Source organism: Rhinoderma darwinii, chromosome 6 (genome assembly GCF_050947455.1).
Source record: "Rhinoderma darwinii isolate aRhiDar2 chromosome 6, aRhiDar2.hap1, whole genome shotgun sequence".
NCBI classification, from domain to species: Eukaryota; Metazoa; Chordata; class Amphibia; order Anura; family Rhinodermatidae; genus Rhinoderma; species Rhinoderma darwinii.
Genome location: NC_134692.1, coordinates 29,510,906 through 29,799,263, shown reverse-complemented (window position 1 = coordinate 29,799,263; position 288,358 = coordinate 29,510,906). Strand labels below are relative to the sequence as shown.

Below are 288,358 nucleotides of genomic sequence, written 5' to 3'. Positions count from 1 at the left end.
TTGAAATAAATGACACATGGTGATTTCTTATATGGCAAATCTTTCTCCAAGATATTGTCAGATATTGGATCTGTTCCAGAGTGATGGGAAGAGGAAGCAGTGCTATTATTAGATGTGTTTGCTAAGAGATACATAATCCCACCTGCAGCCAATGATTTCTGATGTTTCTGTGTAAATCAGATCGGGTATTAATGCAAAACATATAGTAACGGGGCTCATATAGCTGATTATTGGCTGTAATGCTCAGTGCAAATAGGGTAGCATGTTACTATAGGTAAATATTGTAATATAGCATGGTCCTATTCCAATATAAAAAAAAAACAACAAAAAAAAACCCAAAGATATTTCTCATTCATTGTGTTTGGTGCATCACAGGTTCCAGCAGAGCAAACATTTCTCAGGATATGGTGGATCACAGTATGGAACTTTAGGTAACTAAGATTTTGCAGGGTGGAATCTTGCAGAATTAACGTTTTCTCTAGGAGTTGCACTTTAAAAGGGTTGTCTAATTTAGAAAATGCATTTTCAAATACCCTATTAATAGATTTTTTTTATTCATTGATAAGGGTCCCCATTTAGGACCCTTAACTGTCAGAAAGAGTGGCTACAAGGAGCATCACTTGGTCTGGAGGACCCAGCATGTTTGTGTATTACATAGAAAGTCCACTGATTCCAATGAGACACGTGTACGTGCAATGCTTCATTTAACCAGTGCTGCAGGAAAATGTAACACTTACTGCTGGGATCCCACAGGATAAAATGGATTGCTGAGATTTTTGACCTTTAATATTCTGGGATCAACTTATTGTCGTGGGACTGTACTAACAAAAAAGTATTGTCCAAAGTGGAAAATCTCTTTGATATTTTATTTTTGTTACTGCATTGCAGTCCATTGATCAATCCTCCTATATGGACAATGAGCGTTTTTGGAACCTTCAAGCTGATTTTAAAATGATTGGTGGTTAAAATAATCAAGACATCAAATGGCATGTATACTTTTGCTTTTTAATTGCTCTAATGTATCTAAAATACATTCAGTGGCAAATTAAGTAAACCATGGGCCCTGGGCTTTTACCCAAATTTGGGCCCCCCTTCTCCATCGGCAGCCTTGCTGCGCCATTACTATTGTAAACACTACCATTTTGTGCAAGCATTAACAAATGGGTGTTATGATTCCCCTTGTCAAAGGGCTGTGTCCCTACATACTGACAGACTCCAACCATCGCTGACAGTATCACACTGTGCAGGGAAACATTCTCCTGACAAGGGGAATGGTAACACCCATTTGTCTATCAGTCCTCGACTGCACAAACAGTTTTTGTGAAATACAAGGATTTCCTATAATACACATGTCAGGAGAGGTGACAGATTCTCCATAAATACAGTGACTCACAGGTGACGTCTTCCCAGATTCTAGTAGTTTTTTTCCCCTCTTTTCTTCTCCATCAGGTCCAGACCTCATGACGACTTCTCCCGGCCATGACCCATTTCTGTAGAATTTGACATTCAGATGTCTTCAAGTCCTCACTTTTCAAACATTTCCACTCTTATAAACAAAGATAAAATTATCATGGTGCCACACACTCTGCACCTAAATATAATAATAACAACCATACACTGCGCCCCTGAATAAAATGGTACCAAACACTGTGCCTCTGAATATAATTGGGTAAAGTAAAGCACCACATACACAGTGCCCCCTGTAAATAGGATCACACACAACCCCCCTATGTAGATAGCGCCACACACAGTCCCTGTAGGTAGCATCACACACCCCCTGTAGTTAGCGCCACACACACCCCCTCCAGTAGAAAGTGGCACACACCCCTGTAGATATCATCACACAAAGCCCCCTATAGATAGCGCCACACCCCCTTCTGTAGATAGCGACACACACACCTCCTGTAAAAAGTGCCACACACAGCCCCCCCTGTAGATAGTGCCACACAGACTCCCTAGAGATAGTGCCACACAGACCCCCCTGTAAATAGTGCCACACAGACCCCCTGGAGATATTGCCATACAGCACGGGAGTACGGAAACCTATCAAACAGTGGTGAGGACCTTAGGAGCACCAGAAAAATACTTAAAAACTTGGAATACAAAAATGTCAAAAGATATTAGAACAGTGTACTTGAAAAGAACTGTAAATAAGGAAACGGATCAGCATCAGTTACAAGTACTACATAGAGTCCAGTGTCTGGCAAAAAGCAAGAATACATTAACGTGTTAATTGATACTTGTTGACCGGGATTTTTAGAATCCCCTAAACGTAACATCGCCCTCTAGTTGTATAAATAAATTGTATGTGTGTATATATATATATATATATATATATATATATATATATATATATATATATACATATATGTTTATGTATAGGCTTATGCATCTTGCTTTTTTCTTTGTAATGGTAACCGTGCAGCTACTTGTCACTTACAGACAGGTGACAATACATAGACATTACTCTGTAAACAGCAGCATTGTTCAAATATGACGACTGAACGTCCCACCACTTATCCTCTTGTCCTCATTAAATGCCTCAGTGAACAACAATCCCATTTCCATAGGTAACAGACATAGGTTCCAGCCAGTGTCACCTTTCACAATCAATATTCCACTTGAGTATATATGAGTCGTCAAACTCCACTGCCAAAGATCTAAGCACCTGCTACACTCACCCCCCGCACATCTATCTATCTATCTATCTATCTATCTATCTATCTATCTATCTATCTATCTATCTATCTATCTATCTATCTATCTATCTATCTCTCTCTTTCTTTCTTTCTTTCTTTCTCGCTCTTTCTTTCTTTCCTACTTTCTTTCTTTCCTTCATTCCTTCTTTCTTTCTTTCTTTCTTTTTTTCTTTCTTTCTCTATTTTAAATGATTTAATAGAGTACACTCTATAGAGGCCATTATTTTCCATCAACACAACATGTGATATACTGTACTTTTAATCATGTTCCAAGTGATACACGTCATATACTTAGCACTTCCTTTTTTTACTTTCTCACTAAGAGGCTGTTAACATTTAATAATCCGGCCATTAGAGGTATTTACAGTATTAGCCACTCTCATTGGTATTAAGTCTCACAACTGGCAGCAGGTCTAGAGTGATTAAGTGACAGCACGGTCTGTAAGCGTCCACACTGTTGGTAACTTCCAGTTCTCCAACTCTTTATCTTAACTACAACTCACTTTCTGCTTGTAACACCACAGTTGTATCCAGCACACTTTATATATATATATATATATATATATATATATATATATATATATATATAGTTCCATTCTATTCACAAGCAAAATTAAGCAAATACAAATCAGCATAACAATGTGAATATGTATCGCAACCCAAAACATACTCTTAGTATCAGTCATGGTATCAACTGTAGGCCACAACAACAATGTGCAATATATAATGCAGCTTCAGACAGATCTTCAGATACAAACTGATTATTGCACTGCAGGCAAAGGAATTATCTCACCCCTCTGACCTTTATCTATACAGGTTTTGATATTTGTTTTCACATAAAGCTTTTTACTTATCCAAAAATAAAAACTGCATTGACAACATGAAAACCAAACTCTTATAATACATCAGGAGAATATAATTATTGACCATATAGATAATAGTCATACACAAATGTAAACAGTCCTCTATATGAAATATACACCTGCAAATAATATATGGTGTAAATATATATATATATATATATATATATATATATATATATAGATAGATAGATAGATAGATAGATAGATAGATAGATAGATAGATAGATAGATAGATAGATAGATAGATCGATAGCAGTGAATATATAGCTATACAAATAAAAGCAAAGCATCCCTCAAATTTTGACTTCGGATGTAGAGATGTACAGCTGATATAGCAATAATTAAAGAGTCATCTTGCCTCAATGGGTTAATGCCAGGCTAAATATGGATACAATGAAACTGCTTGCAGCTATTTTATAAAACACCAACATGTTCAACGATATATTGTCATTCTATAATGGGCATTATATGTTTCTATTATTATTTTTTATTATAGTGTTATCATTTTAATTGTTTATCATCTAATATTTTTTAATAAAAAAGTGTGCTGTATTTGTTATTACTTCAAAACCTACAATTCCATACTTCTCCTATGTAACAAAATATATGATTTAAAAAAAAAGACAAGATACCCCGTTTAATCTTAAATGTTTCATTCTTTAAAGGAAGTCTAAACTTCAATTTGATACTTTTGTAATCTGTAACAAACTGTAGTTCCACATAACACAATGTTTTCATTAAATATCCATGAACCACAGTATATGAGACAAGTCAGGGCAAAATAAGAACACCAGAGAATGACACACAATGGAGACTTCTCATGATAGAGCTGCTCTTTTGATGTTCAACAATCTTATAGACAGAGAGAGAGAGAGAGAGAGAGAGAGAGAGAGGTAACACAATATCAGACTGTCATTACATCAGTGGAGTGCAACCGAGAATTCAATTGAGAAATCAAATATCTATCTATCTATCTATCTATCTATCTATCTATCTATCTATCTATCTATCTATCTATCTATCTATCTATCTCATATCTATCTATCTATCTATCTATCTATCTATCTATCTATCTATCTATCTATCTATCTATCTATCTATCTATCTATCTATCTATCTATCTATCTATCATCTATCTATCAACAATAACAACATTTTGTAAAGTACCAACAACCACTTTAAAATACTAACAATCTTCACAGTCACAACTCATCTCTAGTTGGCAATCAGGACTGGAACTTGCTCTCCTAATATTATTACATTGGTTAATATGAACACAGCATGGGCATGATGTGCATCCTGACAGGTGCATTGGTAAACATATCCAGGCTAACTGTATATATATATATATCATTGACAGGAAAGGGCCTGTAAACTGAAGCCTATGTCCCATAAGGAAACAGTGAGTGATCCACACATGGCATGCAAGGAAGCAAATCAGAGTTGATGGGATGCACTGAAGAAAAAACCAGAGACATAGCAGCTACCATTTTCTGATTAATGTCACCAGCGCAGAAAATCTGTAATGGTAGCAGCTCTGTGTCTGTGACATTATTAGCAGAGAAGGACCAGAGGGATAAAGAGAGAGCAAGTGAGCGGCTGCATTGAGCACAATGTAGGAGCTCGCACCAGGTTGCAGCATCCTTTCTCCATACATTGCTGGGTACACCGCTGCTTGGAAATAAGAAACAAAGCCGGCAGCACATACCATCAGTGCAGGATGGATCCTTTGTATGTCCTGAGCAATCACTGCAGAGGTTGTCACCAGCAGCCTGGGAAACACAGGGTTTGATATCCACATGCAAGTGATGCTGCTGCCTGCAGCTGCAAGAGGCAGAGAACGGCAATGAGAGGGGGCCTCCCAAGCCTGGCAGTGGCTGCCTTCAATGCACACAAGCCCAGCCTTCCATTGCAATCCACACACGCCCAGAGTCAGGTTTATTCAGTGCAAAAAGAAACTGGAGCCTGGCAAGTCAATGCCCCTGATGTCACAAGCCCCTCCTGGTCCTAAACAGGGGGGGCACTGCTGCACTCACAGTATAGTGAGAGGTTAAATCAAGTGCACAGATGGAGAGCGCAGGAGTGGGCAGCAGCTATTTCATAAAGAATTGTTCTTTTCTTTTCTTGTATCACATATTTAGTAGGACCCATCTCACTCCCACATGGTTTATGCCTCTAGGCTGTGTTAAAATGTAATTAAGTTCCAGATCCAGTGCTAATGTATGAGTACACCTTGCAGCAAAGCATGAGATCAGACCAGTGATGATTCTTAAGGGGTTCTGCAGCAGCTGTAGGGTGTCTACATCCCATCTTATAACAGGTTTTTTTATAGAGTGTATATCTTCCTGGGATTTACACTCTGTTAATTGCATTTTTAATGGAGCAAACGATGGTGGTTATATTTTGAGGATACAGATATATGTAACTTCACGCTATAATACTCCCATCGTATAGTATAGTTGAAGAAAAATGGAAAAGGAAGGATCTTATAAGGTGCTGCTACGTGGCTGATAGAATATACGGGAAAATAGCAAGTGGAATAGTTTGAAATATATCTATTTAATATAAACAATGGTGGCTACGCGTTTCAACGCTGTACCAGCGTCTTCCTCAGGCTATATACATCACACACAATATAGATTCTTATATATCATAAGGTATTTAGATTCAAAGGGAGAAATTAATTTTAGTGATAATTCATATGATTCTTAATTCTGTTGGGAAATTATAAATTACTCAAGCGCTGTTCGTGAATATCTGAATGCTAAGTAACACAGATAGCCAACAGTAGCTTGCAAGGTAAATCATGGGGTACAGATATCCTACACACTTGTCTCCATACAAATAAAATATGAATAACTATGATTAAACATTAACAGATCACAAAAAATGTATGTATTAAATATTTAATTGCAGTCTTCATGGCTCCTCAGTAGATGTGATATTGGCAGAGGCATTGTATTAACTGCAACAATACAACAATAATCATAATTTTACTAGGCTTATCTCTCAATATGAGAAGGATCATGTATGATCATATAATACATATAGGGGCTAAAGAATGAAATGCTTTACTATAGATAATGAAGAGTGTTCTTGAATAATTGGGTTTTTGGATACTCAAAAAAGGGCAGACCAAATTATGAATTCCAATATTTGATGCAAAGATGGACAAACTGTTATTTTCTTTTCCATAAGTTCCATCTATTAAACAGTTCCATCATTATGTGGTTGGATCGAGACTGATGGTGTTGATGTCTGGTGATTAAAAAAACAAAAAAAAAAACACATTAACATACCATGCAGTGGTAAAATAGTGATTGACATATCTACTAGGTTTATGTCCAAAGAGTTAAACCTTTTGCAACTGCGGCTAGTCCAATTTTTTGTTACCAGAAATCTGCCCTGAATCATACCTCTAGCTAAGTACTGCCTCAATAACCCCCATCATTACCATGGACACGCTCATACACAATGGGCCCTTATTAACAGAAGTATGGGAGCAGCTAAATATTTTGGAGAGAAATTTATACTTTGCTTCATTTTGAATTTTTACCAGATTTTCTCGCATTGGTTAACAAGGTCTTCTTGAAACTTCAGGGCATTGACTGCAACAGCATCTATTCCAGGTCTCAGCGGCAGATAATGTTTTTCACCATCTTAAATGGTCTTGTTTTTCAGGATTGGGGGACCTTGGAGCAGTGGGGGCTTGGAGTACATGCTTCATTGCACCAATGATAATCTGGTCCTGGCTGTAGCGTCCATGGCCGCGGGCCGTCGGGTTTACTCACCACCCGACGCCCACAGCCATGGATCCATGAGCGCTGGTCCCCATTTCCTTCCTAAGAGACGCCAGCGCTCACTTCCGCTCCGTTCTGCTGTGTCCCGTAAGGTGCGCGCGCATGCTCGTGCCCAGCCTTAAAGGGCCAGCGCGCGCACAAAGGAAATCGTCATCATCATCAACTGCCATGATTTCCTGGTCCATAAGAAGGCCCCAGGCCTTCTGATCCTTGTCTGAGCGCTGTTAGTCTATCCCAGTCTGTCTTGCAAATGGTCCCTTAGTGTTTCGCCGTTCCAGTTGTTACCCGTGCCCTGTTACCCGTTCCTGTATTCCGTATTGTTCTTGTTCCTGTGCCTACCAGTGTTGGAGTCGTGTCTACTGCACCTGCTGTTGTCTGCCACGTCCAGTGTCGTTTGCCACGTCCAGTGTCTTCTGCCATGTCCAGTGTCTTCTGCTACATCGGATACTGCCCGCCACGTCTGGCGCTACCTGCCGCACCGGCCTCCATCCGTGCTGAAGCCACAGCCACCGTCTGGACTAGTTCAGGTACCTAAGCATTGCTATCTGCTATTGTCTTTCGTATAGACTGTGACCTGGTCAGCTGCCTCTCCGCTACGGCGGAGCGGCCTAGTGGGTCCACATACCCTGTGACCGTGACACTGGCCATGGTTAATGGGCCTTTACAACGCCCAAAACCCCAAAACGGACTAATGAAGAGTGGTAGCACAAAACCCAGTGTACTGCACAGCCAGATTTATTATTGTTAATTCAAATATGTGGCTATCATTTTGTTTATCTGATATATTTTTTGCATAAGAACCTACTGTTCCAGAAATATATATACATATATTTGCATATTACATCTATATCAGTGTTCGAATTTACCACATTGTAGATTGGCATCATGACAGTGAGAATCTGCTTTAAATTGAGAGAGTATAAAATGATATGAGGTTGACATACACAGACATGTTTGCTGAAAGTGCAACCTTAGCAGCTAAACCAAGGCAATGTATTCTTCATACTGTGGTTCTTTCTGAATTTTCCCCTGCCCAGCACCACTTCTGTCCAGGCACCATGCAGCAGCCGCAACTCAGCTCTGTTCACCTGAATGGGAAAGAGTTGTAGTTTTGTGCAAAGAATCTGGATGGGAACAGTGCAGAGAAAATGCCGAAGGAGCCTTGACCTTATAGGTGGCCCTGGGGCAAAGTTGTCTGCTAAAGGGAAAATGTACATATAAATGCACTATTGTGTACTCATATTTATATTATTTGCATTTATTTGTCAGTTAGACCCCATGCACACAAAGGTAAAAACGCCCGTAATTACGGGCCGTAATTACGGCATGTTTTTACGGGCCCATGGACTTCTATTGGCCATGGGTACCACCCCGTATGCTTACGGGAAGATGCCCGTGCCGTTGAAAAATATAGAACATGTCCTATTTCAGGCAGTAATTACGGCACGGGCAGGCCCATAGAAGTCTATGGGGCTCCCGTAATTACGGTTGACTACGTGTGTGCACCCGTAATCACGGGAGCGTTGCTAGGCGACGTCAGTAAATTGTCACTGTCCAGGGTGCTGAAAGAGTTAAACGATCAGCACTAACTGTTTCAGCACCCTGGACAGTGACTTCCGATCACATTATAGATCAACCTGTAAAAAAAAAAAAGACGTTCATACTTACCGAGAACTCCCTGCTTCTTCCTCCAGTCCGGCCTCCCGGGATGACGTTTCAGTCCATGTGACCGCTGCAGCTAACCACAGGCGAATCACAGGCTGCAGCGGTCACATGGACTGCTGCGTCATCCAGGGAGGTCGGACTGGATGTCAAGAGAGGGACGCGTCACCAAGGCAACGGCCGGGTAAGTATGAATTTCTTTAACTTTTTCTGCGGAAAGGGCTGTCCCTTCTCTCTATCCTGCACTGATAGAGAGAAGGGCTGCCGATTACTGCAGTGTAATTTTGCAGCGAAAACATGCCCGTAAATACGGGTGGAATACGGGTGACACCGGACCCGTATTTACGGGCACGGGTCCGTAAATACTGGTACAATACTGGTCGAATACATGTGACCAAGGACCCGAATTTATGCCAGTATTTACGGGAGGACAAAAATACATTCGTGTGCATGGGGCCTAAGACATACACAGTGCTGTGGGAGTGAAAGGAGGCCCCCGGGAGGGGGACAACGGGAAGCCTGCAGGGGGGCGGTAGATGTTGTGCAATGTTCTGCTTTATTTTGAAGCGATACATAAGGTGTGGTCTACTTGACGGATGGAGTCTAAGATGCCGGACAATCCATGCCTATGGGATCCTGGATAATACATCTGATACTAAATTCTTGTCACTCTTTTCCGACACTCCTTGAAATTTTACACAATTGTTGTGCATCTGCAATGGTTGTGCATCACTTTCCTTGACTTCTATGGGGTACAATGTTACTGTCATAATGTTGGAACGCATAAAAGAAATATCTTCATTTCAACTCGATCTGACACAAAGCATTCCTAAGCTCATAATAGATCCGGTCTAATGTATGGCAGATGTCAATGTCATTGTCATGCTTTAGCCTAGACCCATAGCATGAAAGTATTTCAAGCAATATAACAAATGTTTGTATTGTACAATTAAAGGGATATATAAGAACAGAGATGTGTATGTACTTAGATTTCTCTATTCAGAAAATGTGGAAAGATGTTGATATATTTGAGAGTACAATAAATGGAAAAAAGAATTGTGCAGATTCGTTGTGCACTGAATTTCATTATTAATATGTAAATAAGAACTTTATTGTGATAGGAACAATACATCACAGAAGACTGGAGATCCTTTGAGAATTCAAGTTATACATTTCTTGGGTCTAATTATCTATATTATTTTTAACTTTTAAAATTAGTAACATTTCCGTCTATTGACTAAATAATCACACCCATTAAGGGAGCCCGAGACTGCGACTAAAGTGTGTACGTATATATATGTATTATATACACACTTACAAGCACACACAGACACACACTATACTAATAGACAATGAACTCTTATCAATATGGGAGAGAAAATATAGATTGGGCATGGTATACAAATTTAATATGAAGCTTTACCCAAAGTTTACTAGGAAATAAGCCTTAAATGGTGATCTGCAGCATCCAACATTGGTATTATTAGATTAGCTGGTGATTGATTTATAGTCTGAATAGTTCTTTTTATCTTATCCAACAGATGCTTAATTACATCTATCTGGCACAGTCTTATGCTGGAACGTTTACAGGTCTGTCCTATCCGTGAGGTGTTCTCTTGTCGAAAGAGCCCAGATTATTATAATGCTGCCATGAAGTGTGCACCTGTTTGGCAGCCATGTTCAAATATGGTCTATTGCTGATCTCCAAATATATACAATAGTCGTGGAGTCTGAATATGACCAACACTCATCAAGATCATCCCTAATTGTGTCTGGGAAAAACTGTCTCAACTGGCAAAATACTTTGCTACTTCAGCCTGATATAATTTGCTTATATTCAATCACCCTGATAGAAGAACCTGAAAAGCATTGAAAGTATGAAATCTATGTGTACGGCCAATGAATACCTTTGATCACCCCCATTTAACAATTGTACAGGATAGATAATAATTGAGCCTTCTCTGCACTAATAACCTAGAATGAACCTACTAGTGTAATTTAATACATTCTACCGTATTTTTCGGACTATAAGACGCACCTGACCATAAGACACACCCAGGTTTTAGACAACAGAAAATAGTAAAAAAATTATTTGTTAAAAAATTATTTATTCTGAGAGGCAAAACTTTTTTTCTGTTCTTTTTTATCGATTGAGCGGTGTGAGGGCTTATTTTGTTGCGGGACGAAATTATTTTATTTTTTACATTGTGCTTGGGGAAAAATGGGAAAAGGTTTTTTTTATTTTTACACATTTTATTAGTTCTCCTAGGGGACTTGAACCAGCGGCCACTTGGTTACATGTGGAGTTACTGAAACAGCGTAATGGACTAGGAACGGAGTAAAGGGAGATAATACAGATAGTCAAAAGTCTCCTATTTCAAATACGGACATTAATTCCCGCACTGCAATCTATGGACTATTTTTTCACGTCCTATATATACAATGGATTTGGAGCACAGATGCTCAGTTCTTTATTAAACAATAGATTTTACTTTGGACTGAGGACTGTTTCAGTTGTAATTAACCAACCAATACAATGTAAGAATTATCCCTATACACTAATTGTTTATCTCCTTCATATGTACAAACCCCTTTTCAGCCTCTAATTGTTTGAAAACGTTAAATAGCCTTTGATTGAACGCAGCTAAATTGACACCTTGACACGTTTCTCAATGATGGCCCCTATATGTATTTTATTTTTTTGCATCAAATTATGCTGTGATTCATCAACATCGTCTAATTCTTCAAATTTTCGGAAATGAGGTCGAGCTTTATTACGAGACAGCCTTATACACATTTCAGACAGCCTTTTGCTGGCAAGCATCTATGCTCAAATTACGTCCAAGAACCCCCCCCCCCCCCCATATGTTCTGTTTCTCACACTGCATTGGTTTTACTATGAATATGTTCTAAGTGTCATGATTAAATTAATAACTTATTACAGTAAAGATCTCCCTTCTTATATAGATCATTTGCATCTATAAACATGGGAAGGTGGGAAGAAAGGAAGGAAGAAATGGAGAGGGAGACGGAGAGGGAGAGAAGCAGTGAAGGAGACAAGTAAGGAAGGGAGGGAATAGTGGGAAGGGAGGTAGGAAGGAAAGTGGGAAGGAAGGGAGAGATGGAGAGGGAGACGGAGAGGGAGAGAGGCAGTGAAGGAGACAAGTAAGGGAGGGAGGGAATAGTGGGAAGGGAGGTAGGAAGGAAGGTGGGAAGGAAGGGAGAGATGGAGAGGGAGACGGAGGGGGACAGAGGCAGGAAATAGTGGAAAGGGAGGTAGGAATGAAGGTAGTAAGGAAGAGATGGAAGGAATCAAGGAAGGAAGAAAGGAAGGAAGAGAAAGAGGGAGACAGAAAGAGAAAGAGAGGAAAGGAGGCAGGGAGAGAAGGTAGAGGAGAGTGGGGATGGAGGAAGAATGGGAGGGAATAGTGGGAAGGGAGGAAGAACGTAAGGAAGGAAGGGATGGAAGAATTTAAGGAAGGAAGAGGGAGAAAGAGAGAGAAGAGAGGGATGGAGGCAGGGAAAGAAGTAGGGAAGAGTTGGAAGGAAGAGATGAAAGGAAGGAAGAGATGTAAAGAAGGAAGGAAGAAAGGTAGAAATGGAGGGAGGGGAAGAGAGGGAAGAAAGGAAGGAAGGGATGAAAGAAAGCGAGGGAGGAAAGAAAGAAAGAAAGAAAGAAAGAAAGAGAGAAAGAAAGAAAGAAAGAAAGAAAGAAAGAAAGAAAGAAAGAAAGAAAGAAAGAAAGAAAGAAAGAAAGAAAGAAAGAAAGAAAGAAAGCGAAGGTATGCTGGTAGAAAGGGAGAGGTTTTTTTATTTCAAAGAACAATGTGTTACTAAAGGCATGATATTTTTTTTTATATATAACCCTGCTGTTAGGTTTCTATACTCTACTTTATATTTAATTTATACTTTATTTATGCTTAAATATATATATATACATTTTAATGCAATTATTGCATAAATACAACAACCTGTAACCTGTGGCCACCCTGCATTATCGCCAGCTAAAACAAGGAAACAGAAGGCTAAAAAAAGGAAGAACAAGAAGAGGGGATACTCAGGTATAATAACTGCTATGCAGTATTCTGGGAGTCTGGTTCGAAAAGTAAAGGTGCAGCCCTAAAGGCCTGGCCTGAACAAAGTGAACCAAAGAATCGGACTGTGGAGCCTCAGACAGCTCACTATTGAGGGTAAAGCACTAGTCCTGCGTAACGAAGCCTTGCCAGTGCTGCAGTAAACCGCACAGGCATGGCCCCCTCCTGCCACCATCTCGAGGGCCATTAGCGGGACTGTGTTTAGCTTCATCTGGGGCACAATAATGGACAGAGTGAAGCGGACTGTTATGTACAAGGAGCCCCGCAAAGGTGGGAAGGGTATACCCGACATCCCCACCCTTTGTATGTGACTGTGTTAACAGGACTCTAAAGACAGTAAATGGCTCTGCGGGCAATGCCATGTCCCGTTTCATCTTCATTCCCCTCTGACGAGGTCTTTGCTAGGCCAAGTGGGACAGCTCCTTCCCTTACAAGTGACACGCCCCTTGGTTCTTTGGATATGTTGTTCAGTTTGTGAGGGAGCATCAACTGGAGGGTCTTCTGCCCAACTTTGTTTTTGCAAAGGACTTGGCATAGTCTGTTCCAGGGCTTCATGCCGACACGTTGGAGACTGGACTAACGTGTCATCCGGCAGTTTGACCAACGGGCACAAGGACATTTCATGGATGGCCATCTAGGGAGGACTGCCTCTTAGGTCATTCATGCATGCTCGCAACCTGTGCAAGACCAGGTACAGCACCATGTGCCCCTTGACGGAGGAAACATCTTTGCACATCTTCTGGTAGTGCCCCTTTGCACAGGGCCTGTTGAAAGCCTTGGAACATGAACTCAAGGGCTCAGATCCCAGGAACAGCCTGTCGTACCACTCGGTACTTTATGGACTATTTCCTGGGATTCACACTATTGGAGAAATCCAGGAGGCCTGGTGCCATATGAACTGTTTTAGAGAGAGTGTGTCCGTCCAGGACTGCCGTTGGCTGTTCCACAGCCTGCTGAGAGACTATTCCACCTGGGACAGCCCGGACGTCCATGAGGAAGAGGATTAATACCCCCTTCCTTTGGAAGAGGATTAATACCCCCCTTCCTTTCCACTCTCCCTTCTTGTGTGTTGTCTACCAATAAAGCTTTGGGCCTGTGATTTCCCCTCCCTATCCCCTCTTTCCCATTCCACCACCCCTTTCACTTGTCTGTAATGCTTTGTTGATTGATATTAGTGAATGGAAGCATGTTAGTGTAGCATGTATTGTGGGGTATAGTCTAGTTTATCCTGTACTGTGTGTCATACTGTAATGCTATATGTGGTGATTGTAATTATTTATTATTTACTGCTTCGTGGCCTGTGCGGCGTCACAGTAATAAGTATGTTTGATGACGACTGATTGAGAATAAAGAATTATCAATAAAAAAACAAAAACTGCTATGCAGTAAATAATCCTCCACCTAGCAAGCCCATTTATTATTATTATTATTATTATTTCTTATTCGATGGACCGCATTCTATTCCAGCCAGCTTTTATAGAGGTAATATCTATTAATTTTCGATACCACCATATTGATCCTTGGGTATTTTTTAATTATTTCAGTTGGCCGCAGCTTCTGAACAAGCCATAGTGGGGACTCTACTAATAGCCAACACTGGTAGAAGGGGAATCAATGGATATTGGTGCTAGAATTAACTCTCTTTGGTTCTTATTCAGAACTTTTTTTTCTTGCCCTGGTGTGCACCACCAATAGTAACATAGTAAAAATAGGAAAAGGGGAAGGGGATAAAGGAAAAGAAGGGCAAAAGTTACTAAGATCGCTAGATCTCTATAATCTATAGTCTATACTCTATAGTCAGTTGTGTACTCTGCTCCCAGCTGACCACTGAACAAGCCGGCAGGAATACAAAGCACTGCTTAAGTAACTGACACACTCCCCACCAGTAAATTGATCAACATTTACTACCATGTGAATCAGCGATCCAAGCTGGCGCCTGAGCGCTCTGGTATGCCTCCGCTCACACTTGGGGGGAGAATAATATAGCAGTGCTGCTATTGTGTCGAAAATTTGGCTGGGAGCAGAGTACGCAACTGACTTTAAGTGTGTTTACAATATATCTCACTTAACCAATTAGTTTATTGATAACACTTTTTCAAATGTGCGCTGCGGCTGGGTGAAACATAGTAGCAGCTCACACATTCAAAGTAGTAGCCGCACAGTTTTATCAATGCTGTCAATACGAGCTGTAACAGTGTTGCCATGTATAGGACTACTCACAAGCAGTAATACCGCAGCAATTTGAACCCAGCCATTCTTCCTATTCCAATTTATTTGTTTCTATACCTACTTTTGCTAGTCAGCAGGAGCTTTAGTAGCAGTCAAGGTGGTGAATAATGATAGCACCACTACCACACAAACAACAAATATTAAATACAATTAAGAATAGAAATAATAAATGGGATCTGAAATTAATATTTTTGGTGTTTGCTATCGAGGGACCGTTCACCATATTTTTCCCTGGTAGGCATCATTTGCATTCTGATCCCGGTTTAGATTATAGAGATCTAGCAATCTTAGTAAAAACTCCATCTATAGGAAACCCCTGAAGTCACTGACCAAATATGGACGTCGGTAGCAGGGCTGGTGTCCCTTGCAAAGCGCTAGCTGATGCTCTGCTCGGGGACTCCAGCTATAGGCAATGTGACTGCCCCTTGCGATCATGTTCTTGATAACAAGCCGACATCAACAGCACAGGAAGCAAGCCCTCAGTCACGTGGGGCAGTGTCGGCGCATCATCATTATTAGAAAAGCTCCAGGACTGCCGGAAAACAATTCACGAGATTTGAACTGCACTATTTAGTACAGAATTTTAAATTAAAGTACATTAGTAAGTTACTTATTTTCACATAAATATATTATTGCAATGCAATTTTTGGTCATCCGAGAACCACTTTAAATCCACTTCACTTTGTGAGTGTGGCAGAGAAAAACGCCAGTTTTTAAACTTTTCTGGCAAGTCTACCTTTAAACGAATTATGTCTGAAAAAACGCCTCCAATATGTCGGCAAACATCTTGGTCTTACGATGTTCTGTGCCGACGACCTGTCATTTTACGGGTCGCTGTCAAAAGACGGCGCGTAGAATAACAGCCTTGTCAAAAGAAGTGCAGGACACTTCTTGGGACGTAATTGGAGCCGTTTTTCATTGACTTCAACGAAGAACAGCTCGAAATTACGTCCGTAAAAGACGCGGCGAAAAACGCCAGTACATGCAATTACGTCTGAAATTCAGGAGCTGTTTTCTCCTGAAAACAGCTCCGTAATTTCAGACATAAATGCAGTTATCGTGTGCACATACCCTTAGGCAGAGGCGTAGCTAGGTTCTCCAGCACCCGGGGCAAAGATTCAGTTTGGCGCCCCCCCCCCAACCTCTTTCCCAACATCTCCTTCCCCCTCGCCGTGTTTGTTTTCTCTACCAATCGACGTGTCATTTCTTTTTATGTAACGCGAGCATAAAATTATTTGTACATTTTACAAACAATATGGTTCTATACACAACACCAGAACCAAGCTCAGTACATATATACAGCACCAGCACAAATACAGCTCAATTTAGTGCAACCCCTGCCGTATAGGTGTGTACGGCGTAAAACTACAGCTCCCAGCATAGCCCGAACAATGGTGAGGATATGCTGGGAGATGCCGTTTCACAAAAAATAAATCCTATCATAATCATCTCGCTGCAGATCATACAGTGACTACAGTGCTGATTAGAGGCAGAGTGAACATTTACATTAAGTGACTCACCGGTGATGTCTCAGATTCTAGTTCTTTTTCTCCATTTGGTCCAGACCTCTATGACGACTTCTCCCGGTCCATTTCTGCAGTTTGCCGCTCAGATGTCTTCAGCTTCTCACTTTTCCAACATTTCTGCACCTATAAATAAATATAAAGTTATCATTATACCACACACTACGCCCCTAAATATAATAGCGCCATACACTGCACCTCTAATTATAATAGCACCTTACACCGTGACACACACACACACACACACACACACACACACACACACACACACACACACACACACACACTGTGCCCCCTGTAGATAGTGCCTGCCATAGAGCCCCTATAGATAGTGCCCCCATATAGACCACCCCTGTATATAGTGTCCCACAAATAACTCCCCCTATAGTGCTCTACAGATAGCCCACCCCTGTATATAGCACCCTGTAGATATAGCCCACCCCTGTATATAGAGCTCTACAGATAGCCCAGCCATGTATGTAGCCCCCCTGTAGATATAGCCCACCCCTGTATATAGTGCTCCACATATAGTCCACCCCTGTATATAGTGTTTCACAGATAGCCCACCCCTGTATATAGCCCCCCTTGTACATATAGTCCACCCCTGTATATAGTGCTCCACTAGATAGTCCACCCCTGTATATAGTGCTCCACAGATAGCCCACCCCTGTATATACTATATACAAGGGTGGGCTATCTGTGGAGCACTATATACAGGGGTGGACTATATGTACAAGGGGGCTATATACAGGGGTGGGCTTTCTGTGGAGCACTATAGGGGGAGCTATTTGTGGGATACTATATACAGGGGTGGGCTATATCTACAGGGGGACTATATACAGGGGTAGGCTATATCTACAGGGGGACTATATCTACAGGGGGACTATATCTACAGGGGGACTATATCTACAGGGGTGGGCTATCTACAGGGCTGGGCTATCTACAGGGCTGGGCTATATCTACAGGACTGGGATATATCTACAGGGGGACTATATCTACAGGGGTGGGCTATCTACAGGGCTGGGCTATATCTACAGGGCTGGTCTATATCTACAGGGCTGGGATATATCTACAGGGCTGGGCTATATCTACAGGGCTGGGCTATATCTACAGGGCTGGGCTATACACAGGGCTGGGCTATATCTACAGGGGTGGGCTATACACAGGGGGGCTATATCTACAGAGGGGGGCTATATACAGGGGGGCTATATCTACAGGGCTGGGCTATATCTACAGGGCTGGGCTATATCTACAGGGCTGGGCTATATCTACAGGGGTGGGCTATACACAGGGGGGCTATATCTACAGAGGGGGGCTATATACAGGGGGGCTATATCTACAGGGGTGGGCTATATCTACAGGGGGCTATATACAGGGCGACTAGATCTACAGGGGGGGCTATATACTGGGGTGGGCTATCTATGGAGCACCATATACAGGGGTGGGCTATATCTACAGGGGGCTATATACTATACCCAGCCCTGTAGATATAGTCCCCCTGTATATAGCCAAGCCCTGTAGTTATAGTCCCCCTGTATATAGACCAGCCCTGTAGATATAGTCCCCCTGTAGATAGACACCCCCCGCAGATAAAGTCCCCCCCCCCCCCCCCCGCAGATACAGCCACACTTCTATTGCAATTAAAAAAATAAAATAAATTCAAACTCACCTAATTCCCGCTCCCACGCCGTCCGGCAGCCATGGAGACCTGCTCTCTTCTGCGCAGGTCTCCAGGGGGTTGAACGCAGTGTCTATGAAAGGCGCTGATTGGCTGGGCAGGATGACTTTCCCTGCCAGTCAGTCAGCGCCTTTCATCGACGGAAGCGTCACTGGTACAAAAGGTACCAGTCGCTTCATTCATGGAAAGGCGCTGAATGGCCGGGCACGGAACGTGCCCGGTCATTCATTGCTTCTAATTGTACCTGTGTCCTTGCGACATTGCGACACAGGTACAATTATAGTGCAGGAGGAGGTGGCGCTGGCGCCCCCCTCCGAACAGTGCCCGGGGCACATGCCCCGCTTGCCCCCCCCCCCCTAGCTACGTCCCTGCCTTAGGTTTCTGGGGCAGATACAAAAATATATTTAGGTTTACCAAATATATCTGCTCTATCTATGATGAAGTTTAAATCAGAAGCTTCAGGCTATACAACGGTCATCATGTCCCAGATAAACCTCAATAGTTCATCATCAGACACTGATTCTGGAATTCCTCTTAGGGTATGAACATACGGCTTATTTTCGGACATTTTTCGGGCCATAAACGGCTGAAAAATCGGAAGCAGAAAGCCTCCAAACATCTGCCCATTGATTTCAATGGGAAAAATGGCGTTCTGTTCCGACGGGCCATTTTTTAATGTAAAAAAACGGCGACGAAAAAGAAGTGCATGTCACTTCTTAAGCCGTTTTTGGAGCCATTTTTCATTGACTATAGAAAAACAGCTCCAAAAACAGACGTAAAAAAGGCAGCGAAAAACGCGAGTGGCTTCAAAAACGTCTGAAAATCAGGAGCTGTTTTGCCTTGAAAACACCTCCGTATTTTCAGACGTTTTTTGCTAAGCGTGTGAACATACCCTTAGACTAAACTTATTTCAGCAAGCTCTGCCCACACTCCCTAGATCATTGATCCTTGCCACACCTGTAAGCCAACTTCTCTGCTCCAGTACTCCCGAAATCCTGACATAGGCCCCCTCGATCAGCACGTTCTGGCTCGCGTTAAGACGCGCACACACCACAGCATCACATCACTATACTCTAATATTGCTATTATGTCAGATATTACAATAAACTTGTCACTCTGTCATTAATAACCTGCCTTCTACTGATAAGGTCACTATTGCACTGTAACCTGTTTGGCCGCTAGATGGCAGCATATCTGAAAAACTGCTTTATTTCCTAATTTATTTTGACATGAATGCACATGACGTATTTTTTTATTACCCTATAACAAGGGAAAAATTGTAAGAAGCACCAGAGTGAAAGTCTTTCCGGTGCACGTCACCTTATGGGATTGGTCCGACTCAACCATACACAGTAAATAGAAAATGTAGATATAATGACAGCACCCAGTCCATACAGGTAGTAGCATGAAAAAGGCAAACAAAACATTACATGTTGGACTGAGTTGGATTAAACGCCTTTATTTCACTACTACATTTTTGGACTGAGTGCTGTCAACATATCTACACTTTACCCTGTATCTATCTATCTATCTATCTATCTATCTATCTATCTATCTATCTATCTATCTATCTATCTATCTATCTATCTATCTATCTATCTATCTGTCTATCTGTCTATCTGTCTATCTATCTATCTATCTATCTATCTATCTCATATCTATCTATCTATCTATCTATCTATCTATCTATCTATCTATCTATCTATCTATCTATCTATCTATCTATCTATCATCTATCTATCTATCTATCTATCTATCTATCTATCTATCTATCTATCTATCTATCTATCTATCTATCTATCTATCTATCTGTCTATCTATCTATCTATCTATCTATCTATCTATCTATCTATCTATCTATCTATCTATCTATCTATCTATCTATCTATCTATCTATCTATCTCATATCTATCTATCTATCTATCTATCTATCTATCTATCTATCTATCTATCTATCTATCTATCTATCTATCTATCATCTATCTATCTATCTATCTATCTATCTATCTATCTATCTATCTATCTATCTATCTATCTATCTATCTATCTATCTATCTATCTATCTATCTATCTATCTATCTATCTCATATCTATCTATCTATCTATCTATCTATCTATCTATCTATCTATCTATCTATCTATCTATCTATCTATCTATCTATCTATCTATCTATCTATCTATCTGTCTGTCTGTCTGTCTGTCTGTCTGTCTGTCTATCATCTTTTTGCAAGTATCAGTGAAAGGCAAACTTCACGCTAATCCAATCTTAAATCATATGTTTACAAATGTCTACAGAGGGGGGCTATATACAGGGGGGCTATATCTACAGGGGTGGGCTATATCTACAGGGGGCTATATACAGGGCGACTAGATCTACAGGGGGGGCTATATACTGGGGTGGGCTATCTATGGAGCACCATATACAGGGGTGGGCTATATCTACAGGGGGCTATATACTATACCCAGCCCTGTAGATATAGTCCCCCTGTATATAGCCAAGCCCTGTAGTTATAGTCCCCCTGTATATAGACCAGCCCTGTAGATATAGTCCCCCTGTAGATAGACACCCCCCGCAGATAAAGTCCCCCCCCCCCCCCCCGCAGATACAGCCACACTTCTATTGCAATTAAAAAAATAAAATAAATTCAAACTCACCTAATTCCCGCTCCCACGCCGTCCGGCAGCCATGGAGACCTGCTCTCTTCTGCGCAGGTCTCCAGGGGGTTGAACGCAGTGTCTATGAAAGGCGCTGATTGGCTGGGCAGGATGACTTTCCCTGCCAGTCAGTCAGCGCCTTTCATCGACGGAAGCGTCACTGGTACAAAAGGTACCAGTCGCTTCATTCATGGAAAGGCGCTGAATGGCCGGGCACGGAACGTGCCCGGTCATTCATTGCTTCTAATTGTACCTGTGTCCTTGCGACATTGCGACACAGGTACAATTATAGTGCAGGAGGAGGTGGCGCTGGCGCCCCCCTCCGAACAGTGCCCGGGGCACATGCCCCGCTTGCCCCCCCCCCCCCTAGCTACGTCCCTGCCTTAGGTTTCTGGGGCAGATACAAAAATATATTTAGGTTTACCAAATATATCTGCTCTATCTATGATGAAGTTTAAATCAGAAGCTTCAGGCTATACAACGGTCATCATGTCCCAGATAAACCTCAATAGTTCATCATCAGACACTGATTCTGGAATTCCTCTTAGGGTATGAACATACGGCTTATTTTCGGACATTTTTCGGGCCATAAACGGCTGAAAAATCGGAAGCAGAAAGCCTCCAAACATCTGCCCATTGATTTCAATGGGAAAAATGGCGTTCTGTTCCGACGGGCCATTTTTTAATGTAAAAAAACGGCGACGAAAAAGAAGTGCATGTCACTTCTTAAGCCGTTTTTGGAGCCATTTTTCATTGACTATAGAAAAACAGCTCCAAAAACAGACGTAAAAAAGGCAGCGAAAAACGCGAGTGGCTTCAAAAACGTCTGAAAATCAGGAGCTGTTTTGCCTTGAAAACACCTCCGTATTTTCAGACGTTTTTTGCTAAGCGTGTGAACATACCCTTAGACTAAACTTATTTCAGCAAGCTCTGCCCACACTCCCTAGATCATTGATCCTTGCCACACCTGTAAGCCAACTTCTCTGCTCCAGTACTCCCGAAATCCTGACATAGGCCCCCTCGATCAGCACGTTCTGGCTCGCGTTAAGACGCGCACACACCACAGCATCACATCACTATACTCTAATATTGCTATTATGTCAGATATTACAATAAACTTGTCACTCTGTCATTAATAACCTGCCTTCTACTGATAAGGTCACTATTGCACTGTAACCTGTTTGGCCGCTAGATGGCAGCATATCTGAAAAACTGCTTTATTTCCTAATTTATTTTGACATGAATGCACATGACGTATTTTTTTATTACCCTATAACAAGGGAAAAATTGTAAGAAGCACCAGAGTGAAAGTCTTTCCGGTGCACGTCACCTTATGGGATTGGTCCGACTCAACCATACACAGTAAATAGAAAATGTAGATATAATGACAGCACCCAGTCCATACAGGTAGTAGCATGAAAAAGGCAAACAAAACATTACATGTTGGACTGAGTTGGATTAAACGCCTTTATTTCACTACTACATTTTTGGACTGAGTGCTGTCAACATATCTACACTTTACCCTGTATCTATCTATCTATCTATCTATCTATCTATCTATCTATCTATCTATCTATCTATCTATCTATCTATCTATCTATCTATCTATCTATCTATCTATCTGTCTATCTGTCTATCTGTCTATCTATCTATCTATCTATCTATCTATCTATCTATCTCATATCTATCTATCTATCTATCTATCTATCTATCTATCTATCTATCTATCTATCTATCTATCTATCTATCTATCATCTATCTATCTATCTATCTATCTATCTATCTATCTATCTATCTATCTATCTATCTATCTATCTATCTGTCTATCTATCTATCTATCTATCTATCTATCTATCTATCTATCTATCTATCTATCTATCTATCTATCTATCTCATATCTATCTATCTATCTATCTATCTATCTATCTATCTATCTATCTATCTATCTATCTATCTATCTATCTATCTATCTATCTATCTATCTATCTATCTATCTATCATCTATCTATCTATCTATCTATCTATCTATCTATCTATCTATCTATCTATCTATCTATCTATCTATCTATCTATCTATCTATCTCATATCTATCTATCTATCTATCTATCTATCTATCTATCTATCTATCTATCTATCTATCTATCTATCTATCTATCTATCTATCTATCTGTCTGTCTGTCTGTCTGTCTGTCTGTCTGTCTATCATCTTTTTGCAAGTATCAGTGAAAGGCAAACTTCACGCTAATCCAATCTTAAATCATATGTTTACAAATGTGAGTGAATTTATTTTAGTTCATACTAATGCACAAAGAAAGAAATCATATAAAAACAGTGTGTCCCCCCCCCCCCCTCTTTGCTTCCCACATGCTCTCAATGTACAGTCTGTTAGCAGCCAAATACATTGAGTTACTGCCAAGACAACTCTGTACAGAGCATTAATAATGTAATAATGTTTTGATATATATGTATTTATATATATTTTGCTGCATATTCCTGTCCCTCTTTCTCATCTGTAAAAGCTAGAAGGATGTGCTGAGCAGCAGACAAGAGTGCAATGGCGGCATGACCACACTGTCATTGTGCAACTGCTGCCCACACGAGTCATAAATAAATAAGTTATATGATCTTATTGACTAAGAGCTTTTTTTGCCCTTCTGCTTCCATAAAGGAATCAATATCAGGTTGATTTCCGGAGTTTACAGCCTCTGAATCCAGGTGTTTTTGGAGATGGTTTTTTAAAGTGTTTTTGAAGCGTATTTTGAGGCATATTTTCGAAGGGTTTTTTGAGGTAACAATGGGAAACAGGAAAATCAGGAAAAAATCAGCCTATAAAACGTTTCAAGAAGTGACATGTCACTTCTCTTTTATGAAGCGTATTTTTACAAGGCATTTTTATTAATTCTGCAGCCTTAAAATACACCTCATATGAACTGCAGAGTATATTTCCTATAGAAATGAGAGGCACCCTGCCAATCAGCGTCTTTCAATGATGCAAATGGCGCAATGACGTCATCGCGCCAGTTGCGGCGTTGAAACGCGCAAGTGGGATAAAAAAATCAACTTTATTCTGCTAGTTAATACGATTATAGCGATACTAACTTTATATAGTTTTTTAAAAATGTTTTATTACTTGTAAAACAAAGGAAAAACTATTTGTTCAAAAAAAAATTTGGTGTCGCATATTCTGTGTAAGGGCTTTTTTTTTCCAGGACGAGCTGTAGTTTTTATTGGTATCATTTTGGGACATACGACTATTAGATGAGTTTTTATAAAAAAAAAATTTAGCGCTATGTTGACTAAGAAGCTGCAATTCTGTTTTATTTTTTACTTTTTTTTTTTTACGGCGTTCACTGTACGAGTTAAATATTGGTATAATGTAGTAGTTTGGACTTATACGGAAGAGGCGATACCAATTTTGTTTGTTTTTATTCTTTTTTACATTACTTTAGAGGAAAAATGGGAAAATGGGTCTTTTTGAACTTTTTTATATATTTTTTCAAAACTGAAAACTTTATTAAACTTTTACTCCCCCTAGGGGACTTGAACCAGCGATCGGCAGATACTAATGTATTACAGTATATTGTCATTTTTACATGCTTCTGTTAAGCCCTGGTAGAGGCAGGGCTCAACAGAGGCAGATTGAGGGCGGACCTGGGGGCCTGCCATGGCATCGCATCGCGGGGGGTTGGGTTGTCGGAGGGGGCCCCTCTCTTTCTAACGGCTTAGATAGCACAGCCGCGATTGACTGCAGCATCTAAGTGGTTAAACGGGGAGGAACAGCGCAAGTGCATGGTGTCAGATGTAATACTCGGCTGGCACCCACAGTGTATGGAGCAGGCTCAGCCGTAAGCCTGCTCCATACTTCTCCCTTCGCATCGAGCGGTTTATCGGACCGAAAGGCCTGCGGGATCTAGATCAAATACTCGACATAGTTTTATTCAGCGTATTCGACCCGTGGGCACCCGGCGTAAGGAGGAGTCACTGAGAGAAGCAACCAGTAGAATAAAACTCAAGGAAGTCTGGACTGACACGCAATGTCACATTTATCGTTTTTTTTTTTTCCATCTAATGAGTTGGTGAGATGAAAATTTGATATGAATAGGAGCTGTCGGACAATCTGTTTTTTGTCTTTTATGTGTTTTAACTGTGTTTTACAGGGACACAGCAGTCCTGTAGTAGCTTGAAATCACTGTGCTTTGTTTTTGGGTTTTTACTGTGAATTCTAATCATGACTCTGATAACTTAATGCAGCAAAATAAATTACCACTTAAAGTGGATCTGTCACTAGTTTATTAATACCCTATCTCCTAACTAATCTAATAGGCACTATGATGCTGATAACTACAGTGTAATTTAAAAAAAAAATAAGTTTATTATTTGCAAAGTAATGAGCATTTTTCTAAATATGCGAATTTGGCTATACTTGTCAAATGGGAGGTGACTCTTTCTTTTCTCTTTGGGTGGTGTAATGTTTTCTGTATGACGCTGTCTAATCAGCATCATACAGTTCTCCTCTTCCCTGCCCAGCAATACAGCGTGATCATATAGTATACAGCTTCCATTCCCGACTGTGTTTTCAACTGGTGATAACTCCGGTTGTTTCACAGCTAGAACTACGATCACAGTGGACCACATCTTGAGATATGGTTGTTTGAAGTGTTCCCTTTTCCCTGCAGCCTCAGTCTCTCACACTGTGTGAAGCAGCTTGATGCTGATAGGACAGCGTCAGAGGCTATGAGAAGACTCCACCTCAGAAGAATCACTGCTGTTACCTCCCACTTGTCTAATAATGGCTCATTTGCATATTTAGAAAAAAGCTGATAACTTTTAAATAATAAAAGTTTTAGGACACAATTTTCACTAGTATTATCTGTTTGACAGCGCCTATCAGATTAGCTAGGAGATTGGGCATTACCTAAACTAGTGAACAAGTCCAATTAAAGAGGTTTCACTGTCTGGGACATTTATGACATATCCACAGGATATGCCGTAAATGTCAGATGCGGTTCCCACCTCTGGAACCCGCACCTATTTCTAGAATGGGGCCCCCTAAACCCCCGCTCTACCTCTCTGTGCTCCGGCTGACTTGTGTTATTCCCGTCCATGAAGAAGAAAACAGCATAGCTCGCTGAGCTATGCTGTTTCTGTAAGTCCCATTGAACTGAATGGTAGTTATGGAAACAGCGTAGCTTGCATGCTACGCTGTTTCCTTAACTGCCATTCACTACTATGGGACTTACAGAAACAGCATAGCTCAGCGAGCTATGCTGTTTTCTTCTTCATAGTCGGGAATCATATCGCAGAGGTCGGACCCACATCTATCTGACATTTATCCACAGGATATGCCGTAAATGCCCCTGATGGGAAAACCCCTTTAAATTGTCTTGCCAGTTGTGTATTTAAAAGTCAAGATAAAGATGGCTTCATCTGCATGTTTTGCTATACTAAATGTCAATTTCCTAATAACGGTTGATGGCCTGGATGCTGTGTCGAGGGATCTCTTGTATGGCATTCCTGAATTAGATTGTGAGTATTATACCGAACAATGGTGGTTATTTTTTTGCTGCACCAAACCCCTATAGATTCACTCTCCGAGTCTTTCTAATTTTTTCAGTTTAATGCAAATGATTTAGATAGGGATTTTTTAAAAGTAAAAGGGAAATATCGTGGAAACAACGAGACCCATGGGAGTCATAGCTGTTTTGGAAGAACACTAATTTAGTCAATTAGTCCTTAAAATTTAATTACATGGTATTTTCAAAGTGTAGTATACCTCTAGATGCAAAGCTTGTTATTCCAAATAGTAGTGTTCACAGCCGAATATTCCCACATAGTACCTACACAGTGGTGGTACCTGTTGTACCCAGGACGTGCAGGCTAAATAGTAGTGACAGCACAGTAATCACCGAATTGCCCATACCATGGTGCCCAAGAATTATCACACTGCAGCATAGCAGTGCCCACAGAGTAGATACTGGTAAAACAGTTCCATATACTTGTGCAGTCAGAAAATTGCGCATACAAATGTTTTGGCAAAATAAAATTTCCTCCATGGTTCTGCACTTCTGTCTATTTACATACTGTAGCCTTTTCAAGAAATGCATGAGTCTAAAGAAGTTTTGTGAAACGAAGACTATTCCATGCATCAGATTGCCAAGAATATTTTATGATTTCATATAAAGGTGTCCACTACTGTCTTAAGAGACAAGATCGAAGTCTGCAGTTTGAGAAACAAACGTCTTAAGAGTACATGCTTGGATTTAATGGCTTCATTGGCTTCCTATAGTTGATGGCAAATACCAGTGCCATCTGCCACAGAAAAGAGGACTTTGTGATGCTGAAACACATTAAACGTAGAAAAGATTAAAATGTGCAAAGAACATAGATATCAGATGGTGGAGGACTGAGTATGGATGGAAAACATTACTCTGGGCGAGATGATTCTAAGATGTTTGAATAAAAGAGGAGAACATGCAGTGTGTGAGATGCCGGAGGGGCACTTGATGCTTTTTATAAAGCTCTGCAGAGGGAATGGAATAGTATTGAGCTGCTATGGTACTGGTAAGGTGGAAGCAAAGAATAATAATGAACTAAAAAGTTTACAACCTCAGCACTGCACCGGAATGGGGCAAATTTCATCATCTTAAACTGTGGGTCTTAAGAATGTGATCCAAATGTCAGCCGTAGTGGTCCTCATGGGAAATGTTGTAGATGGGTTCTGTTATAGTGTGAGAACCTGGGCCCACCAGAGGACCTTCTGATCCTAACCTAAGCCGAACCCGGGTAAGAATAAGTTTTGTTATCTTTGGTTTCTTTGTGCACACACACAGCTTTGATATACCTGCAGGAATTTCAATCTAAAGGCGACCGCATTACTGTAGTTAAAGGGGTTGTCTGGGCACCGGGCGTTTTCTCATACTGATGATCTATCCATAGGATAGGTCATCAGTATATGTTCGATGGGAGTCTGACATCTGCAAGTTATGTTCTGGAAGTTATGCAGTGGTTGGTGCCGTAATGCAGATGGCTCTGACCACTATATAGCGGCCATGCTGCCACACTGCAGCTCGGCACCTATTCACTGTATAGCTTCTGGTGCCGGAGGCAGCCGGAACATTGGTGCGGGGCCCATGCGTCAGACTTCCTACCGATCATATACTGATGCCCTATCCTATGGATAGGAGTCGGACATCAATATAAAAACTGCCCCATGACCAGACAACCCCTTTAATTTAATAGGAGCAAGGCTAAACCAGGCAATAAAAGCTGCATAATAAGATTTCTACTCATTGTAAACTGGCAGAAAGAACTTGTATTATAATCAAGATTATTTGAAGCCACCTTATTTATATGTGTGTTAACAAGGACACCATCAGGGCAGTATAGGAGGAACTGCTGGAAGGAGCCCAGGCAAGTAAGAGGCTAACCCTCACCTATTGGTTGCCAGCTACCCGCTGCCCACCAGTTACTGCATGAAAGTTACATTTGAAACAAAAGGGCCTTATGAAATCCCTTGAGGACCAGAACAATTTTTTTTTTTTTTTTGTATATATACATTAGTGTTCAATTTATATGAATTTTTATTCAGCGAAAAAATGCTGTAAAGAAGAAATTCTGCTGCAGTTTTTGTATTTATTTTGTTTTACAGAATACAAAAATGATGCTATCAATTTATTGTATAGGTTGTTATGGTCGTGACAATACCAAATACTTTTTTCTATTCATTTTTATTTATTTTTTTATCCCATAGATAAAAATTTTATTTGTTTAACTATAATGTAGTGGAATATATCTATATGTCAGTACATTAGCCTATGCACTATTAGTATACAAGCAGTTGTTAGGGCAAACATTAAGCAATATCGTCAGACAACCATGGGGTCCCTCCATCGACCCTGGGCTGTATGCCCATACCAGGTAATGCATCGATCGCGTCACAGGGACTTCATGTCATGCTATCAAAGGGGGGTCCCTTCAGTATCAATGTTGATCGTGGTGTTCAAAAGCTTAACCCCTTTGCGCACCCAGACGTGCTATTACGTTTGGGTGTGGGAGTGATGTTTGGAGCCCACTCACGCGCTGGGCGTGCTCCATATGCTGCTCGAGTTGGCTGTACTTTACAGTGGACACCCGGGACTAACAGCCTGAAACAGTGATCGCGCTGTTCCTGGCTGTTTAACCCCTCAAATGCTGCGGTCAATCAAGACCGCAGCATGTGAGGCGTTGAAAAGAGCTCATCGCCCCCCCCCCCCCGCATGACGACGGTTGTTATGGCAGCCCAGGGGCCTAATAATGGCCCCCAGGGCTTCCTTCACTGTGCCTCTGTTAAGCCCTGCCCTGCCTGTTAAGCCCTGCCTGGCAGGGCTTAACAGAAGCCGGTAAAAATGAGGATATATTGCAATACATTAGTATTGCAGTATATTGTACCAGCGATCTAATCATCGCTTGTTCAAGTCCCCTAGGGGGGGCTAATAAAGTTTGTAAAAAAAAAGTGAAAAAAAGTTTTTAGTAGTGAAAACATTTTTTTTAAATGAAAACTTAAAAAAAAAAACTTTTCCCACTTTCCCCCTAAATAAATGTAAAAAAATAAAAAAGTTAACAAAACTGGCATCTCTGCGTCCGTAAAATGGTGAACTATTACAATATAGCGTTATTTAATGCGCACGGTGAACGCCGCAAAAAAAAAATTACAACGCCAAAATCGCAGTTTTTTGGTCAACTTAGCTCTCAAATTCTTTTTTATCAAAAATTATCAAAAAGTTCTACTTACCCAAAAAATTGTACCAATAGAAACTACAGCTCGTCCTGCAAAAAATAAGCCCTCACACCGCTCAATCGGTGAAAAAATAAAAAACGTATGGCTCTCAGAATGTGGTGACACAAAACATTTTTGTTTTTTAACGAAAAGTTTATTATCAATAAAAGTAGTAAAATATGAAAAACTCTATATAAATTTGGGATCTATATAAATCACAGAATAAAGATAAGTTGACGTTTTTACCACACGGTGAAAGCCATAAAAACTAAACACAAAAATCTATTGAGGAATCCAAGTTTTTTCCAACTTCAGCCTGCAAATATTATTTTTTTCAGTTTCCCAGTACATTATATGGAACGATAAATAGGACTAAAAGATACAACAACTCCTCCCGCAAAAAATAAGCCCTCACACCACTCTATTGATGGAAAAATAAAAGAGTTACGTCTCTTGGAATGCGGGGAGTGAAAAACGTAAATGAAAAATCAAAAAATGGCTTCGTCCCGAACGGGTTAAATGAGATCAGATTTTTCCCCGCTCATGACGAGCATGTTTGTCATCAGTAATGGAGCCAGTCAATGATGTGCCAACCTGGTTCCCAACATAGTGTCTTAATTTCACATAAGTGTAAGTCAATAATTAGTATTCTGTTCTCCCTCCCCTGGACCAATAAATATGATATGGACCTGAGAGGCTGAAAAAGATAATAATATTTTAATTTATTTTAAAATAAGTAGGTCATTCCGCTTGAGAGGAAGTATAAAAGACTTTCTCAGGTGCCCACCAAATGTACTCAACAGGGTATAAAGGGATTGAAGTTGATGGAAATAATAGGGAGTTCAGGGGCTCAGACTATTTGCCCGTATGGACCCAGATATTTCTGATGGCGGACCGGTATGGCCACACCATTCGGTAATTCACTAATTTCTAAATATTTTAATATTTTCTCTTGCCTCATTTTTCTCCTTATAAAACATTTTCATTCTCGTTATCTCAAAATCCAATCTGATTGTTAGAGGCAGAAACACATACATTACTGACTGGTAATACAAAGAAATACCTTAGAAAACCGCCATGGTAGCTATTATTACACATAATGTCCAGGGCCCAAGGTGCTGAGGAGCTATTTCACTCAGCAGGTTCAATAATTGGTAATGTGAGGTAATTACGGCTTTCCATTGATCACTTATATGGAAGTCCAATGAAACCTTAACGTTAAGTAACAAAGTAGAAACATATGGAGAAGGTATTGCAAGCCTAAGCAATATTCTCTATTCATTAATGTGCTTCTAAAGTCGATAATGCAAAGGGAGAAACCTGTTTGTTATTCTGTCATGTAAAAGCTGAATTCATGTGCTTTACATATACCTGTAGCAGATATTTTACTGATGTAGGAGATGCCAGATTTTTCAACGTCTAGACTCATGCCAATTGGCAAGGGTGTTGCGTACCATGGAGGCTGACCATGAGACTCGCCAATGGAGAGAGGGACCCCAGACCAGGTTGGCTGCACCCCTTATTTTAATGAATGGTGAGAACCAGTGCAGGGATCATCTCTACTCATCTAACAATGTTAGCAAACAAGGATGTGAATTAACCTTAGGATAGGAGAGAAAGGAAAGGAGATAGGGGCATATAAGCACCAAGACTTTCTGTACCAGGCGGTTAGCGATGTGACTTTTTTGGTAAAAATGAAAATAATTTTTTTATATAAAAAGCCAATAAAAAAAACAAAAAACATACATATGTGAACATACCCTCACCCTGCAATGAGATGCCAAGTTCTGATCTCAGATTGTAAACTCCATCGAGGCAAGAACCAATATTGATGAACTAATTTTCTGTACAACGATGCGCGGTGTAAATAAAATATGGACAAATATTTAAATTAACGATTTTAATAATGATGAATATTTTATCCTGAGTTCATAATAATGTTTATAATGAAAGGCATAAATACAATTTTATGTCATGTAATGAAAGTTAATGATACTTTGTAAATTACCTCTTGAGACTTCTTCTGCATTCAAGGAAGAAAGTCAAACCCAGTTTTACATGAGTCTACAGAATTTTACAAATCGTTACATCAGAGGTTCTAAAGTTATTCCCATTGCTTCAAGGCCTACTTGACATTTGTCTTATGTGACCTATTTGCTGTCATGTTTGTCTTTTTGTTTAAAAATGGGAATGCATAATGTATTGGAGTGGAATGGAAAGAAAAGTAGGTGGCAGGGAATTTTTGTCAATCTCTACTTGTTAGAATGTTCCCCTGACAATAAGTTGATCACAGGCTGTCCCACTGTTGGGACCCTAACAATCACATGAAATCTGTGAGGGATCCTGATAGCAATGAATTTCCCTTTAGCACCACCACAGGAGAAATTAAGTATTACACCTTTTGAAAACAATTGTGACCAGGTCAGGTTGTGTACGGGCTATGGAGTATGAGTATGTGACATAGGCCTCCTTGAAGAAATGAGTATTCAAGGCACGCTTAAAAGTTGGAATGTTAGAACCAAGTCTTATGGACCAGGAAAGTGATTTGCACAGAATGGTTGCAGCATGGGAGAGAGCTTTGTAGACTAGTAAGGAGCCTTGAATTAAATTCTACAAAAAACAAATAACCAGTAAGTGACAGAGAGCAGAGGCAAATAACCACTAGACAGAGAGGTCAAGCTGGTTAATGCATACATGATGTGCAGAGCCAGTTTATTTTGTGGAATTACAGTAAAGGCCCTTTTACACTGGGCAATTATCGGGCAGACAAGAGTTCATAGAACACTCATTGCCGATAATTGCCCTGTGTAAACAGGGGAACGATCAGCAGACGAACGAGCAAACGCTTGTTCATCTGCTGATCATGTCGTTTTAAAAAAGTTAATATTTTTTCATTGTCGGCAGCACATCTCCCTGTGTAATACCGATAGAAACTACAACTCATCCTGCAAAAAATAAGCCCTCACACCGCTCAATTGGTGTCATATGGGGACGAGTGATTGGAGTAACTACTATTGGCCGGTGTAATAGGGCCTTTAGTAGTAAGTTACAGTAGAACAGGTGAGAAATATTTAGGGCCTGAATGTGAAACTGTTTTGTGCTTTTATTGTACTTATTATAACAACAAAACAATTGAATTTATGAAAGCTCTGAGGAGATGGTGGAAGCAGAGGAGGGCACTTGGGAGAGTGCTAGGTGATGTTTACTGGTGGTGAATACATATACTGAAGCAACCATGCTTGAAATAATGCCTCCCGATCTGACCCCCTTAGACTTTTATCTTTGGGGTCATCTGAAGGCAATTGTCTATGCTGTGAAGATACGAGATGTGCAGCAACTGAAACTACGGATACTGGAAGCCTGTGCTAGCATTTCTTCTGCGGTGTTGCTATCAGTGTGTGAAGAGTGGGAGAAGAGGGTTGCATTGACAATCCAACACAATGGGCAGCACTTTGAACACATTTTATAAGTGGTCAGAAACTTGTAAATAACTCATGAAAGAATAAAGTAACGTTAAAACCAAGCACATCATTGTTTTTCTTGTGAAATTCTCGATAAGTTTGATGTGTCACATGACCCTCTTCCCATTGAAAAAACGAAAGTTGGATACAAAATGGCCGACTTCAAAATGGCCGCCATGGTCAACATCCAGCTTGAAAAGTTTCCCCCCTCTCATATACTAATGTGCCACAAACAGGAAGTTAATATCACCAACCATTCCCATTTTATTTAGGTGTATCCATATAAATGGCCCACCCTGTACTTTGCACAATGTTGGGAGCTGATATAGTCCTCACAGAACATGTCCCTGTAATCTCTACACAAAAGAGGATGTAGGACACGAAGATGGCAGGCCAGAACAGAGATTGATGGGGGCTGATCTTAGAGGCTTGCAGAATATGTTCCTGTAATACAACTGTATTCTATAGAAATGTTTTTTCAGTATCTTTTTATAGTTTGTCTTTATGGTTACAGCAATTGGTGTTCTTTGCCACGACTGTCATAAATGAACCATCATATGTGCAGTCCATTTCATTAGGTTATAGTTATTTTTCAGATTGAAAGACTATATGTACCTTTGCAAATTTTTTATTTAAATTGGCCCAAGGTATCTAAAATGAAATATGAAGCAACTTAGCAAATAGTTTTGATTTAAAATGTCTTATAGTTTTGTTTCTACAGGTTCTATGGAGATCTATGCTTACCCATGGTAACAGACTACAACCTCTGTGTAGTCTGGTCCTGCATTCATACTCCTTTGTATCTGTTCACATAGACACATAATGTCAAATAGTAAACATACTTTTATTAAAGTATGTTTACTATTTGACATTATGTGTTTGTGGATTGTTTATTATTGTTTTTTAAGTTGAGACAATTATTGGTGAACATATGTTGAAAATATGTCTTGCTTATGTACCGGAGCCCAAAAGGTATCATAGGTTCCAACTGTATTGTATCTGTTCCATAATTTTTGCTAGCCCACCTAACGTATGGAATGGACCAATGGAAGGGAATTTGACTGCACAATCCAATAGTTTGTTTTTGTCTGTTACCATGGAAACACATTGGTTTGTGGAGGAGTTGTGCAAACTCAACTATAGGACATTTTTAATCAAAACTTATTGCAAATTTGCTTTGTGTTTCATTTTAGATACATTGAAGCAATAAAATAAATAAATGTGGAAATACCCTTTAATCCTGGCCATCTCAATATGATACCACCCATAGTATTGCCAACCATATGAACTATATAACAATATCAGCCACGATTCCCAAAAAGGAGTATAATAGTAGCAGCTGTAGTACCAACAAAATACCACTCATAGTGTGTGTATATAATACCAGATATAATACATAACTATTACAAGTCAGTGTTCCCCAACCTGTGGCTCTCCAGCTGTTGCAAAACTACAACTCCCAGCATGACCTGACAGCCACCAGCTGTAGTTTTGCAACAGCTGGAGAGCCACAAGTTGGAAAACACTGGTATAAGTGTTTATACCATACATAGTGCTCCATACATTTACAACCATAGCGCAGCGTACACTTTAATATTTAATGCCCAACAAATTCGAGCCATAATGCCTCATAACTTGTTTGCAATAGTGTTAATATTATATAAGGTCTTGCCTGATCCACACACCGATGATAGCCCATGCTCCCTCTAGGTCTTATCTGAATGATGCAGAAGCACATAAAGAAAAGTACCAACCAACGATCTTCACCCACCACTGCTGCTGGACAGCTCAGTGCCTCTAGGATTTGGCTGATAACACCTTGATCATGGGTATAGGATAAGTGTAGACAGTCTTATTTGCAAAAATGCTGATATGAACACGAGATATAATAAAAATGTAACACATAAAAAGTCTTTATTAGAAATTAATCTAAAATGTAAATGAAATGTAATTTTAATGAGTCAATCTGTAGCTGGAGCAGTGAAGACATCTGCATATCCCTAGAGGTTTGTAATCTGCAAGTCCCAGATTTCAGTCCTCTGTGAGATTGTGTATAGTGCAAGTTTTTAGGATGATCGCTTCACTTCCCCTAAGAGAAAACATACTTGTACATCTGTTCAAAATGAGATCATGTTTCCCCCAGACCATCCAAACCGACTGTGTTCAGAAATTTCTAGGCAGTAATAAAATTAACAAGAACGACCGGCTTGGAGCTTTTACCATTTTTCTAACCACGAGAAATCGAAGAGACACTTCACTTTTATTTTTTCATTTCTTTCATATATTTTATTTGCTCGTTTTTGTCTTTATAGTGAAGCTGGATATGGGAGTCACTTTAATATATTAAAGAACTATATAAATAGCCATAGTTATTATCCGAGTTGCTCCCATTACTGTTTATGGTCTCCTCTAGTCTGTCAATGGAGTTCAGTCAGGGCTTCAACTGGCAGCTGATTTTAAAATGTTTTATTGCCTGTGATTATTATTAGGCTAGGTTCACATCAAGTCCGGGCTCTATGTTCGTTGTATACGTCAGCAAATGCTCCCAATGTATACATTATACCTGTCCATAGAACTCTATTGGCCGGACATACAGTATGCCAGATGAGTGCTATTTTTTACATAGATTTGGTATGCCTTTATTTCAACTAGGTCGAAAAGCGTAGTTGACTAAACTTTTATTACAATTGGATGGTGCACAAAATGTACAACAAAATTAATGCTCTAACTCTTTAATATATACTGCATTAGGGCTCACGCACATGGCTGTATTATAGGTCTGTGTGGTATGGATATGTAATACAGTGTCCATAGAATTATATGGGTCCTTACTGTGCCCCCATGTTCCGCTGACTTTACATGGGTTTTTTTCTCTACTGAATTTCTTGAGAATCGTTGTGAAAAAAAATCATAATGTGCTTTATAGTGTGACGTATTACATAGGTATTATCCTCTTGAAGCAATATGGCACCATATGGAGGCACATGGAGAGCCCACATGTCCATACTGGGGATCCATTGGGACTCTGTGTGCCGCATTATGGGGCCCCTGCAAATGTATGGGGCCTCTGTATTTGGAAATGCTATGTTCATGGACTGTTGAACTTTGGAGACCATGTGCTGATCCTGGGGACTGTGACTGCAGATGGGAGGGATTGTACGTTTAAAAATTTATTATAATTTTTGTTATTTCCTTTTTTTTTTTTTAAATCTGTTTCATATATCAAGTTCTTGTGTAAAGTTTGTATTAACATCAGAATGAAAGAACAAAATTTTCTTATCCTGTATTGGTATTACGTGTTTCCGTCTCTTCCCTACTGTACTGTGTAAATATAATAGAGGCACATCTTAGGTTTCAGGTGTCAGTGCTGTAATAATTAAAAGCAATGATCCTTTCACATACCACCCAATCGTCCCGGATTCAGCGGGACAGTTTCGGATTCCGGGCCATGTCCAGCTGTACCGGGTGGCCGGTGGTATGTCCTGATTTCAACTGTAACTGCGTCTCCAGAACCGTCAGCTCCCTTCTTCAACATTCACTGTGTAACGCCAATCGTGAGCGGCTCAGCACAGACAAGGACGACGCAGTGACGTCATCACGCCTGTCTGACCTGAGCCACTCATAGCACAGAGTGGAGGAGCAGAGAGATCTCCTCCACTCGTCATGGGAGTAGGGCTAGGTGAGTATTTATTTTATATTTTTTTTATTAGGCACTATGGGGGCATTATACTGTATGGTGGCAGCTTTCGAGGCTCCTGGCAAGTCCAGCGTCTTCTCAGAAACCACCCAGTGGCATACAGTTTCAGAGTTATTATTTTTATTAAACATTTTTTTAAATTTATATTTAGAAAATTATTTGTATGTATATGTTTTTTAAATGATAAAGATAAAGTCAGCAGGTAATGGGTACTCTATACTACTATTTATGTGCCCCTCATTGGTGAAAAGGAACCTTCTTTCCATTTTCTATGGCTGATATAACCTTTATAGCCTTACAAGGTTTGAATGATCAATCTTGGCAATTTAACAAGAAGAAGAAGGAGACAAGCTGTAAGTAAAGTTCATTGACAGTAAATGAACACATGTTGGCTACTTGTATCTTTTTTGCAGGTAGACAGTGTATCAATGCTTCATCAATCTACTGTCCTCATGTAAATAGACCCTGCAGATCCTCCCGGTTGCTGCAGCAGTCTGTGTAAAATTTCAGTGAAGCATTATTTCAGCCTTCTGCTATCGTTGTATTCACTTTAAGTACTTCAATGTCTAAAAAAAACAAAAAAGGATCCCCCCCCCCCCCGCCCCGAAAGCAGAGCAACTCCAGTGCATGGGCTGTCTGGTATTGCTAAATGAGGCTGAGCTGCAATTCCAGTAACAGCCCAAAAACAAGGATGGCACTGTTTCTGGAAATAAAATCGACCATCATTTTTAATCTTGTATAGCCACTCTAAAGGGGGTTTTACACTGGGCAATTATCGGGCAAGTGATCATTCATAGAACGCTCATTGCCAAAAATTGCCCTGTGTAAACAGGACAGCGATCAGCCAATGGACAAGCAAATGCTCGTTAAAATATTATCGTTGTCAGCAGCACATCTCCTTGTGTAAACATGATAATAATGTATGGGGACGAGCGATCAGAGTAACGAGCGCTCGTCCCCATCCATAGCACCTTGTGACAGGAGCAAGCGAGCGCCGATCAACGATGTCTTGTTGATCGGCGCTCGTTGCACCGGCCAAAATTTGACGGTGTATCAGGGCCTTAATGCACCTATTCATTTAGTTGTCTGTTTTAAGGAACTTTAACAGTAAAAACAGAAGCCAAGTGGACACAGAGGGGACAATGCGAATATTTACACACAATGCAGCCGAGAGAACAGGATGATCTGCCAACCCTAAACAATGGGGCACAAAATGTTAATGTAATGTAAGTAAGATCCTCAAGGTGGTAAACATGATCTGAAACATGAGATATGCTACTGTAAATTGATAAAATGTATAAGAATAAAATGTATTTTCCACAAGAATTTTAAAGAAGTTGTCCGGTTTCAGAAAATGTATTTTATTTTTTTGTATAATTTTGTATTATTTTCTCACGGTTTTCAAGCTTTCTGCTTGTTGTCATTCAGTCGGAACATTTATTGTTTATGTCCAGTGGATCAAATTCTGTCCATGGCCATGTGATGGACACACAGGTGCTAGGATCATTGCAGTTGCAGTATGTGTATCAGAACCCAATACCTGTTTGCCCATCACATGACTATTGTAAGTGAACAATCACTTTAAAGAGCTTGTCCCAAGATTAAATGTTATCCCCTAACCACGGGATAGGGGATAACAGGCTGATCAGTGGGGGTCCAACTGCTGGGACCACCACCGTTCACAAAATGAATGGAGCGGCAGGTCGAGCATGCACACTGCCATTCCAGTCACTTTCCATGGGACTGCTGGGGATAGCCAAATACAATGCTCGACTATCGCCGGCAGTGCCATAGACAATGAATGGAGCAGCAGGACCCCGTTCTCATGATTAGTGGGGGTCGGACACTCACCGATCAGCATGTTATCAACTATCCTGTGGTTAAATGGACTAAAAAACTTAAAGGGGTTGTCCCAAGATAGGACAACCCCTTTGTCTTGGGACAACCCCTTTAAGTTTTACAGTCCATTTAATATAATAAGCTTTAGAGTCATAAAATGTCTCAACAATTTGTAGATATAACAGAAAATCCTAAAACTGAATGTAAATAAACAGTCCAAAATATTCCTTATATTTCATACATTGTACATCCTGAGCATTCGTCACCAGGAATCTGCAGCAGGATTACTGCCATATGCATTAGCCATATTGGAATATGTATAATAAATAATCTGTTTGTAACATTATATGGTACAAGAATAAATCCTGCACATCTGTCACAACTGGCTCTGCCGAATATTGTTCTAGAAAGGCAAAACTGCAACGTAGGTATAATTTTCTTTAAAGAAACAGAAATAAACCAAACCTTTTTCTGTAATTTCATGTTACTGTAATGGAATCCTCGAAGAACACAGTAAATAAAATACCTCACATCCAGCATTGCTGTGTCTGCAAAAATCAATCAGCATTTCAGTAACCGTCACAGCAATACTTTTTTCTCAATATGGTCAATATTAATATATCATCCATAATAAGTTATGGAGTTTGGGGGATGAGGACGGATAGTCAGCAAATGGTAAATAATCGTGTTTCTACGTCGGTCACTAACGGGCCTTATTCCGATGCCATAGACTTTTTACGTTGCGGCATCGGAATAAGTAAACAGAGCAGTGAGCTGTCAAATCTCCCTGCTCTCAGCTGCCAGAGGCAGCTGAGGGCTGGGAGCGTCCCTGCTCTGCCGGGTGAGATCGATATTAGTATCGATCTCACCCGTTTAACCCCTCAGATGCGGTGCACAATAGCGTGCACCGCATCTGAGTGGTTTTGGAGAGAGGGAGGGAGCTCCCTCTCTCTCCCACCGACACCCGGCGATACGATCACCGAGTGTCTGTGTCTCTAATGGCAGCCGGGGGTCTAATAAAGGCCCCCAGGTCTGCCTGGAGTGAATGCCTGCTAGATCATGCCGCAGGCATGACCTAGCAGATGCCTGTCCGTTTTAAACGGACAGGCAGTAATACACTGCAATACAAAAGTATTGCAGTGTATTATAAATGCAATCGCAGAATCACATATTATAGTCCCCTAGTGGGACTAGTGAAAAAGTGAAAAAAAAGTTGTATAAAGTTAATTAAAAAAAAAATTGAAAAAAAATGAAAAACCCAGCTTTTCCCCTTACAAACTGCTTTACTATTAAAAAAACAAAATAAAGTAAAAAAGTTACACATATTTGGTATCGCTGCGTCCGTAACGACCCCGACTATAAATCTATTACATTATTTAACCCGCACGGTGAACGCCGTAAAAAATGTAATAAAACACTATGGAAAAATTGCTGTTTTCTGTGAATACTGACTTAAAAAAAAATGTGATAAAAAGTGATCAAAAAGTCGCATCTACTCCAAAATGGTACCAATAAAAACTACAAGTCTTCCCGCAAAAAAAAAGCCCTCATACAACCGCATCGGCGAAAAAATAAAAACGTTACGGCTCTTCAAATAAGGAGACACAAAATCAAATAATTTTGAAAAAAAAGTGTTTTTACTGTGTAAAAGTAGTAAAACATACAAAAACTATACAAATTTGGTATTGTTGCAATCGTAACAACCCGCTGAATAAAGTTATTGTGTTATTTATATCACACAGTAAATGGCGTAGATTTAAGATGCGAAAAAGAGTGGCGAAATTTCAGGTTTTTTTCTATTTCCCCCCAAATAAAAGTTAATAAAAGTTAATCAATAAATAATATGTCCCCCAAAATGGTGCTATTAAAAAATACAACTTGTCCCGCAAAAAACAAGACCTTATACATCTATGTTGACGCAAAAATAAAAAGGTTATAGCTCTTGGAATGCGACGATGGAAAAACTTAAAAAATGGCTTGGTCATTAAGGGGTTAAGTGCTGGATACTGCCTTTTTTTTTTTAAAGGAACACTAGACTAAACTGATCCACTGTGTTATGCCCTGTGCAGAGTCTGAGTATGGCGGTGCATGGCTTTTCTTATTTATGTTATTTAAAAATCATACATCTCCCCTTCAAGCCCTGCACTATGCATCACACAGTGTATCAGGGCTAGAGAAACAGTGCTCCAATCCAGGCCTGTATTTACAGTTGGTGCTCTCTAAAATGTGGGGCTCCCTATTCATTGGGCACACTTATTACTGGAAATGTCTATCTTGTTATAATATAGTATTACTGTCACACCACCAATCCACTCCATTCACTTGGGCATGTAATAGTGCCATACAATGCCCCAGTAATAGTGCTTTACAGCACAACTGTGTTGTTTACACAGGGAGATGTGCAGCCAACCACCATAATAGTTTTGGCGTTTGCTCGTTCACCGGCTGATCGTTGCCCTGTTTACACAGGGCAATTATTGGTAACGAGCTTTCTGTGAACGCTCGTTTGCTTTATATTATCTGGTGTAAAAGGGCCCTAAGTAAGGGTAGGTTCAGACAATATTTGCCATGGATTTTGCTGCGAATCCTGTAAATCTGCAGCAAAGAATGCGTTACTGCCATGTCCATGAGCACAAAGGGTTTCTACCTACCTTTGCCTACTTATCCTCAGTCTCTTGACTAGGACCACATGAAACGCCACTTTAAAAAGGCTATCATGAAGTGGCAAGTGGCTTATACAGTTCAAACAAATTTTGTAAAAAGCAGATGTTCATTTTTTTTAAATTCTACTTAGCAACAAAAGATGACTGTAAAAATTGGATTTGTGGACTGATGATTTGTGAAAATTTTGCTTTAAAAGAAGAATATGTAAATACACGTTCAAAGATCTACTTGTTTTCCGTGTAAATGTCTTTTAGTTTAATTAAGGCAAGTGAAAAGATCCATGTAACCATGTAAGCCATCAATGTCTCCGTATGTAAAATGAGGCACCTGGAAGATAAATACCAGACATATTGGTTAACCATCTAAATGACAAATACAACAGTGGCTTCATAGTGTAACACAATTAAATGATAATAACATCCTGCTGCTCACACTGCTGCATTATAATTTATTCTGTTTTGTAGTTCGGGGATTAAGTTCAATGAACCGTAACAACATTATATAGAATTCGGTCATAATTCTTTCCTGCTTTTAAGAGTGAAATATTTCCTGGGGGGATCGGACTTAATCAAAGCTGATAGCTTAGATATCAATCCTTTAGATAAGTTGTAGTTTTCTCTCTGTTAATAAGATTAATATAGCCCAAGGTGACTTAACCTGCATATTATCCTGTGCCAACCATCTGTCCAGGACCAAATGGCACAAACCCAATTATTCAATAATTGAACTGAATAAAAAGATCTCCAACATTTTCTTGTGTTTGACACATAAGGAGCGCATACATGATGTACTGCAGTGGTCCATGTAGTTCGATGTATTAGATGACACTGACATTGACTGTGGCTGAGATATTTGCCCAATCTTGGGCATCCATGTTTATGGCTTGTGGCAGGATTTACCAATATATAGTGTGTGTCCTGAACAGCTAGGAAGATGTTCTTAGCTCTTGGCTAAAATCTAATTCTGAATAGACATTTGCACTCTAGGCAGTCACTTTAGCTGTCATTTGTATCGCAAAGTTAAAATCATATCCGTAATTAGATCCAGTGGTCAACATGTATCGAATGTCGGCATATTTTGTGTCATTTTTATTTTGTTTCACGGCAGGATTTTGGAGTTTATTTTGAGATAAATTTATCAAATGTTGTGTGGCATTTGTTAAATTAGTGGCATTTTACATAGGAGTTGGTGTGGTGTTTTCTAGTTTCGTTTTGTTGCTTAGATTTTAAGCCAGTTGAGGTGTTCAGTTATTATAGTCAATGGCCAACCATGTGGCCGCCAAGAAAAAGAAGTGCGTAGCTTACAGTAGACAAAGTGACATAATGGTGTCCAAAAAGAGCTGCCACTTCATTCTAGCGATCAGCAGGGACACGTCATTCGTACATTGGTGGCATTTTTTCACTGATATGCCACCAATGTCTGTGATGAGTCAACCACATTTACATAAAAAAAATACTGTTAAAGCATTTTTCGCACTTGGGTTCCTTGGGACCATTAGCTTCAGTTATGGATGTCTTCTGATGGATCTGTTGTGCCATTCATTGCGTCAGAGCTTGAACTCACTGGAGAATCCTCTAGTGTGCCAGACCAAACCTAATTAAATTCATGTAGTATTTCGTTTATTACTAAAGTTTCCATTGTACAATAGTAAAAGAAAGAATAGTAAAATACTCATCGGATTAAAGTACATCAATACCGAGTTAACAACTCCAACTGTAGGTGGCAGGAAATCTTATTTCACATCAATTTTTCTGAGCAGTCTAAAACCTCCAGTGTATTTATACTGAAGTTTGCAAAAAATAATCAAGTGAATTGTAAAGGAAAGGTGTGTATTAGAGTCAGTTTACTGTACACCAAAGTTTTATGGTCAATAGAGCTGGCAAATTCAGCTTCTTATTTGAAAATAAATTAAGCTGGCGTCTATATACCGGCTAGGATAGTAGCAATTTAGCATGTCTGAAATCTGACTTCAACACTCAATGATTCAAAATAAATACAATGTATTCAGTCAATGCCTAATGTTTAATGAATCAATTTTAATGCAGAAATTATATACTGGACGCAGCACAAGCGAAAGAACATTAATTTGCTGATGCAGCCCAGCACTCAAAGTGTGCAAGTAGAAATTTACAATAGCATGTGATTCCAGCTGAGATAAAAACATAATTCTTACATGAATGGTTTTCCCAAAAATATTTACTGATTTAGGAAAAGATGTGACAACACAGTGTGCAGGCGATGGTTAAAATGAAAGGAAAATGTAAATATTTAACATGGAAAGACCTAATGAGTTATTGCTTTAAAATGGGTAAACATCCAGGTATTTATTCGGACTACCATATTTAAAGGGCATATCTACATTTGCAGCCAGTTTTGTTATTGCTGCATTTAGTTTATGAAAAAACAATCAAGCAACTGCAAATAGTCTTGATAAAAAATATCCTACCGTTTTGTGGCTACAGCTCTTATGCAAATGTGTCTCAAGGTTACTCTCTCATGTGTCTGCTAATTCGTGTTAAAATATAAGGGACAATTTTAAGTGAATCTGACTACATAGGGTTTGTTTTGTAGTCTGTAACTATGGAAACACATAGTTCTTTATAGAAGTTCTGTATATATGTTCTCATAGTTCTATATATACTGTTTACAGAAAATGGTAATAAGAGAACCTCTCACTATGACAGAAGAAGATGGTACAATTGAACCCACTAACCCCCCTCATATCTATCTATCTATCTATCTATCTATCTATCTATCTATCTATCTATCTATCTATCTATCTATCTATCTATCTATCTATCTATCTATCTAGCTATCTATCTATCTATCTATCTATCTATCTATCTATCTATCTATCTATCATAAATAAGAAATAAGTAGTGGCGTAGTAGACATGCCCTCATTTCTTAATGTATACTGTATTAAAATGTAATCCTGAGCATCCATTTTATTTATTTCATGTCCACAGGAAGCATGCACTGTCCCCCACCCTATCATCATGAGGTATACTACATCTAGTGACATACCTCCCAACTTTTGAATTCGGAAAAGAGGGACATTTTAAGCCACACCCTAACCACACCCAATATCCCGCATAAACACATCAAGTCACGGCCAGATCCTTCTGCAAATAACAAGCGCACATTCTCATCACTGCGGATCTCTGGACTGTCTGGATATCACAGATATTATGGATCCGGTTTTATCGTCTTTATGTTACTTTTCCTATCTTGGGTATAACATTTGCTCATCACGGCAGCAGCAGCTGCAGGACAAACCAAAAGGCTGAGAACAATGAAAGTCAAGAGGGAGACCCTGTGGTTGATGACAGGTAGCAGAGTTACATGATGGGGATTTTTTTTTCCAGTTGTGTAACTCTGCTACCGGTCAATGAAAAAATCATCCACCAGAGCCCCCTGTAGATAGCTGCACACACAGCCCCCCTGTAGATAGCACCACACACAGCCCCCCTTGTAGATAGCTCCACACACAGCCCCCTGTAGATAGCACCACACACAGCCCCCCTTGTAGATAGCTCCACACACAGCCCCCCTGTAGATAGTGCCAAACACAGCCCCAATGTACATAGCGCCAGACACAGCCCCCTCTGTAGATTGCTCCACACACAGACCCCCCTGTACATAGCGCCAGACACAGGTCCCCTGTTGATAGCTCCAGACACAGCCACCCTGTAGATAGCTCCACACATAGCCCCCCTGTAGATAGCTCCAGATACAGCCCCCTTTAGATAGCTGCACGCACAGCACCCCCTGCAGATAGTTCCACACATAGCCCCCCTGTAGATAGCTCCACACATAGCCCCCCTGTAGATAGCTTCAGATACAGCCCCCCTGTAGATTGCTCCACACAGCCCCCCTGTATATGGCGCCTGACACAGCCCCCCTGTACATAGCTCCCTGTAGGTAGCGCAACACAACCCCCTTATAAGAGGTAGCCGGCCCTACTGCTGCCACTCTCCGCTCTGCTTTTTCTCACCGTCAGAAGAAGGCAGGAGTCTTCCGGCGGTGTTCTCACTGGTGTTGATGCTGGCCCGGGAGTGGACCAGTCCAGTTACCTGACCGGTGAGGTCAGATGACAGGTCAGGTGACTGGACTGGTCCACTCCCGTGCCGGCATCGATCCCAGTGAGAACACCGCCGGAAGACTCCTGCCATCTTTTAATCGCTGCTGCAGTCGTCTGACATGCAGGGCGCCTGTCAGCAGCAATCAGCTGTTTTGATACAGCTGCAGCGCCCAGCGGGACATTTTGCAGACCGCCCGGGACGGCGGGTCAGTGGTGAGAAACTGTCCCGCCGGATCCGGGACGATTGGGAGGTATGCTAGTGCTGTTATTTGAGCTTCATTAAGTAAAACATATAAAGCCCCTTATGTTTTTTTATTACATTCATCACAATTCCTTATAGTTGCGGTAAATTAATGTGTCCTCAAAGAAAATTCAGTTTAATACAAATCAGAAATGACAATCTTTTTCATTCAACAAAAGTGCACTCCAATGAATTCTCCATGAATTGTAGAAAACATCTAGTTATGCCCTGAAATTAATAATGGAATAAGACCGTAACATTTTAATGAACCAGAGACAAACCAAATGCAATACTCTTGTTTTACACTTGTTTTTGCTTGTTTGGGATATACTTCTGTGAGTTCTAAAAGAGTAAATGCCAAGAATAGCACCACCAGGGGTGTCTAGCATTTTCATCTTAAAATCTTGGAAACCCTTTAATACTGTCATCTTAACCCTTAGGCTGCGTTCACACGACCTATTTTCAGACGTAAATGAGGCGTATTATGCCTTGTTTTAGGTCTGAAAATAAGGCTACAATACGTCGGCAAACATCTGCCCATTCATTTGAATGGGTTTGCCGACGTACTGTGCAGACAACTTGTCTTTTACGCCACCTCGTTTGACAGCTGTCAAACGACGACGCGTAAAAATACAGCCTCGTCAAAAGAAGTGCAGGACACTTATATACATTATATGCAGGACACTTATATACATTATATGCAGGACACTTATATACATTATATGCAGGACACTTCTTTCAGACGTAATTTGAGCCGTTCTTCATTGAACTCAATGAAGAGCAGCTCAAAATTTACGGCTGTCAGAGAAGCCTCGCAAAATGCGAGGAGGAGCATTTACGTCTGAAACGAGGCAGCTGTTTTCTCCTGAAAAGTCTGTCTTTTCAGACGTAAAAGCCTGCTATCGTGTGCACATACCCTTAGTTACATTAAAATATTTTAGATTTTCTGGTAAAGGATTTTATTATTTAAAAGCAAATGTACCTAATGTGTTCTCTTGGCAGAATACTGTGAGCACTATGTCTCATAGGGTCTGCAATACAATTACTATAGTTCCTGTAAAAGAGCCACGTGTTACCCATGTCCTGATGCAGGCCGCACATAAGCTGCATACTCAATACACATTATCTATCTATCTATCTATCTATCTATCTATCTATCTATCTATCTATCTATCTATCTATCTATCTATCATCTATCTATTCGTCCAATAAGAGATAGCACTCGAATTTGTGATAGAAAAAACGGCTTTTTATTAGCCCCTGTGCCTTCCAGTGATTTCTTCTTTGGTGTATAACAGTTTAAGGACTGTATCTATAGACTTTCGCATATAATAGAAAACCAAATATGTGCAATTCAAAGTTAATTAAATGTTAAAAGTGAGTAAAGTTCACATGCAGAAATAACTTGTAACTTCCGTATCACTTGCGGCAGTGTTGCAAACTATCTGTGCAGTGTAGTCATCATCATCATCCTCTTCTCCTGTGTTTGTTTGCTGATGCATGTCTTCTTAGTACTACCAGGTGTTGCTCTCTGCTGCCATCTGCTGCTCTAGGTGGGTGCATGGCTTTTCCAGTCTTAGGCTATGTTCACACGGAGTATTTTGGGGGAGGAATATCTGCCTCAAAGCTCCAAACGGAATTTTGAGGCAGATATTCCTCCCCCAAAATACTCCGTGTAAATAGCAATGATCGCGCCGTTTTTCGCCCGCGGCCATTGAGCGCCGCGGGCAGAAAACACGCTTTCTCCTGCCTCCCATTGAAGTCAATGGGAGGTCGGAGGCGGAAGCGCCCGAAGATAGGGCATGTCGCTTCTTTTTCCCGCGAGGCAGTTTTACTGCTCGCGGGAAAAAGACGCCGACGCCTCCCATTGAAATCAATGGGAGGCGTTCTCGGGCCGTTTCTGCCGAGTTTTGCGACGCGGTTTCCGCGTCAAAAAACTCGGCAAAAGACCCCGTGTGAACATAGCCTTATAGAGATAGTACAGGAGGTCCATGATGATTGGGCAAATAAATTGCTGCATTTTTTTCTCCCCAAACGCTTTATTTTACTCATTGGAGAATTACAATACAATGTCTGTTTAAACCACCATTCTCATCAGAACATATTATCCATCTCAATTCAAAGATATACCTTCATTGCTTTCTATTACATGGCAATCCCATATTAGGGTCCCCTTTATGTCACATCAGTCCCTGTTCCACCGCTCCGTTTTTCATTATTAAGGGGAATTTTGTCATCAGAAAACAATAATAACAAACAACTTATTAGACACACATAAAAAAAAAAAAGAAAGAAAAAAGAAAAAACATTAACTCTTTCCCCTTATAATCCTCCCCCCTCCTGGGAGATCCGTCAGTTTTCCCCTTTATTTGAGGGAAAAATGGAATTATATCCATTTTGCCCCAGTGGTCTCAAAGCCCACTTTTTTCCTCTAAATTGAAGAAGTCAAATCATCTATGTGCATCATTTCATTTATTCTCTCAAACCATTGTCTCGCCTTCTGAGGTCTCTGATTTTCCATAAGATAGGAACACATGCTGTAGCTGCATTAACTAGATAGTAGTGAGTTCTTATAATAGTTAGGGTATGTTCACACGGCCTATTTACGGATGTAAGTCGGGCGTTTTTGCCCCGAATTACGTCTGAAAATAGCGCCTCAATAGCGCTGACAAACATCTGCCCATTGAAAGCAATGGGCAGACGTTTGTCTGTTCACACGAGGCGTATATTACGCGCCGCTGTCAAATGACGGCGCGTAATAAAGACGCCCGCGTAGAAGAAGTGACCTGTCACTTCTTTGGCCGTAATTGGAGCCGCTATTCATTGACTCCAATGAATAGCAGCGCTAATTACGGCCGTAATTGACGCGGCGTTCAAGCGCCTGCACATGCCGGTACGGCTGAAATTACGGGGATGTTTTCAGGCTGAAACATCCCCGTAATTTCAGCCGTTACGGACCCCCGCCGTGTGAACATACCCTAATCGTTACATTGCTGTGATGCAGAAGGAAGAACCCTGGCCCCATCTCCTCAGTACTTTTTGTCAGGTGTCTATGCCACTGTTAGGGTATGTTCACACACAAACTCAAAAACATCTGAAAATACGGAGCGGATTTGAAGGGAAAACAGCTCTTGATTTTCAGACGTCTTTTGAGTAACTCGCGTTTTTCGCAGCATTTTCGCTGCCTTTTTTATGGCCGTTTTTTAAGCTGTTTTCAATAGAGTCTATGAAAAACGGCTCCTGCACTTCTTTTGACAAGCCGTCATTTTACGCGACATATTTTGACAGCGACGCGTAAAATTAAGGCTCGTGGGAATAGAACATCGTAATTCACATTGAAAGCAATGGACAGATGTTTGTAGGCGTATTAGGGGCGTTTTTTCAGGCGTAATTCGAGGCGTAAAACGCCCAAACAGATTGATGTCCAAGTTCAATAATGCTATCGGGTGGTAACTGAAACATTGAAATGGGTCTTTACCTTCCTTTCCAATGACTGTAATGTGGGCTTGAAACCTGGGGAATCTGATGACACTTTATGATATTATTCAGTGCTTCAGCAAAGTAGGGAATCAAGCTGCCCTCGAGGGTTATATCATTCATCAATGAAAAACCATCTGGACCCAGTGCCCTAGTTCTTACTCGTCTCTCAAATGGCTTGTCTCCTCCTCTGAGATTGGCACTTATAATTCCCTCGATACTTCATTAGGTGAAGACACTAGTCCGGATTCTTCGATAGTTACTTCAACTATTCTCTGCTTATGGGTATTTTCAGCAACTTCCCCCACAACACTATATAGTGAGGCATAATAAGTTTTTAATTCTTCCGCTATCTTCTCTGATGTATCCTATTCCCCTTAGATTCTGTCATACATGGTATAAAGATCTCGATTTTTGCTGTCTCAGCGTCTTAGCCACCGATTTCCTTGGTTTATTCCCAAATTCATAAAATGACCTCTTGTAAGACATTTGGGCTTTTCTACCAGGCAGCTTTGTAGGTGTTCCCTTGTCCGCACCAATGCTGCGCTTGTTTCCCGTGCTCGGGTCCTTTTATGAGCTCGTTCCAATTCCTGTAACCTCAACAATCGGGATGTCACTTTTGCTCTTTATTCCTTCTTTAATCTAGATCCATGTTTGATCAATATGCCTCTTACAACACACTTATGTGATTACCATAATCCCAAGGGATTCACATTTGCCGTTTATCTAAAAAAATGCAAGTATCTCCCTCTGTAGCTCTACCTAAACTACCGGATCATGTAACAGGGATTCATAAAGTGTCCGGCTTATTGATTTTTCTATTTCACTATTCTACATTTCCTTTCACTATTCTACATGGGCTATATCTGGTATTGCAACTCAGCTCCATTCAAGGGAGGATCAGTAGAGAAGTAAAAAATTGATGTACATGGCAACATTTTTACATAGAATGGCATTCAGATGAGGCATTTGCTTTACATGTTACTTTTTTTTTTAAAAAAACAAAGGAATTTTTTGCAAAATGAAATTTTATTTATTGTGCATAACTAACAGTCAATACATCTTACTGTCCCATGCAAAATTCAACATAACTATAATAAGAGCATCACACACATGGGTTTAGTCAGTGGAAATGTGGCATACAATAGTCATGGTGTCAAATATTTATATAAATGTAGATGTTTATGCTTCATCTATAGCAACATGTTGGAGCATGATCGTGCATTAAATACACAGTGCTCATCAATCGTTCTTTGGGTAGATGGGAAATTTCTCTAACTGCCTTATGAGCAAATAATGTACTTTTTAACATTACAGGTGTGTTTATTACAAAATTATTTTGGGTCCAACTCAAAAACTTTTCCTACGAATTACATTTATTAGTGATGATCATTTGTGGCAAAATACATCTGTAGGTTAAAATGTACTATAATTTAGATATGCTAAGTCCGCAGTGGTGGTACTGGAGTCCTAAGCGGCAGTGGACAGGTTCAACATACACATTTGGAACCAAGAGTGGCTACATGTAATATAAGTAATGCAGTAACAATCAATAACTACGCAGCACCATGCAACTTAGATTTGGCACAGCCAACTAGAATTATTCCGATACATTATTCATTTATAGTAAAATTTCTACTGGAGATTTGTATATTACTACTGGAGATACTGGAGATTTGTATATTATTACTGGAGATACTGGAGATGTGTAGGTCCATATTACAATCAACGGAACTAATTTGATTATATATCTTTATAAAGTATTATTTCTCCACGCCATCCTTACTTCACATATAAGTTTTTTTTTTACCATTTTCAGGTTTTAAAATCAGAAGCAATTTTATGATGTATAATTTATATGGATCAGGACTCAATTTTTCTGTTACAAAGCTCCAAGTTATCTTGGACCCTTTGCACATTTATTAAGTTCAATGGGAGCTTTATACATTAAATCCGTAATTATACAGTAAATCTGTAAGTGAAGGTACTCTGTAAAAACATTGCCTGGTTTATCCCATTTAGATCTGTGGGAATCTTATAACTTGATCTCCGTTGATCTTAACCAATTTTATAAAATGACAGTAACCATTTAAGAATTGAGGACATTTCTTATGTGCCGTAGAACAATGCATATTACTTGTAAACTGAATATCAGAACTTGTTAAGTTCTACTACAAAGTTCTGGTTGCTTTAAAAGCACATTATTGGCTTTTACCTTTTCTCAAATGTATGACTCTAAAATATCACAATTACAGGTTCCAAATAACTCCATCCACAAATGGAGAAATCACTTCATGGGTGACATTTTGAAACGATTTTGTATAACAATTTAGGCAGTTAGGTAAAATGCTAAAAGCAGCAAAAAATGTGTAGTACTAAAAAAAAAAAAAAATAGCCCTTACACCCCCAATTCTGACAGCAGATTTGATAAAAATTTTATTGTGGAATATTTCGACGGCTAAATATATATTTCCACTGACGAGACCCATTATCTGGACAGAAATACTGCACACCTGACATTTAGCATAAATGTCTAAATTGCCAGCAAATATAAATGTACTGTAATTTAGCTATCTCTTCACTCATCATATTCTAAGCTACTTGTTTGTAGGTTCCTGACCCACTGTTATTTACGTGTAATTGACTTTTATTACTTATCTTTTATTTTTTTTCATATTATTTGATAGATAGGACACTCAAAACGTTTATACATAACATTTTACAAGAAATTTCTGCTTGAGTGTGATTATATGTTATAAGGGTCTAAGATTTTTTGTACAGTGAAAAGATTATAATGGCCAAATACCTTCCCTTTCCCTCTGAGTTATAATCTTTCTTCCACAAATGGATCTTGTATATAAAAAGAAAAAAATAAAATAAATAAACATTCAACTCTCAAAATCATGCTCATGAACCAATGAAAATATTATGTCCCATATTTCATGATAAAAAGTCATTCTATTGCCTTTCAATCTTTTAGGCACACCAGGTGCTTACTGTAACGTATCAGAAACAAAAAGACAAAAACAAAACATAAAACATCACTGTTTTGTATCATCAAAATAGATTTTGTAATTTGGTGTATTTATTTCAAATTTACCAAATTTTTTTTTTTTTTAACCTCTCCATGGAAAATAACTGTTTACACATACTAAAAAATAGTCTACTTTTTTCCAGAAACAGTGCAGCTTTTGTCCGTGGGCTGTGTCTGAATGAGGAAAAATTTCAAAACCAGCCTGTGGATAAGAGTGGTTCTGTTTCTCAAAAAAACAAAGTAGACCTTTTTTTCAGTTCCAAGACAACTTCTTTAACTGCATTCTGCACAAAAAAATATATTCAGTCAATCTCCAGCTTAGAACTAAGTTTTGCTCAGTAGACTTGGCTTCCTAACCCTTTCAAATCTTTGTCAAAGAGTGTGGGGTGACTAATACAGTCCCTGCTGGTAAGCTAGTGGTCCCAGCACTAATGAATAGATCTGTCCTAAGCTGTATGCCATAACCACAGCTTATTACTATGCACAGGACTACAGGAGGTATAGTAATAGTACACAATATTTCAAAAAGTTTCAAAAATAGGGCCCGCCACCTACCATATGCCATTTATAATACTGCTGTGTTCTTATGCACCAGGGTGGGATTGCATCCCCTATAGCTATGCCCTTTAGAGGAGATCAACCTATACAGAACTATAGATGAAGCTTTTCGAGAGACATAACTTCCTCGATAAAATCTAAACGTTTCATAAACATTTCTTTAAGATCAACTTTCATTAGGTTTGAATATTCTATACATTTTTCACGTAATATTTTAAGGATGCCTGTTTTTTAATAAGTGACTGGCTACATTTATACATAGAAGATTATTTCTTTTTCAGACTCTACTGAGCTGGATTTGTATTCTTCCACTCGATGTCTTGGAACAGTGGTTTTAAGGCTGTAACACTGTATTCCATGTCTTCAAGACATGCATCACTGTCTTTCACTCTTGTTCCTTTCAAACCTGTGCTGAAAGTACTTTGTAGAATTGGCTCTCTACCTATAACACATGGCTCATTTATGCCTCTGCCCTGCAAACCACATGCATTAGGCTTCTCAAGAGCGAGAGACTGTGTTGACAAGCCATGCAGAACAATTGCTTCTGTCATTTCTTTCTTCTGAAATGTATTACAGCGATGTGATATTTCAGCTTCACTTTTCTCTGAATCCACAGTCTTAGTTGTAACAGGATCCCGGCAGAAAGTTTCTTCAGAAATACAAAGATTATTATCCAGTGAACTCAAGTCACCTGTCTCATATTTTTGGATTTTCATAGTTAAATTATCTGTAAAATAACTGTTGTCGACATGAAACTCTGGGTTATATAACAGTAGTTCAGATCTGTCGATGTTTTCTTGGTATAGTTTTATAATGGGCATAGTCAGTAGATTTTCTGCATAAGTTATATTGCAATTATTGTTGTTGTTGTTGTTGTTGTTGTTGTTGTTACTGTTTGGGTTTGTATGGTTTTCTTCCTCACCTCCATCAATTTTTGTGACCTTCAACAGACCCTCCACACTTTTCATTTCTTCTTTATCCAAACTTGCTGCACTCATTCTAGAAAATCCTTTCTTATCACCTGAGAAGCTTCGAACTTCAACCAAACCATCTTGTAGAATATCTTTTCCTTCACTACAAATATTAGCTGGTTTTTCACTTTCAGGTTTTCGTTGTTCTCCTCCTTCAGGAGGAGGTCTTACCACATCTACATGCTTCCTGCAATCCTCTGGAGGCCACTTTGGTTTGCTTACTGCAACTTTCTCAACTATGGAACTTTGTCTGGAGCTTTCTTCTGAAGGAGGCCATGTTACACTGAGCTTACGTCTTTCATTGGACATCTTCATATTGACATCATCTGAACTACTGTTTTCTTCATTTGAGATGAAGCACTGAGGATTACTTGCAGTGCTTAACTCCTTAACCATTGATTTACTTTTGTCTTGCTTTTCTGCTCGGGGATCGCCTGTAGAATTTGCCTTTAGATTCCAGAGTTCTTTGTGGGGTTTGTATCCAAAGCCTTCATCATAATTTCCTTTTGATTTGAAGAGTTGCTTAAAATGGGGTTTGCAGTATATATGTCCATGGAGAGAGGCGTAGTTTCCTAAACTGTGGGAAAAGGACAAAAAATATACATTTATTTATAGATTAGCTAAGACATGTCATGCATATCCTATTCATACTTAAAAGAATTGTCTCATGAAGACAACCCCTTTTTAATTGAAATGGGCTGATTGCCGCATGTCTGGCATTAGCAACCATCGGCCATAACAGTTAATGATGCTTCAGCCAGCCTTTTTAGCCAGTAGTATTAAATCCTGGTCACTCGAATGAATGTAGTACCGTATTTTTCGGACTATAAGACGCACTTGACTATAAGACGCACCCAGGTTTTATACAACAGAAAATAGGAAAAAAAAAAAATATTATTTAATATTAACTACTTTTACAAAAAACTATTTGTTAAAAAAATAATTGTTCTGTTTCATCAAATTCTGAGAGCCATAACTTTTATATGTTTTCATCGATTGAGTGGTGTGAGGGCTTATTTTTTTGCGGGACGAGCTGTAGTTTTTATTGGCACCATTTTTTGGTGCATACGATCTTTTTATCACTTTTATTTAATTTTTTTTAGCACTAAGGTGAACAAAAAATTTTGAATGCCGTTCACCATGCGAGTTAAATAATCATATATTGTAATAGTTCGGACTTTTACGGACACAGCGAGACCAATTTTTTTTTTTTTTTTTACATTGTGCTTGGGGGAAAGTGGAAAAAGGGGGGTTTATGAACTTTTAATATTTTTTTTATTTTTTTACACTCCTGAAAATGTATCTAACTTTTTTTTACACCTTTTACTAGATCCCCTAGGGGACCTGAACCAGAGATCGTTAGAGCATTATATTGTCATATTTTACAGGTCTCTACTAAGCCCTGCTGGAGGCATGGCTTAGCAGAGGCAAACAGAAGGCAGACTTTTATGGACGAAGCGATACCAATTTTTTTTTTATTTTTTACATTCTGCTTGGGGAAAAGTTTTTTTTTTTAACTTTTAATATTTTTTTATTTTTTTTACACTCCTGAAATCGTATCTAAGTTTTTTTTAACACATTTTATTATTTCCAGCGATCATTAGATCATTATATTGTTATTTTTACAGGCTACTGCTAAGCCCTGCCGGAGGCATGGTTTATAAGAGGCAGACAGAAGGCAGATTTTGGGGCCTTCATTAGGCCCCCGGGCTGCCATGACAACAATCGGTGCCACCGATAGCATTGCGGGGGGGGGGGGGCGTTCGGTTTAAATGCCGCAGTTTGCTATTGACCGTGTCATGGGGTTTTCCCATGAGAGACATTTATGACGTATCCACAGTATATGTCATAAATGTCAGATAGATGCGAGTCCCATCTCTGGGACCCGCACCTATCCCTAGAACGGGGCACCCTAAACCCTGTTCTAGCTTTTTGTGCTCACGCTGCCTCCCAGCCACTTACTGATTTCATGGTCAGGAGTTACAGAAAATCTCTCTCTTTCTGAGCTACACTGTTTTCGTATCTCTGATAGTAGTGAATGGTGGCTACGGAAGCAGCGTAGCGTGCGAGCATACGCTGTTTCCACAACTACTATTCAGTTCTATGGGAGTTACGGAAACAGCGTAGCTCAGCGACTTACGCTGTTTCCGTAACTCACGACCATGTATTCAGTAAGTAACCGGGAGGCAGCGTGAACACAAAAAGCTAGAACAGGGTTTAGGGGTCCCCATTCTAGAGATAGGTGCGGGTCCCAGAGATGGGACCTGCATCTGTCTGACATTTATGACATATCCTGTGGATATGAAGAAAAATAGAAGGTTTTGAAGCAGCACAAGTCCCGAGTCTGGTGCGGTGCACGCTGTCAAGCCAGGCAAACCCACTTCGGCATAATGAAAATTCCAAGACAAATAGTAGGACAACAGCACACGTCTCCAGATCTTCAAAGTGGTTTTATTGTCAAAACATCCACGACAAACAGGCTGTTTGTCATGGATGTTTTGACAATAAAACCACTTTAAAGATCTGGAGACGTGTGCTGTTGTCCTACTATTTGTCTTGGAATATTCTGTGGATATGTCATAAATGTCCAATCATGGGAAAACCCCTTTAACTAGTTAAACGGCCAGAAATAACGCTATTGCTGTTCCTGCCCATTAGAGCAGCGTGTCAGCTGTAAACACACAGCTGACACCTACAGTGTATCGAGCGGACTCTGAACGTGAGCCCGGTACAAACATCGATCCCCCACTCCATGATGTACCGGCACGTCATGGGTTGGGAAGGGGTTAAGGAAGCGGTCAGTGGGGTCTGGCGCAACCGGGTGCCTTGACTGGCGACTATAAGACGCAGGGACTTTTTATCAATATTTATTCTTGATAAAAAGTGCATCTTATAGTCTGAAAAATACGGTATATCAGGCTGGGTCCACTAAAGTAGGAGACACTTTTTATGAGCGTCTCTCAACCCTCACTAATAGAGCTCGAAGCTAATAGTCAGAACAGTACTGATACTAAAATAGTAGGAGTCTAATTTTGGTTGAGCTGGGAAGTAAATACATCCAGACTTTACTCTCCGGCGTAATAGTGTCATACCAAGGGTGCACACATTTACAGGTTGGTGAAAATAGTGAAAGTTGCATCAAATTAATCAAAATGATGCACGCGGTATGATAAACTCGTTGGATATGTTTTCTCTTTCTTACTCTACCTCATGGATCGCACACTTTACATTAATATTTTATGCAAGAAAAGTGCACCCCATTAATAAATTTGGCGCAGTTTACAACTTCTTTAAGATACACCTTTTTTTCTGGACAATTTTCAAAACTGTCGAGGTACATGCAAAAAGAGTCTAAAACACAATTTGAGCTGAATTTGAGCTGAATTTCTGCCTCATAAATCTTCCTCCGCACAGAATTATTTTTAAGTAATTCTTTACTCACCTTAACTTACTTCCGCAGTGGTTGCAACTAAAGCAGTTCTTATGAAAAGTCTGCTTGTCTGCCACCAGGCATTCCATTGGGTAAACTTTCTTTTGACAAGCGATGCACATTTCCTTTTCCTGAGGAAGCATTTTCTAAAAAAAAAATAATAAAATAAGAAACTTTCCCCTTTACAATTAAAAAAATCTCCATATTTCTGTATAGGATATTTGGATATTCTTTTCCATGCTGTAATTTTAGTGCATAAATACACTTTATGGCCAAAAGTATGTGGACATCCTTCCTAAGTATTGAGTTGAGGTGTTTCAGCTACATCCATTGCAAACAGGTGCATAAAATCAAGCACACAGTCATGCAATATACATAGACAGGACAATATATGGATTCTTTATTTTACCATATTGGAGTTTAGGTTTAATTAGCAAGAGGCTTTAGTATTCTTGAGAATTATCTTAGCAGTATCTCCACCCATCAGAAAAGTACGATGTGATGTACCGGAGATGAAAGCACATGTTGCTCATGGAAATGACATGTTACTGTAGTTCCCAATGGTTACCTGCTATAGTAAATATACAGTATGGCAATATGTAGCAGACTTTCCATATTTGTTGATATAGAAGGGATGGTCAGGGTGAGAATGGATTGTGTGGCAATGGACTTCATGACCATTGCAGATGGCTCTCTGGTACATGGAGTCCTCTGCACTACAGCCCTGTATTAGGTATATATTCATCATGCTGTATATAATGGAACATGATGCAAAGATCTGCATGCCTCCATATGAAATCAGAGGCATATAGAAGTACAATATGGCCCTCATATACTTCTATGGGTGCCGTATTACTACTCCATACAACTTAGAGCTTTGTATGGTCTCGTGATATGGTCATGTGCTTGAGGCTTAACCAGCCAAAATGTAGTCATTTAGTTTTTGTCATCTATAATTGTAGCAGAGTTGGGTTTGTCATTGAATTTGTCGTTGCTTTGCACTGTTTTAACTCATCTACAGTCCAATGGAAAACCAGAAAAACCTAATGATTGTAAATTACAAGTTCAGCACTGCTACACCTGTATAAGTGTTCCAGCACAAGTAAACGTAAACTACATAACCTCTAGAGAAGTGATTTTTATAGATACGCTTCATTAAATTGATATTATAATTCCACTCACGCATAACATAAAGGCTATATATGAACCCTCTACAATATACCACTGTAAACCAGCAGATATCTACATCGTCAAGGTTGTGCCTTTATATCATTAGACACTTTCATCTTAAAGGATATCATTTTGCTTTTATCTAATTTAGCCAATATCTGTTTCTATATTATAAGACAATTAGAGAAAACTGCCCTAGAGCTAACTTACTTTATGTTAATGTATATAATGAAGAAAGACGTCTTGGAGAATATTGACTCAGACTTGAAGTTCATTAAAGAGGGTCAGGCAATGAAATTTGAGAATATCTAGATGCCAGTTGCAATAACATCACTCAATAATGTAACATCACTTCTCAGCTGTTCTAAGACAATGTAACGATGTTGCAGTGTGTGCGGTATTTTACGGAATAATTATATTGCATTGATTTAAATTTAGTGAGACAGTAAAGCTCCATAGAATCTTCTATATCATAACGTTGCTTATCAGGGAGACATATACTAAACTGCTAAAGTAGGGGAGTCTATTATAGCGTCTTATGAAATAATGCAGCTGGAACAACTGACTGACCTAGTAAATGCTGAAAGCACTGTTCTAGTATAGTATATAATGAACAAAACAGTGGCTTTCCATAGGATTTAAGGTAAATCTACTGAGTTATTAGATTTAGCCTGAAACTTTTGGATTTAAAGAGGATCTGTGACTAGGTTATATAAGTTGAACAGGTTAACTGACCTTAATAGCGCTGTCTCCCTGATTCCAGGGTTGTTGTTTTTTTTCCTGGACCTCCCCGTTACAGAGAAAGGGCCCACTGTTGTGTTGGCTCCATATATGCAAATTTTCTGTAGTTAGCCAGCAGGGTGGAGCTAACTTCCCTGTCTCTGATGCTAACCAATCAGGGCAAGACAGCTTGAGGGTAGTTGACTAACTACAGCAAATTAACGTGTATGGAGCCAACACAACAGTGGGCCCTTTCCCTGGAAAGGGGAGGTCCAGGAAAAAAACCAGCGCTGGAATCAGTGAGACAACGCTATTCAGGTCAGTTAAGCAGTTCAGCCTCTATGACCTAGTGACAGGTCATCTTTAAAGTGAATCAGCTATACCCCTACACACAACCAGTACACTGTAGAATGGTGGTCTCCAACCAGTAACTCTCCATCTGTGGCAAGTTACAACCTGCAGCTGTCAGGGCATGATAAGTGTTGTAGTTCTGACCTTATACAATATTGATACTAACTTATGTAGCATAGGGGGCTTTTTAGACCTCTCAAGACTAAGGACGCATTTGCCGCTATCGCTGACTAATCCTTTAGGGTTTTATAGGACTGTCACCCTAAAACAGAGTTATAACTTTTTTTGTCAAATCTGATAACACTAAAAGGTGTAGTGAATGTCAGTATGCTCCTTCATGAAACGTGATGTGTAAGACATCCATTGAGCAATGCTAGTTAACAAATCTGAATAAAGACGATGAATTTTACTAGGAAGAACACTGGACATATCCCCAATATTATTTAACAAGTGTCACCCTGAAGCAACGGGAAAAAACAATTGGGGAGGGGGCAATAATCTGCTGGGGAAACTGGCAGCAAGTTTTTTGTTTGCCTGCAGTGCCACCAAAGGGGAAATGAAGTATTACATGGTAACCATTACAATCAATGTGTTGTCTGTCTAATTAATTGGGGTCATGCAAACATATGCAAAATATAATGTAAATTTTACCTTGAGGTTCATTTCCGTTTTACAGTCATCATAGCAGTCATTGTTAGTCACAAACACACACAGCATAAGGTTAAGAAGAAGCCTTAAGAAAGATAACAGGAAAGACAAAAGGTGAAGAAAAATTGCAAGAAAACAGTCGTGTTAGTATTTAATAATATATTGTTATTTAATTGGAACGGCAAATATCACTCCACTGTTGCAAGCCCTTTAGTCTGTTAGGGACTCCTCAAACTCAAGACAATTTACCGGTTATGAATTCCTCCTGGTGGTAGCTGCTTATCACCTCGGATGTGTCTGAGACAGTATAGCCAAGACTCTTAAATACTCTTTCACTTTCTTCCCAGGTTTTTTGAAAATTCTTCAATATTTCTTCTGGAGATTCAGGAGCGGAAATGTCGAGCATGTGACCTGATATGACATCTTCATAGGTTGGAGGCGCATGCTTGAATTCAAATCCAGTCTTCATGCCTTCAGCATTCTGTGAAGTTCTTGCTCTGGTCACCTTGCTCTCCATCTTGTCAACACCGGAAGCTTGTAATATGGTTTCAGGATGAATCATGGGTTTAAATAAATGTTCTCTGCTCTCGTCATGCCTGTTCACAAATATTTGCTTGGAGGCATTCTCCCTGTGATCTCTAATCTGTTTTATTGGTACAGTTCTAGCTTTTCCTTGTAAAGGTGACTCATTAAATGCCCTTTGGCTTTCCTTGGGTGCTGCCTTCTTTTGTTCAGGTTGAAATTTACTACTCGGTGTCCTAAAATGAGAACTTGCACTTTCCTTTGAGCTTGCCGTGTGACCCTCAATTCCACCTCCTAGAGTAGACCTCCTGCGGAGGTCCTCTCCATCTCTCATGTACACATTTTTAGTTTCAAACACATGATCTGTAGGGATCTTGGTTTTCTGTGAGACTGATACTACATCCAAACTATCCATATCTGGGCCCAGCCATTTTGGAATGTGTGTTGGATTTTTTTCAGAGCGCGTTTGTTGTTTTTCAGATACTCTAGCTTCCTCGTAAAATTCTGTCCTGTCCTCTATTGTGCTGACTGTCACTTCTGCAGGAACAGGTGTGGTACTCACAGACTCTTTGATATGACTTTCTATTTTAAGCTGCCTTCGCAGAGTAGCAGGAGAATGTATAATTTCACATTTTTTCTCAACTACTACTGGAATAGGGGTGATTGCTCGGGGTTGTGTCATTCCTTGAGATAATTTTACAGTGGTGTCTTTAAGTTTTGTAAGTTGTTCAGAACGACTTTTTTGAGAAGACGGGGAAGGAGATGATGTTTTGGGTGTTGTGGAACGCCTTGGTGGCAGTGGTATTGTTACAGGCTCTTTTGGGAGCGGAGATGAAGAAGGAATTCTATCTTTTTGTGGGGAGTCAGTACGTCTTACAGTAGATTCTATAGTTATATATGTAGGTGATGGAGATCGCATCTTTAGCAAAGGAGAACAAGCCCTAATATCTGTCTGCTTCATGTCACTAGGAAGTCTTCCAAAGTCATTGCTGATTTTTCTTTGTCTACTTGCTGTTTCAACTTTTTTGGCAACTGAGGTAATCTGCTTCTCAGTACTGGCTTCATTTCTCCGTTTCACAAATGAAGAGGATGAAGAAGATTTCATAGCTGCTCGTATATTGCCTTCAAAAGTCGACTTTATGTCCATTGCATGGTTTTTAATGTAAGATACTTGCTCTGTGATATCATCCATATTGCTGGATTCAGCCAGATCTACTATATTTTTCTTTTTCTCCTGACTGATTAACCAGCTGGGAACAATGCTGAGGAACGTTGTAAATGTGTTAATATTTAAGATCTGGGGGTTTGATTCCAATTTTTTTGCATTGGACACTGTCTGCTGCAGTTCTTCACATTTCCTAAGATATTCGATAACATCTGAGGATTTGATTTCCTGTTTGTTTTGTGAGTCTGATTGGATATTCAGGTTTTTTTCCAAGGTTTCTTTTGTTGCAGCAGTTTTAACAGTAACAGTATTTTTGGCTACACTTTCTGATACTATTTGTGGTTCTTTTGGGTGTGGAGGTGGTGGTGTTGGTGGAAGAGGGGCTTTTTGTTGATGGATCTGGGGTTTATAAACATTTTTTGGTTTTTCAGTCTGACCAGGAGTTGAAGAAATATTCTGCTTGACTTCAACTTCACTTTTAATTTGGTCTTTTTTGATTTGGAGTTTTCTTTGTAGTTTTGGTGACTCTATTGTTTTGGTCACCGTGCCACTCAAGCCCATAAATTGATTTTGCAGTGCTTTAGCTTCTTTCTCATTAGTCACTGCTTCAATATTTCTTGTATTCTCTATTTGTTTTTGTTCTGAGCTATGAGACATGGGTTGAATTTTTAACTCTTGACTTAGCCGATTTTCAGTTTGTTTGGTTGTATGAGATTCTTCATGTACTTTTTGCTGCATCACAACAGCTCTTTGATCAATGTGCTTCATACCACCTACATTATTTGCAGCTTGAACAGTCATTTCAGATGCTGCTGTTTCTAGGCTTTCCCTGTCAAAGTTAATACTAGCTTTAGGAGATGATACTCCTGTCATTTCATATTGATCCATCTGTTTTGATTTTTCTAACTTGTTAAAAACCTGTTTACTCGCATGCTCATGTGCACTGGAATCTTTAAAACCCTGAGAGCTTTGTTGCTGAATGAGTTGGGTTTCTTTTAAGAGTATTTGACCTTTCGGGACAGGGCTCGATATTGTTGATGATGATGAAGATGTTGACCCTAATTGTGTCACATTTTGTTTATTTTTAATATATGATTCTTCAGTTACCTCATTGGAAACAATATTTTTGTTTGTCTTCACTTGATATTGTGTATTAGTTTCCTCCTTTGTTGGCGCTACCATTATTTTTGATGAATCAGCTGAGAATGACTGGATGGAATCACTCTCTGTAGAGATTTGCTTTCTTTGTGTTCCTGGTGATGTTGCTATATAAATCTGAGGTGCAGTCTTATTTTTATTTTTCTCCATTTCCTCTCTTTGTTGACGGTATTTTTCTTCGGCAATCATTAGAGGTGTCTTAAACTTTCTGGCATATGATTTTGGTTTCGGTGTTGACGTTTCAGCATGTATGGCTGGAGATATTCTACATGGAGTGAACAACTTTCTCTTGGGTTTTAATGCTTCTTCATGAATTTTTTCCAATTCACGATCACAGGTCAGTTGTTCGAAGTCTTGTTCATTTAATTGAGTGGTGTTACTATCTTCGGCTTGCACTGAAGCCATTGTCCCGGAGATAAATGTCTTACTTTCATTAATATGGCTAACTTCCATACTTTTTGTGTTGAGTTTTGAAATCTGGGACACATTAGTCTGTGCTGGAGATGATGCAATAACTTTTTTCTTGGGCTTTAAAGACTCCTCATGAATTCTTTCAAGTTCCTGGTCACAAACTATTTGATCATAATCTTCAGCAGTTGAATGACTGAAGTTCTCGATTTCCTTTCTGAATGCCTGTTCTTGAGAAAAGGCTGTGGAATCAGTTGCTAAAGTCTGAGTTTTTAACACTGGAGATATAGCTGGTGAGTATAACATTCTTTGCTTGGCATTTAGGCTGATTTTATTACTGACTGCTATGTCTTTATGAAATTCTGATTGTTCAGAATAACCTGTATGAGATTTACTGGTGTTAACTATTTGTTCACATTCAGAAGCCTTTGATTGGTTGATAAGATTTTTGCTTTCATTAACCTTTGTACTTGACATTGTTCCCGATTTAGTATGAAAAACAGGCAGTTTAGACTTTGGTAACACATCAGGTACTTGATTTACAATAGTCTTAGATTTTTCATTCTCAGTATATTTTTGTGATAATTGTTTATTTGATTGCTTTGCTGAAAATTTGTTAAAATTAGTCTTCGATTCTTTGCTGGTTGTAACTGATTGCTCGTGAGATAAAAAGCCTGTTTTTCTAATAGTTGATTCCTTGTTTTGCTCTTTGTACTTTATAATTGGTGGTGGTGTTTCTGGTGGAGGTAGAAAAATATCAGTATCCATTTTATCTAATACTGGTGGAGGAGGTGAAGGAAAATAATCAGGTTCAGTGTATGTCTTAAGTAAAAACTGAGATGGCAAAGGTGGTGGTGGTGGTGGTGGAGGGGTAGGTGCAGGTGGAGGTTCTGTCACAGAAGGCTGTAGTAGTGGTGGTGGTGGAGGTGGGAGTCTATTTAAAGAATTTTCCTTCTCAGCGGCAGTTTTGATGTTCTTTGTAAGGTGATGACCACCTCTAGTAGATATAGTTTTACTGTTTTCACCAATCTCCTGGACTGATTTCTTTGTCATAAATTGTTTATGCTGTATATTTTGAGTTTCTTTTTGTAGTGAAATCTTTTCCACTGAGTGTATTTCCTTTTTTGCAATGTCTACATTATTATTGATAGTGTCCAAAACCTGTGCATGCTCAACATTTAATGTTTTTCCTGAAACCATTCTTCCTGACTGGTGGTATTGCTGATCTTTCACTTGTTTCTGACCATGGTCTAATTTTTGGAAGCGTCCAGTGCCAGTAACATCTATAACGCTAGTTCTAGAGTTGTTGGCATTAGAAACCACTTTTGTTTTATGCAATATCTTATTTTGATTGAGTAGGTCTACATGCAACTTCTCTTTTTGTCTATTGCCAAATTCTTGAACTGAACAACTTTTGTCTTCAGTAAATTCTACAATTTGGGCATCAGAAACAATATTACTTTTCTTCCAGGTTTGGCTGACTAAAGCCTTTTGGGAATTATACAATTCTCTCTGCTCAGCTGTGTTCATGTTGGTGACTTTCTGCTGTAAAGCATTAAAATTCTGTGTACTTTCGTAATCAGCTTTTATGCTTGAGTCTGAATGTTTGTGTTGCACATTTTTAACATTTTGGAGACTTCTTTGATCAATTGTTGATGTTTGCTGGTTATCCATGCCTGCAGTGATCACTTTCCCACTTGCCATGCCTTCTGTATGAGTAAGTTCATGATTTTCTTCACTAGACTGTATAAAAGTTTTAATTGTGTCTTTCACATTTCCTTCAATACTTGCTCTGCGTTGGATGATCTGAGAGGTAGGCTGTAGTAATGTCTTCATGGTACTTTTTACATCACCTTGAATGCTGACCTGATGTTGTACATAATTTCTTTCTGTAGAAGAGTCCAATAGACTTTGCTTGGTTGCACTTATATCTCCTCTGATTATATAATCTTTTTCGTTTTGCTTTGCAGACTGTTGTGCTTCTTTTAAAGATTGTAACGCTGCCTCAACACTGCCATGAACAACTTCCTCCTTAACAAACTCGTTCTTCTGGTTTACAGCTTTTTCTAGAGAATCAATGGTTCCTTGAATATCTCCAGGGATGACATCTGGCTTTTCTGTATCCTTGACTTGATACTGTGATTCAGTAAGAGACTTCAGTGTTGCTGAGAGATCCGCTTTAATAATCTCTTCTTTCTCTACTACTACAGCCTGATTTATAGCTTGGCTGAGAGAACTTATGGTTGCCTGCAAATTACCTTTAACAATCTCTTCTTTATTTGCATCAAATGATTTATTCTCCTGCTCAGTCATAAAAACTTTAACTGTATTATAAACATCTCCAGGGATAATATCCGTTTCATCAACAGTTCGTTCAACTTGGCATCGTTGACGTTTAAGTAATAATTTTGTACCTTCAACATCACCTCCAAGAATTTCTTCATTGACTTGTTCAGCTCCTATATCCTCAAATTCCCCATGTAGTCTTTTTATGTAATCTAATGCTCCAGATTCAATGCAAGTAGTGAAAAACTGGACATTTCCTCTTTCAGAATCTTCAATTTTTACCCTATCCTTCTCCCCTGATGTGACAGAGGATTTTAAATTGTAAATTGTACGTTTTATATCTCCACCTACTACTTCGTCCCGCTGAAAATCATGGTTTTCATTCTTGTTAAACAGAGAGTAGACTGTCATTTTTATATCACCTTTTTCACTCTCTTGAATAAGTATTCCTTGTTTCACAAAATCTTCATTTGTGAGAAGGTTTTTAATGGCTTCTTGTATATCTCCTCCAATAATGTCCCCCCGCATTGCTTGTATGTCAGATGATTGATTCATTAACTGTGATTTTGTCAAGCTGATGTTGCCCTTTTCTTCCTCATTTAAAAGGACTGTTCTTTCAGTAGATGATTGCTGAGACAGCAAGTTCATCATTATATTTTGAAGATCTCCCCTTATAATCTCTTGTTTTTCTATCTTTGGAATTTCCTGATTCAGGAGTTGAAATTTGGCCATACGAATATCACCAATTTCATCTGCTTCCAAAATTATCCCATGGGAATTAACAAGTTTTTGGCTATATAATTCTTTTAATGTTTCTTGGATACTCTTCCCAATGACTTCTTGTTTATCTAGTCTGTATTCATTAAATTCATGCAATGGTGTGGTTTCAAAAAGCCACGTTGTTGTTCTTACATCAGCTTGTGGAATTTCTTCTTTCAGTTCTTTTTTATCAGTTTCATCAATTTCTCGAATTGAATCCAAATTTTGATTTTCAAAAAGCCAAACAGCTTCTTGCACATCTCCTTTTTGGATATCTTCCATTGTCACTCTCTTTATGGCGTCATAATTTTCCCCATGGAGTTCATCAAGGGTGTGGGTTTCAAATAACCAAGAAGATGTCTTAACGTTACCTTGTTTTATCTCACTGATGCTCACTGTTCGCACAACCTGGCTCTTTTCCTCTTTTTCAAAGAGCTCTTTGTTGCCTCTCACGTCACCACCTATAATATTTTCAATGGTATGAAAATCAGATTTTTCCCCAATTTTATCTATTGGGTGAGTTTCAAATTTCCATCTTACAGAACTAACATCCCCTTTTTGAATGTCCTCTTGAGTCACAGATTTTATAACAAACACTTCATCTGAATTTTTGAAAGAGTCTAAAGGCTTTGTTTCAAACAGCCATCTTGTTCCACGAACATTACCATTAAGTACCTCTTCTTTCTTTACTGTTGTCACTTCATGGTAAAGTCCTTCTTTATCTTGAATAGCATAAAGGGGCTGAGTTTCAAACATCATGGTATAGTTTTTCACATCACCTTTTAATATTTCATCCACTGTCACTGTTGTATTAGAAGCTTCTGAACTTTCCTCCTTAATTTGGTCTAATGAAAAAGTTTCAAAGATAAAACATCCTTTTCTTACATTTCCACCTTGCACATCTGTGATTGCATATGTCTCTTTATTTTTGTCATGGTTTTCATTGATCTCATCAATAGAATGATTCTCAAAGAGCCATCGGCAATTTAAGACATTTCCCACCTGGAGGTCCTCAGATTTCATGTTTTTTATCCTTTGGAATACTTCTTGTGAACTAGAACTAATTTGATCGAGTGCCTGATTTTCAAAAATATATTTCATGGAAGAGACATCCCCAGACTGAATATCAATTTCTACTACTCTCTTAAAGTCTTTCTTCTCTTCTCCTTGTATGTGTTCTAAATGTTGTGTCTCAAAAAGGAAGCAAACCGATTGCACATCTCTACCTGTGACTTCCTCCTTCTTCAAATGTGTAGACTTCTCAGATTCATCTTGTATTGTGTCAAGTGCCTGAGTTTCAAAAAGCCAGGTGCAGGTTTTCACATCTCCCTTCTGGATCTCCTCACTGCTTGTCATTGTTACTTGTTTTTCATACAGGTTTTCCATTGGTTGCGTTTCAAATAGCCATTTACATGTCCTTACATCCCCTTTGACAATATCATTTCTCTTGTCTTGTACCAACTCTTCACCTTCAGTATGGCTAAAGTATTTAATAGAATCCAGTGGCTGTGTCTCAAAAAGCCACTTTCCCTTCTTAACATCTCCAGATTGTATTTCTTGCGAAGAGATTCCTCGGATAACTTGGTAGTTTTCAACACTTTCTCCAAACTGATCTACTGGAATTGTTTCAAACATCCATTGATATGTTCTTACATCTCCTTTCACTATTTCTTCTTGACGAATTGTTTTAACTTCATGATAATGTCCAAACTGATCTTGAATAGCATACAGAGGTGTTGTTTCAAAAAGTTTCTTGTTAAGTTGGACTGCTCCCTTATCAACATCTTCTATATGAATTTTGTAAGAGAAATCATCTGTTTGCCAATCTTCTCTCTCAAACGCATTTCTGCAGGTACTAACATCCCCTTTGTGAATTTCATCAAGATGGACAGTCCGAATATATTCTTTCTTTTCCTCCCTAATTTGCTCAAGAGGACGTGTTTCAAAAACCCATCTTTGATGGCGAACATCACCTTTTTCCTCTTCTGTAGTAACTACTTTTTTAAGTTTGCCTACTTCTGCATTTTCTTTGAGTTCATCCATTGGTACATTCTCGAATAGATATTTTGTATTACTTACATTACCCCCTATTATCTCCTCACCCTGTAGAGGCCTTTCATTAGCATTGTCTTTTAAAATGTCCATTGGTAAGGTTTCAAAGATCCAACATTTTTGATATACATCTGCACCAAGGATAGCTTCCTTTTCAGTAACAGAATCATCTTCCTCTTTAATTAAGTCCAAAGGACGTGTTTCAAATAGCCACTTGGCCTTTCCAACCCCACCTTTAACACTTTCTTCCATAGATATGCCTTTGACAACTTTGACCTGAGCTTCATCTTGATTAATCATGTCCAAAGGTTGCGTTTCAAACATCCATCTTGCTGTTTTAACATCTCCCTTTTCAATGTCTTCCATGCAGACAGTTGTTATTTCAAGTACTTTCCCAGAACTGTCTTGTAAGACATATTTAGGCTCAGTTTCAAATTGTTTTACAGTTCTTTTCACATCCCCTTTAAACCCTTGAAGTTCTGATTTTAGTCTCAGCATATTCATTTCATCAGAAGTAAGTGACCTGTCATTGTACTGAGTTTCAAAGAAGTATCTACCAGCTTTTACATCTCCTCCATGAATGTCTTCAGAAGTGAAAACGGTGTCAGAATCATTTTGCTTGTGAATTTTATTCAGAGCATCTAATGGCTGTGTCTCAAATAACCATGTTGCTGTTCGAACATCTCCTCTGGCAAGTTCGGGTACTTTTTCAGCTTTCTCCAAAGAGCTTGAGGAATCAAGACCAAGGGCATGAATTGGCTGCGTCTCAAACATCCATGTTGCATATTTTACATCCCCTCCAGCAATAATTTCTTGCTCTCCAATGCTTTTAATATGATTTTGATCTGGTGATTCGTCTTTAATTGTATCTAAAGGTTGATTTTCAAAAACCCACCTCATAGACTGCACCTCTCCTTTCAAAATTTCATCCCATTCCAAATATTCTCTTTCGGGACTAAGACATTTTTGTGGGCTACCAACAGGATTTTCAAAAACAGATCTTGCATGTTGCACCTCACCTTTTTGCTCATATTGACTAGTTACAATATCAGAAACCTCATTGAAATATTCTTTTTCTAAATTCTTTCTCACTTCTGGATGGATATGTTTATATAAACGATTTAGCTCATATAAATTTCTTTGCTTTGAATATTCATCTTTGGTAGCACCTGATGCATTTCTTTCTGTAGAATTTGGAGGTTCCGGGGACTGGGAAAAATCAGCTATTTCATCTGTCTCTAAAATATCCGGAGGAGGAGGAGGAGGAAGTGGAAACTCTTCTAAACTTCCAAAATGGACAGACTTAGTGTGAGCAGACTTTGTTGTATGTTCAGCTTTCAATGATGAACTTTTACCATCATAGACACTGTTTGCCGAGCCAGAGATGTTGGTATTTACCACTGGCCATTCAAATTCCGGATGGTCATTATATATCTTTAGAGAATGAAATACAATGATTTAATTTCCCAGATCTACTATTGCTCTAAAGAGTTTTTACAGTAAAATATTGATCACATATATTTTAACCAGTAACATTTTACTAATATAATGTACTGTATAAATAGAAATAAATGAAATACAACAAATGTAGGAGAGCTGAGTTTGTCACATTCACCAGAGTATCCTTAGTATAAAATATATATTTTTTAAGAGGTACACAAGCCCATCATTAGGCAGTTGCTTTATCAGCACTGATCAAATATACCATCTACAGCCTGTATTGAAAATGGTGGTCTGCAGCAAATACCATACAGTGACCCCATAACAGCACCATACATAACCTAATAACATCTACATACAATATCTAAATAATACTGCTATACACTTAATATTAAGATCCAGGCCACCTGAGCTGCACCTTTTAGAAAGGACAGCTGATAACTATCGGGATTGTACACCTGTAAGGGAAGCCCTGGCTATATTCAACTTTTCTGCTGCAGATTTTGCTGGAAAATCCACAGCAAAATCCAGAAACAAAATGTAGTAACAAATCTAATCTGTTTTTTTTTGTTGTTTGTTTTTTTTCATTGTTTATTTGCTTCCTAAATGCAAAATTCAACAACTTTCTGAATTGTCTACGTTAAAAATGTTCTACCATTTTATTGCTGTAGAGTTTGTGCAACTCCTGCCCTGCTGCTTTTGACATAGATCTGACAGCACACTGCCTCTGGCAGCTGGCAGCTCTCCCCGCTCTCCCCCTCCATTTTCTCAGTGTTAGAGATACCAACAGGGAGGGGGATTAGTATGTTAACTGCAGAGTTAACTGTACAAGACTGGGGTTTCAAAGTTTGTTTTCTTTTTGCTGTGATTATTGTGAAATGCAGCAAAATACAGATGTTTTGCTCTATTTGCCCAAAACCACAGCGTGAAAACCCAAACTTTAGGGTGTGAGGAAAGCAACCTAAGACTGCAGTGGGAGATATCACACAAGCAACATAGTGTAGAGAGAGAGGAGAGAATTCATGGCAGAATCTGCAGATGGGACAGATCACAAACACAGGCAGCATCAGTGTATATGTCCAAACAGTAGAGAAGAAATTATACATGGGCTGTAGGAAGAGAAAGCAGTACAGAAATAAAGCTGTGCTGATACATGAGAGCTAGTGCAGGCAGCAGCATCCTGGACAAACTGACCTCACATCCAGCATGTATTACTGGGAGGGACACATCTACATGAGAAAAGTCTAAAACTAGGTTGCAAACAGCATAAATGGTCTAAAAATGAATGAAGGACTAAGGATTGCAGCCTAAAACTTAGTGTATCTTTTTTAATTCAAGGTAACAACTAACATATGTAACAATATTTTTTTCCATGTCAATGTTGTCCATAGCCTTTAAAATCTGCGGTGATTTCTCCCGCCACATGGTAATGTGGAATTGCAAAACCCCATTCGATACCATTGTACAGTACCTTTACAGTATGTGGATTTTTGGTACAGAATCTGTAACGGAATTCTGCAGGAAATAAGTCATGAACGTGGTCTGATAGGATATTTCATATATTGCATTTCTCAAGGATATGAACTTGTGGACCCCTAAAGTCAAAAGTAGACTTTAACCTTAGAGTTATCATGATGCACAAACAATGCACCTAAACAGTCAAGGAACAAATTCAGCTCTGCCACATCTGTACATAGATAAAAATACATATAGTTTGAAGAGTAATTTATTGAAAGGCAGATGAAGCAGGGAAAATGAAAAAGAAAAAAAAAAATCTCATTCATACATACAAATAACAATTTCTAATGTCATTTTGAATATTGTTTTGGTCACATTCTTATTTTATCAACAGTGAGAGACATTTACAGAAATATTAGACTTAGAAAATACCTTTGTATGTTTTCCTTGTGAGACTGCGGTTCCAGCAACACTGGTGCTTTTATCCTTGAGAGATTTTTCATATTGTTCCTTAAGGACTTGTGCAGAAATTTTAGGGATTTCCATATAACCTGATTAAAACACAAAGCCATAAATATAAATAATATAGTTGCATTACTTTTCACTAGCTCCATTGTTACAAGCAGAGGACCATTCCATTATCTGTTGCGGATCATCACACGAAAAGATGATTTGGTGAATATATTAATGATTTTTGAGACAGTGATGTAAAATAGCTTTTCTCCAGAATAAGTAAATACTTATCATTGCATAGTCCAATGGAGCATTGCCCCAATGACTGCTGTCTACTGGATCTCCGCAAGGAGAATAAGTATCTTCCAAGAGTCTGCACATATAGTATCTCACACAGCCAACCTGAACCCTACGCTGTACTTATGATAAGCAAGTAGTCCGAAACAGGGCTGTCTACAGATGGGTGTCTCTGGTTTAGCTGATAACCCAAGTCCAAGGGTTGGACATTGGCTTACAGGATAACTACCTATAGATGGTACTAGAGAAAGTTTTCTTCCTTCTGAGGGAAAGCTATTTTGATTTCTTTTTCCCAGAAAGCATTGCACTAAAGTCTCCCTACAAACTGGATGCCTGCAAGGTAAAACCGTACCGTCTGAGATGATGAAAGCAGGAATTTTTTTGTTTCTTTTTGTTTTTTAGACATTCTTTTTATCGGATTTTCAAATAGATAAGATCAGTACAGACAAATGTAAAATGGTGTCTCATTTGTTACAACCATGAGCTATATCGACTTTTATAAACACGGTGCATACAGCTGGCGAGAGACACTTGTCATTCCAATCTAACTAAAATATCAACTGTAAATGTTGAACTTATAGATAAAGGCCCACTAGATTAAAAAAACATTGTAACAAGTAGTCAGAGAGCTTAGACCCCTTAATGGGGGAGCATGTAAGCTATCCTTGGATCCCTTATGCTCAAGAAGGACTGTAGGGTCCCCCTGTGAATTTGCAGTAAGCTTCTTATTTATTCCCATCTAACCCCAGGGAAGCAGGTGGTGGACTTTTTGCAGGAGCTGGCAAGCACCTGTTTTGCAACTAGTAATAGGAATTGGATTAGTTTTTGCTTAACATGGGGAATCCCTTCAATGTACTTTTTGAGGAGGGCCTCCCAGGGGCATTTAGTCAGGTTATAGCCTGTAGTCGTGCGGATCAGGTGAGTCAACCAAAAGTCGGGTTTCTTAAATATTTTTTGTGGCACCTATAGAGGATTCCATGCAATGCTTCGATCTGATGTGTGTTTTTGAAAGCAATATACAGTATAAATATATATATATATATATATATATATATATATATATATATATATATATATATATATATATAATACAGTATGTACAGTATATAAATTGCAAGCCAATTAGTGAATGCAAAAAAACAGAATCAAACCAAACACACATCCCATAGGCTTATTGGGCTGCCTACTGTAAAAGTTTTTTGTATACAGCTGTATTTGTTATGTGACTTGTTTGATTATGTAAGGACAGCATTGTTTTGGGCACTATTTAGCTTAATATGTTGGCACTGTTATTTGCATACTGTATGACTTGAGCACTACTGTATATAACTTAGATTATGTGGGAACTGAATGGCTTATACTATATGAGCATTTTGTTGGGCAGTGTATGAAGGGATTATGTGAGCAGTATGTGGCAGTATTATTTGAGCACTGTATGCAATATTATTTGGGACAGTACAGTTTTTTGTACACTGTCTATACTTTTTGGCTCAGTTGTCCAGACTTAACCACCCAAGATAAGGAATCTTATTCACATAAACATTATGTTAGAGCTTATTTCATAGGAAGACAATTAATGTCAGTGCATTTTTTGGAGCGAGGGAGGAAGCTAGAATACTGTGTGGAAACTGACACAAGCATGGGACATACAGATTTCATGTAGGTGTTGACCTGGTCAGATTAAACTCAGGACCCCAAGGAAATAGTGTTAACCACTGAGCAACTATGCTGTATATAAAACCCACTTTACAAACCACCCAAAACACAAATTCTGCACATTATATACATTAGGGGTGCACTGTGCTTCTGCCATTATGCCATGCTGCTCTGTTGCGGCTCCCTACTATTTTAAATAAAAAAAGAAACGGCTTTCAGAAGACAACCACATCATTTCGACGCTGAGAACAGAAGGCCGTCATTAGACGATAAACTTCATTCTCTCTTCCTTGCGCTGATCATAGATATTAGTGCACGTCTTGGAAGATATAGGTGAGCGTCCTCTGTTGGTTGCTCTTCCCCGTCAGGGAGAAGAGGAATAGCTATCACTGTGTTTTCCCAATAGTTGGGAGTCCAAATAGTAGAACCCCCAACTGTCAGATATTTATGACAAATACTGTCGATGCCTCTTTAAGTTTTATCGTGGAGCGATGGAGTCTGACAATGTGATCCTTGGATCAAAAGAGAGTACATGCATCCCTTTATTTTCATTCCTTTCCTATGCCATATCAATGTTTCTAAAATGTAATACTTTGACATTTATTTATTAAATGTCCTGGTAGCAATTAGTTGAATTTGTACTATGTGTCCCAGATGTCTAATGACATTTATTGTTCTGCACTATTGCTTTCATAATAATATTCCCTGGTGGTTAGTGCTTGGCAGAAATTCTGGATGAAGTTTGCAGTGAGATAAGCATTTCTCTCTAGACTTATGTCTATAACAGGAGATAGATGAGGTCTTAGTGCTCTTCACAAGGCTTTTTTCATTCTGAACAACTTTATGTACAAGACTCAAGAATATGAATCAGATGGAGATGAAACAAATCTAAACAAAGATCATTTCAATATTGATGACCCTCTACTGTCAAAAGAATTAGCACCTACCTATTAGTGCTGTATTCGATACATATTATTATTGTTATAAAATATTACTGGTAAATATAATATCCCATAGTGTGTATAGTATCTGCCCATATATACAACATATAATATAAGCTACCATTACAGAGCAATTTAACCCAGAAGAGATCTTCTATCAGTATCCATGCGTTACTATTTACCTTGTCAATAGGTTGTATCCCTAAATAGTCTGATCATGTCAGCACTGATTGGACAGTGCCATTAACAAGGGAATGGTAACACTCATTTTTAAATTTACTCATACTTTTCCAGGAGGAATAACAGAGGAATAACACAAGGCAGAGTTCTAAGAAAATATTCTCCAGAATTGTTATTTTATAGGAAATACATGTATTCACTTGAAAAATAAATATTGGGACAACTGACAGGTCCTCTTTAAAGAAATCTTAAAATGCTAAAAAAAAATTAAGTGATGTTTAATCATTCTAAAACACTGCAAAGGGGTCTGTCTGGCAGTTCCCCCACCAATGTTCAGAATGAAGGGACAGGTCCCCCACTGATCCTGACAAAGAAAGGGCAGGTCCCCCACCAATCCTGAGAATGAAGGGGGAGTTCCCCACCGATCCTGAGAATGAAGGGGCAGGTCCCCCACCAATACAAAGAATGAAGGGGTCCCTGCATTGGTTTAGCGTTGCAGCCCCTTTCAAAGGTTTTCCTGCAAAACCGCCCTTCTGGCCACCGGCTATGCAAGGCAGTCTAGCGCAAACCTGCTGTTCAGAAAGTGATTGCATATCCTAGTGATATGCCTATTATTTTTTGTGATGGAAATAACCATTCAAAATAAATAGTATATTGTAGTATTTGTCTGTGATCTCTTGTTTTATTGCCCTGGGAAATAACTGAACTCTGTGGGACTCTCTGAATTGGATTTAAATATTTTTAATGAATAATGTGTAATGTTTCCAGGGCAACTAAACAAATAAATTCCTCAGGTAATAAAAGACAAAGATTAAGAGAAAAAAAGTGTGCATTATAATGACTCATTCTAAAATGTGCATGGCCCCTTTAATTCTGGTCATATTGTAACCATGCAGTGGACAATACCTCTAACCTTTGTATCCCCTGAAACGATGGACATTATTTCTATGGTGTTTATATTTTATACATTACTTTCTGTTACTATGACTTCCTGAAATTGTTCTTCATCAGTAAACTTACATGTTACATTCACAAGACTTTAATTTGCTACTTCAATGCATTCCATTTTGTAGCTGCGCTAAACACATTTAAAGCAGTATTCTTACCTACTCCATCAGCTTCTTGATTATAATTAGACGCTGTGCTTGTCTCTTGGGTGCTTTGCTCATGAACCGATACCTGGGTAAAGTAAATTATGGCATTTAAAATTTAGCTTTATCACCCGCCTGAAAACATAAATATATACATGAATGGACACACCGCCGTGTAGCACAAGAAACGTGTGTTGGGGATCAAATTATTTTTGTGAAATAACAGTAATAATTTTATTTGTGTGTGCAGGTTTCTAAGGAATATAAATACTCAGCATGCTAATGAAAATTTGTGTAATACCTGTTCTGTATTACAAGCTGAAAATTGAGTTTCATGTTGCTCAGCTGCTTGGCTGCTGCTCATGAACGTGATTTCATTGCTTCTTCTGGTTTCCTGAAAAATGATAGTATTGAAAATAGTAAGTTATTTTTTTAAGGTGCAATTTTTCTTTTGTATATTTGCCCAAGTTGTATGCAGCCGTAATTTGGTACCCATAAACTCCATTGGGTCCCTGCTGTACCTCGGTGTATAGGAAAAATGTAGGGATCTGGCACTCGTCCAAATTTAAAGGGAACCTGTCACCAGCATTTCACCTATTAAACTCCACTCACCCCTCGCTGCCGCTGCTGTCAAAAGTTCATTGCCATTATCCCCTCTCCTAAACTCCTCCTCCTTTTATCATAATAATCCGGTTCTCGTTCATTCCTCTTCTTATGCCCGTCCTCCTCCAAAAACTGGCCCGACCAGAATGCCGAAATCTTGTCTGAGATAGCGCGCATGCGCACGTCATGTATGGTCTGACACCCCTCCCTGCTTCGTCCTGGCCTCAAATCTAGTTACTGCGCATGCGCCGCTGTGGTGTCCCATTGTGCACATGCAGCAGAACAGGACATTGATGCGCAAGCGCAGGATTTCGTGTGTGCTGGGTGGAGGTGAGGACCTGTCAATCAAGAGTAAGGAGGTGGCTTTAACTCGGAAAGGCTTGAGGAATAAAGATACAACGCTTTTATGCTCATTAGCATATTGTGCAGGAAACTGAATACTAAAGGTACAGAGCCTACTTAGAAGATAATTATAGGTTACATAAAAGTGATTTCCCCCCTTTCCACCAGGTATTGCTGGTTTAATAGGTAAAATGCTGATGACAGGTTCCCTTTAAAAATGCTGAAATGTATTTAGATCCACATAAAAATTGTAATGAAGACACCCCAGGGAATCTTGCTTATGCGTTTCGAACCGGGTTCTCTTGCCAGTCATAGATTCCCATGACACATCTCCCTATATACCACTCCAACATCTAATCCATAATTATGAATATATAAATATATATATAGGAAGGTAAATATTAAATTTTGATACAGAGTATATATGCGTACAAGAGATGTATACAAACAGGAAACTCATATGTCTCATATTTGCACATTAATATTTCGATTAACTAAACTTTTATTTCCTATTTTTTTATGTGGATCTAAATAAATGCTGGTATTTTTAAAGTTGGGAGAGTACTGGATTCCCTACATTATTTCTATATACTGTGACTGCGGATTGAAGCAACTTATTTGCAGAGTACCGTCACATACATATGTGGACACATGGATCCTTTGGCGCAGTAAGCTGATTCAAATAGCTTTTTTTTTCCATCTTATTGTAGCACCAAATACCTCAGTTTTTCTGACCGAAAAATAATGTTGGCATGCTTCATTGGATAACATATTATGATGGTGTTTTCCCCTAGAATCATTGATTATTAATATCTCCATAATACGGTGCCGTACTGACTTTGCCACCGCACAGCCTCCAAACACACGTCTCTGCTGTTCATGAGACCTTAGTCTACAGTAATGCAACAGTATATGATTAATAGAAGATGAAAATAAAGAATTTCTTGTTTCATAATGTCACTAAAAGGGTAGTCCCATTTGTTGTAAAATTACATTTACTGAAACAAGCACCATGTGTTCTTTCTCTGTAACATACTCTCTGTACCGATTTGGTCTCCTAAAGGAAATAATAGGGACTATGGCTACATGGACTGTAGAAGGGGTGAAGTAGTGGAGAATCTGCCACGCTTACTAAGCAGTTTAAATAACTTATTCATGCACAGATGGTCCCCCCGCTTCAACTCTTCTTAACAATTGGTTTCTAAGGAGAAATGGAAACCGCTCCACACCTGTCTATGGGTTGTCTTTGGTATTGCAGCTCAGGTCCATTGATATGATTGGGGCTTAGCTGCAATACTACACACAACCTGTGGAAAGGTGTGGCACCATTTTGGAAAAAAGCTACAATGTTCTTATAATCCTGGAAAACCCCTTCAAGAACATTCTGAAATCATGACCTGCTGGAGGTTATGAGGACTACAGTTGAGAAACACTGGGGAAGAATCAACACTAATCAAAATGTGCCAGGAATCTGCCAAAATTGTGCCAAAAAGTGGAGTACATGGCAAATTGATTGTGTGTTTTAGAAACTTTTTTGCACCTTTTATCAACAGTTTAGAAGTGTCTATAAAAATGGTCACGGCTAAGAGGAGTCGTAGCATGTGCCAAATTTTATCAACACCATTTTTTGTGTGCAAAATATTGGTGTCATTTAGTGTAAAGCACGCCAGCCAAAAGGTGGTGTAAGCAGGAGGAAATTATCTAACAAGTCCAGTGAGTTGCACTAACTTTATCTTTCTGCAGATGCCAGCTTGATAAATCTGGTGCAATGTGCACTTTTGCCCTCTCCTAATATTATGCATTTTATGGCAATTTCGATCGCCCCTCTACTTTCCTATTTATATGCCATTTATGTATAGTGTAAGAATACCCCTTTAATTTTTTATATTTTTTGCTAACATTGGACATCTGGCTGCTATGTTTCAGTATACCACTCCAGAAAAAAACATCACAAATGCTCAGTGTGAACTTGGTCTTTATGAATCCTATAATTTCATAGATGTGAAAACAAATGTTATGTGTTCTGTACTGTATAATTCATGAAAAAGCTTTCAAACCAACATCCACAAAGTTACAAACTTTTGTACATTAACTTGTTCCGAGTAACTAATTCCCACTGGTAATTTCCACCTTGTGTAATTGTATTGTGTGTTCCTTGTAGGTGAACTCTTGTATATTACTACTCAGTTTTGTTAGAAGTATTAAGTTGTTATGAAATGGGAGAGTAATTGGAATTGCTGAGTCTGAGTTGATGGTGAATACATCGTTCTCTCTGCCTCTGGGATGCATTAGTTTAAAAGTAGTCATTTGTGAAAAGCATTTCAAGCTTTGTTTTAAATGACTAAATATCCATGCTGAAAGCCCAGCTTAATCAGGCGAAAACGTTCTCTGGTTGAGCTACTATATGAAAGGAAAACATTACTTAATTTCAATATATTATGATACTGTTTTAAATGAGATAGGAGCCAATTTTACAAAAAGAAGCTTTCTAGTCCAGCTAAGAGCACTAATAAAAATAAGACATTTATTGTGGCCATTACTGCCATTCATTAAGAAGCATTCGGCATTGTAGCCCACACATTCAAAGAATATCTGGAAGATAATAATTAAATAATCATGTTCTACACGTTCATCTTAACTACAATGTATTCAAGTATACATATTGGCTGTGATTCAAAGTCCATGAAGATATTTGATCGTGAGTAATTATGTCATTTTAGTGTAAAGGTCTTACAAAGGTCCGTGTTTTTTTTTAATTTTTTTTATTTCTTTCATAGAAACAGTGCCACATCTGTTCTTTGGGCTACACTTGGTATTGCAGCTCAGTTGCATTCAAGTGAATGGGGCTAACCTGCAACACCTGACATAGTCCATGGCTCCTGTTATCCGACTTGACTATTACATTCTTTCTCCTTTTGCTACAGGATATATGTCTTGGCCTTCCCTTGTTTCTTTCAATGTTCACCAGTAATCTATATGAATCCACCATAGATCTCTCTACTAGGACTCTCAAGTTGATCCTACTGCCAGAGAGACTGTAAGGGCACGTTCAGACGGGGCGGATTTGCTGCGGAAAACCTGGCCGCTGTAATGGAGTATATGACAGCGGAGATCATGTTCTTGGCTGGTTTTGAAGTCTGGTATCAGAACAGTAACCGCATTAGACCCCGTCACAATCAGCTGGCAATGCACGTAGATGTGGAGATGGTATGTCCCGATAGAACAACAGCCTGCAGACCTCTAAAGAAAATTCTTGTCCCACATGTGCCAAAGAACTAGTACTGATCTCTTGTACTCGTTTAGTATATCTGGGTTTTGCATCTGGGCCTAGCATGTAGCTTACTTCGCTACATAGCCTAAATGTGGGGGTGCAGGTAAGTAAATCCTGATTCAGGTAAGAAAATCTCTTTAATACATCTTCTCTTGGGTAGTTATTTAAATATGTTACTATACCAATCTATAAAGTCACATGACTATAATTGAGTTGCTGCACAGGACAGAGGTCAGTATTATAGAGTAAAGCCACTATTACACAGAAGGAGCGGGCAGACATCGAGAACATGTATGATAACTGGTACAGAAGAAGCACGGCTTTGGTAAGTGGAAACTTTTGCTGTTATTGTTATGGAGAAGAAGCCTGGTTGTCACTGTCATATACAGCCAGCGTCATACATACAACGCCCCATGTTGGCCCTGTTCTCCAAGGCATGATGTAAAAAATACCTCATCCAGCCTGAACAATTGTTCAAACCAGTTCAGACGTTGCAGAAAATAACTGTGCGGAAATTAGGCTGCAGATTTTTCCCTCCGCAGTATGCTCTTTCCATTGCGGAGAAGTGGAATTTCACTGCGGATTTCAGCCTTTGCAATGCAAAAACTGAAATCTGTGGCAAGTCCGCTGTGATATCTGCAACGTCTGAATTACCTGTCAAATATGCAAATGTTGGTGCAGATTCATTGCGTAATTGCCCCAAATCTGCACCAACATTTGCAGCCGAAAAATTCTGCCACGTCTGAACGTGTCCTTATTGTTTACATCTGAAGGATAAACCTGTCCCGACCATGTGATGGACATACAGGTGCATTGTTCCTTACAGTTAGGGTATGTGCACACGTAAACTGCATTTACGTCTGAAATTACGGAGCTGTTTTCAGGAGAAAATTTACAGATGTAGTTGCGTAAATCGAGGCATAATACACCTCGTTTACGCCTGAAAATAGGTTGTGTGAACCCAGCCTAACAGCACAGTTATTAGCTGTGCCTTGTAACAAGCCGAACACCTGTGCGTCCATTACGCAACCAGGAGAGGTTTGTATCCACCAGATGCAAACAATGAAAGTTCCCATTCAATGACAAACAGAAATCTAGAAAACCATGAGGAATTGGCACAGAAAGTGTATAACTGCCTATTATACAATTAATAACTGTTATTTGCTGAAACCACAATGCCCCATTTAGAAGAACTTAGAAATCCAATTTTCATACACCCTATTAGGAAATTCTGAGGTAACAGAGTGGGTTCCTCTGTTCAGAATTCTCATCTTTTGGTCAGAGTGGAGAAGGGCTACAAAATATATATCTTGCTCTAGAGAACCTATCCTGTCCTGCATCACACAGAAAACTCACTGATCTGAATGGCCACTGTGTAATGCTTAACCTCACCAGTGGTGGTGCTGCAGGGAAATTGTACACTTACTGCCGGGTTTTCACACATAGACCAACTGATCGCTGAGAGAGTCATTTTGTGATCAGCTTGTTGGGACTGTTCCAAAGTATGTGTGCGTGCGTACGTGTGCGTGCCACTCACCGTAGATATGCAAACAAGTTTTAATTAAAATATTAATTAAGTCAAATTTCTCAAAGTGATAACTGTGCCCTTCCATAAAATATCTGCACACATTTTTGAGATTTTTTTTATATATTTTGTTTAAAGCATATGTTGCCCATTTTGGGAACAAGAGAATGAAGTTTTTCAATTAAAACATCATTTATTTTATATGAATGAAGCTAGGAACCAGCACGTTGTCATTACTGCAGGTACATGTACTACACTGAAAATGTACTCAAGCCAAACAGATGACCTTTATGCCATTTAAACGCCTCCTTCACACAGTGTTTTTTGTAGCATTTTTAATTAATATCATTTGGTTCAGACATTTTCCTGGCATTCTTGAAGTTCTATCTGAAAGCCTATAGAAAAAACTGTCAGATCCAGAGCATGCAACGTTTCGATTAAAATGTCAACGACCCCAAAATCAGACCAAAATGCTGTGTTTGTAGACATTTTCATATTTTCCTTGCTGCCTTCCAAGAGCCGTAACTCTTTTATTTTTTTCATCAATAGGGTGGTGTGAGAGCTTATTGTTTTGCGGAAGGAGTTGTAGTTTCTATTGGGAGCATTTAAAGTACCATATAATGTACTGGGAAACTGAAAAAAAATAATTTGCAGGCTGAAATTGGAAAAAACTGAGATTCTTCAATTGTTTTTTGGGGTTTGTTTTTATGACTTTCACCGTGCGGTAAAAACGACAACTTAAATTTATTCTGTGGCTCAATACGATTACGGTGATACCAAATTTATATAGTTTTTTTTATATTTTACTACTTTTAAAGAAAACAAACTTTTTGGTAAAAACAAAATTAGATTTGTGTCGCCACATTCTGAGAGCCATAAAGTTTTTATTTTTTCATCGATTGAGCGGTGTGATGGCTCATTTTTTGCGGGACAGGCTTTAGTTTTTATTAGTATTATTTTTTGGTACATATAATTTTTTGATCACTTTTTATTAGAGCGATACCAATTTTGTTAACTTTTTTATTTTTTACATGACTTTAGATGCAACATGGGAAATAGGGTTTTTTGAAAAAACTTTTACGTTTTTTTCACTACTAAAAACTTTATTTCACTTTTTTTTACACATTTCATTAGTCCTAATACTAACGTACGCACCAGTAAATTTCCCAGCACATACGCTGAACATATCCATAGGGCCTCATTCACCCGGCTTATGCCAAAAAAGATGTCCTTTTAGCATACACCGTTTTGTTTTTTTTGCTGAATGGAACAACATAGCAGACGACACTGTTTTATAAAGAGGGATAGAGTAAAAAATGTATACGTGCGGTGTACTGTACGATTTTTTTATGGGAGCATATAAGAGATGTATTCCATTGGATGCCTATACATTGGCATACATCACAACTTTCTGTTTAAGGTATAGTATTAGTCGGGAAATCCTCGCAATGTATACCTCCGATTGAAGTCTCAAACAGTATGTGAACAGAGCCTTTGTGTACTCTGGGAAAGTGGATGTTGTATGTGGGGGGTTGTATAGTTATGTGGAAGGGGAATTATAGGCTCTTTTTTGGGATGAAGGTGGTGTTTGCGTGGGTTTTGTATAAGCTTTGTGTGTGATGGAGGGTTTGGGCATATTTACTCTAAATTATACCTACACACCCGTGGAACATTTTACTCCAACACTTCATCCACTCACAATTTTTCACATAAATGCATTTTTGGGGTATGTTTACATAATCCACATCGCTTTAAGACAAATTTTGCCGGGCACTCTCACAAAAAGCGGAAAGGTTATGAGGCATGCTAAAGTACTTTCTATTTAAAGCGACCCTCTGGTCCCAAAACAACATTTTAAATATGACGGGGTATATGGAGATATATTACCTGATGCCCTCCAGTTGTGCTCCTCTGCTGTGGATTCGTCGCTTTGGGGTCCCCTCTGTGTAACCCCAACATGGCTGCAGCAATTCTTAGACTAGGAGTCTGAGAAGCTACTCTTCTCAGATTGGCCAGAGCTGCTCACGTGAGCTGTTCTGGCCAATCCTGAGAACAAAGGGAGTGGCTGTGACCATTTTGGGACAACACAGAGGGGACCAAAAAGTGGCAGATCCATGGCAGAGGGGCAAAACTGGAGGGCACCGGGTAATATAACTCTATAAACCTCATCACAAAATATTCCTGGAACCGGAGGGTCGCTTTAAGTGAACGGTATTTTATTATATCCCCCCGCACATAGCAGAAAAACTTGGATTTTGGAGAATGCTGTAGATTACAAATACTACAGCATAAAACCACTGCGTTTTGTACTCTACATTATTTTGTCACTGTATTATTTCAGCAGTGCAATTAAGCAGTGTGCAAGGAAAATGTTTTTCTTTCTAGGGGGCCATTTCTGATTTTTGTTATAGGGCACTGTGATTATTATTATTATAGGGTGCTCCTAGATACAGTATGTGGTTACCAGGGTTGGACTGGTGAATCAGAGTACCAGATTGTCTGGTGGGTCCAGGCTCCGACAGAATAAAGGATCCCAAAGATCTAGTAAAAGACAACCCCATATAGAGGTGACTTTGGAGCCACTCATTTGCCACTAGGGTCTATTTTTTATTAGATGATTCACAAATAATCTATTAGACCTTATTGATAATACTGCCCTGTGTGTGATGATAATAACGATGAAATTGTGGACGTTCACATCTTTTTTTTTAGATGTGGTAATGCACTTTAAGAATAATTTCCTCTTATGGGTCCAAGGAAGTTCAGTCCTACACTGGCGGTTACAGTAAGTGACTTTCCATACAGTACATATACCCGCTATACTGGGAGGAAAAAATACATGCAACAAATGTATTCTTACAATATATCGGATCATTAACTGCAGAGAATAATTGACCCAGCTTTGACTTTGAATATAATCTTTTTATAATCTGAATCTTTATTCACCATTACAGACATGTGTGAGTACTTTATTATACAGTCCGTCAGATCTTCAGTATTATCATAAACGCATCTCCTTAACGCACAATTATCATTTTTCATTATGTGGCTTCTATACATAGTCTGATGAGCTTTATTATAAGACTATTCACATATTCCAAAATCATTATCTCCTGCAGCGATTTACAGAGATGTATGATAATGGAGCAATAAAGTCAAGAATATTCTTCTTATGTGAAACAACATTCGCTTGGTGGATATGTGACTATGCTGCAAGAGCAGAAGAATTCTGATGAAATGCTGTCTAATAAAACAAGTGACAACTTCTCAAAGACTGCATAAACATACATTTATATATAAACTTCTTAGATTTCTATTAAAGGGTATGTGTTATCAGAAAATGACCTATTGCCTAAATCAAGTTTTTATGTTCATATTTTTTACTAATTTTTGATGATTTTTTTATAATTTTTTTCTATGTCATTATTTAGATTTAAAAAAAAAATCCTCAAATCTTGCAGTTTTCACACTGGTCACTGTGCCTCACAATAGACTGACCCTTCCTATTCTGTAGAGATCACTTCTCAGCAGTCATCTAATTATCATCACAGGAAGGATTACACTGACAGGTAACACATTTATACTAGTCCTACTCAATGAATTAGAATATCATCAAAAAGTTAATTTATTTCAGTAATTCAATTCAAAAAGTGAAACTCATATATTATATAGATTCATTACACACAGAGGGATCTATTTCCAGCATTTTTTTTCTTTTAATGTTGATGATTATGGCTAAAAGTTAATGAAAACCCAAAATTGAGTCTCTCAGTAAATGAGAATATTGGGTAAAAGTTGAAGATTGTAGACTCATGGTGTGACACTCTAATCAGCGAATCAACACAAAACACCTGCAATGGTTTCCTAAGCCTTTACAAGGACTGGTCCGCTGCTCAGTGTCCAGAGTCCTGTTTTCAGATGAAAGTAAATTTTGCATTTCATTTGGAAATCTTGGTCCCAGAGTCTAGAGGAAGCGTGGAGAGACATCAATCCAAGTTGCTTGCGGTCCAGTGTGAAGTTTCCACAGTCAGTGATTATTTGGGGGCCATGTCATCTGCTGGTGCTGGTCCACTGTGTTATATCAAGTCCAGAGCACTTCATGCTTCCCTCTGCTGACAAGCTTTATGGAGATGCTAATTTCATCTTCCACCTGCCCACACTGCCAAAAGTACCAATACCTGGTTTAATAACCACAGTATCACTGCGCTTGATTGGCCAGCAAACTCGACTGACCTAAACCCCATAGAGAATCTATGGGGTATTGTCAAGAGGAAGATGAGAGACACCAGACCCAACAATGCAGACGAGTTGAAGGCCGATATCAAAGCAACCTGGGCTTCCATAACACCTCAGCAGTGCCACAGGCTGATCACCTCCACGCCACGCCGCATTGATGCAGTAATTTATGCAAAAGGTGCCCCGACCAAGTATTGAGGGAAGATATTGTTCATTCTTTTCAGTAGGCCAACATTTCGGTATTAAAAATCATTTTTGAAATTGGGCTTATTTAATATTCAAATTTTCTGAAAAACTAAATTTTGGGTTTTCATTAACTGTTACAATAATCATCAACATTAAAAGAAAAAAATGCTGGAAATAGATCACCCTGTGTGTAATGAATCTATATAATATGAGTTTCACTTTTTGAATTGAATTACTGAAATAAATTAACTTTTTGATGATATTCTAATTCATTGAGAAGGACTGGTATAGATAACACAGGATCTACCATTGACAATAAACTAATAGACACAGTTACCTTTCTATCCCTTCCTGCACAATGACCTCTGCACAGGCATGCCTAAAACATTCTCCCATAGAAATCAATGGGTCAGCTCCAGGTTGTTGTTTCCCATGGTTCTGGTGGCTGCTGTAAAGCATATCTCTGAATGCTGTTAACAGCAGCTCAGACAAGATGGCTGCCCCCATAATCATGTACAGAAAATAGAATTGAAAAAATCTACAGTCAAAAAATAAAAACAGATTAGAAAAAATTATATGTTTCACTATATGGCTTTAATTAGGAAAGAAATAGGTGATACATTCCCTTTAATGGTTTATCTGCCCTCACATTGGCTGCCTCTTATTATGCTGAGATAAGAGGAATGCACATTGTGGTAAATTTAGCCCAATGTTCTGTTATACAGCAGTATAGGCGAGACTATGAGTAGTGTGTGTTGTCCATGCCATAGATTTGATATGTTGAGGGTTCTCTAAAATGATGCAACCAGGAAGACCTGAATAAGTGGGCAGGTATATATATATACCTATATAGGTGTATATATATATATATATATATATATATATATTGGGCGAGGATGTGGTGTCCGAGGCACAGTTGAGTTGTTTTTTTTACTCAGCTGCTTTTCTCTCTTTTACCAAATACAACCAGACTCTATGATACGCGCCAAACCTAATCTCTCTCCATCTTTCCAATTCCTTATTATTATTTAATTTCAACAATAGAAGCAACAACAACAGGTAACTGTTACTGGATGTGGTGGACAATCGAGTTGAAGCATAGGATTTTCAAGTGGGAGTGGTGGACAATCAAGTTCGAGCGTAAGATTTTCAAATGGGAGTGGTCGAGTGGTGGATAAGAGTAGAAAGCCCGAAGAGTCTAATAAACACCCAAAGAGGCAAATATACGCCTAAAGAGGCTAATAAAAGCCTGAAGAGGCAAAAAAAATGCCCAAAGAGGCATAACCACCTTAAGTGGCGTAACTGCTCTAAAGAGCGAAACAACCTTAAAAGGCATAATTGTTTTAAGGAGTATAATTGCCTTAAAGTGTGTAATTGCACTAAGAAAATGCCGCCAAAAAGAACAAATTTGTCAGAAGACGACATAATCGCTAAAAGACAAAGGAAATCAGAAGCTCAGAGAATAAGAACAAATGAGTGCAGGGTTACACCAGGAACAACAAGAAACCAATTCCCAAAACAAGGCGTTAAGAAGGCAAAACCAATACTTATCATCATACCTATTGCTAGCAAAACCGTGTAATGAGTTTTCTCTGACACGCATGATCCACCTGTAATCTATCACATTTAAGTTATGATGGGAGTAGGATTTAGCGCTACATACAGTTGCTCTGTATAGAGAATACAGAGCAGCAGTATCTAAAAAGTAAAACAAATTTTTATAAAAACGAATTAAAAAGTTTATAAAAAAAAAAAATGGCCATCAAAGGTTGACATAGCCTTTAACCCCTTCCCGCTCCTTGACGTACTATTACGTCATGGCAGCTGTATCGTTCGCGCTACATGACGTAATAGTACTTCTCGGGAGTAACGGCCGTTTCGGCAGTCCTCATGACACATACAGGAGCTGTGACAGCTGCTGTCTTGTTCAGCAGCTGTCACAGCTCCTACAGCGGGGACCGATCGCTGTGTCCCCGCTGATTAACCCCTTAAAAGCCGCGTTCTATAGAGATCGCAGCTTTTTAGGGGTTAAGCTGCCATCGCCGGCCTGCTACGCGATAGCGCCGGCGATGGTGACTATGGCAACCGGACACCAAACAATGGCGTCCGGCTATGCCATAGACGGAACCTAGTGGGCCCTGACAACGTCAGGACCCACTATGCTTGCTGTCAGTGAGTAGCTGACAGTTCTAATACACTGCACTACGCATGTAGTGCAGTGTATTAGAATAGCGATCAGGGCCTCCTGCCCTCATGTCCCCTAATGGGACAAAGTAATAAAGTAAAAAAAAAGTTAAAAAAAGATGTGTAAAAATAAGAAAATAAAAGATTTAAAAGTAATAAAAGTAAAAATCCCCCTTTTTCCCTTATCAGTCCTTTATTATTAATAAAAATATATAAACAAACAAATAAACTATACATAATTGGTATCGCCGCGTCCGTAACGGCCTGAACTACAAAACTATTTCATTATTTATCCCGCACGGTGAACGCCGTAAAATAAAATAATAATAAACCGAACCACAATCACAATTCTTTGGTCACTTCACCTCCCAAAAAATGGAATAAAAAGAGATCAAAAAGTCGCATGTACCTAAAAATGGTACTGATCGAAACTACAGTTCGTTACGCAAAAAATAAGTCCTCGCACGGCTTTATTGATTGAAAAATAAAAACGTTATGGCTCTTAGAATAAGGTAACACAAAAAGTGAATGATTGTTTACAAAACGTATTTTATTGTGCAAACGCCCTAAGACATTAAAAAAATATATAAATATCTGGTATCGCCGTAATCGTATCGCCCCACAGAATAAAGTGAATATGTCATTTATAGCGCACAGTGAACGCTGTAAAAAAAAACGAAAAAAAAAACCAATAGTAGAATTGCTGTTTTTTAGTCACCACGCCACCTAAAAATAGAATAAAAACTGATCAAAAAGCCGCATGCACCCCAAGAAAACTACAATCGATTCCTCAAGGGGTCTAGTTTCCAAATTGGGGTCACTTTTGGGGGGTTCCCAATGTTTTGGCACCACAAGACCTCTTCAAACCGGACATGGTGCCTAATAAAAAAGAGGCCTCAAAATCCACTAGGCACTCCTTTGCTTCTGAGGCCGGTGCTTCAGTCCATTACCGCCCGAGGGCCACATGTGGGATATTTCTCTAAACTGCAGAATCTGGGCAATACGTATTGAGTTGCGTTTCACTGATAAATCCTTTTGTGTTATAAAAAAAAATGGTATAAAGAGGATTTGCTGACAAAAAAAAATATTTAAATTTCACCTCTACTTTGCTCTAAATTTTTGTGAAACACCTAAAGAGTTCATAAACTTTCTAAATGCTGTTGTGAATACTTTGAGGGGTCTAGTTTCTAAAATGGGGTGTTTGATAGGGGTTTCTAATATATGGGCCCCTCAAAGCAACTTCAGAACTGAACTGGAACCTAAAAAAATAAATAAATGAGGCAATACTTCGCTTCTTACATTATACTGATAATGAGCCGTGCCCACCCCGAGGTGACCCCAGTTTTGACCGTTTGTATAAACGGAGACCCCTATTAGACCGTTCCAGTGCCCGGTTTTCCCAAGCATACACCCCCGAGAAGTGTATTTCTATTGAGGAGTCCCTGGTACATTTTAAAGGGAGGGTTCAATTCCGCGAGTACCTGCCGGGTAAGAGGGCAAGGTATGGCGTGAAGATGTATAAGCTGTGAGAGTGCATCAGGGTATACCTACAGGTTTAGGATATATGAAGGAAAGGCCACCCCCAAACCAGACTGCATCCTGGACTACAATAGGTAAATGGGAGGGATGGACTTGTAAGATCAAGCCCTGAAGCCCTACAGCGCCATGCGGTGTGGTATAAGAAGCTGGCCGGGCACATCATACAGATGGCTTTGTACAATGCGTACGTGCTACGTCGATGTGCAGGCCAGACGGGAACTTTCCTGGAATTTCAAGAGGTGATTATCAAGAACCTAATCTTTAGGGACCAAGAAGGGGGGGGCACCCAGTACTTCTGGAAGCGAGCCCACACACATCGTACCAGGGCAACACTTTCCAGGAGAAGTTCCCCAAACTGGCAAGAAGGGAAAAAGTCAAAAGAGGTGCAAAGTCTTCTATAAGAGGGCGATAATGGATGACACAATATATCAATGTGACACGTGTCCCGAATAACCAGAGCTCTGTATGAAAGTGTTTTAAAATTTATCATACATCCCTTGGTTTATAATTTACCCCAATTTTACTTACCCTGATGCACTCCGCGCAGCTTATCCCCCCTCGTCTTTCCCCTCTGAGCCCTGCTGTGTGTCCAGGCAGCTGATAACAGCCACATGTAGGGTATTGCCATATCCGGGAGAACCCACATTACAGTTTATGGGGTGTAGGTCTCCAGTCAAAATGCTCACTACACCTCTAGATATGCCTTAAGGGTGTAGTTTTTAAAATGGGGTCACTTCTTGCAGGTTTCAACTGTACTGGTACCTCAGGGGCTTCTGCATACATGACTTCGCACTAGAAAATCCCCAGTAGGCCAAATGGTGGTCCTTTCCTTCTGAGCCCTCCCATGGGCCCAAACGGCAGTTTATTACAACAAATGGGGTATTGCGGCACTCAGAACAAATTGCGCAACAGAATGGGGTATTTTGTTTCTTGTGAAAATAAGAAATTTTCAGCCAAAACTACATATTATTTGAAAAAAATAATTTTGTTTTCATTCCCAGCCCAATTCAAATAAGTTCTGTGAAAAAACTATGGGGTCAAAATGGTCACAACACCCATAAATGAATTCCTTGAGGGGTGTAGTTTCCAAAATGGGGTCATTTGTGGTTGGTTTCTATTGCTTTGATACCTCTGGGGCTCTGCAAATGCGACATGGCACCCGAAAACCAATCCAGCAAAATCTGTACTCCAAAGAACACACAGCGCTCCTTTCCTTCTGAGCCCTCCCATGGGCCCAAACGGCAGTTTATCACCACAAATGGGGTATTGCCGCACTCAGGACAAATTGGGCAACAAAATTGAGTATTTTATTTCTTGTGAAAATAAGAATTTTTGAGCTAAAATTACATATTATTGGAAAATATATATATTTTTTTAATTCCCAGCCCAATTCAAATAAGTTCTGTGAAGAAACTATGGAGTCTAAATAGTCACATTACCCAATAATGAATTCCTTGAGGGGTGTAGTTTCCAAAATGGGGTCACTTCTGGTGGGTTTCCATTGCTTTGATACCTCTGGGGCTCTGCAAATGCGACATGGCACCCGAAAACCAAACCAGCAAAATCTGTACTCCAAAGAACACACAGCGCTCCTTCCCTTCTGAGGCCTCCCATGGGCCCAAACGGCAGTTTATTGCCACAAATGGGGTATTGATGCACTCAGGAGAAATTGGGCAACAAAATTGAGTATTTTGTTCCCTGTGAAAATAAGAAATTTTGGTAAAAAATTACATCTTATTGATAAAAATGTCATTTTTTTTAATGTCACAGCCCAATTGAAATAGGTGCTGTGAAAAAACTGTGTTGTCAAAATGCTAACAACAACCATAAATGAATTCCTTGAGGGGTGTAGTTTCCAAAATGGGGTCACTTTTGGTGGGTTTCTATTGCTTTGATACCTCTGGGGCTCTGCAAATGCGACATGGCAACCGAAAGCCAATCCAGCAAAATCTGGACTCCAACAAACACATAGCGCTCCTTTCCCTCTGAGCCCTCCCATGGGCCCAAACGGCAGTTTATCACCACAAATGGGGTATTGCCACACTAAGGACAAATTGGGCAACAAAATGGGGTATTTTGTTCCCTGTGAAAATAAGAAATTTTGATCACAAATGACATTTTATTGGAAAAAATGACTTTTTTTTCATTTCAGAGCCCAATTCAAATACGTGCTGTGAAAAAACTGTGCGGTCAAAATGGTAACAACAACCCTAAATGAATTCCTTGAGAGGTGTAGTTTCCAAAATGGGGTCACTATTGGGGGATTCCTACTGTTTTGGCACCTCAACACCTCTTCAAACCTGGCATGCTGCCTAAAATATATTCTAATAAAAAAGAGGACTCAAAATGCACTAGGTGCTTCTTTGCTTCTAGGGCTTGTGTTTTAGTCCACGAGTGCAGTAGGGCCACATGTGGGACATTTCTAAAAACTGCAGAATCTGGACAATACATATTTAGTAGTGTTTCTCTGGTAAAACCTTCCGTGTTACAGAAAAAAAAATGAATAAAATTGAAATTCAGCAAGAAAAATGAAATTTGCAAATTTCACCTCCACTTTGCTTTAATTCCTGTGAAATGCCTGAAGGGTTAAAAAACTTTCTAAATGCTGTTTTGAATTCTTTGATGGGTCTAGTTTTTAAAATGGTGTGTTTTATCAGGGGTTCTAATACATAGGTCCCACAAAGCCACTTCAGAACTCAAGAGGTACCTTAAAAAAAAGGCTTTTGAAATTTTCTTAAAAATATGAGAAATTGCTGTTTATGTTCTAAGCCTTGTAACGTCCAAGAAAAATAAAAGAATGTTCAAAAAACGATGCCAATCTAAAGTAGACATATGGGAAATGTGAACTAGTAACTATTTTGGGTGGTATAACCGTCTGTTTTACAAGCAGATGCATTTAAATTCTGAAAAATTCAATTTTTTAAAAATTTTCTCTAAATTTTGCAATTTTTCACCAATAAACACTGTATATATCGACCAAATTTTACCACGAACATGAAGCCCAATGTGTCACGAGAAAACAATCTCAGAATCGCTTGGGTAGGTTTAAGCATTCCGACGTTATTACCACATAAAGTGAAATATGTCAGATTTGAAAAATGGGCTCTGAGCCTTAAGGCCAAAACTAGGCTGCGTCCTTAAGGGGTTAAACATTGCACAAACAGGCAGAACGGACTCTGTCTCTGTCAAAAATGGAATTAATCTACAGTGGTTGGCTTTGGTGACTTCCCCTCTTGACACACTTCCCCTCCTGGCAGAGTTGCTTTCCTCTGCTGTCACAATTCCACGTTTTCCGCCCCGCACAATTTGGGTCTGTTGCAGATATCTTGGTCTCTCTCTTTTGCAGATCTCCAGGTCATCTGTCCTAGTGGCACCAGACACAGCGCATTATCTTCAGGCTAACTGTGATGTCCTGCAGTATTATCAGACTTTCCTGTCTCTCACTGTTTCAGGCAGCCTAGTTTAACCAGTAGCTTCGTCCCACTTCTCAAGCTCAGCAATGGCGGGGGAGTTTTTCTCTAACCACTGGCTAAAGCCCATACTTGGGTGCCAACAACCTATCCCCTATATACACTTCTGAAGTCCCACCCATAAGAACACAAGAGTGTGGTGTCTTCATGCCTATGTGTTCTATCCACATCTCAGATTTCCCACAAGTAGAGGACTCTAAAAGGACCATTCCTCCTGTATCATGGTGCCCATGGCCGTTACTCTCCGCCATCATGTTGTTCTACGTTCACATAGTGCCCAATGAGAGAGACTCATCACAGATATGTCATACTGAGACATATACATTAAAATGAAGCATAATATACAAAACATAATGCACTATGTACAGTACAGTGCACAGCAACCAATAAGCCAATGTACATATTATTTAAAAAAAGACTTTCAAGTGGATCAAAATGCAAAAAAAACAACAACAAAATATTCAATTTTTATATTCGGTGACATTACCACTCCACTGGTCGATGGGGTGGTCCTATGGATGACACGTCATGACAAGTAGTTACGTAATTTGGGAAGACAACATCATGACAACAGGAAGCAGTGCAGGACCCTGTGACCAGCAGGGAAGGAATAGCGCCAAATTTATAGGGAAAGTATATTACAATTTTTGCTTTTAACATTTTGAGCCACTTGAAAGTCAGTTTTAGAAATCAAAAAAACCTTTTTAAGTGGTGCAACTGTTTACTGATAATAAATTTACAGTGGAAAAGTTAATTTTCATCCCTATGGATTGGACTTTAAAATACCTTTATGAAGAGAGGTTTTAGAGATGTCTCACCTTCACAGATTTGTGCTGATATTGAGATACAGTACTGCGAGCCGACACATTGTCTGACTTTTCAAAATGCTTCTTCATGTTAGCCAGTCCGCCAGGCATTACACAAGCTTCAGACTCCTCCAGCATCTAGAAAATTACAATGATGTAAAAATTCCATATATTTACTTCATCTAACAACAAGGGACAATATCTGATGGATCTGCACATAGAATCTCAAATCTAATAACCAACATCCAGTATAATAAATTTTCTTGTGAAATAAGTGGGAGTTATATCGAAAATGCCTGTAAGATGCATGGAGTCATTCTCTGAGGTTTAAACAAGTCTGCCTTTACCGCAACGTTTTATAAAAAAGAAAATTAAGTCAGAAATCAACATAAAACATTTTTACAGATTTCTGAGCCAGGCTAATGGTGTGACCATGTGATTACATTCGGAGAAGGCAACCTGTCGGGCGGGAGGAAATAGACAGTGAAAGTGGCAGCTTACACATATTACTCATGACAGCTTCTATGCATCACCTATCACCGTGCCATGCTGACAAGCCATCTAGATTTTTTCATAGCTTTTTGATCCAATTTGGTTTGCCTCTCAGAGTGTATTCATAAAACGGAGTAGGAGGTGATGAATAAAAAGCTTACAGCCTCACAATTTCATCACAATGGAAAAAAAGAAAAACAGATTGATGGATCTCAAAATGTGTTTATTTTTTTCTGAAATAATAAGATGTTTGCGGCCACTGATTTCTTTGAAGAAAAAAAAAGTGGAGATTAATAGAATTTAAAGAGCTAAGTAGGTAGGTAGATAGATAGATAGAAGGATATATATAATATACATTAGAAAGATAGATAGATAGATGATAGATAGATAGATAGATAGATAGATAGATAGATAGATAGATAGATAGATAGATAGATAGATAGATAGATAGATAGATAGATAGATAGATAGATAGATAGAGATAGATAGATCAACAGTTATCACTGAGGGAAGCCACACCTGGGCAGACAAGTCCCTATCAATAACTGTCCATGTAATACATGTCCTGCAAAACAGACCTATATAGGGGTGGGGTTTATGCAAAATATGCCAAAAAGTAGGCGTTCCATTGTGAATTGGGGATGGGGTTTAATAATGTACCATGAGTGGGGATTGAGTTGTTGGAAGGAATATTTTGTGAGTGACTCTACCATTTGGCTCATAGAAGGGGGTCCTAACTGTCCATATACTCTAATAGGTCATATGTTTTTATGTTAACATGCGGTTTAGTACACCTCCTATTTTGTGTTTTCAAAAACCTGACAATGCAGGGGACCATTAGAAGGACCCAGCACATCCATACATCACACATACAGACAATTGATTTCGATGGACACCATGTAATACTTCATTTTGCCTGTGGTGGTGCTGCACAGAAAGTGAACACTTGGATTTCTTTGTGATATTTTTCTACTGATTGGCATAGCTAAGGAACCATAAAGTGCGCAAAGCAAAAACAATTTGTAGTGTGGATTCGGTTGGCATTGTAAATGACCTCCATTAAATAAATAGTAGAATACCTGTCCTAGTATGGCCTGTCAGCTCCCACCTGACTTTATAGAAAAACACAAAAAGCAAGTTTCTTTTGTTTTTAGCTGTTCATTAAGGAGAGAAAATGACTTTTTTTTTCATAAGGTTTTATTATCTCCTGTCTATAAAGCTGCCAATCGAACAGCATCCAGCTCCTGCCACTAATCATAATTGGTTTAACTGAGTGAGTCATTTCTACTCTACCTTATTTCTATGTTGATTAGGCTACTCCTAATGGATTTGGAGTGTACAACTGCACAGCCAGAGAATTAAAATGAGATTTCATACCCCAAAAAATATATTAGCATTCAGTAACAAAAGCGGCGCTGCAGCGTTATCTAAAAATCTATAAAGTGTTATTAGAAAATTGCTATTTTACACTTGAAAGATGAAACTTTTAATATTGTAGATGTATATGATATGTATTCTCAGTTGCAAATTTTAGCATTGCTTTGACCCATGATTAATTTTATTTGCTTGTAATTTTTCACTAGATTTCAAGTGGAATTATTTTTTAACACATCATATATTTGTGGAGATCGCAAAACAACACATTCAGAAGTTACATTGTGACTTTTTTGAAGTGCACCCGTCATGTATACATTTTGAGAACAACTTTTTTGTGGTATGAAGGAGCAATAATAAACCAAGTTTTTACCAGGAACTGCTGATAATTTTTTGGTATAGTGGACTTTACAGATCTTGTCTGGGGTATACAGTAGCTATATGAGTTGCAAAAGTAGAAGTTGCACCTGGCCTCCGGAAAGTCCCTCTGTCAAATAATAAAATACTTGTATTATATATTTAACATGGTCGGGGACCTGCTTCAGATTTTACCCCAGAAACTTCAATTACGCATCAGGACAGTATCAAAATCATGTATCCATGTATAAAAATCATGCCAGAGAAAAAGTGTCCTGGTGGCCCATTTCATGTCATTTATCTCCCAACAGATGGTGCTCCATGAGTCCAGAAGCTTATCACTACCATAGTTTCTAATATGCCGTTTTTACAGTAAGTATAAAGGTGGCCATGCACACTAGATGGATGTCGACAAAACTTGCTGTTTTCGGCCGACCAACTAATGTGTAGGGCGGTGTCTGGACTCGCCTCCGATGGAAAATGTTTGGTGAAAAAGGGTCAGCGTGTTGGATTCCAGATAAGTCGCTTCCAGTGGAGTCTGGCAGCGACTTTGCTCCTTCGCCCAATGGAGAATGCATGCACGTTAGCCGAGCGTGCATGTGTACGAGGGAGTCGGCAGGAATAGCTGACGACAGCTATCTGAAATGTATGGCCAGCCTGAGGATGTTTATATCGTGTGGGTCACGCAGAGTTTCTCAGTTTCTTTATTTAGTCTATTGTACACTTTTATTATTTATCTTTAGTTTTCTTTTTCAAATCATATGTAGGTGGAACAAAAATGTACACAATTATCTTTCCATGTTGGAATGTGATGCGTTTAATTAATGGATTTACAGTTTTGTGTCATAGGAGTGGTGTGTAAAATATTGTCCAGAATGTGTTTGTGAAAATCTTAGATTCAGTGTGCTCAGGGCTGGATCAAGGTTAGTGGAGGCTCCTAGATTAAAAATTGGTGGTTATATAATCTGTGGTTATATACTTTAGTTAATAGTCGGTAGTCCCAGGGTCAACCTGAGGGATGTGAGATTTGTGTGGTCGTACAAGAGGAATTATCTATTATTGCTAAAGGGAGTGCCACTGGCTCTGATGGCATGGGCACCTGGAACTTGCATTCCCAATTCCACACTTGGTGCCCAGACTCATGGAAAAGCCTCATTCCTTAGTTTATTGATTGGGTAGTGTTATTTAGACAAACATTATTTGTACACTGTATGATTGTCTTATTTGGACCCTATACGGTTCAGCATAAGGCGAGTGAGTCAATAAAAGGCTCTGCAGAGCACACTCTCCAACCTAAGGATGCTCCTGGGTAGATCCCTCTGATGTTAACAGGATCATGACAGTCTTATATGTATGGATGTATGGACCTTATCAGTGCAAACTAGAGAGTGAGGGTCCTTTCACACCAGCCAGTATAGGCCATAAAAACGAGCGCCGATCAACGAGGCAGCTAGTTGATTGGCGCTCATTTGCTTCTTTCGCAAGGAGCTATTATCGGTAATATATGAGGACGAGCGCTCGTTACTACAATCACTTCTCCCCATGCATTTCCATCATGTTGGCAGTACATTAGATGTATTAGAGAGTAACTATATGATAAAATATGTATTAAATGTATGTTATTTTATAATTGCATTTATTATTAGCACTACTTATTGTTAAGGGTGAGGATGATGGCTGCCACAACATTTCCATTTTATATAACAAGAACTGCAATCGTCTAAATTTGCATTTACATTGCTTTAAAGAGTAACATACAGAGGTGTACTGTATATAGTGGTTACCTTGGCTTTCAATTAGCAGCATGTGATGGCATACGGGGGCAGATGCCAAGCAGAAACCTAATGAATATACACAATTCTATAATGTTTACAGAATTTATAAAACATTTTAACGCTTGAAGAAGTACAGTAAAAAATAGTGTAGTACCGTGTTAGCCAGAAACAATATGCAATGTTAAATACTTTTGTGTCAAAAGTATTTAACATTGCATAAAGCTTGAAGAAAAACACCAAGGTGACGATCCAACAAGTGAAGTGAAACAGGGTTGAGTAAAATTTTGTCAAATTTTGCAAATAGGCTGGAGGAAAAGCAATTCTATGGCACCATACATAGTGTACATAATCTGTAATGACTCCATACATCTCATAAGCTGGTGTCAGGGGTGGACATATCATATGAGCAACCTTTGCTTCTTTACATGGGCTCTGTAATAAAAGGGTGCCCATTGTTACCTCCAAGAATTTTCTTGAGTGTCATGAAGGAGGTGGTCTATGGCTAGCTCCTCACTGTAACAGTTGGAAAACAAGGGGCCCATATGCTATTCTTCCTCTGTCATTGTTGTCCGCTTCTGGCTTGTGCAAATTTTTCATAAATGTTAACATAAATGTTGGGTTTAATAATTATACTGCTGCACACATTGGAGTAAAACATATGACTGTTATCCCTATGACGGAGTCTACATTTTCCTAGATAAAATGTATTATTAATATAATTATGTAACATAATGAAACTGTTTTATTATGTACAGTATAAAAAAAATGACACAAAAACTGATTTCATTTTAAAGCTTACATTTCTGCTGGAGGTTTGGCCCTTGGTAGTAACAGCAGCCTGATACATGGCCATTCTGTCTTTTAATGGTGCAGATTCAGGCAAGTCCGGTGGTATATTACCACTCTTGGCAGTGTCCTCCGATGGTCTTTTTTTGGTTCTTGTGATACCTGACAAAAAGGGAAAAAAAAGTTACATTTTACTCCAGACATGGATTATGACAGTACTAGAGCTTTGGGGAAAATGCTACATACAATTAGAAAGCCATTAAATATGGAACACAGACCACAGATTTTGGTGATAAGCACGTTCTGCAGCCAATTTCAGTTCCTTTACTTACACTCCAATCTCTAAATGTATTCATACCTGTAGCAATGACTGACTATATGAGGTCATTGAGTGGAACATGGGCTGATATTTACTGTTCTACATCTGCTTGTTTCTAGGAATGAAGAATTTACTATAGACTGCATTGCTTGCATGCAAAAGATTTATTCCATCTTGTTGTAACATCTCTGAAATGCATAGGAAATGAAGTGCCTGAACGTACACTTATATTACTTGTAAAAGAAATGTATTATATGGGGACTATTTCTTTCCTTGTGGATGTCACTATACATAGACATGTGCAGTCTTCTACTGTCTCCACTATTCTCATGTTATTAGTCATCTTCACTCATCTCACTACAGTGCATAAAGGAAAACGAGATTATTGCATCTCCTCCCACCCCAAACTGCCATAATTTAAGAGCCCACCCTAAGATTTGACCACCATGGAGAGTAAAACGGACCTTGTTAATGGCCAGAAACGTAGTGAATTAGAATGCTGGCAGAGATGGGAATATACAAATATAGCAGAGTGGAGTCGGTCAATGCAGCAACTCAGAGAGTTATTACAATGCACAAAAGAGATAGATGAAAAATGTAACTCTGCTCCTAGATCTGCAAATAACATCAATCAAGTCTTGGAAATAGGAGAGTAAAAGGCGGAATAACCGAGGGCGCAGCTGTAATAGAACAAATTTTTAATTTGTACAATTAAAACTTTTACAATTGTACAAATTAAAAATTAGTTCTATTACGGCTGGGCCCTCGGTTATTCCCCCTTTTACTCTCCTATTTCCTGGATTTATACAGCGAAGTTGTATCAACTTTCGCACCGGAAGTTGGGCTGCAACCGTTTACCTGAGTGACTCCTTGGACACGCTTCTTTGGATGTTATGCTCCAAGCATAACACCACAAGGTCAGCATATTTGACCACCGTTTCTCATTTTATTGATTGTACTGGTTCATGCACTATGTGCGCTTTGTATTCTATTCTTCCTACAGTGTGAATCTATCAAGTCTTGGCTTTACTATAGTAAAGAAAAGAGTGTGAGATAAATCTAAAAAATGTCACCAAAAGTGATTTTCTATTTTATGTTTAACAGATAATTCAGGAGGCCTCATTGGTTGCAGCCAGGCGTCCGTAATGTATAAACTCCAGCACTTATACACTACCGTTCAAAAGTTTAGGGTCACTTAGAAATGTCCTTATTTTTGAAAGAAAAGCACAGTTTTTTTCAATGAAGATAACATTAAATTAATCAGAAATACACTATATACATTGTTAATGTGCTAAATGACTATTCTAGCTGCAAACGTCTGTTTTTTAATGCAATATCTACATAGGTGTATAGAGGCCCATTTCCAGCAACCATCACTCCAGTGTTCTAATGGTACATTGTGTTTGCTAACTGTGTTAGAAGGCTAATGGATGATTAGAAAACACTTGAAAACCCTTGTGCAATTATGTTAGCACTGCTGTAAACAGTTTTGCTGTTTAGAGGAGCTATAAAACTGACCTTCCTTTGTGCTAGTTGAGAATCTGGAGCATTACATTTGTGGGTTCGATTAAACTCTCCAAATGGCTAGAAAAAGAGAGCTTTCATGTGAAACTCGACAGTCTATTCTTGTTCTTAGAAATGAAGGCTATTCCATGCGAGAAATTGCCAAGAAACTGAAGATTTCCTACAACGGTGTTTACTACTCCCTTCAGAGGACAGCACAAACAGGCTCTAACCAGAGTAGAAAGAGAAGTGGGAGGCCCGGCTGCACAACTGAGCAACAAGACAAGTACATTAGAGTCTCTAGTTTGAGAAATAGACGCCTCACATGTCCTCAACTGGCAGCTTCATTAAATAGTACCCGCAAAACGCCAGTGTCAACGTCTACAGTGAAGAGGCGACTTCAGGATGCTGGCCTTCAGGGCAGAGTGGCAAAGAAAAAGCCATATCTGAGACTGGCTAATAAAAGGAAAAGATTAATATGGGCAAAAGCACACAGACATTGGACAGAGGAAGATTGGAAGAAAGTGTTATGGACAGACGAATCGAAGTTTGAGGTGTTTGGATCACACAGAAGAACATTTGTGAGACGCAGAACAACTTAAAAGATGCTGCAAGAGTGCCTGACGCCATCTGTCAAGCATAGTGGAGGTAATGTGATGGTCTGGGGTTGCTTTGGTGCTGGTAAAGTGGGAGATTTGTACAAGGTAAAAGGGATTTTGAATAAGGAAGGCTATCACTCCATTTTGCAACACCATGCCATACCCTGTGGACAGCGCTTGATTGGAGCCAATTTCATCCTACAACAGGACAATGACCCAAAGCGCACCTCCAAATTATGCAAGAACTGTTTAGGGAAGAAGCAGGCAGCTGGTATTCTATCTGTAATGGAGTGGCCAGCGCAGTCACCAGATCTTAACCCCATAGAGCTGTTGTGGGAGCAGCTTGACCGTATGGTACGCAAGAAGTGCCCAACAAGCCAATCCAACTTGTGGGAGGGGCTTCTGGAAGCATGGGGTGAAATTTCTCCCGATTACCTAAGCAAATTAACAGCTAGAATGCCAAAGGTCTGCAATGCTGTAATTGCTGCAAATGGAGCATTCTTTGACGAAAGCAGTTTGAAGGAGAAAATTATTATTTCAAATAAAAATCATTATTTCTAACCTTGTCAATGTCTTGACTATATTTTCTAGTCATTTTGCAACTCATTTGATAAATATAAGTGTGAGTTTTCATGGAAAACACAAAATTGTCTGGGTGACCCCAAACTTTTGAACGGTAGTGTATATCGGCATGAGTGAAATCAATAGCTTAACTATAGGAGAGATGGCGGTAAATCTCTCCACATGATACCAAGACCTGTCTGCTCAGCACATTGTTGGTCCCAGTTCCTGTCGTCCCCCCCCCCCCCCCATTGACCTTATAACTTGTTTTATTGGTATATTGGCTGAAATGTAAGACTTCTTTAAAGAGGTAGTCCACTTGGACAATCAGTTGATCACAGGGTGTCCTACCACTAAAATCACTATCAATCAACTGTTATCTTTTTTCTGTTACCCAACAGCAAGTGTTAGATTCCCCTGCAGCACCGCCACAGGAGAAATGAAGCATTACAATTTGGCCATTTAAATCAATGTGCTGGGTCCTCCAGAGTTAGAGACACTCTTTTTAGCAGTTCTCTGCTCTGCCTAATGGTTGGGAGACCTAAATGAGGTACACCCCCCTATTAACTGAAGTATCTGAAATGGGTTTTCTAAACCAGACCAACAAACAACATTATTTTATGTGTTTAGACTACTGGTTGGATATGACCAGTTTTCCCTAAAGTCTATTAGGATTTTTTTTCAAACATATCGATAGTAATGTGGTAGGAAGCTGCAATATAACCACAATAAATAAACTACAGAGAAACATGCCATTTTTAATAGGGTTTTGCCATAATTGATTTTTTTTTTAAAGAAAATTGCTAGAACTGCCTCTACAGGAAGCTGTGCAATGCTCCATGACTTAAAAACTGCAAGGTTTTCTGCCCCAGGTGTGAATATACTGTTATGCTTCCACAGTCATATAGTTCACAGTAAGAAATCTCATTAACTTTGTTTTAACACATTTTACCAGTTTTAGACCCTCCATAATCAATGCAAAGTGGATAAAAGTAGTTTTGTACAGTTTGTGCCAAATCTTCACTTTGCAGTTACACAAAACCATCAAACAAGTGGCAATATGTTAAACAGCCCTATATTTATTCTGGCTATGGACACATTTAAGGGCATTTAAAAAAAATAAAAAATAAACAGGTCAGTCAGTGTGTTTAGTGTAACTTTGTAACTAGTCTTTATTAAAAAAATAGTTTTACTTTTGGAGATACAGCTGCTCTGCATTCTCTATACAGAGCAGCTGTATTGCTCGTTTTACACTGAATCCGTCAGTCCCGTGGACCTGACAAGTTCAGTGTCGGCGGGTCCTGCATGTCTCTGACTAGCAGGATCCACCTGTAATCAATCACATTAGATGTGATCGTTTGCAGGTGGATCCTGCGTATCACAGACATGCAGGACCCGCCGACACTGAACTTGTCAGGTCCACGGGACTGACGGATTCAGTGTAAAACGAGCAACACAGCTGCTCTGTATAGAGAATGCAGAGCAGCTGTATCTCCAAAAGTAAAACTATTTTTTAATAAAGACTTGTTACAAAGTTACACTAAACACACTGACTGACCTGTTTATTAAAATAAAAAACGCCATCAAAGGTATACATAGCCTTTAAGAAAATCCTGGGGAAAAAAAATCTAAGTGTAATCTATGAGGGTTGATGAAAATCTTAAATATAATAATTGCTGTGGGTTGCACAATGTAAGCTGTGAATTCATTCCTTTATCTGACAGTATCCCCAAAACCAGATGAGAATGATTTGTCCCTATTCTTAGGTGTTATCAATGTAAAGAAAGTTTTTCATGAAAATAATATGTCAGATTGTTGTGTCCCAAATAAGCACACAACTTAGCAAGAATATAATAAATCTTGTCTGTGCAGCAATGAAATGCAGATAATTTGCTTCAAAATAAGAAGCAGTTGGAGCGTCACCGGAGGGAACAATCATAATGAGCAGAGATAATTAGCTAAATTTGATGTTTGTCTTACTATTTCAGCATTTAATTTATTGTGTATGGAATAAAATCTGATAGATTTCATAAGACTAAGGCCTCATGCACACACGACCGTAGTGGTGTGCACGTGTCATGATTTGCGGCTCCGACGGCCACGGAATGTCACCCGCAGCCGCCCGCAAGACAATTTGGTGAGATCTGTTGATAACCTAATGTAAATATTGGGTAATAGATTTCGAGCAGTGTCATGTAATTAATTTGGATTTTGTAAGGGATTTATTTTGGAGCAGCGCATGGTTTGGTTGGGAATAGTAGTGGGATATTTATCTTGGCTTAGTGTATTATCAGACATGAAATAACAGGAGCGATTGTCATTGAAAATATAAAACAAGCTCTTCTTAATAATTGTGTGGTTTGTGTTGCTGCTGAATGTCGCAATAAGGTCAAGTAGCATAATCAGAGCCGAGTGTTCTTAGATTTTAACAAGTAAGTGTCTCTAAATAATAATAAAACACGTGTTAAATTAGGACGCAGACAGCAATTCTCATTGTGAATCTTGTAATAAAGTCATTTCAGAATGTCCAGTTCCAGCAAATAAAGCAATTACAATAAGCTATTAATGCATATTCTCCAGTATGACCTGTTTCCATCATCACACTATGCGCTCAATTGCTGCCCTTGCCACTTTTCTTTTTTTTTGTGAACTAAATTCTGTTAATTTAGGCTGGGGCTACACTGCGAATTTGGCCCCGACACAGGTAGCACAGCCAAAGATTGCTGTGTCCTGCTGGCGTGCGGCCAGATCTGTAGCGCTCCTGTAGCTCTTTCTGATATGTCTGTTTTAGTAAATATTTGTATTACCCATGATATAATATATCTGCAGGATCGTTTCTTAAAACTCTGTATTGTGCTAGTCTTTTGTTATTCCTCCAGGAAGTGTATGAATAAATTGACAACAAATTTCCATTGTCAATGGGGCATGTCCCTTCACAATATGACACTGTAATTAAGCACTGATTGGATACTGCCAGAGTGTATAGGGACACTCCTTATTAGCAAAGGAATGGTAACACCTATCTGTCAATTTAGTCATACATTTCCATGAGGAATAACAGAGGAATATAACAATGCAGAGTTCTAAGAAAAGATTTACCAGAATTTTTATTAATATTTACCTTAACAGACATGTCAGGACTCAGGGAGCTCTTCTTTAAAGTAGAATAAAACCAAAGACAAAATAATGCATAATAATTTGGTGTATAGACATGAATACACAAACTCAACCCCACAAAATAAATATAATGTATATATTTTTGTGAGGCATCCCGAGCTAATGGATATTGTATCACTTGGCCCCTAGGTTGCTCTCTATTGTTCAGGTAACAACCAGCGTTAAGGAGTTTTCCCGTTTTAGGTAAATGTTTTAAAGGGTTTCCAGCCATTAACATCCATCACCTGACCACAGCGTAATTGCTAAATGTTAGATCAACGATATTAAGAAAATAATTATTGATATTTAAAAAAACAACAAGTTCCAGACTGTGTTTTATGGGCCTGGTGATTAGTAAGAGAGACATGATTATTCTTCTTGGTTGGTGGGTCAGTGCATTAGTTAGCACCTCTTCTCACCCTACACTATTTAGCCCTATTTCTCTGAGCCCTATTGGTACTATGTCGGAGCACTCGCCCTGAAAAGGGCGACCTCAGTACCACTGCATACCTAATCTAGACCTCCTATATGTCCCTCATATCAGCTGTCTAAGCGTCTCTCCTACGTGTTTCACCGCACTTGCAGCAGCTCTTCAAGGTGATTAAATATTTTATCTTCACACAGGGACAACATAACCAACATGGCCACTGGCCACTATGGTACTGGGGTCACCATTTTCAGGGCGGGTGCTCCAGCGGTGGGACCCCCAGCAATCAAGGACTTATCACTTATCTTCTGGACCCCTTTAAATATGATGAATGCAACATATGCATGGGGTTAGTATGTACTCCAAAAACTTACTTCCTATGAAGCAGGCCCTAGTGATAGGGGAATAGGATTATTAGCTCCACTGGAAACAAGGACTGATATGAATGGTAATAATCTCTGTACAGAACATCAAAATATGTTGGCGCTATATAAGCAAGGGACAATAAATAAACAAATAAATGGCAACATAGTAATTTCTCACCAGAAAATATTTATATACCCACATGTATAAACCGTAAATAAATGATAAGTAATGTTACCATAAATCTAAGTTATTTTGAACACATTATGCCACGTATTAGCTATCCAACAAAAATATAGCATTTTCTTTACTCTGAGGATGTTCTAAAATGACAAGCAATAGCTCAGAAGTAATTGGAAACTTATTTTAAATGATTAGAGGGTTAGGGAGCTTTGCCTCTATACACAGCTTTAATAAAACTGCTTGTTTGTTACCTGCGCCACCCGGAGTAAATACCAGCATTTAATATCATTACATCTTACAGCAGCAAACAAAGTTGTTTCAGTGTTCATTGTCTGAACCATCTACATAAGCACCTGTGATAAGACACAGGATTCAGTGTCACGGATAGGAATCGCCTGGTTAACATAAGGTCCAGTAACAGAGGCTATGAAAGGTCTACATAAGTAACCAGAAGAAGACAGAAACAGCAGAGGGTCCTCATTGGAGATGTGCGAATTCGGTCCAAATTTTAGCAAAGTTTCGAATTTGGCAAATTCTAACATTTTTGGGGTTGGTAACACCTGAATCACAGTAAAATGGCGGCCGCTGTAGAGCCCTTGCTGCCATTTTACAGAAAAAGCATCTCAAAACCTCGGAAGAGCTTCTCAATAATGCCCTCCAGGCAGCCTTCCTAAAACGCACTGCCTCTATGTAATGACCGGGGGGTAGGGAAACGGACAAGTGAGCCCTAATCTACCCGCCACTCTGTCCCTGCCTACTTGCAACAACCCGCCCTAGGCGACGGGGTACAACTGGGCGGCGGTCCCTGCACTCTGTAAGTGCACGACAAACACGACAAACATACAAGGGAATACAAGCAAGGGAAAGGGGCAGTTGCCCACGGCAACACCGTGAGCAACCAGAGTGGTGAACGAGCCGAGTCAAGCCAGGAGTGTGCGAGGTACCAAACGAAGAGCAGAAGAGTAGTCAGTAAGCCAGGGTCTGTATGGAGCAGGAACAAAATAGAAGGAGCTGTAGCTGGGCCAGGAAACCACACGAAAAAGAATAACAAGCAAGGAGGAACAGGAAATGCAGGTATAAATAGACAGAGGGCGGGAGCTAGCTGAGTCTGGCCAGGCTGCGATAGGCTCTCCCACTCCTAAGCCTGCCAGCCTGAGTGGTGGAAGCTGGAGTCAGTCTCAGGGATGTAGATTCAGGTGCTGACTGATTAATTAAGGGAGTTAACCCCGAAGCTGTGCCTGGCAGATCCTTTACAGTACCCCCCCTTTTATGAGGGGCCACCGGACCCTTTCTAAGTGGACCTGGCTTACTGGGGAAACGCAGGTGGAACCTCCTGACCAATACCCCAGCGTGAACATCCCGGGCGGGTACCCAAGTCCTCTCCTCGGGCCCGTAACCTCTCCAATGGACCAGGTACTGGAGGGAGCCTTGGACCATCTTGCTGTCCACAATCCTGGCCACCTCGAATTCCACCCCCTCAGGGGTGAGGACGGGAACAGGAGGTCTCCTCGAGGGAGCCAAGGACGGGGAGCAGCGTTTAAGGAGGGAGGCATGAAACACGTCGTGTATACGAAAAGACGGGGGTAACTCCAGCCGGAAGGAGACAGGATTGAGGACCTCAATGACCTTATACGGCCCAATAAACCGGGGAGCAAATTTCTTGGACGGAACCTTGAGACGCAAGTTCCTAGACGACAACCACACCAGATCCCCGACCATAAACAGGGGGTTAGCAGAACGTTTTCTATCAGCCTAAGTTTTTTGTACGCTCTGGGACGCCTCTAGGTTCTTCTGAACCTGGGCCCAGACTGTGCACAGTTCCCGATGAACGACCTCTACCTCGGGATTGTTGGAACTACCAGGTGAAACGGAGGAGAACCGTGGATTAAACCCAAAATTACAGAAAAAGGGAGAGACCCCTGACGAGTTACTGACCCGGTTATTAAGGGAAAATTCGGCGAGGGGAATGAATGAGACCCAATCATATTGACAGTCAGAGACAAAACACCTTAAGTATTGTTCTAGAGATTGATTAGTCCTCTCCGTTTGACCATTGGTTTCAGGATGGAAGGCAGAGGAGAAGGACAGATCAATCCCCAACTTCATACAGAAGGCTCTCCAAAACAATGAAACAAATTGTACCCCTCTGTCCGAAACAATATTGACAGGGACCCCATGGAGACGCAGGATGTGTTTGACAAACAAGGTAGCCAACGTCTTGGCGTTGGGTAGTTTCTTGAGGGGCACAAAGTGGCACATCTTACTGAAGCGGTCTACCACCACCCACACCACCGACTTGCCTTGGGATGGAGGCAAATCGGTGATAAAATCCATGGAGATATGTGTCCAAGGTCTCTGGGGAATGGGCAACGAACGCAGTAAGCCCGCTGGTCGGGACCTGGGAGTCTTGGACCTAGCACAAACCTCACAAGCGGCGACGTAGGCCTTAACGTCTTTAGGCAACCCAGGCCACCAATAATTTCTGGTAATGAGGTGTTTGGTACCCAGGATGCCTGGATGACCAGATAGTGCGGAGTCATGATTTTCCCTAAGTACCCTTAGCCGGAATTGCAGGGGAACAAACAGCTTGTTCTCAGGAAGGTTCCCGGGAGCTGAACCTTGATCAGCAGCAATTTCAGAGACTAAATCAGAATCGATCGAGGAAATGATTATACCTGGAGGCAAAATACAAGCAGGATCTTCCTCCGAAGGAGGGCTGGCCATGAAGCTACGCGACAGTGCATCAGCCTTAATATTTTTAGACCCAGCCCTATAGGTAACCAAAAAATTGAATCTGGTAAAAAATAACGCCCATCGAGCTTGTCTCGGGTTTAGCCTCCGGGCAGATTCTAGGAAAACCAGATTCTTGTTTTCGGTAAGGACTGTTACCTGGTGTCTAGCCCCCTCCAGGAAGTGGCGCCACTCTTCAAATGCCCATTTAATGGTTAAGAGTTCGCGGTTGCCAATATCATAGTTACTCTCAGTTGGCGAAAACTTCCTGGAGAAGTAGGCACAGGGGCGGAGATGGGTGAGGGACCTGGTACCCTGGGACAAGACAGCCCCCACTCCCACCTCAGATGCGTCAACTTCCACGATAAATGGCTCCATTTGGTTGGGCTGAACCAGCACCGGGGCCGAGATAAAGCACTTCTTAAGGACCTCAAAAGCCTGGACAGCCTCAGGAGGCCAGTGGAGGAGATCAGCACCTTTGCGAGTGAGGTCCGTAAGAGGCTTAGCGATGACCGAGAAGTTAGCAATAAATCTCCTGTAATAATTAGCGAACCCCAAAAAACACTGTAACGCCTTCAGGGAGGCAGGTTGGACCCATTCCGCCACAGCCTGAACCTTGGCGGGGTCCATGCGGAATTCATGAGGAGTGAGGATTTGACCCAAAAATGGTATCTCCTGTACCCCAAACACACATTTTTCGGTTTTGGCAAACAGTTTGTTTTCCCGAAGGACCTGGAGCACCTTCCTGACATGCTCAATGTGGGAGGACCAGTCCTTGGAAAACACCAGTATGTCATCAAGGTACACTTACAAGAAATATCCCCAGGTAATTTCTCAAAATCTCATTTATGAAATTCTGGAAGACCGCAGGGGCATTACACAACCCAAAGGGCATGACGAGGTATTCGAAATGGCCTTCGGGCGTGTTAAACGCAGTCTTCCACTCATCCCCCTCTTTGATGCGAATAAGGTTATACGCCCCCCGTAGATCCAATTTAGAGAACCATTGGGCCCCCTGAACCTGATTAAAGAGATCAGGAATCATAGGAAGGGGATACTGGTTCCTTACCGTGACCTTATTCAGGCTACGGTAGTCAATGCATGGCCTAAGACCACCATCCTTCTTCCCCACGAAGAAGAAGCCAGCACCTACCGGAGAAGAAGAGGGACGAATGTAACCCTTGGCCAGGGATTCCTGGATATACTCTCTCATGGCTTCACGTTCGGGACAAGAAAGATTAAATATCCTACCCTTAGGAAGCTTTGCTCCTGGTACCAATTCGATAGCGCAATCGTATTCTCTATGAGGAGGTAACACTTCGGAGGCCTCCCTAGAGAAAACATCAGCGAAGTCCTGAACAAACTCGGGTAGCGTATTCGCCTCCTCAAGGGGAGAAATAGAATTAACAGAAAAACATGACGTACAACATTCATTACCCCATTTGGTTAGCTCCCCAGTATTCCAGTCAAACGTGGGATTATGCAACTGCAACCAGGGAAGGCCTAGAACCAAATCGTACAATAATCCCTGCATCAACAGTACAGAGCATTGCTCCAAATGCATGGAGCCAACAAGGAGTTCAAAAACAGGGGTATGCTGTGTAAAATAACCATTAGCAAGAGGAGTGGAGTCGATACCCACTACCGGGACAAGTTTAGGCAAATCAATCAGAGGCATAGCAAGAGACATAGCAAATTCCACAGACATAATATTAGTAGAGGACCCTGAATCCACGAAGGCACTGCCGGTAGCAGACCTACCACCAAAAGAGACCTGAAAGGGAAGCAAGATCTTAGTACGTTTCCTATTTACTGGAAATACCTGTGCGCCCAAGTGACCTCCCCGATGATCACTTAGGCGCGGAAGTTCTCTGGCTGCATTCTTACGCTTAGGACAGTTGTTCACTTGATGCTTGTCATCCCCACAGTAGAAGCAGAGACCATTCTTCCTGCGGAATTCTCTACATTGTTGGGGGGACACGGAGGCCCCGAGTTGCATAGGTATCTCTGAGTCTTTCCTGGAGGAACGAAGCAACGGAACTTCGGGAGGCATCATGGGGGAGTCGGAGGAGAAAACACATAAACGTTCATGTTGTCGTTCCCTGAGACGTCGGTCAAGTCGTACCGCTAAAGCCATAGCCTGGTCTAGGGAGTCAGAAGAGGGATAGCTAACTAGCAGGTCTTTCAGGGCATTCGACAGACCCAACCTAAACTGGCACCTTAAGGCAGGGTCATTCCACCGAGAAGCTACGCACCACTTCCTAAAGTCAGAGCAATACTCCTCAACAGGTCTCTTACCCTGACGTAAGGTCACCAGCTGACTCTCAGCAAAGGCAGTCCTGTCAGTCTCGTCATAAATAAGTCCGAGAGCAGAAAAGAAACAATCAACGGAGGAAAGTTCAGGGGCGTCAGGAGCCAAGGAGAAGGCCCACTCTTGGGGCCCTTCCTGGAGCCGGGACATAATTATACCCACCCGCTGGCTCTCAGAACCTGAGGAATGAGGCTTTAAACGAAAGTAAAGCCTACAACTCTCCCGAAAGGAGAGAAAAGCCCTCCGGTCCCCTGAGAACCGGTCGGGCAACTTGAGGTGGGGTTCAAGAGGTGCGGTGAGGGGAACTACCAAGGTAGCATCAGGCTGGTTGACCCTCTGAGCCAGGGCCTGGACCTGTAGGGAGAGACCCTGCATTTGCTGAGCCAGGGTCTCACGGGGGTCCATAGTGGTGTCAGGGACCAGGGTAGACTAGGTATGGGCTTGTTATTATGTAATGACCGGGGGGTAGGGAAACGGACAAGTGAGCCCTAATCTACCCGCCACTCTGTCCCTGCCTACTTGCAATGACCCGCCCTAGGCGACGGGGTACAACTGGGCGGCGGTCCCTGCACTCAGTAAGTGCACGACAAACACGACAAACATACAAGGGAATACAAGCAAGGGAAAGGCGCAGTTGCCCACGGCAACACCGTGAGCAACCAGAGTGGTGAACGAGCCGAGTCAAGCCAGGAGTGTGCGAGGTACCAAACGAAGAGCAGAAGAGTAGTCAGTAAGCCAGGGTCTGTATGGAGCAGGAACAAAATAGAAGGAGCTGTAGCTGGGCCAGGAAACCACACGAAAAAGAATAACAAGCAAGGAGGAACAGGAAATGCAGGTATAAATAGACAGAGGGCGGGAGCTAGCTGAGTCTGGCCAGGCTGCGATAGGCTCTCCCACTCCTAAGCCTGCCAGCCTGAGTGGTGGAAGCTGGAGTCAGTCTCAGGGATGTAGATTCAGGTGCTGACTGATTAATTAAGGGAGTTAACTCCGAAGCTGTGCCTGGCAGATCCTTTACACTCTACCCATATATGTAGCTTTAATGTGGATGAATACAGTCCAAGAAACCTCAGAGAGTCAGACACGAGTTTTCAGGGCAATTAGGTCACTTGCTATTCCCTGCAAAGCTATTAGGACCAAATCTGATGGCTGAATCGGACCTGAAACAAATTTTGGCCCCATGCAAGATCAGTATATTGGCCCCTTGCTCTCCAATCATAGCAAATGCCCCTCATCATTCAGTACCCCCAATGTCTTTCTGACAATCCATCAGTAATCATACTACAGGCAGTAGGATTCTGCTTTTAAGGTGACAGAGGGCCCCCTTACCTGCTGAGCCCCTATGCAGCTGCACAGTTTTCATATATGGTACTGTGTGTCTATCCTTATTAGTAACACAAGGAGTTCTCACAGACAATTCTAATAGAAAGCCACTTTACCATAGTCAATATGTTCTACAGTGTGTTGGCTGACCAATGAGACGGTGTTTTACTGTATTTCTGATTCATAACGTTAGATATAAAAAAAAAAAAAAGGCCTAACATTAAGGGGAAGGTCCACCTTAGCAACATTTTTTTTAATGCTTCTAAAATAAAATATGAAGCAACTTTACCCAATTAAAAGTCTACTACCATTTTTTGTTTACAGCTCCTATGAAAACCTACAATATATACTGTACATATATGGCTGATTTCAAACTTTTTGTAATGTCTACTTTATATTTGGAGTGGGATTGAATAAAGAAAACTGTATTTTGACAACATTGTGCTGGACAGTATTATTTATGCTTATTAAAGTAGTATTAACAAACCCTGTGTGGTCGGATCCTGCAGTCACACTCTGTTCCCTACCTTTTACTATCATACATTTGGTTGGTAAGAAGGGGCAATATGGCTGCAGGATCAGACAATGGCTCTAGAGCATACAACCGAGAACAACATTAGTGACCACAGTGGATAAATTATTATTGAGAAAAATTCATCGTCTTCATCCAACCCAGAAACAATCAAAAAATCTACCTACATTTTGACTGACCAACTTAATTTGTTTGAATTACTACATGGGTTAACTTACTACCATGGACTTCTTTATATAATATATTTACAGCACTATATACAATTTGTCCTATATATTACATTCCGGCTTTATAAGTAATGCCAGAGTGATAGACAGAGGAGAGGGGTTACAAAGCAAAAGTCAAAATGATGCCTCCACTTTGGTGCTGGTTACCTCCATTTAGATCAGTAGTGCTGTGGTCCCTGTGGGTTATGAAAAGCCCCCTCAGCAAGTCACAAAAGCAAGATGTATTTGTACTGACCCCTGATCCTCCCCAAGCACCTCCAATACTAATATGTGTCTAAGCCACCCATTTTATGTAATTGCCCAATATTTCGAGAAATAAAGATCATTAATAGTCTAGGAATTAGTATAACTGGATACATTATAATTTATACTCCAGTGATGTTATTAATGTTTGGGGGAATGTCCAGGTTTAAAAAAATAGGCCTGCTTTTTTTAATGAAACAGCACCATTCTTGTCTTTGGTCTATGTCTGGTTTTACAGCTCATCTCCATTCAATACAAGATACAGCCCATGGACAAGAATGGCGCTGTTTCTGGAAAATAAAAGCAGTCCCTTTTTTTTTCCAATCCTAAACAACCCCTTCAGTTTGATCATTGGTTTGATGAAAATGGTTACTGTAAATGCATATTATTTTCATATCGATATTTATTGTCAAACATGTATGTCATCACTTGTAAAATATTTCTTTAGTCATAATGACACTTTCCACAAACCATCAGGACATTGAGCCATTGATTGTGACTCACAGTAGTCGTAATCTAAGAAAAATTATCATTTCAGATCCACATTCTGGCAGAGTTGTACTTTAACAACAGCTGGAAAGTCACGGGTTGCTTATTCTTTCATTAGACCATTGCAGCAGCCAGCAATCTATGACAGAAACTCTGCAAAGTATTTTACCCTCCAGTTGAGTCACAGGTGGATCTGTCATAATGACTTATTCCCTGTTTGCTTCATGTTCTCATGACTATAGCGACAACATGTACAGAGAATGGAATCGCTGGTAGCAAGAAGTAGGAAGGGCTGAAAATCCCTCTTCTTAGTCAAATTCCAGACTCTCACTCTGATTAAAAGACATTTTCAGAGATATTCATGCTTTTTTTTTTACTATAATTTTCTCTTTTTGTATTACACTCTATTCTAAATCCCACCATGCTATACTTATAATTGAATTGCCATGTTCAATTGTATCTGTGTCTTTCTCCTCCAGCTGTGTCCCATGGTGCCCCCGGTATCTATTGAGTCTACCAACACCTCTGGTTCTCTTCTGCTGTTCATCTTAAGATATTACAATTTCAATTGAATGCAAATAGCTTCATAATTGTATTAAATTATATTAAAATTAAATCATAATTTAATGTCAAATAAGATGGGACAGGAGTTATGTGCTTGTGACTTGGATCTCCCTCAACTTTAGCTTGCAATGGGCACACAACCCTGGGTAGCTCCAGAGGTTGAGCTCATAGTAGCAGAGTGCCCTACCAGTAGTAATGCTCTGGACTGGTCAGGAAAGCAGACAATCTTTTCCAAAAGGATTTGCATCCAGAATATCAGTTAGGCCCCATGCACACGACCGTAAAAATCATACGTAATAGCAGACCGTAATTACGGACCCATTCACTTCTATTGACCATGGACACCTTCCCGTATATTTACGGGAAGGTGTCCAGGGCCGTTGAAGTGTACCGCAAATTATGGAACATGTACGTTCTTTTGCTTTTAACGGGCCGTTTGCATCGGACCTAAATGAGACTAGCTGAAAGAAAGTTAGAAAACTGAGGAGGAACCTCATTGAAAATTTCACTAGTGCTCAGTTTTTGGAAATGGGCTCTTTGTGTACGGTAGGTTTGTTTGGCTCTCAACACCATAAGTAGATCTATAAGATCTAGGAACCTGTAACATTGGAGGTTTAATAACCCATAAGTATTATACATACTCTGGGTGTAGAATATAAGAATGCTGCGTACCATCATTACCAGAAGGGGGGTGGGGTAATCTACAGTAGCATATGGCTATGTAACTATAAAAAGCTAAAAAGGCATATGCTGGAGACAAGAGCATTAATAAGCATTACTATTTATTTCATACATATTTTTAGTTAAGAGTTGTCTGGTTCAGAAAACTAGTTTTAAAATACCCCATTAGGTAATTCTGAGATAATGTAGGAAGGTCCCCCATTCTGGACCCGCATCTCTTAGCCAAAGCAGAGAGTGGCTACAAAAAGTGTCTCCTTTATCTGTACATTACCTGATTTCTATGGGCACTGTGTAATGCTTTGTTTTACCTGCAGTGGTGCTGTAGTGGAATTGAACATTTGTTGTCCGGTTCCCCCACAAATAACTGCTGCTCCCTGCAGCAGAACCCCCCAGTGATCAGCTTTTCCGAAGCTTCTACCACAAAGGGATTTTAGAAAGCGGACAAAACCTTCACAGTGTCAAAAAGTACACGTCATCTCTGAAAACCATACAGATGTATACATATCAATACTCTTGAGTATATTTGCACTCAGGAAAACAGTTCTTGACAGTTTTTTAAAAACTATAAAACAATAAAAACAGAAATGATGTCCTACTAGAGATAACTACTATGTGTGGGAGATGACCGGAGAAAGGCAGGAAAGCATCTACCGATGCTACAGGTAAGTGTGTTTGTTGATGGGATGGAAAAGAGGTCGCCGTGGCAGATAGGAGATGAGGGTTATGGTGGAAGTGCCTGGTTAGGGCCTGCTGAGAAGTAGAAAACCCCTCTTAAGCATCCTATGCTATATATGAATGGAGTCCAGGGGCTGGAATCATAATTGGATGAAAAAAATAATTCTAATATACAGAACACTCCTGCATATGGAAGAACACAGGACGGGGAGTACGTTGGAAGTTGTAACACTTCTACCTTCAAGCCTTTGGGTCACAATTGGGCTATAGTGTAAGACTCCTTTATTTTGTAACATTATATGACTAACCTTCATATAGTCCCTATGGTTACAACATCTAATTTATTTCTTTAGAGCGCTCCTTTCAAAGCTTCATTTTGGTGCCTTTGTGTACTGGGATTGTGTCATCTCTCAATGAGCTAAACTTTGTCAGTAAATGTTTTTTAAAAAATATATATTGCGTCGTCTTGACAGCTAATTGAGTTTCTATGGCAGTAAGGCTGTTAGGGGAACTTATAATAGTCAATTTTGAGACTGCATCGGGCTTTGTTAATGATCAGTGAAATAAACAGGGCCGTTTATCAACCAAACGCTGTGTTGTTTAACCTCTTCGAGGACATTATTGAATTAAGAACATTCCTATAATCTACAACGAGAATGAACAATGTAAATATACATTTTTACAACATAAAAGTAATTATTATAAGTGTCTTAGAGGCCTTTCACCTTTGGGATCCTTCCTAAATATTATAGATAAGATACAGTACAATTATTTTTACCCACAAATGTATTTTGGTATAATGATATAGGAAGTTCTAAGAAGTTTCCAGGTCTAGATTGATCTAAGGGATATAGACCCTTGTAAGAGCACTGGTAAATGTGGGACACACTAAGCGGTACGCAGCCGCTCCAGTCATGATGAAGAGTTATTTCAGGGGCGCGCTCATAACAGACATATATGACATATCAATTGGTTCCTTATTCCCAGTGTAGATATGTGCTTCACTGTCAATTATGGTAAATGGGAGATAAGGAAATAGCTGAGTGCTAGAAATGGGACACTGAGCACCCATTTTTTTGGATTGTGAGGGTCCCAGTGTTTGAACTCCCAACAATCAGACATTTATAGCGTATTCATTTGGCACACCATAAATATCTGTAGCGGGAAAACACTTTTTGAGGTCTAGCCAGTACTATGGGAGAGTTGCTGGAATTCCCACATGTCATATGCATTATATTATTTTACCTTAAAATATGTGGAATCATACTGAGAGCTCTCTGCTTCCTTTTATCTGCTTCCTCTTGCATTCGGGCCAGGCAAGGGGTAAGCAGAGCAGGAAGTCTGCGTGGTGCAGCTTCAGCCAATAGTGATGTCAGAAAAGCGCGAGTAATTTTGGCAATTTCGGCTGCACCACAGCTCAGAAAAATGCAGCAGTAGTTGTTATTGCCTGCTGTGCTAAGGACCTATAGTATAGAGAATACCTTGGAAAACATGTATTTGAGGGATCAAAGTAAAATTAATGAATTTAATTAATGACCCTGGTATGTTTAATGACCCTAATTGGTCAATTTTACTATCAAAATTGAACTGGCGTTTCACTTTAATGAATTCAAATTAATGCATGGAGAGTGTAATTCTATGTGCACGTACATAAAAAAAGGAGTTGAAAATGAAAAAAATGAGAAATATACAAAAGATTAAACTTATTGTTTAGCATATTTTTACCTTTCAACAACGTTGAACTGTTTATATATAGAATAAATTTACATACAAAGTTGTAAAGCTGTAACTAATGATCAGTATAAGTAGTGCAATTTCTTTACAAAGTTTCTCAATTTCATGTGAACTATTTCTATATATCAGCTACAAAATTTTCTTTTACCGCAATGCTGACACCTGCAAACATGATCTTATCGGATCTAGCATTGCCCATGCATGAATAAAAGGGTTAAACCCCACATTATAAAAGTATTCAGATGATTTTTATTTTTTTTACAGAGAAAGTATCTAAGTATTGTAAACTACTGTATCCTTACTAGATATAACCTTATCAGAAAAAATGAAATTATTTATAAACCGTCATGGACTGTATTTGGAGCGCAACACAATACTGCATACTAAGTAGACAAATGTGTAGTATTCTTAAAAGACTACACTGTTATTTTATTAAAAATATATTTCTCAGTGTCCCATGTAAAATCTGAAATGTTGCTGTTAAAAGACTATCTTTACTGCAGTAACTCTTTGGTTAATATTTTTTGCAGAATTTATGTTTATATAACTTCCCCTGCAGGTTGCGGAACTTCAGGTTTCCTAGCAATCACATGTACAGTATTTCTGTGTAGGTGACCACCATTTCCCTACATGTAGCTACATGTACAAAAGTTGTCACAGGACCAGTGTAAGTAATCCTAATATTATATGACACTGCTAATGGAGAGGAAGCCTCGATCAAAACGTTGATCCAGCCCCGTTGGAGTACTGCAACTAAGGTCAGGTATTCGTTCATTTTATTATTTAATGTTTATATATCCTCTGTGTCTATAAAACTTCTAAACTTCACCATTCCTTGGCTAAGGTCCTCAAAATCAGCTCTTGGGAACTGATTTTGAAAGAAAAAGTTCCTAAATGTGCTACTTTCTACTGTATGTCTTATATTTATATAAAGTTGTATACACCACAAAATACTAGAACCATTATAAAACAAATGCTTATGATTAAAGGGGTTTTCCCATCAGGAACATTTATGACATACCCACAGAATGTGTCATAAATTTCAGATAGATGCGGGTCCCCGTTCTACCTTTTTCTGCTCCCGCTGCCTCCTGGCCACATCCTAACTATATGGTCAGGAGTTACGAAAACAGCATAGCTCACTGAACTACGCTGTTTCCGTAACTCCCATAGTAGTGAATCGCAACTACAGAAGCAGCGTAGCATGCGAGCTACGCTGTTTCCGTAACTACCATTCAGTTCTATGGGACTTATGGAAACAACGTAGCTCAGCAAACTACGCTATTTCCTTCTTCATGGTCGGAGATCACACGATTCAGCCGGAGCACAGAAAGGTAGAACGGGGTTTAGGGGGCCCCGTTCTAGGGATCATTGTGGGTCCCAGAGGTTGGACCCGCATCTGACATTTATGGCATATGCTGAGGATATGTCATAAATGGGAAAACTCCTTTCATGTGTAGTTGAAGAACAAACAAACACTAAAATCTAAGAAAAAAATATTTGTCAGCCGACTTATATTTTCAAGCATAGAATTAGATTGCTGTCTACTTGGCAGGGCTGGCAGTATGAAGTGACCTGCTATATTTAACTGTCAGGTTATACTATACAGATAAGTGCTGTATGGTTAAACAACGATTGGATTTTAAAGAAAGGTTTTTGGCCAGACGCCTAGAAATAAAGTCTGCCATGATCAAGACAAGTGATAGGAAACTAAATATACACATTGTGTCATATTACTTGGTTTTTTTTTATAGACGGGTTGTCAGTCTCATAGTGACAGGGTATATATTTATCTGGAAGCATTATCTATCAGACCATTGGATAATGCACAGCCAATCAGGGGACTATCCCATTTTCAATTTTACAAAAACATTTATTTTCTTGTGATTTTTAGCAACGTATTTTCATAATCAGACAGCATGTTTTTTGGATTATGGTCTAAGGCATAATGTATCACTTCTGCATATGAAAATATTTTTTACAAAAAAGATAGCAGAGCTTTGTACTTTCAATGTCAACAAGGGGAAAAGGAAAACAGAAAATTCTCCAAACTGGAATTGGTGGCTATTGACTTTACAGAACCTGGATTGCTGACATCACCCTCACGACATGTGATGTCACCCAGTAAAGTTTCAAAACGCTGTCTGGGTAGAGGCAACTTATCTGCCAAGCTTTGGGCAGGGGTGGACTATGTTGTCTACCCCATTTCCCTAATGCTCAGTTTACCTAAAATGCTTAGCACAACACATATAGACACGCTCTATAACTGTGTCCTATAAAGTGACCCTAGAATCATCCGAAGAGACTCCCAGCACTGAAGGACCACAAGGATGCCAGAACATCCACCGGCTTTAATGGAAACCATGTCATGTACTGACATTGAAGGGTATTACCATTTTGGTTCCTCCATCACAAAACAGCCAATTGGTAGAAGAGGAAAGGAAAGGCAGGCTAACATCCCTAACATGACCAGATTCAGACATGAGAAACCACAATCAGAAATGGGACTCCCCATGTGAGTCATGTGAGAAGAGTCATTTTATTGTCATCCATAGATTATTTAACTTATCACTTGATGTTATCTAGTTACTTTACTATCCATAGATGGTTCTTACAATGATATATATATATTGTGGTAGGTTAGTTATTTCTACTGCAATGTATTGGATGCATAGTTCAAATTATACTCCGTTTTTCTATTACCGCATTCATTTTAATAACCACAAATAGCACTAGAGTTTGGGAAATAACAAATTCCATAGCCACAGATTTACAAAGTAGAATTTCTGTACATGTGGCTCTCTATCATTAATACCTAAATACCTCTTGTATTGTATAAAGTCCAGAAAATTTCACAAAGGTGTCATATACAGAGATTATGCATTTGGATTATTTTAGGGACAGAATTTATATGGCCTTTAGAGCACTGTATTTGCATATAGACCATGTGTATGTTAGACAAACAAGATGAGGTGGTCATGAGTGACAGGTGTCTCCATCCTTGGCCATTTCTTTAGATTGAGATAATGTGGCCATGATAAGGAACCCACAATACAGAGCATTGGGTATCTCATCATGAGGCAGCATCCATGGCTGCCTCCTTGGCTACAGGTGTGTAGTCCGGGACCTAGAAGACTTTCCTTAGTCAATAGGAAACCAATTGAAAAATTGATTTAAAGGGTTTTCTCATAAAGAGAGCATATTGACTTTGTATAGGGTGTTCATCTCTCTATTAGCCAGAGCAGGGAGTGATTTACCAAAACAATCTTTCCATCTAGCAGACCCCATCCATTAATATCTTACATGACCACCAATTCATTTTAATACTTGACATTTCTCCTGTAGGGGAAACATATGGCTGGCAGAATCCTTTGGAGCTAGATCCACGATGATCAACTGTTTACCCTTCATGAGACAATCCCTTTTTCTAATCTCAGAAATGAATGCATGAGTAAATTAATTTGTTAAAAACTTCAAGCTTTACTAACATAATACTGTTATACCCTTTTTCTTATTTTTCTTATTTGTAGAGCCAAACTTTTGTGCACTTAGGAGGCTTTGGATATTGTGTTATAAGATGTAAAATGACGCTCAAGTCTTTACGCAATTTCCAGCTGGGTTTATTGCATTACTGCTCTCTGATTTCCAGCTGTAAATTCGATCTCTAGACAACAGGAATCCTTGGCATCTATTGTAGACTTACTTAAATGGGGTTCTATATATGACTTGCAGAAAGCAGTATCCCCCTATTATGTTTCAGTATTCTGGCATACATACCAACAAACCAATATATTTTTATTTTCTGATCTTTTTGCAAATCTGTCCAGAGAGGGGGAATTAATATTTAAAATTCTAATTGACTCAATCCATTACCAAGTGCTCTGACAGCTAGGAAAATCCATAGTTATCATAATATGCATATTGATTTAGATTTTCATACTATAATTTTATGTGATCTTTTTATTTCATTATCTGCATTCCATTTTACAAAATGATGGCTCATGCAGTTTTTTGTTCAGGGTGATCAATTAATACTGCATATTCAATCAACTTTAATGCTAAACGTGAAAGGCAGACGATACTGTAAAACTTGTTTCAGGGTACAATAATTGTATCATGTTCATTTTATTAAGATTTTCATTCGGCCACTTAACAGTTATATGCTGATAGATAATCACTATAAATATTTATATTGAAAAGCAACACTTATAGGGTAACTAAACTTTCAAAAAACTTCTGACATGTTTTGATTTTGAGCACTGAGACCCCCACCAATCTCTAAAATGAAGTGGCAGAAGCGCTCAGGTTAGCGCTGTGCCGCTTCGTTTCTGATAGCCTTTTCTCGGAAAGCCGAGCAGTTGGTGTACGGGCACATAGACTTTGTATTGAGTCCGTACACAATTACCTCGGCTTTCCGAGAAAAGCCAATCAGAAACCAAGTGGCTCAGTGCTCACCCGAGTGATTCTGCCACTTCGTTTTAGCAATCAGTGGGTGTCTCAGTGCTCAGACCCCCACCAATCAAAACTTCTGACATGTCACTATGACATGTCAGAATTTTTCTGAAAGTTGAGTTACCCTTTAATTTCTGAAATAAAAAAGCTTTTATTTTCACACAGTAATGTCACAGTATCAACTTTCTATTTGCATACAGTAATGCCACAGTACCAGAATAATGTTCATAGTGATGTCATATAAAAGGAATAATAAACATATTGATGATCAGCTAAGGACCCTAGTGATGGCATAGAACAAAGATAATAAACAAACATCATAAAATAAAAATGATGCACAAAATAAAGTCACAGTAGAGGGATAATTAATGCAGTGATGTCACCTCTCAGGGGTATAAACAGCAATAGAGCTAAAAGATAATATACACAGTGATGTCACAGTGCAGAGATAATAAACAGTGATGTCACAGTATAAGCAAAAACACTGCTATTCCCTTAAGTGGCAGAGAGGGCAATGGGCCTCCTTATACTCTAGGACTCAGGTGCAACTGTAACCTTTGTAGTACCTGTCGCTTCACCCCTGGACAAGGATTATTATTTGTGCATGTGTTCTGTATGATGTCAACACATAGTGAATGATTGTGCATAGTGCATTAATTTTACGCAGAATGCACAAGTAAACTCGTTGTGTAGTTTATTTATTTATTTTTTTAGTTAATTGTATTTAGCATTTCACTTTCTTTTAAGGAAGGAGAAAGGTGTTGAGTTCTGAATTCAGAAATACAGGGCTTAACTTGGGCACTTTTATGCTACTTTAGTGACATGGACATAATTGTTTCAGTTCCTTGTCACATAAGTAGGATCAAGTTGTCCCTGTGACAGTTTTAGTTAAAGTGTAACTGAACCTTCAACAAACATCTGACATGTCATAGTGACATGTCAGAAGTTTTGATCGCTGGGGGTCCGAGCACTGAGACCCCACCGATCACTAGAACAAAGTGATAGAAGCGCTCGATTGAGCGCTGAGCCGCTTGCTTTCTGATTGGCTTTTTTCGGAAAGCCGATGTAGCGGTGTACCGGGCTCGTAGACTTTCTATTGAGTCTGTACACTGCTACACTGGCTTTCCAGCGCTCTAGAGATCGGTAGAGTCCAAGTGCTCAGACCCCCACCAATTAAAACTTCTGACATGTCACTATGACATGTCAGAAGTTTGGTGAAAGTTTAGTTATTGTTTAAGTAATGACAGTGAAATCTGCCATCAAATACAGGACTTGAATATACAGATTGTAGACTCAAAAGGAGGTTAAAGTATAACTTGAAATCTGACATTATAGCTGATATATCAAAAATAAATATGCAGAGTAGAGGCCAATACTGGTTAATGTACTGTATAGCTTGCTATATATTAATTATAAAATTATGAAATTATTTAGCTAAGTCTCTAACATGCAATTTAGTAACAACTGCACAGGTTGCATAAATGACATGTTCGCAAATGCCACTAACTATAGTCTCATTGAGTTTTGCTGCCTACCATTTAATAGTCTAATGGTTTCTGATAGTTTTGTAGCTAGTCTTTCCTTCCCTCGGGGTGAAGATTCAGTTTGCTGCCTAGCATTGTATTTCAGTACCCTGGGCCAATGAAGAATAGCTTGATGGCATCCTAACTGGTACCCGGAATTCAGGGCACATGCCCTATCAGTTCTATCCTTGCTACGCTCTGTTCCACAAACATTAGACGGGTGAGAGTTGTTGGATCTGCTGAGAACAGTTCATTGTCTATAGTCAACATGGGTAGTCTAGAACAGATTTAGGTTGATTTGATGAAAGGGGTTGTCTGGGATTTTTTTATTTTATCTAGCACTCTTTTTCATGAAGAATAAGAGGGCTCTGCAATCAATTGTTTAAAAAAAAACAAAAAAAAAACAACAACTTCCTCCCTCCCTCTGGCGCCTGCTGACCTGAATGGCGCTGTATGTAAACCTTGCAGTGGCGCTATGTCATAAATTGACAGTATGTGACACGGGGAGACACCAAGCGGGGAGACACCGAGCATTAACGGGTGTCCGGTACATTGCACAGAGAGTAAGAGCGGGAGGGACCTAAAAGTCTAAAAGTTACTTACAGCGGCGCTCAGCTCAGTTTGCGCTGGAATGAGTTTTATTTGAAAACAATTAATTGCAAAGCCATCTTATTCTTCATAAATAAGAGGGCTAGTTTAAAAAAAAAAAAATCCCAGATAACCCTTTCTTATTTTATAGTCAAGTGTCTTCTTAACACCACTATTTTCAGGTTATTTGGTTTAAATATAAATGTGTAAGATTTATTTACTGATTAACAATAAAAGGGACGACAAAACTCACTGAATTTTTTGCTCGTTTAAATGTGTTTCTAACAACATCACCTAAGAAACCGTGAAATTCCCACTCTGAACATCACACGTTTTCACCTAAATATCAGCGTAGCATAGTGATAAAATGACTTGTTGACCTCTCATTCTAATCTCACACATCCCTTTTTCTTTTTTTTAACTTTTCTCCATTTATAAACCAATAGAAGCGTCTTACAATCTGCCCTCAATTAGAAACGATGAATCTTTGTAGACACTCACATAATGACTTTCCTAACATTGTTTATGGACAATGTGAACTTTAAAAGAATTCCTCAGTTGATTGCTATGGATTAAGACAAATTAACTGTTCTTTTTTCCATGCTATTTATTAACGTTATAAAAAATATTTCTTTAGGATAGATTCTATTTATGCTTACACTTTATAACAAAAAAATTGACCCTTTGTATTTCTTGGGAGGGTAAACTTATATTTTAATTTAAAAAAAATGTCTCATTTATTTGATTCTAGTTTCATTAGTTAAATTTAAGTATATGGAATAGATTCCTTATTTTTTTTTAATGTTGAAGCTACTTTTCCATTTTTTTTTTAAACTTTCCTGGCGACGGCTATATTGGAAATAGACATATCCTTCATGTATGGTGAATACACATTGAAGAATTATGTGTGAATGTTATAGATTATTGAAGTCTCCAGAAAGTGATGGAGTACGGCCCCTCACGTAGAAAAGTTGAACTGCAAACGAGATGCATATAAAACCTAAAGGTGGCCATACAAATTAGATAAATGTTGGCCAAACCTGACATTTTGCCAGGATCAAGTGACTATCTAATGTATATGGGGAACTGCCGATGTTTCGATGCTGAACTAGCATATTCCTGAGGCCAATGATACAGGATTATAGAGCAACAAACTTATATAGCAGTACAAAACTGTTACAAAAAAATTACAAACACACCCTCTTGACCCCACATAATGTCAAATGGAGGAGGATGACGGATAGGGTTTAGTAACAATGTAACAGATGACAGAAAAAGTTTAATACAACAAAAAGGTTAATAATAGTAAAAAACGAGCAGTGTAACCATCTAACTGTCCTACTTTATCTAGGCCTATAGCCGTACAATAGAGCTTTAACATATCCATTCTCTAATGATAATGAGATGATTCTTCTTATCTAGTGCTTGTATATACAGCAAAGCTGACAAGTGAGGTATAGAAGACTGGAAGTGTCAGCCTATTGTGTCTGCTCTAGTATGAAAATTTGAATATTTTAAAAAAAAAAAACTTTATCTGTAAAGTCACATTAAGAAATAAAAAAATGGCACTAACAATGAAAAAATAAATAAATAACCCACCGGTTTTTAAAATATGTAATTTTCTGATGATACAATCCCCTTATAGAGGAATGCTCCCCTTCCAGAAACCCTAAGGCCTCATTTACACGAGCGTATTATACGCGCGTGCGACGCGCGTGCTTTTCACGCGTGTCGTACGCACCTATAATAGTCTATGGGGCTGTTTAGACGATGCGTGAATTTTGCGCAGCGTGAGTGCGTTGCGTAAAACTCACGACATGTTCTATATTCTTGCGTTTTTCACGCAACACGCACCCATTGACTTCAATGGGTGCGTGAAAACAACGCATGCCACACTGACGGTCCTGCGTTGCATGCGCGAAAATCACGCAAGAGCTGTCAAAAGGATGAATGTAAACAGAAAAGCACCACGTGCTTTTCTGGTTACAAACATCCAAACGGAGTGTCAAATTAGAGATGAGCGCACCGAACTTCACCGGGTTCGGCCGAACTCGTTTTAACCGAACCCGGCAAAAAATGTTCGGGTACGCGACTTCAGGAGACAGTCACTGCCCACGGTGCTGAAAGACTTAAACTGTTTCAGCACCATGGACAGTGACTTTCGATCACAATATACATATACGTGTAAAAAAAAAAAGAAGTTCTGACTTACCGATAACTCCCGGCTTCTTCCTCCAGTCCGACCTCCCGGGATGACAATTCAGGCCAAGTGACAGCTGCAGCCAATCACAGGCCAAGCACAGGCTGCAGCCAATCACAGGCCAAGCACAGGCTGCAGCCAATCACAGGCCAAGCACAGGCTGCAGCCAATCACAGGCTGCAGCGGTCTCATGGCCTGCCGCGTCATCCTGGGAGGTGGGGCCGGATGACAAGAGAGGGACGCGTCACCAAGGCAACGGCCGGGAGACCGGACTGGAGGAAGCAGGCAGTTCATGGTAAGTGTGAACGTCTTTTTTTATTCACAGGTTGGTGTAGATTGTGATCGGCATTCACTGTCGAGGGTGCTGAAAGAGTTACTGCCGATCAGTTAGCTCTTTCAGCACCTTGGACAGTGACGGGCGTCGACTACCTCATCTCTATGATGGCGGCTGCGCGAAAATCACGCAGCCGCGCATCATACACGGATGACACACGGAGCTGTCAATTGCCTTTTGCGCACGCAAAACGCAGCGTTTTTTTGCGTGCGCAAAACGCACACGCTCGTGTAAATGAGGCCTAAGGGCAATAGATTTTAATCGTTGACACAGATGTAGTGGCAATTCACAGTATTACAGCCTTCTCCCATTCACTTCAAAGTGGGAAGGCTGCAATACTGTGAATCGCCAGGGTCCTGGTAGTCGGAACCCCACCGATCAGCTATTGATGACCTATCCTGAGAATAGGCCATCAGTTTTTAGGGACTGGAAAACCGCTTTAACCTTATTTCGGGTAGAGGCATACAATAAGAATGAAATATTGCCATCACAGAAAAACAGTAGGGAGTAGCAGGATTTTGTGGTTTTTAAAAAAAAATTATTTCTTGTTTTTTAAACCTTTGACTAGTGCTTTGGAAGTGACAAGGTTGGAGAGAACAACTTTGGTGTCCTTATTCAATGTAAAACCAGAAGAGTTCCAATAATATCCATATGAGTTCTGCCACATGAGTGACACTGTACTTCCAAACACACTGTGCAATCTCCAAGATGTACAAAGCCATAAGGCTGATTTCACATGGGGCGGATACGCTGCGTAATAGCACGCAGCGTACCCGCCCTGTGCGCCGCAGGGAATTCCGGGCGAACAAGCACACCAAACTGTGGTGCAGTTTTTCGCCCAGAATGTCTGTTGTGGAAAACTGCAGCACTTAGCTGGCCTGCTAGACGTTTCATCCTAGGAGACCGCTGCAGCCAATCACAGGCTGCAGCGGCCGTCACATGGGATGAAGCGTCATCCCAGGAGGCTGGCCCTCTGACATCATCCAGGCTGGCCTCCTGGGATGATGTTTCATCCCATGTGACCGCGGCTACAGCCTGTGATTGGCTTCAGCGGTCACATGGGATGAAACGTCATCTCAGGAAGCCGCGCTGGAGGGAGGAACAGAGGCTTCTGGGTAAATATGAGTTGTTTCTTTTCTAAGATGCGTTTTTTGCGGTGGGATCGCTGCGAACCCGCAGAAAAAAACGCAACAACATCTATTTGTTGCGGGTTTTACCTCCCTGCTGTGAGTACCAAACAAACGTTAACGAAGTGCAGGGATTGTGAATAGACATCCCGTCCTGGCTGGAAGGAATGTCTATTCACGGTCTAAACACTTCAGTAACATTAATGTGTATAAGACAGCACATAGCGAACAACGCAGTGTCACTATATGCTGACTAAATGAATGGAGAGAAGTGCACGACACTGATTGGTCACTGATTGGTCAGCGTCATACACTCCTCTGTACAACGCCCACTTGGTCTAAAGTAAAAACATGCCCAGTTGGGCATTAAGAAACTAATTAGCATAAAGCTAAAATCGCTACTAACGTGGTAAAAGTAGATAGTTTTTCTAAATAAAAATCACTGCTGTCACCTACATTATAGCGCCCATCTCATTATGTAGGAGATGGGGCACTTATAATGTGGTGACAGTGTCTCTTTAAATAGAAGAATATAAGGTTGGACAGCTCATAAACCTGATTATTTTGCAGATCCTGATTTCCTTCTAGACTTAGCAGAATTGACTGTTTTCAAAAAAGGAAAATATTAAGATTTAGTATTTGAAATGATTTCATGTACCTTAGTTGGTCTGAACATTTGTGCTACAAGGAAATTAAACTGTATATATAGCTATTGTAATTGAGAAGAACAGAGCAGGCACTGGACCTTAGAAACCAAGTGTCAACTCTACTTCAACAGACTTAAGAACTATCATTTGCATAATGTGTAGCTAAAACTATTCATGCATTTATATTGCTGAAAACTGTAATTTCTTGGAAACTGTACTATTTGACGCTCTGAATATCAATATTTTTGCTACTACTATCAGTGGAGACATTTTCAAGGCACCTGAATATTTCCAGATGAAATACAAGAGTGTTCTGGGGCCTTATTATACTGAAACATTGGCATAAAGATTGTCTTTAGAACTTGGAAATGAAGAGCTGCGAGTGAATGGCATATTAGATGTACTAGGTAGCCTGTCACTTTTGCCTTCTCATCTCCATAGAGAATAGCTGTAAAAATACTGAAACCCAAACACTGACCACAAGCAATATGGATTTTAATAGGGAAGAATAATGGTATCCCGATGTATTCAACCATGTTAAAATCCCAGAAGCTAGAAGGGGTTCCAGTATTTTTAACATTGCCCTCTATGGGGGACGAAAAGCATAAATGATACACAAAGTTACAAAATGTTATACCATTTACTAATATTAATGAGGATCTGTGAGCTTCTCCAACATGTATTTTTTTGTAAATACTTGCATTTCCCATAGGCTAAAAGATCTGGAGCATCCTGTCTCAGAATTTTACGTGTCACCGTTCTTCTGTTATTCCTCTTGGAAATGTATGATGAAATTAACAAGTGGGCGTTACCATTCCCCTTGTTAATAGGGTGTGTCCATAAGCAGTCTGAGACTGTGGGCACTGATTGGACAGTGTCAAAATGTGTAGACCATGCAATAAATAGCAGCGAATGAAGGATAAGCGACATCACTTTTAAAACCAGCGTATAGCGTCTCTGCACCCTGGTTATAGTCATAAGTAAAACAATCACAGTGGACACTTCTTTATACGGCAAGAAAAATGTCTTTATATAAATATATTAATTGCATCACGATACAGGTATCATAATATTCACATGTGTGGAAAGTTTATTAGTGATATCAGAACAGTCCATACTCCAGGTAATTATAATTTCATGTGGAAGTGCTATTAGAGGTAAAATAAATGTTGCAACATGCCACGTTTCGGGAGCTCATTCCCTTTCTCAAGCCTGCGTTGTGCATTCCATCACCCAGTTAAATACTTAGCCATACAAATCAAGTGTCGCCTATCAGACAAATAATTACATTTAAAATCAACCAGTTTATCAAGATATAAAATTCACTCAGAGAACATGAAAACAAAAATGAATAAACAATAATTCAATAGTTAAAATATTGTAAACATCCTATCACAGTGTAATTACACAATTAACAAAAAAAAAACATCACAATAAAATAATATTTCTTCTCCAAACTGCTTTGTCAATTCAAGGACATTGCCAGTAACAAACACATTTGTGTTGCCAATATCAATGCTATTGTGACAGGAACCTATAAGAACATACTGAGATTATAGTTTTTATGTAAATCTTTTGGGCTTAAAGGGTTACTAAACTTTCAAAAAACTTCTGACATTGCTCGGCTTTCCGAGAAAAGACTTCCGAGAAGCTTCTGCTGCTTCGTTTTAGCGATCGCTGGGGGTCTCAGTGCTCAGGCCCCCCACCAATCAAAACTATTTGAAAATTTAGTTACCATTTAAAGGGGTACTCCACAGGATATTCCAGAAATGTCTGATATGTGATGTTCCCAGCTCTGGGACCCGCACTTAACTCGTCCTGTGACCTCATCTCCAGCTTGTGAGATGGCTGCTGGCCACCACTTCCAGGCATGGAACAAGTGCAGAGGTGGTGGAGGTTTCGGAAACAGCCAAGCTTGCTGAGCTACGCTGTTTCCGTAACTCCCATTCAATTCTACGGCAGTTAAAGAAACAGCTGTTTCCGAAAACCTGACAACTTTGCACTGATGGATCTCCATTGTTTCCCCACCTGGATGTGGAGGCCAATGGTGCAGGTGCAGGTCCCAGAACTGTGACGTGGATCAATCAGACATGAATCACATTTCTTCTGGATTTGCCATAAATGTCTGAGATGGGAATACCCCTTTAAGGAATTCAATGTGAAAATTCAAAAAGCCTCTTTCTGAAGCAGTCGGATACTAACTTATTACACATTTGTACAGTCTATCTCCTACGGCACTAGACATTATGAGAAAATACACTTTTATTTGGACTATTTTTTTTAAAGTTAATTATGCAATTACATTGCAATAGGATGTTTTTATTATTGTCACTATTGAATTCATGTTTATTATTATGTGTTTCTATGCTCTCTAAGTGTATCATATCCTGATAAGACTGCTTTTAAATGAAATTTATTTATTTTTTGCCTTATAGGTGACACTTGATTTGTATGGCTAGGTATTTAACTGTGTGATGGCATGCACAGCTCCCGATTGAGAAAGGGGGCAGGTCCCAGAAACATCGCACTGGGGTTTTGTAACGTTTACTTTACCTCCAATAGCTTCTTCATGTGGAATTATATTAACCTGGAGTATGGACTATTTTTATATCGATCATGGACTTTACACATGGCTGAATATTATTAGACTGTGCAGAATGAGAATGGTAACAGTCAATTGTCAATATATGCATACATTTCCAAGAGGAATAATAGAGGAATTGATATTTTATGGGAAATTAAAATATTTACTTTATTATTTTTATTGCTAGTGTGACGTGAACACAGACATATTTTGTTTCAGGATCCAAGTAATTATATTGTTATTATTGCTTTTGACCCCCTTACTAGCTGAAGTGGCCACCTGTCCAGTACTCAAAGAGGACCTGTCACTAGGTCATATAAGTTGAACTGGTTAATTGACCTGAATCCCTGGTTCCAGCGCAGGTTTTTTTTCCTGGACCCCTTCCCTTCCAGAGATATAGCCCACTGTTGTGTTGGCACATTCTATGCTAATTTGCTGTAGTTAGCCAACAGGGCGTGAACTACCCTTATGCGGGATTCACACGACCGGGTCCCGCCCGAGCCCGAGTGTCGGCCGGTAAAATCGGCCATTTTGCCCGGCCGGTTTGCATAAAGTTTTGCATCCGTTCCGGGCCGGGCAGATCTGGACAGTGACATCAGCGGCAACTCCTGAAGGGGAATCCCCATGTGTTCGGGGATTCCGCTTCAGGAGTTTCCCCTGATGTCACTGCCCAGATATGGACAGAGACATCAAGCTCTCTGTCCAGGAGCGGAATCCCCGAACACACGGGGATTCCGCTCCTTCAGGGAGCTAAAATGGAGCTAGCACATAGCAGAGCGGGGAGATACCTCCCTGCTCTGCTATAGTGGTGTCGCTACAGCAGCCGCAGCAGCAGTAGCTGCTAGCGGCGAAATGGAAGGTGTCGCCGGGCCAGGGCGCTTTTAACAAGCAGGGGAAGGGAGTCAGCGCAGCGCTCCCTTCCGCCTGCTGTACACCCCGGCCCTGCCACACAGTGTACAGCGTAGCCATTCATCCGAATGGCATCAACTCCTCCTCACATGCACTCTGCGCTGTGAGGAGGAGGAGATAGAGCTCAAGCCACGGAAAAACCGGCCATCACTCGGGACACATTCCGGTGATGGCCGTGTATTACCCGGCCCCATTGACTTCTATGGGAGCCGGGCGGCCGGGTACCCGGCCGAAAATAGAGCATGTCCTATTTTTTGACGGCTGGTTTTCCCGGCCGTCAAAAAATCGGTCGTGTGAATAGCCCCATTAGGGGTCTATTATTCCTAATGCAGCCGGGTGCCGGCCGATTTATGAACGGCCGGCACCCGGACGGGAAACCCTGTCGTGTGAATGAGGCTTTAAGCTGCCTCGCGCTGATTGGTCAGAATCAGAGGCAGGGAAGCTAGCTCCACCCCATTGGCTAACTACAGCAAAGAAGAATATAGGGAGCCAACACAATAGTGGGTCATATCTCTGGAACAGGGGGGTCTAGGAAAAAACAGCGTTGGAATCAGGGAGACAGCGCTATTCAGTTCAGTTAAATGGCTCAACTTATTTGACCTGTCAGGTCCTCCTTAACCTCAGTACTTATTCTCATTTGATGTTTACTTCCCTGTTCTTCCCTGTATATAAAGAATTGTTCATATAAATGTAGAAAATACTGAAAACACTATGCCTAATGTCTCCATAGATTGGCAAAGTTTACTTCTCATAATCTTAGAACTAAAAATTTTGCGTGAAAACACATGCTTCATTGAGTTCATTTTATTCGAGTTTGTATGTGACTAGACTAAAAAGCTAAAGAAAAAAAATCTATTTAAAGTGGTTGCCTTCTCACAGAGATTGGGATATGCTACCAATGTCTATATGGCGGGGCTCCAACTGCTGTGACCCCAGCCTATTGCTAATACAAAGCGGCAGCAGCACTAAGAAAGTGTGACTTCTTCTATAGTCGGCTCCACTTGTTTTTTAACTGGGTGGCGGCATGGTCGGCCATTGACTATACAGTGGTCATACCCTGGCTGATTGCACATTGTTGGCGATATCACGATATGAAGAGACTAGCCTTTTAAGAATAATCCCCAGTTAGAAATGCCTGGCCAAATATTTCCCCAGCAAAATCAGCCCTTTGTTTATAGTCTTGAGCGCCAAATTCAAATGAAAGGGGTTGTCTATGATGAGACAACCCCTTGAAGAAACATCCTCATACACAATGTCTATATCAGAATCTTACAATGATATCACCTGACTAATCACAAGACCATCCAATGAATAATCCTCTGGAAATAGATCTAGTAACTAGAATTCATAGAGCCCCATAGCAAAATTAGATGGGCCCCCACCAGCTAGTGACAAGAAACTGAAACAGCAGCATAAGTCACAATAAATAATAGCGCCATATATCAGACAACCAGATAGTAGAGCTAGATAGCAGAAAGCAAGCAACTTGTTTTTCCCCACAAAATGGAACAATGTTCTTGCACCTGAGGGGCCCCCTCAATCTCTGGGCCCCATAGCAGCTGCCATGACTTCTACGTCTATAGTTATGCTCATGATCTCATTTTAATTTTGGATTTACAGTATGACATGAATGCTTTTTGCATCACTAATCTGAAATGATCCCCTAGAAATATACCCGGATATTTCCGATGCTTCCATGTGAATCTTATCTCCAGTATAAAACGAGAGAAGAATTTACGGGTAATATAAAGGGTGCTAAAAATATTGCCTGATAAATGAATGTGACAAAGAGCTTATACTAAATGAAATATGAAGAGACAGCTGTGTCTGGGAATTTAGGAATGAAAGACTAATTGTTTCTGTATTGTCTTACGGCCATTTATCTGTTGGTTTGAAATACAATGAAGATGGCAACAAGCGGCATAAAACATTTATCAGTAAATAGGGTTATAAACAATGATAATTGAGTGTTATGAGGATGAGAAACATTAGCGGATTCATGTTATGGATGTGGGTATATGCTAATTTATTATCCTCATTATCAGAGCATTGATAATTGACATCCAGATGTATGAGAGCTGAGATTGAAATCTTTTGCAACAGCTCGATCCCCTGTCAATCCCGAGCTGAAGCTTCTCTGGTCCCCCGCCAGACTTTGTTTACCCGGCTCTAGCAATGATGTGTTGTCTCGACTTGTGACCACTGCAGCCAATCACTGGCTGTAGCAGTAACGTGCCAACCCCAGTGACATCACCACTGCGTCTAGTGATTGGCTGCAGCGGTCACATTTTAAGATGACACATCATTGCTGGACTCTGGTAAACAATGACTGACTGGGGACCAGAGCAGATTTTGGATGGGAATGGCAGAGGATTAGTCAGGTGAGTATTACTGCTTTTGTTATTTTATACCATTGTCAGCCGTCTGCAAAAAATGCTATGGTGCATAGTGTGGCTGCATGTTAACCCCTTCCCTCCTCAGCCATTTTTCGGATTTTCACTTTTGTTTTTTCCTCCCCACCTTCCAAAAGCTATAATTTTTTTTGCTTTTCCCGTCTATATAGCCATACAAGGGCTTGTTTTTTGCAGGACAAGTTGTAGTTTTTCATGGCACCATTTATTCTACCACATAATGTACTGGGAAGCTGTAAAAAAATTATTTGTGCGGTGAAGTGAACTTTGATTCCGCCCGTTGCAGTGAGGTGTCGGCTGCGTGTGACAGCTGTCACCCCCTGTGTATGGAGCGAGCTCAGCCAGTGAGCTTGCTCCATACTTCCCCTTAACCCTTATCACATAAAATGTGACAATATCACCGTGTGATACTGGATTAAGAAGTATAGTACATTAAAACAATACATACATTTATAATACATAACATACCATACAAAGCATCATGAAAAACTGCATAAAACTGCAATGCAGGAACCTGACAGGGCATATGAGCAAACCCAATCCTAATCCAGTCCCAGTCCTAGAATTTCTACTATAGGGAAATATAGTATGGAGTTCCTATCCTATTACCACTATAAATATGATACCATAGAGCATTTACACTGATGTATGTATGTATATATATATATATATATATATATATATATATATATATCACCAATATGGGTTCATTAGTTGTCCTTTTATGCAAAATTATTACAATTTCTATTGAGCCAGTCCAGAGTTATAATGTTTTGTGATAAAGCTGAGTGACAACCAATGCAGCCCCCATGACAACTCCCACAAGGGTTGTCACCCAACTTTCTCAGCCCTCTGAATGATAAATCTGCCTAGATAATCAATGGTACATCTTCTTCTCCCATGCTGTGTATATCTCTGTACCTGTGTCAGACACACTATTCAGCAGACAGTTGACAACTCCTATCATTGCTGGAATGGTCGCCATATTGTTTGTCACCCAGCTTTCCGAGAAACATATGAAACTGAGAGAGACATTTCTTCCTATTTTGGGGGGTTTTCACGTTACCAGTTGTTATGAAGTTACCAGCTAAAGATGTCTATTTGGAGATTGGTACATACGCCATATGCATGTGGCATAAATAGACAGATATTAGTAATGGATACGTAGCAAAGAAAGAATTTCTAAACAGATACAAAGAATGACTTCAGGAAGGAGCTTGGCAGATTGGATTTCACTAGCAGCTAACTTGGGAAGTCCAAACATACGATGTGACCTTTGACAGTCAGCAGCACTCATTTCAGACCATGATTTCACACCAAATTCCAGGGACTGGTTTACAGTCTCCTTCAATATCCAGAAATACCTGCGCACGGACGACAAGCAAGGCTACTGCAGGACTCCATCTACAAAGTTCTGCTGAATGAACATTGCAGCTATATTAGGTTGTGATGTAATGGACTTCTTGTTTACTGCAAATAAATTGATCTTAGTCTTGTATTTAAAGAGTTATTCCCATCTTATAAATTGATAGCATATCCCTATCAGTTAGAGTCTGACCTCTGGGACCTCCACCAATCCTGAGAATGAAAGGGCCGCAGCACTGGTTTAGCGCTGTGTCCCCTTGCAAGTTCTTCCTACACAGCGGTGCACCAGGCTGGGGGTTGCAGCCAGTCCCATTCACTTGCATTTTCTTGTACAGCGGGTGGTCAAGGCACCACCGTGTATGAAAAAAACAGTAAAGGGGCCGCAGACTTAATTCTCAGGATCAGTGTCTCAGGTCAAACCCCCACCGATAATTTGGGAATAGCACATATGCCAACATTTTATAACATGGGACTATTCCTTTATTTAGCACTGGTATCTTTGAATCTTTAATTGAGAAAGATAATAGGGCAGGATAGAGAAAGGCAGTGGAAGATGGAAAAGAATAGTAGTGGAAACGTTGGAGACCAAGAACAGTAGCGAGTCATGGAGCAGTGTAGACTAAAGCCCCACCTTTGAAAATATTGGCTTTATAATGAATACATTTATTACAACTTTTGCTATTTTCACAGTTTTTTTTAGTTAGTTTAGTTTTTCCTCTGTGCTGAAAAGAAGAAATTATTTTTTTTACCTGGAAACTGTCAACAAGCTGGTGCTGACAGGTCTGTTGAGTGATAAAATGGGTTCCCCATTTATTTAGATCATTTTGATATATAAACACTCCTGTACACGGCTGAGTCCAATTCACAGAGCCTGTCCGGTGGCGTACATAGACTGTATGGCTCCTTGGTACGGAGCCGCTTGGTGTCTGTGCACTCGTATAGAATCAGACAGACTACTGTACGTACAGTAATATTCTCCCCTAGAAGCAACGTACATGCCGTATAGAGGCGAATGGAGCATGAAAAAATCTCTGTATACCTCTGTATGATATCAGAGGCATTATAAACCTCTAAGGCAGACCTAGCTACATACAAAAGAGAGCGGTAATACATCCGTGTGCATGCATAGTTTTGTGTAATGGGTAAAGTTTAAGATACGGGTGGTGTGTGGGTTATTTTGCATTATTTTTATTTTATTTTAATGTTTATTCATTTCTTTTCTATTCATTTATGTATTCTACATAATATGTCTCTAAACAGGTTAAAGACCTGGAACTAAACAATGAAGGTTTCCATTCAATGATAGCAACCAGATATATTGAAAACCATGAGAATTTGATACACAAAGTATATTACAAAAAAAAAGTATAATTATCATATACAACAAACAAACTTAATTTGCTAAAACCAGAATACTCTTTTATGCTTATGCTGTGATAGATCAATCTGAATCAAGAATTCAAGAATAAGGTCAGAAATGAATGTAAAGAACTGAGCCAAATACATGTCAATGAGATGTCCTGGCTTTTGTTATGATCGAATTGGAAACCATGCCCTTAGTCAATACCTCCACTAAATTTAGATGGCTGGAATCTATTCAACTCAAACAATGTTCCAATTTGCCAATTCTCTTGGTTTCACAGTCCTAAATAGAATTATATTTAAATATGACACTAAAAAACAAATGTGGAGATGATCCAACAGAGAGGCAAGAGAACATAATAAATAAACATAATCTGAAACACGAATCCTCTTCAATTTATAAACCTATTATCCATTTTAATGATCCTGACTCCCTACCAGCTGTGACATGCCGATTCAGAGAATCTAAGCATTATATCAATGGGCACACGTTAGCCAAGTTTTACCCCAGAATTAAAGATACTACTAGTCCTATTAACATTGTCTTGGCAACGGAAGCAAAAATGAGCTTAAAATTATAATAATGAATGATATTACCTACTTTAGATAATAGCATAGTAATACATATATTTCTAAAATAAGCTAAAGCAGAACTAAAATTCATATTGTCCGATATTTTCTGCAGAATAGAATTAATATATTCATTTGAATGGAGTCTGAAAGATACAAAACCACTCGATGTTACATTTAATCATGAAGACCGTGGTTATTATGGCTTGGTACGTCAGCATTGCACTTTATAAATAATCATAATTTAGTACTATGGAAATGACAATGTTTAAAAGCTAATTTAATATCAAGTTTATAGTTGCATTAAAAAAAAACAACTTGACCCATACTTTTCTAGAGAACAGATTTATTACAGCCATAGAGTTGAATGGTAAAATTCTGACTGTCTGGAGCCATCACTAGGGGGAGCTAAGTAGCTTACTGAAGACATATTTAAAAAGCTTCCATCAAAATCAATAATACAACTATCTTCAATAAGCTCCCTCTAGTGGTGGGTGCAGACAGAAAGAATTTATTAATTTTACTCTATGGCTTTTTTAGGGAAAGCAGGGGATATGGAGCTCTGCATCAGAAAAAATGGGTCTCTGAAACATATCAAGATACAAAATGAAATAAATCTGCATAGGATATTGCACCTAATAAGATTTAAAAAACAAACAAATGAAAATAATTATGAATAACAATAAATACATGCACTCAAGACACCACAAAATGAGTTAAAATTAGCAAATGTTATATATTTCAAATGATCTTATAACAACAGGTAACAATGGATTTATTGGTTTATGGCCAAGTGTAATCCAAAAAGTTACAAATACCTAATGATAAATCGCAACAGTAAAAAGCAAATAAATATCATAAAATAAGATCCTTCTAATATCATAAATTAGCAGTGCTCATTAATTCCCTCATACACCTAGTTCCAGCAGCGGTCCATAATAAAAAAACAAAAAACAAGACAAAATATGTCTTTCATTAAAGGGTACCCCCCCTGCAAATGCGGGGAGTGTTTGTTTAGTCAGCGTAATGGTAAGCCTGCAGTTCCCACGATGCTTGGCACTCTGTAAGCAGCGTGAAGTAGGCTCCTCGCTGTTTCTTAGCCAGCTTTCAAGAAGAGTGAACTGGGGGTGGGTCGCAGCAAATACTACATGCCCCCAAACTAGTGACATGTCGTATACTGTGCTAGGACTATCAGCTCCTAGCCCATGTTATTAGTATATGGGGTGTCACTAGAGCCGGAAGAGAAGATGACATCACAGGCCAGGTGGAGCACGACCGGTTCGCAGAACAAGGGCAGTTTTGAAGATGTAAGTATATAAAAAAATTATGTTTATTAAGAGAAATGATAAGTGTGAGCAAAGAAAAATAACTCGGAAAACAACTTGCACAGTGGAGACGACTTGATAGCAAAATCAAAATAACAGATTCTCCTATTGTTGCTGTCCACCCTTTGGCCTGCTCTGGGGCTCCACCTCAAGTATTAACAGCCCTATACGTGCTCTGAAATGTTACACAAGCCCCACAATGTGAGGCAGAGGCAGGTCCAGCACCAAAGTGCTCTTCTTCCAAGTACCAATTAAGGATATGTGCAGAAATCCAAATACCCCTTAACTATGGTGAGGCCTGCCATTATTTAGGCTAGGGTCTATATTCTTCTGGGTGACTCAACCTTTTTGTCACATTCAATTTAATCGTAAAGTTGACATTACTGAGAATGCTATATATAATTTTCTGAATGATTTGCTATCCTAAGCTATAAGTTTGCAGGCCAAGATCCCAAGTATAGCTAAATAATTATTTTCAATTGAGTTCACAAGAAGTAAGAATTAAAGTAATTATATTAGTAAGTTAAAGATTTTATTTGTTATTAGAAAAAAACATTACTGCTTTTTTTCCCCAGAAACAGCGCCTCTCTTGTCCATTGGCTGTTTCTGGTATTGCTGCTTATCCAAAGTGAATGGGAATGAGTTACAATACCAGACACAGCCCATGGACAAGAGTGGCGCTGTTTCTGGAGACAAAAAGCAGATTTTTTTTCTAATGATGGACAACACCTTTTAAGTGATCCCACCTCATAGAGGTCGCCTTGTCGTGGCAGGTTGGCTCACACAATCTGATCAAATTGTGCGCTGAGAACCTCCCTATTGTAAGTAGATTTAGCAGTAATGCATATTTATTTATATTTAGTGGCTTAGGTGGCATTAGTGTTCGCAGTGTGCTGCCGTCATTTTCTTGTGTGCTGTACCTTTTAAGTGATGATACTTTGTATTTTATTCGTTGTAATCTTGGGTACTCCAGCTATTGCCACTTCTTTGACTATATACATGGATTTTGAGTGGTAGTCCATGTGCACATGGACCATAAGAAAGGCGCTCATAGGACCATATGTCGATATTTTATTTCAATTAGTTTACTTTATAGAGAAAATATAGGAGCACCTTGCTGATCTTGGTTTTGGGGGCCGAATGACAAGAACCTGTGGTCAGGCTTCCTTGTAGACATGCATTCATTCTATATTATGTTATGACACAATAAAGAAAACAGCCCATATAAGTTTATTAGCGTTTTCAACATGAGCATACAAGATTGGAAAAACATTTCAGGAATTTCATGGATACAAATATGACACTAACCCTAATTGCCCCCCCCCTCCTCTTCTCCAAACTCACTCGTCCCACAAAAAAATCTGTCTGTCTGGACGCAGCCTAAATATAAACTGTCTAAGCTGACTTTTAATGACACATGAGCACTTTAATAAGTTGCTAACTCTGTTTTCAGCTGTAAAGGAATATTTCAAGGGTTTGTCCAATGTGCTTACACTTGAGCCTATTAAGGAAGGACACGTCTCTTGCTGGAGATGTAACAGACGAGTCGTCTATAAATTTTTACACTTTTTGGGCATGGCCAGACGTGGCGTGTTTCTGCCGCCACTGTCCGCATCAATGCCGCACATAATCTGCGTTGCAGATTCTGTTGCAGCTCTGCCTAAAATGTGCAGTAAATTGATGCGGACTAGCCGTTGCGTATTCAGGTGAAGAGTGCTTCCCTTCTCTCTATCAGTGCAGGATAAGGAGAAGGGACAGCCCTTTCCGTAGTAAAAGTAAAAGAAATTCATACTTACCCGGCCATTGTCTTGGTGACGCGTCCCTCTTTCGACATCCAGCCTGACCTCCCTGGATGACGTGGCAGTCCATGTGACCGCTGCAGCCTGTGATTGGCCTCTGATTGGCTGCAGCCGTCACTTAGACTGAAAAATCATCCCGGGAGGCCGGACTGGAGGAAGAAGCAGGGAATTCTCGGTAAGTATGAACTTCTATTTTTTTTACACGTTGATCTATATTGTGATTGGTAGTCACTGTCCAGGGTGCTGAAACAGTAACTGCCGATCGTGTATCTCTTTCAGCACCCTGGACAGTGACTATCTCCTGACGTCGCCTTGCAACGCTCCCGTAATTACGGGTGCGCACACGTATTCACCCGTAATTACGGGAGCCCCATAGACTTCTGAGGGCCTGCCCGTGCCGTAATTACGGCCCGTGATTACGGGCGTTTTTACGTTCGTGTGCATGGGGCTTCAGTCTGTCTATAGACCTAGAAATACATAGGTCCAGCCAGAATGAAGTAATATCATGTTCGAAAAAACCAATACGCAACGCAACACACATAACATCTGCGGATTTCATTGCGAAATTTTGAATCTCCATTGAAGTCAATGGAGAAATTCCACAATGAGTCCGTAACAAGTCTGCTACACGTCTGCAACAGCCAGTGTATGCTGCGGACACCAAATTCCGCACCGCAGCCTATGCTCCGCAGTGGAGTTTTCCGCGACGTCAGCACGAACCTAACTGAAAAGGTGTGGAAACCAATGGAGAAAATGTCTGCTGCAGATTACCGCAGCAGACTGTCCGCAGCGGAATTCCAGAGCAATTCCGCCACATCTGGCCGTGGCATATTTGTCTCCAATGTTCAAAACAGTAAAAATGTACATTAAAAAACTAGATTTAAAAAATGTTCAATTCTGCACTGGGCTGATTCTTCTCCTTGCACAGACAACACAATACAAGTACTACAATGCAATAAGAATACGCAAATATTACAGAGCAAAGACATTCTGCTCTATGAAGGTGATAGAAATAGGGAGAATATCTTAGCTCTAGGCTTGATCCAGTGCAGAGCAGCAGGACAAGACTATGAAGAATGATTGATTAGGAATTCAAAAAAACTACAAAAAGTGGGATACTTTAACATGAACCAGCCACCACTTTTTGGCCATGCTCACTGGTCTCTAACTGTCCCTAGGATACCTGTTAGCAGGGACCACAAACCTAAAAGAACAGGGATTAATATATTCGTGTGCCAAGTTATGAGCGATTGAAGTGCTTGTTTTAAAAGCTTCATTGCCTATGTCCGCATGTCAATATTTCCAGCCTTTTGCTTTGGCAAACCTAAATTGATCTATATCGCCACATAAATGTCCACATATGAATTGACCTGAATAGTCGCAGAAGGGTGTTGATATTGCTGTGGATAGAGATTTATGATTCACACAATGCCCCTATGACAACACTGATGTTGTGACACAGAGAAGAACGTGTAGGCACAGAAGCTCTAACCGGGGCCCCATAACTTCTATAGTTAAAAACAAAGTACAAGTATAATCCATTATTATAAAAATTATTATCATTAATCTATATGTTTCTGCAAAATTTGTGGGAGCCCTCCTTTAACCCCTTAACAACTAGTGACAGATGTATCTATCGGGTGCTTGATATGACACGGAGAAAACTCATTCCCGGCAGTTTATAAAATAGGTGCTGATGGGTTATGGCTGCCAAGGGCCTAACCAAGGTTTGATATAGGTCCACCAGAGGTACAGAATGTGCCAGAGGTATAGTCTAACAGATTTCCTGTTAGTGATACACTGAATGCTTAGTATACTGAACAGTTTGTATAATTTTTTAAATGGTATACCATAAAATGCTAGGTCGATGGGAAAATAAAATAGTCTGTTGGAATTCAGTGATAAAAAAAAAACCCACTTGGAACTGAAGGCCTAAAATAGGCCAGTCCTTAAGAGGTTAAAGTATATGTCTACCATTTAACACAATGTAATTTTTTAGGTTCAAGATTCGGTGCTTGTTAATAGATCGAACAAACGAACCAACCAACCAACCAACCAATCAATCAATCAATCAATCAATCAATCAGTCATAGCTCTGTTTATCTGAAACAGAGCTCCAAATCCCCTGCATAAATAAACTGTTAAAGTATATCATTCTGGTTGCCTGCAGCCACCACTAGAGGGAACTTACTGTAAACTGTTTATACAATATACGCAATAACAACACAATATGCAGTAATCATTTCAGCTCCTTCTAGTGGCGGCTGCAGGTAGACAGAATGATATCTGTTCATTTTAAGGCAATTTTGAATGAAAAACTTTGCAAATAAGTATTATATAAAAAAAATAAAAAATGGTTCATTCGTCTAAAAGTTTTGTTGAACGATAGGACATTATCTTTTTACAGCATTTGCAGTTCTGACTGTTCTTACCTTTATTTTGATAGTATAATACAAATATTTGAGGTCTCACTACTGTTAATACAATTAAAAAATTGCTTTATTTAACCCATAAATTGTTACATTTTACTAAATGTTATCACCTCAATGTTATTGATGGATGTTTTGCATTGTGTGTTTTGTTAAACACTTTGTTGATGCTTTAGATGTTTGGATTGAATGTGTTGTATTTCATATTTGGATTGAATGCCTTGTGTTTAGTGTTTTGAGTTGGATGGAGATGTTTTCCAGTGAATGATTAGCATAAAAGATGCCGGAAGGTCAAATCACAGACACATTGTACCTCCCTCCACTGCTCGAATCCATCACTAAACACAGGATGTGAATCAAGTACTGGAGCTCATAATAGGTCCCTTGGTAAATGTATTGTTTGCTATATAACGACTTGATAGGTTCAGAAATCAAGTACTGCGACATCTCCAAATTCCTTATCCTATAAATTCAAATAGATGTGAATTTAACCTTCTCTGTAGGGATTTATTAAAGTGGTTGTCTCATGAAAACAACCCCAATGGCTGCCCATTTAATGCAAAGCAGTTCTTCATTCTGCCACATAGAGGGGGGTCCCAAGTGAGGCATTGCCCCCTAAGAAGTCCATAAGCACTAATAGTTCATAAGGACAGGGGTTGTCACAATGGAGCAATTCTTCTAATTTACAATGAGGTGTAGTAAATGCCATCAGACACCAAAGGAAATGCAAAACATTCATCTTTTTTGGAATCCTAATCACATTTGAGAATGGAAATGCAGCAAGTTCTACTATTTCCTCTTATTTAAGAAGAGAACAAGAGAAACAGGATCAATGGGATGTGTCAAGTCCCAGTGGTGTACCCACCATAGAGGCAGGGCAACTGCTATCGAGGGGGCATGGTATAAAAGCTGCCACTAGGGGGCACTCACTATATGCACATTTATACACTTCCACTCAGTTGAATACTTTCTGTATAATGTATAAATCCATATACAGTCAGCTCCCTCTATTGGTCAGTGCGTGTACTCAGAGTTATATTATTTATCAAGTCAGAAAAACAAAGCTCCCCTGTACAGATATATTATAAAATTGATCAGCACAGAATTCTGGACCTAAAATCAGAATGGTGATCATTAACTTTAAAGGAGTATTCCCATCTTAGGTGGGGCCCTTTTGGACCCTTACCTATTGGGAGAACGTGGGTCTTGTAAACTTTGTTATCCAATTAACAGCTGCCACAGTCTCTATGGAATGCAGCGGAGAGATGGCTGCCGTGTGAGTTGTCCTTTTGATTGTGGTCGTTAGAAGTTACGTAAGGAGCCAAGTCACTCCCATAGACTTCAATATTGGCGAATGGGGGTCATAGAACCCCGATTCTCTCAAAAGGTGAGGATCGCAGAGTTGGGACCCGCACATATGAGGAATTTATGGCATATCCTGCAGATTTGCCATAAATGTTTAAGATGGGAATACACCGTTACTAGTGGGAGCCCAATGAAATCTGTGAACACACCTGGCATAGGTCATCTCGAGAATACGGGCAAAGACCTTTCATACAGGTCATCTCACTTCTTTGAGTATATAAGTTGTACAATTAGCATAATTTAAAACAGTAGATTTCCAACCAATATCTAAATCATTAATAGTTCATTCATAACTGTGACCAACAAAGTAAATTTACAGTAAGATGACTTTGTTGATTATGCTCTGAATTTTTGTTGCCATAGAGTGGAGCTTCACTTTAAAGCACAGCTTCATTTCTGAGAAACCACATTCCCTATGTTTTAAACAATTTGCATAAGTAGCAAATCTCTTACAATGTTTTTAATAATTGGATCAATTATCCAAAAATAATGATATGGCTGCAGGGGACATTCAAATTCTACATGGTTTTTCTTCATCTTTCAGCTACGTACTTTGTAGCCTCATATTCTTCTGTTTGTTGTCTGCTTAACTAATGATTTATGCAAAGTAGTCCTGAATATTTTCCATAGTAAATCCAGACTATAATCAAAGTTACAAGTAGTTGACTGCCAGAATAAGTAGAAAATATGAGATATAATAGAACAAGATATCATATGTTCGTGTAAAGTATATATTGTATAGACTTAGTCTCCTCTTCTGGTTGTATTTTATTTCTATATATGAATCACTGACATACATGCACGTAAAAGCAGACACATATCGGAGATTAGAGGAATCTGGACGCATGTAATACAGATCCTTTAATGCATGAAGTGGCCATCTGTTCCCGCATATCTCAGAGTACTTGTCCTGAGACCTGTCTCTGAAAAGCTAGAGTTCAGCTAGGGATAAAGATCTGAACTGCACTTATACACGGACCAGCAAGTGTAATTCGTCTTATGAAAAAAAATTAGTCCTGAAGATTTAGTTCTCAATTTTGACTAATCGAGGGGAGGCCCAGAGTGTGGGGCATCCCACCGTAAGCTTAAGCGAGACCTACGAGAGAAAAAAACCCGTATAAAGGGCCCTTAGTGTAGATTAAAAATGTTAAAACTATTCTTTCATACCTTACTACAAGGCTGGGATATGACTATTTGATGTTTCAAACCCAAAGCCTGAGGCTGCACTACTGAATTATTCTGACAAATGACCCATTTTGATTTTTGTCAGATACCTTATTGTATTGAAAACCTTGTGTGGATACAAATCACCATTGACATGAATTTTCACATATACACACATAGATATTGATGTGGATGATGATTTGAATCCACAAGGTCTCTATGACCGAACTGCACCTGTAAAAAATTATATTTTTGGTCTGTACTCTTTAAAGGGTAACTAAATATTGGACAAACTTCTAACATGTCATAGTGGCATGTCAGAGGTTTTGATTGGTGGGGGTCCGAGCACAGAGACCCACACCGATTGCTAAAACGAAGCAGCAGAAGTGCTCGTGTGAGCGCTCAGCCGCTTCGTTTCTGTTTCTGCGTTTTCTGGAAATCAATGTATCGGAGTACGGGCTCAATAGAAAGTCTATGAGCCCGTACTCTGCTACATTGGCTTTCCGGAAAAAGCCGAACAGAAACGAAGCGGCTGAGCGCTCACATCATTGGTGGGGGTCAATCATATCCTAGTATAAAAACGGGTTTTACATTTTTAATACCAACTAATATGCACTGAAGGGACTTTCATGAATTTCAGTCCACTTGTTTGTATAGAGCTTGTGGAAAAACATTGTCTAAAATGGACAAACCATGCAGATTATTAGCAAGACACATCTTCCTAGTAACAATAAAACAAAACTAAAAAATGCAGAGTTGTTCCTGGGTCCCAAAGCAAAATCTGTGCACTGGGCCCCCAAAATATCATGATTCATGTATGGTGCTGGTCTCATATGGCGAAAAGGAACCTTTTGGGCCCCTCAGGCTCCTGGGCCAAAGTGCAACAGCACACACTGATTCCCTACAGTTCCGCTCCTGAAATAATGTATCTTTTTAACAATGTTTTTTTCCTTTATAATATTTTCCTTTATTAGTTAAACTTTGTCTACTCATTTATTAACCAGGAAAATCTAAAATAGCAAGAAATAAAATGTTTTCTTTTGTTTTCCACCACTTCTCGTAGTAGAAAGGTGGCATAAATGTTCATAACTGAATCACGCGCTACAGGAATCTGGCGTATCAGCATCTGTCAGAAAATTTAAGCAGGGGGGCTTTATAAATACGGTGCATCTCTAGATTACTGGCGTAAATACATTGATCAATCCGCCCAATGCTTTTATATTTATCATGGGTTGTTTATTTTTTGCATTTTTGGTCCCAGTGGTGTTTTCTTCCAAAATGCAGCATGCAGTAGGTGTTTGCGTGTTTTTAGGTCGTTTTCTACTCACAGAACTCAATTAAAAAAAAAACTGCACCAAAAAACTGCAACTGCCTGTGTGACCTGAGTTTTAAAAAAATGTTTTTTTACGGTCAGGATGGCACACAGAATTTTTGGTGCAATTTTTGGCTCAGTTTTTTAAGCCCAAAATGGGAGTGGACACAAACCCCCAAAAAAAGAAGATATATATATATGTATTTTCTTTTCTTCCTTCCCTTTCTTTAGGTTCCACTTCTGACTTTAGCTCAAAAAAAGTGAGCCAAAAAAACTGCATATAAACTGTGTGTGTGATCCTGGCCTAATAGTGGTTTTTTTTTGTAAACTTTTTGAAAGGAGCCTATCTCTTGTATGCTTTCCAATATTTGGCTCAAAAAAATTAACAAAACACTGAGACGGAAAAACCTGGTTCCAGAATCTGGAACTTTTCTGCACATGAAGAATACGGACCCTGAATATGCAAATGATCTATGGACTTGTCCACACGTAATGGAATTGCTGCATATTTTGCATCCAGAATTATGGACGGAAAATACGCAGCAGAATACAGTAGCAGCAAATTGGGTGTGATTTAACAAATGTCATCCACACGCTGCGTAAAAATTCAGTCCAGAAATTCACCTGCGGTGCATCATTTTAGTTCAGCAGCATGTCATTTATTGCTGCGGAAAGTGGACTGATTTCCTGCGTTTTTCTGATGTAATGGGTAATTTGCTGCAGAATTTCTTGCAGGGGATGAAATGACATCACAGGAAGAAATATCACCATCACACAGCCCTTACAAAAAACGCACCGAAAAAACACACCAAAAGCTCGCACTATTTTCCGTAGTAAAATACGCATGCAATTTGCCGCAACAAATCCGTTACATGTGGACAAGCCGACTGTAGATCCATTTCAAATGGCCATAATATAGCCGCATTTTAGCATCTGTTTTAAAGGAGCAACTCCCAGACTTCACGTGGTAGCACCGAACTGAACTTATATAACTATAGCATTCTATGGCGATATAAGTTCAGATCGGTAGGACTGTGGGAGGTCCAGGTATTTGGGGCGTAAAATAGAAGCTAAAATATGGCTGCTTTATGGCCACCCGAAATGGACCTTAGGAAAGTCTTAGATAATAATAAAGATAATAATGGGGTTTTAGATTGGACTTTATTTCTGGCAAATCCCATGTTAGAATTGGTATCTGGCTGCTTCCTTTCTGAAATACAATGCTAGTCAAATATAAATTGAGCTAATGGCATGGCTCATGCCTCAATAATAATAGCAACCCGACTTTTCTTAGTCCAACGAGCCTCAGCCTGAATGCAGACAGGCAGAACATATTTTATTATTAAACACGGAGCATGTCATTGAATCTTTACTTTGGCTGATTTAAAAACTAAGTTTATCCTTCCTGGTTTCATTACTTGTTAAAATATCCAATCCTGAGGAATAAATCACTTTAAACTGCAATGGCTCCATAACCGATACGGAATAACCTGGTCTACCATTCGGGAGCAGGCATATTTTTCTTCCCCCTTGACAGTAATCTATGTACATTTGTTACGCTTCCAGCATTAACTTAACGCTCATGGTGCAGCAATGTCGTTCCTGCAATGTGTTTCTGTGATATAAAGAAACTAGGTTTTATTTTGTTTGCATATAAATAAAGTAGGACAAAGTAAAATATGTATGTGCCATGTTCTGGAGAATCACCAAGACTAATGACATAAGGTTTATTTATGCGAGGCAAGTTCTCTGTATACCTGCAATCAGTCCTGTTGTCAAACTTTATTTGTTTTCCCTGCAACTTTCCTGTAGCCACTCAGCAAACCCAACTATATGGGCATGACCACACGTAGCGGAATTGCTCTGGAATTCCGCTGCGGACAGTCCGCAGCGGAAATCCGCAGCGTACACGTTTCTCCATTGCCTTCCACAGCTTTTTAGTTGTGTTCGTTTACACGTTGCGGACAATTCCGCTGCGTAGCATAGGCTGCGGCGCGGAATTTAGTGTCCGCAGCATACAATAGTTGTTGCGGACGTGTAGCGGACTTGTTGCGGACTCATTGCGGAATTTCTCCATTGACTTCAATGGAGATTCAAAATTCCGCAATGAAGTCCGCAGATGTTATGTGTGCTGTGGAGCGTATTGGTTTTACTAACATGACATTTCTTCATTCTGGCTGGACCAATGTATTTCTAGGTCTACAGCCAGACTGAGGAAGTCAATGGGGCTCCCGTAATTACGGGTGACTACGTGTGTGCACCCATAATTACGGGAGCGTTGCTAGGCGACGTCAGTAAATAGTCACTGTCCAGGGTGCTGAAAGAGTTAAGCGATCGTCAGTAACTGTTTCAGCACCCTGGACAGTGACTTCCGATCACAAGATACATCAACCTGTAAAAAAAATAGAAGTTCCTACTTACCGAGAACTCCCTGCTTCTTCCTCCAGTCCGGCCTACCAGGATGAAGTTTCAGTCCAAGTGACGGCTGCAGCCAATCACAGGCCAATCACAGGCTGCAGCGGTCACATGGACTGCCGCATCATCCAGGGAGGTCGGGCTGGATGGTGAAAGAGGGACGTGTCACCAAGACAATGGCCGGGTAAGTATGAATTTCTGTTACTTTTACTAGGGAAAGGGCTGTCCCTTCTCTCTATCCTGCACTGATAGAGAGAAGGGAAGCCCTCTTCCCCTCAATACGCAACGGCTAGTCTGCATCAATTTAATGCCCATTTTAGGCAAAGCCGCAACAGAATCTGCAACGCAGATTCTGTGCGGCATTGATGCAGACAGTGGCGGAAGAAATACGCCACGTCTGGGCATGCCCTACCTATGGGGGTAATTACCAGCAAGGCCAGATAAAAGTCTGTGGAGGGTCCAAAAAATGGTGTGGATACTCCCTGCAATAACAACAATAGACCTACAAAAACTGCTATAAAATGTATAAATAAAAATACTTTGTTCTAGTGTTTAAATAAAACAGTGTCCAAATAGTAATCATTCTGAGGAGGGTTGGTAGAGGGCCCTTTAACCCGCCCTATAATCTGGCCTTACTATTAGGCCCTGTTCACATGGAGTTTTTTTGCAGGCGGAAAAATCTACCTCAAAATTCCTGTAGGAATAAGTAATCATGGGGCCCGTAGAAAAACATGGAACGGGGTCCCACTAACAGCACCCACTATCCTGCTACAGAATTTGTAAGGCAACATCTGGGAATGCCTTATGGCTTTCCGGCTACTGTATATGGGATCTCCCTCACTCATAATATAGGGGACATTATTTTAAGGTCCTTTGTAGTTGCTATATAACTAGTGTAGATATACGTTTTTGTAATTAAAACATCAATATGTTGATTTTTATCATTTATCTTGTTTTAAATGAGAGGTGGTTTTTGATCTATCACTTTTTTCTCTGAACTCTGGACTATGGTAGAATTTCATGCTGGAAAATATACTGATTCCAAAATACAGATGTGTCTTTCCTTAACTTATCTCTAAACCCAATATATACCGAGATGTATGACACAAGATGTTAAATGAACATGTAAAGAAAAACGATACCTCCAACAGAAAAACGATACCTCCAACAGATGCCTCTGACAAAGCCGTCAGCCATCTGTAGCCCGTAGGCCCCATGTTAAAAAAGTACATTTTTTTTTTACTCGATGGCACGAGATTGTTTTAAATTGGTATTATAACAAATTTCATCATTTAACGCAATTCTAGAAAAGTTTTAGGGTGGATGCATCTGTAGCAGTGGGTATACATATAACCTATCCCACACATCCAATGCTAAGTTATTAGTGGTCGTATGAGAATAAAGTCTCTTTTTCTAGAAACAGCGTCACTGTTGTCGATGGGCTGTGTCTCGTGTAGGAACTTATTTATGTGAGTTGGTTACAACACTACACAGTCTATGAACATGAGTAGTGCTGTTTATGGGTATAATGTGTCAGCATATCTTTTATTAACTGTATTGAAAAACGTAGTTGACTACAGAGGCCCATTTAGAATAGGAGTCAATGTGTGATATATCCAACTGTATGACATATAGTTGCATACATTGGAGTCATCCAGAGAAATTCCCAATGCAACCAATCAGATTTCACCTCTAATTTTTCAGAGGCCTTTTGGAAAATGACAGCAGTGACTTGATTGGTTGCCATCGGCATGTACTCCACTTTTCCTTTGCGCTAGTTTTGATATATCTCCTTTAGGCCCCATGCACACAACCGTAAAAAAAAATCTCTGTAATTGCGGACCTGCCCGGTTCTATTGGCGGCGACACCTTTCCGTATCGCTACGGATAGGTGTCCGTGCCATAGAACCGTGCCGGGAATTATGGAACATGTTTTACTTTTCGTTTTTTACTGGCCTTGCTCCCATACTTTGTATGGGAGCACGGCCCGAAAATGCGGCCCGGTGGGCGTCGGCGGCCGGCCGTGCCCGCGATCGCAGGCCGTGATTACGGGCATGGCCATGTGCATGAGTTTTTTGCGCCTTGCAGTTTTGTGCTGCGTTTTTTGCACTTTGCAGTTCCGTGTGTCATCCGTGTTTGGTGCGTGGCTGCGTGATTTTTGCGCATATGCCATCCTTATGACATGCGGTTTTGAGGTTTAGGAAATGAAATGAAGGAGGTGGTTTTATTTTTACCTTCATTTCTTGAACAACTGTTGCGCAAATCACGCGCAGCACACGGAAGTGCGTCCGTGTGCTGCGCGTGATTTTCACGCACCCATTGACTTCAATGGGTGTGTGCTTCGCAAAAAACGCTAAAGTATAGGACATGCAGTGAGTTTCACGCAGCGGACACACGCTGCGTGAAAAACATGGATTGTCTGAGTGGCCTTATTGACTTACATAGGTCCATGGGACGCGCGTGATTTTCACACGTTTGTGTAAATAAGGCCTTAATGTATAGTCTGCTGAAGCTCAGGGAATTAAATTCCACCAGCCTCCCTGTTCTGTAGGGCTTTTTTTTTTCTCATTTATGTATTTTTTTAAGGCACTGGTCACACAAGTCTTATTGGCTTCTTTTCATAACTGAGCCATGACAGCTATGACGGATCAATTGTTACGTGGACCCCAATAAACTCTGGTTGATCTCATTGACTTATAATGGGGTTTTTGTCAGGGTATTTTTGGCAGCAAGGAATAGCGCTGCAGTCTGCACTATTCTTGTCATAAAAAATACCCGAAGCCCTGATGGAAACAACATAACACAAGTGTGAACAGCGCCTAATGCTTTTTTTTTAGTAGCTAATATCAAAGATAGATCCTAGATGAAGGATAAATATGATTGAAAGCTTTTTGGGTAGGAACACACACAGCGTAAACACTGCAGATTTTCCACAACAGATTTATTGCAGAAAATCCACAGCGTTTCACAGTAGCAGCGGTGTGGGTGAGATTTCAACAAATCTCGTCCCCACACTGCGGAAGAGTGCCGCCGAAAAAAATGCACATAAATTGACTTGCGGTGCAGTTTCTTCAACTGCAGCATGTCCATTAATGATGCGTATGCGCAGCTTTTCCGTTGCGGGTTTTCCCATTGAATTCAATTTGATGCTTAAACCCACAATAAAGCAGTGTGTGTTGCGATATTTGCGGCGGAATCACAGCGATTACGCCGCAAAAATCGCAAGTAAGAAAAAAATAATAAAGTTATACTTACCCAGAGTTCCCTGCTTCTTCACAAGTCTGACTTCCCTGGATGGCGTTGCAGGCCATGTGACCGCTGCAGCCAATCACAGTCCGCAGCGTCACATGGCCTGCAACGCCATCCCAGAAGGCCGGACTACGGGAAGGGGTAAGTATGAACGTTTTGTTTGGTTTTTTTCCAGAGCAGGTTCGCAGCGGAAATTCTGCTGGAAAAACGCACCACAATGTGGTACGATTTTCCGGACAGCATTCCCTGCAGTGTTCAGGGCGGATGCGCTGCACAGCTTGACGCAGTGTATCCTCCCTGAATATGCTGTGTGTCTTCCTACCCTTCAAGTTTATTTTCTGGATCCATTCCCAGTTTCGGCTAAAAATGAAATCAGAATGCAAAGTATGAACAAGGCCTTATGGGAACACTTCTACTACTAAAGAAAGCAATTCTAAATAGCACTATAGTCAGTACTTGACAGTTAGGTAGTTCACTAATTTGCCAAAGCTGAATCTACCCTTTAAGACTAAATTCTTAGCAGAGGTGGCATCGCTATAGGGGAGATTTATCAATAGTGTCGTAGGATGAAGGAATTTGCAAATCAGTCAAAATGCTAGGAATTGTTAAAAAAAACTGGCACAAGCGGAATGCTAAATTTGACATAACTGTCTTGGCGTGTTAGACACATTTCTTTACCTCACCTCATGTCTAGCTTACATTTACATCAATATTTTCTACCAAAACCGGCGCACATGTTTAATAAATTTGACAAATTTTACATTTCCTTTCAGCCACACCCCTTTTCTCCTTGTCTAAAACATATAATAATAGTACTCCACTTTTTGGCAGAATTTATGACAGAATTCTGGTATAGTCTCCTTAGCGTCTTCTGAATTTAATTTTGTGATCAATATTTAATAGCGTTCTATAAAGTTTTATGTGCCTGGAAGATATAAGGAGGCACATAGAGTCCCTGCGGTTCTGCACTGCGGCGCAATAGGCCCTCTATATTCCACCCTGTTTTATCGAGGTATTCTCCCATAGGAAAGATTCTCGGGAAAAATACCTCCATCATATAGCATTTGATGGAAAATGCCACAAGCCTCTGAGTGCCTCGTATAATATCGTAGGTATATGGAGGTACAGTATGACCCCATAGACATCTATGGTCACTGCAATATGGCTCCGTACAACTCCAAGTTTGTATGGAGCCATTATACGGGGGTAGTGCATGAGCTGTTGCCAGAGGAACATTTTAAAATTGATCTTAAAATGTCATGCAAAAAAGAGAAAAAATAATAATAATGTATGTACCCACAATTCTCATTGGATCTTATGCAATTCGAATGTATAACTTAAAAAAAATAAAAATTAAAAGAGCATAAATGCACAGAAATACATTGCGACTGATGATAATGTTTTTTGATAGAGCATCAACATATTAGGCCGGGATCATACATAACAGATTGCAACAATTTTTTTATTTTTTTTTGTCAAAACATGGGATGTTATCAAAAAGAAAGAAGTTTTTCCTCCATTCTTTAGCATACAATTGCCCAAAAAATACTACTTAAGACTGGCCTTAAATTCTAAGTGCATTGATATGTATTACATACATACTATGTAATAAATGCTGGAATCATGAAATAAAGGCAAATACTTACCTTATATCCTCTATGTCAGTAACACCCAATATGCTGGTAAGAGACGGTGTGTAAGTGAATATTCACCTCCTCCTCTGGCGCTTTCTTTAATTTTGGATAATTGTTTATAGAATAATTCCCAGTCCCCGTTATATTACAGTCAGTCTGTGGAGACCAGCTCCACTCTCAGTGCTTGTTCCTTCTCAGACATGCGTTAATGGTGACAGCTGATTTTATTTTTGCTTCCATGTAAAAGGTGGACCCTGGGGGCTATTTTTAGGGCCTGAGTCCTGTTTGCCGAGTGCCAGACTTAATTACTGTCTCTAGAAACCTGTTAGGAAAGACACTATTAATTTCCCATAAGAAAAAAAAACTAGAATCCTCGACTCGTTTTTATCTTTTTTAATCATCTAGTCCTTAGTCTTATTGTTGGAATCGAAACATAACATAAGAATAATTCTACGCAGCCGGGAGAGGTGGGAACACTGTTGTGCTCAGCTACTTATCTGTGCTGCTGGCAGATTTGGGATTGGGAGGTAAATTAATCTCACGAGCTCAGGTATCGCACTTTGATTTTATATAGTAGTATGAGGCACTAGTTTATATAGCTGTTAAGTGTTGCAGGATTTCTTGGTAAGCATAGCTGTCAGTTAGTATCACGCTAACTAAACACGGGTCAGTGACAGGGGGGCTTAACAGCAGCAGCCTGCTTTACAAAGCCTAAGCTACACTGGTAAAGTCTAGAAGTGCAACTTTTTGGGATGGTTGCAAGGTCGCAACTTTTTTTTCCCATTTAGGTTATTGCATAAGTCAAGGAAGCTCTATATAGTCTAATGCTCCGGTCGAGAAAATGGATAATATCGCACTTGTTTATACGGCAAGCTAAACATTTTACCTCAGATACCTGATTCTGCACAGTGGAAAAAGGTGAGGGATCAACGGCGCTCCTCCAAGACTATGCGTGGTGTGAAATAGTATAGGTTGCAGGCTGCCACCCACTGCGGTTCCTCGGTACTAAAGCCTTAGCACCGGGGACAAGGTATGTAGACGATAAAAGAGCAGGAAAAGAGCAGTATAGTATTGGGCATAGGCGCCAGGCTCGCTCCTTGTCTTCCTGAGCCTGGCGCCGATGCCCGATACTATACTGCTTTTTTCCTGCTCTTTTATCTTCTACAAGACTGATTCTAGCCTTTCTAATGTCAAAGGTAAAAAGTGAAATCCTGCCTTCTCACTTAGAGATGGGTCCGGGCAGGAGTGTAGCTATAGCGGTTGTCATTGGAGAGGTAGCGGTCTCACCCAGGCACAAGTGCCTGAGGGGGCCCAGAAGTCTCTTTGCAACATAAGAAGATATCATTAGGCTACATTTACACAAACTATCTTAATGCCGTTTTTGTGACAGTTTTTAGCTCAGTTGTTTTTAGCTAAACACAGGAGTGGACACTAAAGAGAGGAGTTGCTTTAGTTTCTTCTTTATACCTTTCCTTTCTTTTGAATCCTTTTCTGCCTTTAGTGCAAAAAAATGAGCCAAAAACTGCATAAAAAACTGTGTGTGTGATCCTTACCTTATTATAAACAGCATATGGTAGGTCGGGTGCCTGTTTGCATTTAGGCACAAAAGCTTCAAGTTATGTGTATGGGTGCGGGAATGGGTGACAAAATGCTGTCCTGCAGTCGGGGAAAGATGCCGTCTGCAAAGTTTTTAGCACATTTTATGTCACTAATGCATTCCTACCAACAGTACAGTTTTTTGTGTGACTGCCGTGTGGATGGGACCACAAAGAGGCAGGGCTTATGTTATTCTACATTGTAATGGGCACTAGACAGTTTTGAGGGAGTTTCTGAGTGAAGCAGAAGTGGGGCTTAAAGTGTCTCGAAATTTGACACATATTGGGAGGTGTCAGTGCCCTATCCTGATATTGTGGCAGATATGGAAACCAAATGTAAAATTCTAGCATGCTATGTATGTGACTTGCTATGATGCTGACACCATGGGCACCCCCGAAGTGTTGCTAGAATCTAAATATATTAGGACACTGGTGTAGGAAGTAGGCATGCACCCCATACTGTCATATCATAACCAAATTTATTCACCATACAATGTCTAAATATAACCACCATAAATAAACAGAAGAATACTACCATACGGTGATTGAATAATACCTCAATACAGTGACTGGATAATACCACAATACAGTGAATTAATAATACCACCATACGGTGACTGGATAATGGCACCATACAGTGACTCAATAATACCCCAATTCAGTGACTAAATAATACCACCATGCATCGAGTGGATAATACCACCATACAGTGACTGGATAATACCACCATACAGTTACTGGATAATACCACCATACAGTGACTGGATAATTTCACTATACTGTGACTGGATAATATCACCATGCAGTCACTGAGCAACACCACAATAAAGTGGCTGGATAATACCACCATACAGTGACTGAACAACACCAGCATATAGTGACTGAATTATACCACCATACAGTGACTGTATAATACCACAATAGAGTTACTAAATAATACCACCACACAGTGACTGAATAACACCACCATACAGTGACTGAATAATACCACCATACACTGATTGAATAATACCACCACACAGGGACTGAATAATACCACCATACAGTGACTAAATAATACCACCATACAGTGACTGAATAATACCACCATACAGTGACTGAATAATACCACCATACAGTGACTGAATAATAGCACCATACAGTGACTGAATAATAGCACCATACAGTGACTGAATAATAGCACCATACAGTGACTGAATAATACCACCATACAGTGACTGAATAATACCACCATACAGTGACTGAATAATACCACCATACAGTGACTGAATAATACCACCATACAGTGACTGAATAATAGCACCATACAGTGACTGAATAATAGCACCATACAGGGACTGAATAATACCACCATATAGGGACTGAAAAATAGCACCATACAGTGACTGAATAATAGCACCATACAGGGACTGAATAATACCACCATATAGGGACTGAAAAATAGCACCATACAGTGACTGAATAATACCACCATACAGTGACTGAATAATACCACCATATAGTAACAGAATAATAAGACCATACAATGACTGAATGATAACACCATTCAGTGACAGAATAATACCATCATATAGTGACTGAATAATACCACAATACAGTCACTGAAAGTACCACCATACGGTGACTGAATAATAGCACCATACAGGGACTGAATAATACCACCATATAGTAACAGAATAATAACACCATGCAGTGATTGAATAATACCATAATATAGTGACTGAATTTTACCATAAGCAAATTTTATTACTATTTAGTGACTGAATAATACTACCATACAGTGGGCAAAAATATCACCATATAGAGGTCAGCGCGACATCATCACGATGCAGACACATGAATGCAATACCAATCAATTGTATAGTCTAACAACACTTAGATCTAATATTGTTCACATCTAGTCTGAATGTAGTTGCTCACTTTCCGAGTTTTCACCACCTGGCCCAGACCATCAAGAAGTCTTCTTCTAGCTATGACTGGCCTTGGCAGAGTTTGCCCCTCTTAACATTACCACCCCTTCGAATAGTGCTTTTCTACTATCCCTAATACAGTATGTGCTGCTCCATTACTGTGCCTTCTACTAGATCAATACTGTGTCTGCAACTGCCACCATCAATATAGTGCTATACTGCCACAAATACTGTGCTTATGTCCACAATGCTGTGTATGCCGCCTTCAACATTAAAATATGCTGAAATTCCCAATACTGTTGTTACTTCTTATGTCCCTGAGCATCATTATAGTCCTCATGCAATGCCACACAACAGGTATCTTAAATGAGATTGCAGAATAATGTTTTTATTCACATTGCATTTGCAATTGACGTTCGGCGTATGCGTGGTGGCGCAAACACCAAACTTGTCCATATATGCCCATAGAACACAGTTGCATACGTTAGAGGATATATACACTGAGTGGCCACTTTATTAGAGACACCTGCTCTTTAACGATTGGATCTTCCCTGTTTGGAAATTAGACGCGTAACCCCGGAGTGCAGCAGAAAATCAAGTGAGCAAGCTTTCCGTGGATCAGTTTCAGTGTGAATCCACTAGAATTAGATTGAAAAACTCAAGCGAGCTGAGCAACTTCGAGTGAGGCATAGTCATCGGTGCTAGAGAGGATTTACCGAGAATGGTGTGATCGAGGAAAAACATCCAGTGAAAGCGGATCCTATTGATATCAACAACTCGTCGACGAAAGGGGTCAGAGGAAGATGTTAAGCATCGGTGCACAGTCAAGCTAAGTGCAGCTGAATTCAACACAGGTGCTCCAACTAACATGTCCGAGCACACAACTCATCGTTTCTTAGCACGGATGGGCTATTACAGCAGACGACCAGTTCGAGTGCCATTACTGTCTAAGGCAAACAGAAAGGCAAGACTCCAGTGGACAAAAGAGCGCAAAAATGGTATCACTGAGCAGTGGAAAAACCTCTGATGTATCCAGATTTCTGTAGATGGGAGGGTCAAAATTTGTCGAAAGCAGCAGGAATCAATGAACCCTTCCTGTCAGGTTGAGGCTGGTAGAGGGCGAGTAATGGTGTGAGGAATATTTTTTGGACACACATTGGGTCCTCTGATACCTGTGTATGGATGTTTGAACTGCAGGTCTTACCTAAGTATTGTGCCCGACCAAGTTTATACCCTATGGCAGAAGGACTCAGTAGCAGCAACTGCGAGAAGCTATCCAGTCCATGGGCCAATATTCCTGCAAAACAATTTTTAACACCTAGTAGAATCTATGCCATGACAAATTTCTGCCGTTCTGATGGCAAAAGGGGGTCCAACGCTCTACTAGATGGGTGTCTCTAATAATGGGGACATTAAACAAATTTGTATACTGTATAGTAATCACCTAGCCTTCGATCCTCCTCTTCTGGCCAGGTGTATCATAATGGAGTGGGTGGGCATCTGCTAGTGGGTGACATTACTAGCTGTGCCCGCTCACTGTATTCTCTTAGACTGTACTGATGCCTACCGGTATCTTCACAGTCTCAGACTTCATAGTTTCCTGCTTCTTCGAGTTCGCAGTCTCCTCTTTCTTTTTTTTCTTGACAAAAAATTACGAACAGCTAAACATTTGAATGGAAATATTGAAAAACCAAAAATGAATCATAAAGTTGATAAGTCATATATGTCTAGAAAATATGAACACTTTAGCAGCACTTACTGTGAACTGTAAAATGATGAATCACAACAACCTGCAGCTCCAGATTTTAAAAAAATCGTGAACGCATCTATTTTTTTTTTCTATTACGAACACCTGCAAAAAGTCTCATGTTTTTCACAGACTGTCCTTGACTTTACAGACAATTGGTTACCTTGCTGTTTTCCTATATTGCTACTGGAGGTGAAGTGGCTGTCTTAAAGTAATTTCAACATCAGTCAACATGACTACAGTCCTGAGCAAGCTGCAAAAAAGTTGTCAGGGCTAAATATAGCTATTTAACCCTTACAACATATCCAAAGAGATGGTCTGACAATATTGTAAATTGCAAGGCTCAATTCCTATCTACCCAATATCCTATTGCAAACATGAAATCAGCAGTTAGTCAGTTCTTCAGTATATGGAAGGCGCTCACCTATCTCAGGGTCTGGCCAATCCCCGGCTTCGGATGAAATATAAAGGCTCATTTTGAGCCACAATCGCCAATTGTAACACTTGGTAAATACACTGAATGACTTGGCTAAAGTAAATTTCTTTATGCAGCATTCTATTCCATCCATGGTCCAAACTTTTAGGTCAACCTGTAAAAATCTCCCACAGGTTAACATCTCAAAAGCATAAGTGCACCATCAATGGACGTATCCAGGTTAACAGGTCCCTTGCAAGGTTATGACTTTCCTTTGTAAGATGGAACATGAAGATTTGGTAAAAAGGATTGAGTATTAGAAGAGAGTATCTCCTGAGGCACCTTGGGGGTGGTAGCGTTGTAATAATCTTATTCCTGATCTACTATATAATTGCTTAATATTGCTTGTTTATTGTTCCAATGGATGGACTGCATAAATAGTTACACACACTAATAAATATTATGTAAAAGCACATCATCTATCAGATATTCATATGCACTTAATATGACAAAAACATGGTATAGTTGATTCCTGACCGGTATAAAGTCCACATTCCATTATAGCTGATAGCTAGAAATTAGAGTTTGCTGCATCACCACCTAGTGGCCATAAGTTGTAAAGCACTTTCCCTGTTATATACATTAGAGTATAATGGACTACTTAGTAGCATAGAGGAAAAACTCCAGCTACCCAGTGGACGCTGCTTCCCTCAATGTTGATTAACCGTCACCCGTCAATTCACATATGGTAATTTACTCTTTAAATTTACCCTTTAATAAAAGGGTGGGCTAGCCTTAGTAGTGGCATGACAACTGCAATCTGTCTTACCAAGGATATGATAGGCTAATCAAGTAAGCTTCTTGTGAAGAACGTACTTTAACATTAAAATATATATTTCTTAAGCAACTGGTCTGTTCCACTTTTAGAACTTTCCCAAGAAATGTAGCAAGAAATCAACATGCTGAACGTGTATTCTAAATGTTGATCGCTGACCTCCACTTATTTTATGCAATGTTACCGAAATGTCCTTTCCATTAGACTCTAAGACTCCTCTCTGGTAGTGATACAGTGACATGTGGATTATAAATTACAGTTTTGACACAGGTATAATTTTATTTTCTGCCGTTGCCCTTTTCATTTCTAATTTTCATGCTTTATGTCTAGCTAGTAACTAATCGTGCACAGAGTTCTTGAAGTCCCTCGCTGTGGAAAGATTTCCGGCATACCTGCCTGAATATGTTAACACGCCGCACACATCTGAATCTGTATATATCATTTAAATAAAGTTTTTGTTTTGTTCCTGCCTGTTTAAAGGGAATACCTCATATATATATATGTATTTTTCTAAATAGTCTGTAGATGATAAATAATCGGGAGAATTTATCAAGGCTGGCCTCTCATGCAATATGTATGCAATAAACTGCAATATGTTGGAGTGAAATCAACACTGTCTTTAGAAAATAATAAATCTGTTAGAAACTTGCTGGCCCCTCCCCAACCTGGTTAACCCCGACTAGTTCTCTTGACCCTTTCTAAAATAGGCGATAGGATAGAAAAGTTGTAAATTTGCAATTAGTGCTAATATGGTGTAGGCTAACATTTTCAACTTTTTTTTACACCAGAAAATTTGCGTAAAGTTGATAATGAATTCCTCCCAAAGTGTTTATAATTTTTTTTAAACGTTGTAGCTACTTTTTTTGTTTTTCAAAACTTCTTTTCGGGCGGCCATATTAGAGACACACACACACACACACATACACACACTTCCTTTAATATCTGTATAGACCGTACAACAAGGTTTGTGTGCTTTGTGGCAGCTGAAATGAATAGGAGTTTATTCATAGAGAAATGTTATAGATTAGTACAAAAGATGAGCGAATATCACAAAATTTGGACGAATCAGCTGTCCAATTCAATCCAAATAAATTTGTCGCGAATTGAAGTGCGCTGATTGCACTGAAAACTTGTGTATGACTCTTTGATATCTTCTAGGACTGTATGCAAGTTAAAACCACCCCCTTTCAAGTTCTTTAACCAAGCTCACATCACATTAAATGGCCTACGTTTGACATATAAGCCGTCACCATAGGCTGTAATGGTATCCGTCAATCAGATATGTCATGAACTGGGATCATGAAGCTTATATGACATATGTGTGAAAGGGATACTATTATAGTCTTTGGGTGACGGATGCTGCTGTTAGGTCTTCGGTTAACGTATCCGTCAACCATAGACTATAATAGTATCTGTTTAACGTATATATGTCATAAAAAGCTATTAAAAAGCACATGGCATCTAGTGATATGATATGACTCTGTTCATATTATCCCAGTCTACACAGTAAATGTGACAAGCGTAGAAAAACAGGACATTTGACCTTATTGTGTGTGCGCTAGTGAACATTGTGACATTAAAATAATTGTTTAAAATAAAAACCTAATTTTAATATTAGGTAATTTTTCTATAATACACTCCCTTTATTATATTCATCCCTAAAGACCATGGACACCTTTTGGGAGCTTTTTTTTTTAAAATTAACTTTGAATTGAACTTAAATTATCGGTCAGAAGCGCAAAGGAACTGCAGGAGACCAAGCCGTCAGACTAGCTCTCTGGCTGACTTGGCTGTTCACGGCATTCGGCAGCTCGCTACTATATGTACTGTGAAACATAGAAGCTGCATAACATAAACAGTGCAGCATTTTAAATAATACCCAGTTACAAAAGTGATTTCTAGCTGAAAATCCATACATTTCATTAAAAAAAAAAAAAAACGCCCAAAGGTGTCCATAGCCTTTAAAGGGGTGTTCCGGTTCCCCCAAATAATGCACATTTGTCCTATAATGAAAATTTATGTAATTCTCTATTATGTTTTGCGTATTATCTGTTCACAGTTTTTAAACAGATTTTAACCCTCAGCCATTTTTCGGATTTTCACTTTAGTTTTTTCCTCCCCACCTTCCAAAAGACATAACTTTTTATTTTTCCATCAATATACCCGTATGTGGGGTTGTTGTTTTGGGGAGGATTTGTCGATTTTCACAGCACCATTTAGTCTACCATATAATGTAGTGGGAAACTGGAAAAAAATGTTTGTGGGGTAGAATAGGAAAAAATATTGTGATTCCCCAATCTTTAGAGGGGTTTGGTGATGAAGTGACCAAAAAACAGCGATTCTGGAGTTTATTTTTTATTTTTACGGCGTTCACCGTGCAAACTAAATGATATATTGTACTAGTTTGGACTTTTATGGATGCGTCGGTACCAGTTATATTAATTTTCTATTTTTTTTATATTGTGCTTGAGGGAAATTGAAAAAGGGGGGTTTTTGAACTTTTAATTGTCATTTTTTTTATTTATTAAAAAACTTTATTTGACTGGTTTTTACTTTTTTTCACTTGTCCCCCTAGGGGACTTGAGCCAGCGATCGTTGAATCACTTGCATGATATACTGCAATACTAATGTATATATGTATGCGATACTGACACTCTGCCATGAAACCCTGCCGGAGGCAGGGCTTCATAGGAGTGCAAAGATGGCATGCCTGGGAGCCTTCATCAGGCACCCAAGCTACCATGCCAACCAACGGCACCCCCGATCATGTTGCGGGGGGGCCGTTGCAATGTTGCAGGGGGTCACCCCCCTGTTTCTAGTCATTTAAATTCCGTGGTCACTATTAATGGGTTAAATGAGTGTGATCGCGTTCAAGCGGGATATCAGTCGTTACCCTGAAGAGACGGCTGTTACACACAACTGACACGCTCATTCTATGGAGTGGGCTCACCACGTGAGCCCACTCCATATTCCCCCACCCGACGTGCGCAGTATATATACAGCGGTTGTCGGGAAGGGATTAAATCTCCCCTTGTAGTGATTGAATGGGAACTTTCATTGTTTACTTCCAGAAGCCGAAAAATCGGTCCTGGTCATGTGAGGATCCCAAGGCTTGTTAGGACACACAGTTCTGATATCTGTCCTGTAACTGTAACGAGTCATGCATCTCTGCAAGCAGAGATCTTGAAAATTAAGGACAGTTGATCCACAAAGTATAGCAGAATTGCAAACCTTTTTTTATTATACTACTAGTTTTATTTTCACATCAAGTGATTAAGAATATTCATATTAATATCTACAGACATAGGGTAACATAACGCTCATATCCTTAAAGCGCACAGTAGTTTATATCTGCTAACAGCACACTGGAGGCGAGACCAACACTTGTTAGATATTGATTTTTATGTCCAACAAGCAAGATTAGGAAGTGGACTACATCCCCAAATATCTTGGGAGTCGTAAATGATGAACTACTGACTTTCTCTTGTAATGCCAAAAATACATGCTGGATTATTTCCCTGCAGAAGATCTGATATTTACAATCCTCGCTCCTAAACTAATGGTTTAAGGTTTTATGTATTCTAGTGCAATCCACAGAGAACAGTTAATGTATATCACTTACAATTTACATACATATACCACATATACCACATATACCACATATACCACATATACCGCATATACCGCAGTGACACATTGCTGCGTAAACAGGAAATGTCAGTTACTTACCTCTCCCCAATCCATTGTCGGGCCCTCGAAGGCGCCAGCGGTTTCATTCGTAGCCCTCATCATGTTGCTGGGCAACTGAATCGCCTTTTCTTCACTCCAGCGTTGCCTCTGTATAGGCATTTCTGGCCACTGCTCTTCTCCTCTCTGTTGTTCATTACAGGTTGCAATGGCAACCGGCACCCATCTCCTCCTGATGTCAGCCCTGGCTAAGGAGGACTCCAGCCTCACCACGTTGCCTTCTGATTAAGATATTTCCTAGTACTTGCTCGTGTATCTGTATTGAATTAAAATGTAATTTGACTTTGGCCCTGACCTCAGCCTTGCTCTTGACTTCTGCTGTCGTCTCGTCCTTTGGATTGTTCGCCCGGTGCCTATTGTTAAACTTGTGGTTCTGTCCGCTGGCTATCGCCTGACTATGCTCCCATCTCATCCTCTGGCCTTTTGCGTCCCTGACCGCATCCCCAGGTGACGTTGGACTCCATTCCTCACTACACTATTGCTCCTTCAGCGCTACGTCCACCATTCGATGACAGTTCTGGGGACCGTGATCTGGGAATCAGACCGGGAAAGTCCATACCTACTTACAGGGGGTAACGGTAAATTTAACATGAAGTATTCAGTGCACAGAAGAAAAGAAGATCTATTTGGCTACCTTTGACTATCCTGATGTAAGTAATATATAGAGGTACAAGGGCAAATGTAATAATTACTTTACCCCTATTAAAATATACGTGTTCATTGTTTACAGGGTCTGCCATGCTGTGAGTTCTGTTTTTATGGGTGTAAGGACTCGTGCAGATGGGTATATTATGCCACCTACAGCAGTAAATTGGGCCCCACTGTACTGTAGAAATCCAGCAGAAAAATTGTGGTTTGCTTGATTGGATACCGTATTACAGAGTTTATGTCCCCTAGAAGCAAAGCTCTGCAATACAATGCAATACGCAGAGGTGCAGCTAGGGGGGCTGCGTGCCAGGGGGATGCCAATAGGCCACTTTGTTTTGGCCTGGATATTTAGATACAGTGATGAGCATAGAATACTAAACTTTTACCTGGGTGAAGGAAAGTATAGTTTCGTCTCTGCCATACCATAGTACACAGCCATAGGGATGCCGTGTGCCACCATAAGGCTCTGTACACAGGGCATGTGGCTTAAAGTGAATGTCCACTTTGAATGCCAACTGTATACTATCATACATTGAACTCAATAATAACGCAGTATGCAGTAAGCTTCCAAGTTCCCTCTAGTGGTGAGTGCAGGCATCCAGCATCTTCTAAAACTATATCTGTGCAGGGAATTTGGAGCTCTGTATAAGGAAAACTGAGTTCCTACCACTATAAAGATATATTACAAAATGATTGAGTGCAAAATGTATAACCTATTTAATATTTAAAAAAAACAACATATTCCAGTGTGGACATTTACTGTAACACTCTGTTCACACTGATATCAAGGCTTCCTTTTCTGATATTTCAGAAAAGGATTTATTTTAATGGATCCATGCAGAAGCTTATGGACACTAATATATACTATTTACCTTAATGGGATCTTTCAGGTTCCATTTCTTTTGCTCAGTAGGATGGCACAGCAGACACTATTGTGTCTGTCAAAAGTAACATAAAAATGATGGAACAACAACTGAGGTCACAAAAATCCCATTAAAGTCACTAAGGACGTTCACAGAAGCATTTCACAATATCTTTCTATTAAAGAGATAGAGAAAAATGCCAGGTTCAACACAAGCTAACATGAATATTTTAGATTGTGAGCTCACTGGGCACAGGGACTAATCATACATATTGATGCTATATAAACTTTGTGTTCTCAGCATCTCCCATATGTTGGATATGTTATATGCAAAGAGTTTATTTTTATATAACTACCTTCCAGGGGTGAGTGGTACTGCTGTCAGGGGATACAAATAGAAATATGACTTGTGAAAATCGGTACAATTATTTTTAGTCCTAAAAGAAACACGGCAGGGTTGTATAAATAAGGACTTCCCTTTCATTGTGCATTTACATCAGAACCTGGATGGTTTTCCTGTTAGTAAAACACATTAAATAGTCTATAACAATTTGTACAGAGTAACAGAGCTATCAACACTTTCAGAGTCATGTGTCAGAGTCCAGCTAAGGTTTTATTTTCAGAGCAAAATAGAACTTGGTTATACTAAACATCTAAATATATAACTTACTCAACAGTCAAAACAGCAGATTATGCAATAGTCACAAGATGACACCGAGGCACTTATTAGTTATACAACAATATTGGCCAGATCTAAATATATTAAAAGTCTAAGCACACATTTGAGATAGTATTTTTAAATATATGTATATATATATTGGTGCAACTTCCTAGATACATTTTAGTAAAAACTATTTTTACTTTTTGAGATACAACTGCTTTGTATTCTGTATAAAGAGCAGCGGTATCGTGCTCTAGACCTGAATCCGTCAGGTCCGCGGGACTGACGGGTTCAGTGTCAACGGGTCCTGCGTGTCTCTGTCACGCTGGATCCACCTGTAATCGATTACATATAAGTTATGAACTTAGATGTGATCGGTAATATCTCCATCCGACATGCCTGACACTGAACCCGTCAGTGCTGCTGACCTTATGGATAGAGGATTCAGCGCAAGAAACAGCTGCTCTGTATCTCAAAAAGTCACAATTATTTTTAATGAAATGTATTTAGGAAGTTGCAACAAACACACTTATGGAAAATTGTATTAAAAAAAAAGATGTCAAAGTGTACATTTTTTCAGGATGTGATTTTTCCAGGATTTGTCAAATACTTCTATTCCCCATAAAATAACAATTCTGGAACATCTTTTCTTAGAACTCTGCATTGTGCCATTCCTGTTATGCCTCCTAAAAATATATGACTATATTGTCAACTGGGTGGGCGTTACCATTTCCTTGTCAATAGGATGTGCCCCTAGATAGGCTAAGGGTAAGAGCATACGTAGCAGCCCTGACACGGTCGGAAGCGGCCGACAACTGCGCTGACACTATTTGGCTGGGTTCACACAACCTATTTTCAGACGTAAACGAGGCGTATTATGCCTCGTTTTACGTCTGAAAATACGGCTCCAATACGTTGGCAAACATCTGCCCATTCATTTGAATGGGTTTGCCGACGTATTGTGCCGACGACCTGTCATTTACGCGTCGTCGTTTGACAGCTGTCAAACGACGACGCGTAAAATGACTGTCTCGTCAAAGAAGTGCAGGACACTTCTTTGAAACGTAATTTGAGCCGTTCTTCATTGAATTCAATGAAGAACAGCTCAAATGATCGGCCGTCAAAGACGCCTCGCATACTGCGAGGAGGAGCTTTTACGTCTGAAACGACGCAGCTGTTTTCTCCTGAAAACAGTCTGTCTTTTCAGACGTAAAAGCCAGTTCTCGTGTGCACATACCCTTTTAGGCACAGCTGTAGAATACCTTGTTAAGGGGTATTCTGGTTACAACAAGTTACCCCCTATCCGTAGGGTAAGGGGTAACTCGCTAATCGGTGCTTGTCCAACAGCTCGGACCCCCACCATCTACGAGAATGGAAAAGGCCAAAGTTGCCCGAACCCCAAGTTTGAACCGAGCCACAGGTCGCTCATGCGCACTGCCGCTCCATTCATTCTCTATGGGAGCAGTGGGGATCCGATCAGTCGGACACCCATCGATCAGCAAGTTACCCCTTAGCCTACGGATAGGAGGTAACTTGTTGTAACCTGCAAAATCGTGCAGCCATGATGGGTGTATTAATTCATGGCCGCACGATTTTGCAGATAAAAGGATGTTTTACCTGCATTAACGTGCAGCCGCTAAGAGGCTACTTCACAGCCGCACCGAACATGGTGCCGGCGCGGTTGTTGGCCGCGTTGCGACCATGTCAGGGCCGCTCCCTGTGGCCTTACCTTAAAACTGTCATCACTGATTGGACACTGTCAGACTGTACAGGGACATGCCCCTGTAACAAGGGGAATGGTAGAACCCGGTTATGAGTTGTTATACATTTCCAGGCAAAATAACAGAGGAACAGCACAAAGAAGAATTCAAAAAGAAGATGCTTCAGAATTGTTATTTTATAAGGAATAAAAGTATTTACTAAAACAGACATTTTAGGAGAGCTGACAGCTTGTCTTAAAATGTTGGGATTAAATTGTTGTACATGGTCTTGTTACATCAGGCAGTGTTAACACCTTAAGGGCAGAGACAATTTTAATTGAAAAAAAAAATAGTTTTTATTTTTAAGGCTACGTAGTTATTTGAGCATAGGCCATAGATTTTTCTTCACCGGAAAAACCCCTTTAACTTCTTTCAGATGCTTTTACTTGACTCCAGCTCCAGTGGTAAATGCAGGATTTTTAATGGGAATTTTCAAGTGCGTTGGTGCACCCCACCCCCAATTACACTGCACAGGAATTTATGGACGATTGACAGCCCTGGTTAACAGCTCAGAGATGGTTTCCATGTAGTAGTTAACCCCCATAAGTGCGCTCTTGAGCTGTTTGCATTTGCTTATAAATAAACTTATCTGCTTAAATATCAGATTTTGACTTTACATTTAGTATATGCCTTTTGGAGAACATTTCTATGATCATGGTAATAACCCAAAAACCCGTGTTAGCCTTTTCTGAAATACTGGGATATTTATTTTGCTATCCTATGACTCCTGTTATATGAATTCCTTCCTACGTCAATCATTCAGACGATCCCAGCATGATCTTGTTGAATGACTATGTCTCCCCACTGTTCATACATAAATGCTCAGTCTGTGATGTGATTTTAGTATATTCACATGAGATTAGTAATTAATGATAAATGAGTTTGTCAAGCAGAGAGTATACTTTTCCTATATGAAAAAATATAAGATATTGATATAGTACCCCTGTGTATTCAGATTTCCTGTTAATTCATGGGAAAAGCAGATATTGTATTTTCACATTTATTTATCTTATTTATCAACTTTAACTTGACCTTGAACGCAGCCAAGTCAACGATGTAACTATACCATGACGGCATGAGAACACATCAAAGACGGCAGCGTGAACAAATACACAGCGACTTAGAAGTAAATTCAAGCAGCATTGCCATGTGATCGGCTGTATCTAGAATTAACTCATCATCATCAAGTCTACATTTTCAATATACATGTAATATACAGTGCACATCAGTAAAATATAATACATTTCTTAAAACCTACATTGAAATTATTTGAAATGTGTTTCAGAATGGCATCCACCTCTTTATCAGGTTATCACAAGCTGATGAAAGGGTGAGTAGCAACGTGAAAAGAGGTGTCATATTGATATTTCTAAAGAAATATATTTATAATATCCAGCAGATAGTTTCCAATGGAGTGATTGCACCTAGTCCTCCATTTTTTTCCTGAACATGCATTACATATGTACTCAGATCCAGTAGTTGGATGGATAAGGAGGTGCAGCATTTGCTGTATACTATACTTGTTTAACCCCTTCCCGACATTTGACGTATCCATACGCCAAAGTCGGGTTGGGGAAGTATGGAACGGGCTCACGGACTGAACCCGCTCCATATGATGCCGGTGTCGATGTTACAGCCGACACTTCAGAGTAACCAGCAGGATCACGCTCGGGCACGATCCCGCTCATTTAACTCGTTAAATGCCGCAGGCAATAGCAACCGTAGCATTTAAATCGTTAGAAAGCGGGGGCGACCCCCTCTAAGAGCACATTGCGCCCCCCGCAATGCAATCGCAGGGGGGGGGGGGGCGATGGTTGCTATGGCTGCCCAGGTCCAACAGTCTTTGTGCTCCTATTAAGCCCTGCCAGCAGGGCTTAATAGAAGTCTGCCAGACTCACGATATACTGCAATACATTAGTATTGCAGTATATCGTGCAAGCGATCTAATGATCGCTGGTTGAGGTCCCCTAGGGGGACTAATAAAAAAAGTAAAATTTAGTAAAATAAAGTTTTTTTTTATGTAAAAACAAATTTCAATTAAAAGTAAAAAAAAAAAAACTTTTTCCATTTTCCCCCTAGAGCATAGTAAAATAATAAATAAACATAATTAGTATTGACGCATCTGTAAAAGCCTGAAATATCACAATATATCATTATTTAATTTGCACGGTGAACGCCGTAACAAAAAAAAAATTTGTAAACTCCAGTATCTCTATTTTTTGGTCACCTCATCTCCCACAATAAAATGAAATAAAAAGTGATGAAAACGTCACATGTACCCCAGAATGGTATTATTAAAAACTACATCTTATCCCGCAAAGAATAAGCCCTGATACCACTTAATCGACGGAAAATTTAAAAACTTATGGCTGTCAGAATTTGGCAACACAAAATAGATTTTATTTTTTACACTTAGGTTTTTACTTGTAAAAGTAGTAAAATATAGAAAAAACTATATATATTTGGTATCGCCGTAATCGTGTTGACCCAGAGAATAAAGTCAACATGTTGTTTTAATTGCACAGTGAACTCCGTAAAAACAACGCACAAAAAACAATGGAGGAATCGCTGTTTTTTTCATTTTCTACCCCACAAATAATTGTTTGCCCATTTCCTAGTACATTATATGGCACAATAAATGGTGCTACGAAAAACTACAACTCGTCGTGTAAAAATCAAGCCCTCATAGGACTATATCGATAGAAAAATAAAAAAGTTATGGCTTTTGAAAAGTGGGGAGGTAAAAATGAAAATGAAAATCTGAAAAAGGGCTGCGGCCGGAAGGGGTTAAATGGATTTTGCTGTTTCTGTTAGTATAACATATTTATTTTATATTGAAACGCTATGCAATTTGCTGTCATTGGATGGGAACCTTCATTTCAACTTCCTGAGGATGAAAATCTGCACTGGTCATGTGACGCACAGGTGCACAGCTCGTTACAATGCAGTATTCTAACTGTAATGAGATATGCGCCCGTGTGATCTGATCACATGACCAGCACAGATTTTTATCCCCTGGAAGTAAACAATGAATGCTCCTGTATAGAACGTCTCATTATACAATTAATAAACTTAATTTGCTCAAAATACCTAAAAAAAACAACATTTTATTGATGTGTATAATATTATTATACCGTGTAAAAATTCTAAACATACACACTCCATAATAAAATAATTGTTAAAATAATGAATAATTTAATTAATTTGTATATTGATAAAAAAATAATTTTAATGATTGGACTATTTTACATGCATGCTTTAGGGCAGTAAGACGGAAGATGTATGCTCTATATATTTTTTTCCTTTTTCAATTTATTAAAAAAAAAAACTTTTTCAAACAATTGCCATACAGTGCTGTTTGCTACGCTGCTGTGTGTCCTCACTTTGTGACTGTCATTAAATTACGTTGCAAGCAACAAGCGAGGAAATAGAATTAGCCGCTGTGTGGATCTCCACCTGTTTTCTGCCACCTGTTGTTTAACTACAAAGCTGAAGATACTGAGCCAGCTGACTCGAATTATACAGTGTGCCCAGTGGTGGGTTTAAAAAGTGAAGAACTTCTGTACTTATAGCAGTTTAGGAAAAGGCTGAGGGTAACAAGTTCATTGAAAATAAAATACATGCATTACATTATTACCATCTACTAAATATATATATATATATATATATATATATATATATATATATATATATACATACATGCATATACACTATATAGTAAATGGTATTTACACCTTTAAATAAAATTACTAATAAATATAGGATTTTGAGTTGTATTCTTCTGTCAAGTTGTAAAAAACATGTATTCAGCCTCTTATTGGGCTCACATCACTATTACATTCAGCGAGAAATTTTTAAATGTTCCGCCAAATGTATGAACTGCGTGCCTATATATGACTGTATGCCACTACAGTTGTTTACATCTGCCCTTGACTCTCCTTTAAAAAAACAAAAAAAACAGTATGAACTTAGCTCTTGAGGCTATATTCAACCATGACTATGGTAAAAATTGACTTTAATGGGTGAATGTATACCAAAATGGTGTCCTTTAGATGTAATTTTGGGTAGTATACGTAGAGATTCTGCGGCCTCGACAGCACAATCGACTATAATTTTCAATACAAATGCATACAAAAAAAACGTATGCCATGCCGTATACAGTTTTCTTAATTATCAGGCAATGGCAGACATATCCAAATGTATAGCCATGCAGTGCTATATAGGCATGCATTAATTTCTACTCATACAGTCATATACATACCTTCCTTCCAACATTTCCGGGAAACTTTTAACCATCACTCCCAATTTGCCTGGGAATTCCAACAAAGCATCTCGGGAACGTCCACTTTTAGGCAAATTTACATAAGCCCCACTCAATTTGGGGGAGAATGTTTGCATCCCGCACATCTTGGCATAAAGTTTCATACGTCTGGGCATGTGTTTGGCGTTTTAAATGCTTCCGCGGAATGCAATTGGCAAAAACAGTGTTAACTTAACCTACTCGCATTTGTTTCTTCCCTCTCTGTTTTCCAAAAAATACAGCATGAAATGCCCGCCATTAGAGCTTCCATAGGGGCTGTCATCCAGTAATTCAATCCCTAAATGGTAGAGTCTAATGCCTGATTATACAGCAATACATATATCACAATATAATTTGCTAGATCTCCCAAGTCTGGGAGAATTGGTTGACAGTAAATTATATTTATTGTTGTTGTTGTTGTTGTTGTTGTTGTATTTTGCTTTTTGCTCTCTCACTTTGTATTTGTTTTTTTTAAGCAAATGAATGCATTTATTAATTTGTATATTAATAAATACTTACAATCAACTCAAAGGAGCATCAAAACTAAAGTATAAAAGTACAAAGACAAAGGAGCAACTAATATCAGTTACACGTATGTAAAGTTTTCCGTAGATTCCCAGAACTAGAGGTATGTGGCATAAAATAGTGATTATGGGAGCAGACATTTTTTTCCTGGACTTCCTGTCAGTCATCCCCTTGAACAACACTATAGTCATCATCTCCTTATTCTGAATCGACTGATAACAGGGAATAAAAGATCAAATAAATTGTACAGCGAATAAAGATAAAAAAAAGACCTTAGGTTCAGTGTTCCTAAAGACTGTAGATGTAACGCTCACCTGCCATGCTGCCATCCTTCTCGTTCTCTGACATGTCATTAAGTAAAGATCTGCCACCTTTCTTGTTGGAATCTTTTCTTGAAAGGCTGGAATAATTCCCAGTCTGTTTCTTCGGTCCTGGTGAGCGTAAACTTCTCTCAATTTCAGCTTCCTGTTAGCAGATATAAAAGGGATGTTTGCTGAAAGTTATCAGGAGGAAACAGATGCAGTTTTTCCTAAGAGTGTCTACAGCAAAAGTGTAGTTTCAGAGTATAACACTCCCATGTTCTCTTACCTGGACAGTAAATAGACTAAATCCTACTTTGCACAAAACTGACTAAGACCATAATTAAAGAAGAACCGGTTACCAGATACACTAAGTTATTATAATAACCTACAGTATTAAATATTAGTACGTTTATGGACACAGATTACAGAGATTGTATATGTTTAGAAAATTAAATCATCGATGTGTATTCACCTTTTATACTGATTTAAAGAAGAATAGCACCCCCCGGTAGATAGTGGCACCCCCCCCCCTTCAGTTAGCATTGCTATAGCTCCTTGAAGCTCTGGCCAGAAAATTCAGCTACTGGAGAAGCCCCGGGCGTATTGACGTCAGTGGCTACCTCTGGAATCGCCTGCCAGAGCGGAATCCTGGCCAACGCTCTGGTCAGGGGATTCCGCTACTGGAGAAGCCCCTGGTGTTACTGTCCACATAGGGACAGAGACATCAGGGGCTCCCTCTAGGAGTGAAATCCCCAGCTAGAGGGATTCCGCTCCTACAGGGAGCTACAGTGGTGTGATCTACAGGGGGAGGTGCCATTTAAAGGGGGTGCTATCTACGGGGGTGCCGCTATCTACAGGGGGAGCTATCTACATGTGGGGGTGGTATCTACATCGGGTGCTATCTACAGGGGGAGGTGTAATTTACGGCAGTGTGCTTTTCTAAAATGGGGGTACTATCTACAGTGGGGGTGGTGCTATCTACAGTGGGGGTGGTGCTATCTACAAAAGGGGGTTGGTGCTATCTACATGGGCACTGTGGCACTATGAGGGCACTGGCACTTTATAATTGGGCACTATGGCACTATGTCACTTTATATGTGGGCACTGTGGCACTATCTGCAGTGGGCACTGTGGCGTTATCTACAGGGTCATTGCAGCACTATCTACATGGGAACTGTGGTGTTTTCAGGGGATTTGGACAATAAAACCAACAAATTAAATCAATCAGTTTTTTTTAACGGCCATGACATACGGATGACAAACGACCACTAAAAACGGACAGACGGACTGGAAATGGATGAAAATTTGGAGACAAACTGATGCAAAATGGCCATGAAAAACTGACAGTTGATCAGTTTTTAATGCCCATTTTTTTTTCACTGTCATGTGAATGGAGCCTTATCTGTGAGACTGCAGGTAACATCTACATTATCTGTACTCAGAGAGTTATCACTGTGTTATCTGTGGTGTTACATAGGACTGCGGGCAACAGCTACTACATTATCTGTACTCAGGGAGTTATCACTGTGTTATCTGTGGTGTTACATAGGACTGCAGGTAACATCTACTACATTATACCTTTACCCATGGCAAATAATGTATTCAGCAAACGCTTCCGCATTTTTCTTAGGTTTCAAATTTTGGTAATTAGGTTTTAAAATACACTTAGATTTTTTTATAATATTTTTCACAAATACTTATCATCATTCCTTTTGCTAGCAAACCTGTGTAAAGGGTTTTCTATACTAGTTGTTGTATGTGACAATTAGCAGAGAATTGTGGTAGCCCAAAAGCATGAGTCAAGAACCAGAATAGTTTTTCTTGCTGTCTTGCGTAAGAGGGTTAATATTGAGATTGATGAATTAATTATAACTCAGTGGTATGATGTTGGGTTGGTGTGTTGTTGGCTAACACTAGGTGAAGGAAATAACTACTTCTATTTTAGACATATTTATTTTAATGTGGCGACAAGTTTCCAAAAGAAACTGCCAGGAGACCGAGATCTGTGGAGGTGTGAACTGTAATTTGTGAACTTCATAATTTATGTATATTTCAGGACCTAAAGAGAATAGAAAAAGACTGAAAATGCCAGGACATTGGAGATGTGTAAAATGTTCACTCTTATTTTAAACGGTTTGAAAGGTTTTATTCGGACATGTAAGAATATAGAAACAGACAGTGTACAAAATATTCTAAATTTCCATTCAAGCAATAAGAGACTGAAAATGTATATTGCCTTGAAAATCGCTGTAACCCTTTTGGACTTTTAACCTCTAACTTGATTGTATTTATTATAAGCTAACCCTACCCTCAGCATGTTTATTTGTAATAGTTACAATTGAAATCACAGTGTGTGAGGTGCTATTAAAATAGTACAGCGCTAGGACCATTGGAGGAAGTGGGACCGACCCTGCAGCTACTACTAGCAGGGAAGTAGCAGTGGACAGCGGGGGTGGGGGGGAAGAAAAAAAGGTAGATTAGTAAATGAGATGTTTTTCCATTCCCGGCAGGTTTTTCCCTTTACTGGTTTATTAATGTCGTCCTGAAATGATACTCCTTAAACAAATGCTTGTAGCAATTGAAGCTCTCACAGATTAAGGATAAACTTGTTTGGAAATGCAAAAAGAAAGATAAGAAGCACAATAAAAATAGAAAATATTGACTAACTACAAGAAAATCAATGGAAAATATTCTGCACGACACAAATTCAATGTTGCATTAACTAAACATGAGACCTGAAGTTTTCTGCCGATAACTTCTTCTTATTTTTGGACAGATGCCTAGAATGTTAAAATAGTAATAGAAAGTTATAAAAATATACTTCCAGCAGTGCTAGGGAGCTACTACAGAAATTCCATAATGTACTGTTAGTTAAATACTTTTGAGTCAATTGAAATGCTTTAGTCGAAAGTGTTTTCCAGTTTTTATATAAATAAATTCATCATTGTAGGGATGGAAGAATTCATTCACCTGGTTCAACATTTGCATTTTGTAATGAAAAGTTATGCCACTTTCTAATATACGTTGTTTTCGATATCCACACCCTTTTAAACATTTCTGCTTGTTTTTAGTGAATGGAAACACATTTTCTTACATTCAGAGGTTGAAAACGTGTCCTTCTCATAGAAGTGCATAGATCCTTAAAGAAATCAAATACATTTTTAAAATATTACTTTTATTAATAACCTTTAAAATTGGGCTAAACTATCAATTATTGATGCAGGAATGTTTTAAATGTCTCGGTTCCTAGTAAGGCTACATTCACACGAGCATGACAAATTTACGCGCGTAAATATGGTTCTCGTGCGTTGCGTTATTGCATCTGTGCTTTGCGAGTGGCATGTGTTTTTCACGCACTCGCAAAGCACATCTTTTTTTGAATGGAATGATGTGTAAATCACGCACAGCACAATAAAAATGCACCAGTATAGGACATGCAGTGAGTTTCACGCAACGGACACACGCTGCGTGAAAACCCCTGCATGTGTGAATGGCCCCATTGAAATCAATGGGTCCGTGTGCTGTGCGTGATTTTCACACACAGCACACGGACGAGTTTTATGCTCGTCTAAATGAGCCCTTAGAAACATAAGGAAGAAGGTTAAAAGCAACACCAAAAGGCTCAGATGGGAGAATGGATGGTCTCCCTTTGTCTCCTGGGGGGACACGCGGCTCCCGTCATCAATTGGCGGGAGACACAGACGATCTTGTAGCTGTAACTACTCTTTAAGGTGAGACTCCAGACAGAATGTACCAAAAATGTTGGCTAGAGATTTACATTTCGCCCAGTTTTACATAGAGTACTGTGTGGTTCTTCTGTTGACAACACTGAGTATAGGGTCACAAATCCTACAAAAATAATACAAAAAAATACAGTGCATCTCCATTTTTCCATTATTTAAAAAAATGCATTAAAAACAAAGAAATTTGAATCCATAACAAAAAAATGCAGGAGATACGGTACATCCAAGATACAGACGAATATAGTGAAAAAATGCGTTGCTTATATTGCAGTCCACATGTCCCTTTGATAATAAACAAAAGTCCCATGACAAAGTTGACAAAAAAAGTGCTAATTCAATTAAAGTAACGTCAGTATACTACCTTATATTAGGGTGACCAACAAGAAACCCCATTGCACGTTTAGTGTATTTACATTTCTTTACTTTTTAGTGCATTTGTTTAAAAAGAGATTTGGATAATATATACCGATCAGTCATAACATTAAAACCACTTACAGGTAAAATGAAAAACATTGATTATCTCATTTCACTAGCACCGATCAAGAGGTGGAATATGTTTGGCAGTAAGTGCACCGTCAGTTCTTGAAGTTGATATCTTGGAACTAGGAATAATGGGTAAGCATAAGGATCTGAGCAGCTTTAACAAATTGTAATGGCCAGACTACTAGGTTGGAGCATTTTCAAAATGGCAGATCTTGTGGGGTGTTCCCGGTATGCAGTGGTTAGTACAAAAGTGGTTCAAGGAAGGATAACCGATAAGTGGGTGACAGGGTCCTGGGTGCCCAAGGCTCCTTGGTGCAGAGGGGAGCGTAGGCTAGACTATCTGGTATAATCGCACAGAAGAGCTACTGTAGCACAAATTGCTGATACAGTTAATGCCAGCTGTGAGAGAAAGGTGTCAGAACACAGAGTGCCCGTGCTGACCCATGTTTACCGCGAATAGCACCTACAATGGGCATGTAAACATTAGAACTGGACAATGGATCAATGGAACAAGGAAGCCTGGTCTGATGAATCATGTTTTCTTTTATAATCATTTGGGGAGCCCTGAGTGTGTGTATTGCTTGCCTGTGGAATAGATGACACAGGATGCACTATAGGAAGCCTCTATATATCAAAGCTGTTTTGGCGGCACAAGGGGGATCTACGCAATACTAGGTGGGTGTTTAATGTTATGTCTGATCTGTCTATACTATGTCAATATAACTTGGGTGTGTTGGCTCTACTTTTTTGTAGGCTTTGCTATTACCAGGAGAATGACCATAATGGTTAGCGATTTACTTAATTACCCATATTGGCTGTTGTTGCGCGTGCAGTAGGATTGGCCCCAGAAGTTAAGCCTGCAGTTCTTATGTGATTGACCACGACTGCCAATGCTGGGCGCAATAACCATGCCTCCTGCAGCCGAGCTCGGTACATGACAAAATAGTCAGAGACCTAAGTTTTAAAGAACCTAACAGGCTTCTAAAGTGTTTTCCTGGTTTAGGAAATCCATTTTCAAATATCCTATTAGGAATTCTTGATAGCAGATGACTCCCCCATTCATGACTTCTATTCAATAGCCAGAGCAAACAGCCACAAAAAAAGAATCGTTCATTCAGAAGGACCTGGCAAATCCATAAATGAAACGGGCAGCCCATTGATTTCAATAAGAACTGTGTACTGCTTCATTTCACTTTTGGTGGCACTACAGAGAAATTTAACACTTTCTACCAGGTCCCCCTATAGCTTACAGGGGCAAAATGTACATTCTAAGGCCCCATGCACAAGACTGTAAAAATCGTCCATAATTGCGGACCGCTATTACAGTCCGCAATTATGGACCCCATCACTTTTATTGTCCACGGACACCTTCCCGTTTATTTATGGGAAGGTGTCCGGGCCATAAAAGTGTACCGCAAATGATAGGACATGTCTTATCTTTTGCATTTTACGGGCCGTGCTCCCATACTTTGTATGGGAGCACGGGCCGAGAATGTGGGCTGCTGTGTGTGCCCGCAATTGCGGCCCGTGATTACAAGCATGGCCGTGTGCATGGGGCCTAACAAAAGTGGGGTTTTCCGAAGCGGACAGCCTGTTTACTATACAATGTTAGACAATAAATACATAAATTCAGATTTAGATTAGGTTTTAGATGTGTCCTTTACATACAGTCATAGCTATTTACTTGAATTCTATAAGAACACAGCTGGAATGTGGAAAAACTATTCTGCCGTCAGACCATAGACTCTTGTACATTAAAATTATAATTACAAGTAGGAGTTTTGTAATTACAGGTCCTCCTACCATCATTTATCTTTCTTTAAATACCACCACTACCCAAATTACTGCAAACATTTGTGGAACAGAGTCAAAGCTAAATGTATGCAATTTCTAATCAAGACGTCTCCTGCTGGGCGATAAACAATGTATTGTCTTGTGATGAGCACCGAGCTAAGAGGTTCCACAGGCAGTTTTCAGAACAACAAGAAGTGGCGATTCGTTCTTCAGGTAAGTTTTGAAAGCAAATTATAGTTTATTATTCTACAAAATCAACGCCTTGCTGGGAGGAACAACAAGAATGGCAAAGTGCAAGGCTGGTAATGAGATTTAACAAATCAAAGTAGGTTCCCCTTTGATTTCTCTTACAATTACTATGTAGAAGAGAACATTGCTACTGGTGGTTATTCAAAGACTCTCAGACCCACAAGGCAGTTAATTAGTATGATTGGATGACCAATCTCCTTTATTATTTTATAGAAACTTGATTAAAGCTGAGTTGAAAAAAAGTAAAGTAAAAGTAGACTCTCCAATCGTCCCTTTTGTGCACATTAAATGTCAAATACTTGTAAAGGAGGGTCATTTTATTTTGCCAATTAAATTAAAGTCTTTCATTCCATTTGTATTCCTGACCTAATCTCCAATGACATGATGCATATGGTTAAAGTTGTTTCTCTCTCTAATTTACAAAGATTAACCTCAACAGAGGATACCTGTATATAGATTGTTGTAATTCAAAATGTAGAAGACCTAAAGACACAAATAAAGAATGTTAGAGAACAGAGGGACAAGATGGACCTGTAGCTACATATGAAGAAAGCTAAGGTTATGTTGGCATGCAACACAGCTATCTTTATAGTTAATGGAGAAGACAGAAACGTTGAAGTAGGAGACAGGTTTTGCCTACTTGTATCTATTATTAAGAACAAGGAATCCAGCAGCCAAAAATACTAGTCATTGTAAGAACAAGGATTAAAAACCTAGATAAGATCCTCAAATGTAATTATGTATCTTTAAATAGAAAGATCGGAATTGCGTAAGTCATGATATTTTCTGTATGTATAGAAAAATTGCCAGAGGCAATAGAAACACGTTTTTTTCCCAACTACTTGCTACCTAGTAGAATAGTTAAATTGTAAAAAAATACCTTTATTTAAATCAAGTAGGGACAAACAATATCGAATTTAAAACTACATTGTGTGCCGGCCAGTAATAGTATCAATGTTCCTATGCCATACAAGAGATAAAAATAACCCAATGCAAATCATAAGCACTGAGTAAAAGTGCTAGCTGTAGTCAATAGTATAGATCAGCTATCACTAAGTAAAGGTACTAACTATGGTCAATAGTAAAGGTCAGCTGTTAACATTGCTCTGAAATAGGATTAATATAGCCCCCCCCCCCCCCCAACATGTTTCGATGCAGTGCCCTCAGGTGTTTTGGGGCATATCAACCTCAGGGGTTTTGCGGCATCATTATTTAACCCAAAACCCTTGAGGACGCTGCAATATGCTCTATAATAGTGTATGCTGCCTGCAGATCAGACTGAATTTTCAACATGACAGGTGCCCTTCAAAAAAGTAGTTACCAAAAAAAAACACATAAACTCGTTAAACTTGATCAGGTAGAACAGCAAAGGGTTGTAAATACTGGAAATGAAATATGCTAATGATTAGTATTAAGTTAGTTATAAGAATAAATCCTTCTTTCTTCTTCTGCTTTGTGTATATATGTCCCTCCTCAGTGTGAACACTATGATATTGTAACTCTGAAAGTGATAAAACTTTTCCCTGTAGTCTTAGCCTGAAGCTTTGTATTTGCTGTCCTGCAATTCTCATGCTCGGGATATTTTTGTCATGACACGATTTGTCAAACCAGAAGCTACACTTACGAGAACTGAGAATGACTTTAACAACTCATTCCCCCAATTCTTGTCTTTTTGCCAGTACTTCTTTCTTCCTCCTTAAATTAAAGTCCTTTCTCCGAGTCTTAAATCATCTCTTGACGTTTAGACAAAGAGAAAAAAAAACCTCAAAAATACAAAAGTCTATCAATTTATCTGCTATTCTAGTCACATAGAGGATTGATAAGAAATGTTGTTTATTCATTCAGACAGATAGGAAAAAGAGCAGTAAGTGACCCATACTGACCAAAGAGCAATGAAATAAGTTGTAGTTAGCTGTAGTTAACCCCCTTCTAAAATATGGTCCCTAAATGTTGATCTTATGGACCACATTCCCAGGAAGAGTATAAGGATGCTACACAATGCATGTATTGTTCTCTATAGTCTGCATTATGTATGAAATACTTAGGTAGGGATCAATGTACGCATTGCTTCCACATAGCAGCCTGTTGATTGGAGTCCACCTGTGGTAAATTCATTTGATTGGGCATGATTTAGAAAGACACACCCATGTCTATATAATATCTCACAGCTGACAATGCATATCAGAGCAAAAACCAAGCCATGAGGAGAAAAGAACTGCCTGTAGAGCTCAAAGACAGGATTGTGTGGAGACAGAGATCTGGAGAAGGGTACAAAAACATTTCTGCTACACGGAAAGTTCCCAAGAGCTCATTGGCCTCCATAAGTGTTCAATTTAAGAAGTTTGGAAGAACCAGGACTCTTCCTAGGCCACCCCACCAAAATATGTAATTGGGGGAAAATGGCCTTGGTAAGAGACGTGACCAAAAACCCAATGGTCACTCTGGCTGAGCTCCAACCCGCAAAATATTATTCATTGAGGTATAAGATATAGATTATGTTATTAAATAGTGTTACAATTAGTAAATTAAACATATCATATAATGAATACGCTGTATGAACATGGCGCTTGTACATACACAATGTAATTGTCAACATATAATACAGAATATTGTCTGCAGAATTTCCTCCACTATTTCATTCACATACATTTTATTTGTGCAACAGCTTATTGTCAATCCAAGCTTCTCGTGTTAGCCAAGGTTCAATATTAACTGTTCTACATATCTACAGTACAAAAGAATTCCAGCAAGTGTATCCCATGTAAATAAACCTATTTTCAGCCCTCCCTTAACTGGTTGCTGACACAGGACGAGAATCCTCGTCCTGAACGGCGAGTACTTCGCGCATTAGGACGAGCATTCTTTTCCTGTGCGCGCGATCGAGAGCGGGGCAGCGGCTGTAATACACAGCCACGGCCCCGATCTGACAGCGGAGAGGAGAGAAACATCTCTCCGCCGTTAACCCTTTGAACGCCGCGATGAAAGCTGATCACGGCGTTCAAGGAGAGGGGACTGCACATTGATCGCGTCACAGAAGATAACTGTGACGCGATCAAAGCCCACAACTCATATGGCCAGGGCTGTCTGAACATATTTCCTGTTGTTAGGGCATACTGAGGTCTGCCCTAACAACTGCCTGTGTATAATCAGTGCACGGGCTAATGTACTGGCATATATATCTATGCCAGTACATTACAGTTACAAAATAAAAATCAAAATGATAAATCCCTTTATGGGATTAAAAAAAAAAGTTAAATGAATGTAAAAAAAAAATCATGATAAATAAATAAATAAAAAGTAAAAATATACACAGAAACACACTTTTTTTTATAATAAATAAACTTTTAAAAATATAAGTCCCAAAACATGAAATAATATAGACATATTTGGTATCGCCACGACCGTAACAACCTGTACAACAAATGTATAACATTATTAATGATGATCGGTGTATGGTGTAAAAACAAAAAATATTAAAACTGCTGCAGAACTGCTTTTTTCTGCAATTTCGCCAAAATAAAAATTTAGAGAAATTAAACGATAATGTATTTGTACCAAAAAATAGTACCTACATAAAGTACAACTCGTCCCGCAAAAAACAGTCTCATACAACTACGTCGTACAAAAATAAAAAAGAGTTATGAGCGTCGGGATGCAAAGAGGGAAATCTAAAAAAATTGCTCTGTCCTCAAGGCCAAAATTGGCCGTGTCCTTAAGGGGTTAACCTGAGCGGCAGCTTTCGGAAAAAAAAGTATAGTCAAAAATGACAGCTGTCATTCCTAGATTGGTGTTTCAATGGAGACGTTTTCATCCCTTTGGTACAAACATAGCTAAAATTATAGAAAACAACATAAAAACAACATTAATTAATCATCATAAAATTTCTGTAGTAAAAAAGGATACAACATTTATCTGATCAACACGAACCAACAACAATAAAGATAGTAAATAAACAAGGCTTCATAAGATTCCTCAAGAAAAATGTTATGAGAACTGCCTGCACATCTGCAGCAACTGAATACTAGGTGATTTTCATGGATCATGCATTAGTCCATTGTGAAAATAGAGATGATATTTACCGTGAATGATGTGCGTTGAGATAAACATTGTCTGGAAAGTTCCATTTCAAAAACAATCAATGGAAAGACATTGTGCAGAGCAGCATCACATTTACAATGACAACAGCTGCTGTCTGGATATACTGATCTCAAGGGGTATTTCTCTATTTTAATGAATAAGGGTTTTGTAGCTACTGCAACCAGAGGTTCTATAGACAGAAGAAAACCTCTGTGCAAAAACATTTTATATGCATAACTTTCAGATATAGGTAAACCCTCCACCAACAGATTTTTCATCTTTCGCTTAGCATTGTGTATATACTGTATGCACATTATATATATATATATATATATATATATATATAATAGCCCTTTTAACACTACTATTTTTTTTAAAGCATTCTTACTTTGCAGCATTTTTCCACAACTCCTTAAAACCTTTTCACAGCGCTTTATATATATATATATATATATATATATATATATATATATATATATATATATATATATAAAGCGCTGTGAAAAAGTTTTAAGGAGTTGTGGAAAAATGCTGCAAAGTAAGAATGCTTTAAAAAAAATAGTAGTGTTAAAAGTTTTTTTTATCAGTTAACAAGATACAAAGTGAATAAACAGAAGAAAAATCTAAATCAAATCAATATTTGGTGTGACCAACCTTTGCCTTCAATACAGCATCAATTCTTCTAGGTACATTTGCACAAAGTTATGGATTTTGTAGGTTTATAGTCAAGTGTATGATTAACCAAGTATAACAAACAGGGGATAATGATCATCATTTTCATATGTAGGTTGAAACACAGTCATTATCTGTAATAGAAACAGCTGTGTAAAAGGCTTAAACTGGTGAGGAACAGCCAAGCTCTGCTAGAAAGGTGAGGTTGTGGAAGACAGTTTCATGTCAAGAGTCCACCACAGCAAGATTGAGCAAAGCAACAGGACACAAGGTTGTTATACTGCATCAGCAAGGTCTCTCCCAGGCAAAGATTTTAAAGCAGACGGGTTTCAAGATGTGCTGTTCATGCTCTTTTGAAGAGGAACAAAGAAACAGGCAACATTGAGGACCATAGGCAGGCCACGTAAAATTAGTTCGCAGATCAAAGACACATCATGCTTACTTCCCTTCGACATCAGAAGATGTCCAGCAGTGCCATCCCATCTTCTGTTCGGAGAATTCTAGCCAGAAGTGGTCTTCATGGAAGAATAGCAACCAAAAAGCCATACCTTCGATGTGGAAACAAAGCCAAGGAACTCAACTATGCATGAAAACATAGGAACTGCAGTACAGAATAATGACAGCAGCTGCTTTGGACTGATGAGTCAAAATTTGAAATATTTGGCTATAATAGAAGGCAGTGTTTTGCCGAAGGGATGGAGAGTGGTACAATAATGAGTGTCTGCAGGTAACAGTGAAGCATGGTGGAGGTTCCTTGCACGCTTGGGGCTGAATTTCAGCAAATGGAGTTGGGGATTTGGTCAACATTAATGGTGTCCTCAATGCTGAGAAATACAGGCTGATACTTATCCATCATACAATTCCATCAGGAATATGTGTGATTGGCTCCAAATTTATTCTGCAGCAGGATGAAAGCCCCAAACATACAGCCAAAGTCATTAAGAACTAGAACATGGAGCACTGAAAGTGATGATATGGCCCCCATAGAGCCCTGATCTCAACATCATCGAGTCTGTCTAAAATTACATTAGGAGACAGAAAGATTTGAGGAAGCCTACATCCACAGAAGATCTGTGGTTAGTTCTACAAGATGTTTGGGACAACCTCCCTGCCAAGCTCCTTCAAAAACTGTGTGCAAGTGTACCAAGAATAATTAATGCTGTTTTGAAGGCAAAGGGTGGTCACAACAAAAATTGATTTGATTTAGATTTCTCTTCTGTTCATTCACTTTACAATTTGTCAATTGATAAAACAAAGTAACACTTCTTTTTTAAAAACATTCTTACTTTGCAGCATTTTTTCACAACTGCCTAAAACTTTTGCACAGTACTGTATCTACAAAAAAATTCCAATGAAAAAGGGTTGAGAGCAAGGACAAACTTGTTTCTTGGGTTCAAAGAAGCCCAGTCCATATTCTGATGAGATAAGGCTATCTAACCTCACCACAGCCAATAGGAGGTGGACTATCCCTTTACCCCTACCAATCCAGCCCCTGCAGTTCAAAACTTATACAGTGCAGTGCTGATCAGAAATCAGAATATTTTAAAATTAGACTAGAAAAATAATTTAGGGGATTAAGAAAACAGTATTTTTTCCCAATAGAAAAAAAATCATTATAAAGGACGCACTTTAATTTCATAGTTTGTGTGAACGCCTAATCATCGACAGTAAATCATTTTACTGGCACAATTATTATGGGAAGAAATGACAATGCTGGGAAAAAAGTAATAGTTTAGGTAAAAGATATAAAACTCCTAAATGTAAAAAAAATTGATTAATGTAATATTATAATATAGCTAAAGCTGAGCTAAAAAAAAAAAATCTCTATGGCGGGTAGGAGATTTTGTGTATGAAGGTGTTGTAAGAAGTGGAATCCTGGGGGCAAATTACTGTAGTTATATTGTAGGATGTACTTGTTGGTAACAGTGAAGCTTTCCAACAACATTTCTCACTCATGCTTTATTGCAATCCTAAAGTTACAGTAGAGTTGGGGCGCTTTTGCATTAGCTTCTATGGGAATTATTTGCTGCATCTAGTGGTGAAAAGTGGTACTGCAGGTGATAGAAATAAAAATACAAAAATATGATACATTAAGGCTATGATCACAAGTTGTGGAAAAAGTTTGCTTCAGAAATAATTTGAAAATCCACAGCAAAATTCACATTTGATACATGCAGGTTTTGATGCAGATTTTGTGGCAGATTGGCTGTTGAGATCATCATTTTGCATTGCAAAAAACAAAATCTGCAGCCAGATCTGTGGCAAAATTCGATAAAAAAATAATCAACATCCACAATTTTTTTGTTGGAAGTGTCCAGACAATATAAATAAATGGCTCAAAATGCTTTTAACATATATGTATGGCTCAAGTATATATGCTATATACACCTTACATTTTGTTTGTCTGAGCTCCACTACTTATTATGTAGCTGACAGTACACCATAAGGATATAACTCAGAAGAGCAGCCATTGGTGGAAATTAGTTTTTCAGTTCATGAGTCACCACAGCTGAATCACTGCCAGGGGGCACTAGACAGATTTGTCTGGCATCTGTATCAATTGAGCCCACGGTTTCAGCTTGTGATTTGGATCTCTTCATGTATCAGTAGCTGTGACATTGCGCATAGAGCAGTACAATATCCATGTGAAGTAGTAGACATTTACTCTGTGGGGACATCTGCTTATTTATTATGACTTTTAAGAGTCCATCTCTAACATCTTTGCAATGTGTTAAAATGCTAACATGGACAAAATTTGGTACCGTAAATGAGCATATTAACAAAACCTAAAAAAAAAATACAAAAAAAGTTCAAATATATTTTTGAGGTGTTTACTTATGTCACCTAATTTAACCATTATTTAGTTACATAAATAGAAAGTTGCATAATCCAGTGGCATAGCTATAAGGGATGGAAAGGTGGCAGCTGCTTCGGGGCCCTGGAGCCTGAGGAGGCCCAAAGATCATTAGATCATTTGGGCCCGAGTGCTTAACCCCTTAACTACATACCACGTACTAATACGCGGTAGCCATTAAGGGGAAGTATGGAGCGGGCTCACGGGCTGAGCTTGCTCCATACTCAGCGGGTGACGTCTGTGTTATACAGCCGACACCTCACTGCAATGCGCGGAATCAAAGATCACTTTGATTCCGCCCATTTAACACCTTAAATGCCACGGTCAATCGCGACCGCAGCATTTAAATTATTAGAATCAGGTTACCCCCCCCCCGCCACGGTATCTGCCGGTGACTATGGTTGTTATGGCAGCCTGAGGTTCTAATGAAGGCCCCCCCAGATCTGCCATCTTTGTACTCCTTTGAAGCCCTGCCTGTGGCAGGGCTTCAAAGGAGACTGTCAGAATCACGATATACTGCAATACATTAGTATTGCAGTATATCATGCAAGCGATCCAATGATCGCTGGTTCAAGTCCCCTAGGGGAACTAATAAAAAAAGTAAAAAACAGTTAAATAAAGATTTTTATCATGTTCCCAAAAAAATAAATGATTACAGTTCAAAATATCCCCCTTTTCTCATTTTTTCCCTAAATCAATGTTAAAAAAATAAAAGTAAACATAACTGGTATCGCCACGTCCGTAAAAGTCTGAACTATCACAATATAGTGTTATTTAACCCGCTCGGTGAACGATGCAAAAAAATAAATATATATAAAACATGCAAATTGCAGTTTTTTGGTCACCTTAGTTCTCCAAAGAAAAGGAAAAAAAGTGATCAAAAAGTCACATGTACCTCAAAATGGTATCGGTGGAAACTACAGCTTGCCCTGCAAAATTTAAGCCCTCACACCTCAATTTATGGAAAAATAAAAAAGTTATGGCTCTCAGAATATGGCGACACAAAACATAAATTTTTTTTAGCAAATAGTTTTAGTTTTTTTAAAAGTGGTAAAACATAAAAGAAAAAAATATATATTTGATATCGCCGTAATCGTATCAACCTGTAGAATTAGATGAATTTGTCATTTTTAACGCCTGATGGACGCCCTAAAAACAAAACCCCCCCAAAAATTGTGTAATTGCTGTTTTTTTGCCCATTGCACCACACAAATATATTTTATTCAGATTCCCAGTACATTATGCGGTACAATAAATGATGCCTTGAAAAACTACAACTTGTCCCGCAAAAAAACAAGCCCTCATATGGCTATGTCGACGAACAAATAGTAAAGTTATGGCTTTTCTAAGGCGGGGGGGGGGGACTAAGATGAAAAAACTCAAGTTGGGGCCTGGTCTTTAAGGTGTTAAAATTAAGCCTCTGTTTACATCAGGGCTCCGTTCCGTCTGAGCTTTCCGTTAGAACGGAGCCCTGACTGACACAAACGGAAACCATAGGTTTCCGTTTCCACCACCATTGATTTCAATGGTGACGGTTCTGGTGCCAATGGCTTCCCTTGGTCTCCGTTGTGTGAGGGTTCTGTCATTTTGACGGAATCAATAGCGTAGTCGACTACGAAACCTAAAAAACAAGGGTGGATTCGCTGTTTTTGTCCCATTCCACTCCACAAAGAATTGTTTTTCAGTTTCCCAGTACAATATATGACAGATTAATGCCGTGAAAAACTACAACTTGTCCCGCAAAAAACAAGCCCTCATACAGTTATGTCAACAGAAAATTATAAAAGTTATGGCTTTTGGAAGGTGGGGAAGAAAAAACTAAACTGAAAATCCATTAAAATAAAATTGAAAAAAAATTACATGGCGAGGGGGGAGGAGATAAGTCTGGGGGGGCACCAAACTGAATCTTTGCCCCGGGTGCAGGAGAACGCCTCTGCTGAGGGGAATGATCTCTTACTGAAATCTTGGGTCCGGAGTGCTGCTTTCTAGAACTAAAGTCTATGGGAAAAGAGGTATAAAAAAGTGAAAAGTGTGATCTATTGGTCTTTTTCCTGGAATAGCTTTAGTATGAGACCTCCTCACATAGTGGCAACTAGTAGGTTAGTGTATTATAATAGTATAATTTCCACTACATTAAGATTAAGTGCAATAAATACATAAGTGAGAGCCTACATTATATTATTATATTAATACTGCTGTGATGCTATAGCAGAAGGCAGGTGCCAAAAGTTAACGTGGTGTCGGCTATATCTCTATCACTGAGATATGAGAGATAACATGTACGTATCTACTCCAGTACTGCCAAAGACAATACACAGGGCTTAGGCAACAGATGAATATTATAGTGTTTCTAGTGTTTTCACGTAGGCTTCAGGGATCCCACTAAAAGGTTAATTTTTACAGTAAACAATGATTTATCAAACTAATATACCTAACAAAGAGTTAATAGTGCCGCAATGTCGCTGTAGGTTTTCATGAACATGCCCGTTTAAGATTATCTGAAGACACATAAGGCCATTTCACAAGTGATTTTTCTAGAAATTTGTTGTTGTTTATCACTCTGGTCATTTCCCTTCTTTTCCAATTCTGTTACGTTCATCTCAGTGGGATCACCGAGGTTTGCAACTTTGGTGTGTCAGCGTTTTAATAAAATGATTGATTAGACCTTAAAGAGAAGAACCTGTCTGGAAGCCATGACTAACACATCAATCTCTGTGGATACATCACACATCCAGTCGCTAATCATCAAGATGTCTCATAATCTCATTCCCCTCCACAATTCTTTTCAATTGAACATTGAATTTGCTCGCTGAATAAGTTTGACACTGAAGTATCGGCCTTTTCATTTCTCTCTCCAAAATCCCAGCAGTAATAACCACATATTTGTAGGGCTGCCATTAAAATATATCTAATATATATCTATTTCAGTGTATTCCCTAGTTGTCAATGCCTGACAGTCATCCAAAAGCATGAATATATCTGGAAGATATTAAATATTGTATTGGCCGTTGAATGAACTACTATAGTTTGTGTTATTTTCCATTTTGCAATGGACTTAAACAGAAATGGATTTCATGTAGTGGACAGTACCTCATGCACCCATTAGATTCAAGGGAAATATTGCTTTAGCTTTATAAAGTCCTTCAATCCACCATCCGCTAATCCAGAAAGACACTAGTCTCCAGCACAGAACACAATATAATGTGGATTTTTTTTTAAAGTGAAAACCAATGAGAAAACCCGTCTGATTATAAACAGCGTTTAAGGGGTTGTACAGGAAATAAAAAAACATAACTGCTTACTTCCAAAAACAGTGCCACACCAGTTCAGAAGTTGTGTGTGGTATTGCAGCTGAGTCTCATTAACTTCAATAGCATTAAGCAGCAATACCAGACTCAACCCATTAACAGGTGTGGCATTGTTTCTGAAAGAAAACAGCCATGTTTTCTAATACTGTAGAAAAAAAGTAGAAAAAAAACAGCAAAACATAGAGTTTGCTAAGGACTTGAAAATCAAAGCCTTAAGATATGGTCAGAATTTTTCAGCTGCATGTGCATGGGGTTTGTGAAATCTTTATCCAATGTATTGAACTATAATCTAGTTGCAGATTTCTGTGCAGATTCTACATTGAGAATCCACAGCTAATCATCACGGTCTTAACATTTTATTTTGGCCTTTCTTCATGAAAGAGACCCTCCGGGCACAAGCTTTTGCCTGAGAGTATCTTTAAGGACCTCTATAAGCAAATGTTTTATACTTTTATATGACCACCCAATAATCCAGACTATCTGATAATCAGGCACTTACTGTATTGTGTCACATTGCTGCCAGACTAAAGACATTTTACTGTGTGTACTTTCCATGTTTTGCTTTATGTCTATGTATGTTAACATTTAGTTTATTTATCCATGCAAATTCTGTTGGAAGTTACTGCCACTAGTTGTCTCCCTTCCTGTAATCTGCTGTCCACCCCCTGTTTTCAAGCAAAATCCATCTCTAGTTACAGAGCATAGGAGACGGAGTACAAGAAGTGGAGATGTGTGTCTTCACTGCCTGCCAGTACAAGTGGGGAGGGGAGGGGGAGCAGAGAGGGAAAGAGACAGACATGTTGCCTATACAAGCCTACAAAGAGGGGAGAGGGAAGCACAAGCAGAAAGAAAAAGACACAAACAGACATGCTGCAGCTTCCTGGTAAGTTATATCTCACCCCAGTGCTGGATTCTTAGTTACACTGTTCATTACTAATATATAATTACCTCCATGCTGCGGCAGCTTCTATAAATGGGATAGACAGAGATACGCAAGCAGGATTCTATTCTTCTATGTGTGAAGTGTATAGAAGACATGATAGCAGTTAGGCTTCGCCCACTAGAACAGAGACAACTGAGAATCAGAGACAGAGCCTCCAGAGGGGAAATTGCTAAAAAATTCAGGATACAAGTCATATAATGGCCAGAAATAGTGTTATTCCTGATGTACACACACATGACAGCTTATTCTCAAATGTCACCTAAAAAAGTTAGGTACGCTTTAATGGAAAAAAAAATTCTGGTCCTGATCAATGAATTTGATAGAAAATATAAGTTAGTTAGTTAGTTGTTAGTATCCTATTTATTACATGTCTTCTATGAAGCAGCCTTTGATGATTGTTTCCCATCTAAAACACACTAGGGTCAATATCATAGGAACCCAATTAACCATCAGTATATTTTCAGAATGTAGGAGGAAACCAGGGTACCTGAAGGAAATCCTCAAGAACCCACACAAGAACACATACAAACTCCATTTTGTTCAGAATCGAACCCAAGATCCACTGCTGGCAAGGCAATAATGCTAACTACTATTCCACTGCTACTTAATACTAACTTCAATTCATCACAATCATGTTGATTTTGTCAAGTGTGGACAAATACGTATATGGTGGTACATTCATCTTTGTTAATCTAACTGAATTTGCGAAAACATCTTATTTGCCTACTCTGCTTCTTGCAATGGATGTAGGAAAAACATTTAACAAAGTTAAATGAGAAATTTAATTGCCCTCTTTTAAAAATTGGAACGTTCCCTTTTATTAAGAAGTCTATTATTCCACTTTTCACAAATCCCCATGGGACATGTTTAATTTAAGGTTTAATTTAATGCCATTTGTAATCATTAATGGTAGAAATCAGAGGATCTTCCTTCCCACGTCACATTTACACTCATAACGGAATCCCTAGTAAGTGCCCCTAACGTTAATGTATACAGGTCAGTCAAAAAGATCATGGTATTGGGCTATTTTTAGATGATGTACTGGGAATTTTAGATATTACCAGAGCTTCTTACTATAAGTTCAAGGTTGCGTAAATATGAATCTGTCATACAAATCTAGATGAATCCATTGTAATTCTCTAGAGCAGTGGTCTGCAACCTGTGGCTCTCCAGCTGTTCTGATACTACAACTCCTGAAATACTGGTCTGGTCAAGGGATGAGGATACTGAACAGGGAACTCCCCTCTTTTAACTCTTAATTTCCTAATAGCGTTTATGAAAATGGGTTTTCTAAACTGGACAATCCCTTGGCCATATTATTTTATTATATATGTAAATTTGGTGTCAGACTAAGGATTATTGGGCCCACCAGAGGAAATGATTCTTAAGGGGCCATCCTTCATCATTAAAAAAAATGTGCATGTTCACTTTTCATTGCATCAGACATTACCATTGCACACACAGGACATTAAGATTGGTCAAATAGTTTATTTATAATTTGACCATTACAAAATAGACCCTAGTGGCAAGTGATTGATCCAAAGTCAGCTCCACTTGAGGTTGTCTTCTGCTACACCTTTGAAGCCATTATTGTGTCAGAGTCTGGGCCCTTTGATATTTTGGTGGGCCAGTACGACCCGGTGTAACTATAAAAATTGTTGTTAAATGACAAATGTATTTAGAATCCAGAGACGCAACTTGAAGCTCCTAGGCCTCAACACAAAATCTGTAACAGGGCCCCCCAACTATCACATATCATTCATCAAACTAATCGACATCCTCTGCCCCTCAATGGTTGCACCTCTTGTAAATCTCTTTCAATTACAGAGGCATCGCTAGAAGGACAAGGGTGCTGCATGTGCCCTTGCTGCTCGGGGGGGGGGGGGGGGTTGCACAAGCCACTATGCCTTGCCTAGGGTATTTAGATACATTGGAGTGGCAATGAACTGAATTTTTGCCCTGTGTGAAATGAAGGTTTTCGAACATTTGAAAACAAAAACTATGTATTTGTCACTTAAATCGGCATAGATATACACATGGCATATTGATGAATTTATAAGTACTGCTGGGTAAAAAAAGAACCATCATGAATTCATCATCCAGTGTCACACTAAATGATTGTTTTAGAGCAATTATGTCAGACTGGTAATGTGATTGAAATGAGACATCCAATGTTTAATTCAGTCCAAAGAAACACTAGCATACTAATTTAGGTTGAATGTAAATGACTTTGCTTATCAGTGCAAAAATCACGAGCCTGTCATAAGGCCACTGAAAGGTTACATCAACCTACAATCACTTCAAGCAGCAACATTTTTTTAAAAAGTCATTAAAATATTAATTTCAAAATGTTATAGACTATTTAAAAAAATATAACCTTTTTGAAAATGCCATCTAGATAAAGGTTGTTATATGGTTGTACTTTTTCAGAGGTAAATTCTCTAATTTTGTACATTTTCTACTATTCCATTTGACTTTAGCCAAAGCATTAATCTAACCCTACATTTTGCCCGCTCTTGATGAATCCTTCAGACTTCTCTAGGCTTGTCCTTTGGGATAACTAAGTTGATAACGTCAGTTGATTTGTTGGAGACACTTTTAAAGAACACATGTAATAGCAGGAGCACAACGCTTGTGTAATAATTAGTCAATGATTTAGGTTAGTTATGACAATGGTAATAATCACTGGTTATCAACCAAAAATTGGTAATATAGACCCCATGGCAAAAAAGAATCTCTGGAATAGGGTATCCACTAATATTAATAAATAACTTTTATTGAGTATGCTTTAAAATCAGCAAAAATGGTGACTTAAAAAAGTTCACATATAAATGAATGAATGAGGTCCCTAGTCCATGGGATATGCTCGTAGTCATGATTACCCCAATGGTGGGTGTTATTAGAAGTAGAAAACTTAAAGAAAATAAATATTAGGCACCAGTCAAGTCATTCAGTGCTTGCTCATTTTACACTAATAGTCTATATCAGATATTTCTTTATTTCTTTTGGTAGTTTATTACCATATAGATTCTAGTGACATGAGAGACTGTTGTGTTAGAGCATTACCAGTTAGTCATTTGGTTCAGCTCCTATATTCATTAGTCCCACTCCCACATTAACCCCGCATTCAGGGAATCACAGCATGGAAGATATATATATGTGGCATGGAAGGCTGTTGTATTAGGGTACTAACAGTTAGTCATTTAGTATAACTCCTATTTTCGTCAGTCCTACAGCCACATTAACCCTATTTTCAGGGATTCACAGGATGAAAAATATGTACTTGGCAAAGAAGACTGATGTAGTAAGTTGTTTGACACAGCTCATGTTTGCATCAGTGCTTCAGCCACATTAACCCTGGATTCAGGGAATCACAACATGGAGGATATACAGGTGGCAAGAAAAGCTGGGTTGGAATTAACAATATATTTGAATAAATACACAGATACCAAAGGTAGTTAAAAGATTGACATCAACATAAAAAATATATATATTATATCCAAATTCATGTAGTCAGCAAAATACACCAAAGCTGTACAAATATACCAATACTAATGCATATTTACCCCCCATTACTGTATCTCTGCGTTTGTATTATGTAGTAAAAAGAATACAGAATATAAGTGCAATCAAATGGAAAATAATAACGACATTTACACAAATCCCCTATAGGTAAATGTAGCACGCAAAGCTATAAAATGCCTAGTTCATAAGAAAAAATTTATAATAATTCATGCTATTAATTCATAGTATCAATGTGACACCATGAAAAGTAAAAGAATACTCAATAGAGAAAAAAGGAACATGAAATCTTTTTTGCAATATAATATGACCTATAGAAGTCAAGGAAATTACCGACACGTATCGCTGGCTCCTAGTGCATCTTCGTCAGGTGTGAGGAAGGGCACGTCTTTATAGGCCATCAATATCACTGTCCTGAAAAAACATTTTTAGGAGTATTGAAACTTATGAGGGGCCATGAGTCCCCTCTGGCAACGGGTCATTGGGCATTGCCTAAATGCCTGAGTGGTCATTCTGGCCCTGGGAGTCAAGAACTCCAGGGAAATGGAGAGAGACAAGAGTAGTCCTTGACAGGACAATGTGACGAGGTGATTGGAGTCTGTTAGTGATAACAATCTCTGTACAGCGCTGAAGGATTTTTTGGCAATATGTAAATGAATAAAATAAACCAAATAAATAGTATGCAGGAGAAGCTCACGGACAGAGCAGTGGTTCTATCGGAAGATTAATGAGGAAATGTAAGGACAAGCCATGCTGCATAGGTCATTGTAGGTTATGGTTATATATTGTATTCTCAGTGTAATGATCAGACAGAGGAGTGATTGACAGAGATGACTGACATTTGAGGAATGAGAACTAAATTAATTGATACGCAAAGTTTAGAATACATTGGAAGGATGTCAGTCTGCACAGTGATAGATCACATAGAAGTGGTAAAGTTATATAAAGTTTTCCCCCTACATTTGAGGAAATGTTTCGTATGTGTAAAAGCGGCAGCTCTCCTAACCCTCTTACTCATTTGAGATCTAAAAAAGCATATGTTCAAGACCTTTTATAATCTTAATAGATCACATCTGACATATCACCTTGCACGACCTGGAACATGACATTTAAGCAGTCTTACAATATGCATTTCTTGTGTTAATTTTTAATTGATCCTGTGAGGTTGGCTAAGACTGCAACCCGGATTTAGCGCAAACCGTTTCATCAGCCTGGTTCTTAGAATAAGCTATAAAGAGTATAGTAATTTATTAATTTTTTACACCGAAAGATTTAATATACAAACACTCCAGTTATTTTAATGCAGTAAAGTGCTGTAGATATGTACGCAATCATTTATTTTCCTTATTTTCCATTATTAATTACTTTTTAATCAAACTATGTACTTCTTTTTTGTATGTCTTACTTACTTCCCTGCAATCCAGCATTTTGTCTGCTTCTGAATAGACGACATTTGGAATTTTCGATTTCACAGTGTTTTTATTTCTTTGTGCTATTCTATCAATCCCATAATGCCTCATCACAGCATCACATGAGTAGGTGGAGCCAGTAAACTCTCTGCCTGCTAGGGAGGACAGTGTGATTATCCTTCCTTAAATCTTAAATAAAGAGATTATAAGCATAGAGCCAGGGAGACTGAACTGTGATCTTCTTTATTAAAACTGTGTTACAGGAGCCTGTCTAATCATCATCAGTAACCCGTGGAGATTCTGTGTGCAACCGCTTATGTAATTACATCATGCAGGAAGTTCTGGTGCCTGTATGAGTGACACAGGCTAATGCCCATTGACTCAAGTAGAAAATCACGTCACTAAAGTCTGATTCAGACTGTTGCTATGAAAACTGTGTCTTATACCTAGTGATAAAAGCATCATGAAAAAGATCAGGTATGAAATATGAGACACGGCAACACAGTGAGCGACAAGAGTAGTGAACGAGCCGAGTCAAACCAAGAGTGTACGAGGTACCAAACGCAGAGCAGGAGAGTAGTCAGTAAAGCCAGGGTCAAAATGAAGCAAGGTCAATAGTAATAGCAGGAGCAGCAGAGCCAGGAAACAGGATAGAATCACAGGCAAAGACAAGCAGCAACTGAAGGTATAAATAGACCGAGGGCGGGAGCTAGAACCGTCTGGCCAGGCTGTGATAGGTTCTCCCACTCCTAAGCCTGCCATCCTGAGTGGTGGAAGATGGAGTCAGTCTCACAGACATAGAAGCAGGTGCAGACTGATTACCTATGGGCGTATACACAGAAGCTGTGCCTGGCAGATCCTTTACAGTACCCCCCCCTTTTATGAGGGGCCACCGGACCCTATCTAGGTGGACCTGGTTTATTGGGGAAACTAAGGTGGAACTTCCTGACCAATACCCCAGCGTGAACATCCCGGGCGGGTACCCAAGTCCTCTCCTCAGGCCCGTATCCTCTCCAATGGACCAGGTACTGGAGGGAGCCTTGGACCATCAAACACAGAGCAGGAGAGTAGTCAGTAAAGCCAGGGTCAAAATGAAGCAAGGTCAATAGTAATAGCAGGAGCAGCAGAGCCAGGAAACAGGATAGAATCACAGGCAAAGACAAGCAGCAACTGAAGGTATAAATAGCCTGAGTGCGGGAGCTAGAACCGTCTGGCCAGGCTGTGATAGGTTCTCCCACTCCTCAGCCTACCAGCCTGAGTTGTAGAAGATCGAGTCACTCTATCAGACCTAGGAGCAGATGCAGACTGATTAACCACGGGCGTCGACACAGAAGCTGTGTCTGGCAGATCCTTTACAATGGGCTTGGTAGTTACTCTACACATACATAGTTCAATATGCTTGACAGTTCTCACAAACTGGCTCATTCTTGGTTACACGGTAGTCACAAGCCAACTGTTTTTCTCAGTCTCTCGAGATCCTTGCTTGATCTGTCTCCTGCTTTCATAAACATGTCCCACTAAGCCTGTATTCCGATCACTGCTATCCACTACAGCTCCTCTCTGCTGCAGTCTTAATGCAGTCTCAGACCCCCTCCATTAGTCCCCCTTACTCTGGGAAGCATGTGACAGCATCATAGCGGTCGCTGCCCAGCAAGAATCCCAACTAGCACAGCTCTGATGTCTCCACCTCCAACAGCCGTCTCTGCAACTCACGAGCTCAGCGACCACCTATGGGAAGCTCGTTGGTTTTTATTGACTCAGCAACTTCTCCCACCTACATACGTGAACTAAGCGCCACCTGGATGCTTTGCCCATAATATAACTACAGCTGAGGGGCACGTGACAAGAGAAGTTGGTCTGCAACCTCCGATAAAATTCATTGTGCATGCGCTAGTTTCCTCTATGCTTGCACAGGTCCTGGACAAGTCAGAAAACTATCTCACGTGCAATGTGTCGCAGACTGACGTCTCTTGTCACTAATCCCTCCATCTAAGGATATTATATCACATTTAAGAAGCTACATCCCTCCCTATGCAGGTTGTACAGTTACTGTTAGCTGCTGTGATATCATAACGTGTTTCCATCAGGTTAGCTGTTGTGACATCACATGTGTGTTTTCTTCTGGTATGCCGCCATGACACAACAAGTGGCTTTCAATCAGGTAAGCTACTGTGACATCATAGGTAGGTTTTTCAGTCAGGTATTCTGCTAGGACATCACAGGTGGGTTTCAATCAGGTAAACTGCTGTAACTTCTCAACTGTGTTTCTGTCAGGTAAGTTGCTGTGACATCACAAGTGTGTTTCCTTCAGGAATGCTGCTTGACATAAGTTGCTTACAATAAGGTAAGCTACTCTGACATCATAGGTGGGGTTCAGTCAGGTATTCTGCTGTGATATCATAAGTGGGTTTCAGTCAAGTGAGCTGTTGTGACATCACAACTGTGTTTCTGACTTTAACTGCTGTGACATCACAGCTATTTCAGTCAGGTAAATAAATAGCTGTGACATCACAACTCTCTAAGCTGCTGTGACATAGCAGGAGGGTGATATCACTACTGTGTTTCTGTCAGGTAGTTTAGTGTGACTTTACAAGAGTCTTCGTCAGGTAATCTGCTGTGACACCAAAAGTGAGTTCCAGTCAGGTTAACTACTGTGACATCACACCTAGTTTCAGTCAGGCAAGCTCAAGGGTGGACATACAATATGTACTATCAAATTATCAGTTGGAAAAAAAAAAAAGGTCATGTACTGTTCCTGCTGCTGTTGATGTCTGCCCCTGTGTCATTAGCCATGTGTGACATGACCGATGGAATAAATAACTAGATTTACGCAATCTTTTCCCTTTTTATCAGTTGATTATCGGTGTGAAAGTAGCCCCTCTGAGCTGAAGGCATCAGTGGCTGTAGCATCTTCAGAGACAGTGCAGATATTTTGAGCAGACAGCTCAGGAGTCGTGGCCAGGATCTCAGCCGTTTTCTTTTATCCCTGTTAGATTTATTTGTCTTTATCTGTACTTTAGGCCTATTTAAGTGGTTTGAGACGAGCCCCGTTACAGTTACTTAGAGCAGATCTTCTGGAAACTGGCAGAAATAACAGATTGTCAGTCCGGGCCTGCATGCATATACAAACTCTAAAACTGTGCTGCAAAGGTAGGCTCACTTAAAATAAAATACTGTCTTATCCAGCATCAAATCTTTTGGATTATACCTTAGTGTTTTGTTATCAGGTGACAGGTCCACTTTTAATGTATCAAAAAGTTGAGATTCATTAAAACTTGTGCAATAGAAAAGAAGAGGAGTTGCACAAAGCAACCAATTCATTGCTTTGAAGGAACACTCAAGGCAAAACTGACACACTGTGTTATATATCTAGTGCAGGGCCTGAGGGGGCGGTGCATGACACAGGAATGAAAAGAATAGCAGAAAGACAATCCCAGTGTAACGCACTGCCCTGGACTAGGTACAATACATTGAGGCAACTTTACCATTGGCGCTGTGTCAGAATTCTTGCCAAAGTTGCAACTTCTTCTTGGAGCAAATTTTAGACAAATTTATCAATTAAATGTGCCAAAAATAATCGTGTCTTAGTAGAAATAGGGCACGGCTTTAGATGCACCATATGCCCCAAAATGTTAGTGCAAAAAGTTTCCGAAAGTAAGCAAACCAATAGGTGGTATAAAGTCTAAAGATGCGCCAAATGTATCATCCAGTTTTAGCCACTGTGATAAATTTGGTGCTTCCAGTCTTAATCTAAGATGTCTGGATTAAGACAGTATTAGTTACTCTGATCCAGTGTTCCTTTAATTTTCCAATATTCCTTTAAAAAAAGATATCTTAGATCTGACTAAATAGTAACAATTCCCCTTCATTTCCCTCGCACTAGTTTTAAAAAAATTCCTCCAATTTTTGCATGTGCATTCCAGTTTACTTCCCTCTTATTTAGGGTGTTTTATGTATTAGTTAATTGACAGGTTGTTGAAGTCAGCAAAAAAATGACTTTGCAATGACCCACTCTTCTCTTTCTGTTTGGAGGTTAGTAATTTGCATATTTTAACGTCATGACATAGAAGCATAGCTTTTCTTATTGAAACATTTCACGCTTTCTGATTTATTTAACAATATCTCCCTGATCAAAAGAAAGCAATAACGTTCATGACTGAAACAAAAGGTAGATGAAAGCAGCCTGCCCTGGAGACGTGAACATCCACTACACTGTGTCACGTTCAAATTCAGCATATCACTTATCTGAGTAAACAGAGGTTTAGAAGACCATGCACTATGTAAAAGGAATTTATTAATCTCTTGCCAGAAGAGAGTTTAGCACACATAAAATGTCAGCTTCAGAAAAGATAACAAAGGTCACGTATGATATTGCTTCAGAAAACCAATTTTCAAATACCCTTTTAGGACTTTTTGACGCAATGACGTGGGGTTCAGTTGTTTGGGACCTCCAGCAAGCAGCCAGAGCAGAGAGCAGCTACGAAAAATGTGGCTTTCTAGAGGACACGGCACATCTATGCATTTCATTGATTTTAATGGGAACTATGTCATGTTTAAGTTTCCCTGTGGTGGCGCTGCAGGGAAGTTGAACACTTGCTCCCAAGATCCCCTGCAGATGACAGATTACTGATTACTAGAAGTCCTAGTAGCAGGACAACCGGTGATCAGATTATTTTTTTTTTTAGGGGAGGCCTACTCACAAAAAGGGATTGTAATAAATTGATAACCCTTTTTATGTTTTATTTAAATAAATATCTGATAATTTGAACTAGGCTGAAGTTTACTCTACCTTCTTGCCTTGTTCTGTTACGTGGTCACATTTTTCATGGAAACTAAGTTCTAAGAGTAAAATAGGTTGGAGTATTGCATGAGAGTAATGAAACGGTTCACCAGAGCATGATAAACATGTAAGATGTAGTGGTAGTGCCTACTGTCTGTAAAGGAATATTTACATTTTGGTCTGTAAGTAGTATCCCAGTCCATAGGCACTTAGTAAGGCCCCATGCACACAACCGTGAAAAAACTCTGCAATTACGGACCCGCCTGGTTCTATTGGCCGCGGACACCTTTCCGTAGCGCTATGGAAAGGTGTCCGTGCCGTAGAAATATGGAGCATGTCCTACTTTTTGGATTTTACAGGCCGTACTTTGTATGGGAGCACGACACTAAAACGGCACTAAAATGCGGCTCGCTGGCCGTGCCCGCAATCGTGGGCTGCGATTAAGGGCACGGCTATGTGGATGAGGCCTTAGGGGATATTATATTGAATTGATCTATTTACTTATTCCCCATTGTTTACATACTGTGGCATATTGTACAGAACTGGACAGCCTAATTGTTGTAACAACCAGATGCTTCTTTGCTACTGGCCATCTGCTACTTCGCTACGGCGGAGCAGCCTAGTGGGTCCACATACCCCACAGCTGTGATGCTAAATTACCTATCTAACTAATCTAGGGTCAATTGCATAGGAAGATAATTAACCTATCAGTATGCAAAGTGAAGAGGTATGGGTTGGCACTGCCTGGATTAGAAGTCCTTTTGACGAAAGGCAAATCCTGCATCAGAGCCCAAATATGTTAACCTATCAATATGGTTTTGGCATGTGAGAGGAAACTAGAATCCTGAGAAAGCCCACACAAATATATGTAAAGAAAATCCACAGATCCCATTATTATACTTGGAAGCCAGTTGAAAAAAACCTATGTGGACAATGTCTTTAGAAATGTATCATCTATTGACCATACATAGCGTTATTGACGTGGCACATGGCTTAACCTATAATGACAGCCAACTCTAGATACGTAGATACTAGAGCTGGGAACTTATTGAAGTAATCCAATGAAGTGATATAAAAGTAAGCATTCCTTGTCAATGCTGCCAGATTTATATGTTGCTTTCCCAACAATAAGCTGATCCCAGTGTGTTCCCCAGCTGCGACCACCAGCTATCAGGTGTAATCTTTTGGTAAAACCTGGCAGCAAGTGTTCATTTTCCCTGCAGTGTCACTCCAGGACAAATGAAGCATTACACATAGCCCATTGAAATCAATGCACTGTTCATGTAATGCACGGAAGTATTGGGTCCTCCAGAGTGAAAGATGCTATTTGTAGCCGTTCTGGCTAATAGATGAGGGTCCTAAATGGGACCCCCTCCCATTGACTAAGAATTCTCTAATAGGGTATCTGGATTATGGGTTTTATCAACTAGACAGCCCCTATAAAATCACATGTAATGTTAGTTTATACCCTCATATTTTAATTAAACACATGTATTATATAAAAGCAGAGCTGATCCAATTTACAGTTACGTCAAGGACATGCTGTTTTTTGAGATAGGATTTAAAACCTCTTATGTAGGCCCAGAAAATCAGGACAGTTACAAAGATTATGATATGTGCCCTAAATTAATTTAGAAGTAAATGCATGAAAATGAAATAAAAGATTTTATGATAATGGATTATAGACTTTTATGTAGTGATAAAATAGAGGTTTTATAGCATCTGTATATATATATTTTTCAGCTGTTTGATTGATCACTCCATAGCATTACTTAATGTATAAAGACAAGACTTTATGCAGAAATAGGGCCAAGGTTTTTGGGTTCTGTTTGTCTTATTGTGAAGTGAAGCAGCAACACTCTGCCTCTGGCAAGAATATATACTGGTAAATAATATAATATTAATAATAATACATTATAGAATTTCTAAAAATAATAATAATATAATATAAATATGGTTAATAATTGATTTTTACACAAGTATTGAGATTGTACACAGCGGTGTTTTCATATTAATTTAAATGATACTTCAGATGATCGAGCCTTGTGACATTTGACTTTTATATAGAAATAAAAATAGTCAACAACCTACTTATATAGTCACATCTATTAACCTATATTTGTTTTCTATTCACTGTTTATTTTAGTATTTTATGATGTCCATTATTTAAGCTTTACTGGATGCAGATTATATACATCAGGATGGAAAAAAAAGAGGGGATCACAAACAAAGCATTAGCTTTGCAATATTTTTTTTCATATCCACTGACCCTACTGAGCCCTTACTTTTTGTTAGTCAGGGAAAGAATATCACCCGTGACCATGGTGTTTCCTCAATGTCACCAGCAGGCACAGAAACAGGTTAAAGAGGCTCTGTCACCAGCTTTCAAACCCCTATCTCGTATTGCAGCAGATCGGCGCTGCAATGTAGATAAAAGTAACGTGTTTTTTTTTCAAAAACGAGCATTTTTGGCCAAGTTATAAGCATTTTTATATTTATGCAAATGAGCCTTTCTTAAGTACAACTGGGCGTGTTTAAAGTTATGTAAAAGTGGGCGTGTATTGTGTGTGTAACATCTGGGCGTGTTTACTTGTTTTACTAGCTGGGCGTTGTGAATAGAAGTGTATGATGCTGACGAATCAGCATCATCCACTTCTCTTCGTTACCACCTAGCTTCTGGCAGTGCACAGACACACAGCGTGTTCTCCAGAGATCACGCTGTGACGTCACTTCCTGCCCCAGGTCCTGCATCGTGTCGGACGAGCGAGGACACATTGGCACCAGGCGACAGAGGCTACATCGACTTACCTGCAAACGCCGATGCTGCTGCAGAATCAACTGTAGCCTCTGTCGCCTGGTGCCGATGTGTCCTCACTCGTCCGACACGATGCAGGACATGGGGCAGGAAGTGACGTCACAGCGTGATCTCTCGAGAACACGCTGTGTGTCTGTGCACTGCCAGAAGCTGGGTGTTAACGAAGAGAAGTGGATGATGCTGATTCGTCAGCATCATACACTTCTATTCACAAAGCCCAGCTAGTAAAACAAGTAAAAACACCCAGATGTTACACACACAATACACGCCCACTTGTACATAACTTTAAACACGCTCAGTTGTACTTAAGAAAGGCTCATTTGCATAAATATAGAAATGGTCATAACTTGGCCAAAAATGCTCATTTTTGAAAAAAAAAAAACGTTCCTGTTATCTACATTGCAGCGCCGATCTGCTGCAATACGAGATAGGGGTTTGAAAATCTGGTGACAGAGCCTCTTTAAACAATAATATGGTGTAATGACCCTAACAAACTACTCCACAGATCTCAGCTTCCTCTGAGGAGCACTGTGAATATGATGTAGGGGCAATAGGATATTGGAGCAAACAGTAGTTACACCTGAATTTCTATTTCTTGAGAGGATGGTGTGGAGTCATTATGTTGACAATGGATTTGGTGTGGGGCTAAACTAGGGAGCGGAGTATAAGGGATAGCTAGGTGTTCACCCTTTAACCTCCGTACGGAGATGTGGTCAAGGCTGCTAGTAACCCTAGGTTACTACCCCCAGAGTAGTCTCCATTGGCAAAGACCGATATGGACAGATGAGGTACAATAACTGCAGGCAAGATGCAGAGTCCGGTAGTAGTGTAGGTCAGGGCAATCGGCAGACGTTCACTCACTGTTAGTAAAATCCATCCGGGAACATCTGCAGTATTTACGCTATGTGTGAACTTACCCTTAGTGTGAATGTGTGGTGGTAAAGTGGCCGTTAGTGGCCATCGGGCAGAACATCTGTTGTGCCCATGCAATCACGATGGGGTACATGTATGGAAATTACCCCTTGCCAATAATGTATACATGGGGTTAATAAATCAGCGTAGACTGTTAGACCTAAAAACTACACGAGGAAAGGTGGACATTACTGGTGGATTAAACCTTGTGTGCTTCCACGTACAGTACATTGTGTATTCTATTCAATGTCCCTATTCTTTACTGATCCCAGATTTGTCACAGCATTTAACAGCATAAGCATCTAAAGGATTGGTAATTATATATAAGGATTGTATCATTGCGGAGTGTTATAGCTGTGCATTTATTAACAATATGGTCTAGTTATAACCTCACAGATGCTATTTGATCAAAACTGAAATTGAGAGTTTACACTTCATACAAGAAATCCCTATAGGCACAAATTTAATTTTGTTGCCCTCCACGGCCATATTAGTGTCTCTGGAGCATATGAAAAATGCCCCAAACACTGGTATCAATCATCCTTGCCGTGTTTACTCGCTGCTCTGTGAATGTGAAGTGGAACTCCTTGAAGCACAATGCAGAATTTTAAAACAATTCTCTTTTGAAACTTTCACCTTTTAAAAAGCGCCGGAATGCTCTATAAAGTGATTATCACTTCTGCCTTTTATGCAAGATCGCACAAAAGTCTTCAATTTGCTGACACTTTCTTCAAGGGAATAATGACTGTTTTCAGTTAGCAAATTATTAAATGTGTGTTATTTACTTTCAAAGAGAAAAAACAAACTGCTGAGTATTTACAATGGAGTTTTGCCTATTTTCATGTAGATTATGCACTATTTGCACTACAGAAGCTGAAAAAATAAATTATTTTAAAAAAAAAAGTAGGTAGCCAAAATTGTATTATTTAATTCTACACCAGTATAGGGAATTTGGAGGTCTGTATTAGGGTGCAGTCACACGCAGCAGATTTTATTGCAGAATTTTTCCTTCGTCTAAAATCTTATTAGCGTTATTAGCGTGTTTCTGCAGCAGGTGCATGGATTTTTGAAAGTTCCAGTCAGGTGAATGAAACTGATTTTCATTCGCAGAAAATAGAAAATTGGCGCAATTTTATAGCAGGCGTGGATTACATTTTCTGTTTTAAGGACAGTCCAAGATGCACCAAATTTATTAAGAGGTTTTTCACCTTTTAATACATTTGGCGAATTTCACTCCAACAAACTCAGTTTAAGATTGGCGTAAGAAACGGCAGTCAATAAATCTCCTCCATTGTGTGGATAACTGATATTACTATAGATACTGTGGCCCACATTTCTAAATGTATTTGCACCATTTTTGGCTCCAAAATAGTGTCTAACCTTTTTTGAGCCATTTGCGCCATGCACGGCAGTTTGTCGAAATATGGAATGAAAAGCAGTCGTGGCTTACTGCTTAGCCAGGATTTAGACACTTTTATAAAATGCAACTTTTTTTAAAAGCTGCAAATGTGGGGGGAGGGGTGGAGTTGCATCTCTACTCCATACAGACCCTGACATAGAAAAAGTGTGAAAGTTAATTAGTGTTAAAGTAAATGGCAGCGATGTATGTTTTGATTTATCAAAGGCAAATTCAGTCCTTAATGTGTCGCAACATATGTCAATAAAACCGTCTAGCTTTAACTTACACATTGGCTGAAATGACAACACTTTTGATAAGTGTGGGCCTGTGTTCTTAAAGGGGTTGTCCCGATTGGACTACCCCTGTCTATAATAAAGAGCTCCTTTTTAATATGAAGCTTGGGAGAATAACTGAGTGCTGTTGGTCCGGTTTCTCTATCCCCTGTTGTTACAGAGGGTAGCTCCAAGCAACTGCAGCGGCCACTACAGGGGAAATGCAATACTACAGGGCATAGCATTTGAATGAGTCGAGATGGTACAATCCGTTTAAGGCATATGGATGTCATATAGAGAAATCCTCCACTCGAGACCCCTCTATATAAGTCTGAGTAGAGTTACTGTAAGAACTGGATTAGATGGTCAGTCGACTTGCATCAGTTCCGCAGGCTACGCTGGGGACAGTGGCGTGGTGTATATAGATGCAGATGACGCAATTGCTACAGCACGTGTGGTGGAAAGGGGCCCAGCACTAAACTGTTTCTCCAGCTCTTTGACACACTGTCCTAGCATTTTCTAGCAGCCACCACTAGGGGATCTAACTGCTTAGAGATTTTTAACCCCTTGGCGACATGCCACGTACTATTACGTTGCTGTCGCCAAGGGGAAGTATGGAGCGTGCTCACGGGCTGAGCGCGCTCCATACTCGGCGGGTGACGGCTGTGTTATTCAGCCAACACCTCTCTCCAGCAGTGGAATCAAAGTTCACTTTGATTCTGCCCGTTTAACACCTTAAATGCCACTGTCAATCATGACCGCAGCATTTAAATTGTTCAAATCAGGGTGGTGCACCCTCAAACACGCCATTGCATCCCTCCGCGGCATGATCGGCCATTTACAATGGTTGTTATGGCAGCCTGGGGGCCCTATACAGGTCCCCAGGTCTGCCATCTTTGTACTCGTTTAAAGCTCTGCCTCCGACAGGTCTTCAAAGGAGACTGTCCGTATCACGATATAATACATTAGTATTGCACTATATCATGCAAGCGATCCAGGGATCGCTGGTTCAAGTTTTCTAGGGGGACTAATAAAAAAAGTAAAAACAGTTCATTAAAGTTTTTTTTTATGTTTAAAATAAAAAAGTATTAAAAGTCTCATTTTTCCCATAAAGTAATGTTAAAAAAAAAATAAAAGTTAACATAACTGGTACTGCCGCAGCCGTAAAAGTCCGCACTATCACGATATAGTGTTGTTTGACCCGCTCGTTGAATGGCGTAAAAAAAATTATAATATACGCAAATTGCTGTTTTTTGGTCACCTTAGCTCTCGAAAGAAAATAAATAAAAAGTGCTCAAAAAGTCGCATATACCCCAAAATGGTATCGGTGAAAACAACAACTCGCCTCACAAAAATGAAGCATCGCTAAATTAACGGAAAAATAAAAAAGTTCTGTCTCTCAGAACATGGCGACACAAAACATTTTTTTTTTAGCAAATAATTGTTTTTTAAAAGTGGTAAAACATAAAACAAAACATATCAATTTTGTATCCCCATAATCGTATTAACCTGTAGAATAAGGTACACATGTCGTTTTTACCGCCTGATGGATGCCGTAAAAACAAAACCCCCAAAAAATGGCGTCATTGTTGCTTTTTCCCCATTTCACCCCACAAATATTTTTTTTCAGCTTCCCAGTACATTATGCGGTACAATACATGGTGCCATGACTGACTACAACTTGTCCTGCAAAAAACAAAAATGAAAAAACTGAAATAGGCCGTGTCTCAAAGGGGTTAAAGCTCTCATTAATTTCTTTAGTAGCTGTATAAATCCATAAGCAAGTCAGCTCCTTCTAGTGGTGGCTGCAGGCAGCCAGAGTTTTATCATTTAACTCTATGACAGTGGGAAGTTAGACAGGGGATTTGGAGCACTATGTGTGGAAAACGGAGCTCCAACCCTGAAAGATATGTTACAAAATTACAGTGTACATTAACTTTCATAAAAAAGTAGCACATTTGTCGGAGCTCTTAGAGGGGGCATGAGGCTCATTCTGAGTTTTGCTACGGGGCCCTATGATTTTTCTGCATGACAATTTACTAAGGGTTTAGGGACTACCCTTTTTAGCTATTGTGTTTTTAAAATCTTTCTCTTATTTTTACGGCTTCTAATAAAACCATAAATGGAATATTCAGTATATATATATATATATATATATATATATATATATATATATATACAGCTTTACTGTGGCATGTAAAACTCCTTTTGGCAGATACAATACAAATCTTTTCTTGTCATTTAGTCTAAAAAGCAAAAATCAGAGCTAATAACCTACAATAAATCTCTGCTTCATTTTATATGTGAAGATTTTACCATTCGTCTTGAAGAACTGGAGTTCTTGAAATGATTAATGTTTCAATTTCATATTGGCAGATTACTTAATAATGTACATATTATAAATATGCAAAAGTACAGGTATAAATGAAGTTTCCTATAAAGTTTTTGCTCATGTTGCTTGCTCCTATAGAATGTGTTTTTCTGTACAGTACATATGCATATGGTCATGTATAAAAGTCTTGCTTTAACATTGCAGCACTAATTAAATGACACATAGAAATGAGATGCTATATAATGCACATAACTAGAAATGAGCGAATCGATTCAACATAATTCAAATGGAGTCAGAATTTCCCAGTTTTGGATTCGGCGTATTCCAAAACTTTTGGAGTTGGGGGGGGGGGGCACAATTAAGGCCGCAGGCGAGCGCCAGCCGCAATTTTATGAATTGGAAAAAGAATGGCTTACCCATAATGCCTTTCAGGAAGCCTTCCCAAAAATGAACTGTGATTATCACTCCCTCTACCCATATATGTTGCTGTTTCGGACTCTAAAAGAGTTTTGGAAAATTCGCTCATCTCTATGCAGGCCACTTTTAACCCCTTCCCGTAGTAAACAACTTTCAGATTTAGATTTTTGCTTGTTTCCTCCCCTCCTGGGCTTGATGTTTGAGGGACGAGTTGTAGTTTTTTGTAGCACAATTTATCGTGCCATATAATGTACTAGGAAACAGGAAAAAATTATTTGTGGGGTAGAAAATTTCAAAAACAGCGATTCCTCCATTGCTTTTTGCGCTCCGTTTCTACGAAATTCACTGTGCAATTAAAACAACATGTTAACTATATTCTGCGGGTCAATACGATTACGGCGATACCAAATATATATAGTTTTTTCTATCTTTTACTAATTTTACAAGTAAAAAACTAAGTTTAAAAAATGTAATCTATTTTGTGTCGCCAAATTCTGACAGCCATAAGTTTTTTATTTTTCTGTTGATTAAGTGGTATGAGGGCATATTTTTTGTGGGATAAGCTTTCGTTTTTAATGATACCATTTTGGGATTCATGTGATGTTTTGATCACTTTTTATTCAATTTTTTGTGGGAGATGAGGTGACCAAAAAAATAGCGATTCTGGCGTTTCCAATATTTTTTTTCCTACGGTGTAAACCGTGTGGGTTAAATAATGATATATTGTAATAGTTCAGACTTTTACGGATGCGGCGATACCAATTATGTTTATTTATTTCTTTTTTTACTATGCTCTAGGGTAAAATGGGAAAAGGTTTTTTTTTTTAAGTTTTAATTCAAAAAAAATTTTTTACATAAAAAAACAACTTTATTTGACTTCTTTTTACTTTATTTATTAGTGCCCCTAGGGGACTTTAACCAGCGATTGTTGGATCGCTTGCACAATATACTTGAATACCAATATATTGTAGTACATCGTCTTTCTGACAGGCTTCTATTAAGCCCTGCCAGAAGCAGGGCTTAGTAGGAGAACAAAGATGGCGGTCCTGTGGGCCTTCATTAGGCCCCCAGGCAGCCATAGCAACCATCGCCACCATTGCGGGGGGCGCGATGAGGTGCTAGAGGGGGTCGCTCCCCTCTTTCTAACGATTGAAATACTACTGACCGCGGCAACTAGCGGGATTGCGCTCGAGCGCGATCCCGCTCATTACTCTGAAGTGTCGTCTGTAACATACAGCCGACACCCGCATCGTATGGAGCGAGTTCACTCCATGAGCCCGTTCCATACTTCTCCCTACCCGGCTATGACGTATGGATACGTCAAATGTCGTAAAGGGGTTAATGGGAGGAAAGTGCACTAGGTATCTATCTAGGCAATCAATCACCATTTTTTCTAGTATTGAAAACTATGTACTGAAATATTTTATTTTTCTTATCTGTTTTTATTTTCTGATTGTATATATGTTTTTAGTCTTTTGTCTGTGCATGTTTATGGGGACAGCCATCTTGCCTGAGCTGTTTCTCTGAGCTATAATAGCAGTTTAGAGATTTGTATTACAGCAGCTACATGGCCATAAAAAAACTCAGAACAAGACCTGTTGACTTCTATATGAAAGTTTTCTAGGAATGTGTTGTGACCTGTACAGAAGTCATTGTGCAGGGAGGGGGAGGAGGGGAGCTGTGTCCATCATGCATTATTACTGGTGGATCCTGTGTTATCTATATAGAGGAGTTACTTTTCATTGTAATCCTGCGTGTGATAATAATGAGCTGAAAAGTGATCTCTACAAAATAAAAGTGTCAGTCTATTGATTAAATGGCCAGTGTGAAAAAGGCAAGATTTAAGGATTGTTTTTTTATATATATAGATAATGACATGGAGAATTAAAAGAAAGCCACCACCAAATCTTAAAAAATACATGTTAAAAGGGATATTCCGATCTTATAAGATAGGCTAGGAAAGGCCCTCACTTTATGATTGTTGGGAGTCCAACCTCTGGGACCCCACCAGTCCTGAAAATGAAGGGTCACCTGTGCTGATTTAGCCCCGCATACCTTCACTGTTTTTCCCTGCACAGCGGCGCCCCGACCACCCGCTGTGCAGGGAACTGCAGCACAGCTCCATTCAATGGGGCCGGTTGCAGTTCCGTGTAAAGCCGGGTTATTCAGGAAATGTCAAGGGGTCTGGCACCAGTGGGCGCCCGTGATGCGGAATATAACACGCACACTTTTTAGCAACATTAATTCTGAAAAATACAGTAATTAAAACGCTGTGGTTCATTGCTATTGCAAAATAAAACATAAAAATCCATGGGTGGTGCATACTTTTTATAGGCACTATGGGAGACAAGGCCACTTTAAGTTATATATTTTCTACTCTAACAAAACTGGAGAGCTCTATACTTAGAAATTTGGCCAATACATGAAAATGTGACTCACAGCATATGTCACTTGATTTCTGAAATCATAACTTGTAAATTTACATGAATATAATTAAGTGGCTTGATTTATACTCCTACTAAATTGTGCAGTGATTTCAGTGCTTGAATTAAGACTGCCTTAAATTGAAATGTCAATTTCAGCATTAATAAATCTAATCTATATTTCCAATAGGTCTAAATTTTAATTGCATTTTTTATGCATTTTAACTAGAACCTGAAAACATATGAATCCATTATGTGCCTTACAAATACAACATTGACCGGAATCCAAGGATTCAATCGACAGAAATGGAAGTTGAAAGTATAAAGAATATAGATTGCTGTAGTACCATGCACATCATTACAAATATTTTGGCTGGAATTGGGACTCCATTCAGGACATAATGTTTCCACTGCTGCACACACCAATGTCCAACTTTTCTCATTAGACCTTCAACATGGAGCTGGCACTACCTCTCTGCCATGCTATTCTCAGCATGAAATCTCCTATACTGCAATTTATAATATTCAAAGAGTTAACTTCAATGTTTAGGTTGAGCACCTCCTACACCAATAAAGTCATAAAAGAGCCCCCGAGGCTATGGGGAGACTTTTTTTTTTTTGCCCATTGAGGCACACATATCACTGGTTGAGAACCAGACCTGTACACATACTTATTCTATAATCCCTGATGGAGAAGATATAGAAGTAGTTCACAGCTTTTTCCAATATGGATCAATTCATATCAATAAGCGATCCAGCAGCCAAGATGTAAGACACAGACTGGCCATTGGCAGAACAAGGATGAAAGACCTAGATAAGATCATTAGATATGACAATGTGTCTCCAAATATACAGATGAGAATTGTGTAAGCCATGGTAGTCTCTGTGGTTCTCTATGGATGTAAGAGCTGGACAATGAAGAAGAGGGACAGGAAACGTATTGATGCCTTTGAACTGTAGTGCTGGTGATGACTTCGGAGGGTACCGTGAACAAACAGATGGATCATTAACCAAATCAGGCTAACCTTTCACTTAAATTGTCCAAACTAAAGGGGTCTTATTTTGGACATACCATGAGAAGACCAACTTCAATTGAAAAGACAATTGTGCTTGAAAAAGTTGAAGGCAAAAGAATAAACAGATAACCAGCAACAATGTGGTTGGATACAATCACAGGAATTATGTCTCTGAAAAGACTCACTGAAGACTCACACAGAAGACATTCTGTAGAAACACTATCCATGCGGTCGACAGGGGTTAAAAAAAACAACTACTAGACAACACTTAAAAATAAAATAGAGTCTAGAAATGAATCATAAAAATCAGAAGAGAGAAAGCAAATCTACTCATAATGGAGATTAATTAAAGGGGTTTTCCAGTACTAAGAAATTGATATCAATATCTGTTCAGTGGGGGTCCGACTCCTGGCACACCTGCCGACCAACTGTTTTGAAGGTGCTGCGACACTTGTGTGAGCGCTGCTCATTCTCCATGTCTTTTCTGCTCGTGCTGGGAATCGCCGACACACTACTATAGCCTTCTCCCTCTAGCAGTGACAGGAATAAAGGCACAGGCTTAATAACTTTGTTGCATCTTCGACTGTCCGTGTGCCACTGAATGAAATCTACGCCAGCCTGGCCACACCCTTCCTGCTAAGCCCTGTCCCCTTTTTTTTTAAAGTGGCAGATGTGGTGTAAAAATCGAAAAGTCGCTAAATTTTTGTGCAAAAAGTGAGTTTTTGAGCATATTGTGACTTTGCTACACATAGAGTGTTAGGTATATACCCCCGTAGTCTTTAGCAGTCAGCAGATTTTCTGCATGCTATGGAAGAAGTCTTGTAGAAAACTTGTGTTACACATATGTTAATTTTCTCCATTTTTGACTGGCAGATGGCTGGAGGGGCAAGGGCTTTACTGAGGGTCTGATTTAGCGGTCCTGGACTACTGCTGGAGGACTCCTGTTCTCTGTTGCTTTATCACAGTTTTGATTGCAATACGAGACACAATAAAATTAGAGTAGAGGAAGATATTAAGTAGTATTTATATATGAGACAGAATATTCAGAGGATGTGCCATAAAAGTTTGATAGGAAACCCTACACATTGGGAAAACGCCAGTCAACTGGCAGCTTGATTGGCTCTTTCCACAACTCTTATAGACTTGCATGAAGAGAGCCATGCACATGCCTTCTCCCCATTCAGTCTACGCCATGTTGTCTAGCCGGACGTGGTCAGGGGACCCCGTTCTGCGTATATGCCATAAATGTCTCAGATTGTAATATCGCCTTAAAGCGAGAAATTGCTGAGAACTTTTATTTTTGCATTGCCTACTGTCAATGTTCATTTAAGATCTACCAAACCTTCTAGTCATAGGACTAAAAAAATCTGTAACTTTGATTGAGTTGTAATGTATACTCTGTAAATTACAGGGATCTGGAAGCCATGACAATATTTATTAGTAAAATGTTGTACTTCAAATTGTGTATAATTACACTGTCAACTTTCTGACTGAATCCCTGTAATTTTATATGGAACAGGAAAAGACTTCTAAAATGAGTTTATTATGTTAGTATAACATTTTTCACTTGGAAGGAATGGGCAAAGGGGAAATCACTTTGTATGTATGAAAAAGAAACAAAAAAATTAATAGCTGAACACATCGCGGTTTGAAAGTATTCTTCTGCAAGTATGACATTTTATGATATTTGCTGCAATGGTTCCCAAAATTATTTCCTGGGGAAATTCAGAAAATCATAATTTACTCTGCAAGGCAACGTTCGAAAGACGACCTCCATTTTCCAATAGTGATAATAGTCCAATACCCAAGTCTTGTCTGTTGGCCAATGCTACAGTATGAATAACCAAACTGAACAACTTCATCCTATGTCAATCACCAGAATTGAGCAATTATATCCAGATATAATCAAAGATTTACTTTTTCTAGTTATATTCTGATCCGTACTACTGTATGAATAACATTGTAATGCAAAACCTTTTTCTCCTCCATGGAGGAACACTTTTCTTTATGTACTTTCAATACTTACATCCTCACATTTCGTACTTCACCCAACATTGTTAGTGATCTTTGCAAGCAGTTCTGTTCTGAAAAGCGGGAAAACAGGCACTACAAAGAGAGGTTCGGCCCATAGCAAAGCAAAAAATTGGGCCTCCTTCAGGTGCTGCTTGACACCACCATACTCCTTACCACCTGGGACATGAAGTGTTGATACCCCATTTTCAATTCCGTTTTGAGTACTTCTGGTACATCTGTTTTTATATATATATATTGCAGCCTCATGGAGATAACATCCCTTTTTAGGTCCTAATAAGATTTTGGAAAAACACCAACCTGGAAAGCCCCCATCTCTCCAGCGGCCTCATAGGAGCCGCACGGGCTGCCTCTATGTTATATACTGTATTCCCTTAAATAGATGTAAGAGGATACTTCCGCAAAGAGTTAACTTGAACCCGCACCCCTAACACAGTAAGAGGACGTTTGTATATCCTGTCAATGGTTTCGGACCACTTCCAGAATGAATCCTGTACAGAGGGCAGATGAAGGTCTAGTCACACCTGCCTGAAAGAGTGACCAAAGAACACAGACTGTAACATCCAAGCTAAATGACCTTCAGTGTATGTAACCGCCAAGCTGTGTGCCAACCCTGTAACCTAATTGTAAAACAGAGAACGTATATACCACTTAGTAAGGAATGGACGAAGAAGCAGCACTCCAAAAATATCAAAAGGGTTTATTCACCACCATATCTAGGTACAACGTTTCACCCTCACATTGAGGGCATTTTCAAGCATAAAAATGCCCTCAATGTGAGGGTGAAACATTGCACCTAGATGTGGTGGTGAATAAACCCTTTTGATATTTTTGGAGGGCTGCTTCTTCGTCCATTCTTTGCATTTGATCTCGGGGAGAGGTCACTCCTCCTGAAACTCTGCACCCGCCGCAAGGCTTTTTTGGCCACAGTGCTGCTCCAGTTACTTGTTTTTTTCTGTATACCACTTGGTATATGTTTTTTTTTACTGTATTGCTCTATATAGAATAGTGTATTCTATTATGCTAGTCTACACACACCATAAATATACAGTATACTACGCAATATAGTTTTTTTTTCATTAGGGCCTTATGTGCGACATATACTACTGTATGTCTATACAGTGGCATATGTCACAGCCTTCCGTCACATACCTCAGAGGGAAGACTCAAAAGTGATTTTAACCTAGCCTAACTGGTGCTCTATTCTTACCTTTACCATAATATTAAAGAGCACAATAATATTTTACGGCATATAATTCCTAAAAAATATTTTCTGCATTAAAATAGGGAACGTTATTAATATGTATCACAATAAAGGAAATTAGCATTGCCTATCTAGAAAGGGCAGTAGCTCCAGATGCTAAAAAGTTCTTTATGTGCTTCAATAAATTGTTAAAGGTGAGTCACTTTCTTCTTGAATATTTAATAAATGTATTTCAGTGTTCAGTCACAGGTGACAGAGACATATAAGAATAATGTTAAACTCTATTCTGGAGTTCTTAATACCTACTCTTCCTTCAAGCATTATTTTTTATTAAAGGTATGTTCTAGTGCTGATAATGGAGATGCCGCCTGAGATGCACCCACCTAGCTGCAGCTGTTGTGCCAAGTGCTCGACTGCAGCCACCAATGACACCAGTGGTTTACACAGACAAGACGCAAGACAAGAGGAGGACAGACTACTTCAGGGACGCACAGCTACAAGAATTTACCAACAGGGAGAAAAGACACGGGGACCACAGAAGACATGCAAACTCTTCACACGCCACGTGAGAAAACAAAGAATACCAGTTGGGGGGTTTTCCACTCCTACAATGTCCTGACGCTGGCCATCCCTCAGGACTAAGTCCGGCAGCGGCTTCAGCAGCGCCCAGAAGATTAAGGAGCAAGGAACACAGCACACAAATGGAAGAGACCATCTTGAGGGACGCATATATGTGTGACACTTACACTGTCACAGTGTAAGCACATTACAACATACCGGTGCAAAACGACAGATATGCCACAGGGCCTGGAGAGAAGGTAATATCTGCATAGTCCTTTATAAGGATGAGCAGTAAATAATGCTGTTATCGTAGCATCCAGTTATCCTCCATACAGACAATAATCCCTTTCTGCAAATAGACACAACTGTACGTCCATTATAGCAATGCATTCCCGCAAATGGATAAACAGATATACGTCCAGTGGATGGTACACGCACTGAAGTTGTGCCCGCGAAATTCAGAGAGGGTGCCAGCTGTAACATACAGCTAACATCCTGCCGCGATGGGAAGGGAGGGACATTCAAAAGTCTGCTATGGGCGCAGCCTTTTCTTGTTACGACCATGGGTGTCACTTTTTAGTTCTTTGGACCAATCATACTATGGAAAATTACTCTGTAAGTGATTTCCCTCTGAAAAAGCAGTACCTACACTATTATCATACAGTGAAAAAAACAATACTTTGAACCAATACATTCCAAAATATGTGTTTGAATGAAAAACAATTAAAAATACTCTAAGGACCCAAAGGGACTGCCAATGATAAGGGTTCCCATCCTGATAATCTTCAAATAGTACATTCCTAGGTGTACTATCTCTATGACACACTGGGGGTCCTACCAGGGAGGAAAGAACATGACCCCCAGTGACCATGCAATATATAATTGCCCTGGTTGCCTTTTTTCTATGGGCTTTTAGGCTCCTTTTATATAGTTTAGATTATATTCTGTATACTTTGGCACGCTCTAATTTGGCATAGAATTCTCTTGGGTGTGCAAAATTAGTGGGTGATGCTTTCCTCTTTGCTTGTCTCCTATTGTTTATTTTCATTACTTTGGACTTCGGATAGTATTATCTGCCTTTTCATATCTTTATTGCTTTTGCAATTAGCAAAGTATGAAGCAAATACTGTACTATCAGTACCAAAAAAATCCTTTGTAGGTCTTGTAGAAAATCGACCTTCGTGTCAATGAATACAGTCTGATAGCAGAGCTATGTTCCCGATACCTGTAATACATCAGCCCTTAGACTACATTCAGACGAGTGTCGGCAACCTTTGAAGTGAAAAACTAACAATTTTCACGTCCGAGGCGCACCCGTGCGTGACGTGTTATCATAGATCCCTCATACACTAGAGTCTATGGAGGGATGTGTGAAAACTCAGGAAAATATGTCTTGTTTTTCCACGGCCATGTGAACGGCCCCATTGAGATACATGAGTCCGTGTGACGGCCATTGTTTTAACGGTTGTCACACGGATGAGTTACACACTCATCTGAATGAGCCCTTACCGAGATTTAAATAAAATAAGAATTATATTCATAAAACAGTTTCTTATACAGCAGGTCTGTTTGGTTTTTTACGCTTGACCTTTTTTTTTTTTTTTTTTTATTGTTTTTTTATAGCCAGAATATAATTTATACTTTCTCTTTTTTTAACATTTCTTTTGGATGCGTATATTAGATCTTATCCTTAGAGACCTGAGGCTCTCTGCTTTCTGAACAGGTGAACACCAGCGGTTTTAACTTATTTTAAACAAGTATTATCTAAAAAGCCAATATCTCTCCACTGTGAGTGAAATGCTTGGAATATCCTCTTATAAGAATGTTAAAGTCTCCAATGTGCTTAAATCTTTTTTGTAATCTTCGTCCTAAACTTCAAATCGATGGACTATTTTAATGTTTAACTCAAAGCCGAAGATTATAACTATCTACTGTATAATATCTTGCAATCTATTATCCTTATGTGTATCCAATTCTATTGATGAAACAATATATCACTGTTCAAACCCCAAATCTCTTGTCATATAGAAACCTATATAACAAAATGCATTAAAGCTATAGAATTAAATAGGATGAGAGGTCTCTCTAGCAAAGAGAGGTTAAAAAAGTTGGTCTTGTTCATCATGGAAAAAAAGATGCTTTAAAAGTCCTCTTATTAACATGTATATGTATATATATATATATATATATATATACACATACATACATACAAGGTCAATATATGAATATGCACAGTCTGATTTTTTTTTACTAATTCAATTTTTTTTCAGAGAATTAGACTGTGTATGAGGAGATATCAACAAAAATGAGCAAAAAAAGATTTTCCAACATTCTACTTGAACTGGCCCAAAGAAGGGAGAGACTGAACTTCATATCCCATACCACTAAAGCTTGAAGCTTTCCTCTTTGACCAGTGGATATTGTACTTATTTGTCACTGTGTAGCAGTAGTGTGCGATCTCATGATATATCCAAAAGTTGCCATTTATATCTAAACTAACTTAAAAGGAACATATCACCAGTCATACTGTGTTTTACTTGAAAAATAGATAGCAGCCCCCCCACAAAAAAATAAATATGTTTTTTAAATACAGTATGTTATAAAAAAAAAAAAAATCTGTGTAAGCCGCTCGCCGAGTATGCAAATAACCTGACTTTTTGCAGCAGTCGGCTCTGACCTTCCTTGTAGGTGGATTTCAGCATGCCCAGTGTTTTCCACGACCCCATATGGCAGCATACAGCGTCAGACTGCGAGATCTCGTCGGTTATCGCAAAATCTCGTGGCTCTGACTAAAAGAGTACTGCCTACAGCTAATCGATAACTGCTGTATTAATGCTGAAGACATAACACGAGCGGGTGATGGCTGTGTTATACAGACGACACCTCACTGCAACGGGCGGAATCAAAGATCATTTGATTGCGCCAGTTTAACACCTTAAATGCTGCGGCATTTAAATTGTTAGAAACATTCACCATCCTGCCTGTTACGTTATAGTGGATTTATTTCAGATTAGGACAGCATATTAGTTACTATAAGGCCGGGTTCCCAGCGGACGTATACGCTGCGTAAAAATCACGCAGCGTGTCCGACCTGGAACCCGCAGGACATTTCGTCTGAAAAATTGCACCACGGAGGAAATCTGTTCATATTACCCCCTCCCCATCCCCTGACATCCGCTCCAGCTTCCCTGGATGACGTTTCAGGCCAAGTGACACAGCAGCCTGTGTTTGGCTGCAGCGGTCACATGGGAAGCAACGTCATCCCAGGAGGCCGGACTGCAGGAAGAAGGAGGGTGTTATGGGTAAGTAAGTTAATTTTTTTCTTCCGCCGTTGCGATTTTTGCGGCGTAAACACTGTGATTACGCTGCAAAAAAACGTAAGGCTTCATTTCTGTTGCAGGTTTTGCATCCCCATTGAATTCAACGGGGGAAAGCCCGCAACGGAAAATGAAAAAAAACGCAGCATAAATTGACATGCTGCTAAATTAAATTCTGCAACGCAGGTCAAGTTATTAACATTTACGCTGCATTTTTTTTCTGCAGCTTGGGCATGAGATTTTGTAAATCATATCCACTTTGCTGCTACTATAGATGCATCAGAATTTCCGCACAGAATTCCGTTGCGGAAATTCTGCAGCATGTACGCTACGTCGGAACCCGGCCTTAATGATCTTAAATTCAGCTTTAAAAAAAATGAGCAATTCCTTTAATGTCTATGTAGATTTTAGTACACGTGGCATTTCTGTAATAGATTGCAATACTCCCTGTAGTATCAACTGAGGTACTGGAACTAAATGAAACTCATACGCTGAGATTAAGGCCTTCCGGGCACAATGCTCATTTGTATAGTAACAGTTGCAAAAGGGATTTATTGAAAGTGCCGTTTGAAAATAAGATATTCACTCACATCTGTAGACCGCACTGCTTGTTTTGCCACATTCAATAGCTCTTGACACATCTAAACTCGGTAGGTGCAATGAAGAACGTTTTTGTACTCATCCAATTTTCTCAAAATGTACCAAACTGCAGCAGCAAGAAACCAAATGTTCTGTTCATAATCATAAGTCATTTTATTTCCAAATGTTTCTGTTCTGCACAGCGTGTGAATGGGAAACAAATTTATTCACTCATTTCACTCCAGATAGATACACTTGAATCTGAACTGTAAAATAAATTGTATTTATGTGTGCTCCTAAAGTAAAGGTATCTAGTTTTTGATGGAGGGTTACAAGATTAATGTAACAATGTGACCTTAGACCAGGTAGACTAATACTCTCAACAAAAGACAGATAGTATTTGTTGCTCCATTTTGGCAGTGTTTTTCCTCAGCTAACCCTTTAATGGTCGAGAACTAAACTGGTAAGGAATGCAGAAACCTCTCAAAGGTTTGGCTATATAATCATCATACTTGTGTAGCAAACTTTTCCATTAAGACGCAATTTTCTATATAAACATATACATTAAACAAAAGTGATTATATAATATATATAATGTTTACATATAAAAGAAGACACAGTATTGGCCAAAATATTTATGATTAGTTTATATACAGTGATCAAACGGATTACCACTTTGGTCAATCCTTTTTTGTTAATAGGTAAGTTGGTCAAGAGGTTGTCCCTTTTCTGAGACAGGTCCATCTGCATATACAGATAGGTCCAGAATTGTTTGGACAGTGACACAATCTTCATGATTTGAGCTCTGCTGCCACCACATTGGATTTGAAATGAAACAACTGAGGTGCAAATGAAGTGTAGACTTTCAGGTTTAATTCAAGGGGTTGAACAAAAATAGCCTGTGAAACGTTTAGGAATTGCAACCATTTTTCTACACAGCCTCCTCATTTCAGGGGCTCAAAAGTAATTGGACAAATTAACATTATCATAAATAATATATATATTTTTTAATACTTTGTAGAGAATCCTTTGGACATCACCAAACGCTGGAATTCCTCCCTTGTGATGTTTTGCCCGACCTTTACTGCAGCGTCTTCAGTTGTTGCTTGTTTGTGGGTCTTTCTGCCTTAAGTTTTGTCTTAAGCAAGTGAAATGCAGCTCGATCGGGTGGAGATCTGGTGATTGACTTGGCCATTGCAGAATATTCCACTTCTTTGCCTTAAGAAACTCCTGGGTTGCTTTTGCAGTATGTTTTGGGTCATTGTCCATCTGTACTGTGAAGCGAAGTCCAATCAACCTGCTGCATTTGGTTGAATCAGAGCAGAACGTAGATCCCCGAACACTTCAGAATTCATCCGGCTGCTTCTGTCTTCAGTCACATCATCAATAAACACTAGTGACCCAGTGCCTTTGGCAGCCCTGCGTGCCCATTCCATCACACTGCCTCCGCCATGTTTTACAGAGGATGTGGTGTGCTTTGGATCATGAGCCGCTCCAAGTCGTCTCCATACTTTCTTCCTCCCATCATTCTGGTACAGGTTGATCTTAGTTTCATGCTGTTCCAGAACTGGGCGGCTTCTTTAGATGTTGTTTGGCAAAGTCTAATCTGGCCTTTCTATTTTTGAGGCTGACTAATGGTTTGCTCCTTGTGGTGAACCCTCTGTATTTGCTCTCATGAAGTCTTCTCTTTATGGTAGACTTAAATATGATACACCTACTTCCAGGAGAGTGTTCTTCACTTGGGTAGATGTTGTGAAGGGTTTTTTCTTCACCATGGAAAGGATTCTGCTATTATCCACCAATATTGCCTTTTGGAGTTCACAGGGTCACCAGTGTGCTCTTTTTTTCTCCAAAGAATAAAGCAAACTGTTGATTTGACCACTCCTAACATTTGTGCTATCTCTCTCATAGATTTCTTCATTTTTTTTTCAAACTAACGATGGTCTGTTTCACTTGCATTGAGAGCTGCTTGGACCTCATGTTGAGGTGACGGGACACATTTTAGTTGTTATTTTTTTTGCCATATGCTGGCTACCTGGCAATAACATTTTTATTTAGAGTATCAGATTAAATTATACATGATATATTTTCTCAAAGATAGGGTATGCTATTGGTAGCAATTGTTTTAAGTATCATAATGTCCATCAGCAGGTGGGAGGCATACAGCATTATGTACGTTGACATGTAGGTGAGACACACATGTAGATTGGGGGTCTATAGTTCATGTACAGTCCAGGGCCCAAGATCATAATTTTTCACCATTGGTTACAACCCTAAAAGATCTCTAACAGCACAAGTCTTTTTTCCCCGACAGAAGAAAGCTATACTATTAAGCCTGTATCAGGGCCAGTTCTAACAAATGACTTGTTTACGAATGACCTGAAAGGTACGTATTAAACCTCCGCACATCTTGTCGCCACTTATTAAACAAAAAATATGGTGCTATTAAATGGCACATTTCTGAAAATCCAAATTGCAATGGGTTGAAGAACAATCTCTAACAACAGAGCTGCATGACTCACTGGGCCATGGAGTTGAACAGTTGTTATTATCCTCATTTTAAAGTAATACATGTAGTATGGCAGTGCCTCGCTAAAGAATGGAGAAAATGTACATGGAGTATATGCGGATTTCAATCTCAGTGTGATGAACCATGCTATACTTTGGAAGATCTCCAAAAAATTCTTAAGAAAACAGAATTGTTCAATGTTCTACTCTGTAGTGGCTTGAAACAAGATGCTTATGACCAAAACAGGTCAATGGTACTATTTCAAAAGCAAGCAACTCTTAATGAAAGGACAATGCCGTCTCCTCAGATTAGGGACTGGCCATACTGTGATAGCAAAATACAATAGTCAATAACGATAACGGCATTTTTTATATATTTTTTTGGTTGAAAATTTAAATAATAAATACACAATAATTTTCAAAAGAGAACCAAAGTCATTGTCATTCAAGCACGGTTTGAAAAATGTAGATTGTCCATCTTCTGTCCACCTTTGATGCAAATTATATTTTTATTGCTCCAGTGCTGATTCTGCAGTCATACTCACCTCTCCCCTACTTCTTGATTATATACATTTTGAAGGTTAGCAGACCCAATGACTGGTGACTGGGAACATTGACCATTAGATTAAGTATATTAGACAATTTTTTTTAACATCCTAGAGCATTTTCAACTCAAAGTTTTTGAGATCTTGAAGTTCAAGACAACAAATAACCATTAGACATGATATTTCGTGAAGAATTTAACACATTATTTAATTTCGATAGATAACATTAGTATAATATGAATATGAATTTTCCCGCAATGCTGAAAAAATGGTAACGACTTTAACAATGCTATGAACTTAAAAAGATATACGCACAACAGTAAATAACAATTTTTAGCAACTACAAATAACACATAAGAAATAAATATGTTGTTTACTTGACATATGGTCACCATACTCTAGACTACAGTGAAATATTATTTAGTGATATGTATTAATCCCTGGGTATATTACAGCTCACACTCTGCTGCACCGGCCCAGGATTGGAGATGACTCTGATCCCGGTCCATTTGATACCTCAGATTTCGTGGTCAATAGGGACTGCGACATCTAAGTGGTTAGACAGAGAGAGGCTTCTTGTCTCTTTACGAAGCAATAACACAGTATTAATGGGTTGCCATGGCCGACAGGGGCCTAAAGAAGGGCCCCCAGGTCTGCCACGTGTGTATGCCAAAGGCTGGACCTAATAGGCTGCCTCTCAGTTTTACACTGACAGGTATAATACACTGCAATATAGAAGTAAGTGATAATAAATAAAATGTTCAGATATATATAAAAGATATTCCAATATAAAAAGATACACAAAAAAAAACGTTTTCCCTTTTTGCTTTATTATCGCATTTTACATATAGTTGGTATTGCCGCAACTATATACTAAAAAAATTAACACATCAATTTTCCCGCTAGGTAAATAACTTAAATAAATTCAAAAAGAACTACAGAAGCAATGCGTTTTTTTGTTCATACTCCCTCCAAAAAAAGGAATACAAGTTAAACAACAAGTCCTATATACCCCTAAATGGTACAAATTAAAACTACAACTAGTCCTGAAAAAAACAAGCCTCACAAAGCTCTAAATCTGTAACTAACATGGTGCACTTTCAGCACTACAGTTCATGTTTTGTTTTGACAGTAGGGTTATTCGCATACAATGTTAATATTCAATCTTATTGTATTTAACCTATAAAAAGATGCACAATTATAATTTTCCTGCCATTCTCACTTCAAGACTTTGCCATATTTGGCCCAAGTATTGCATTGTGTCTTTTTTCCCAGCACACACCTTTCCTTAATTAATCTGATGCCCCTAACTAAAGATTTACTGGAAATGTTGCTGTTAAAACAATCCTAATGAGAGTCTATCCTTTTAAATTAAACATCTGTTTCCTTCATTTAGTTTTTGGCGGTAGTTCCAGTTTAATGAACGTCTACCCCATTATTTAAATAAATTGCTTTTACAAGTTATTAGAATTATTTTCCTTGAGCACGGCATGAAATTTCTTTCTTACTGGGAATTTATAGCTACAAAACACATGTAATACACAAAAATAAATGAATGTGAAACTAAAACGGCAATGTTTTAAACATACAGTTTGTATTGACCAGTTTGTATTCCATAGATTCTTCATAAAGTGCCTTCTATTACATTTTTGATAGAATAGTCACATCCTTCAAGCATCATGGGAATTTGTGGAAATGCCATAAACGTCCAAGATGGGAAAACCCTTTTAATGTAGACATACGGTAAATTGCATGATTAATTTCCTTTTATAGGTCAAAATATGCCTGAAAATATACAACCACAATGGAGCGTTGAATCCAATCATGCTCCCCGGTTGGATTTGAACCTAGGAACCCAGTGCTGCAAGGTACAATGCTAACTCATGATCCACCATGCCTCATTCACTTTGTCCACTCATTCATTAGAATACTGGGAGCTATCCTTTTTGCTCTCTGGCCAGTAACTGACTAGGTGGTCACGATTACGCAAACAGCCAAGCTTGTTGAGATATGCTGCTCCTGTAACTCCCATATAAGTGAATGGGAGTTGTGGAAACAGAGTAGCCTTTCTGTGGCTCTTGAGTTCCTAGAAACAGAGTAGCCTGCCAACCACCTTGTCAAGTCAGTGGCCGGAGAGCAGCAAGTGCAAAAGAAGGTGGGACAGGTATGATGGGGCCTCGTTCTAAAGATAGATGCAGGTCCCAGAGGTGGGACCCACATCTATCGGACATTTATGGCATATTCTGTGTAAATGCCATAAATGTCCAAGACGGGAAAACCCTTTTAGTTTAGACATACAGTAAATTGCATGATTTATTTCCCATTGCTTATATAGGTCAAAATATGTCACAGTGTTGCCTGAAAATATACAAACACCATGGAGGGTTGAATCCAATCATGCTCCCCAGTTGGATTTGAATCTAGGAACCCAGTGCTGCAAGGTACAATGCTAACTCATGATCCACCATCTCCACTCATTCATTTGAATACTGGGAGCTGTTGTTTTTGCCACTGGACAAAAGAAACTGCTCTCTCAGATCAACACATCCAAATTGTAAATCTCTGTGACAAAAAACATGTGACTAATGTAACAGAAACAACATGCCATGAAATATGATGGCAGTCACTTTCTTGTGACTCAGGGGCGTAACTAGGAAAGTCTGGGCCCCATAGCAAACTTTTGACTGGGGCCCCCCTCCGCTGGATATCACACAACCCCCCCTTGTAGATAGTGCCTCCCTATAGATTCCATCACACAGCGCCCCCCTAAAGATAGCACCATACACAGCCCCCTGTAGATAGTGCCATACAAAGCCCCCTGTAGATAGCGCCATACAGAGCCCCCTGTAGATAACGCCTTATAGTCCCCCTGTAGATAACGTCTTACAGCCCCAAATCCCCCCTGTTGATAACGCCATACAGCCCCCCTGTGGATAACGCCATACAGCCCCCTGTAGATAACGCCATACAGCCCCACCTGGAGATAATGCCATACAGCCCCCCTGTAGATAACATCTTACAGCCCCAAATCCCCCCTGTAGATAACGCCACACAGCCCCCCTGTACATAACGCCATACAGACCCCCCTGTAGATAACGCCATACAGACACCCCCTGTAGATAACACCATACAGACCCCCCCTGTAGATAACGCCATACAGACCCCCCCATGAGGACAATGCCATACAGACTCCCCCTGTAGATAACACCATAAAGACCCCCCTGTAGATAACGCCATACAGACCCCCCCTGTAGATAACACAATATAGCCCACCCCAAAAAAAAAAAAGGCCTATAGTTTGTCCTACAAAAGACATGCATCCCCTATCTGCAGGATAGGGGATACATGTGTGATTGCTGGCAGCGATAAGGAGAACGGGGGACCCAAAGTCCCCCGAAGTTCTCCATGACAAACCTCGGACTTCCGGCGTCTGCGCAGTTCAATAAAAATGAAAGGAGCGCTGGTCACGCATGCGCACAAGCGCGACCGGTGCGCAAGTCGTTTCTATGGAGCTGCAGACAGACCCCGGAAGTCCAAGGTTTGTCATGGAGAACTTCGGGGGACTTTTGGTCCCCCTTTCTCCTTATCGCTGGGCGTCCCAGCGATCACACATGTATCCCCTGAACTGTGGATAGGGGATGCATGTCTTTTGTAGGAACAACCCCTTCAGTGGCATCGCGCTGTAGCAGCCATAGCAGCTGCTAGTGGAGCCTCCGGCCATGGGTGGGGCCCGTGCCGTCGTGGTAGCCGCTACGGCTGCTATAGCGGTAGTTACGCCACTGATGCCCCTTTTGTTCCTGTCCGCATATGTCAATGAAATGACATCACTTACTGTTTGAGTGACCACAGAGTATGGTCTCCTGAAAGACCGAACTATTGTGATCATGAAAAACTATCGACATAGGAGCCTGGGAGAGAGCAGGGAAGAAAGGCTTTACCATGAAGACAAAAGCAATTATGGAAGATCATTTAAAATCCTGGGCTTTTTGGAGTTCAGGTACCTGAACTAGAGGATAGATTGTAGGTAGGTAGAAAAAAGAGTGTGCATAGAGCTAGGGGTTTGTTAGATTGGTAAAGGGGGGATTGTGGGGGAAAGTCTGCTTTAAATTCTAAAATAAATCAAGTATCAAACCTGAAAGCAACTCTCCCGTCTGATGACAAAATTATAAATATGATGGTGTATATAGAGTAATTATACCTGGTGTCCTCCAGTTGACCCCATATGATGTGGATCCGCCATTTTAGGGTCCCCCTCAGTCTCAAAATGGCCACAGCGCTTCTCAGACTAATTCTAAGACACTCCCTCTGTTCACGGATTGGATGGAACTGCTCACGCGAGCAGCTCTGGCCAATCTGAGAACAGTGGGAGTGTCTCAGACTGTTAGTCTAGTAAGCGCTGCAGCCATTTTGGGTCAGCACAAAGAGGACCCTAAAATGCCAGATACATGGCAAAGGGGCATAACTGGAGGGCACCAGGTATTATTATTTCATATACAAAAATACATATTTAAAATGTTATCCCGGGACCGGAGGGCTGATTTAAGCTGGCCATATACTTCAGAAAAGCCAGGTATAGACAATTTCCTGTTGAATGTCGGAGCGTTTTTGTTACCAAAAGACCATGACAGATGCCAATGGCAGATATCAGTTGAAAAGTTGATCTACCATGCTGGACTTTTTCAGTTCTTGTCAAGTGAAGTCGTTGGCTATACTTGAAAAGTTGTTTGTGCCATTAGACAGATGTGCACCCATTAATAGAAGTCAAGCCCAAGTCACCGCTTCGGGTAAAGATATATTGGCAATTAATCATTTTAACTTATGGTATTGCCAGATAATCTTCACAGACTAACCGTGAACCACAAGTCATTCAGAAAAAGACCGTCTGAACTCTCTAGTGTATAGCCAGCTTAAGAAAGCTCTTTTACACATTTTATTAATTTTACACCTCCCCCCCCCCTTTGTCACTACTTCTAATTTACACTCCTCACTAAACCTTTACCACTTTTGTCTTCCGCCTTGCTTACCAAAGCTCTACTCGCCCTATTATTAAGATATTCCCTGTTTCTATGCCTCCGTTCAATACAAAACAGCAAGAATACATCTCCTCTTTCTCAAGTGTATGCATTCACCTTCAAAGTGCTCTTGCAATCACAATGTTCTTCTAAGACATCAAAAGTATAAATATTTGAAGTGTTTTTTAATGTACATGATTGGCTATTTTGTTCTGTTTCTTTAACTCACCTCACTGCTCCTCTTCTCCCCCCGAATCTCCTCAGGCTCCCACATCAGGCCACAGTCCATACAAGGTCCTGACACCGAGCGGCGTCAAAAAGTTATATGCGATGCAGGCTCGCAGCACACAACAGCATCAGCATGTCGTGTGCTGCGTTACATATAAAGCCCTGATGGCACGCTCTATGTCAAGACCTTGTATGCGCCAAGGCCTGATGTGGGAGCCTGAGAGGATTGGGAGGGGGGAGAAGCTGAGCCGTGAGTAATTTAAAAAAAATAAAAAATATTTTAATTTATTTTGTTTTAATATCCGATCATGGGGGGGGGGGGGTGATACGTGGCATACCTGTACCCTGTTGCACCCCTAGCCACAAAGTGAAAAATACATTTCCCATTAGATTTCCGCTATAATTTATGCCAGTTTGTGGCGAGAGCGGCGTAAACCGCCCAAATGTCTGATTTCTTTGAGCTTTTGAGTCGTTTGCGACTTTTCTGTGCAAGATAACTGGCGTACGAAACATGATAAATTACCCCAATGAATTTATGCTTCTAGATTTTTGTGCAATATATATCACTTACTTGAAATTGATAATAGAATTTGTCTTCGATATTTGATATAATCACTGCAGGCTTAGAAAAACTTGTGGGACAACCTCTATCATATAAACATATAAAATTGCTGCCTTTTAAATAATCATTACATAGGACTGGTGCTTGTATATTGAAATCCTATTACAGAGTTAGATTATTTTGTCTGATAACTGGTCTGTTCTGTCGCTATCTCTAATGAACACGTTCTGGTATCATAGACCTGCAGTATCGCTATGACTATCTAAACCCATTGATTGTACATAGATCCTAAGCCTTTCTGTATTTGTCATACATCCTCAGGGGTCCTAGGCATTGAAGTACATGAAGTGGTTTCTTGGGAAAATATAATGCTAGGTTCACTTTAGAAGTTTGTTCAATGACTTATTAATATCAGCATAGGGAAATGACCCACAGACACAAAATAACAGATCCAGTTCTCTCGAGTAGATAGTATTCTTACACGAGGTTATAGCGTTCTATTCCATAGATGTCAGCAAAAGACCGTCAGTGCACAGGCAATAGGTGGAATAAGTAACCAAAAGGTAGGTTAGCAAGGAGTATGGGACAGACTGTAGGGAGTATGACTGCGAGTTTACACTACTCATGGATTGTTTGCAGTCTGTAACCATAGGTCTTCCCTGGCAGCTGTAGACACAAAACAGTAGAATATTTTTAATCAAGACTATTCAAAGTTGTTTTTTTTTTTAATCATTGATGAATTTGAGCAATAAAAATAACTGAAAATGTGTATGTACTCTCAATTTTTTTAGGATGATAAGTAAAGGTTAAAGTTGACAGTTAGGCCTGATTCAGACGAACGTGTCCATTTTGCTTTCGCAAAAAATGGTACATATTTTATGTGTTTCAGGTCCGTGTGGCATCAGTGTGCTTTCCGTGTGGCATCAGTGTTCCTGTTCTTTTTTTTATTTCTCATCATTTCTTTAGCAACTGGTGCGTGAATAACACGGACAGCACACATATGTGTTTTTCACGCACCCATTAAATTCAATGGGCGATGTGGTCCGCAAAAACGGACCAAAATAGGACATGCAGTGAGTTTCACACAACGGACACACGTTGCGTGAAAAAAATGGACGTATGAATAGCCCCATTGAATTGCAGAGGTCGGTGTGCTGTCCGTTTTTCTAACGGACAGCACACGGACATATAATACACTCGTCTGAATAAGGCCTAAGGGGGAAAAAATTATACAGTAAAATCTAAATGAGGATCTTAATATAATAAATAACCAAATTGAAAATAAGTAGTAAAAAAAGCCATATGAGGGTATGTTTCTTGACGGACAAGTTGTATTTTTCAATGGCACTATTTTGGGGTCCATATCATTTATTGAACTTTTATTGAACTTTTATTAAAAATAAGTTGGAAGGAGGGAATGAAAAAAACAGCATTTCATCCATTGATTTTTTTTTTAATTTACCGTGCGGTATGAATAACGTGTTCATTTTATTCTGCGGGTCAGTGTGATTGTGGTAATACTCCATATGTGTATATTTTTTTGTGTTTCAGTACTTTTATACAATAAAAGGCTGTTTTATGGAGAGAATTTTTTTGTGTCGCCACATTCTGAGAGCCATAACATTTTTATTTTTTTGTTTATGTAGTTGTATGAGGGCTTGTTTTTTGCAGGACAATTATTTTATTAGAACCATATTGTAGTACATGGAATTTAGTGATTGACATTTATTACATTTATTTATTACATTTATCCGATCCCAGCTGTTAGAGCAGATTGTTGGCTGTGTAATACAACCGACCCCTGCAAATATTGGTGTGGGCACAGGAGATGTGCCCGCATCATCACTTTGATATAATCATGCGCCGGTTTGCTGGTCCAGATTGCATTTTAAACAGTTTTTTTATCTTTTGTACGTTTTTGGGGTTCTTGTCCCAGAAAAACATTTAATACTTTTGTATGGAAAATTCCACTAGTTTATTCCATCACCTTGTATGACTTATTTATTTTCAGTGTCTGCTTCTTTTCTATTTAATTAGAAACGTAATCTTTTCTTTCTGCTCTTCGGAAATTTGTCATTGGCCCTGAAGCCTATAGTCTAAAATGTTACTATCTGACATGTAAAAATCAATTGTAAACAAATTAAGCTTAGGGAACTGTAGAGTTTAGGGCGAACTGTGTTACATCCTGACTGTCGCTATCAACCTATGAATACCAGAAAAACAACAGCAGTCCTTGATATGATGCAGACAGCATTATGTGTCCTTCCTTACTTTCGCTCTAAATTTGACATAACTCAAGAAGTATGGCATGAGATGTGAAACAAACAAGAAATAAAAAAATATATACCTCCTAAGATGTCCCTGACAGCTGCCATCCATCAGTCACCCGTCGTCCTTAGACTCCCATGTTAAAAAGAAAACGTTTATGTTGCAGCGATCCAATAACAAATCGTATGCGATAAACGGACATGATTTTTTAACATGGGACTCTATGGGCGATGGATGTTCGACAGTGAGTCTACAGTTGCATTAACACCCACTGAACGTCCCAAACTCCTGTCCGGGGTGCCTTTACAAAATGCTGGCATATGCTAATTACAGTGTGTCAGAGTAATAAATCTAATAACTGTTAGATTTATATTGTATTAATATTATCAAAATGACTGCATTATATTGTTTGAGATATGTATTAGATATCTTTTAGATATCTTTTTAATCGTCTCTTAAATGAATGTACTCCCTATCATCTAAGATAGGGTAAAGATGACACCATCTGGCATTCCAAACTAATGGAATACTAGGAAGAAAGTCATTACCTTATATGGAAGTATTTTTTGGTGTATGCCTATATGTACTTGCCATCATCTGATTGGCTATTGTGTGTTAACTGAAAGAATGAACCTATAAATAAAGGCTCCATTCACAGTCATTTTAGATTTTCTGTACATCAAAATATTGTATGTGCAATCTCTCTCGATCAGTCATTTTTGTAAATACGAATGAATCAAGGACAAATTCTGTCATGGAGATAAGGAACTCAAGAGTGATGTGGATTAATCTCACAGCTGGAGGCCGAACGTGAGATCTCATCAAAACCCGCCTGATCCGAAACTAGCGTGGAATTTCCCTTTGGAGAAAGGGAGAGAAAAACCGGTGGGTAAGCCATTGCCTTGCTAATCAATCTCTCTCTCTCTCTCTCTCTCTCTCTCTCTCTCTCTCTCTGTGGGGTAAGTCCCTTTCAAATCTGGTGGGCAGCAGAGAATCTCTGTGAATTTGTCTGGGATGCTGTACGTGTTATATGTGTGTGCTTTATGTATGCCAAGTGTATGATTGAAATATGAGGGGAATAGCTGTTTGTCTCTGTAAGTATCTACATTGTGCTGTGCTAGGTAATGATGTATATAGATATATGCTGGTGTTAATGTATGATATGAAAAATATCTGAGTCAGTAGAATGGTCCTCTTCAGTATGGTGTTAAAAGAACAGAACTGCTAGTAATCCTCACATTAAGGCTGGGTTCACACGACCTATTTTCAGGTGTAAACAAGGCGTATTAATCCTCGATTTACACCTGAAAATACGGCTCCAATACGTCAGCAAACATCTGCCCATTCATTCAAATGGGTTTGTCGACGTACTGTGCCGACGACCTGTCATTTACGCGTCGTCGTTTGACAGCTGTCAAACGATGATGCGTAAAATGACTGCCTCGTTAAAGAAGTGCAGGACACTTCTTTGGACATTTTTGGAGCCATTTTCTCTTAGACTCCAATGAAAACAGCTCCAAAAACGGACATAAAAAACGCCGCGAAAAACGCGAGTTGCTCAAAAAACGTCTGAAAATCAGGCGCTGTTTTCCCTTGAAAACAGCTCCGTATTTTCAGACGTAATTGCAGTTATCATGTTCACATACCCTAAGGGTTAATAGTAAATCTTGCTGTGCATAGTTGAACTTTAGAAAAGGTGGGAGGGAAACATAGAGAGTAGATGTTGTGGTACTACAAGACTCAGTTTCTTGCATTCACCTCATCCTGATTGGTCCTCCCACAGCTGCCTTATCTCTTCTTTAAGAGATCCTGTTACACAGCTAATTCAGCTATGTCTGTTCTTATCCCCCTTCCCCCTCCCCTTCTGAAACTCTGGGAATGTCTTTGTTCTGTATCTTTATGGTAAAGTAATAGTTTTAAGTTGGTATTGGCATATGTAAATGTAAAATATTTTGGTTGAACCAGCATAAGGTCATACAAATGTAACATTGAATTGTCAAATGTTTGCAAGGTAAAAATTGGTCCCCAGAATGAATAGCTGCTACAGTGTATTCTTGTTGTGTATTATATCTGTGTTTAAAATATTGATTCCAGAAAGTCAGGTAGCCATCCTAAAGGAAAAAAATAAATAAAAGGTTCCAGGTCAATGGAAATTTCAGTTAAAATTTCCAGGATATGGGAATTTTTAAAGGGGAACTTACGGTAAATTAGTTCCAGGAATAGACCTCAAGAATTAGGGCTCGCTACCCTAATAAGTAGAGGTCTGGATTAAAATGCGCTCACTAAATAGCAAATTAGGTTCTAAGGGCCAGGAAAAGATGAGGAGAACCAGGGCTATGGATATAGTGAGACCACAGAAGGAAGGATGGGCAGTAGAAGGTATAAGGAATAAGGGTTTGGAGGAAAGTAAAGATGTAGAAAGTGATGCTCTAAATGAGAGGGACAAACTTGGTTATAAGGGTCAGAGAAAGTAATGAAAAGTAAAGGGAAAAATGTTGTAGTAGAACCAGATATAACACACACAAGGTCAGAAATAATAAAAAAAACACTGCAGCTAGAGATACAGCTGGAGATAAATCTACCACTGATAGTCACCCCCCCCCCCCCGCCCAAATGATACCTCAGACACCTGAACCTCCACTTCCCCAGGATGGGTACAGGTTATATCCCCACCCTATCCCTATCTCAGGTATCAATATGGGAAAGACTATAAGGGAAGGATCCCGGTTGTATCCAGATGTCTACAGAGGGTTGGAGTGCCCCATACACAGACAATGTAATCCTATGGATGCTTTCTTTTGTTGAGAAATTTCATTTTCATTTGTAAATTGCCTGTCAAAGGGGCCTCTGTGCTCTGAAAACTTTAGAACTTTTATGGTTAGCCAATAAAGGTATCATACCTTCTACACTTTTATCTTTTTTGATACAAAAGTATTTAACATTGTATGTTGAGAAATGTAGAAATGCCAAACCACTAGGGGTTTATTCATGTTGGGGTGCTTGCTCTCATGGACCCAACCTGAACATCTGGCTATGACAAGTAAATTGGCAGATGCTACGGAATTGAGGGCCAAATTGATAGGTGGAGTAAACCGGATTGTATTCTGATACCTGTGGAACAAACTATTTTGGTCCTAAGAGCATTAGAAGAGCAGGAAGTAAGACAGAGAGGGGCAAATAATCCCCAGCCCATCATGATTAATCTAGTCAGACACCCGGACTGTGAAGAAGTAAATGGTCGTGCTTCATGTTTGAAGTTTTTTTATGTTTATAACCTTTGTTGTGGTACATGAGTTCCCTGGTTTACAAAACTGTGTGACTGCTTCTTATCCCTTTATTCCTCGCTTTCCTCATTAGGCTGGCCACCTAATGCTCTATTCCTTCTCCCCTTTATGTTTTGTCACCTGGGAACAATGTACCAAAACTAAGGAAATAGTCCCAATAATATGACCCGATGTGTTAAACTATTAGTGTTTCTGTGTAACTATTTCACTAGTGCAGCTGCAGCAGGTTATACTCTGAGCATATAAGAGACCGGCCAGCAGCGACCCTAGTCTGTTATAGTGCAATCTGCATGGGATTGTGGACGTTTTGTTCTTATGAAAGATCTCATGAAACCGCAAACAGAGGTAGACGAGAGTGGAGACTGAGAGGTGCGGTGTTAACATGATGGGGGAATATGGAATTGCAACATCCTGATGTTTAAGGATTTTGTTGTACAAATTCGGGTTGTACCAGACTAAGGGTCTGATGACGAGGAAAAAGGCAGAACATTTTCACTTGACAGCTGAGGAATTGATAACACTTCAGCAGCTGAAGGAGGAAATGTTTTGCTACATCAGCCTTAGGCATACCAGTCTATATGAAACCCTTTAAACTCTTTTGTCATGAGGCAAAGGAACATGCACAAGGCATCCTTACACAACGATATGGGTCGAAACAAACACCATTGTGGTAGTACTCTATGATCAGAGGGGCTCCGTCCTGCATCAGAGCAGTAGCAGCAGCAGAACTTTAAAAGATAAAGTAGCAGATATTGTACTTGAGAGCCCTCTCACCATCCAGGTACCACATACAGTACAGAAAATGTTGTCACAGGGAGGTACAAAATGTCTATCAGCTGCAAGACTTACAAAATACAAGGTAGCATTACTTACACACCCCAACCTCACCATCAAAAGATGCGCAGTTCTGAACCCAGCGACATTACTTACGCTTGGTCCAGAAGAGGGGAATGAAGAATGGGATGAAAGGCCAGAACAGAAAGAAGAGGCCCATGAGAAAGCATTAGAAAGAGCAAAACATAAAGCTGATTATCAGATAGGATTGGGAATTAGGAAGGTGATAATAAAATACCACACAAATTTTTCTTATTTGATGATAGAGATGATATACAGGATTGTTTTGAATTAATGAAACAAGAAGCAAATGCACTTGATAATGTGGTGGAAACACCCAATGCTAATGTAGATCTTGAGCTTCTTGTAGATGGATCCTGATCATATGACAACGGAGAACCCAGGACAGGATATGCCGTCACCACCTTGTATGAAAGATTGAGTCCCGCTTCCTTTAAAAAGAGGCTCTTCAGCAGCTGTAGTGTGTATTATTCAACAGTGTTTCTCAGCTTCTGTAAGAAAACATAATACACACTGAAGATGCTGCAGATCTTCATTATGAAAAGGATGAGGACAATTCATATCTATCAATCAATGAATAGTGGACAGGACGTTTATTCCGCAAAAAGAGGCACTACAGCAGCTGAAGTGTGTATTATGAAAATTGTATCCCCTGCCATAAATTATTAATATTCTTAGAGTCCGCTCAGTTCTGTGCCCAGAATAAATGCACTCAGCCTGTGGCCTTGTCCTGCTATGTGGGCATGGAACTACTTGGTGACTTCTTACATAATTGGAACAGCTAAAAAAAACATATGTCCATCAAGTTAAACTAGGGGAGGGGAGAGGACGTAGATTAAACAAAGGCCTTTTAAGGGTAAGTTCACACAGAGTTTTTTTTACAGGTTTTTTGACGAGGAAACGGCATTGGAAAATGCGCCAAAAATGGGCGAAATTGCCTCCCATTGATTTCAATGGGAGGCGGAGGCGTTTTTTTTTCCCGCGAGCAGAAAAACCGTCTCGCGGCAAAAAGAAGCGACATGCCCTATCTTCGCGCGTTTACGTCTCTGACCTCCCATTGATATCAATGGGAGGCAGAGAAAGCGTATTTCTTGGCATTTTTTGCCCACGGCACTCAATGGCCGCGGGCGAAAAACGCCGCGAAAAATGCAGCGAAAATCGGCGTGCAGTCAGAGCAAAATCTGCCTCAAAATTCTAAACTGAATTTTGAGCCAGATATTCTGCCTGCAAAAAACTCAGTGTGAACCCAGCCTAATATTCTTATCATTTATATTAGGCGGTACATTATCTCTTATATAATTTATATTTACAGTCAACGGGATTGTATGTTACTAGAAAGACATGGCTGCCATTTTCCATAAACAGTGCCCCTCTTGTCCATGAGCTGTTTCTCTTATTGCAGCTCAGCCCCAATCCCTTGAGCTGCAATGCTACACACAGCCAATACACAAGAGAGGCGCTATATTTAGAAGGCAACAACCATGATTTTTTAAATCACATTTTTATTGATTTTCTAATCAAACATTGCAGATATGAATTCACTAGCCTAAGCAAAGCAAGCCCTAAAAGAGCATAATTACAGAAAAACAATTGGGGGCAAAAAATCCAACCTGGGAAAACTATGGAATCTAAAGATTATGTCCCTGTTAAGGATACGCAAAGCATTGAACCATATCAATCTAAGCTGCTCCAACCGATTAGAAATCGATGCAAAAAGTCAAAGTGGCACATCCCCCTTCATTTTATAGCTGAAAGGATGTTATACATTTAGTGTTTTCAGCTAATTTTATTTCCGTGACTAGCCAAGTAGAGGAATTATCTAAAAGGAACTCGTGGAATTCAAGAACAAGGAGATAATGGGAGGAAAAGGATATGACTGGTGACCACATAGAAAGTGCCAGTCAGCGCAAGAACTAGACAAGGCCATTACTTATTGTCACTGGTGTGAGTTGACATAAATGAGTAGCTGTTAATAACTGTATATTATCGAGTGTGGTTAGTTGTCTGGGTATGGGTAGCAGAATATTGAAGCAAAAAGGAAGAGAAAACCTAACGTTTATTATAAAAAAAATTTTTTTTTTATTGTAACAGTAAGAATTCTTAGGCATGAAGCCGTCACTCTTAGTTTATTATGAAATAAAACGTAATTGACGCACAATGAAAACAGGATCTTGATGTTTAAACTAGAGTTAGTCCCAGCAGTGGGATTTTATCATGCACAATTTTATATGACAGCTCTCCGATAACATTTATGCATTACACCTGCTTCAAGGATATAATGCTTGGATGAGATTCCAACCTGAGAGCGTACAATTATGATACAGATATAGCCATCTTTATTTTGGCTATGAATGCACTAAATAACCAGTGGCAAGAAACTTTAACTTAACTTTTTAAATGATTTTTCAATGCAGCAAGTTATCAGAGTCAAGATAAAGATGGCTACATCTGTAACAAGAAAAAATAAATTGTTCCATAATAGTACAGATGCACTGCTATCATTAATAGGGTTGTTCAATTTTAATAAAGTCTAAATAAAGTTTATTGCTCAGATAATTTATATGTATGCAACTCTCTAATCTACTTTGCAGTTAAAGGGGTTTTACCACAGGATATGTCATAAATGTCAGATAGATGTGGTAGAAGTGCTCGTGTGAGCGCTCAGCCGCTTTGTATCTGTTCGGCATTTTCCGGAAAGCCGATGTATCGAAGTATGGGCTCATAGACTTTCTATTGAGTCTGTACTCCGATACATTGATTTCCGGAAAAAGCCAAACAGACACGAAGCAGCTGAGCGCTCACACAAGCTCTACTGCGGCTTCATTTTAGCAATTGGTGGGGGTCTCATTGCTTGGACCCCACCAATAAAAACTTCTGACATGTCACTATGACATGTCAGAAGTTTGTCAAACTTTTATTTACCCTTTAATAATGAAGTGGTTAATGGTCTCAAGGGAAGTAAAAGTTTACTGCTACACACTCTGGTTGCTACTGACGATCGTGATATTGGGTGCCACCAAGGATACAGTGCTGTCAGAAGAAAGGGAAAAAAACACGAGGCACAGATAGTGCATCATCCAGTGGGTATAAGAGAGAAGTAGCGAACATGGTTATGCTAATCTGCTGGTGTTGTTCTAGTAGTACAACCTACTAAAGCATTTGTCACTGTCCCTGAGCTAGAGCCTGGAATCCGTTCAGGGACAACTTGTGCCCATCAATGCAATAAATATATGTGGTAAGGAGAAAATACAGATATTTTTCTTAGCACTGCTCCCTGTCTTTAAAATTTTCAAATATATTTAAAGGGAACCTGTCACGAGCATTTCACCTATTGAACTTTACTTATCCCTCACTGGCCGCGGCTATCAAAAGTTAATTGCCATTATCCCCTTTCCTAAACTCCTTCTCCGACTGTAAATAGCGATCTGCAAAGATTTTGCGCCTTTTATCGTAATGATCCGGTGTCCCTTTGTGTGCACACACACCAGAAGAGGACATCAATGCACAAGCACGGGATTTAGTGTGCTTGGGGAAGGCGAGGAGCTGTCAATCAAAAGTAAGGAGGCGGGTAAACTCGGAAAGACTTGAGGAATGAAGATCTGACTCTTTTCAAACGAAGATTTGACTCTTTTCAAACGTAGATATGACTCCTTTAAGCGCATTAGCATACGGTGTGGGAACACTAAAAAACTGAATACTAAAGCTACAGAGCCGACTAAGACAACTATAGGTTATATAGAAATGATTTTTCACCCATTATCACCAGGTATTGCTGGTTTAATAGGTGAAAAGCTGGTGACAAGTTCCCTTTAAGCATATAAGATATCCAACAATAATGGAAACATTTCTATATGATTACAAATCCAATGGTTTGATTCTGTGTAAAAAGCAACACATTTTAAACCCGGGCTGTTTCCTTCATCAGGCAAAATCTATTTAAAATTTTTAAAGGCGATGAGCAGCGGAAACAACATTTCTTTATTTTCTCCTCACATGTATTCCCAAGGAAAAAGTGACCCTGGGCTATTGCCCAGTTTGTCACCTACTAAAACCAGCCTTAATTGGTCAGTGTATTGATATGTAAATGTTCCCTTTAGCCGGTGTCCATCGCCCAGTCCTACCTATAGACACAGACCAACTATCCCAACAGGTAAGTCTAGCCCCCCCAAAAAAACGAAAAAAATACTTCCTAGCAGCAAGTGATCAGCTCTAAAATAGCGTACATTGGCGTTGTCTTTTGCTGGACCTTTGGAAGCCTGATATAGGGACCTATATTTGCTGGTACTCTGGTAAGCCAGTTCGACCCTGTCGCTGTCCATCAGTAATAAGCAAATTATAAAAACACTTGATCAGTAAAGTAATTGATAGATATAAATTGTATAAATAAATTAGCATTTCAATACTCAATAGCACTAGCAATAACTTTGCCACAAAGCTAGTAGTAGTGGGATTCAATGCTCCAAATTTGAATGAGAAAGTACCATTACAGATTGAAAATTAAATGCTGCAAATTACATAGAATAGAATCAGAAATTAAACATCTCGCTCCATATGGTTATAAAAGAAAGCTATGGGTGGGATATTTATTACCCGCTCTCCCTCTGCTTGTTTTGCATTATCAGATATATTTAAAGACTCGTACATACTGGGACAGATGCAAAAATTGAAGCAAATCCTTGTTCAATTTGTCTATTCTTTTTATCAGCATTTATTTTTAATACTAAGTATAGATCACGTCTGGGAAAATATTGTCTAGGAAAAGCAACAGCCTGGTTTAATGGTCAATATGAAATAACAGCTTTAGGCGGTTCAGTAGCCTACAATATGTTGAACATTAAAGATTCATTATCAGCAAAACAAAGACAAAATGTAAATTATTGAAGTGAACGCAATAGTAAGAATTGCCTTCCTCTATCATATGGTTTTTACACTACATGCATCTCATAATTCAAATTACTTAATACTTTTTCCATATTTTCACCGGCCAATTATTGTCATGATCATGATTGGTTAGTTTCCAAGAACATTACGATAATTAACCTTTGAGAATATAGAAGATGAATGATAGGCTTACCATGCCTATATTTAATATGGTCATATGTCTTTAGGTGGCACTGGAGGAAGGAGCCTGCCGAAGGGCAAATCTACAAATGAAGACAATGATCAGTGTATATTCATAAGGAAATTATGTTTATTAATATGTTAAATAGAAGATCATAGTGCTGTGGTAGTGAGAGGAAGACACCCAGGGACGTGCAATAGGAAGGCTGCAGCGGGTGTTAGATGATGTGAGAAGCGCCACAATGATCTCCTTTATTTTGTAAAATCAGACAAACATTTTAAGGCTATACATAACAGTAGGTGTGGCGGCCAATTTAATAGATGGATTTGAAGGCTGCTAGACAAACTGTCCCTACAGGCTACTAAGATATAAATCTAGTACCAATCAGAGACAGTACCAGGAGAAATAGCTGTCAGCCAATAAAGCATTTTTCCAACAGCTATCTCATGTGAATGGTGCCCTAATTGAACACTAACTTTTCAAACAACTTATAATTGTAATTGTTTTATCCATGCAAATTCAGTGTGAAGTTACTGCCACTAGGTGTCTCCCTTCCAGTAATCTGCTGTCCACCCCCTTTTGTCAAACAAATTACATCCCTAGTTAAGGACAGACTTCAAAAGGTGGGTGTGTGTCTTTTCACTTCCTGCCAATACAAGTCTATGGAGAGGGGATGGGGAGCAGAAGGAAGGAGCAGAGAGAATGTCACACAGACACACTGCCTATACAAATCTATGGAGAGGGGAGGGGGAGCAGTAGGAGGGAGCAGGAAGAGAAAGAGACATACACACTGCCTATATACGTCTATCAGAAGGGGAGGGGGAGCAGGAGGAGAGAGCAGAAGTGAGTGAGACACACACAGAGATGCTGCAGCTGCTGGTAAGAGTTATATGTCACCTCAGTGTCTCAACTATACTGCTCATTACTGCTGTATAATGTCCTCCATGCTGCTGCAGCTTCTATAAATCTTATAGATAGAGATAGGAGAGAAGGATTCTCCTCTTCTGTGTGTGCAGTGCACATGATAGCCATTAGGCTCCGTCCACTGGCTCAGAGAACACTGAGAATTAGATATAGAGCTTGTAGATGGGAAACTGCTAAAAAAATTTACAGGATCTTTAACCCCTTCCCACCGCAGCCATTTTTTTTTTTTCGATTTTTGTTTTCTCCATTGTTTTTTCGGTTTAGATTTTACAGTGTTCACCATGCGTTAAAGATGACATGTTTACTTTATTCTCCAGGTCACTACAATTACAGTGATACCAAATTTCTAATGTTTTTTTTACTACTTTACAAAATAAAAATTATTTGTTATATATAAAAAAAAAATCTGAGAATTTTGAAACCCATAACATTTATTTTTCCATTGACTGAGCTGTTTGAGGACTTGTATTTGTGCAGCAAGCTGTAATTTTTATTGGTACCATTTTAGGTTACATAAAACTTTTTGATCACTTTTTATTTAATTTTGTTTCGGAGGCGAGGTGACCAAAAAATAGCAATTCTGCTGTTTTTTATTTTTATCTTTTTGCAACATGTGGAATAAGTTATATTTTAATAATTTGCACAGTTATGGGCGCTTTAATACTAGTTATGTTTCTTTTTTATTGTTTACATTATTTTGTGGAAAAAAAAATGGAAAAGGTTTTTACATTTTTTGGTTTTTATTGTTAAAATATTTGTATGTATTGTTGAAAACTTTATTAAACTTATTTGTAAAACATTTTTTAGTCCCACTAGGGATCGCTGGTACAGTTCATTACAATAACAGTCTCCTATTAAGCCCTGCCTCTTTTAGGGCTTAAAAGGAGCACTAACATGGCAGATCTGGGGCCTTAAATAGGCCCTAGGTTGCCATGACAACTTATGGGCAACCTGTGACCACCTCGCATGGGAGCAATGGGGTGATAAAGGGGCACCTTCCTCTGTCTAATGGCTAGATGCTACAGTCGCTTTTGACTGCGGCATCTAAGTGGTTAAAAGGCCGGGAAAGGAGTTATCTCCGAGCTTGGCCGTTGGAGCAGGGTGTGGGCTGTATTCCACAGCTGACAGAGACTGCATAAGGAACTGTCTTGCTCTATACTTCCCCTTCCGACTTCCGCTGTTTATATACAACAGATGTTGGGACATAGTTAAAGAGGAGCAACAGGTATCAGTTCTGTGACAAACACAAAAAGTGACAGAACAGCTGAATAAAAAAGTAAGTGAATCTTTGGGAATTACCTGAATTTCTGCATTGAATGATTACTAATAAAATGTGGTCTTATTTGTATCTGTCTAAATTATGGACAAACACAATCTAACTAAACTAATAACACAAATAGTTGTACTGTTCATGTCAGTTATTGAGCACATTGAGAAAATATCCACAGTGCAGGGAGAAAAAATTAAGTGAACATCTGTGTTAACAACTTCTCAAAGAGCTAATTGGCAAAAGGTGTTTCTATTAAGGAGATTAAAAGTGTGGGTTTCACAGGTGCTCTGCCCATTAAATAAAGGAGCACAAATCCTGGTTACTGGCAAATCTGTTCTTCTTAAGAAAGATTGGTTAGTGTGATCCATGCCTTTAAGGCAAACAACTGTCAGGAGACCTCAGAAGATGTGTAATAGAGAGGCATGTAGCTGCAAAAAGGTACAAAAGCATTGTTATAGACCTGGGTGTATATGAATCTATGGTTAGACAAAATGTCGACAAATGGAGAAATTTTAGGACTGTTGCTACTCTCCTTCGGAGTGTCTGCCCTGTTAAGATCACTGCAAGAGCACAGGGGTTCCTGACCTACTGGAGACTCTACAAATTTCAAAAACCTATGTCCAAGTGTCCACCATTAGAAAAACACTGAAAAAGGATGGTCCCAAAGGAAGGACACACGAAGGAAGCCGCTGCTGTCACAAAAAAACATTGCGGCCCATCTCAAGTTTACCGGAGACCACCTGGATGTTCCACAATGCTTCTGGGAAAATGTTGTATGGACAGATGAGACAAAAGTGAAACATTTAAGAACAAATGCACAACGTTATGTTTAGGGAAAAAAGGACACCACACACCATCTGTAGGTGAAACTTATATTGCTTTATTAAAAAAATATTAATAGCAGAACAGAGGATTTCGCTCAGTATTACAGTACACAGTTTTTAATTTTATTTCAGCAGAGTGAGGTCCAAATCTCATGACATTTTATTTTTCCTGGGAGAAACCAACTGTGAGCATCTGAATGGCAGTTTTGTGCTCAGATCAGGCCAGGATTATGGAGGAGAGAATAATTTTGCATATTTTGCCGTTCCTTGGCCAATCCCTCCCACTAGCAAAAGTTTTATCCCCCTTCGACGCTGTCACTACAGTCAGGTAGTTTCCTTACTTACAGTATGTAGGATAGCCCCTGAGTTTCCATTCTGCACACTCACAGCCCCCCCCCCAGCCCCCCCCCCAGCCCCCCCCCCCCCCAACACATACACAGTGGACTCTCCCAGCTCAGAAGCAGGAAATGTCACAAAGTAGTCAAAATCTTGTGAGACTTTGACTGCTCACAGTTGCCTGTGGAGAGCAAAAAGTGGTCACCCTTTCTTAAAGGGCCAGAGCAGACATTTAGATAGGACGTCTATGGAATTCTCTTACTTATATATATTTGAGAAAAGTTTATACATTTTGGTTTCCTATTGATGAGGTAATGTGACTGAATGTTCTTGATTCAACTTGAGACTCGTACAGATGAAGTTGGCGCACTGTAAAAATGTCCATTACCAGGATTGTTATTGTTCCTTTCTTTGACACAGCCCCATACAGTAGAAGTATGAGGGTGGCTGATCATCATACATCATCCTTGTGCTATTGCAATAAGATTTATTTCTCCCTACGGCAGACAGCTCAGACTCTGCCTGGGCTCTGACACCGAACGCCAAGCCGACAAAACAAATCCTAATCAAGGCAATGTTCAGGTTTCTATAAAAAAAAAAACAGCAAACCGCAATCCAAAACCTTAAACATTGTTAACACCGGTCTAAAACCCAAATGCCGAACAGCGAGATAAATGATTCAGAGGCATTTTTACATTTTTGTTTTGCGATGTTTGAAACCACACATGAATATTTCACTACAATTGGATGTAATTTACCAAAATACATCTGTTCTATAGCGAGTTTTCCAAATGTAAGACAAAAATACAGTCACACACTTGGACAACTCGGGAGGATTTTGGTAAGGAGAGTTTTCATCAAATCGATTAATTTCCAGAAATAAGCCTTGGAAAAGCAATGAGCACTTTGGAAATGATTTGTTCGTAAACAGACAGAAGTGTTAACAGCTGTTCCTTTCAGATCATAAAATAAACCATCAATAATGATTGGACGCATTTAATTATTTCAGGCAAGTTCACCGCCTTGCGTAGCAGGCAAACATCTGTGTTGTATGCCACGGTAATTGATTTACACGGTTCCACTCATACTGACCATAAAAACAGATTTTGAGACAGTGGGAAACCATTGCGACAGCATATTTTGGACATTTAGTAGAGGACACAATGTTGTCATGTACAACAGGTTAAATTGTGTGCAGTTATCAAATAACCAGCCGGAATATTTTTAATAATGCATTAACCCCTTAAAGGGAATCTCCACCCTTTAACACCATTTTATTTTATTTTCTATTTACATAGGTCCAAAATCCTCTGCTGATTCATTTCCTTATAAGTCTTTACAGAGCTCCAAATCCCCTACATAGACATTTTGGGGAATGTAAGAATGGCTTTTCGCCAGTTATCTCGCTTTAGAATGTCCCAAATTATGGCGCACGCCATATTTGCATAATGATTTGTGACTTTTTGCTGTTTTGTGCTGCTTTTGAAACTTTTTGTAAAAATGGATGGGGTTTAGCATAAATGATAGCGGTAATCTGAGGCACTCGGACAGCCGAAGATGGGACAAATTCATTAAAAGGTGTGTGACTCTTACTAAATTTCTTGCATCTTACCCCTGCAGGCTTTCATCTAAGTTTTAGTCCACATCTTAGTGAATCTGCTTCATAGAGTTAAAGAGGACGTGTCATGCACTAAAAAAAAGTCATATTGCCACCAAACCTGGTTTCCTGCTTTCCTCCAGCCCGTTAGTTTGCAGCACCTATCTGCAAATTCATGGATAAATGGGATACATTTGGATCCCTATTTGCAGTACATTATTAAGCTCTGCCCAGGAACGCCCACAAAACCTCCCAGAGTGCCCATTTTGGCCAATTTGTATAAGCTCCGCCCCTTGAGGTCTATTTCATGGGAGAAAACAAAGAAAAACCGGGCTGTTGGGCGGTGTGGTTATAATATTAATTATAACTTTAAAATATTGGAACTTGACACGATAACTCTATGGAAAATAGTAATTGTTTTTCAATGCCTCCAAAGTGTGAAAACAAAAGAAGAAAATATGAAGAAAAGTAATACAGATAAAAGGATGTTATTACATATAAAACATATAAATTCCTTATGCAGGGGATAAGGGGTTCTTTATTAGAAAAACATGAAAAATATGGATGTTTTATGAAATTAGTCAACACTGAATGTTGGACCTAAAATATACAGATGTAGCCATCTTTATCTTGACTCTGATAACTTGCTACAGCGTGATATCCCACAACAAAAGCCATTGAAAAGTCATTAATAAAAGTCAAGATAAAGTTGCGAAACACTGTATTTAATGAGTTACAAGTCAAGATAAAGAGGGCTACATCTGTACATGGTGTTAAAAGGTTCTGCGATTTGGCCAAAAAAGACTATGTTTGACTAAGCAAGGAGAAGCAGCAACAATTCCTGTTTAAAAATCATTTCCCTAGATAAAAATAAAGGTTATATATGCCAAATAACAATATTGAATTCGAAAAAAGTACATTGATTAAGGAGGTCTGTCAGACTGGATGTTCAGGTACATATTTCACTGGCTACATTACATTGAGCAGCGGCTACATCAATATGATGCTGCACAGGTTGTCACGTCAGTAAATAATGTGTCTGGTCTCCAACCGTAGGACTACCTGTCTGTTTTTACTAACAGTACTACAATTGTCTGAGAGCAATGTAACTATAAACTCGATGTCAGGGCTTTCACCTAATGAAAAAATGCTGAACTCAAGGTGAAGCATGAACAGTAAAGCCGGATTCACACGAGCGCTGCACATCTGCAGTTTTTCACGTCCGAGGTGCATCCGTGCTCGGCGCTGCGGGACGCGATGTCTCGCATCCACCATAGTTGAGAGTCTATGGAGGGGTGCGTGATGCGTGAAAAGATAGGACATGTCATATTTTCCCACGGACCCTCCACACGGTCCGTTGAAACAACGGCTGTGTGAACGGCCACATTGAATTACTTAGGTCCGTGGGACGGCCGCTGTTTCAACGACTGTCCCACGGACGTTTAACACGTTCGTGTGAATCAGGCCTAAGAGACGGAGAGGATTCATGTGTGCAACAAAATACAACTACTGACCCTGGAGGTTATGTCGTTTGACTGCATCTGGTATGATAGAGAATTGTTGGGGCATATTTAGCATATGTTCTAGCATAATCTAAAAATAAAACTAGAATAAAAATTTCTGAAAGCATGTGTGTCAGAATTATAAAGCACTTGGTCCCCATTTTCTGCTAATTTTCCTGATGTCCAACAATTTCCAATTTGGGGTATGGTCTCATTTCTTAAAAGAATGCAACAATTTTATTAAAGTTGTGCACTGTTTTCTATGCCTACAACAGACCGGACCAGTTATAGAAGGGTTTTATAGAATGCAGTACTGATTTTGCAGGTTAAGTGTATGTTCACACGCTTAACCAAAAACGTCTCACAATCTCTGCACTTCGTTACTCTTTCTATGGTAGTTACAGCAGAGGAGGCGTAATCTCGTTGTAACCTGTCATTTACTGCGTAATCTCGTGAGATCACGCTTCCTCTGCTGTAACTACCACAGACAGAGTAACGAAGTGCAGAGATTGTGAATAGACATCCCGTAATATGTCTATTCACTATCTAAACACTTCAGTTTTGTTAATGTGTTAGTATAAGACAGCACATAAGGATCTAGCAGGATCCCTATCCGCTGAGTAAATGAATGGAGAGGAGTGCATGAGGCTGATTGGTCAGCGTCATACACACCCCTGTGCAATACCCACTTGGTCTAAAGTAAAAATACGCCCACTTGGGCATTAAGCAACTCATTAGCATAAATCTAAAATCGCTAATAAAGTGGTAAAAATAGATCGTTTTTTTAAATAAAAAGCACTGCTGTCACCTACATTATAGCGTCCATCTCAGTTATGTAGGAGATAGGGCACTTATAATGTGGTGACAGAGTCTCTTTAAGCCAAAAGAGCATTTGTGATGTCACGAATGTGGAACAAGAAGGTCTGTCTTGTAATCCGCATTCCAACTTGTCCCAAAGGGACACTTGGGTTCCTCCATGCCAAAGTCGACAAACCATGTCTTTATGTATCTCACTGTCATCCTAGAATAGAAAAGGGCCTTCCCTCAAACTGTTACCACAAAGTTGGAATCATAGAATTTTCTAAAATGTCTTTGTAAACTGTAGCCTTAATATTACCCTCCACTGGAATTAAGGGTCCAAACCATGAAAAACAGCCCGAGACCATAATCCCTCCTCCACCAAATATTACAGTAGGCACTATGCCTTCTGGTAAGTAGCGGTTGCATTCCGGTAAGTAACGGTTTCCTGACATCTGGCAAACCCAGATTCATCCAATAGTAAAACGTGATTCATCGCTCCAGAGAACACGTTTCCACTACTGAGATCACAAACAGTGGTGCAATTTTTCGCCCGGAATGTCTGCTGCGGAAAAATGCAACATTAGCCAGCCTTCTGGGATGACGTTTTATCCCAGGAGACCGCTGCAGCCAGTGATTGGCTGTAGCAGCGGTCACATGGGATGAAGCATTATCCCAGGTGGCTGGCCCTCTAATGTCATCCAGGCTGACCTTTATCTCATGTGACTGCCGCTACAGCCTGTAGTTGGCTGCAGCGGTCACATGGGATAAAATGCCATTGCTGCGATTCTGCCGCAAAAGTCGCAACACTTGACTGTTTGTTGCGGGTTTTAGATCCCCATTGAATTCAATGGGGAAAACCTGCAACAAAATACCGGCGATTTTGCAACCACAATTGACATGCTGCGGCTTAAAAAATGCACCGCAGGTTAATTTGTGTGCGGAACGTCCGCATATCACGTACACACCGTGTGGATGAGATTTCTTGAAATCTCATCCACTCCTCTGCTACTTTATGATGCTGCAGATTTTCCACAACAAAATACGTTGCAGAAAATCTGCAGTATTTACGCAATGTGTGGACGAGTCCTAAGTGTCCACTAGAGCCTGCTTTACTTCAGCGAGGCTTTGTTCATAGATCTGGGTTTAGGGCCTGTGCACATCAGCGTTGCTTTCCGTTGAGGGGTTCCGTCTGAGCTTTCCGTCGGGGGAATCTCTCAACGGAAAGGCAAACAGAAACCTTAGCTTACGTTTGCATCACCATTGATCTCAATGGTGACGGAAACTTTGCTAACGGTTTCCGTTTGTCACCGTTGTGAAAGGTCTCAGTTTCAGTTATTCACATGGAATCAATAGCGCAGTTGACATATATTATGTCTATAATTTGGACAGAGGCAGGGTTATTCTTTTCTACAAAGCAAGTTAGAGGTGGCACGGAGGAGAAAAAAAAGAACATTATTATAATGTAGGCAGGGTTATGGGCAGGGTTATGGGCTGGTGGGATGACAAGTAAATTATTGCTAAATGTATTACATAACAGAAACAGAAGGCCATTAGATATCCTATTAGAATCCTAAAAGTGCACTGCTAATAAACCAGGAGCAGGATCATATTGATATGGCAGCCTCTAAGGTTGCGTTCACACAAGCATGTTCGGTCTGTAAAGGACGGAACGTATTTCGGCCGCAAGTCCCAGACCGAACACACTGCAGGGAGCCGGGCTCCTAGCATCATAGTTATGTAAGATGCTATGAGTCCCTGCCTCTCCGTGGAACTACTGTAACATGATTACAGTACGGGACAGTTGTCTCGCAGCGAGGCTGGGACTCCTAGTGTCGTACATAACTATGATGCTAGGAGCCCGGCTCCCTGCAGTGTGTTCGGTCTGGGACTTGCGGCCGAAATACGTTCCGTCCTTTACGGGCCGAACATGCTCGTGTGAATCCAGCCAAACTGTAATCTGTTTTTATTTGACACTTATTGTCGATTCTCAGAATAATATTCTTTTTTTTTTTTTCTTACACCATTATTTGACTCAAGTTAATTTCTAACATACAAATCTGCATTACCGTGAAATGAACTAACAGAGAATAAAACGTGTTTCATTTAGGGTTTTGAAAGGATAAATGTTTTCCGTTTACTCATTGGTTTTAAATTACAAAGACGACTCAGTGTTGCACGGCATACTTTGAAAAGCCTGAATAATTAAGTATCTATCGTTTCCATTCATTTTGAAGCACGTACAAGAAGAATCGCTGTTGGGTCTTCTCTCTGACCGAGCTCATTCTATTGTCATGTCTACCGTCACAGATTCTTGACTTTTGTGTTTTTATACATGTAAACAGAAGGCTGAGATGTTTTTCTCTATATGTAGCTGCTGTAAAAGAGATTTTTTTTAAATCCACATAATATTTGTGTAAATTCACTCCTATTGTAGGTTTCCAGAGAAGTGTATTTACCCACACAAAATATAAAAAGGAATCTTTCAACTCGGAAAAACTCCTTTAAACACATGGCCACTGCAAGATTCTCTAATAACACTTGAAGTGTGAATTCAGTTGTGGCTTTTCGCAGTTCATTGATACCTCTTGGCAACAAACACCAGGAGGCTCATATGACACATGGCTAGATGCTCCAGAAACAGGACGTTTCTAGTGAAGTATGTGGGCGCTCTGGTGGCCCAAGTTCTAACACAATAATGGCCCCTACAAAAACAGTGCCCCGTAGGTTCCTCGGAAGACAACCTCATGTGAAGCTTTTTTGAGTTTATTTTGTTCAAGAGACTATTTATAAAGGTTTATTCAAAAATAACCCATTAGACTTAGAATATTTTAATTATATGCTCTGAGTGCACGTCAAATCTGAAAAAATTGTAGATTTCTTCAGAATTTCTTAAACATTTAAGCCTGTTATTCTCAGTGAAGGGGAGTGGTATAATGAAACAAATTCTTTATGAAAAGCTGTTCTAATTTAGTCAGATCTTCTTAGATTTTCGTTTTCATTTTTTTCCTCCCCACCTTCCAAAAGTCGATAATGCCATATGGGGGCGTTTTTTGCAGCACCATTTATTCTACCATATAATGTATTGGGAAACTAGAAAAAAAATCTTTAAGGGGTTGAGTAGGAAAAAGATACCACAGACAGAGTAACGAAGTGCAGAGATTGTGAATAGACATCCCGTAATATGTCTATTCACTATCTAAACACTTCAGTTTTGTTAATGTGTTAGTATAAGACAGCACATAAGGATCTAGCAGGATCCCTATCCGCTGAGTAAATGAATGGAGAGGAGTGCATGAGGCTGATTGGTCAGCGTCATACACACCCCTGTGCAATACCCACTTGGTCTAAAGTAAAAATACGCCCACTTGGGCATTAAGCAACTCATTAGCATAAATCTAAAATCGCTAATAAAGTGGTAAAAATAGATCGTTTTTTTAAATAAAAAGCACTGCTGTCACCTACATTATAGCGTCCATCTCAGTTATGTAGGAGATAGGGCACTTATAATGTGGTGACAGAGTCTCTTTAAGCCAAAAGAGCATTTGTGATGTCACGAATGTGGAACAAGAAGGTCTGTCTTGTAATCCGCATTCCAACTTGTCCCAAAGGGACACTTGGGTTCCTCCATGCCAAAGTCGACAAACCATGTCTTTATGTATCTCACTGTCATCCTAGAATAGAAAAGGGCCTTCCCTCAAACTGTTACCACAAAGTTGGAATCATAGAATTTTCTAAAATGTCTTTGTAAACTGTAGCCTTAATATTACCCTCCACTGGAATTAAGGGTCCAAACCATGAAAAACAGCCCGAGACCATAATCCCTCCTCCACCAAATATTACAGTAGGCACTATGCCTTCTGGTAAGTAGCGGTTGCATTCCGGTAAGTAACGGTTTCCTGACATCTGGCAAACCCAGATTCATCCAATAGTAAAACGTGATTCATCGCTCCAGAGAACACGTTTCCACTACTGAGATCACAAACAGTGGTGCAATTTTTCGCCCGGAATGTCTGCTGCGGAAAAATGCAACATTAGCCAGCCTTCTGGGATGACGTTTTATCCCAGGAGACCGCTGCAGCCAGTGATTGGCTGTAGCAGCGGTCACATGGGATGAAGCATTATCCCAGGTGGCTGGCCCTCTAATGTCATCCAGGCTGACCTTTATCTCATGTGACTGCCGCTACAGCCTGTAGTTGGCTGCAGCGGTCACATGGGATAAAATGCCATTGCTGCGATTCTGCCGCAAAAGTCGCAACACTTGACTGTTTGTTGCGGGTTTTAGATCCCCATTGAATTCAATGGGGAAAACCTGCAACAAAATACCGGCGATTTTGCAACCACAATTGACATGCTGCGGCTTAAAAAATGCACCGCAGGTTAATTTGTGTGCGGAACGTCCGCATATCACGTACACACCGTGTGGATGAGATTTCTTGAAATCTCATCCACTCCTCTGCTACTTTATGATGCTGCAGATTTTCCACAACAAAATACGTTGCAGAAAATCTGCAGTATTTACGCAATGTGTGGACGAGTCCTAAGTGTCCACTAGAGCCTGCTTTACTTCAGCGAGGCTTTGTTCATAGATCTGGGTTTAGGGCCTGTGCACATCAGCGTTGCTTTCCGTTGAGGGGTTCCGTCTGAGCTTTCCGTCGGGGGAATCTCTCAACGGAAAGGCAAACAGAAACCTTAGCTTACGTTTGCATCACCATTGATCTCAATGGTGACGGAAACTTTGCTAACGGTTTCCGTTTGTCACCGTTGTGAAAGGTCTCAGTTTCAGTTATTCACATGGAATCAATAGCGCAGTTGACATATATTATGTCTATAATTTGGACAGAGGCAGGGTTATTCTTTTCTACAAAGCAAGTTAGAGGTGGCACGGAGGAGAAAAAAAAGAACATTATTATAATGTAGGCAGGGTTATGGGCAGGGTTATGGGCTGGTGGGATGACAAGTAAATTATTGCTAAATGTATTACATAACAGAAACAGAAGGCCATTAGATATCCTATTAGAATCCTAAAAGTGCACTGCTAATAAACCAGGAGCAGGATCATATTGATATGGCAGCCTCTAAGGTTGCGTTCACACAAGCATGTTCGGTCTGTAAAGGACGGAACGTATTTCGGCCGCAAGTCCCAGACCGAACACACTGCAGGGAGCCGGGCTCCTAGCATCATAGTTATGTAAGATGCTATGAGTCCCTGCCTCTCCGTGGAACTACTGTAACATGATTACAGTACGGGACAGTTGTCTCGCAGCGAGGCTGGGACTCCTAGTGTCGTACATAACTATGATGCTAGGAGCCCGGCTCCCTGCAGTGTGTTCGGTCTGGGACTTGCGGCCGAAATACGTTCCGTCCTTTACGGGCCGAACATGCTCGTGTGAATCCAGCCAAACTGTAATCTGTTTTTATTTGACACTTATTGTCGATTCTCAGAATAATATTCTTTTTTTTTTTTTCTTACACCATTATTTGACTCAAGTTAATTTCTAACATACAAATCTGCATTACCGTGAAATGAACTAACAGAGAATAAAACGTGTTTCATTTAGGGTTTTGAAAGGATAAATGTTTTCCGTTTACTCATTGGTTTTAAATTACAAAGACGACTCAGTGTTGCACGGCATACTTTGAAAAGCCTGAATAATTAAGTATCTATCGTTTCCATTCATTTTGAAGCACGTACAAGAAGAATCGCTGTTGGGTCTTCTCTCTGACCGAGCTCATTCTATTGTCATGTCTACCGTCACAGATTCTTGACTTTTGTGTTTTTATACATGTAAACAGAAGGCTGAGATGTTTTTCTCTATATGTAGCTGCTGTAAAAGAGATTTTTTTTAAATCCACATAATATTTGTGTAAATTCACTCCTATTGTAGGTTTCCAGAGAAGTGTATTTACCCACACAAAATATAAAAAGGAATCTTTCAACTCGGAAAAACTCCTTTAAACACATGGCCACTGCAAGATTCTCTAATAACACTTGAAGTGTGAATTCAGTTGTGGCTTTTCGCAGTTCATTGATACCTCTTGGCAACAAACACCAGGAGGCTCATATGACACATGGCTAGATGCTCCAGAAACAGGACGTTTCTAGTGAAGTATGTGGGCGCTCTGGTGGCCCAAGTTCTAACACAATAATGGCCCCTACAAAAACAGTGCCCCGTAGGTTCCTCGGAAGACAACCTCATGTGAAGCTTTTTTGAGTTTATTTTGTTCAAGAGACTATTTATAAAGGTTTATTCAAAAATAACCCATTAGACTTAGAATATTTTAATTATATGCTCTGAGTGCACGTCAAATCTGAAAAAATTGTAGATTTCTTCAGAATTTCTTAAACATTTAAGCCTGTTATTCTCAGTGAAGGGGAGTGGTATAATGAAACAAATTCTTTATGAAAAGCTGTTCTAATTTAGTCAGATCTTCTTAGATTTTCGTTTTCATTTTTTTCCTCCCCACCTTCCAAAAGTCGATAATGCCATATGGGGGCGTTTTTTGCAGCACCATTTATTCTACCATATAATGTATTGGGAAACTAGAAAAAAAATCTTTAAGGGGTTGAGTAGGAAAAAGATACCACAGACAGAGTAACGAAGTGCAGAGATTGTGAATAGACATCCCGTAATATGTCTATTCACTATCTAAACACTTCAGTTTTGTTAATGTGTTAGTATAAGACAGCACATAAGGATCTAGCAGGATCCCTATCCGCTGAGTAAATGAATGGAGAGGAGTGCATGAGGCTGATTGGTCAGCGTCATACACACCCCTGTGCAATACCCACTTGGTCTAAAGTAAAAATACGCCCACTTGGGCATTAAGCAACTCATTAGCATAAATCTAAAATCGCTAATAAAGTGGTAAAAATAGATCGTTTTTTTAAATAAAAAGCACTGCTGTCACCTACATTATAGCGTCCATCTCAGTTATGTAGGAGATAGGGCACTTATAATGTGGTGACAGAGTCTCTTTAAGCCAAAAGAGCATTTGTGATGTCACGAATGTGGAACAAGAAGGTCTGTCTTGTAATCCGCATTCCAACTTGTCCCAAAGGGACACTTGGGTTCCTCCATGCCAAAGTCGACAAACCATGTCTTTATGTATCTCACTGTCATCCTAGAATAGAAAAGGGCCTTCCCTCAAACTGTTACCACAAAGTTGGAATCATAGAATTTTCTAAAATGTCTTTGTAAACTGTAGCCTTAATATTACCCTCCACTGGAATTAAGGGTCCAAACCATGAAAAACAGCCCGAGACCATAATCCCTCCTCCACCAAATATTACAGTAGGCACTATGCCTTCTGGTAAGTAGCGGTTGCATTCCGGTAAGTAACGGTTTCCTGACATCTGGCAAACCCAGATTCATCCAATAGTAAAACGTGATTCATCGCTCCAGAGAACACGTTTCCACTACTGAGATCACAAACAGTGGTGCAATTTTTCGCCCGGAATGTCTGCTGCGGAAAAATGCAACATTAGCCAGCCTTCTGGGATGACGTTTTATCCCAGGAGACCGCTGCAGCCAGTGATTGGCTGTAGCAGCGGTCACATGGGATGAAGCATTATCCCAGGTGGCTGGCCCTCTAATGTCATCCAGGCTGACCTTTATCTCATGTGACTGCCGCTACAGCCTGTAGTTGGCTGCAGCGGTCACATGGGATAAAATGCCATTGCTGCGATTCTGCCGCAAAAGTCGCAACACTTGACTGTTTGTTGCGGGTTTTAGATCCCCATTGAATTCAATGGGGAAAACCTGCAACAAAATACCGGCGATTTTGCAACCACAATTGACATGCTGCGGCTTAAAAAATGCACCGCAGGTTAATTTGTGTGCGGAACGTCCGCATATCACGTACACACCGTGTGGATGAGATTTCTTGAAATCTCATCCACTCCTCTGCTACTTTATGATGCTGCAGATTTTCCACAACAAAATACGTTGCAGAAAATCTGCAGTATTTACGCAATGTGTGGACGAGTCCTAAGTGTCCACTAGAGCCTGCTTTACTTCAGCGAGGCTTTGTTCATAGATCTGGGTTTAGGGCCTGTGCACATCAGCGTTGCTTTCCGTTGAGGGGTTCCGTCTGAGCTTTCCGTCGGGGGAATCTCTCAACGGAAAGGCAAACAGAAACCTTAGCTTACGTTTGCATCACCATTGATCTCAATGGTGACGGAAACTTTGCTAACGGTTTCCGTTTGTCACCGTTGTGAAAGGTCTCAGTTTCAGTTATTCACATGGAATCAATAGCGCAGTTGACATATATTATGTCTATAATTTGGACAGAGGCAGGGTTATTCTTTTCTACAAAGCAAGTTAGAGGTGGCACGGAGGAGAAAAAAAAGAACATTATTATAATGTAGGCAGGGTTATGGGCAGGGTTATGGGCTGGTGGGATGACAAGTAAATTATTGCTAAATGTATTACATAACAGAAACAGAAGGCCATTAGATATCCTATTAGAATCCTAAAAGTGCACTGCTAATAAACCAGGAGCAGGATCATATTGATATGGCAGCCTCTAAGGTTGCGTTCACACAAGCATGTTCGGTCTGTAAAGGACGGAACGTATTTCGGCCGCAAGTCCCAGACCGAACACACTGCAGGGAGCCGGGCTCCTAGCATCATAGTTATGTAAGATGCTATGAGTCCCTGCCTCTCCGTGGAACTACTGTAACATGATTACAGTACGGGACAGTTGTCTCGCAGCGAGGCTGGGACTCCTAGTGTCGTACATAACTATGATGCTAGGAGCCCGGCTCCCTGCAGTGTGTTCGGTCTGGGACTTGCGGCCGAAATACGTTCCGTCCTTTACGGGCCGAACATGCTCGTGTGAATCCAGCCAAACTGTAATCTGTTTTTATTTGACACTTATTGTCGATTCTCAGAATAATATTCTTTTTTTTTTTTTCTTACACCATTATTTGACTCAAGTTAATTTCTAACATACAAATCTGCATTACCGTGAAATGAACTAACAGAGAATAAAACGTGTTTCATTTAGGGTTTTGAAAGGATAAATGTTTTCCGTTTACTCATTGGTTTTAAATTACAAAGACGACTCAGTGTTGCACGGCATACTTTGAAAAGCCTGAATAATTAAGTATCTATCGTTTCCATTCATTTTGAAGCACGTACAAGAAGAATCGCTGTTGGGTCTTCTCTCTGACCGAGCTCATTCTATTGTCATGTCTACCGTCACAGATTCTTGACTTTTGTGTTTTTATACATGTAAACAGAAGGCTGAGATGTTTTTCTCTATATGTAGCTGCTGTAAAAGAGATTTTTTTTAAATCCACATAATATTTGTGTAAATTCACTCCTATTGTAGGTTTCCAGAGAAGTGTATTTACCCACACAAAATATAAAAAGGAATCTTTCAACTCGGAAAAACTCCTTTAAACACATGGCCACTGCAAGATTCTCTAATAACACTTGAAGTGTGAATTCAGTTGTGGCTTTTCGCAGTTCATTGATACCTCTTGGCAACAAACACCAGGAGGCTCATATGACACATGGCTAGATGCTCCAGAAACAGGACGTTTCTAGTGAAGTATGTGGGCGCTCTGGTGGCCCAAGTTCTAACACAATAATGGCCCCTACAAAAACAGTGCCCCGTAGGTTCCTCGGAAGACAACCTCATGTGAAGCTTTTTTGAGTTTATTTTGTTCAAGAGACTATTTATAAAGGTTTATTCAAAAATAACCCATTAGACTTAGAATATTTTAATTATATGCTCTGAGTGCACGTCAAATCTGAAAAAATTGTAGATTTCTTCAGAATTTCTTAAACATTTAAGCCTGTTATTCTCAGTGAAGGGGAGTGGTATAATGAAACAAATTCTTTATGAAAAGCTGTTCTAATTTAGTCAGATCTTCTTAGATTTTCGTTTTCATTTTTTTCCTCCCCACCTTCCAAAAGTCGATAATGCCATATGGGGGCGTTTTTTGCAGCACCATTTATTCTACCATATAATGTATTGGGAAACTAGAAAAAAAATCTTTAAGGGGTTGAGTAGGAAAAAGATAGTGATTCCTCAATATTTTGAGGGGCTTCATTTTTACAGCTTTCACCGTACAGTAAAAATGGCATGTTAACTTTATTCCACCGGCCAACATGATTACGGCGATACCAAATTTATATAATTTTTTGTATGTTTTACTACTTTTACAAGGAAGAAACTAATTGCTAAAAATAAAAGTTGTGCTTCTGAGAGCCATAACTTTTTTATCTTTCCGTCGATTGAGCGGTATGAGGGCTTATTTTTTGTGGGGCGAGCTGTAGTTTCTATTTGTATATCTATGTGGGATATGAAGTGACCAAAAAACAGTGATTCTGGCGTTTTAATTTTTTATTTTTTACGGCGTTCACCGTGCGGGTTAAATAATGCTGTATTGTAGTAGTTCGGACTTTTACGGACGTGGCAATACCAATTTTGTTTATTTGTTATATTATTTTCAATTACTTTAGAGGTAAAATGGGAAAAGGTTTTTCTTTTTAACTTTTAATTGTTTTTTTTTACACTACTAAAAACTTTTTTTTACAATTTTTTTTTGTCCCCCTAGGGCACTTAAACTAGCGATCATTAGATCGCTGGTGAAATACACTGCAATAATAATGCAGTATATTGCAATTTTTACAGGCTCCTGTTAAGCCCTGCCAGAGCTTGACAGGAGCTGAAGAAAGGCAGTCCCAGGGGCCTTCATTAGGCCCCTGGGCTGCCATGACAATCATCGGCACCCCCCCCTGATTACATCGCAGGGCGGCCGATGAACTGTCAGAGTGGAGCGCACCCCTCTTTCTAACGTCATAGTTGCTATGATTATGATTGATCGCAACATTTAAGGGGTTAAACCGCCAGTAACAGTGCTGTTCTTGGCTGTTAGTCCTGGGTGTCATCTGTAATACACAGCTGACACCTGCTGCGTGCAGAGCCCGCTCCAGACATCACCCCCTGTACCACAACAGACCATGACGTCGTGGTGCAGGTACAGGTTAAATAACTTAAAGTCTAAAAATGTACAGTAAAAATATTTTTTTAAAAACAAAGGTTTCGTGTAGTTTAAAGGATTTCCACCTGCTTTTTTTTTTTCTTTCCCCCTAACTTCAATAAACATTAAAATCTTAGTCTAATCATGCTATCCAATTTTTTACCCCTAGAAGAGTATTTTTCCATCCGTTTTCCTTGAAGCGCGTTCATCTGACAAGGAGTGAATGTGGGTAGTACGAGCTTGATGTCAAACAAGCTGTGCTACCTTCTATGTGCGTGTACTCAATGCTGCTAGATATACTAGTACTAGCAGCCTGAGAAGTGAACCTTGCTGACCGCTTGTCTCAACCAGGCATTATAAGCGTGGCTTAGAAGATCCCCCCTAGTTCTTCCTACGATCCTTCCCACGATCCTTTTTGTCCCTACACAGTTTTATTACCCTAGTTATCTACCATTTCAAACCCCCTCGACCCGCACCCAACACCCCTCCTGCGGTCTGCTGTGCTCACAGGCTCTAGGGGTACTGAGCATGCCCTGAAGTTGGCCACATATATGAATACAGTTGGAGAGAGATGGCTGGTCCAGGAGCTACCGTGCATGTGTGCGCTGTAGCGTCCATGGCCACAGACCGCCATTCCTACTCACCCCTCGGCGGCCACGGCCAGGGATCTGTGAGTGCTGGTCGGCATCTCCTTCCTAGGAGATGCCAGCACTCACTTCCGCTCCGCTCGGCACTGTCCCGTAAGGTGTGCGCACACTCTCGTGCCCAGCCTTAAAGGGCCAGCGTGCGCACAGTAATTATATTTACAATTAGCCCCAATCACTCTAGACTATTTAAGGGGCCCTGCCCCTTCACTCCCTGCCTTAGCATTGTTAGTAATTCCCATGTTAGTCTTTGCAAATGGTCCCTCAGTGTTATCCTGTTCCCAGTGTTCACGTGCCGTGCTACCTGTATCCCGTGCCGTGCTTTGTCCATGAGCCTGTCTAGTGTTGGAGTCGTGTCCTGCTGAACCTACTGCCATCTGCCACGTCTGGCGCATCCTGCCGGATCTACTGTCGTCCGCCATGTCTGGCGCAACCTGCTGCACCTGCTGTCATACGCCAAGTCTGGCGCAGCCTGCTGCACCTGCTGTCATCCGCCACATCTGACGCAACCTGCTGCACCCACCTCCATTTGTGCTAAAGCCTCTGCCACTGTCTGGACTATTCAGGTACCCTTGTGCTGGACTTTGTATTGATTGGGTGCTCTGTTGTTTGGCTATGGCAGTGCGGCCTAGTGGGTCCACATACCCACAGACCACGACACGGGCTCCCAAGTCCCCGGCCTCCCTCTACAGTAGATGGGGAATACACTGCGCAAGCATGGCCACCACTGAAGGACCACATCAGTGGTTGTAACTCTTGCCAACAAGCAAAATCTAAAGAGGGAGGACTATCGATAGAAGAGTAAAGATTTGAAAAATCAAGATATTTGGTGAAGTCACTCATTTTAAGTTTACTAGCATTTAAGACATGATTATGCAGATAGGAATACCCCTTCAATAGAAAATCCATAGCAGAGATCTGAATGGAAACATATGAGCTTGTTTCTTGAAGGGATATATGTAATTAAATCTAAGGAGAGCACATGACTGCATGATCTCATTTTGTGGTCAGCTCATGTCTTCTATTGCATTTTAACAATTTCTGGATATATCAGAGAGCTATACTGGACCAAATTCAGTTACCTGGAAAAATATCTTTATGTCCTGAACAGTAAAAATCAACACACAGAGATAGGTATGAATGAAACTCCTACTACTTCCAAGTTGATTTTATGATTAAAGAATATATACAGTATAAAAATGGTCTTAGGCTGAAGAGTGAGAAGCAATCCTCTAAAAATGTCTTATTTATGGTCCAGCCAGATAATATGAGCTCAGGAGATAGACCTGAGATTTATTGATCACTTTTTGAGAAGACCATCCTTAATCTAGACCAGGTGTCAAATTCAGTAAATGTTTTTCTATTCCCTTAAATGCTTTTAAAATGACCTCCCTTCTAGAAGACCATTTTTCACTGCAATTTTTTTGCTCAGTAAGGTTTCATTGTGTTAAAGATATTTCTTGGAAACTGAGAAAAAACATTCCTCTACTGGTTCATTGGTGTAGCCAGACAGACTAGCATTGGTCAGCATATGAATAAGAAATAATTATTATTCAAATGAACGAAAAAACATTTAGATATAACCTTTTGCTTGTATACTATATATAACAAGGCAGAACTAGGAAAGACTGGGCCCCATAGCAAACTTTTGACTGGGCCCCCCTTGTAGATAGTGCCCCCTGTAGATAGTGACGCCCAGTAGATAGTGCCCCCCATAGATTCTGCCATACAGCCCCCCTGTAGACAGTGCTATACAGCCCCCCTGTAGATAGTGTCACATCCCCTTGTAGAAACTGCCACCCTTGTAGACAGTGGCATACAGGACTCCCTTGTAAATAGTTCCCCCCCACCTCCCCCTTGTAGATAGTGCCATACAGATCCCCCTGTAGATAATGACACATATCTCCCTCTTGTAGATAGTGCCATACAGCCCCCCCTGTAGATAGGACCATACAGCACCCCTTGTAGATAGTGCCATAAAGACCCCCTGTAGATAGCGCCACCCAAACAAATAAAACAAACAAACTTTATACTCACTTAGGCCCTGTTCCCACGACAAACAGAGCTGCTCCAAGGCATCAAAGCCAACGGGATCCTTGCGTAGGCTGGCGTGATCGAGTGATGTCATCATGCCGTGGCCTGTAGCCTAGTAAATGGCAGAGCAAGGAGATACAGTGTTCACAGGGCCTGTAAAGAGCTGCGTACTGAAGAGCTGTATGCGCTCCGGAGTTTCTCCATCACCCGGGGCAAAGATTCACTTTGGCGTTCCCCCTCTCCCAACTTCTTTCCCGGCATCTCCTTCCCCCTCACCATGTTTTCTTTCTCTACCAATCAATGAGATGTAATTGTTTTTTTTGACCTTTTATATTTATGTAACTCGAGCATAAAACCATTTGTATGTTTTACAAGCAATATAGTTCTATAAGGTAGGTACCATAACAATGAATTAAAAGAAAATAAATTAAAGAGGTCAGTGCCTGACTAAAACAGATTGTATAACTGAGGCTAATGAGACTATATGTTGACATAATGAATATCCTCCTCTTGTAGATAATGCCACACCTCCTCCCCCTGTAGACACTGCCACACCCCCCCTTGTAGATAGTACCACAGATAGCCCCCTGTAGATAGTGCCACACATACCCCCTTGTAGATAGTGCCATACACACCCACTGTAGATAGTGCCATACACACCACCTGTAGATAATGCCACATAGCCCCCCCTGTAGATAGTGCCACACAGCCCCCCTGTAAATAATGCCCCCCTTGTAGATAGTGCCACACAGCTCCCCTAGATATTGCCAGTCTCCCACCCTTGTAGATAGTGACAAAAGTTGAAGCCTAACATGCCTGAAAATTCCTTCGTTTGACATTCGCCATCAGTGGTCTGTCGGGCACCCCACTTACACATTAACCCGTAATTAACGGGTTCTAACAATTTTCCTTTAATACGTATGACCAGCTTTGGTGACAATGAGACGATCTTTACCTACTTAAACCAATTCTTGTTCAATGAAACATTGACTTTGTGCCAATTTTACGTCACCATTAAACATAAGTCTATATATTCTATTATATTTATCAAACTATAGCTTTTAGGACAGAGGGAAATTGTATGCTTCAGTGACCTCAAGAGACTATTCTAATCAGGAAAAGATTGAGACAGTATTTAGTTCTGGGCTATATTGGAGCCCTGAGACAAAGTAGTCTTAGGAGTGCAATAACTTGAACAATATTGTTAAAATTGCTTTGAGCTTACAATGCAACTTCTCTTCATATGTATAAACACTACAGTATGTGCCTTAGGCTTTTATTTGGTTATCAAAACACATTTGCGACACAATATGGACATAGAAGTATATACATTTCCAGATGTGCACATAATTTAAATGTTATTTTTTTAACTTTTCAACTATGTAAATTGTGTAAAATATTAATTTGTTCATACTAGTACATCAAGTGATATATGGGTCTACAAAAAAATCTCTGAAGAACACAGTGTCAACTTCTTTGGGTTAGTTGGGCTCCTAAGAAAAACTACCCTTTGTACTGACATTCTTATTATTGTAACATAAAATATAAACTTAAAGACAGAATCAAAACTCTCCCAGAACTTTGGAGATCCAGAGAAAAGGATCCAAAGTAACTCATAAAGTACATAGAGCAGTAGCAATGTCATAAAATCTCTTTGGCTGGATAAAATGTAATCTAAACCTGACTATAAGGAAAGAAATGACACGGTATATGGTAATTTATGAGTACTATATAGTGATGACAAGTCTTTGGCAGGGGTAACAGTGGAAGGGGTAGAGCCAATTGACAAACAAATAAAAAGGAGAAAACTTCCTTACCTTTTTCTTGCTGCTTTTGCGTGGCATCACAACAATACGACTTGGCCTTTCAAACATCATTTTAAGATTGTCCAAAGGAATGGCAAACCTTTCAATCTTGCGAGAAGCCTGGAGATCCTCTTTGAAAACAATATCTCCATTCCGGTGTCTCTGTTGTGACTGAGAAGCTTGGTTGGTCCTTCTATCTTCACGTGTACGTACCTTGCTCATACTTTAGATTAAACTAAATATTATTATATAGAGAGAGAGCTTTATTGACTTATTAGCTTGTAAATCAGTGTTGCCCTAAAAATTTGATGACTCTGCTCAAGAACCGTATGTGTTTAGTTCAACTGTTTTTCAATTATTCTCTTTCAGAAATTTCTATTTCCTTCGTTAATGTTTTTTTTTTTTTTTTCCTATTTCCTTCTCTCTCTTGGCAATTAAAGTTTTCTTTTTGTTTTAGCTATTTTAAGTTCCTTTCAATCTGTTCCTTTCTGTTGTCTTAGCTGATGATCTGCCGATGGCAATGAGATTTCCAACTCTGGCAGCTTAAAGTTTGGTCTTGGCAATCATTTTTCATCAGGAGCTGGTGACTTTTGCTAGAAGCAGCAGCAGCATAAGCTTCACAGATGATTCATAGCCTTGGAGGAAGCAACTTAGTAGCTGGTTGATGTGGATACTTGGACCATAAGACCATTAAGAGTTATTTTCCAAATTATCAATGAAACTTAAAAAGTTGGGCACGTTCCCACATCCAGAGACTTCAGCAGACTAACATTAAAAAAAAAAAAGACACGGAAGTTATTTTTTATTTGAAGGTCAGTAGCAAAAGCAAAATACATATCTATACAAGTACTGAAGCTTTTCATGATTTACAGCATTTTCGAAGCTTCGGAAATAAGCTTTCATTCTAAAGGTCAGATAGGTTGAGAAGTCTGGTATTCAAAATTAAATTCATCACAAAGTTTCCCTTACTTCCAACTTCAAGAATAAGAGTACAGGTTGTTAGTGACAGCTTGGATGAAAATGGGACAGGCTGGAGCAATGTATTTTTATCTCCACATATATATTTCTACAAGCTGCTATTATATATATATATATATATATATATATATATATATATATATATATATATATATATATATATATATATTATATATAATAGAAATGTAAGTACTGTACATGTAATATCCCAGTGTAAAAATCAACGCAAGATATGCAATAAAGATATATGATGGAAATATGTTGATTAAAATTAGGATGTAATATAAAAAATTCTACATTTAAGTTCATTTTAGCAAAGGTTTTGCAATTATTTCATAGTTTATGAACAAAACGAATTATAATTTTTATTTGACAGCAGTTTTATTAACAGGATTATAACCTTAAAAATGTCTGCTCGAAGGTTTTTTTTCCTAGAAAACACATTGATGACCTATGATAGACCATCAATGTCTATGTAATTGGTGGAAGTTCGACCCCCACAAACATCAGAACAAAGAGGCTGTGGTCTACAGATCAAGGGCGTATATTGGCATCAGTGGGACAAGTTTAGAGATGTTTAAATGATTTTTTTTTTGTCATTTTAAATTCGTCAGTGGAGCGGCGTGATGGTTTTTGTTTGCGAGACGAGCTGTAGTATTTATTGTCATCATTTTAAAGTGCCATATAATGTACTAGAAAACTGAAAAACTCTTCTTTGTGGGGTAGAATTGGTAAAAAAAAAACAGCTTCATTTTTACAGCTTTTACTGTGTGGTAAAAATGACAGCTCAACTTTATTCTGCAGGTTAATACGATTACGGCAATACCAAATTTATGTGTATTTTTTTCTTTTGCAGAGAAAAAAATAATTGTTTTGTGTCACCATATTCTGAGACATAACTTTTTGGATTTTTCCATCGGTGGAGCAGTGTGCAGCCTTATTTTTTGTGGGGCGAGCTGTCGTTTTTATTGGTAGCATTTTTTGGTACATATGACTTTTTGATCACTTTTTATAAAAAATTTTTTAGAGCTGACGTGAGCAAAAAACAGCAATTCTGGCTTTTTCTACTTATTTTTTATGACATTTCCCCTGCGGTTTAAATAATGCTATATTGTAATAGTTTGGACTTTTACAGATGTGGCGATACCAATTTTGTTTCTTTGTTACATTTTTTGCATTACTTTAGAATAAAAATGGGAAAAAGGTGTTTTTTTGTACTTTTAAATTTCTTTTAAAATATTTTGTATATTACTGAAAACTTTGTTTAACTGTTTTAAAAAAATGGTATTAGTCCCCCAGGGAACTTGAACCGGTGATCGTTAGTTGCTATCTGTGATCCTGGCCTTTTGAGGTGTCAGCTGTAAGACATAGCTGACCCCCGAGGTGCAGTGAGCGGGCTGAGTCCGTGAGCCTGCTCCATACTTTTCCCATCTCACCATGAAGTACAGTGTCGTCAAGGGGCTTCAAGGAGTTGAAGGAAGAAGACAGGGGTGTCCCATGTCACCGCTTTTATATACCCTAGCATTGAAACCGTTGGCCAGAACACTTATAGACTCTGATAAATGCAAAGTGATAAAAAAAAAAAGGGGGAACATAAATCCAGATAGCTTTCGCAGATCTTTCAGTATTTCCCATAAAATTGAATGAGGAAAGTGTCCGCTGTGAATCGGTAAACTGCGGTTACAGGCCAGATTCCTCCACAGATTACAGCTGATTGCTTAAGGACCAAGCAGCTATACACTCCTATTGTGAGGTGACCCTTTTAACAAAAAGTGGAGAACCTCTATAATGACAATTTACTGAGCACACTTTTATGTAATATTTATTTTACAAAATGAAATAGTTAACAATGTAAAGAGCGATTTCTCAAAGTATAGAATAACAATGGCTCTTTCTATTTTTGCTAAGATATCACATCTAAGTTTTTTCTTCTCTGTGTGCGGTGAAAGGAAACATTATCAGTAATGAATGCTTTAGAATAACAGAGGCAAACTTTGTATGAGAAATGACAAATAGTCAAAAAAAATCTTCTGCAAATCTTTGACAAAAATGTATTTCTCATATAAACGTCTTCCTACATCATTTTTGCAGGTTTCCAATGTAGGTGGTTGATTGTTCTTCATGTCAGTTGCAGCGTATTATAACCATAATCTATGATATTATTATTATCGCAGCATGGTGGCTCAGTGGTTGGCACTGTTGCCTTATAGCACTGGGTACTGGATTCAAATCTGACCAAGGACCACATCTCTATGGACTTTGTATGTTCCGCCCACACTCCAAAAGTCATACTGATCGGTTTATTGACATCCTATGAAATTGGCCCCAGTGTTGGTGTCTTAACGACCGCCCACCTTCTTTTGACGGCAGGCAGTGCATTTCCTTAGTTTACAGTGATGTCTTTTGGCGTCACTATAGAAGAGGCTCATGAGCACTCCTGTGAGCGCTTATCCCCTAAGCAGGAGCTGTAACTAACAGCTCCTGATCTTAGAGCAGCCTGATGAATACAGCTGGGGTCGGAAAACATTCGGACCCCAGCTTTTTAACTCTTTGATCGCCATGGTCCGTGACCCTCTGCAGTCAGCCTGGGGACCTACAAAGGACCCAGGGCTGTCTGTTCAGTAAGCCTGCTGTTCGGGCACACTATGTGTTGCCCTAACAGCAGCCTGTGTCATATTGACACAGTATGATGTATTAGTATACAGGAGTATGCTAATACATTACAAGTAAAAAATAAAGTTATAAATAAAGTCATCCCTTAATGGGATTTAAAAAAAGTAACAAAAAAAATACATATTTTTTTTTAAAGTTACAAAAAAAGGATTTTTTTTTTGCATAAATTATGTTTTATTGCCCCTACACTAAATCAAAACAAAAAACTACACATATTAGGTGTCTAAACGACCATAATAACCTGAAAAAAAATATCTAATTGGTTATTTAGCGTGAAACATGAACGGGATTAAAAATAAACAAGAAAAATGATGCAGAGAATCGCTTTCTACCTCCAAACTATGAAAAATAATAATACAATTTCTCCTGCATAAAAGAAGGCCTCATACGGCTGTCACCCCACTCATAACTGCCATTGATTTGCCTAGGTTGGACTTATAAGCTAATGTCTTTTTCCTCCTTTACCGATTCATGTGGTTTCCTGTGCACTTTATTGATGAGAATGCTATACTGTGTGTTCAATCAGTCATGACTTTTTAAGAACTTCCCTTAAACATGTGGACTTTATGGTGTCAATGTTGGATCAGACTCATACCCATTGGCAATAGTCTGGGTTTTAACCCCTTAGTAACCAGTCTATTTTAGGCCTTAAAGGGGTTGGCCGGGAATAAAGTTTATTTTTATTTTAACCTGTGACATGTACAATTACTTTTCTAATATAATGTTTGTTTATATATGGCAGCGTTACCTACTTATAATTTGGAAGTGCTGGCTGAGCAAAGACATGCCCCTCCTCCTCCTGTCTCGTCGTCCACACCTCCTCCTCCTTCTTCTCCACTCTTGGAGCTCCCGCACTGCCTGTAGCCCTATTCACACGACAGGGATTCTTGGCCGTGTGACATCCGTTTTTTGAACTGCCATCGCACGGCCGCAGTAGGAACAATAGACCCCAAATGGGGCTATTCACACGGCCGATTTTTGGACGTCCCGGTAAATTGGGCCATCAAAAATTGGAAAATGCCCTATTTTGGGCAGTTATCCCGGCCGCACGGCTCCCATAAAAGTCTATGGGACCGTGTAAAGTACGACTGTCACTTGGATGTGATCCGAGTGATAGCCGTGCTTTGTTCCGCTTTCTCGCTCTCTCCTCCTCACAGTGTGAAGTTCATATATAGATAGTGACGTCGGGGACTTCTCCTGAAGCAGAATCCCTGGCCACAGCTGTCCATATGTGGCTTTTTCCTTTTTTTTTTTTTTTTCATAATACAACATTTTGTATGGAGAAAAAGAGAGTAATAATTTTTGTCTTGCCATTTTTTTTATATATTATTGTCAGGGATCAATACCATGTATATTGTTTGAAAAATATTATCCTCACACATATGTATATACATTTCAGTTATTTGTGTAATATACTGACATATATAACAAGTTCTTTGTTCATGTCGGACACACCTATGGAAGACACCGCCCCCTGGTATGCAAGAAGAGTGAGTCTGAGAAACTGGTGGGCGCTTGGGCACTCCCACATCTCTGGGGAGGAGGCATGTGTATCTTTCTGTGTTTCTTTGTTCTGAATAAAAAGTTTTCAGTCTTCCTCCTGGCTGACAGAGGGAAGCTGTACCAAACATTTCTGTGTGGTGTACTTCTCTCCAGGCATGCCTTCAGCTTTCAATTTACAGAGGTGGTTATTCGGTGTGAAATACGAACCTGACATTCTAAACTTTCTTAAGCTTTTTTTTTAAGTCCCACTAGGAGACTTTACTTTGCGATATTTTGATCACTTTTATAATACACTGCAATACTTCTGTATTGCAATGTATTATGCCTGCAGTGTAAAACAGACAGGCATCTGTTAGGTCCTGCCTTTGAGAGGGCCTAACAGGCATACGGTGAAGGTAGACATCGAGGCCTTTGTAAGGCCCCCGGCTGCCATAAAGAACAACGGAACCCCGCTATCGCATTGTGGGTGTGAAGATAGGGTGAGAAAGGGAGCCCCCTCCATCTTAAACAACTTAGATGCCACAGTCGCTACTGACTGCAGAATCTAAGGGGCTAAGGGGCTATGCTAATTTCAATCCTGCCCACTAGAGCAGGTGCCCAGGTGTCACCCGCTCTAGCCAGCACGGACACACTTGCCGGGATTATATCATAAGTACCCTTAATGACCACCGTGAAGAAGCATATTGTCAGTCATTTAAGTGTTAAGCCTTCTAAATCCTTGATTTGTGCCAAATTTATAATACCCTTTAAAATTAAACGCAACACTATTCCACTGACGTGTTAAAATTTTGATTAGCCTCCAAGTTTGTGAACTCATTTAACTATTTCATTGCCAGTCTCACTGGCCTAGATTTACTAACATTAAACCAACTGATAATTTAAAGTCTACACAATGCTAACCTGCTGCAATTCCAAAGAATAAATGGCAGACATAGCCAGATGGGTTAAAGGTTATGACTAGAGATGAGCGAATTTCCCAAAATTTGAGCGATGCGAACCCTAAATTTTTGGAATTTGACAGATCCCAAACTTTTGGGGAATTCGGACCAATTTCGATTTGTGTAGAATCGATTTACTTATCTCTAGTTATTAATAGAAAAATCCATATGACATGCTAAATTGATTTGTATCATATATTTTTCCTGTTACATTGAATGGTCCCTCATTTACATCCAGGCAGAATGGGGGAAAATTTAATTTTTGATTGTTGCAAAAGCATTTTCTTAATGTTTCTTCCTGTTAAATATTTAATGTGGGCAGTTCTTGGAGTTCAAAGCCCTAGGCAGGATCATACAGGAAGCATACAATCCCATACTAGTTGGTTGTGCTTTTTAAAGCTGCATTGTTTTTGGCAATACCACCATTTCATAAGAAAAAAATAACAGAATTTGAAAAGATTATTGAAAGCCACTATGTATAAAAATGGGGAAAACAACATGAACCGATTGAAACCGATGAAATTGATAGAAAAACAGGAAAGAAAAGTATTTAGAAAGTTACTCAACTTTTTATTTCAACTGTTACATTTTGTAAAACGGTATAAATTTGCGTAACTTGTCTTCAAATGTTTATTTTTGTTCTTTTATGGTTTCAAAAATGATATGCTTGTTTGTTTAGCCACAGGTATGAAATTGAAAAATATAATATTACAATACATGAAATTAAGGAACAAAATAATATCGAGGAAGAGCAAAGATGGAGTGGGTGAAACAAGGGTGTATTGTAGAGGGGGCTGGAGGGCCATGTGCCCCAAGTGCCAAAGGGGCGCCAAGAAGCCATACTGAGCTAGGGCAGGTAACTAAATCTTTGCCCCAGGTGACCCTGGGATAAAAGTGAAAGATACACTCCAATATTATAACTGGTGCATTATGGTGATAAATGTCGTGAAACATACATCTTATGGATATAGTATGAGATGTTGTATTATTATAGGCACAATAAAGGGCATGGTGCTCTTAATGGTTATTCAAGGAACCACCAGTTACCCATGTGAAGTTGTGAAGCTGCTAAGTTCCTTTCTACCTTTTGTTAGTTGTAGCCCCAGTTGTATATAACTATATATAAAATGTAGACAATGGATAAATGAAGAGATGGGAGATAACAAAGACTAAGTCTTAGCAAAGAGTCATAGAAATGAAATATATACCTACTTTCTGTGAAGGTTTGGGGAACTTTCAGCAAAAAGTACTTGAAGTTAGGGTTAGAGATACCATTCTTACTTCACCTTGATCCACCTTGCTGTGCCTCTTCCTAATGACTCCAGAGAACGTCTGGAATTCACTTGAGGGGAGGAGAAAGACACAGAATCTCCTATATCTCCCTAATGAAAATATATTATTTAGTGCCTCCTAGATCTGTCTACTAAAACTACACTTTCTGCTATAGAGTGCTCGGAGCTGAGTCGCTGATCATCTTACAGCATTGCACTCAATGAATGTCTTTCGTTTCAGTGTTCTAAAGCTATGGTAGAAAGCCATTTCCCTAATCCGACACAATATTGTGTTGTAGAAGACTTGTGCTTTATGTCACTGACCATCACAGACAACATGCTGCAGGTTCAATAACGGCAGACAATGCCCCAGACATGCATTTTACGGGGATCTCATCACAGCTGTTCTGTTGTAGAAGATACCTTTCAAACCTTACCTTGTTTTTAACAATGCTGAAGACAGGATGCATAATTCATTATACGTATAAAATGTACACCATTCCTGGACTACCTGTACAATTAAAAAGAGTTCAGCATAGCATTTAAGGTATTAGTTTTACAATGCATATACCTATGTTTGTATATATATATATATATATATATATATATATACACATATATACACAATAGTGTGCATGCAGACAAATAGATATATATGTCATCAGTGCTTTCAGTATAAAGTGAATAAAGAATGTCACTATACAGTATTCAGATAATGCTGCCATGTTGTACACAAAACTAATACTAATGTATAGTGCACGTTCTGGCAGCACGGTTGCGGTATGGTGTACGAATAATTCATCCTACATACAGTCCCAAAAATAATCCTCCCATATAATGTTCCTGTAAACAACACCATTACTTGTTTTATACATTTTGCACTTCATGTGCATTTTCCAGTACTTTTTAATGATATTTTAAATCTTAGTTAATTAAACTTGCCGGGTTTGTGTTATTTCACCCGACCTGTTTGTAAATGAAATGTTGGAATGCGTATTGACTTACCTGGTGCTGCATTTCACGGGCCGCCGCTCAAGTTCCGTGCTGCCGTGGGGGTCACTTAATGTGGGGGGTGGAGTGCTTCTTTAAAGGGAATATGTCAGTTCATTAATGTTGCCCTCACTTTTGCATATATGCCGGACTCCTTGCCCACAGCGTTCAGCATTGCGCTGCAATGTTCACTGTGCGAGTACACAAAAAGTACTCCACAAACAGACATAAGTGTCAGACTTCTGAATTCAGCATGTCTGTCACTATATTATGCTGCCCTGAGCAAGGCCAGCATAAAGCGAACTGACACTGGTGCCTTTAAAGAGGACCTCTCACTTCAACAGACAAGTTGCTTTTAAAAGCAACTTGTATTCCCCACAGAATGACAATTCTGGAGCATCTTTTTTACAACTCTGTATTGTACCGTTCCTCTCTTAATCCTCCTAGAAATGTATGGTGTTACCAGTTGGGGGTTTGTCCCTACATATTCTGACACTGCCAAATCAGCGCTAACAGTGCTAAACTGTAAGAACACACCCTTTCACAAGAGAAATTGTAACATCCAGTTGATCATTTATTCATATATCTCTAGGAGGCAATAAAGGAACGACACATGCAGAGTTCTAAAAAAAGATGCTCCAAAATTGTTATTTTATGGGAAATGCTATACTATATATTCTAGTATTTACTAAAAATAGACAAGTCAGGAGAGCTAACATGTCCTCTTCAACATAGGGGGTCCTCAATGAGGACTGTCATCTATGAGCCAGAGTAGGGAGCACTTACAAAGGGTCTCCTGCTCTGGAGAAACTGGCAAAGTCTAGTGTAATGCTTAATTTCTCCCGTGGTGGCGCTGCAGGTGAATTGAAGACTAACTGCCAGGTTTTCTTACAGATTACAGCTGATTGCTGGATATAATATATACTAGTGTATATATATATATATATATATATATATATACATATATACAGTGAAGGAAATAAGTATTTGATCCCTTGCTGATTTTGTAAGTTTGCCCACTGTCAAGACATGAAAAGTCTAGAATTTTTAGGCTAGGTTAATTTTACCAGTGAGAGATAGATTATATTTTAAAGAAAAACAGAAAATCACATTGTCAAAATTATATATATTTATTTGCATTGTGCACAGAGAAATAAGTATTTGATCCCTTTGGCAAACAAGACCTAATACTTGGTGGCGAAACCCTTGTTGGCAAGCACAGCAGTCAGACGTTTTTTGTAGTTGATGATGAGGTTTGCACACATGTTAGATGGAATTTTGGCCCACTCCTCTCTGCAGATCATCTGTAAATCATTAAGATTTCGAGGCTGTTGCTTGGCAACTCGGATCTTCAGCTCCCTCCATAAGTTTTCGATGGGATTAAGGTATGGAGACTGGCTAGGCTACTCCATCACCTTAATGTGCTTCTTTTTGAGCCACTCCTTTGTTGCTTTGGCTGTTTTGGATGTTTCGGGTCATTGTCGTGCTGGAAGACCCAGCCACGAGCCATTTTTAATGTCCTGTTGGAGGGAAGGAGGTTGTCACTCAGGATTTGACGGTACATGGCTCCATCCATTCTCCCATTGATGCGGTGAAGTAGTCCTGTGCCCTTAGCAGAGAAACACCCCCAAAACATAATGTTTCCACCTCCATGCTTGACAGTGGAGACGGTGTTCTTTGGGTCATAGGCAGCATTTCTCTTCCTCCAAACACGGCGAGTTGAGTTAATGCCAAAGAGCTCAATTTTAGTCTCATCTGACCACAGCACCTTCTCCCAATCACTCTCAGAATCATCCAGATGTTCATTTGCAAACTTCAGATGGGCCTGTACATGTGCCTTCTTGAGCAGGGGGACCTTGCGGGCACTGCAGGATTTTAATCCATTACGGCGTAATGTGTTACCAATGGTTTTCTTGGTGACTGTGGTCCCAGCTGCCTTGAGATCATTAACAAGTTCCCCCGTGTAGTTTTCGACTGAGCTCTCACCTTCCTCAGGATCAAGGATACCCCACGAGGTGAGATTTTGCATGGAGCCCCAGATCGATGTCGATTGACAGTCATTTTGTATGTCTTCCATTTTCTTACTATTGCACCAATAGTTGTCTCCTTCTCACCCAGCGTCTTACTTATGGTTATGTAGCCCATTCCAGCCTTGTGCAGGTCTATGATCTTGTCCCTGACATCCTTAGAAAGCTCTTTGGTCTTGCCCATGTTGTAGAGGTTAGAGTCAGACTGATTAATTGAGTCTGTGGACAGGAGTCTTTTATACAGGTGACCATTTAAGACAGCTGTCTTTAATGCAGGCACCAAGTTGATTTGGAGCGTGTAACTGGTCTGGAGGAGGCTGAACTCGTAATGGTTGGTAGGGGATCAAACACTTATTTCTCTGTGCACAATGCAAATAAATATGTATAATTTGGACTATGTGATTTTCTTTTTTTTTTTTTTTTATATATATAATCTATCTCTCACTGGTAAAATTAGCCTAAAAATTCTAGACTGTTCTTGACTTTGACAGTGGGCAAACTTACAAAATCAGCAAGGGATCAAATACTTATTTCCTTCACTGTATATATATATATATATATATATATATATATATATATATATATATATATATACATACTACCGTTCAAAAGTTTAGGGTCACTTAGAAATTTCCTTATTTTTGAAAGAAAAGCACAGTTTTTTTCAATGAAGATAACATTAAATTAATCAGAAATACACTCTATACATTGTTAATGTGCAATTATGTTAGCACCGCTGTAAACAGTTTTGCTGTTTAGAGGAGCTATAAAACTGACCTTCCTTTGAGCTAGTTGAGAATCTGGAGCAGTACATTTGTGGGTTCGATTAAACTCTCAAAATGGCTAGAAAAAGAGAGCTTTCATGTGAAACTCGACAGTCTATTCTTGTTCTTAGAAATGAAGGCTATTCTATGCGAGAAATGGCCAAGAAACTGAAGATTTCCTACAACGGTGTGTACTACTCCCTTTCAGAGGACAGCACACACAGGCTCTAACCAGAGTAGAAAGAGAAGTGGGAGGCCCCGCTGCACAACTGAGCAACAAGACAAGTACATTAGAGTCTCTAGTTTGAGAAATAGATGCCTCACAGGTCCTCAACTGGCAGCTTCATTAAATAGTACCCGCAAAACGCCAGTGTCAACGTCTACAGTGAAGAGGCGACTCCGGGATGCTGGCCTTCAGAGCAGAGTGGCAAAGAAAAAGCCATATCTGAGACTGGCTAATAAAAGGAAAAGATTAATATGGGCAAAAGCACACAGACATTGGACAGAGGAAGATTGGAAAAAAGTGTTAGGGGGGATTCACACAAACGTGTATTGGGTCCGTGCGGGCCGCGTGATTTTCACGCGCCACGCACAGACCAATACAAGTCTATGGGGCAGTACAGACAGTCCGTGCTTTTTGCGCAGCGTTTGTCAGCTGCGCAAAAAGCGCGACATGCTCAATATCTCCGCGTATTTCGCGCATCACGCACCCATTGAAGTCAATGGGTGCGTGAAAACCACGCAGGTCGCACGGAAGCACTTCCGTGCGAACCGACTGAAATAGCACACCAGCTGTCAAAAGGATGAATGTAAACAGAAAAGCACCACGTGCTTTTCTGTTTCCAAACATCCAAACGGAGTGTCTTTGAGATGAGCGAACCCGGACAACCGGCCGAACTCGTTTTGGCCGAAGCTGGCAAAAAAATTTCCGGTATGCGACGTCAGGAGATAGTCACTGTCCAGGGTGCTGAAAGAGTTAAACTGTTTCAGCACCATGGACAGTGACTTCCGATCCAATATACATGAACCTGTAAAAAAAAACGAAGTTCTGACTTACCGATAACTCCCGGCTTCTTCCTCCAGTCTGTCCTCCCGGGATGACAATTCAGTCCAAGTGACAGCTCCAGCCAATCACAGGCCAAGCACAGGCTGCAGCGGTCACATGGACTGCCGCGTCATCCAGGGAGGTGGGGCCTGATGTCAAGAGAGGCGCGTCACCAAGGACGCGTCACCAAGGCAACGGCCGGGAGGGAAGTTCTCGGTAAGTACGAACTTTTTCTTTTTTTTTTAACAGGTTTCTCGATATTGTGTTCGGCATTCACTGTCGAGGGTGCTGAAAGAGTTACTGCCGATCAGTTAGCTCTTTCAGCACCTTGGACAGTGACGGGCATCGACGAGCCTCATCTCTATGATGGCGGCTGCGCGAAAATCACGCAGCCGCACATCATACACGGATGACACACGCAGCTGTCAAGTGGTTTTTGCGCGCGCAAAACGCTGCGTTGTTTGCGCACGCAAAAACGTTCGTCTGAATCTGCCCTTATGGACAGATGAATCAAAGTTTGAGGTGTTTGGATCACACAGAAGAACATTTGTGAGACGCAGAACAACTGAAAAGATGCTGGAAGAGTGCCTGACGCCATCTGTCAAGCATGGTGGAGGTAATGTGATGGTCTGGGGTTGCTTTGGTGCTGGTAAAGTGGGAGATTTGTACAAGGTAAAAGGGATTTTGAATAAGGAAGGCTATCGCTCCATTTTGCAACGCCATGCCATACCCTGTGGACAGCGCTTGATTGGAGCCAATTTCATCCTACAACAGGACAATGACCCAAAGCACACCTCCAAATTATGCAAGAACTATTTAGGGAAGAAGCAGGCAGCTGGTATTCTATCTGTAATGGAGTGGCCAGCGCAGTCACCAGATCTCAACCCCATAGAGCTGTTGTGGGAGCAGCTTGACCGTATGGTACGCAAGAAGTGCCCATCAAGCCAATCCAACTTGTGGGAGGGCCTTCTGGAAGCATGGGCTGAAATTTCTCCCGATTACCTCAGCAAATTAACAGCTAGAATGCCAAAGGTCTGCAATGCTGTAATTGCTGCAAATGGAGCATTCTTTGACGAAAGCAAAGTTTGAAGGAGAAAATTATTATTTCAAATAAAAATCATTATTTCTAACATTGTCAATGTCTTGACTATATTTTCTAGTCATTTTGCAACTTATTTGATAAATATAAGTGTGAGTTTTCATGGAAAACACAAAATTGTCTGGGTGACCCCAAACTTTTGAACGGTAGTGTATATATGAAATAATTCTTAGTTGTATATTACATGCTTTAAAACATAAAAAGAGGAATAACATCATTAATGTGTAAGACATTTGAATATGACACTTCACCCACATTGTTAACATGTAACTTAACCTCTCATATAAAGAAACTAGTCATTTCACTTGTATATTTTTTGCTCTTGGAACTTTTGAAGCATAGCATTGGTTGCTAGGGATACAGACAAATGACGAACACAGGCCATACTAAGCCTTAATTAAAAGACATGCACTTATCTCTCTCTCTCTCTCTCTCTCCCTTGTTCTCAGCACTCCAGCAGACTTAGTTTCATCTAGATCATTTTTCGGGGCATTTTACTGTTTGCCTGCATTATTTCCAAAGATCAGACGCAAAGTCTTTGAATAATGTTTGCAATGGTACATTAATTCAAGGTAGTTAATATTAGTGGTTGCAGTGCAATAATGTACATCATTTCATTTATATATACATCGTATATAGTGCCAAAACCTCAATAGATTAAATCTGAACCCCAGTGAAGCAAGCTTTTTTGCTTTTTAATAAAGCCTTATGCAACTCGAAAAAAACACATTTCTATAAAAGCCAACAGCCTGTTACTGTTTGCTTTCCCCCTCCTTGATTGTTCTGATGACCGCTATTCCTCATCAGCTGCCAATGACTTTGTGTATCAGTGACCACAATGTATATGAGGGTACTATACACTGTAGCTAATATATACTGTAACTAATATACACTGTAACTAATATATACTGTAGCTATTATACACTGTAGCTAATATACACTGTAGCTAATATATACTGTAACTAATATACACTGTAACTAATATATACTGTAGCTATTATACACTGTAGCTAATATATACTGTAACTAATATACACTGTAACTAATATATACTGTAGCTATTATACACTGTAGCTAATATACACTGTAGCTAATATATACTGTAACTAATATACACTGTAACTAATATATACTGTAGCTATTATACACTGTAGCTAATAAACAGTGTAGCTAATATACAAAGTAACTAATATACACTGTAGCTATTATATACTGTAACTAATATATACTGTAACTAATATACTCTGTAGCTAATATATACTGTAACTAATATACACTGTAGCTAATATATACTGTAACTAATATACACGGTAACTAATATATACTGTAGCTATTATACACTGTAGCTAATGAACATTGTAGCTAATATACACTGTAGCTATTATACAAAGTAACTAATATACACTGTAGCTACTATATACTGTAACTAATATACACTGTAGCTATTATACACTGTAGCTATTATATACTGTAACTAATATACACTGTAACTAATATACACTGTAGCTATTATACACTGTAGCTATTATACACTGTAGCTAATATACACTGTAGCTATTATATACTGTAACTATTATACACTGTAACTAATATACACTGTAGCTATTATACACTGTAACTAATATACACTGTAACTAATATACACTGTAGCTATTATATACTATAACTATTATACACTGTAACTAATATACACTGTAGCTATTATACACTGTAACTAATATATACTGTAACTAATATACACTGTAACTAATATACACTGTAGCTATTATACACTGTAGCTAATATATACTGTAGCTAATATACACTGTAGCTATTAAACACTGTAGCTAATATACACTGTAGCTATTATATACTGTAACTATTATACACTGTAACTAATATACACTGTAGCTATTATATACTATAACTATTATACACTGTAACTAATATACACTGTAGCTATTATACACTGTAACTATTATACACTGTAACTAATATACACTGTAGCTAATATACACTGTAGCTATTAAACACTGTAGCTAATATACACTGTAGCTATTATATACTGTAACTATTATACACTGTAGCTATTATATACTTTAGCTTTGGTCCCCAGTAGTTATTCTGTGCAGCACAGTGGTCTATCCAGGGCAACAATTAGCAAGATGGTACCTAGTCATTGCATAAGCTAGATAGAAAAGTCAGATAGAAAATGTTATGTGGGCATATACCACGGAGAGAGGTGTTTTGGACTACTGGCAAAAACTCAGTGTCTAAGTGCAGCTAATCTGTCAAAGGGTTGATTAATCAAGAAAGCCTCTTTTAGATAGTCACCAGCATAGCGATCATCTGATTGCCGCTTGTCGAGCTTCAGAAATTCACAGCGATCAGCTGTTATCGCCGGGGGGAAGCTGCAGCTAGCCATACATTTCCACAGAAGTGGATATTTCCATTGAATGGACGAGTCACATCCACCAAATCGGGAGCGGAGTGTTAGTGGCCGTCCGCTCTGACTAATAGAAGGGGGTCCCAAACAGTGGATGCAGAGATTGTCCTGATGAGTGGCGACACAGCATTACCAGATTTGCGGTAAAATAGTGCCGCCAAAGTATCTTAAATATTTTTTTTTTTATAGTTGCAAGACACCTTCTGACCATCAAAATAAAAACATCCTGGAGCTCTAAACTAAATGCTATGTCCACCAATGAACACCATTTTATAGATATAATCCATAACAAAATTGAATGACATTACTTATCTTGTATTGATCCTCAGTAACAACCTGTTTCATAGTTCAGAGTTGGATTCACAGTTCTGCTGGTTATTATTGGCAAGCTTTGAGAAAGCAAGGGATGCTGGGAAATTTCAGCTGTGAAGTCTGCAGAATTGTGAATGCAGCTTTACAGGACTATGCGGAACTATAATACAAATTATACGGTTTGGTACAGCACCGACCCAGATGAGATAAGGCAGGGTGCATGTACTGTGGTATATGCATGTTTGGGCTTTATCAGAAAAAAAATCTCCAACTTCCAAAACGACATATTAAGAAATTAATCAGTGCAGACTGATGGAACTAAAGTGGTGTTAAAAAGAGAACATTTAAGAGAACTTTAAAGGAAGATGCATTGTGTCCCCCGTATGTATTGCTACAGTATGGTTTCTACATTGTAGCAACCCCATGACACATCGTTTCCCACATCAAGGAATGGTCATTACCTTTTTCTACACAGGTGCATTATGTCATGTGACAAATAAGCTCCGCCCATAAAAATAATGTCATTAAAAAAACAAATAAAAATTATGCATCATGTGCGCTAAAAATTTAGGTATTTATCCATTTCTGTTTTATAAATTCCACGCTCAGTCATTACTATTCTATAGGTGTTTTTTTTTATCAATGTAAAATTATGTAACAAGTGGAGTTTTTCCTTAACATATGATTGTTGTGTTTGGTGTTGTCAGTTGACATGTGTAAACCAGCAACTCATGTCTGAATGTTCATGTATATCAGTTTGTGACCAATGAAGTTTCATTTATAGCCTGTGGGAAAACTGTCAAGCACAAGAATTCATCTAGCTTGACAAATGACAAAAAGATCCACTGCCCAAAGGAAAGTAACATGAGAAGTGTTGTTGTCGATGAAAAATATTATACAGACCCAGAAAACAATGAGTCATTTCAATGCGGATGTTAACAACATATTTGAAGAAATTGAAATCTCGACATAAAGTACATGAAATTACTTCAAATCCTGTACTCTGGGAAAATAAGGAACTAATAGAAAAAGTTGTTACCATCTGCAGGGGTTCCAAAAAGTGAACAACCATTATTTTCAAACAGAATTTCATTTAATTTGAGTGCAGCTTTTTATATTTGGGAATTTGCAGTGCAACTGCAATATAATTTTCAAGGCTACTCCCAAATGCATTTATAATAACATCTGTTTTAAGCAAATGGTGCAGCTACACTTGGCCCTGTTTAGTGTTCACTTGACATTCTACTCACTAGGACTGCAGACAGTATGTGGTGTGTATGTATACCTTGGGTTTGGGTGTGCGTGTGTGTGTGTGTGTGTGTGTGTGTGTGTCTGTGTGTGTGTGTGTGTGTGTGTGTGTGTGTGTGTGTATATATATATGTAGTGTTTGTACATTTGAATGTGTATATGGTATATGTGTGTATATTTGTGGTGTTTGTACACTATATAATATATATTGTGTGTGTGAGTATGTGTGTATGGGTATATGTGGGCATGGGTATATGTGAAGTGTGTGTGTGTGTGTGTGTGTGTGTGTGTGTGTGTGTGTGTGTGTGTGTGTACATATGTATGTATGGTATCTCTGTAGTGTTTGTGTGTATGTATATATGTAGTGTGGGTGTATAATGTATGTGTATATCTGAGATGCGGAGTGTGTGTGTGTGTGTGTGTGTGTGTGTGTGTGTGTGTGTCTGTATGTATATATGTTATGTATTTATGTATACATCACATATATACATATGTAGTGTACGTATACATATGTAGATGTATGTATACATTACATATGTATTTGTAGTGTGTGTGTTTATGTATATATGTGATGTATATATGGGATGTATGTATGTATGTATGAATGTATGCATACCATCCAACTTTCAAGTATCACAGAAGAAGGGACAACTTATTTTTTTATTTTAAACCATGCCTCTAATCCCACCCAATACCTGCCCATACCCACCCGGTTCAGCTCCCACTGTATCATGCTCCCATAGTGTCTCCCACACAGTATAATATCAAATAGCTACCCCCATACAGTATAATGCCCCCATAGATGCACCCATACAGTATAAAGCCAACACAGATGCCCCCATACAGTATAATGCTAACATAGATGCCCATGCTGATTCTCCCATGCAGTATAATGCCCAAACAAATTCCCCCATACAGCATAATGCATTATAGCTGTCCCCATGCAGCATAATGCCCCCAAAGCTGCCACATACAGTATAATGCCCCCCATAGCTGCCCCATACAGTATAATGCCTCCATAGCTGCCCCATACAGTATAATCCCCCATAGCTGCCCCATACAGATTAATGCCCCCAAAGCTGCCCCCATACAGCATAATGCCCCCATACAGTATAATGCCCTCCTAGCTGCCCTTATACAGTATAATACCCCCTTAGCTGCCCCTAGTGTCAGTGCCCTTGTAGATAGTGACCATATAGATAGCACCACAGTGTCCCCTGTAAATAGTGCCATAATATATTGCCACACCCCCTTGAAGATAGCGCCTCCCCCTGTAGTTAGGAGCATTGGGACTAACTCTAGGAGCGGAATCCCCAGCCAGAGCATAGGCCGGGGATTCCTCTCCTATAGGGAAGCCCTGATGTCACTGTCCATATATGGACAGTGACTATACCTTGAGCGGAATCCCCGTTACTGACTCTGCCCAAGGATTCTGCTTCAGGAGGAGCCCCTGACGTCAATGTCCATATATGGACAGTGACCTCAGGGGTTTCCTCTAGGAGCGGAATCCCTGGCCAGATCATCGGCAGCAGGGATTCCGGTCAAGGAGTAGCCACTGACGTCACTGTCCATATATGGACAGGGGTGTCAAGGGCTTCCCCGAGCACAGCGCTTAAAGTAGTGCTGTGTCCGGGGAGTCCTCGGTGAGCGGAGGAGCTCCCTCTGCTCCTCAGCTCTGAAATAATTCTGAAGCAGGGAGCTGATGGTTCCCTGCTACAGAATTGGGTTCAACTGTATCTGCAACATGAGGACGCAGATCCAGTTCACAGCGGGACATACCCTTGGCCACCCGGGACAGCGGGAAACCGCCCGGAATCCGGGACTGTCCCGCTAAATCCGGGACTGTTGGGAGGTATGTGTATATATGCGGTGTTTGTGTGTAAATGGGGACATAGCTATAGGGGGTGCAGAGGTAGCAGTCACACCCAGGCAATGGTGCTTGAGGTTGCCCAAAGGACCCTCTGCCCAATAGGTGGACACCAGTGTGATAAGTGGAACATGGTAGGTGAGGGAACCTGTAAGGCCAGGACCACACACAGTTTTTGATGCAGTTTTTATGCCGTTTTTGGTTCTATAAGCCCTATACCAATAAAGTTTAATTCATGATGATCACGCAGAACAGAAAGTCAATTGTGTCTCTTAAAAGGATGCCAGAGGAAATATGTGAAGGCCAAAGCCACCCATATTGTGTACTGACATCGCTGACGTAATCTGCATAACCTGACTCTCATCAATCACTGGACAATGCAAGCTCACAAACCTAAGAGAACTTGAAATTACTTAGGCAACTGCAGATATATATTAGATGTGTTGCAGCCAAAATTGTTGCATGTAATCTAATATTTTAGGTAATTTCTTCCCTTCTACATAATTTCTACACAATTTCTGTAAATGTACGCATTTAATGGGCAGTCTCTTCCCGATGTGGAGCTGGAGAGCTGTGCTGTGTGATCTGACCAATAAGCTGCCTCCCTTGCTGCTCCTCCTTCCCCTCCCATAGCAAGAGCTTCACACACAGAAAGACTGCAATATCACCCCTCCTCCCTTTCCCTCTCCGACTGCACTTGGAAGCTGAGCAGGGGTTAGTCGTGGGTCCCCTTTAAGTCCCCATAACAGGTGATAATGTTGCAGGCGTGTCATCAGGGTAATGTCACTGCTTTGCTAACATCACTCCTTATGAAAGTAAGAAGCGATAACGTCAGCATTCTAAAAAAGGTAATTGTTTTTATTGTCCCATAGTACAGACACCAGCAACATTTTGGCTCTAAGTGAGCCTTTTTCAAGCTATCACTGTTTATGATGTCATCAGAATGAGTAAGAGTTGTCAGTCACATGTGCTGGTGGGTCCTCTGTATAGCACCAATACATGTAATGATGTTCCAGTGGTGACGACATCATAAGATTGAAGATGTCAGAGGGGTGATCATCATACGTCATAATGAGCAATCCATTGCAGGTGATGACATCCCCTTTAAGGTTCCATTGCAGGTGATGACACTGCGAGTGTGGAGTCATAGGGGCAGATGTCACTTGGTGATTTTTTTATGCTATCCGGTGGGGGTGTGGGTTTCAGGGACTTTCAAATATTTACATTGTATGGACACTGTATGGTACTATGAAATGAAATTTAAACTAGTGAGTGTGGCGAATCAATTCAGAAGAGTGTAAAAAAACTTGCTACAGCATATGAATCTCTACCATTGAAACCTACGTGCATACCTGGGCTATTTAGGGGGTGCCAGAAAGAACTGCTCTGTATCATGGACACCCTTAATCTTGCCCTGAACCTTGTTCCCTACGTTAGTATTGTAAATTTGACCCATGTGCCATACTATTGAATGCAACGCATCGATACACACAATGAAGATGGTAAATTTTAGAGGGAGAATAAAAATTGAAGAGAATTATTACCAGTAATAGCTGAGGTTTAACTTCAAATATAGATAAAGACGTGAAAAAAAACCACATTTAAATGCATCAAACCTCCATACTATAACACCACATAATAAAATGTAATATCCTGTGACTGTTATTCATTTACATATCATTAGGCATTGTCCCTGGTTGTCATGGCAGAGCTGCATGCTTTGTAATTTTATAGTAAAGCAAGTAAAGTCATTAGATTCCTTTGATACCCTTCCTATTACTAGTGGATGTAAGTTCTTCAGTATTTCAAGATGGCACGTATTATGTTTTAAACGCAATATAAACATCTCCTTTTATTAGACTGCATAGAATTCTAGAATTGTGTGACAAACAGCACTTGTAACTTAGACATAGAAAAGGAAATAGTTCTCATTTGTTAAACAAGAACATGAAATGAAATTGTTGACTGCTTATCTGATCGGCTCTGACTGTATTTGTTACATTAATTACTGTTCATAAAAAGTAGGAAAGAAAACAAAGAGCAAAGAAAACGCCTTTCAAATCATTTTTGAGGTACAGCATTTAAAACCATTTTACTATTTTTCTCAAAATATTTGTAGTTTTTTTTAAAACTGAAACACAAAAACAGTACAGCTTAATATATAAGCAACAAAAACCCTCCTCTTTGCCAAGATGTCTCATCATGCATAAGAAATATATGACAAAACACTACTTTAATAAGAGAGAAAAGAGTGCCCCTCAACTGCTCAGTAAAGTACCATGTAGAATATCGTAAAAGGGCCATGAGTTCCTCTCTTTCCCCAAAAGTCAAGAATCTTTTTATATCCACCATTCAGCTATAACATTAAAACCACCTGCATAAGATTGTGCAGGTTCCCCTCATGCCACCAAAAGAGTTCTGATCCATTGATGCATGGCCTCCACAAGACCTCTGAAGGTATACTGTGGTATCTGGCACCAAGACGTTAGCAGATCCTTTAAAGACAGTCATACGCGTAAAATAATGATCGTACGTAGGATCGTTCATATGAATTATACAAAAAAACGGACTCTCTAGGGCTGGCGCAAAATGCCAAAAGATTGGCCACATTTTTCCAACATTTTCTGGAAAAAGAAGGCTGTCTTGTTTAAAAAAGAAGCTACTGTGCCTCTGGACATTTACAGAGCTCATGGCACAAGGAGGATAGAGGAAGATGGTATTTTTGGGATTCCTGTCTTTACCCTTGAGAGAAGGCCTCTTATGCTAAGTCAAATTCATAACAGGCCCTGTGTATGAATCTAAATAATACCGTCTGCCTTGATCTCTTTGCAGACCTTCGGTAAACAGGCCAGTGATCTGTCAGAGACCTCCTCTAAAGGGAGAGTGGGGTCCAAAGATTTCCTCCACTTTACGCCAATACTTTATTTTTCTCAGAGGTCAAGTCCAAGCGCTGAAGTAAGTGAGATATAGATAGAGTGGAGATCAAGGGAAATAAGCAATCATAGGCTGTGACTCCACCTGCAATTTAAGTAATACCTATAGATTATGTAGTCGTGTGACAGCTACAGGTTTGTCACCTTAAAGGGGTTTTCCCATAATCACTATTTATCTCCTATACACATTCATTTCTATGGGGCTGCCAAAGTTAGCGCTAGGCAGCCCAATATAAATGAATGGATCAGTAGCCGAGGATCTGCAGTACCGCTCCATTTATATGGGGCTCCCAGGAATGGCAAGGTAAACCCATTCTTGTGATCGGTGGGGGCCCCAGCGGTTGGACCCCCACCGATCAGAAATTAATCACGTATCCTGTGTAAAGATGATAAATATTGATTATGGGGAAAACCATTTTAGGTGCCCCAGCCTCAGGTGCCCCAATACAGTGTCAGCCACTGATGCCCCGCAAAATGGTACAGCTGGGACTTTACTGAGAAGTTAGGGATATGCTACTTGTCTGGCACTAGCGGGAGAAGGTGACAAGGAGGACCTAAGGGAAGGGGAAGGTTTTAAAGAAAAGTGGCTTCTTTGCTTAACTCCTGGGGCATAGCATGGTATTCTGAAAATTCAAAGTGACATAATGCAGGGACGTAGCTAGGGAGGGCAGGCGTGGCATGTGCCCCGGGTGCAACTAAGAGGGAAGGTGCGGGGTGCCATGATGGCGGCATGCTGCCTCTCTGAGGGGACAGCGGCACCACTGAAACCAGCCGCCACCATCCCCTACTGCACTATAGGCAATTTATCGCCAGATACGTTCCGTGCCCGGCCATTCAGCGCCTTTCAACGACTCAAGCGGCGCAAATACTGCTTTGGGCCGCTTGCGTCGTTGCAAGGTGCTAATTGACAGGGCAAGTCATAGTGCCCTGCCAATTAGCGCCTTTCATAGACGCAAGCGGCATGATGACGTCATCGCGTCGCTTGCGTCTATGAAAGGCGCTGATTGGCAGGACAGAATGACTTGCCCTGTCAATCACCACCTTTCAACGATGCAAGCGGCGTGATGATGTCATCGCGCCGCTTATGTGTTTCAACTGCAGCAGACCTTCTCAGAAGAGAGCAGGTCTGCATTGCCACCGGACGACGCGTGAACGGGATTAAGGTGAGTATGTAAAGTTGTTGTTTTTTTTTATCCTAATAAAATGTGAGTGACATTATCTACAGGGGGGGACTCTATCTACAGGGGTCGGCTCTATCTACAGGGGGGCTATATACATGGGTGGGCTATATGTGGAGCACTATAGGGGAAGCTATATGTGAGGCACTATATACAGGGGTGGGCTATATGTTGGACACTATATACAGGGGTAAGCTATATCTACAGGGGGGCTATATACAGGGGTGGAATATATATGGAGCACTATAGGGGGAGCTACAGGTGAGGCACTATATACAGGGGTGGGCTATATGTGGAGCACTATCTACAGGGGGGCTATATGTGGGGCACTATCTACAGAGGGGCTACATGTGGGGTGCTATATACAGGGGGCTATATGTAGGACACTATCTACAAAGGTGGCTATATGTTGGAACTATCTACAGATGTAGCTGTTTTTACCTTGACTTTTAACACATTAAATAAACAATGGCTAGGTCTCCTATCTTGACTTTTTCAATGATTTTTCAATGGCTTTTGTTCAGTGATATCACGCTGCAGCAAGTTATCAGAATCAAGTTAAAGATGGCTACATCTGTATAGGGGTGGCTATATGTGGGACACTATCTACAAGGGGCTGTATGTGGGGCACTATCTACAGGGGCTTTATGGGGGTCACTATCTACAGGGGGATCTATTTAGTGCACTATCTACAGGGCGCTCTATGGAGGCACTATCTACAGGGGGCATGGTGTGTGTATGTGTGGGACACAGTGTATGGTGCTTATGCCGCCCTTGACTACCACTTAACCAAACATAGTTTGTATGACAAAAATTTCCAAGTGTTCATTTTGGAAGTATTAATGTTTCTAATGACCAATAATTACTTTCTATTTGACACAAAATATTACCTCCAACTCAAGGGCGTATCCATGGGAGCCAAGTTCTCTCCGTCGATAGCCAATTTAGTCATGTCCTGGTGGGAACAGTCCTACATTTTTTCCACCGATAATACATATGGCCACTGCATTGAATGGTATGGGAGGTATATTGACGATATTCTACTAATTTGGAAAGGAGACACTGACACCATTCCGGCCTTTGTAGAAACCCTCAATCAAAATCACTGCAACCTCAAATTCACCTACCAATTTG

The 288,358-nt window shown here is 39.6% G+C and overlaps 2 protein-coding genes across 4 annotated transcripts in view; both read right to left on the bottom strand.

Annotated features, from left to right (window-relative positions):
* The window catches only part of B3GALT1 (beta-1,3-galactosyltransferase 1), a 252,232-nt gene extending 246,745 nt beyond the window's left edge, over nucleotides 1–5,487 (bottom strand). For 2 of the 3 annotated variants that reach the window (XM_075829399.1, XM_075829400.1), the window contains exon 1: nucleotides 5,271–5,485. The gene's annotated coding sequence lies outside the window, so the exon portion shown is untranslated. Of the gene's footprint in view, nucleotides 1–5,270 lie in introns of all 3 variants that reach the window. The other variant, XM_075829401.1, reaches the window with a different exon arrangement.
* A 51,958-nt stretch (nucleotides 5,488–57,445) lies between these two features.
* XIRP2 (xin actin binding repeat containing 2) lies at nucleotides 57,446–264,195 on the bottom strand. Its single transcript, XM_075831107.1, has 9 exons — nucleotides 263,986–264,195; nucleotides 173,817–173,967; nucleotides 99,130–99,278; nucleotides 94,345–94,470; nucleotides 76,472–76,564; nucleotides 76,186–76,258; nucleotides 71,985–72,103; nucleotides 60,554–70,088; nucleotides 57,446–57,561 (listed from the first exon to the last, which is right to left on the bottom strand). Exons 1-9 carry the CDS (start codon nucleotides 264,193–264,195, stop codon nucleotides 57,467–57,469), a joined length of 10,551 nt encoding a protein of 3,516 aa, XP_075687222.1. The 3' UTR covers nucleotides 57,446–57,466.
* Between the last annotated feature and the right edge of the window lie 24,163 nt (nucleotides 264,196–288,358).

Coding starts and splice junctions, on each gene's coding strand:
- XIRP2 (XM_075831107.1), bottom strand. CDS start 264,195: ATGAGCAAGGTACGTACACGTGAAGATAGAAGGACCAACCAAGCTTCT. Junction 76,565..94,344: donor ATCAGCACAAATCTGTGAAG/GTGAGACATCTC, acceptor ATCATTTTTCAG/GAAACCAGAAGAAGCAATGA. Junction 72,104..76,185: donor TCAAGAAGCTGATGGAGTAG/GTAAGAATACTG, acceptor TGTTTTAATCAG/GTTATATGGAAATCCCTAAA.